The sequence below is a fragment of the Balearica regulorum genome, chromosome 2 (genome assembly GCF_011004875.1).
Source record: "Balearica regulorum gibbericeps isolate bBalReg1 chromosome 2, bBalReg1.pri, whole genome shotgun sequence".
Taxonomy (NCBI): domain Eukaryota; kingdom Metazoa; phylum Chordata; class Aves; order Gruiformes; family Gruidae; genus Balearica; species Balearica regulorum.
In genome coordinates, this window is record NC_046185.1 from 37279083 (window position 1) to 37555986 (window position 276904).

The following is a 276904-nucleotide window of genomic DNA, read 5'->3' on the forward strand; positions in this document are numbered from 1 at the left end:
AATATTTCAGGTACACATACCTACAAAATGAAGGTATTAGCAAGAAAATATCAACCACTCTTGCACAAAACACACCATGGGGAAGCCTTCAACACCCACCTACTGGTAAGAGGACTGAACAGTCACAGGTTGATACTAAAGAGGAATATGAGGACATCCTATCCACAGAGAAACACATACTGTGTCATTGCCATAGCGGCTCATTTTCAGCAGAAAGAGCGTTTGTGACCAGCTATATATACTGTACAGTATGGCAGGTGCTTGGTAAGCATCTCACAGTCCAAACTATTGAAAGAATGACCTCTTCTCCTTCCATGTGGCCCTTCTACCTCATTCGTACGTGTAACCCAGCCCTACCTGAAGTAAAGACATGTCAGGAAAGATCCTTGTCTGGCACAGTGGTGACCTTGTGCCAGCCAAGGTTCTTTCCTGACATGTCTTTCCAGAAAAAGAAAACTGTTGCGGTCCCATTTCACCTGTGCCTGCTGGGTCTTGAATTGCAGCAGTAGGGCAATGGGAAGACTAACTGCAATCACCCACTCGCTTTTACTGCCATTATAGAATTCAGCACTAAGTTCGCTCATTTGCAGAACATGATCCTTTCCACTCTCTTCTGACTTTTCAACTGGAGGCACAGTTCTGCAGAAATGGACAGTTTGGGCATGCTGAGGGAGTTTGCAGCTCAGAGCTGGCAAAGGGACAAACACCTAGTTAATTTGCAGAAAAGTGGGGGGCTGTGCTACCAAGGTAGGATAAAAGGGTGCTATCACCAGTAACCAGCCATCATGTAAAAAAAGATTAAGCCGTCATGTAAAAAAGTCCCAAGATGGGTAGGAGCAGCATTAGTGGATACTGCAAATTGAATTTCCAAGTCAGAAGAACCCTGCAGGCTGTGCGATGGGGTGACTGTGAGAGGCTCCACAGGCTGAAGAGCATACAGATTCCAAATCAAACATCTGCACTTATATGCATACACCAGCACTGCTTCAATGCTGGGACATCCTATACAGCAATGACATTTCTTCAGAGTGGGAGGAGGATCTCATTGACAGAAATCTGTAGCAAAAGCCAGCAACGTTTCTTTGTCTCCTTGCTTTGTTGTTGTGTCCTGAGAGTCAGGCTGAAAGCATGAAGAACTGAAAGCTGCTTTATCTAGGGGGAAAAGACACTGCACAAGAGGCAGTGTTTCTCCACACTCTTGTCAATATGGTTGCTTGTTTTAACTGTCCTTTCTTCTTCATCCTTGGCTTTACCACTGCAGACTGAAGGAAGGAGGTGTTCACAGCTCAGTCCTTGGACCCTTGCCAGGCTGTTTCACCGGATAATTTCTTCTGGTTTGCATCCTCCCACTACATGTGTTTATGCTGTTTGGGGGCCAGCAAATTTGATCCTCAACAGTCATTGCTTTTGCCAGGTTACCTTTCCCCCGGGGGTTTGGCTCCGTCAAATACAGGCCTGCTGAAGTGTACTCTATCCCTACAAAAGGGATCAGTGTTTCTTCTGCAAATCAAAGCTAGAGCCGTTCATATCAGCTCTAATTCTAGTCTGCATGGGCTCTCTCCCAGAAGCTGCATGCAATATGTCCACGGTCCATCTTTGCCCAGACACTTCCATGCAGAGCAGATCCCACAATGATATGTATATGGTCCCTGCTTTATCATTCTGCAGGGAAAAATACACCAGTCCAGAAAGACATTCACATGATCCTGATCCAAAAAATATGCGTATTTTTGGAGCCATCAGAAAGAAACATTTGATATCCTGGGGTTTCTGAAAGCTCTCCTCTGAGCAGCATGGGGTGATCTTGGAGAGAAACTTTGCAGAGCCCAGGCACAATGATGTGAGTCTCAGCCATGGTAAATACTTTGGCTCAAATTCCCCATGGCCTAATATGTCATATTTCCATGTGAATGACATGAGACTTGGGCTCATGTTTCCAATCCCCTAATCAAATCTCATTCTGTTTGTCTGGATCGTATCATAACATTTCGGTCTACAACAAACACACTTCTCAGTAACAGTAAACTTACTTCAGACACATTTGTGCAGCCCCAGACTGGCCGAAGAATTGCTCTACAGTTACAGCAAATGGGGTTGTACCTGTGTTTACTCCCGTGGAAAGGTTTAACAAGGTGGATTGAAAATATTATTGGAGAATGTGGGCTGTAATGATTTTTACCTGGTGGGGCGTTATTCATCTGAATGTTGTTTTATCATTTCAAATGTTACTTGTGGGAAGGGAATGTCACAGCTCGCCAAGAGCTACATTATGTCAGCTGCCATGCTCTATAAACAGATTACACACACCTTATATAAACAAACTGTGGTTAACTAATTATCCTGAACAAAAATACACACACAGAGAAGAAAATTCATTTCAAAATGATTAATTATATAAATTTTAGTTTCACTTCAGCAACATATTTCCAATATCCCCATGTGTAGCTGCAGCTTAATAAAACTCCCTATAAGATTACCACCATTTAGTTGGTTTCACAAGTTCAGATTGTTGTACAGAATCCTGCCATGTTGTGAATTCAGTACTAACCACATTGTAAACTATGACCTAACTTGGCAGAGAGGATGTATATATTGTAAATAGATATTATGACAGGTGTATCAGCTAGTGCCAACAATCAACTTTTTAAAAAATATATAGTATCAAATCGTTATGGCCATAAATGAGCTGGAAAAATTGTAAATGGCTTATTAAAATATTCAGGAAAAATGTTTTATTCAGAGGGTCATTTCTCATTACCCATATCATCAAGTACCAAATTAGAAGTAAAATGCTAAGTCAGGCCAATGCATTTTACTCCTTTTTTCCAGAAGTTATATGTAGTACATGGTATTAGATTATTGTGGGAGGAGAAAAAAAAAAAAGGCTTAAGAGCACTATAATGACTTTTTGTCAAATAGGAGACTTCAATAAAAACCAACACATCTCTGTCTTCTGTACGTCTTCCATGAAAATTTTAGGTTTTCAAAATCTGTTTTGACAGCATGAAGGTTGAAGCAACTATCACACTACTTAACAAAAGTAAGATGGTAAAATTTTCTCTAAAACCAGGTTCAAAGTGTGATTGAATGGACAGCAAAATATTTCCAAGTTTGGAAGGACCAAGATGCTCAAGGGAAGAGATTAACCAGCAAAGTTAATGATTTTAAATACATACTTCCCAATGCACTAAATACAGCAAACAACTTAACTGATGTTGATATAGCCTAGGAATGGTTCCCATATGTGGTTCCTGACTATGTGTATACTGGGTAGTATATTTATTCCAGTGGTAAATAAAATCTTAATTCAGCAACCCAGTGGTTTACCGATAGGGCATGTGTGGATATCCAGCTTTTAAGAAAAACATTCTTAGTGGTATTCATAGCCACATTACAAAACCCCACAGACAGAAAGTCCCTCATGAATTTCCATTGGAATTCCAGCCTAATGTGGAACTCATGGGATACAATAAGGATTTGATTTTGTGACGTCTAAGGCAAAGCACTGGTTATGAACTGCTAGAAGTTTCACAAATAAGTACAGAATTGACATCTTCAGCATATTCTCCAATATATTAGCAGTACATGCTGGTCAGATACTCCACAAATCTAGTGGGGTGTCATGTGTTAAAGCTAATTGTAGCAAGATAAATATCAGCATAGCACAGTAAGATCTTACTGTATTCCAGTTATAGTTACTAACCAACGCTCCATTCCTACTTCTGCCTTAACTGTCATGAAAGAATTAAGCAGAAGAACTGAAGCACTAAATATAATTATGAGGTAGTGGAGATATTCTCAGTTCTAAGAGGTTGCTTCAGATTGTTATACAAAAATTATTTACAAATATGTAAGACAACATAGAGGAATGAGAACAGAACACTTCCTTTAACCGCAAAAGTCATACCTCTCGAAAAAGAAGAGAAACTTGTAAAAGAAAATGCATTACAAAAAAATTTAAGGTTGCAACAGTTAAAAGAAGTCAATAATAAGACTGCCTACATAGCTGTAAACTAGTATCCTTCTGCAAGTACATTCAAGAGATTGCGAAATTAAAGAAAAGGGCTTCTGTTCAATTCAGTGGACAGACTAGACCATTACCCAGGACTAATTTGAATATAAGTACATATTGCTTGCAAGACCTATGCTTGCTGTTGAAGTTGATAAAAAGGTTTAGTAAAGTTTTGGGAAAGAAAGATTGTTCTCATGATAAGTTACATTTGTGCCCTATGAACAACTAGATTCAACCTGTCCCAAAGGTCCTAGGTGTTGCTCAACAAGGTGTGTTGTTCACATTCATCACAGCTGTTCACTTGGTGGAAGTTTCTCAACACTTTGTATTCAAGTTCTGAGTCTGGAACTGGGTATCCAAAATTAATTGTCTACTTTAAAAAAAAAAATGAAACGAAACAAACCAAAACAAAACAAAACGCCAACAACAAACCCTTAGTATTTTAAAGTTTGGATTCATACTCTCTAAAAAATCTTGATAAAATTAATCCTTCATCTCACAGAAATGAGATAAAATAGATTTATTTAAGTGCTTTAAAAAGAAAACCCTAAGTGATGGGTCTTACAGAAAACTCCATGAAATGACTAGTGTGGTTTTTATGGCAAGGCAGTACACAGCAAGGCTAGGACAAACACAAAGAGGAGAAAAGATTAAGGAGTTGCTCATTAAATGAGTACTCTCTGCACTGAATGAGGCAGGGGAAAGGATCTTACAGGACAGAAGTACACGATCACAGAAGTTACAGATGATAAAAAGCAAGTGACCGGAGGATTAAATTAATTTTGGAAAGCAAACAAACACCCTTAGTTCTGGTATTTTCTAGCTTACAACTGCATGAGTTTGCACCCAAAGGCAGTCTCATGTATGTGATTTACTTGCTGGGGGTAGGGGAAGCTGTTAAATTTACAAAAAAATAATAAAACCCCCCAAATAAATAAAAAATCTTTCCTGTGAATTCTTAAAAAGCATATTGTAGAATTCCTCAGTCCACATCATAACTGTGTGAGCTGCAGCTGGTAACCATAGTGGATTGTCAGTTGTTATGTATACCAGACAGAGGGGACAAGACCTGAAGTTTGGTCAATAACTGGCTGGGATGTCTGCTGTCAGTAGAGGAACAGGGAGAGTAGGGAACCCCAGGGACCTCCCAGCAACTGGGCAAGTCCCCTAGATGTGACAGGCCTTTTTTCCCTGCTGTTTACAAACCTAACCCAGCTTTCCATACTTGTTCCATATTCTCCACAGGGATTTGTCTTTTATTCTTACTTTAGCTAACTAGATGTTCATTCTCCCACCTCATCCAAGACTTTCAATGGCTACTCAAGTGGTTTCCCAACAGAGAAGACTTCCAGAGGCACAAATACACAATGAAATGGAGGCTTCAGATCTTATGATTTTTGTCCACAGCAGTTTATACATTAAAGTGAGTTTTGGGTCCAACCCCAGATGTATTGGAAATCCCAGTTTCGCCTTTCCTTTCCTCCTGGTTGTGGACCCCGCAATAACTGCAGGCAGCAATCTGCTGTCTCGGTGTAGAGAATCAAAAGAGCGGACTATGAGAAGTGAGAAAATACACACATGTGCTACAAGCTTGGGAGACAGATGAAAAAGGGTGAATATGCAGTTAAAATTTATAGGGAATGGATTTGGGGCTTCAGTAGAGGAACGGGAGAGGCTGGTGGTGGGTTTGTGGTTCAAGATGTGTGACAGAAGGGTGGAGAACATAAAGATGATGATAGAACAGTAGACTGGTTGTATAGCAAGTTATCTGTAAACTTTACTTGGAGTCTTGCCCATGTTTAGATGACTAAGTGTCTTCATGTTAATACATACTTCAACACAAAGACAAACACTAACCGATAGCTACAACTTACCAGTAGATATACTTACTATGCAATGTACAGATTGTCATCAGTTGCTCCAGCAAGGCAGGCAGGCAGAGAATAGTTTGCCCTGCTTCTCCATGAAGAGAGAAAGGCAGAGAGGCGAAGCTCTGCTACGAGAGCATTTCAACTCAGGCACGCCTGACTCCCAAACATACTCCTTCTCACCCCACTGTGCTTCTGCTTTTTATTTGGCTTATTTTATGTACTGGGGGGGGGGGGTCCAACTAAACCATTTCATGAGGCTCTGATCATGCATTATCAAGCCAAGCCAATCTGCCAGCTGCACCGTGTAGCATGTCACTCCTTTCTGGAAGAATGGAAAGAAAAATCTTGAAATGGATTTCTATGAAAGTTAGATGCTACTTTGTGCTGTGTCAGCATGCTGTATGTTGGTCTTGTCCTGCAACTCTTTCTCACCTAGCTACTACATATACAGACAGTAGTAGTATTTAAGTCTTTTGAAGTTTATTCATTCGTGGTTTTTAAGTACTGAGTAGACCAATTTAACCAATTAATATGACCTCCTGCATAAGAGGCCATCCTAAATCCCACATGTAGTCATGTGTTCACATTTCGAAATGCTTTGCCTTACTAAAGCATGCTTCCCTTCTCCAGCTGTTAGGTTTCTACTGTAGACATACAGTGTGACTCGTAATGTTATCCTGGAGTTGTTTAAGGGTTAAACTACAACTTTTTCTTCTCCATAAAAACAAGGAAATCTCTGAGCAACTGACAAAAATCTTCTTAGGAATTGTTATATTCAGCAGCAACAGCTGAAAGCATTTAGTTTATGAGCCAGTATTCATCTTCAAAGACTTCATTCTGCCCAGAAAAGAAAGAACAAGAGATCAATTAAGATCTCATCCAGCGTGCTAGCAACAGTGGGAAACATACCTCACACAAGTCATATAATCTTGGAATACATCCTAAGCAAACCAAAGTCTGATTTTCACTTTCTTACCTTTCATAGACTGTACAGATGCTGCTTCAGACCGAGATGACCAATTTTGGGAAACGTGAACAAAAAGAACTTTTGGGAGCTCAGTTCTGAAAAAGGAAATTATATGCAAGGTACTAGGTTTGTCATTATTTAGCGCACATTAACCAGGTGATAGATGACCAGTCTTTTTATTTAGTGTGATGTCATTCCCATGTAAAATCTGTAGTGTATGGAGCAGGAAAACTGCATGTGGTACATTTCCCTATTTAATCCTCAAAGCAACTCCATCAAACTGTCATTTTTATATTAAACATGGAATTAATTATAAGATTATGAGATTTCATAGCAAGAGTTATAAAACTACTGTTTATTCATCTGAAAATGCTTAATTAGGTTTATTTATAACAGGTTTTCATATTTTGTTTAGAATATTCCATTATGTTCCATGAAGAAACACAGCTCCCTTATACATGGGCCTAAGCATAAGTCTGGGAGCTGTGCTTGAATTTTCCTGAAGATGAAAGTTTCTCAGATCTCAAGCCAGCTTGGCTCTCTACAAAGGTACAGATGAAGACTCTTACAGTGGTGAGAATTTCCTCTAACTTCTAAAAAGAGAGCTGGTGTAAGCTCCTCACTAATTTTAATGGTAGTCAGGAGCTGGTTTTCAACAGGGAGAATAATGGGAACAGCCTTTCATCCCACTGGTTTTCTACGTCAAATTCAGAACATTTGCAAAGGTGGGTTGTATTTTTGGGAGGTCCGTTTTATGGCAACTGTAAATTCTCTGTTCCAAGGTCTTGAGACCAAAAGGACTGATGTAAGAAAACGTATAACTTGTAACAGCAGTCCTTATAAATCTTAGCTGCACACAAAAGAGCAAAGAAAATAAAGAGACAGTGAACAGACTTTAAGACCAGAGGAATAAAAGAAAGTTTATTTAGAGGAGACTCACTACCAGACTGGTTTGACTTGAATGACATTTGTAATCTGTAAAGAGGCTGTGTTATGTGAGGTGAATACAGAGTAATATTCCTCAAGGGGGAGAGAATGCTTTGTAGGACTTTCTTGTGGCTCTAAAAGTACCACTTACTGTGGAGAAGGACTTAGAGCAAGAAATTACCATTCCAAAAGTGCTTACAATGAGTGAAGTAGAGCAGAATTCATATAATGTGCATATAAGGTGAATTATGCTTGTTTGCAGAATATTTTATTATTTTATTTTTTAAAGTAGTAAATAAGTGAACCTTTGCTCTATCTGGTTCATTGTGCAAGTACACAAATGCTTTTGCTTGAACAAGATGAGGAAAAAAAGAGGGCAAAAGCGGCTGGACAAGACTCCTTTTTCAACCCTAGTATACTCAGTGGGTTCCATCAGCTCAAAGTATTGCTCCAGCTACCACAATAATCTCATTTTGAATCCAGACTTTGATTTTTCTTTTATGGCAACAACTCAGACACAACATAGTTAATAAGCAGCATAAATGTCTCCATACCATGTTCAGTTATGTTATTCAATAGATTTTAGGAGAGAGATACCTACAGATCTATACTTGAAAGAATTTTTTAAATATTCTTTGCAGTTCTCACACTGCAAGCCAGATCCTTTGCAGTAATTCAGTTCAGACAAACTGGAAAGCAGCATCTCACAATATCCTCTTATGGAATAAAGTTATGAGCTCATTTTGAAGGAAAAAAAAAATATAATTGTGCAAAGGATTGGTTTGAACTACATTAGTTAACAGAAAGTTAACTCCAGAGCCACTGATTTTGCAAGTGCACTTAGAGCTAAGTTTGGTCTTAGAAATCAGGGAAGTGGTTAACTGTTTCCAGCTGCACTTAGAAAATACGGTCACCTTCAAAAGAAACTTTTACTAGGAAACTTTTGAAAGAAGTGACACCCATAATTCTCATTTTAGCAATTCTTCTGTAAGAGACCACCATTGCATCCTTTTTCTGTGTGTAAGTGCATACAAGATGGTACTTCTGCTTTGTTATGAACATGTTTACACAAAGTCATGAAGGTTTTGGGGAATTACGGATGTGAAAGTCCCACTCAGTGCAGGTGTTTTACAGTCATGCCTTTTCTTTATAGTATCATGATTCATCTCATTTAAGACACAGAAATGAAGACAAAAACCACAGGCACTGGTGTGCTACATTTCAGTATCCTGTGTATAATCGCTACAGGAAGAATGCCTGCATAGTTTACAAAACCTTCCTCTTTTTTATCCATTCTAAACTTCCTGAGTGTAATTTTATTAAATACGAGCAACTCCCAAAGAATTCTTTCCCTGACCCTATACAACCTGTTTTCTTCCCAGAAAAGCAGATTGATAAGAAACCGTACTTGCACATACAGCTTCAAAAGTCACCAGGCATTTCAGTGTGCAGGATGGATTGATACTGTTGGCAGGATACATTTCATTCTTACTGTAAATCGTAGACAAAGGCAACAGCACCTTGAAATGGACCAACCGTTTATATTTTTGGCAGCTATTTGTATGTTATTTCACTAGTACATGGTGGGGACAGACTCATATTACTGACTTGAACAATTTGGTATGTAGATAATGAGAAACGGTGGTTGGATCATGTAATACAGTAGTACCAAGAATAAGTATTATAATATGTCAGCAGCTTCTTATTGAATTAAAACTTGATTTTCTAGGTACCAAGTACAGTGCAGTTTCAGTACTGCTACTTTACACATTGTCTGAGAGCTTTTCATCTCAAAAGTTCTAAAAATCCAAAATGTGAGATACAGAATATTCTTACCTCTGGGGTGAAACTGAGCAGCTGTTGAACATCACATACAACAGCACAGTTTTGGACAGCAGTTGCTAATGTGGGAAAACATACCCAGATGTTGACTCCTTGTCATTTTAGGATCACATATTGCTTAGATATTCGTGCTCAGAAGACTGAACTCTTTCATGCCTTTGAAAATTCTCTTTTCCCCCTCATATTCAAATATGAGAGGAAATCATTATTTTTTTCCACATATAAAAGCAAGATGTATATATGGCTTTACTGACATTTCTCAAAGCCCCTGGTCTCAAGGCTTTGCTTTCTTGGACTTCAGTACTGTGATGACGCATGCATCTCAAAAGGCATTGGGAAAGGGAAAGGGGAAAGGACTTATTGCCTTTACTACCAGACAAGTCTCATGAAAACTCAGAAAGGGTCCTCACAAGGGTCGCACAGACATCCTTAAGGACTCACAGCTAATTTTGACCACCACATTAAATGTTGTCTCAAGACCAGAAACTGATTTTCCAGGCTAAAGCAATTTCAAATCCCCAGACTGTTAACTGAATTAAGTCAGTTTTGTTTTCATGGTCTTTTATGCACAAAGCTATTTTAAGTCACGTAGCCACATTTATGTACGGAAGGAAGTCCAACATGCCTGCCCAGGACTAATGTTTTCCAATAGGTGCCACAAGTGAGGGATTCAGAGCAACAAAATGCTCCCAAGCACTCTGCCTAACTCAGAAGTCCAAATCCTGCTGGTTTATATAAATAAAAATGTATACATATATATATGTAAAATATGTTTTATATGCTGACTCAGCTACCATGTGCACAGCTAGCAACAAGGTCACGAGAGTGCTGCACTTAAGAAGTGTCACTCTAGTAGACTAGGCAGCAGCTGACTTGGTCCTTATCAACAACCACTTCATTCAGACTGCCTGAAGATGATCTTCAGCTCATGCTGAAGCACTATGCTTGGATTTAAGATTTTCTTCAGGGAACTGATTCAGAGCTCAGTGCCAGCCTATATAGCTAGCCAGTGACTGGTTTGTTGAATGTAGGCAAGTCTGTCCGTGGGCACACAGTTAATTTGGTGCCTGACTGACCAGGTAAACACAGCTTGGATATGCCCTCAGTTTCCAGCTGGAACCATGTAGAATAAATATGACCACAGTGTAAGCTTAAAAGAAATAATTTTTCTCTCCATCACAAAGTCATGCAAGTACTAAGTGTTGCTTAACTTTGGGGGGAGGGGATTTATTTTAATGTCTAATTTAGACATTCATTTTTGACACATACTTTTGATATTGTGCCACAGTTCTCCAAAGCCCAAACACTAAACATTGTTTTACATTTACCAGTTCCAGCTAATCTCTTGTCCATCGGTTGCGTTAGCAAGGCAACAACACATCAATTGATAATGACTTACTAGCACAGTCCCAGAACAGATGTTACAAGGAGATCACCCATCAGGCGTGGCTTTGGGAGTTTCCAGTCAGAGCACATAACAGAAGACTGATCCCATGAGCCTGAGAAACAGATGACTATTAATGGGACTTATATGACAAAGTTTTTGGCTCAGTCCTGTAGAGTTCAAGAACTGAAAAAAACCTGGAAGAAGTTCACCACAAGGACTGCCAGGAGGACAGCTGCTTAGGGAAAAAGAAAAAAGCAGTGACCCACACTTCATAGTGGAAATGGGTGGAGTTCAGTCAATAGACAAAATGCAGACACAAAATGAACTGAAAACCCTGCTGCTAAGTAACTGTGAAGTTTCAATACAAAGGTGATTCTGAAGCTCTAAACAAGGCAAAATGTCTTAGACTAAAACTGGCTGCAGGAACAAAGGGAATATGATGTCCCTAATGACATCCTCTAAAAATATTTTTTTTGTTTATGGTAGTGGTTTAAATCAGAGCCTTGGTGATGATATTTTAACCAAAGTTAACTAATACAGTTAACTACAGATGCAGACCATATGGAAACCAAGGTAACCAAAGCTTTCAGTGCAAAGGGGCAAGTCTAACCTGTCCTACTCAGGCAGACGGAAATGTGTTCAGCAAGACAAGAAGTGACAAAAATTTTTTGAAGAAAAACTTCTTTGAAGTCTCATCAATTATTTATATTCAACATAGAAACATTTAAAAACATCAGCAAAAGCAAAGGATTAACTAAATAAAAGTAAAAATAGTCAACAATACCAGAGCAAAACCTTCAGGTAGCCTGGGAGAGAATGTGATGATCCAAAGAGTGTTATCTCTATTCTCCTTGCTAGACTAGCAGAAAGATTGAAAGGAGGGTAACAGGGTTAGAAGGAGGATATCAAATCTTTTTGCTTCATCACCTCTCCAGAAAAGAGCAAAGAAAATGGTTAGAGATTAGAAAACATAAAGACAGAAAAATAGTTTACTGGTAAAGAGGGGAAAGATCATAGCATTCTTCAATCACATGAAAAGCTCTTGTCAAGAAGAAGAAAGTCATCTGTTCTACTTGCTCATAGTGGAAAGAACAAGTAGTGACAGCATCAAAGGTTAAAACATTAAGAGCAAGCTTTGGAATAGATTTCCTGGGAAGGTCATAGAATTTCCATCACTGGGAAAGGTTAGACAAACATCTTTCAGGAAAGAAGATAGGTATAGCTGATCTTAGTTTTGGGACTTCATGACCTCTTGAGGTCTTTTCCAGGACTATTTTCTATGATTTGACAACTTAAGCAGTGATGACAAACTTTATAGATTTTTCTTTGAACTCTTCAGATGTCATTAAGATTATCCAGACCCTTTATTCTAACGATTACTCATTATATAGATAACGAAGGCAAAGTTTGCAGGAAGAGATTACATCCTTTATTTTTCCAACTACATCAGTCTAAAAAGATAATTTTTGAGGCACATGTGCCTTTCTGAGAATAGCAGGCAGGAAGCAACACATTCCCATTGTTTAAAAGGACTGAGTTGCTAATTAGAGAAGAGCAGGTGTACTTTGCACTAGCTTTTAATATGAGGTCATAATGTTACATAATTCTTATGGAAACAGTAAAAGTTAACATGCTGAAGCATTGTGTTTAATACCAGAAAGAAATTCCAGTCTAGTTAGCATCTTCATTGTTCCAGTTAAAAATATACATTTACCTCCACAGTTGCTATATTTCAGTCTGAGAAGAAAGACGTAAGGCTTCAAGGGATGAAGTTCACTCATGTGAGCTGAATTATAATTTTTTTCCCCTATCATTAAAGGGAAATAAGATAATGGTCAAATGGCAGTAACGGTGAGAATTCAAGTATCATCCTTAACATATGGTCAAGGACTCTAGTGACATGAAGAGATAAGCACCAGCCCAGTCTGATCACATGGCTGCTGATCATCCTTCTGTAGTACAGCCTCTTGTATGTGCACCTGGTTGTGACAACTACTCTTTACCTGTGCATCCTTCAAGAAGAAAACAGCAAGATCTGGATGGCAAGAACAATTCTTCCTTCCTGTTCAAGCCCCCACCACGTAGACTGGGAAGGTTTGTTCATGAAACTATCTTTGGCCTTCTCTGGAAAAAGAAGGTCATTACAGGAGCATGCTATGCAGAAAGATTACTCGTAGGTAATTTTTAGCACTGATTATAAATAACTGTTCTGCTTATGAGAAGTATGACCACTTCAGTCATAAGACAGACAACAATGCTGTTGCACAGTACTATACCTCCCACTTCACTCAAAATAAAGCTAGATGCCGTCAACATAAGCTGATGCAGGTAGCCTTCTTTACAAATCTTATATTTCCTTCACATTGTTCCCTATTAAAAAAATCAGACCTGCTCTTCAGCCTAGTTCTGTAGTTTCTATTTACCTCTACAATGATCAATGAAAAAAAATCAGGAAACCTTGCTAGAAACTGTATTCTACAAACTTTACACATCTATTGAGGCATCTATTTACACATCTATATATTCCCTTATTCCTCCTAGAATAAGTTTTCCAGAGATTTTCTTCCTTTCAGGAAAAATTCCATTCTATTCTATCCTATCCTATCCTATTTCCATGCCTTTAGCCTCATTTTGGAAAATCTTTCAGTTTTGTATGGCCTTTATCAGCCTTGGTATGTAGATACCAGATAACTTTAGAAATATGACATCAGGCAATATCTACACTACTAGACACTAATTACATGACATCATTGCAGTCCAGTCTATTAGATCAAAATTTAACTAGCCTTAGCCTTTTTCCTCTATTGCAAATCCCATGAAAGAGCTGATATTGCCATTGAAATCCCTTTTATATGCAAATCAACTAGTCTGTCTAAGATACAAACAAATATAATTTGAGTTGTTAGCTACAGCCTAGAGACTTTGCTTGCAACATTTGGACAAACAGAAGCAGAGGCTTCTCCCTAGTGATCTTCTCTTTTACATAGATCAAAGACTTTCTAGCCTTTTATGGGAGCCAGTTTAGGAATTAAAAGATGACTCGGCCTTATTCAAACATCAGACTTCCATAATACTTGGAATGGAATTAGAAAGCCCTAACAAAGCCTGTGGTTTAGAATTTGCACTTCTCCTTTAAGCATAGAATCAAATCATATTTTCAATGTTAACTATGTTAAAAAAAACCAGCCTCTCTGCTAGCTAATAAAAAATTGCAGACATCTTAGCTGTACAAAATCCTTAGTGTGTTTATCTGTTTGAAGGAACTAGGCCCTCACTTCCAGATGGATCAAGTTCAGCACTTACTAAAATCAAACCAAGCCAGTTTATAGAACAGAAATGACGTCCTTAGTTATTATCCAAGGTTTTTTTGGTTTTTTTTTTTTATCTATTTCTTGTAAATATGTGAGGTCAGCTGTACCTCTGTAAGAAAATAAACATAGGAAAAAATTCAAAGTGATTGCGCCTATAAAAAAACTTCCAGCTAAGCAGGCAAATCATTTTTGGAAGGAAAAGCTGCAGGACTTCTCAAAAGGTCTTCCTGTGTAAAATGCCTGTGTATTAATGTGCTTCAGCAGCAACTGGGTCTTTACAAATGTCTCAAAGAAAGACAGCAGTGGGCTTTGACACCCAAACAAACCTCTTACAGTATAACACGACTTCAACTTGTCATCCTGAGCACTTGCACTGCTACTAGGCACAAGCAGGAAGTGCAGAACAAGCCCTACACCAGCATGAAGAAGGATAGGTCAGGAAGAGAATAACACTGCAGGACACAACTTGTCTCCACCTCTGAACTCAGATTGACTGTAGAAGGATGATAACGCAAGGTGGTTGGTGTAATGCCAGCCTGTGCATGATCCCAAATCAGAAATGAGCTTTCCAGTTTCTGAAAGCAAAACACTCTTCTGAGCCTTTAGCACTAAATTAATTTTTGGTTATACTATTTAAAGCAACATCTGCTTACCAGGCATGATTGACTGAAGGAAAAAAACCAAACAAGTTTGTTAAACGAAATAAGAGGTAATTATTGGGATAAGGTGCCACTACATGGCAGTATGTCACTATTGGAAAAAAATATTCAAGCTGTTCTGTCCTGAAGCTATATAATAGTTTTTTGGGGTTTTTTTCCCTTTAGCTTCATATTGAAAGCATCCTATTAATTTAAAGTTCTTCAGGGAAAAGGGAAAAGACTGAAGGTTATCTCTGGCTAATTTGTTTATTGGTCATGCACAGTAAATAAGATTTGCATTTCTGTAGTTTCTACATAATAGGGAGAAAGACTTAATAAAATTTTAACAGATGGGAAATATATTAATATTACAACAGCACCAATCCTAATGATTTCTGGTCATTTCCAATTATTGCATGATTTTGAGCTGCAATTTCAATAAAAAATATCTATCAATGTCTATACATAGCCAAATATTCCTGTACATTTGTTACATTATTTCTTTCATATTTCATCAAGTATCAGTAAGTCCATTATATTTTTTGCCAGAAGGTTGTTCTGAAATATCTTTATTTATTACATACCATATCTCTGCCTACTAAATAAACTTACAAAAGCTCTGAGAGAAGAGAGGAAGATTAAAAAAAGGGCAGAAGACCAATATTCTTTTAATCTTCTGTGGACTCTTTGTAATGTCAGTTACCAAGAGATCTCTTTTCTCAAGGAATTGGCATGTAACTTGTTCCAAAGATAGATCAGCAGAGCACCATGCACAGTAGAGGGGAAAAAAAACCTGGCATCAATCTCCTAAGAAGGTATTCCCAACCAAGCCAAAAGCCTGGTTTATAAAGCCCACAGGGATGATCATCCATTTAGCCATCTGCAGACCAAACCACAGAATGTCCTTTCTTCCTAAAAAGCAAAATTCACGTAAAGTCAGATGTGCAGGGAAAACGAAATCTTCTGTTCCCAAAAGCTTATGCAAACAAAAAGGATTTGTGGGCTCCACATCCCATGTTTTTTTTGTTCTGTTGCATTTTTTATCTGCTGGAAAAAAATGAACACAGGGCCGCATTACCAACTGGTAGTTCATAGAATTTCTTCAGAGTGCAGTGGAGTAGGGTACCATTCTGTTGTTTGCCATGTTTCAAATGAGCATTTCAGGAAGGAAAATGAGTAGTGTAAATGATACATAAACAGCTTTGCCTTCATCCACTCAAAAAATCTATGGTTGATATATGCACATAGTGTAAAACTTCATAAATCCAAGACTGTCTGAGACAAAACAGGCAGGTGAATTACTATAAAAACAAGCAGAGTGACAGCCACAGGCTTTGTTACTGTTTTGTACTCCAAAAATGTCTTCTGGAGACTAGGGTCCCCAAACCTAGGGGTTCTGGACAGCAACTCCCTCAACAGCCTTCCTCTCTTGGGAAATGAAAAAGGACAAACTCACCCCTAAGTTCAGCTGAGGCCATAAAACAGAAGGGCTATCCATAGAAAAACAGAACTAGAAAGGATCTCAGAAAGTTATGTAGGAAATTCTTGATTCCTGTGCAGGGCCCATTATGCCATGTCAATCAAGGCAAAATCCAGAATACGTCTTCTTCTGTGGGGAATGGTATTCCAGGAAGCAAAGGAGACAGTCACAACAAACAGCATCAGTGGTGTTTGCTATCAATGACTGGTGCTTCATGGGCAGAAACATGCTGCCATGGCAGCAAGGGCTCAACACTAACTAGGCTCCTCCCCTAATTAAGCCATGGCTAATGAGCTCATCTGGCTTAACAAGGCCTGACACAAAGGCGGGGGGGGGGTGTCCAGGTGTGTATTCTCCCCCTCTACTCTGCTCTTGTGAGACCTTACCTGGAGTACTGCACCCAGCTCTGGGGGCCTCAGTACAAGAAACACATGGAGTTGTTGGAGCAAGTCAGGAGGAGGGCCACGAAGATGATCTGAGGGCTGGAGCACCTCTCCTATGAGGACAGGCTAAGAGTTGGGGTTGTTCAGCCTGGAGGAAAGAAGGCTCCAGGGAGATCTAATTGCGGCCTATCAATCAGGTACCTGAAGGGGCCTACAGGGGAGATGGTGAGGGACTGTTTATCAGGGCGTGTAGTGACAGGACAAGGGGTAATGGGTTTAAGCTGAAGGAGGGTTGATTTAGATTAAATGTTAGAAAGAAATTCTTTACTGTGAGAGTGGTGAGGCACTGGCACAGGTTGCCCAGAGAGGCTGTGGATGCCCCATCCCTGGAAGTGTTCAAGGCCAGGTTGGATGGGGCTTTGGGCAACCTGGTCTAGTGGCGGGTGTCCCTGCCCATGGCATGGGGGGTTGGAACTAGGTGATCTTTGAGGTCCCTTCCAACCCAAACCATTCTATGATTCTATGATAACACAACAGGCAGGAATTAAGCTGAAGTAAAGGAAAATGCCCAGTTGTTAAGTCCATTTCTATAATGTAGAATAACATAATTTAATCTGCTGAAGCAAAGGAGGCCAAATCACTTTCCAGCACTTGCTCTCCCATAAAAACGTCTCACTTATTTTGCTGCTAATGACTACCAGCTCCTTCCCTCTTCTCTCTAAATGCTCTTTTTGCAATGGGCCTTCCTGTGATTTAGATACATTAGAATTGCAAGCATGAATAAGTACCTCACTTTTCTATCATGCTGTGTAAGTACAACACATTTAAACTAATAAATGTTCATTCTTCAATTTTTTAAATAGTTTTATTACTGATAATGGGAGTTTCTGTACTTATTCATTACATTTGCCAAGGCCCTTCTTTAGGAATTGATTTTGAGTTTATATTACAGTGTGCTCTGGATTAATAATAACACGTAATTCTGAGCCACTTTTGTCTTACCTTACTGGATTAATTTAATGTCTTTTTAAAGATGCAGCTCTATGTGACATCATTACACTGCCAGATTTATAACAGCCAATGAAGTCACCATTATAGCTTCTCATAATTTTCCTCTTTCACCAATGGCCTAATATGCCATTAGTCCTACTTCTCAATTATGAATCTAGCTTCTGGACAGGTAACCTTTACCTAGAATACAATATTTAACTCACAATAATGGTAAGAATTGCTTTACAGTGACATTTTGATTAATAAACTATAAATCAGTATTACCAAATTTCAATATATTTCAGATGCAGTAGATATGAGAAACAGTATAACAAATATAAGGGTTAATATTGAAAATGTTGCTAATGTTTCTGAAAGAACATTCCATATTTTTAATCCTCATTCAAAACCTTGTTATTTGTCTCGTTGTACCTATTTGTAGCACTGATTTTTTTTTGTCTAAGAACACACATATGGAATTACCTGCAGTGTTATATGAAAAATACATATTGCGTATTGTTTTCTGTTCCTTCCACCCTTGTTAATGAGTGATCCAACATGTTTGTGCTCCTCGTGGTAAGTATAACATCACTAGTATATAGAGTAGGTGTGAAATTAATAACTCTGTAAAAACATTAATTTTAGCAGTTAAAATATTTTCAGCTATAAGCTGTACCTTGGGCAGGCTGTACCGTTATGTCTGCATGCTTGCTCTTGGCTCAGTCATGTTTTCTGCTTTGGTTTCTCTCAGTTTCAGGGTCTGTTGGATGACAAGGAGGGCCACATGTCTCTTCTTTCTGCCCCAGTGCAGTGTTTGAGGCTCAATTTATTCTCATTTCTTAACATTTAGACTTTCCTCTGTGTGTGTGTGTGCGCGCGCGCGAGTGCATTGAATGGTGCCACAGTTTTGATTAATGACAAAAGGTTCACATCACGAAAAGATAGTAGATCAATAGCTGGCCATGGCCATCACATAGGACTAGGTTTTCTCTAAAAACAAGATTCTTTATTGCAACAAAAACTGACAACCCATATATCTGTCTACACAGATAATTTGCATAGATATACCTCAATTGGTTACGAAATTAATTTCAGATCAACAGTCATAACTCTGGTGCCCTGGGCTAGTATGGCTGCAGGAAATAGATTTATGTTATCTTAGTTGTATAATATTTTTGTAAATGAGGCAAAATAGCTTATTGACAACCTAATCATATGAACAGTATTCCTGTTCCAGGCTTCAGATATGTTTAAGAAATAAACACTCATGTGTGGTCTTTCTTCCCCTTCCCTCCTCAGCAACAATTCTATTTCTCCAGGGACAGAAAAAGGAAAATGCTGGAAACACGATGGCCTGGAGAAATAGCAAGTCAGAGAAATAGCATAAAGAAGGAGGAAAAATGTGACAGACAAATCAAACTGAGTACTAATCTTCAGACAAGTTTCCCTGGATTTTACAACATCAATTATACTATTATGCATATTTTTCATTTATCAAACCTCCATTCTGACAATTTGACTATAATCTCGATACATTTAACTCTTTCAAGTTGCTTGCAGATCTCAAATGAGAAATAATGATGCAGAGGTTGTTCTTTTCATAGAATCCAAAGTATTTATGAGCATAATTTTCCTACAGGATCATCACTTAACTGTTCTGTTTGCCAGAGGGCAAACAGCTCCTCCCAATAAATTTTTAACTGTCAATGTGAAGAAGAAATAACAGTTTTGATTTTTACATTTAAGCATTTCAATTCAGAATTAAAGTTACAAAATTCCACTTTATGTACATTTGTTTCCTTACTTACCTTAAAAAAAAAAAAAAAAAAAAAGATAGAAGGGGGGATGAAAAACAATTTTTAAAGACCTAACCGTTTCTAAAATAAAAGTTGAGTATCAGTCACTGATTTAACTATATATTGTATGAAAGGATCAAATGTCCCTATCCCTGACAACTAAAGATAATGAAAAAATACAAACATGAGCTTTGTCCTTTGTTGCAGGGTCAGGAGATACAATCACTCACTTAAACTATTAAATGTAATGCATACAGGCATAGGGAGATGAAAAGTGCCAGTTTAAATTAGCTTGACCTGCAGTGTTGACTCCTGGACAGATGGCATAATATACCCTGACTTCATTGCTGAGGCATTAGAAGTACACAGCAAGAGCCCATTGTGATATTAAGAAAAAGCTCAGAAGCAAACTCAGACTGAGAACCAAAAACCTGCTGGCCCCCTGTGAGGCTCTTGGCTTCCTTTTGCCAAACCTATTACAATATAGAATTAAGACTTCCCAGTTTTAGCTAAAGCAATGCAGTGCTCAGGCAATGAACCCTCATTTTCTACTTTGCTGTCTACAGGGCAGACTTTAGGATGAGATTCAGAGTCCTAAAGACCAGGCTGACAAAGGGCAAACCAGTCAAAGGAAAAGCTAACTGTACCCGAACCTCACTGTTTGACAAAGCTGGCAATCCTTTAAAGGAGGAGTGTACAGGCATAAAAATTAGGTAGATCTGTAAATCCGCATATAGTATTTCTCACGAGACAGCAAGAGTCATCCAAAGAAGTCTTTCTCCTCATAAAACTTTCTACTGTTAGCAGAAACTGTAGGATCTCCCGTACACATACCAACCCACACATAATTTTTTTTTAGTAGATTTTAAATTAGAAGAGAAACAAAGTGCTTATCCAACTTCCTTTTTGCATTCATTCTCAAAATTGGGAGGGATGTCTCTGAAGTGAATAGATAATTCACTAACATCCTGAGAAACAGAAGCAGGGGTATAGAGTGCGGAGCACTAACAAAATAGCTGGGTATATAAAAACAAAGAGCTAGAGGCTAATGGCATCTCAGCGATTGAAAGGCAGTTAGGGAAGAAAAGCAATTAGCCATTTTTACAATGCATGAAAGTTGGCATCGTGAAAATGGTTGGCTCCAAATATCAATGATTTACATCCATCTGTTTCTCCGCCACCACAGGTTTGCAGCTACGCAGTTTGGGAATTCAGATTTTATGGGCTCTAAGTGGAAAGGACGCATCACAATACAAGTGCCCAGCATTCATCAAACAGGGTCACCCGCAGCTCTAAAGGTCATCTGGGTTCTGTTTTGTTATCTGGTCCCTTTATAAAACTAGGGAAAATAATATCCCTGAAATCTCCTCATGCTTCCCTCTCCTGCAAAGGCAGAAAGCATAACAAAGGGTAAAGAAAGTTAAGAAAAGAGATGATGACATTGGATGAGTCTTGCATGGAAAGGAGTTGTGGGATGCTCTGTATGCCATGTTTGCATTACTTCGAATAGTCCTGCCCCAGTTTCTCATTCTCTGTAGTCATTTTTATGTGCTGAGATAATCCTACAGGAAGCCAGATAGTGATTTATTCCATAAAATGTATCCGATTGAAATTGTTCCTGCCAGTGACCACACTTTCCGTTTTGTTTTGGGGCCATAGCATAATCTTCTTCTTTTCCCTCACCCTCCAAAATCTTTGTTATTTTAAAGACCATAAACTTGGGGAAGCTCTCATTTTAAAGAAAGAAAAGAATTAAAAAACAGGGAAACGTTTTGTCACCTACAAATCAGGTTAACATGAAACTACAATGATTTAACCTGGCAGCAATCTGTGGCTTTCAATACAGACTTCACTACATTTTGCAGCTTCTCCAGGCATTTGCCTTTTAAAATTGTGTTCAACCTTTGTAACGTGGCTTGCAGAAAGTCTGCGCATGAAGAAATCAAGTATAAAGTGTGCTTTCTTTTCAGCACGGAACATCTCTTAAAGTGTGAATGATTTCTCCAAAATTTTAAGTGCATAAGAAGAGAATGATTTGTGTTCGCAGGTCTGTTTTTTTCTACATGGTTAGTCCAATAAAATATGTTTAATCCTACAGATACTGTCTTGCCTAAAATTAGGCATCTGAGTAAGTAGTTTGGATTTAGCCTTCACCTAGCTAAGGCATTCTGGCACCTGCTTTATTAACTTAAAGCACCCTCTTAAATTTAAACATCTTTAAGCACCAACACCAAAAGTGTCAGTCAGTTTCCATCAATCTCTGAAGAAAAAGAAAAAACAACACGCATTCATCTCCCTCACTAAATTTAATCATGCATATTAACAATGTTGGCTTTTATGACTAAAGTCAAAATACTTTCTCGGTGTATTATTTTAAAGGATTTGTGACACAGTGGATCTTTCTGAGCAATCACAACACCATGCATATATACCCCGCTTCTTACTTATACCCTGATAGCGCCTAGGCGATGGATAATGGCTCCGCTGTTGCAGTTACTGTACAGACAAAACTTTTGCAGTAACCTTTGCCAAATGTACAGTTTGGGCTAACATCGAGCTGCAGCTAAAGGTCTAATCAGAGAGCACTCAAAGCAAGTGAGGGAATATTAAAAGCTCCCTTGCAGTTCAGAGCAAAGAGAGGCCTCTAAGTAGGGCAGATCTCCATTCCTGGCTGTCAGAAGGCTGAGTTGTAACATGAGCTGGGCTCCATTTGCTTTTCCATTTATATAAAAACCTTTTTGTTTCTTTTGTTATAAACTTAGACCTCCAGAATAAAGCCTGGAGGAAGGGGGGAGGGGGAGGAACACTTGCTGCCTGAAAGATGTAGTTTGTTGTTCGACCACCTTATGCACCATACAGTTCCCAGCTGTCTGCAGAGCTTGCAGCAGCCCCTATAATCTCTTAAAAAATAAAATACTTGTCCACATCCAGAGAATCCATCTCAGTCTCTGCCCCCAAGGACTTCACATTGCAGAGGAAAGACTAAAACACACCGGGAAGGAAGAGGAAGCAAAATAATTGTTTCCTTTTACAATGCTTATAGAGTAATTCAGTATTTAGGAGACATTTTAAGATGGGAAGACCTTGGCAAATCCAGACTTCAAAAGCAGCTCATGGCAGAGAGGAAGAAATCAATAGGATAGGAACAGGGCAAGCATATTAAGAAAGCTCTGCATTTGGCACTACTGACAGCAAAGGGAGCAAACCTTGGATAGAAGAAGATAAAGATGGGAGAGGCTATAGGAAGGTGTCTCCAGGGACAGCTATATCTGTCAAGCACACTAAGGGGAAGTGGCTTGGTAATAAACAAGAATAATGTATTGATCATGCAAGAACAGCATATATTGCCACCTTGTCACACTGCAAAAAGATTAGAACAAGAGTAATAATCAGTAGGACATTACAAGAGTTAATGTGGAAGATGATGAGTGAAAGCACAAATACAAGTGTTCCAGTTTTCTGCAAGAGAAGACATTTACCTCTTAGTCACACAGGGAGGAAGCAACACAAGCTGTGTGGAAGCATTGCTGAAGGGAACCAGAAAGAAATTGAAAAACTTTACTCAGCTGAGACTTATGAGTAGTAATAAACAACAGCAACTACGCTCTTCATAAAATCAGTTTTCATCATTGCTTTTATGAAGAACTCTTATCACTTCTCCCATTTTACAGAAGAAGGAAAAATGATGTATAGCTAAGTGATACAAATCACCCAAAGCTGCCGAGGGTAGCAGTACAGGGGCAAGGTGCTTGGAAAACCCCACAGCATTTCACCCATGAAGCTGCATTCCCGCTGAAGCCAAATGCAACCACAGCTAAAGGGAACACAGAGGGAAAACTCTTTTGCAATGAGTGGTGTGGGATGCAGGAGGAGAGAAAATGGACCTCCAGGCGAGATCTTCCTCTACTCCTCTCCATTGAGCAGGTCGAGTGCTATATACAGAGACTAAAAAAAAATAATTCTCCCTCCAAAGTAGGTTAAAGTATTCTTTAGCTATTCAATGACGCCTGTTGGTTTAGCTCAGGCCTGCAAAGACAACAAAACCTGAAAAGAGAGGGTGTTGTAGTAGATAACCAATTACTAAATCACTGTTAAGGGCTGTACCTGGTTTACTATGCTAAATTTAAATTGAAAGAAGGAAAGATGGATCTCAAAAAAGAGCAATTCCAGTTTGGAAAGCAGTGATATGATTACCTCTCTGTGTTTTGTATGAGCTCTATAACTTAAGCCACTAAAGGTATTATGCAAAGTTTCCAAAAGATAAATAGCCAACAAATTTCAGAGATCTGCAGAGTGATAGGAGCTTTTATTTTTGAGAACCTGCCCTCACACATGTCCTCTCATTTAAAATTTACACAGGAGAGTTCCTCATCACGAACACTTCAGTCATTATCATTCTCGTAGATTTTTAAGGCTATATATTTAAGGGGAAGGAAGAAGAAGCAAGTGATCTGGCCAATAGCTAACATACTTGACAGCACTGAAGGTGATAGCTATTCCAGGATTAAATATACACACACCTCTGCCATATAAAATGGCAAGTAGTTTATTACTGCCTGTGCCAATGAAAAACCTACTCAGAAAGACAGAAAAGTAGTGTAAACACATATACGTACATTGAGGAAGCTAGTGAAAATACAAAGGTGAACACAAAGGAAGAGCCTTTTTGCTCAGAACCTGAAAACTGTGTGATATCTGCTACCACACTCTGCAAGCCCCCAGTCCCTATGGAAAATATAAAGGCCGTATGCTCATAAGGTCGAGAAGAACTGAATATCACCTATCACTTGGCATGGTCTGCCATGCCTTGCTCCATTTGAACTTCTCTACTTCCCCCACCACTGGAGCAGAAATATCTAGGGCTGGGGGGCTGCAATGGTCTGAGGTGAAAGGAAAACAATGGCAGAAACTGTTTTCTTTTTCTTCCCTCCTATGAATGCCACAGGGGCCCAGAAACCACACTTTATATCAGATTTTGAGGGCTGAGTTCTCAGCCAGTGTTCTGTAAGACATGCTTTTTCATGTTATAAAACCAGAAAAAGCTAACAGCTTTAACATTTTAAATTTTATTCTGTTAAAACAGGCTTATTCCTATTTTCCCCTCAGTTCCTTTTTTTTTTTTTTTTTTAATTGTTCCAAAGCCTATAGAGGCAAATTTGGCATTTGGCCAAGTTTCAGTATGAAATTTTATAGCTGAGATAATATAAACCTCCGTAAAATGAAGTAGCAAAATGCTGCCAATTAGCTTTAACAATAACTGGAAAGGGGAATATTGCTTCTGAAATAAGCCCCTTTTCTCTAGCTGTTATTAACAAGTGCTGAAAGAGATTACTTTTTTAATAGGTGTTATTTATCTTCTGCTTCTCCTTGCTATTGATTTATAAACTTATAAATAACATATAAAACATATCTAAGTAAAGTATTTAATAGCACAGACATAGGCAGAGTAAAATCTCAGAGACCACTGTCATACTGCTTTTCAGTAGCACAATTCCATTCACTTAATTGACCTATTCCTGATTTTTAAGCCACAGAAGTAGAGCAGAATCTGATCCACAGAGCAATAGGATCTTTCTCTGTAAAATTTGGTTTTAAATGTTAAATAGTCAGTGCCGCAATGATCAAAAGATGCCACAACAGTAGCAGCATCTCTGTTATTCTGAAATTTTCTTGCTTGTAAACTTCAGACAAAACCTCTTTTTGTTTGTTGATGTGGGCATTTTAACAGGAAACAGGAGTTCAGCCACTAAAAAGCACTTTTTTTCCGACACAAATTTCACTATTGTACTGTGATTGACAGCCATCCCAATGTCTATAAACAACCTACAAGCCTCCCAAATTGACCATTCAGTTCCTGCGTCCAACATTTAAACACTGAGCGGTTTTTTGCGCTCAATAAAATTCCTTTTCATTTCACCCTGGGTTGCCATGTCTCTTCAAACAGAGACAGAAAAGCAGTGCTCTGTGTCAGACAGATTTTAATTTTCAGTCCTCATCCATTCGTACAATGTAGACACAAGCAAACAAACCCTACCCAAAGCCTAGCAACCCACAGTTTAAACAGTCAATGCATATGAGCTACGGGATGAAGGCCTGGACCTGTTCACACATGAATAAAGAAGATTAAGATTTTCTTTCAAAGACATGAAGCCTTTTTGACAGCCTGTGTCAACAGCGCTGTCTGCCTCTCAATGTGAAACAGTCTTCTATCACAGGTTCCCACAGGGAGGTCTTGCTTATTAGCATGCTTTACACTTCCATTCCTTGTCAGTATTTAATTTAAGAATAAGGGTGCAAAGTTTTGCAAACTCTTACTTACCCTCAATGAAAGGATAACTTACTGGAGACACTGAAAGGAAATACCAGCTAACATGAACACCTACAGGGTACATTTTTAAAAGAGGACAACCTAGAAGGAAAAAAAAAAAAAAAAAAAGCGGTGGATAGAGTCGTGTTCTCTATTTGCCACTGCGGGAATATACCAGCAAATTTGTAATCAGAGTATCTTTTTTAGCGGGTTACTTTTGTAGAATTCCCATCAGCCTACTTTGTAAGTGTAACAAACGTACTGCTGTGCAAGGTAATAGTTCAACTAAAATTTCGGACATAAAACCAAAAAAAATCCCCGTCCAAACAGCAACAATAGTGACTGGGTTCATACAGAAGCGCAAGACGGGAAGGGATCTCCAAAGGCATCAAACTGACTCCACTATCACAGGCAATATGACATATAATCCTTCTCAGAAAGTGACAAGTACTCTTCTAAAACCACACTGCACAACAAAAAGCCAAACCCATGGTTTTCATTGAGGAGAAAGGTTAGTCTTGGCTGAAACATTTAGATTCCATTTTTTGTGAATGAACGACAGCACCAAGTCACCATTACGTACTGATGGTATTGGATTGTTTAAAATCAAAATATTCCAAAACTCCAATCTTGCAAACGCACTTAGTGAGCTGTTTAGATAAAGAAGTGAGTGGTCCCAGTGAAGACAATTGCATCGTGCAGATGTAGAGCACATGCAGCTTTCAAGATTACGGTTTAAATTTCTGGAGCTAAAAGTAATAGGAAAAAACATACCTCCTTCAATACTGGTATAACTTTTGTTATCAGGAACAAACGAAAATGTTGAGTGCTGTAATAGGTCACTGATTGGGTAAGACCACAGATTTGTTATCAATTTGATCATCTAGGTTAACATCTAGAATGTATTTTGAAATTATCACATGAGAAGGTTAAAACGTTCTGGGCAAAAAACTATTTCAACACGGAACTTATTATGTCTTAGTGAAGTAAGTGGGAAATTTATCTCAATACTGGACTTAAAACAACACGATTAAATGCAAATGGTCCTGAAAGCCAAGTCATAATCCATATCATGGGAAGCAAGATCTTAGGCAGGAAAATTGTAAAGATTTTTTTTCCAAAATTTTTAAGATTTTTCTTAAAGTTCAAAATACTTTGCATCTGTATTTTTTAGGGACTTTTTTTTAAAATCATGCAGCTGAAATAAAAAGAAATGAATGTTTCATGGCTCTAATGTAAAATTCAACGTGAGATACAGAAAAGAGCTGAATGACCTTGGAACTAGAAATAAACAGCTGAGACAAGGAAGGATAACTAGGATTACATGGATCAACATTTAATGCATCAAAAATCTTCCTTTAAAGCTATGTACTGTACACAGTAATGATTCATAGTCTTTCACAAGTATCTGCTTAGCAGATGCTTTTTAACGGTATTCCTGATTTCTTCCCTGCTGTCTGAAAATCATAATTGAGTGTGTGAAAGCTAATACAATTGCACCAAAGATACACTTCCTTTTATCCTGGTTTAGTACATCCCAAAGATATATTCTAGGTTTTTAATTGTTTATTTTTAAAGCAATGTGCTTTGAGTTCTACAATTTGATTCTAGTCAACATTTATTTCTGTCAAGTAACTATGTGACTTAGTGCACCGCAGTTATAATTCATAACATATTTAGTTATGTTCTCAAAGCTACATATTTGTTTAACAGAAATAAATGTCATTTCAAGTTTTAATTTGCTAAAGTTAAATTTGTCTAGACATCTAGAGAGAAATTACATAGGTCAAAACACAAAGATAAATAAGTAAAGAAGATGTACAAATACAGTATGTGTGCAAGAGTCTGGATTTTATTATTTCCAATGTCAGTTATTTATAGGTATTAATTTTGAGAAGGAACACTAGGTTCTAGCAACAGTTAGTGGCAGGCCTATAAATACAGCATCGTTTCCATTATAAAATCAAAAACCCCCAACAAATAAAATTGTTGATTTTTATTTTCTCATCAGTTCTTTAACATTATAACGTAAGAAATGAAAGCATACGTCCATGCCTTTGAATCTTTTTCTACTTTTTTTTTTTTCCCCACAAATTAATTTACTCGCTGTCTCTCAGGGTCTCAGGATGCAGTCTTTTGTTTTGCTTTGTTTTATTTGAGACAGATGCATTACTTGGAATCAAACACGCTTTTTAGGTTTAGATGTACAGTGCATACTATTTGCAAGAAACACTCTCAAAGCAGTTTGGGGACCCCTGCATAATTTCACTCACAGGCAGGGGCTCATCAGAGCCATCACATTTGGTTTTTTTTAAAAAAAAAAAAAAAAAAGTGCTAAAAAATCCCCTTGAATTATTGTCAGGTTTTGGAAAAAGGAAAATTTAGTGATTTCCTGATATTTTTTGTGTAATTTTCATCACCAAACAAGCTGCATAACAAAGTTCATCAGCAGAGAAATTTCACAAAGCCTTGTGAAGTCCCCTTTCAACATGGCTGCCATCTCCCCTTATTCTTTCCCAGTTGACCCCAGCGGGCTGTGATTTTGCAAATGGTATTTCTAACCCTTTGTTCTTAATGGGATTCTCTTGTCTCCATCTCCTAACCAGTTAGGAGGTCATCCTTCTCCCTGGGGGCGCTTGGCTTTACTGTCACCGAGCACAATGGGAGATAGCCAACCTTCAAGCAATTCTCAACAAGTTTCTCTGAAGCACAAGATTTGAGGGAACAGTGGTGGTGTTATTTCATAACTTTCAGTTACAGCTGACAGGACTAATATGACCACGTAGATAAAATACTTCTCAGAAGTCCTCACGCATTCTAGATCCACTTGATAGAGCAGGCAAGAAGAGGAAGAAACTTGTTTTAAGTGTGTGCCTGCGTGACAGAAGGGAAAATTTAGGACAATGTTTGTCAGGGGATGGGGAGTTGAGAGAGACAGGGCAAAGGCTGGCAGATGGGAGGGGGAGGAAGTACGGGTATTGCTTAACCCTGAGCAGCAACTCCCACTCATTTTATCTGAGGTGTCTTTGGGAGAGAATAGTATAATATATATGCAGAATGGTGGCCGCCAAAGGCAAGAGTTAGCAAAATTTGTGTTCTGGCAGTTTTTCATCAGAGAGAAATCCAAGCCCTGGCCAGGTGTCAGGAGTGTGCCCCTGTGCTCCAGCTCTCAAACTCAGAGGCAGCGCCCTCGCACAGAAGTGCCCTTACCAGCAGTTTACGCAGACATGCCAGGCTGCCCCACAGACACTGAAACTCCACAGTCATAATCCAACTGCTACTGTATGGCACATGCAGGACAAAATTAGGGTGAATTGGATGTTCTAATTTTATCTTTCTGTAAGTCAATGTTTGTAAAGTGAATGGCTCACATGGCTCACAGGGTTTCTTCTTTTTACTTTAATCCACATGTGGTACATCGTGCATGACCAGGAAAAGAAAGAAAAAAGGACATATTCTGATTAAGTTTTTGTTTTTTCTTAATATGATTTATCAAGATGGTCAAGTGTTTAAACTGAAAACCAAAATCACTTATTTTGAGATGCTCTTGCAGTACCTCACATCTTTTTTCATACACTGAATCCCCTGTGCAAGCCACCACTTCCACTGGAGTTCCTCCCTTGGTACACAGGCTATGAGATTGTAACTCCCTTTGGCAGCTTCTAAGGAAATTTTGGGTTAAGCACTGAAATGTTTCTATTCCCCCAAATGTCATCTCACAGCAATCATTGGGTTTCAAAGCTGGTGTGATATCAAGGTGATCAGGATTCATGCCCCTCAGAGCTAGTGCTCCTTGACACCCACAGTTCATAAACAATATTTCACTGTTCACTCTCAGTGAATATTTTCAAAGGTAGTTTTACAAGAAATCATATTCCAAACATAATTGAAACTACCCTATGGTTCTAGGATGTGTCCCTCAATCAATGATGAATTGCATGGCACCTCCAGAGTGCCCAGCTACAGGAACACGATGCGATTCCTGAGGCTGCTGTGTTCAATTTATTATCACATCACAATCCTCAAACCTTACTTGGTGGCATTGGGAGTGTGGCCCTTCTTCATGTCTCATTCAGGCTTGCCCAGAGTTTGAATGTGGCCCAAAGGGTTAGATCATCTAGCTGGTATCTCAGGTAAGCAAGTGGACAAGGATCGATCAGGTTGAAATTAAGAAAGAGAAGTTCTCCACCCTCATTAGCGCAAGGCTGGTTGAGCATAGGCACAAGGTATATTAAATTTCTTCTGAAGATGCTGGTGCAGTAATGAACAGCCTTCTCAGGGTGGTACCTAACAAATGACGACACCTGTAGAACAATGATTTTGTAGAATGAATTTATATGTTGGACCGAATCCAGTGTTGGGCCTTAATCCATAATATTTCAAAATTCTATGGCAGGATATGCTCTGCGATCAAGCAGATTCCCAGTTGTGCCGGTACTTGTTACCCTCACCACAATGGCAAACAAGGCAAAAAGCAGTTGCTTAATGTTTTCACAATTTATAGGGTGTTCAACATTCATTCAGTTTATCCATCTTGTTCCTAATCCTAAAACACCCAGCTTTAAAATAGGGTATTTTGAAGATTTTTACAACTTTATAACATCTGCACCAAATATTGTGGGAATGCTTTAACCCAAGTTCCAAAATTATACATGATTTAATAAGAGGGTTGTTTATGTTGGTTAAACAACAGTCAGCTATTGAAAACAGATTCATGGAGGATAAACAGCTCTAGAATGTGAATTGTTTAGGTTTATTGCATTGTCCTTAAGTATATCTAAATATAAATTATTAAATTAGTTTACTAAGCTAGTTTAGCCTTACAAATCTATGTTTGGGAACTCTGTATAGCATTTGATGGCACAGTGCTAAGCCACCTATTAGCATTTTCAAATTAACCTGTTTGAAGAGTAACTAATAAACAGGAACAGCACCAACAGGAAATGTTAAATGGTTATTAATGTGTTTATCTGAGAAGCTTTCCTGTCCGTAAATACAATTATTTTTGCATTGCCACTAATGACGATTGACTGTGATGAGTTTAAAGCTTTCATAACTATGGCTCCACTTAACACAAGTGATCATATGTTTATCCTAAATTTTGCAGTAAAGCCTAGATTTGGTCAGTGTAGTACCAGAAAAGTTACTTAAGGTCCCAAAAGTACAGTGTGATCTCTCTTTGTGAAATAATTTATTTTCATGGCTCCTGCTCCATGTAAACTGTTTTCTTTGCAATTTCAATGTCGTTTTAAAAAGCTGTAGTAAAATGCAGTTCCTGCTCCAGCATGCCAACAATCTAAACTATCCGAAATATACTGGATACAACATGCAAACAGAAGATGGGACTAGTTAATATCGAGGTATCAACAATTGATTACTTTTTTACACACTGTTCTTTTCATGCACTTTCCTGCAAGTAGCTCATTTATAGACTAGTGAGCACATAGATCATCTTTACAAAGAATTGCCAGCAGACAAAAAATAATGAGTAGAAAAGAGTGGGGGGAAAAAAAGAGGAAAGAAAATGCCGTACAGCCATTAGCAAGGCATCTCTCACATAGAGAATAGGTAAGAGAGCAGATGTCATGCATTTGCTAAAGTATATTTCCACCTGTTCTCTATTCCCCATGCTCACATCCTCACACACAGCTCTGCATTCCTTCACCAGGACAAAGTAGAGCTTAGCTGTGTTAACATCAGGGTTGGGAATTTCCCTCCAGTGTTCATTTTTCTGTGAGACAACATATTCCTTTCTCTTTCAGCAACACTTTGCTCACTAACGGGAGGATGTGACAAAATGGGTGAGAAGGCATCCAAGCTTTATAGCCCGTAGAGCCAACTCTTCCCACCACTCTCTGCCAGCCTCCTAGCAGACATTGTTCTGCAGATAGTGCCAGGGTCCAACTGCTGCTCCTGTTAGAAAAAGCCATTCAGCTCACCTGCTGGGGACAGGAGCTTTGCTATGACTACTTCTGCAGCCAGCTCATTTACTCTAACTAGAACAATCCAAACTCTCCCCCGGGGTTAAAGGACCCAGGACCATAGGAGATGCAGATGACTTACTGGATAATTGAGACCTGAGCATGGCTAGACCGGAATTGCAGCCACCTGGTTTGCACACAGGCACAGCTTTTCTCCTGCCAGGGAGGCAGGCTCAATGCAGGCTTCTGAGAAAACACCATTTCATGAAGTGCCAAACACCCAGCAGTGGCACACTCCCTTCTTTGTTCTCTGCAATACAAAGCCAATGGTCTGATTTCTGCCTTTCCAGAGGCGAGGCTAATTGTCTCTCGGTGAATCCATACAGCAGCAACAAAACAATGTATTGGGAATAGATATCAGACAAGGTAAGAGCTGAAGGAGGCACACTAATTCTTCCTCTGCAGCCATCAGCAGGCATGGAGATTTGAGCAGTTCTCTCCCAGAACAACACTGAAGCTTACGTGGCATGGCCAGAACAAGCCATATAAGTGGTGAACCAAGCCTGACCCACGCCCGTTAGGGTCATGAAAATAGAATAATTACAAGTAATCAGATCCAGGATTAATATCACTAAAATCTTTGGCACTACCACTTATCGCAGCTCCTTCAGCACAAGTTCATGTTTAATACCGACTCACAGAAAAGTGCATCTTATATTCAAGTGATAACACAAACCCCTCTCCACAGTTCTGAGGTTTGTTCTTTCCCGGTTCCAACAAGACCTAGTCATAAATTATCAGGTAGGATGGGATCACAGCGTGACTGAAGATAGTCATGAGAAATCTGACATTGTTTGGTGGGTTTAGTAGAACAGCAATGGAACACAGCTGAAGAATACAGTAACACAAATCATAAAGCCTTATTGTCAGTGCTGGAAAAATCAACTTTTATGTGACTAGCCCCACCTTTAACAAAACATTAACTTTTTCCACAAGTGAAATATTGGGTGATTTGGTTGTTGGGAGTGGGCTGAGGTCTGATATGCCTGGTTAGTCTTTGGTGGGTAATTCATTTGGATCCTGAACACCTAAACCAGATGTTTGTATTTAATAGGTCAGTGAGTCTCATAAGCAAGTCATTATTTAATAGTAGAATTGGGTATTTCAACATCTCTCTCTCCTTTTCCACTACCAAGCAGACATAGTGTCACACATACATACTTTTATCACTTGTGTGCAGCATACTGTAGGCATTTAATAGCTTTAAGAGTTCTACGTAGAAGACTGATGTAATTTTTTTGCAGTTTATGAGAGCTCTAACTGTAGGTTTATAGGATACAAAGGTTTAAGTATTCTATATCTGGGGCAGATTCGGAGGTGAAGCAAAAAAAAGAATGTCATGTTTGGAATATAATACAAGTGTGACACAAATACCACAACAGTCATCTGTTAAGTCCTCCTCCTGACTAATTTAAGTTACGATTGTATTTATTAAATTGCATTCACAGCTACACACTCTACTGAGCCTTTCTTTAATGTGAAACTGGAGTGAATTTATCGGGATAAGTCTAAGTCCCAGGTAATATTTTTTTTTTTTAATGTTCATTTTCTGCACTGAATTATTTTGGATTTACTCCAGTGTCATAGGGTAGGGTTTGGCCCATCATAATCTGCTTCACAGTTTCCAGTGTTTTCAAACATTGGGTTGTAAGTGAACCTGCGATATCCATAATTTATTAATAAATCTATTTACCAGCTGAATTCAGATCTGTATACAAATAAGTATAAAACAGTCAGGAAGTATAAATTTGAAGCTTATCAAATCTATCTTCTGATTGAAAGGAGCCCCTTTTTCTCCATTCTAGAAGCTGTTAAATGAAGAAGAGTTTCCAAACTGGCAGGGCAGAATTTGACCCCAAAACTGCCATAAAGACAAAATAATCGCTATTCTTAATAACAAATTTATTTATTTCTAAATGTTATATGGTAAAATTAAATTTTGAATGGTATCTTTATTCAGAAACGTACCTCTGCATAATCCAGAATTTTAGAATAGGATAATCTCCTGCTAAAGTAACATTTATAGACAGGTTTTAAAATAAAGGAATTGTCCATTAATATGAAAGTACAGATACTTTTAGATACATAATTTAATTAAAATTAGATATTTAAATCCAGTAATATAACTGTAGTAGATAAACATTGTCACATAGTATAAATAAATAGTTACATGTTGAAACAAATATTAAAGCAAATCTGGAATAATTCATTGGAATCTCCAAGTTCACCACATGTTAAACACAAGTTGTAACAATGCCTAATTGCCCGGTTTTTGTCCCCCAGTAAGACTGTATTTTGAGTTGCTCAGAACTTTGCCATATTTCAGTTGCTCATGCTGAATCATGTCCTGCTGTTGCTTGCTTCATGCTGAGTTCTTCTAGAGAGTGTCATCTTAAATGGTTCACCCATTTCCAGGAATGGTGATAAGATTAAAATGGTGCTGTCCATGTAAAAATGCTTCCAGCTGCCTGATGAAGGAAATCTAGTATCCTTGCCCCCGGGAGCAGGGACATGAATCTACTCGGTAGGTTTCTCCTTACAAAAGTCTGTGGCAATTAAAAAGTTGGTGGAGACAGCTCTGGAAAGCACATTCCTACATCTTCAGCACAGTCAGCTGGAGCCTGGTGGCTAATTTCTCCAAGGATTCTCTGGGCCTTGAGCGTGCCTTGTCCCCACACAGCTCCTGTGTGCTGGTGAAGGGGCAGAGCTGACAATGCTCCTGGTTCTAGCCCGTCTCTTGCACCATATTACATTTTTCTTAAAATGGCAACTTCTGAAGTCCTGCTGAGCTTGAGAGAATCTCAGCTGCCAATATGTTTTAAAGGATTCCAGCACTCACTATTACAATGAAAAGCCTGAAAGCATGGTGTGAGTACATGCTGAAGTCTCAAAAAAGATTTGAAACCAAACAACAAAAAAGTCTAATAAAAAGAACAACAGAAGTCTTTTTTTTTTTTTTTTTTTTTAAACACAGTCATATGACTGTGAAGGCAGTTTCATGATTTGGTGTGGTCTGCCTCCTGATTTTTTAAATGCTTGTGGCTGAGAATACTGGAAATATGCGTTCACTTCCTTGGGGGAAGCGCTGCAAGGGCTGGGGTAGTCTTGTCATGCAGTTTCTCCAGAACTGAATGCAGAAAAGCAGTTTCTATCCAGTGGGTATGCCATTCACACTGGTGTCCTGGCAGTAAAGGAAGAAACAACATGATCCAAGGGGAAAGAGAGACGAGGAACCAAAAGACATGTGTTGGGAGAGGTCAGAACCAGAAGCTGGGAGACTGGACCAAAGTAGAAGGGAGCAGGAGAGGTCTGGGGAGCAGAAATGGACATGTCTATAGCTGGTGGTAAAATTACTCCCTTCAGAAATTTGGGAAGAAAAGCAGCAGTCCTGAATCCCTCTGTAGTGCAATGAAACCCACTTCTGTGAAAATCACCACTAAAATGTGTGGCTGCACGCTAGGTAATAGCTTACCACTGCAACCATGGACAACTCAGATGGCTGAGATCATTGCTGAGTTCTGAAGTTTCCAATCTTCTTCTTGGCCCTGAAGTTGTGGACAGGCATTCCTTCTCCTGCTTCTTCTCTCAGTTTGCCGTGTTAAAAACCCATACAAAATAGAACCCAGAGAAACAAAGAATCCTTCCCAAAAGTGAAAAATGTCAGAATTAAGGTTGTTACAACTGAACTCTTTGTACATGTTCATTGTGGCCATCTCTAATGACACTATTGCCCATTTCTTCTGCAGCCTCCTTTGTGTGATTATGGAACAGACAACAGCCGCACATGGCTGGCTATTCTATACTTTTTCTCATATCAATGTATTACATACAGGATAAGTATTTATCCCTGTTCTTTCACTTCAGTCCTAATGTTAGTACTATCATAATGCTTCACAGATAAATATGATTTTCCTGAAGAAGTTCTCTTCCCATTTCTTACAGCTGGTGCTGGGATTGGCAGTAGGCAGCTGTGAGAAAGTTAATTAAAAGCATTTGATCATCATCATATGAAGAACTCTGTCACAGAAATGGAGATAAGAGCCAGTTCAATTCTGGAGTGTTTTCAGCTTCTTGTAGCACTAATATTGTCCTTTCTTTTCTTGAAAGCCTCTGTTTTATTCACTGACACCTTTCAGCTTCTGTAAAAATATATCAAGTTTTTCCACAAGCAGACTCATGCAATAAATCAGGTGACCAAAGCTCTGTAGATGCAGGGCTAGCTCCTGCTCTTGGGATTTCTTTTTGCAGGTTATGTTGGCACCGTGACTTCTGGCTCTGAGCCCAGCTATGTAGACAGACGTGTGCCTCCCACCTACCCCTCTCAGGAGGATGTCATCGGGGTGACCCCACAAGGTCCAAGCATCTGGCCATATGGAAGAACAGCCATTGACTGGATGGAAATAGTCCACCAGAGCCAGACTAACAGTTAGATCTTGCCCTCATAAGTACACTACGTTCTGTGCACTTAGTAGGTATTGCAATTATCATGTAATTAAAGAACACCAGAACATCTAGAAGTAGGTTGAATTAAGGCAGCCTTAACCCCAGCAATTTTTAACTTCTGAGCGCTTGACTTGCAATCTTAGCATTCCTGTAGTGTAGTTTTCTGGATATAACAGCCTTTACGTATCTGACAATATGTTTCATGCTTCATTTGCCAGCAATGTTATGAGCTTTGAGTCGGCACATCAGGAGTACGTCTCTGTTTTCAGTGGCAAAAGGCCAACTTTTAATTTCACTTATTTGCCACTGGCTAAACTGTGTCATTTCCTAAACATTTCTTAATTTTTAAAATAAACATCTAACTAGTATTGCAATATACTAAAACATACCATTAAAATGACTGTAAGGGAGAATGGAAATATGTAGATAAAGCATAACGTATGGGAGAACTAGAGGTTTCTACTCCATTTTTATTTTGACAGTGAAAATTTTTGTGTATATTCCTCTGTGTTTCAATTTAAATATTTTGGGTTTGGCCCTACTTGGCTTTAAGCAGGATTCTGCTTACTTGGCTCTACAGTTTTGTATTCATGACATACAATGTTACAGAATTAAACAGCACGGCACAGTACAAGGTAGTTTGGGTGTTCCTAGAAATACAGGTAACATGGGTTAAAAATATTTGGCTGTGCTTAATAAAATATTTGGGTAAGGACAGCTTATAATGTTAAGAAGTCAGATGATTTTACTTTTTCTCCAGAACAGTGGATTAAAAAGACTACAGCACTATTTTTCAGCAATGGCTATCATCTACATGCGTTATGTATGCTACGGATGTGGAGCATCTTCCAGTACCTAAAGGAGGCCCAGAGGAAAGCTGGAGAGGGACTTTCTACAAGGGCGTGTAGTGATAAGACAAGGGGGAATGGCTTTAAACTGAGGGAGGGTCGATTTAGATGAGATATAAGGAAAAAATTCTCAACTATGCCAGTGGTGAGACACTGGAACAGGTTGCCCAGAGAAGTTGTGGACGCCCCATCCCTGGAAGCCCCATCCAATCTCCCCAAGGCCAGATTGGATGGGGCTTTGGGCAACATGATCTAGTGGAGGGTGTCCCTGCCCATAGCAGGGGAGTTGGAACTAGATATTTTTGAGGTCCTTTCCAACCCAAACTGTTCCATGATTCTATAACCTCTTCAATTTTTGGAGAAAAGATCCCCTAATATATTATGATTTTTTCATTAATTCTCTGCAATATTGAGAGTTTGTTGACACCAATGTGCATGTGCTGACAATGGTACAGTCTTTGGTTGATAGATCTCATTACAGTAAAGTTCTCCTGTCTAGAGGAACTGGGGACAGTTGTGATGAGAAGAATAATAAGAATTAAATGTGATCTGTAATCAGACTGTAAATGTAAAGCAGATTGTAACTGTAATCTGTAAACAGAATTTATTTGGAATAGCGAGGGAAATACTATTGCTAAACATGCACCAGATTCACACTGAGGGTTTTAGTATTCACCTGAATGTTACACCTTCAAGGAATGGACTTTTTCTTATGTATGACTGAAGGGCTGGTTTATTGCTGACTTTGGTTACTCAGGTATTGCCATCATCACCTGAGCAGTCACTCCCAATAAAAAAAGGTCTGTTTGACCTTCTCCAAGCTGACTTTTAAATTATTTTTAAGACTTTGAGATTAATTCCTAATTAAGTATTCAATTACTTTTAAAATCATAGAATCATAGAATCTTTAAGGCTGGAAAAGACCTCTAAGATCATCAAGTCCAACCGTCAACCCAATACCACCATGCCTACTAAACCATGTCCTGAAGTGCCACATCTACACTTTTTTTGAACACCTCCAGGGATGGTGACTCCACCACCTCTCTGGGCAGCCTGTTCCAATGCCTGGTCACTGTTTCGGTGAAGAAATTTTTCCTAATATCCAATCTAAACCTCCCCTGATGCAACTTTAGACCATTTCCTCTTGTCCTTTCGCTAGTTACTTGGGAGAAGAGACCAACACCCACCTCACTTCAACCTCCTTTCAGGTAGTTGTAGAGAGCAATAAGATGTTGCCTCAGCCTCCTCTTCTCCAGGCTAAATAACCCCAGTTCCCTCAGCTGCTCCTCATGAGACTTGTGCTCCAGTTCCTTTACCAGCCTCATTGCCCTTCTCTGGATATGCTCCAGCAGCTAAAATCTTAAGTCTTCACAAATATTGAATATCTTTAAGGAAGATCCATTTCTGCTGTAAATAAAAAAAAGGCACCACCACCCTACAGTTAAGGAATGTAGAGCCATTGAAAATAATTGGAGCAATCATCTTTTGTTTTCAGCATGGTAGGTGGCTTAAAGCTATTGAGCATTAAGGCATCAATAAAAGTGTCCAAGACAGCAAAAAATCATAATAAGTGATGTCAGCAATTCTTCATGACCTTCCAATTTTATAGCCTTTTATTTGAAATACATTAATAAAAGAATCCATAAATCAAGTCCTGGAATGTAATTAACATGCTCCTATATTGAAAAGTCCATTCTGTATTTCCATTGAAATTTTCATTTCATCTGTTTGAATATCCATTGCATTAATTCAGACAGACCTAATGTTTCCATGCCATGGAGAGAGACAATTTACTTTATTGTGCCTCATTATGGGAGAGAGACAATTTACTTTAAATATCCATTACAAGTATTTTTAGATTCTATTTAAAGCCCCAAGGAAATGTATATGATATGCACTTGAACACCAAATTAATTCATTAAGATAAGCACAATTTTGTTAGTGTTAAATCAATTTCTAGTAAAAGGCTGAGTTTTTGTGCTGGTAATTTATGGAAAGATTTGACTGTTATAGCTCCCAGCAAATCCTTACTAGTGTGCCTGTAATCTTACTATGCTGAAAGTATTATAGATAGTAAAAAAAAGATGTTTAGGTATCATTTTTAGAGAATGTACTGTACCTTAGGGCATTGTGGAATCTTCATCCTCAAGAATATCATTTTTCACTTTAGGGAACTTCCAAAACAGTACATGAAGTGGGCTCTTTCTTGCCTTTTGCTAGTGCTCTCTTGTCATGTTATAATGTGAACTTTCCACTCAGAGGAAAAAGGTGTAACAGAGAGATGAACCAGGGGAAAGATTCCATTAAAAAGATGGGGGTTTTTTTAGGAACCGTGTCACAATTCATTCCATTAACTTGGACAATCCCAATTCTGTACCAGTTCACACTGAACATGGAATGAACACTCTCTGAAATAAGTACCAGATAAGATCTTAAAAATCTTAAATTTTGCAGGCCATGTTCTCAATGGCTACAAAACAGTGTCACACCATTTACTTGCAGTTCCACTGCAGTATAAACCAATTTAAAGTCTGAATTATCATGGTCCCGGCTTCATCCTTGCCATAGCTGTGTGTGAGCTGCCACAGGTGGCTGACTTGCTGAAAACAACTCCTCTGCAAACATTTGATGGGGGAGTTGCCTGAACTACTCCTTTGTGCAGGCATTTGGGCAGGTCGGTGGTAGCTTAAGACACTGACTGAGCAGGGCAGATAGATGCAACGGATCTTTTCAATGAAATTACATTTGATAACAGAAAACCATAACTCCAGCTTCAAAATTCCCTGATAGAATTTTTAAAATCCTAACAAATCCCCCAAAAAACATATCGCAGACTTCTTTACTGCATGGATGTGCAGCGAACATGTGGGTTACATGAGGCTGCAGTTACAGTCTGCTTTGTAGTAGGATCATGAGGAACATGGTATGTGTCTGTATCTACCCTGGTGAGTTGTGTGGTCCAATATGAGTGGATCTGGAGAGCGAAACAGCCGGTGCCAAGGACCTGACTTCTAACTATCTGTGTTTGGGGAGACAGGGGGGCTGGTTCAGGTGATCTGTGTTCAGATCACCTGACAAATGCCAGTGAGCAGTGAGGTACATTAGTGCAGCTCCTGGTGCTAAAACGCTCGTAAAGATACCCCCATATAACTGTACGAATGCCTGCTGTGATGGAGCAGATGACCCATTCTGTAAAGATAGAGTCTATCAAGGAAACTGGTGAAAGTTGTATATGTGGAGTAAGTTATAGTGTATTTTAATTATTACTCTTTCACTTTTAGATACGAGGCAAAGTTCAGCTTTGATACCTGTAATTGCTTTTGTTAATGGTGTTTTTTCTTCATGGCCAGACATTATATGAAGCCTTATATATCCTCTGGTTTATTTCAGGCATTTTGCCTGAGTAAAGACTTTAGGATCAGGCTTATAGATTCTAAATTCTTAAGATCCTTTGGGAGACATAAATCATGACTGCATATAAGTTGGCTGGTTTAAGTGAAAGAAAATACATGTAAGAATGTGTACTTGTTAGAAAAATATGTTTAAAGATATATTGAAAAATCAAGTCCTGTTGCACTGATGTCATCTACAAAGGTGGGGCACTGCCTGTGAGGTACTTCAATGTTTTGTGGGTTCCTATAAAACTTGGCCAAGGAGCAAAGGCATTTCAGTTTAACAAGCTAATAAATAGTTCTGAATAACCCACCTTGTGTCTCATAACATTTGGAATTAAAACGTAAAGTAAAGCCAAGGAGAATAGAGAATATAGAAACGCAAGGCTGCCCTCTGCCTCTTACACTGGAAGGAATGTAGGTGATAGAGATGGAAATGGTTGCTTTTTGACGGATGTGATCCATCAGCTTTTCTGTTCTCTACCCTCTGCCTCAGTAAATGAGGTAGTATATTGTATTACATAAAATTAAAAAGATATTCTGACACAAATGGAAGATTTATTAAACAAAAAAGCACTGTACACAACATTTTTCAGGGAAGTATAAGATCTCCAGAGGTATGCCAAGACGTTCAAACATCACAAGAGGAAATCATACTCTGTCTTGAGATCTAGCCTAGAATTCATAGAGTTGATTTGCTTTTAACATTTTGGATGGGGCTGGCACTTTTCTAGGATTTTTTTTAATGTCCTTTTGAGACTGCAAGAAATTCAACTTGGTGTCAGCATTAGTCCCCAACAGCCAGGTAACCCGTCAACGCTGTTGTGATCCAACCAGATGTTTCTAAAGTAGGAGAGGAAGTGAAAGAGGACGAAAAAGGCCATGTTGTTGTAGGATGAAAACATTTTAGTGGACAGACTCTTCGTTTTACTTCTGGCAGTCAGTATTAAGTTCAATGAAGTGATTTAGCCATAGAACAAAGTGAAAGGAGCATTATCTCCAAAATTGTTATTGTTGGTGTAAGTTACACCTTTATGATTGATAATCCAGTGTTCAAGCAGACAAGTTTTGGCTTTTAACCTGTATTTGAGAAGCAATGTTTATTTGTGGCTGGTGTCTAAGGTAGGAGGAATAAGAGATGTAGATGACAAGGATAGCATAATTCATTGGTAGCCCCAATTATACTGCAATTGCTTTGATATTTAATGACTTGTTTTAGCTACTTTTGATGGGAACCCTTAGGCTTTTGCATGTGGAATACTAGAAATACATTAAAAAGAGAAAATTTTAATTATTAGTTTTATACATAAAGTATCATGCCATCTGCTTTTTGGCTTCAAAAGACACAAGATTGAATACACACATAGAATTTCAACCAGTTCTTGTTGTAGTTCATATAAGAGCACATGAGTACTATGTGGCCACTGTTGGGCCGTTATGCAGGTTGAACATACAAATCTTTAGGTGTCTGCCATCTTTAGAAATACCTGAGTGCCCCAATTTAAGATAGGGAATTAAACATGTAGCAAATAAGAATTACATGGGTAACATTTGGAAAATAATTACAATAAGTATGTTGATGGAAATCATCCAAGAAAAGCTTTGGCAAAATGAGCTCTGAAGTACATTTCATCTGTGTTTACATTTTTAACACTAAAATACAAAGTTTATATTGTTCCCCTTTATTCCACCTGGGAAACGAGGGATATTTCTCTTCTATGTTTCCAAAAAAAACAAAAATAAGATTGGAAATAAATGTTAAATTGCTAGCTTAAGGGCATATTTTCATCTCATTTGCAGCAATAGTTTTTAATAGCATTAATGAGAGGCATACATACTGGGAGAATAAATCCACCTGGGCTTTTGTGTCAGAGGTAGGTGAGCTGAGCTGTGCGTATGTCTTTGTCTAAGCAGAATTGATCCAAGCACGCTTTGTATCTGATATGCACAAGGACCTCAGTCACAGTCTTGGCCTTCACTTTGCCAGTTAGTCCCTGCATAAATGATTAAGAATTTCTGTTACTTAACTATATAGTACTTCAGAAATACGTAATATCCACTTATTAACAGATTATTAACATCCATTTGCAGATTTATTTTCACAGTGGAAAACATGGAAAAAAAGTACTTGCCAAAGCCAGCTTATGTTAATATATTACAAACACAAGGCTCAGAAGAGTATGAGATCTAAGACGCAGGTGTTATTATTTGTATTTATTTCTCTATTAGAGAAGCACGTACAACTTTCAAATGAGGATAAGGGCCTTATTGTAGTAAGCTCTGCTCATAGTCCCAGACTTTCCCCTGGAGAGACCTCTAGGCCTTCCTTGTGTCCCAGCCACTCACTAGTACCTTCCAGTGACTCAGGCTACGCAAGCACCACCCATTCAGCTTCCCTTCTGCTGTCCAAATAAATATCAATAAAGTCAGGGGAACAATGGGCAACTTCAGCTAGTGAAATAGAGTAAGGCAGCTCCTTAGCCAGAATAAACTGAGATTGACCATAAACATGACTTGAAGGTCAGTTCAGCTGATGAGTTTAGAAGAACAGTCAATTTTTTGACTGATATCTTGCTTAGTAAAGAGCACTGCAGCAGAGCAACGAGGATTTAAACAGAATAGATAGATGTCTGACTGGGGTTTTCCTATGAATGCATAAATGCATGTAAACGACAGCAGATGATGGCTACTGAGGCTGGCAAGGCTGGCTTAGCCAAGACAGACATGGGATAACCTCGCAGAGGGTAAGAGGTGCAGGTAGGCTGCTGTGTCCACCACAGGGGTCAGTAGCCTTATCAGCACAAAGTGGAAGGAGAGGAGATTGACAAACTAGAAAGAGAATCCCAGAGGTGGCGTTTTGAGATTACGGTAGCTGAAGTTACGACTTTCTGTACCAATTAACCACCTGAAACAGATTAAACAGACTTTCTTCTGTGACCTAAGCAGGTATAATTTACACCTACAGCAGGTAAAACAACCAAGATACATTCAGACGTAGCTTTTAATTATACATGCTACTAAAGACACTGTGACCTCGACTTCAGCTGCACTGAGGTTAGTAAGCACAGACCAAGAGGCAACAGCATAGATGACATCATTCAAATAAATTAGAAAGAAAATAAACAGAAGTAACTTCATTTTGTGAATTAGCAGTGGTATTAGCTCTTACAGCAAGTGCACCCTGGTTCTGTTAACACACAGTTAACATTCAGGTAAAATAATTAAAGCTCAGTAACCAATAGTCCACCCTTCAGTATTTTACTACAAATATTAAGACAAAATTAGCAAAACAATTACAGCAGAGTTTTTACGAAAGGGACACAATTTTACTCCACAAGAGTAATCATCTTCTAACTAACACTTAACTTCTGAATACTATTAATAAACCTCTCAAAAATCTCCCCCACTTTAATTCTGTAGATCTTGCCATGGCAGATCACACATACACTGAAGTGCAAAACATTCAGAAAAGGGTCTGGAAAGTTCACTCGTAAATCCTAGAATCAAATACAATCTCAATGGCTTAAGGCTGTCAGCACATGCAAACTTCCTCCAGTGTCAGCAGTGGGAAAACTGTATTACAAGTAAATTAAACATATGATTTGCAAACTGATAGCAGCTGATTAGACTCTTAGCCCTCAAGCTAAGTTTCAGCTTTCAGAATTTCAGTTCTGCATGTATTCAAGGTACCAATTTGTCACTTAAAGAATCTGCTCCTAATCTTCATAGCTCAATGTTGTGGAGCGAAACATCAGTCCATGTGCTCCTCTGCTTCCAGAATCTCCCAGTACAAACCTGAGGCTTCACCCTTTCATTTTACAGGGTGTCTGGGACATGAAGTGACAGGACTGCCACCTCTGCACAGGGAAAGGGAAAGAGGGTCTCATGACTCCTCCAGAAAATAGGACTTCTACTAAGATAAAGGACATTTTTTCTTTCTTATTTTTAGACAGAAAAATCCACTGCCAAAGGCTTGTTCATAGCAGAGGTTCCTGTAAAGATGGGTCCGCACCACTGGTAGAAACCAGCATGCAGATTCCTGTCTTTAATCTAGCTTTCTGGATACTCTGTGAAAAGTTTTGGCAAACCTTAATAATAATAACCCTGAGGATCCTGGGCTCCCCACATGGCCTATAACAACATTTCTAGTTGGCTTGTGAGCGTACCCTGAAAACATCTGGAATTTCTGAGACTTCACTGTACCAACAGCCTCACTAAACAGTAAATCTAACCCTCCATAGCTGTGCTGAACTCTTTTCATTTATTTTCCTACTCAAAGACCATTTCTAAAGGACATACAAAAGACCATTTAAAAAAAATTTGTTCTTCTTTTTGCTCCAGCATGCCTCATATTTTGCTCCGTCATGTTGTGTGCTTACCTTGTGAAGTAGTTAGCATGTTCCCTTAAGGCTGTTGTGTCTGTTTCTTCTCAAACTTTTAAAAGTTTTCCCTATTTGTTGCAACTAATCTGGAATGTTTGGTCAACACTAGAAAGTCATCTTGGAGGATGTGGTGTACTGTAAGGGGTTTTTAAAATAATTTAAAATTATATCAGTGCTGATGATAAATATCAGCATGAGGGACATACATGAAACTAACTCTCTCTACTTTCGTCATCCTCTGGGACAATAAGAGGACAGCAAGGTCATATCCCTCAAATAATTCACCGCTTTTTGACACTTTCTGAAGTGATCTATTACTCAGTAAATTGATTTTCTTCCACTAACGATTTTGAGCACCAGACATTTTGCAGAATCTTTCCCATATTTCAGGAAAGGAGCTTCATTTCATCTTTGCGCCGTGAGCATGTCATAAGAACTTCTGTGACAGCAAAACCAGATAGACTCACGCTATATGAGATAAATGCTATGTTTAAAAGCCCTTTGAAACAGATTTCTGTCATAAACAAACTGCTCCCACTAGGCTAAATTTTACATGCACATGTATAATGTTACAGAAAGGAAAAGGAAAAACCCCACAAGCTCTCTTACTGACTGATAGGTGCACTTTTTATTTACTCTGTATACAGCTTTTAGGAAAGTCATCAGGAATGATAATGTGTTTTTAAGTTGCCAATTGCTAATATGATTTCGTGCTTAAAAGCGAACCACAATCTCCCATATAAATTAAAAGCATCACAGATAATTTATCTAACACACTTGCCAAGCTTTTCTTTCTGTCCGTTTAGATATAGTATTAAAAAAATCAACTTGAAATAATAGAATGGTTTATAAAATGCAGCTACTGTCCTACATTTTTATTTTTAAGTAAACTTGTGCCAAAAGGAAAGCTCACATAGAGCCAGAAAGTCTGTATGAAATCATTTACTAGCCCCCAAAAATGCACTGAAGAGAAATTAAGTTCTGAACTTTCAATAATCTCTAATAGGGCTCCCTACAAGAAGAATTTTATTGTTCATGGGCCAACACTAAAAATGTGATTAATTTCAATTTGTAAAATATGCTTTGATCATAATTATTACATATCTGAATGAATCATCAAAAAAAAAATACCCTTGTTTGAGATAGATAGGATTGCAAGTAGACTGTTCTACAGTAAGGTGTAAGTGGGGTGAAGTGGTTGGAGAGAAGAGGGAGACAGTAGGTAACTTGCAAAACAGGATGGCGTGACTTTGCATGCACTAACATTGATTGCAATAAATCTTTTCTACTTCAAATCAGACATTCCAGTGCTCTATCACTGATCAAATTCAGATCTCAAAAGGCTGCAGCCAGAAAGCCTGGTTTCAATCCACCATTGGAATGGGGGCATGGGTGAAGGGAGGGAAAAATGAGCTAAACTGAAGATGATGAGATCAGCTTTTAAAGTGCAACATAGTGTATTTTAATTGTGGTTTAAAATATATTAATGTATAAATTCAGGATGTCGACTGTCACGTTCAGAGAGACAACATGAGGTTATTCCAATCCTGGTTAGTGAAAGTGAAACTCTAGCTCAGTAACATAATGGAAAAATAGGGGTTTGGAATAAAATTATATTTAAAAAGAAAGAGGTGATTGATTCAAATTATATTCTGAGAAAACTCAGAAAATACCAAACAAATCCAGTCTTCAGACTGTTCCTCTCAGAGTCCAAAAAAAGCAGAGGCTGCAAAACTGCAGCAAAGCGGCAGCAAATTTCAATTGCTTCAGTGCTGGCATGTTGGCAGAGTAGAGATGCAGGTGGGCATGTCTTTGTCCATAGGGCCCTCAGAGGGAGTGTGGAATTACAGTCCTGTCTTGGAACTAGTGCGACGGTAGCGACTGTCCAAGATACACAATCAATTTTAATAAGACATAAACATTATTACATTAACCATTATATATCTGAGTTTAATGGTCTGGTGCTTCAAAGGAGATCACCAGGGCTAGATTATAAAACTAATGTGAATTAAGGTGGTCCAAAATAACACACCTTTGATGATTTCGGTGTTAATGGAGTTGGGGCTAGCATTCAGATCCTAAATTAGGTGGGAACTGAAAGAGTTGACAAAGGTTTAACAAATATCTCCTACCCCTGTGTTAGCCTTCATTAACCAATTCAAAGGAAATGGACTTGGAAAAAGCAAAATCATCTCCAAAAACCAATTCGAGCCCAAGAAAACTTTGCTCTGAGACCAACATTGTTATGACCAGCAGACTCCGACAAGCATGCAATAACTACTACCCTCTTAAAACCAAAATTGTAAAACCATTAAAAAGCGATGAAATGTTGTTTAACTCATTTTGTTTGGAGATGTTTAAGTACTTGTGAATGTAACTAATGACAGTTTTATATAGTGACAGATTAAGGCCAAGTCCCATTTAGTAGCTGCAAATGCTCCATAGTAACAGCATCCTAAATAACCGTTGTCAGAGCACCGGGTTTACTGTTATTTACTCTCCTCCTCTGAGCTTAGACATTGCTGTGAGGTATAAGCAAACTTCACAACTGCTTTCTGGTCTCCTGGCTCCTGAATCTGGAAGAGGGATGCTCTCCCAGCCAGCGCATTGCAAAATAGCGGGCAGCAACAGGGCTGAGGAGAGCAAGAGCTGGAGTCTTCCATTTTTTAGAAAAAAAAGAGGTTGTTACCATAACAAAAGGCACTAAGAAGTGAGGAGGAAGGAGAGGAAAGAAGGGAAATGAGGAGGAAAAAAGGAATTTCTGAGGTTTGGTCTTTGCAGCCAAAAGGATGTTTGCGTTGATGGCCAGGGCAGGTATTTTGCAAGATCCTGACATTTTGCTCAACTCAGGTCTCATTTGGTTTTAGTTTGTGAGTGAGCCTTTATCACTCACAAAAGTCTTCCCAATGCTAACCACAGACTAAGACAGGAGAGATTTTCAAGACTGTAAGAGAAACTGTAAGAAAACATTTAGAAAGCATGGCAAAGAGGGCAAGGTATAGGATAGGGAAGGAAAAACAAAACTCAGAATAAACCTAAGCAGAAGTATACTGCTCCCTACTTACAAAACTATATAAAAAGAACAATTTACAAAGACATAGATCTAAGTCACTGCCATAAATGCAGTGTTTGAAGGGTGCCGTACCACTGTGATGGGTACAGCTTTGAGACCCAAGCAGAAAAGAGCCCGGTTCCAGCATTATTTGGGAAAAATATGGTGTCCAGTACACATTAAATCTTGCAAATAATAATGCAGTGCATCATAACTGGCACATATTTCTGAGTATGTCGAGTGCAAAGAAGTTTAAAATACAACAGCTGAATGCCATTTCTACCTGAACATAGCTCAGTTTTTTAGTAAAATTGCTCTTAAATATATATGTCTTCAATATCAAATTAAAGACATCTTTTATAAGTTTATACTCATAGTGTCACTACCAGCTATAACAATTTTTTTCACAGGGCTACAATGACTACAGCCCTTTCCAGCACATTACTAAATCAAAGGACATTGCTCTAAATGTAGCAAATGAGATTTGAGATGTCTAATTGTTATAAAAGGATAATTTTATTAGCTCTGTTATATCCAATATGTAATACAGTTACATCAAAGAAATTGCCTCCATTAAGATGCCCTTTCTGACTGATGTGATTTGTGACAGGCTTCCCATACATGCAGTGCTATATACAATAAGTAATTAATAAAAGTCATTTAAATTGTTGCACAGTGTGGACCCCCCCCGAACCTGAATAGATGTCTTAGATGTACGTAACAAATAAGAGAGAATTAACGGTCACACAAATGGCAATTACTTCTATCCCAGAAATCATAAAATCATTCTGAGGAACAAATATTTTGGGGTTTGGAACAGTCCAGCCTGCACTCCATAACGAAGCAAATGACACAAGTCCACTTTCCTCCCAACTACATAGGCTGAATATTGGTACTAACACAAATCCAAGGAGCAGAGCATAAATATTTCCAGAAAATGTACTTAGTCCAAATGTGCTTCTTAATGATGATTATTTCTTCCTGTTTATGAAAGCACTGTCTATTTTTTACGTAGGAGGATAAATTAAAATAGCTCCACTGCCTTTCCCTTTTTGGTGTACCCAGTCTTAGCAATGAATATTAAACAGAAGACATGGTGGGATCGTTCTTTGGTATTTCTTTGTCATGGAGTGGGTGGAAAGAAGGAAAATATCTTCTGCAGCTATAGGGTCTACAATACCAGGCTTGCAGCAACCACGTTTGCACGTAGGTGACCTGGCTATATAAAGAAATTAATCATTATTCAACAATCCAATGCAATATTTTTTATTCCTTTTGCGATAGCCAATCACATTTTATAGCAAAATAAATGCCTCTCCCTGAAACTGATTTGAAGGGGAGATCAGGGCATTGAACCCAGGCAAAGCTCCATCCAGGTAACTAGACCACGTGTGACCAACCCTTGTGTGATAACCAGAAGGATGTTTTCACCATAGTTCCACATTCACAGCACAACTGGCAGCTTCTGAGCCTGCTCACCAGAGGTCTGCTTGTCTGTGAGGCCTGTAGCCTGTGGTTAAAGTATCATACGGAAAGAGACATTTAACCTGTGCTGCTTCTAAAGCTCTGCCATAGGTTTAGTGGCTGACTTAGGAGTTAATCATGTAACTTACTGATTATATAATACACACTGTATATCAAATGGACCCAATACAAGCAGGACCTCCAGGCACCAAATGGGTCATAGGAAGGAAGGAAGCAAGCAAGCAAGCAAGTAAGCAAGCTTGTTCAGCTCTTTGAGAGAGCATTAGAGTCCCTCCAGAAGATACTTTCAAGCTGCATATCCTGATGGTTAGAGACAGCTCCTTGCAATGCCAATCAGGGAGTGCAGAGCCAGGCTTAAAACTCACCCCTCCATTGCACTTTTCCTAGCTGTCTAACCACTTCTGGTAGCTTACTGCATCATTTCTAGATATGCTGGATTTTACTATGTGGCATCTAACTGTCCTTGTGCTGTCTCTGGAGACTGCAGGCAGCACACTCCATGCACTGGATACCATTCCAGAAGCAGGCTTCCAAAAGCTGGCATTTCATAAGGGTCTTCAAAACAGTATTGGATTTGTTCCCAGGTAAGACTGCACATGCACAGGTACAGAGCAATGCTACGTGATGCAAGGCACAGGCTGTGCAATATTGCATTGGGCTAAATAAGAGTTCTGTAGTCTTTACCAGAAGAGCTAAATTGCATTTCCAAAGAACAATTCACAAATACTTATATCCTTATTAGAGTGATTGTTTTCTACAGTGGATTAAATGAGTCAGTGTGACATTCCATGAATTAATGTAAGATCTAGAAATGTAAGTGGCTGAATATGTCACCAAGTCACTGTCTCTATTGATTGGGACAATAGTGTGATCTAGAAATGTCTTTTAGAAATGTCTACACTAATAATTCCTAAAATTTGCATTGCTTTGGCATTATCAGAGCTGTTTTTCTTGCTCAGTGAAAACACATGGCAGGAGGGCAAAGGTGCAGAATAAAACAGAAAGATGACCATTCACGCATTGTTAAAGCCTGTGTTAAGGGCATTGTCCAAATGCCTCTCAAACACTGACAGCCTTGGGGCATTGACGACCTCTCTAGGAACTCTGTTCCAGGGTTTGACCACCCTCTCAATAAAGAAATGCTTCCTAATGTCCAATTTAAACCTCCCCTGGCGCAGCTTTGAACCATTCCCACACGTTCTATCACTGGATGCCAGGGAGAAGAGCCCAGCACCTCCCTCTCCACTTCCCCTCCTCAGGAAGCTGCAGAGAGCAATGAGGTCGCCCCTCAGCCTCCTTTTCTTCACACTAGACAAGCTGAAAGTCCTTAGCTCCTCCTCATAGGGCATGCCCTCCAGCCCTTGCACCAGCTTTGTTGCCCTCCAAATAAAATAGTCTGGTCTGGTCTGGTCTATCCTATCCTGTCCTGTCCTGTCCTGTCCTATCCTATTTTGTCTCCCAGGGCTAGTTACTGATTTTTTCAATTTTTTCAAAACAAATTTTAGAGACTTTATCAACTCTTTCATGGAGGCACATAGAAGTGGAGAAGGGCCAGGAACTTCCAGGGAATATTGCATCGTTGGAAAATATTAGTTACAGAATCTTCCTGTAGGAACATGCACAGCCTTCTCAAAAAGGTTGGAAACAAATGTGAGTGGCCATGAACCCATTCAAGCATGTGTCCTCACAACTAAAGCAATCAGTGTTCTTACGTAGCTCTTTTCCCTGGTAGGACAGTACCACATTTCATAAAAATTCAGTATTCACAAGCCTAGAGAAAAAACAAGTGAAAAAACCTGGTTCTGTAGCCTGCTGCCTACAGCACTCCAAGTACTGGAAAAATCATGTTCAAAACCTTGTTCTGATCAAGAAGAGCAAAACCATGCAGCTGTCTTTCTGTGAGAAGTATCTGAAACACCAGAGTGAGCAAGAGAGGGGAAAATAACCATTTCTCTCACTTTTTGAAAGACTTTGATTTGAGCTCAGTGAGGACTAGGACACTTTTTGAATTTGCAGCCTTTTAAAAGACAGGACGGTTGTTTTTTCTGCTGAGGACCTTGCTGGATTTAGCACCTATCTGTGCTAAAATGTGTCTTTTGATTTTCTGAAAAGATTCATGACATTTAGTGTTCGTTGTTAACTTTGAGCTGTTAAAATTCGAGATTTGTGTGCACACTCAGTAAAGTGAGGTCTGTGTGATTAACTCAATATGTTGTGGATATAAAAATGAGATTCTATTACTGCTGAGATAATGTACATATGTTAGTGACATTCCATTAAAGGTATCATTGTTTCAGTGTCCATGTGTAGTCAGAAACTCACCTAGCAGTTTTTATTCCCTTTTGCATGAAAAGACAGGAAAAAAAAAATCCAAAATGGTAAATAAGAATGAGTGGTTTTCCCTAAACTGCGGGGTTGTGGGAAAAAGTACATGAAAAATCTTCTTGCATAAGGTTTGATCCCACATCCAGATCTCTCATTGCTCTCAGTGGAAGTAGGAATACTTACTGTAGTGATTTAAAAGATGAAAGACAAAACTTGATTTTAGCATAGCTGAAATATGGGCAATAATTTTGCTGTGATGACTACAATTTCACTTGGCAAATGCTAGCATTGATGTCAAAATCGAGAAATAGCAGTTTCAATGCTGGTTTGTGTTTCTAATGTTCTAGTTTTGATAAAATGTCTGTATTCTGTATGGAAAAGTGGCTGAACTATTAAACTTTATTATTTCATAATACAGTGTAAGTATGACTTAAGGTATTTGAAGAGGTTCTTTAACCAATGTCCACATCAGACTTGAGACAACCTTCTTTTAATTAGCTGTCAAGTTAGGATAGATATAGTTTTGATGTTTTTATAAACAAAGGTCATTAAAAGTCTACCATGGTCTCTGTGGGATTTTATTGTTAATGGGTAGGAAAAGAAGTAGTGCTGTAATCTAGCCAGGTTCCATGGGGAATTCAATAACATGGTATTCAAAAATATTCCATACAGTGATTTATAATACAGCTATTTTCCATAGCTTCTAGATGAACAATAAAAGAGAGGCCACAAACTCTAACAACTATGTTGGCACAGCTTAAGAATAACCTTTATATCTACTCTATTATTCACTATTTAGACATTGTTAATTAATAAAAGCTTAAATCACTAAATAGTTTAACATGAACAATGTGAAGCATGGTATAGTCTATATAGCCTACATAGTCTCTTCTTTAAAATCAAACAGGAATGCACAAATGCCTTGCTGTGAAGCTGGTTGCCAGGGTTAGTGGTTTATGTTTAGACTGTGAATAGGAAAGTATATTTGAAAACAGATCTAGTTAGGTCACAAATACTTTCAAATTTTGACATTTGAATGGACTGATTTGTCATTGCCATGATGCTGATTTAATGTAATCAGAAGTATACAGCAAACTGATTGCAAGGGTCATCCTTTGGTTAGGTTAGAAAAATACAGTTTAGTTTAGTTTGGGGTTATCCTGTTTTATGCCCCAAAGATCTTGGTAATCAAGTGGAGGAAGCCCTTAAAATGAGGCAGGCTAAACCCAGGAACTATTCTGCATTCTTTAAATCTCATGGCATTCATTTAGTGGTTATTCTCTTGGAATAAGATAGCACCAGCTGAGCCAACAACACATATGGTATCAGCTGATTTGACCTGTCAAAAATTTTGAAATGTATACAAAAAAAAGATTAAAATCTAATTCCTAATGGAATTTAATTCAGCATTTTAACATTCATATTCAACTGAAGTAAGGTATGAAGATAAAGCTTTTTGAAGTATTATTACTCTGAGCATGGAAAATGTTAATTTAAATTTAGATGTTTTAAATGTTTTTAAAAATTCACATTCAAGCATTCATTTTTATATGCTTTTTAGCAATGCATAAATCCAAAAGAGATTTTTTTCAATTGATGAGAAAGATGCCAATGGATGAAGCTACTATGAATTGCAACAGTACATCCAGTTGGGCTTCAACCTTAATTATTATTGAAGCCATACTACATTCCGTATTTCGTTTGATTCTACTTTTATTATCAGCCATCCAAAGCCAAAGATTTTCTAATATAAATATAAATAGATGGGAGATAATATGAAGGATACCTATCAGATCTACTAAAACCAGATTTCAACAGGACCTGACTTTGATTAAAATCAGAGCAGATTAGCTGGGTGCTGTACTCTTGAGGAACAAAAAGGCCATGTCATAGAATAGGTCATCTCATTAAATGCATTTACATTCTCAGTTACTGAGAAAAAGCATGTGAAATTTAATCAAGAGCCATTCTTCAAACATGCTTATGACAAGAAATTACTATTGCTATTATGTTATCTAAGACAACCTTTATTCACTGTTGAGTTCTACCCATTTACAGTGTTGAAAATCAATCAGCATATACACATGAAAACAGACATCCATCGGGGTAAATGAGGTTAATACTGGATCCCTCATAAAAAGTAATCTTATCAGATCATGACCTATTTTCTCTGGATGTTCTTGATTAATATCCAGCTTGATACAAGATAACTGTTTAACAGCATGTTCATGTACAAGTGCTACTGGTAACCAAAGTCAAACCAGCCTGGGGAGGTTCCCAAGATGAGTAATGATTCTTATCTTCATGTCACAATTTGTTATCCCTTCAGTTTGCTCCTTTGCTGTGGAAGAAGCATTACTATTAAGCCCAACATCTGAGCATTCTGGTGTGTAGCTTGGATATGTATCCTTCAATACCCACGCTGCACTAGCATGGGTATTTCTGGAATTGCACCATGAACCAGATCGGTGTGAAAAAAACCTGGGTTTTTCCTCCATCTGGGAAAAAATTTTCTTCCATTCCAATCCAGCTCACATTGCAACCACCACAAAACTGCTTTGCCATCAAAACTGGTAGGGCAGTACACACCAGCAATGGCAAACCTATCATGAGGGGATGAGGGGCAGCAAGACTTCAACCAGTATTGCTGTAAGAACTTTTTAATCTCAAACTAAAGTGACTGTCAAGAGAAGTCACATTTGATTCTTGCAATAGCAGGAGAGTCCTACAGAAATCTTGTGGCTGAAACTGTGTTCAGCTCAAATTTTATTTATATGACAGGGGTCTTTATTCCACATGCAGGGAAGCTACACTAACAGCAGTCAGTTCTGGGACCAGACTAAAAAGACTGTAATCTTTTCCTTAATTTCCAGGTCTGTTCTTCCCAAGCACACAGTCAACAGTGCCACATAAGGTCCTTGGACATTGGGCTGAGCTCCCACGGGCACCAGTGGAAGTCCTGTAAACCAGAACTGCTCAGCAGGGTCATCTGGCAGAGTTGTGAAGCAGCACATTTGAAAGGCAGGAATGTCAATACAAGTGGAGAATGAGCAAAAGGGTCAATCTGAGGATTTTATGTGAAGCAAGACACCTCTTAGACATGCAATGTATCCAACTATTTTCAAGAATCATTCTGGGAAATGAGTTTACAACTCCTGAAGGACTACTTCAAAACATTTCCCACAAGGGACACAGTGCACTTCGTACTTTTACATATGAGAAAAGTGTGTTCTCAGTGTATCTGTTGACAGCAGGACACAGCCCATTTATCACACCAACTTCTGAATTCTCTTTGACTTCAATCTGGCTATAGGCATGAGCAAGGAAACTATCTCCTTGGACAGCGACATTAATTGGTGCTTGGCAACCTAATGAGGAATAGTAGATGAAAAAACATCAAACGCTTGCATGTAGAATTACAGACCACAGGAATGGAAGAAGATCCACACCTAAAGGCACATCAATGGATGGTATCATAATGCTTTATGGAGAAAAGAAATAACTCAAGCAAGTGACTTCTTTTTGTCTTATGGTGTAATTTTTGCATCCTTTCCACCACAGACAGGCAGTATGTTAGGAATTAATTTTGGCAACAGTTATTTCCTATTCTGCCATCACAACTGGTAAAGTATGGATGAGCCCATCTCATTTAGCAGAAGCCATCCCTCTACCAAGTCACTTAGAAAAGTTCTTATTTCCAACCTCCTCTGGTAATAGCAAACTGGTGGCTGAAGGCAATCAGGGTCTCCTTCCCATTAGGGAAGCACACACAGAAACATCTGCTTTTCCTGCCTGTTAATTGTAAAGAAGATAGTGCCATGTCAAAATTTATTAAAAATAGATGGCATTAGCTTAAAAAAAAAGACCTGGAGATATTCCAGAGACCCTTTTAGCTAATCTTTCAATGCACTGAGTGGTTGTACAGCTAAGTGAGCTAAGTTATTCAGATAATTGGCAACAAGGTAAAGTAACTTCTCCCTTTCTGTATAAAGAGTCAAACAATTTTGGGAAGTCTATAAATGTTCAGCAAAACATGCATTACATCTGAATTCAGTTGTTCAACTTAAAGTTGGGTGGGGGTTTTTTTAGGTAAAGAAGATCCAGATTTCTTATTCTGCTAAAAAGAGACACCAGCATGCTGTTGGTATCATTTTAATTACCACAACACAATTATTAAAATTAAGGGATTATATGCAATAAACAAATTGGCAATAATGGTATCAGTAGTTTCTTCTCCCTTCTGTTAGGTGGTATTGTGATCAACTCTCTGGCATCTAAGAGAAGCCTTTCCCTTATTCCCAGACCACTAATGAAATCTGAAAGCAAAAGGTGTGAAATCCCACTGCTGGAAAATCAATATCAAAGCTCTTAAAGTTTTAGTGACATTGGTCTACAGCATATAGTTTGAAGTTTCTCATCACTTCAGTCTAAAAGAACTGTATTTCTCTAATCATCAGTCAAGTTCCTTTTTTACTCTACTTTCATCAAAGGCAGTAAAAAGTGGCCCTACCTGATTGTATAGGATAGATGATTGCAAAGAACTAGAAATAAAAAACAAGTTACTTTATTTGTTCATTTTCATCACAGTATTGCCTGTTTCTGCAGCCAGTAAACACTGGTTTTCAACGAGAGGAAGTCAGTATATGTTACATTTATATATGCATACTTGGCATGCTTGGGTAGAACTTAACATTCTTTTTCCAAAAATAAATTATTGCTTGTCTGAAAAAGTACATATAAGACTTTAAACACTACACATTTACAATTGAATTTACTTGAAGTCTAAGGATATTGACAAGTCCATGACAGGACTGACGCACTTTTCATGTAAGTGCTCCATCCTTACAAATTTACTAAATTTTTACAATTACAGATAGTATTAGGGCAAATAATTGTGATTTGATGTGGCTGAAATGAATACACAGACAATGGGTGTGTCTAAAGAAAGCACTTCACACTGTTAGGGAAAACAAACAAACAAACAAATAAATAAACTAAAAAAACCCAAACAAACAAGAAGAAACACCACAAAGCAGATTAATTCATGGAAGTTACACACATAAATGTTCTGGAGAGATAAGGAGCAGAAGACCAGGGAGGTGCTCCTCACATGACCTACTGCTAAGCAGTCACAAGTGACATCCTGTAGGACCCTCTGTGACATCCTGTAGGGCCGTTCAGTAAGTTTTTATAAGACCCCTCATAAAGAATACAAACCCAAATGCCAGTCCCTTGTGCATACATTAATAGGATTAATAGGTAGCTTGGTGTGCAGGACCTGCAAATAACTGAATGTCTGAAAAGGCTAGAGTGAGTCTCACTGAGACCTAAGCGGTGTCCAGTCAATCTTTGTTAGCATTCTTGAGGCAGAAGGAGTTGAACATAATAATTTTCTTCTACCAGGTTAGTTTATTTTCCTTCTTCTTGACTAGAAAAATTATCGTTCTTGTCCTTCCCAGAACTTATTTTTTCTCCAACTCTATCATCGCAGCAATTCATTCTCACCACAGATACAGTAAATGTGTTTTGAGCTTTCTCTCTCTTATCACTTAATTCCATTTTCCATTATAGAAGCAATTATGGGATCAGAAAGCACTTGACAAAACTCCTAGTAAAGTCAATAGAAGTTCATAATTGATTGCAAAAGGAGCTGGGACCAGATGAGAGGTTGCACTCGTAGAGAATGCATACTGACCATTTTGTCCACATGTGGTTTTACTGTTTATTTATATGCACTGCCTGTTTATACTGGATCAGCATTTCTCCCTGCCACCCCTCACCCCCGACCCTCCCACCCCACCTCCATATGCCTATAGTGCAATCATGAGATCTGTATCTTGGATCCAAGATGGGACTGAGGTTTATGGAAACCTGGAGCTAGTTCAAATGCAAATAGTGGTAGATCCAGGAACCGATCTGGCTGAAGGCAATTGACAAAAGCCAGTGGTTTGTTTTCAGGTCATCACACAGCCAGCAAAACATTTGCCCTGGCATAAGGGAAGGGGTAGTTTCGCAGCAGTAGCTGGTGTAAACCCTGTATCAACAGAACAGACCCTGATGGCCTGAGGATGCACATACTGGCCATTAGGTAGCCAAACTGCAGAGCCAGATGCTATCCAGCCTCAGTGAAACACTCATGTCTAGTTCACAAAGCTTTAGGTATTCAATAAATCATCCCGAGCTCTACACACACTTTTGGCAAAAATAGTTACCAAATGGGGACAAATATGTTGAGCAGCATGCCTCTACATAAAAATGTCTGGCATGTCTAGTGGCACTGTCACTAGATGGAACAAAAAACTTCCCTTTTCAACTACCCACACAGAACCAGTGTATAAATAATGTGTACAATGAAGTACCAAACTGAGCTCCATTCTCTTGTACTACAATGCCCTCCTATAGTCTTGCATGTCAGCAAAATAACTGACCTCAATGAATTCCAATAATGAGTATTTCCATGAATAATAATAAAACATGTTTTCTCTCCAGATTCTAGGTTAAGTGTGCCTACCTTCTGTTTTGTGCCAATATGCGGTGCAGCAATTAGAACTGTAAAAATAAAGAGAAATTTCTAGGACGAAAATTTTCATTGTAAAAGGTCTGGGATGTTCTCATCTGAAGATGTGAGCTATAACATCAAGGATTCCCAATAATAACATTTCCTCCTCATTTCTCGCATAAATTAAAACTATCTATTAATATAAATTAAAGTAAGACTGTGGGTTATATTACATAAACTTGTTCCATGACACCTTTTTGTCATCATGTATTTCAAACACACAGTTTGAAAACAAGCCAGCACATTTGATAATTCAATAGTGTCAAAATAATGCAGTAAGGTTCAAAAGCCCACAGCCTGCTTATAAAGGATTCAGAGAGATCTAATTATCACTACTTTGTGCTATCAATCAATATGCCACAATGCAGCATCCTCTGTCCTAGTCAAATTGCCTGGAAATAAGGTTCACTGCTTTGTGTGCTACTGACATAGGTTCTGAACAATGTAGGTGGTGAAAATTGCCATATGGTCAATATTAAATGAAAGTTGTGCTGCTATAAATCAAAGAATGGTGCTGGCTGTCATCACTGGAAATACACAGTTACTTTCCAGAAGGACCAAAGGCCACTACTTGTTTTGGTTTTGCACTGGGCTACAGCTCAAAAACTAATTTCCCAACCCTCACACAAAAAATATATTAAATAGCACAGTGGTAGATTGAACACTGTATCTATCTACTTATTCTACCTGTTTCCACAGTCCTGTGTGTTAGCTTTAACTAAATCTCATTCCTCTGAAATATGCCAGCATGACAGTCATGGAAAGTTACTCTATAGAGCAGAAGACTTCATAACAACATGTAAAGAAAGGGAATATTTTATTAAATCAACAGTTTCAACTTCAAGGCAATACAAACAATAAGAAAGTCTCAATTTCCAAATATTTCACCATAGAAACCTTAAATCTTATAAAAAAAGGAGGTTTTAGAATGCAAAAATTGAAAGTGTGTAATAAATTTAGAATCCTGTATAATATATTGGCGAGTGTTCTGCCTGTCTGTGACATAAATATTCCTTTCCACTGCCAGAGATAAAATTATTTCCTCATTCTGTAAAGTTACAGGATCTCTTCACCATATGAATAACTGTTCCCTCCCTCACGAAAGAGAAAATTGGTACTTCTTTGTAGAGAATGCACAAAGCAAAGGGCAGATTTGAAAGCTCTGCAGGTCAAAACTGGATTACAGTAAATATTGTCTGTAAGTCAGGTTGTGGGGCTGGGGGAGGCACTTTCTGCAATGTTTCAGCACATCAACATCAAATAGAAGGTTTTCAGAAAGCATTCTAAAATGCCCTCTCTCAGACCTGTCCAGAGCTAGAAAATCACTTGGCAGCAGTACAAGAGACACTAAATTGCATCATTTTAAGAATAAAAACAACACCTTTTACTTGTGGATTTAAGTCTGTTCTCAAACCTGAGACAGGATCATTTATCTTGGGACAGTAGCAGGGCACTGTCCCGGGACACCAGTGTCAGACAACCATAGACAGCTCAAAGTGCTGTCAACAGGGCAAGGGAAGTATGAGATGGCAGAGGATTTGGGGTGCATCAAAGGATGTCAACAAGAATCTCTCTGTTTTCCAAACTGATCTAGCAATCTGCTTACTCGGAGGGCTTCTGTTCACAGCGATGAAGTAGCCTAGCAGTAGTGGCATGGGCCTTTCAGAAACATGACCAAGCACTTGAGAAAGTCTGGATGTTCACTGTGAGCAACACGGACACCTCCCATCATGGTACACAGAGATGCCCACCCAGTTCCACTTGTTCAAAATGACAACAGTAGAAAGATGTACAGAAATATCCATACACACATACAGCCCATACAGCAAGCAGTACAGAAACACCCATGTACAAAGTCGTTTCACTTCCTAATGCACACAAACATCTCTCTACCTGTGAAGACACAGCTGAGGCTCTCCCCATACTCCACCAAGGAGAGCTACAATGGCAACAGAGCAGCCCAGCCTACATGCAAAAGGAAGAGCTCCATGTGGCAAGCCACATACTGAAGACAGTCCAGGAAGAGGACAAAAAAGGTGCAGCACAAATGCCATTACAGAAACTTTAAAGCAGAGGAACTTGAAGAGCTTGGAGCACAGGAGGGAGGGAGGGAGGGAGGGAGGGAGGGAAGGAGGGAAGGAAGGAAGGAAGGAAGGAAGGAAGGAAGGAAGGAAGGAAGGAAGGAAGGAAGGAAGGAAGGAAGGAAGGAAGGAAGGAAGGAAGGAAAAAACTCAACCTTGTGGAGCTCAGGACAAATTTCACTGTCCTTCAGTTTTGTACAGTTGGCAAATGTCCACAGTTGTCTCTACCTAAAGGCACTCTGAACCTGTGAAAAACTATTAAACACTTGCAGGTTGTCATAATGTTAGCTCCCACTCAGCTACATATCCTGTGTGGATAAATGCCATGCCACTCACCCAACTAATTAAAAAAAACCAAACCAACAACCAAAAAACAAACAACAAAAAAACGATACAAACAAGAAAAGCCCAGAAAATTCCTCTTATCTGGTAGCATGTGATTTCTTACTGAGAAATATGAACTAATACAAACTAACATATAAGCCAAGACTACTCATTTTTCATTGAATAATGGAGAAGAACAGTCTAAAAATTCATACCAGCCTGTGAGTGTTAAATGTTAGTTTGCTATAGAGAAAACTAAATCTGAAAGTTAAGCGAACTATGATCAAACTTCTCCAATAGTGAAAAAGCACGAAGACCATAAAAAAACCCCACTACAGTATTCATATAACATCATAGGGTATGAAATTAAAATGTAGGCCAATTGTTGGCACACTAAATGGAGAAATGAGGGACTTTTTTTTTTTATTGGCAGATCTTATGAATGTGTTTCATATAGAAAAATTCAGCTTGTACAAAGAATTTAACATCAACAAAGTATTAAAATTCAAAAATCTATGGAGTCCAACATGCTAAAAGACAAAGTTTGTTTCTTGTGTGGCTCATTCCTTCAATCCTAAGATAAAGACATACATAGACAGGCAGGCAGGCAGGCAGACAGACAGACATGTGTGAATCCTACCAAGCAGGCAAAATTTTCCTAAAAAGTCCCAGATTTCCTTGAAATGCTTTTTTGTAAAATTGAAGAAATACAATGCCATAAATAAAATTCAATAAATTAATTACTTTATAATATTGTGTCAAAAAAGAAATTTGAAAAGGTCAAGCCATTTATATTTAAATAGTGGTTTGTTCATAAAACACTCACAATTTAATTCTTGAAATCCCCAAACATTTTAATGGAAATTAGTTTTCTCTGATGCAAAGCAAAGCTGTGTTTTGCTTCTCCAACATGTATTAAAAAATAAAACAATTTAGACCATGCGATTACACAGACATTATTCACATGGCTTCATTCCAGTATCCACACTTCAGAACTTATGTAGTGGCCTTGTCTGGCATTCCCTTGCTGTTCAAAAGAGAAGTGACTCTGTGTTTTGGCAATGAACATGGTAAAATCAGCAATTAGACTCCCCAGGACAGGAAAGGTATGGAAGGAGAAGTATTAGGACTCTATTATGTTAATTTTGTTAGACAATCTCTGACCTATGACAAGATCAGTTGTCTGCCTGTGGCATTTTCAGGGGGAGAAGGCATGGCAATCCATCGAGCTTGAGCAACAACCTGAACTTACAGCATCATATCAGTACTGTCTGATGCAGGTAATTATTTTGACATCTGGTGGGATAGATCCGTATTTCCCCAAAAATCCTTCAGTATGAACAAATAGGGAAAATAATAACATATTATTATATGCAGTGAGTGCACCTTCAGCAAGTTTACCAATGACACCAAGCTGTGTGATGCGGTTCACACGCTAGAGGGAAGAGATGCCATTCAGACCTTGACAGGCTGGAGAGGTGGGCCCATGCGAACCGCATGAAGTTCAACAAGGCCAAGTGCAAGGTCCTGCACATGGGTTGGGGCAATCCCAAGCACAACTACAGGCTGGTTGGAGAATGGATTGAGAGCAGCCCTGAGGAGAAGGACTTGGGGGTGTTGGTGGACAAGAAGCTCAACATGAGCCAGCGGTGTGTGCTTGCAGCCCATAAAGCCAACCATATCCTGGGCTGCATCAAAATAAGCATGGCCAGCAGGTCGAGGGAGGTGATCCTGCCCCTCTACTCTGCTCTCGTGAGACCCCACCTGGACTACTCTGGGGCCCACAACATAAGAAGGACATGGAGCTGTTACAGTGAGTCCAGAGGAGGGTCACAAAGATGATCAGAGGGCTGGAGCACCCCTCCTATGAAGGCAGACTAAAGACTTGGGGTTGTTCAGCCTGGAGAAGAGAAGGCTCCAGAGACACCTTAGAGCAGCCTTCCAGAACCTAAAAGGGGCTTACAAGAAAGCTGGAGAGGGACTGTTTACAAGGGCATGTAGTGACAGGACAAGGGGTAATGGCTTTAAAATAAAGAGGGTCGATTTAGATCGGAATAAGGAAGAAATTCTCTACTGTGAGGGTGGTGAAACACTGGAACAGGTTGCCCAGAGAAGTTGTGGATGCCCCATTCCTGGAAGTGTTCAAGGCCAGGTTGGATGGGGCTTTGGGCAACCTGGTCTAGTGGAGGATGTCCCTGTCCATGGCAGGGGGGTTGGAACTAGATGATCTTGAAGGTCCCTTCCAACCCAAACCATTCTATGATTCTATGATATTACTGCACTGCATTAATGGTATGATAGTTCAAATCTTAAAACAAATTAAATATCTTAAACATTCTTATAAACAGTCTGTCATAGCTTCATTCAGACCAAAATGTAAAATTGGAAAGAAGGATCTCAGCTTCCTCTGGGAAAGAAATACCCCGGGGAGTGGAGGGGAGTATTTCATTGCCAAGGCACCAATGAAACATAAATCCATGCAGGCTTGTTCCTTGTGCTGAAAAAAACCCAAACAGCTGTGTTCCACTTCAGTAAGCAATATATTAAAAGAGTTGGGGGGTGAGGGTGGGCAGAGGGACAACCTAAAGATGTCCCATGCCCCTAAGCACCTTTTTTAAATTGAGCCAACTTAACTTTCAAGTCTATGTCAGTTATCACCCTAACTCTCCCCCAAAATCCCATGGTAGTGGTAAATTACAGTTACTAGGAGGAAAAACTAGCATTGCTTCCTAGAAACACTCAGAAATGCTATATTTGGATTAGAGTAGCCATCTCAATTAAGTACTTCAAACAGTATTTAGTATGGAGGCAGTGGGAAGGAGGAGAACAGATATCTCTAATGGAAAAATTGTAGCCCTGTAATTAATCTATGTCAAAGTTCTCCTGTTCCCAAAAGAAATAGTTTAGAAAGAATGATTAAAACTTTCAGATGATATTTAATAAATGTCCAAGAATAAAACTGGATGACTTCCAAGCTCATAAAACATAAGGACTGCGAGAGCTGGAACTTCACTGTACGGTGCAGAATCTGCTGGAAAGGGCAGCAACGATGTGAATGATCCTTCAGCGTGCCAAGAGGATGGAGCTGCTGGGAGGCTGCTCTCTGCTAGGACAAGTTTGCCCACGGAAGAAAAGAATACCCCAGTTTAAAAAGACATCAGGGCAATTTGGATATGATGCTTTTCACAGATCAGAAAGGAGCTGGCTTTCTGAACACAGAATTTATTAATGCTATCAATAACGGAAGATCATTCTAATGGATGTAGCAAAAACTATGTCACGGAAGTGAATACCATATACACAAAGATGAATAGTAATATTTCCTCTGTACCAATAAGTACAGGATAAAACTTCTGTCTCTATTATAATAGACCAATGTATAGCATTTTATAACTAGACTAACTATAGAGCTGAAAAGTATCATGGGTCAGGTAAGCAGTTTAGCCAAAAGCACATTACCACATGACCATCAGAAGTTAAAGTCAAGCAAAAACCCATGTCAGTATCCCACATTTTCTGTAGAGCTTATTCCTTAGGTGATCTCTCCTTGTATCTCTTTGAAGAGATAAGGACCACTATGAATGACACTTTTCAAGGTTTTCAGATTTCTGAATCACTAGTGAAGAATTAATATTAAAAGTATTAGGAAGGGTTGCTGAAGTGTATCTTATCTACTTGAATGTAGTTCCAGTGTAATGGAGCAGAAAAGGAGATACTGTATATTTTTTACATCAAGTTAGATCATGCCCCAAATAAAACATTCAGACCACAGACATTTCATCTGGACACAAGAATAAAAATTTCCACATTCCTGAATTCATTCTCTTATACTTTTAAAATCTGCATGGTACAGCATTTACTCTTCTTAAATGAGTTAACTTTCTTCTGACATGCCTGAAAGCTGAAAAATCAGTGTTCAGCATTTGAACATGGCATTATTCTCTACAAACATTTAGCATAGAGAACAAGTGACAGAAGATAACATTTAATTTGTCACACTGTGAATTAATTGCTTTTAAAGGGAAATAGTGAGCATACATCTCTATCTGGAGTTTTGACTATGTTTTTACCTGAAGATCTTCAGCTCTGTCTTTTAAATAGCTGACTGTCTTTGCATAGAGCAGACACAGAATTATGGATGAGGTTGATGCTACAGTCTCTCCCAGAAGGCCTATGCATCACAGTACCCCAGGCAAGCCCATCAGATGTTTTCAACACATCCTCACAGGAAAATATTTTAAATTCTGTAAGATCTGTGTCCAGATGAAAAGTCAATAACAGATAATGTGTTCTGGACACAGAAATGTAGCATCACCTGGGGGGAAAGGAAGTGTAAGTTCCTTTGGAATCTCAGCTAAAGGGCCCCACACTTTATTAAACCTGGGGTTGTGAGTGTGTAGGTGTTGGATTACACACATCAATAGGAAGAGAATGATTTCTGGAGGCACTTAGGGAGAGATTTTGAATTACAGTACTTATCAGGCCCCAGGGAGCATTTTGGCAAGTTTTTGAAATGCACTCATGAATTCCTCATGTGCTTTTTGGAGACAGCTACAATAACTGAGGCATGGAGGTTCGAATGACCCTTTGCTGTTTCATCACATGTGATTTCCAGTGCAAAAGCAGGGCTTCTCAGAGCAGCAACACATGCACCCTGCAGAGCACAAGTCTTTGCTGTCAGTGGCTGACACATCTCATGGCCTGTAACAATGGTTCTTCAGTAATTGTCTGTAACTCTGGGGTGAAATCCTGGCCACATTTAAACCATTGCAAAAATTCAAAAGGTTTTACAGGACCAATATTTCATTCTGTTACTTTGGGTGGCATCTGAATTCAATGTTATCAATCAGAGCTGAAACAAGATGCAAACAATTAACATGTGAAGAATATATTCAAGGGGAAAAGGTCTTGTTCTGAGAAACCACTTTCAAGCAAAAGTACAAGCACTTGGGTACATGATTTTCTAAAGATAAGGAGAGGTATTCTCTATCTCCAGACATTCTCAGAACAGCTTAGATAAACATCTGTCAGAAATGGTTTAGCTGCAGTCATGCTGCCTCAGGGTTAGCAACTAAATGATATCTGGAGGCCCTTCCCGGCCCCATTTCCTATTACACTCCCTCTGTAGGCAAACACATGTGTACATTTCTGGGAGAGAATGTCCCTGATGAGACTCAGCAGCTCTGCATTCAAGTAAATCACAAGAGGAACTATTTTTTTGCTCTCCCGTAGTGTCTCTTTAGAGCTGTGCTGTAGCTGGTTTTGGTGGGCAAAAAGAAGGTTCCTTCTGTCTCATGATTTAGAACAATATTCTGTCACTAGGGTCTCAAAGGAAGGTCCATGCATCTACAGAAGACATTGGTTCAGTGGTTCTACCTAATTGTTTCAGAACCGGAAGCATTCTCCAGGATTGGCTGATAAATAATTACAAGAAAAATAATGTGAAGCTCAAATATAATACAGATACTATTCATACAATAAAGATACACTACTTGGAGCGTGTATCAAATGCAACAGCAGAGCATCTTCTGGAATAGCAGCCAGGATAAAAATCACTAAAGCTCTGCCATCTTCCAACATCAGAGATATGTATGGAGCTTCAGAGATTAAATTCCAGTTCTTGATAAAGCCAAATTTATACATTTGTACTACATTTTGTAAGTGAAAACACCACTAGACTTCTTTTCTGATTGAACTGAACTTAAGGTTCAGTACAGTGTTTTCACCTGTCAGTGCACCCTGATAGGTTTACAGTTATCATAGAGGAAACTTCTACTGACAGTATATATTAAAATTTGTTGCATGTTCTCTTATGCAGACCATCCATAGAAAAGAGTATCTGACTGTACCATCCAAAGGGGAAAAAAGAAAAAAAAGCTATCAAACTAGATTCTATTTTGCTATGCTGTAGTTTTATATAACGTCAGGAAAGAAAACCGCAACCAAAGTCATAATTCTATTCTTATAAAGATGTGTCTTCTTTTAACCAACAACTTGATAATTAAAAGTAATTAAAACTATTTTGACTAATATTTCAGTCTAACTTACTACTAAGTAAGCTAATGCTGTCAAACCAGTGGTCTGTTTAAACTTTACTGGATTAACCCCAAGCTTTTGCACTTTCAGCTAAAATTGTAAATGGCAAAAACATCTACAAAACCACGTACCTGCGTTGCCTAACTAGCAGCTGCCCAATCCAAACAAAGTAGAAGCCAGGGCCAAAAATGAAGAGGCACCGAACTTGCACAAGCACAGGAAGAGCTATTTGCCTCCAAACACGGGGTTTTGCACATCTTTTTTTGTTGGGAAGCTGCCTGGAACTAACCATAGAAAGGTGCTAAAAGCGTGGTAACTTCACGGTTAACATACTCGCTGCAGAGAAGCCCAGGTTGCTGTAATCTATCTCAGGGGAGCTTTTCTGTATTTTACATTAATAGTTCATTGGATTAAATCTAAAGCGTGTCCACATATAGCCAGGGCAATGAAACAATAGCGTCACACGCGTGTGTGTGAGTTGGCTTTCATTTAGTTCATATATCTCTATGAGTTTAGTTGTTGCAATATAGAATTTCCCCTACACTTAGCTAGTTACCTCTGTAAGTGAAATGTAGACATACCTGAAGCAATACTCCAGGGAGCAGGAAACAAGTCTCCTTCCCTCTTTTGAAATTACTGACTCAGGAGAAAGAGACTTACACTGTGAATAAAGCCATATTTTTAGGAAGCATACTCCCACAGGACAGGAAGCTTTTGTTAATAGTATACGTGCGTACTACAGCTGGTTGTTATGTAAGTGTGTTTAAATTATTGCTTCAGTTTTCGAGATAAGGATTTGCTCAGAGAAATCTTCCACTGGAGAGTATTTCAAAAGAAATTGTTTCAATTTAATAACCTCTGCAAATAAAATTTCCTCCTTATTTCTCCCTCAGCCACACCTACATATCCTAGAGCTAGCCACTGGGGTAGCAAAAAGTCACTTTCAAATCTGCCAAATGATCACGTTACTTGATAAGAGCAGTACAGAAGGGAACCTGTTAGTACTACTGTGTTATTGGAATGAATAGAGATACACTAAGGTTGCTTTAAAAAATTATTCAGATAAAGTATCAAGGCTGTGACGGTCTTAAGAGGAAGCAGCAGAACCTCATATGACCATAAAAGCCATTTTATTATAAAGTGGCATTTGAAAGAAAGACAGCTGCTTATTAGACAAGCTACATGCATTTTTATATACTGAGATACATTTGAATTTTTTCATTAACAAGAATTGTTAATTGTCAAGAATACTGTGTCCCTACATCATTGCATTAGTGAATGCTTCTAAAAACTAAGATGTAAACATACGGCTAGGAAAAATTTATCTGTTCATCATGGCTCTTTTTCCATCAAAAAGCAGTAATTGAATAGCATCAGCAATGAGTCATGAAGTATCTTTCTGAAAAGCACTAAATCTACTCTGCTCCATGCAACTAGAGAGAAGAACATTTCTACGTAGCTTATATTAAACTTTTTGTGATGACTTTGAAGTGCCTGGTGCAGAGTCAAAAACAAAACAAAAAAATCCCCACCTTTATACTCCTGCCAAATTACCTAGAGCAGCATCAACAAGAAGAGCTTGCACAGCTGACTCTCAATTCAATTAGGCACTATGGAGGCAGAGTTTATTCCGTAAGCAATTGACAAATGGAAACTGCTTCCTGAAGCCAAAAAGGTCAAACAGAAAATGAGGAAGGCTTCTCGCAGCTCAAAGGTGAAAACAAGTTTTTCTGCAAGGCCTTCCCAGCTGCTCTTTGTACTCCCCACTCCCCTAAGCCCAGCTGCTTGTTGCCTATTAAGCGCATCCCAGCTCCTCCTCGGAGTTCTCCTGACTGGTTACGCTTCATTGCCAGCTTGTTCGCAGTCAGGGTACCAGGTGGCTGCTTCTCCTCTGCAATGCCAGCAGTGGTTGCTGGGCTGAGTGCTAGTATCAGCCAAGACTGCTTCCCATACGCTTTAGAGGGAGTAGTGCCAACCACAAGTGTTAAAAAATCATGAGATCATGTCAAAATCATGAGAACTCAAGTAAACAAACAAAATCCCCATGGTATTTTCTGTATGTTTTACTGTGAAAATAAAGTAATATTTTCCGTGGTTTTATCCTCTACCCTTCAGCTTAGAAAGTGTCCCAGAAAAATACTATTGTTCTGGCCAGTCCCAAGAACAGCCAGATCTCAAGAGCCCAAGACTTCACAGCTTTTACAACTGGAACCACTCAAGAGTCAAGCCATCCTATTGCACTTCGAGACACTTGCATGCATTTCACACTTGCTAAATTATTAATCATTCTAATGAGCCCTGATGGTACCCGCTATATCTGCAACTGAAAAGTTTTTGCCCTCTGAAGACCAGAAGCAGGATTTATATTCTGCCTTCCTGCATAAAGTTTGTCTTGTGTTTCTTCACATGTAATCCCAATATAAACCCAGACATGTCCCTGACCAAATGTCTCTGCACTACTACCCAGCCAAACTGTCTTCAAGTTCTTAGACATGCAAGAACTCCTAGAATTAAGATGCTGCCAAATTCTAATTTCTTTCTCAACTTGCAGGCAATCTTAGTTCCTCTGAAGTCAATGAGATTTCTCCCAGGGATTAAATATGGTCGTAATTTCACCCAATAATGGCATGAAGCAGAAAGAATGGAGCTTAACAGATGTTCAGTGAAGCAACTGGAAGAAGAAAAAAAAGGCAAACCTAGTTTACATTTTTCAGTATTGTCAAGGTAAAATATGAAATGCAGGCCAATAAGGAAGAATAAAACCCATGAAAGGAAGATAATAGTTTCACAAGAATGCTTCACTGAGCACAACTGACTAAATATAGCGTATCAGTGATAATATGCTCTCCCATAAGTAAATCAGTCTTCAAGTATATTGCAAATACACACAGCATAACAGATTTTCTTTATGGATGACAAATTAATGAAGCCCCTTCCTGAAATGAACTTCAAGGGACTATTCCCATGGGGTTCCAGTATGCTAAACATTTTACATATAGGAATCCTACACTATAATGATACATACAGCAAGCACGTGTTCATCACAATGTTACCTTCCATTCTACTTGCTCATGACTCGGACAGACGTTTTGAGTATTTAGCACTGTATGTTTGTGAGACAGCAAAAAAAGTACACACTATGAAACATTCATGACAGACAATTCATTTTTATTTCTTAAACAAATAGATGGTTTGTTATACTGTATTTTTTAATAGTTGCAAGCAATTTCATTATATCATTATGTCTAAGATACAGGAACCAAGCGTACATAATTGAAGACACAGGAAACTGAAAACACACGACAGAATTAACAGGTAAATGAAATCAGTAAATGCAACTGCCACATCCCTTCATTTGATGCCTGTGCAAAAGCATCTTCTAAAGTTCCAAGCACACAGCACACACCAGTTGGCTTGTTTTAAACAGCAAATTTGTTTCAGTAATCCATATGGGTAACTAATGCTTTATCACATATAAGAAATTCCTTTAGGTGCTTTATTTTTTTGCATGCATGCTCCATTCCTTATTGATATGTCCCCTGTTTAACAGAGTCTTGATTTCTTTAAAAGATCAAAGTAGATAAACTCAATACAAAGCTATGCGGCAGGGGCAACACCTGTTTCTGCTACCCACCCGCATCTCTTTCACTCACTCCCCCTTCTGACCTCTCCCTGCAGGTGACTATGAGCGAACAGCTAGCGCTCTGTGAGACCTGAATGGGACATACACATTGGCAGATGTGGGCGAATACTTTAGTGTTTATTAATCTAAAAAAGAGTAAAGATTACAAAAATATAAGGAGTAGAAAACCTTAGACAAGTTAAAATACATAAAATCTCTAGGTAAAGTTTATTTTGGTCAGGCAGAGTTTATACTTTATCAAATGTCAATCCAAAATAACAGGGGTATAAACTAAACAAAAACATTATAGTAACTTTATACTAAAAGGTGACAGTCACCCTTCTTTCCTAAGGCCACTGTACCACAGTAAATACTCTGATTCAGTGCATTACAGCATCCACATATCAGAGCGGTCCCACTTATGTACTGCTGATACTAGAAAAATAACTTTATTTAAAATTATTATGTATAAACTAAAGCAAATTCTCAGGTGTAGCTTTGATCGCCATAATTTTGTTTTAATTAAATTGTTCTTCAACAATCCCACTGATTTCACAAACCTGTGAAATCAAACAGAAAAACACGGAAATTAGGGCTAAAATTTAATGTACACAAAAATAGGATAAAAGGAAAAATTAATCCTTCATTATGATTGCATTTTGTAAAATTTTTCCGTAATGCTGAATCCACAGTTAAATTAGCAACATTGAGCAGTATTTTGATGAATCCCAGTTCTTTTTATTTCTAAAATATTCAGAAGCAAATCACAGCTTCTTTAGTTAGAGTATTTGTTCCAATTATTCAGTGGTTTGGAGGGTTTTTCTGCTGCTTCTTTTTCAATAGTGGTAATAGGTTGCGAAAAATTACCAGTGTTGCAAAAAGCATCAAACATAATAGGCAACTGTGATGAATCAGATAAGCTGAGATAGCTTTGTTTTCATTTCTGATTGTGTTCAGGTTGAAAACCTTCCCCAAAGCAAAATGGAAATTTAGCTTTTACAAATATTTACATATGCATATTGCAATACTGTTTTGCAAATGTTGCTGACTGTAATCAGCCTGCCCCTCCCAGCCCCCTCAAATGTTTGTAAAAGACGTAAAGCTGCAACTGGACCTATTATGTGGATCCAGTTAGACAATCGGGGTTACAAAAGGGAAAGAAACACCCCAACCACATTTAATTACACAGCTGAATGCATAAAGGTTTGTATGTTACCTTAGAAGCCTTCACTTTGCCATTTTTAAACACTGAAGGAAATCAGGCACAGCAGCTTCACATTTATTCACTCCTTTTGAATATATAAATACGCAACCCCTCTTTGGGAGATTAAAGAATCCTGGTAGAAACAAACTATTCCCATTATCTCCAGCTAATCAGTTAAGTACAATTGGAACAAGATCTTTAACTTTCATTTTGCTAGGTCATAAGCCTGGATTTTATATCTGATACTGTACTGATATTCAACAGAGTAAGGTACACACCATGAAAAGCTCTGCATTAAAAAAAAAAAAAAAGCAAGCAAGCCTGGGAAATCTTAGCAACAGTTCTTACCCTTTATTAAGCTTATATGTATTTTTTCATCATTTATGCCTGATGTTTAACAACTGTTTTCCTTGGAGGCACTTCATTTAGCAGAGATTCGAGTGTTTTCACAGTTTGATCTTTATATAACAAATTTGTCTTGGGGAGGGGAGAAAAGCAAATATAGGTAAGCCTGTTTCATTTGCAAATTCTTGTCATGACTGTTACCCACAAAAACTCCAGGGACTGTGGTCATCTTAGCTGCAGAAGGAAATGGGATACCAGCCAGAAAATATATTCTGTGCTACCCCATATCCATTATGGAATTCTTGACTGATGAGAAATGATATTAACAAGATCAAATCAACTTCCACCTGACAAGAGACAGAGATTCGTCAAGGTGGAGATGCAAGAGATGAAGGACACCCTGAAGGGGTGATGGGATTCGGTGTACCTCTCTCAGTCCCCCAGTAAGACAGATATCCAGCTGTCCTCTGAAGTCCCTTTGTTTTTCTCCTTACTTCAGAGAACAAATAGCTTGGACTAGAGTCCCTCACTTCTGTACAGCCGAAGGTAGGTGAGATGAGTCATACCCTGACAGGCTGATTTCTCCGATATAAAAGGGAATGGCAATGATTTAAAAGTGGTTAATACAAGCAGGAAAACATCACTGACTGACTTGGGGAAAATAACTGAAAAACTACAGCCATTTTAAAGTTAGTGAAGTCTCACCAGAAAGAAATACAGATAGATATTGGAATTGGGGCCCAGATTCATGACATATTTTAGAAACATTAACTGGTGATTTCTCTTAGCTTTGCTGTCAGTTATTACATTTATCATCTCGCTTCACAGATCAGGGAAATAAGACACAGAGGAAACAGGCGTTGCCCAGGTCCTGCTGTAACACTCCCACTGGCACTATGCATTACCAAACAAGATTTAACCAAAACGAAGAGGAGTCACACATCAAGGACCAACCCTCCTCTCTCCCAGTCTCCACATTCATGGACTTGCTCTCTGACAGGGTCAAGTACAGTCACAATAATTATGTCACAAAATCTTAACCTGTTCCATTACAGAGCTTTTCCTACTTGAATTTGAAATCTTCCCTTCATGATAAAAGAGGAATTTCTACAGTTTTGGCTTAGAATAAATCTTGGCCTTGTAAAACGCATTTACAGCAATAGGATAATAATGAGTGTTAATTTTTTTTTTACAGCTTGGAGAATATTGGGCCAAAGAAAGAAAACAGATTCCTTTCATAGATCCTTCACCTCCTGGTCATTTTTGCACCCTGGGATTACAGTCAAGAATTCTAATTTTTTTTGGTGGTTTCTGCAGCAATCTGGCCCCTCTGCTGAATCCATCAGTTGGCTGTGGAGCCAAAAGCCTTTCAAGGCCTTATTTAATGCAAAGGGATGTAGTCCCTGCTTGCTGCTCCCTGGGTCTTGCACTTCATGGGGTCATTTGCATTCAAACAAATTGAGTGAAAAGTAGGTGTAGAACATGACCAATGTGCTTTGGTAGTGCTTCAGCGCAACTTCGTGCTCTTTTCTCACTGCTGTAAATGACGACACAAGGTACCGGTGAAAGACGATGGGATTTGATAGCTCTTGAAAAAAGCTGGAACAATTAAATGGAATAAAAAGCACACAAAGGTTTGCAGCAAGATCTTCTTGGCCTGTAGTGAAAGCACTTGGCCAGCATGGCAAATGAAGGAATCGAGAAAGGCATAAAAGAATGAGCCCCTCAGCATCAGTTGGTCCCTAGCTCTTTCCAATGCTCTGTCCTATTAAGGACACATGAAATGGCCAGTGCCTTCCAACTGGAAAGTCTGGACAGCAGTCCCCCAGTCAAACAGCTCATCAGTATGTCCCTCTAAGGCCAGACTTTGCACCTCAGCATTTTCATAGGGTTATAGTCACCCGTCTTTACTAAAACCCTAAGGGTATTGCTTCGTGTGCATTTTTTGGCTGAAAGGCCAGCTGAAGCAGTTTCAGCTCACCACTGTCAGACTTGGATATTCTCCACAGCTCCTCCTGATTCACACAGCACAAATGCTGGGCAGCCACAGGGCTGAAAAACAGCACAAGACTGCATTATCCGAGTAAAAATACTCGTTTTACTCAGAGATTTTTCAATGAGATCAGTTCCCAGTTCACTGCATGCCTTCACAAAGAGCTACGTTTAAGTTACTTTTACTCAACACAAAAAGTGTTTTGGAAGAGCAAAGTCTAACAGGGGATGGATCAATCTGATATACTCAAAACCAAATCAAGTGATTTAAAGTTCCTTCATCAACATGCAACAGATTAGGCTGCATTCCCATTAAAAAGTTACATTTCTTTGCTATAATGGCTAGCCTTGTTAGCTGGCTGTCAGTGATTACTCAGTAAAAAGCTTTATTTTATTCTCTGAACTTCTTTAATATTAGAGAAGAGCTTTACTTTCCTAAAAGTTTATTATTTTTTTATCATGTCCTTTTACACAGATCTTTTAACAGCACAATATTAAACAACCTGTGTTTCAAGACATACACTATACTTTGTGATTCAAATCAAAGTTCTTGTATCAATATATATAGCCTGCTATATCAATATACAGCTAGTGAATTATTTATATTGTGACATATGTAAATCAATATATGTTTATATTCTTATTTTGGAACAAAATTCTAATAAAGCTTAGTAGTTTTTTAGTGATGAGCATAGATGATTATCTGTTGAACTTAGCTGTATATCTACAGTGGTTTATACAAGGCATAGAAGTCTGTGGAATTCAAAAATTAAGGACAGCCAATATTTTTTTTCCTGAAAGCTTAGAACCCCACTTGCAAATGTTTTTTGAATTAAAAAAGTAAAATATTTTAAAAACAAAATATTTATATCATTGCTATAATATATACTGCCATTTAATAACAGACATTCACATAGATAAAATTAGCATGAACATATTTTGTGCTTTGAAATCTACAGACTTCCCTGACTATCTAGAGCAAAGTAAAGTTTAACAGTATTTTATGAATATCTTTGTTATGGTCAATATTAATCCCAACAGTCATATCTTATATTTCCCAGGTGTATATTTTTGGATCACTAAGGACAGCCATTATGTTATTCAGAGGCACCCTGGCTTCTCAAGTAAGGTATTTTTATATTCCAAGGACTAAATTATGATAATAAAAACAACTGGGGGAATCTTTGCAGTTTAATATCACTAGAATAAACCTTAGCATAAAAATCACAAAAATGTGTTTACATGTACACAGAGTCAGGCACATTTTCAGGGGTTTGTAAGAAAACAGGTAACGTAAGTGTAGAATCATGATCATTGTATCACGCACACCTTTATCAAGGCCTAACATGTCATGTCCAGGAAAGCAAATGAAATTGCACATCCAGACTGCTCTTTATGAGAATGAGTAAGTATATTCGTAGACACTATGACAAAAAAAATCCTGCCGTGATCATCTAATTTGACCTCCCATATACCTGTATACAGCTCACAGAATCTCCCACTGGATTATCTATCATTTAAACAGGCCTATCAACTCATGTTAATGACTCCAAGTTCATTGCCTCCCTTAGCTTTGCTTACAATGCTTAAGACTCCTGGTTGCTAGGACAAAGCATTTAATAGCCTTTGTCACAGTCTGATGAGTTGAATCATTTTTATTTAAATATCTACCTTCAGATACCAAGTCATCTCCAAGATTCCTAATTGAATGCCTTTAGGTGAGGCAAACTCCTAACAGGGTTTCCCAGATCCTGGGTTGTTTTTAATTGTCATCTGAAATCTCTCAAGTAATTCCAATCTTTCTTAATGGCAAGAAACCAAAACCACAGTTTTTTACTGATATGTGGAATAATTACTTTGCTATTCAACTTTTTAGGCATTCAAGGAATGGTCTACAGCATTATGCTGAGAGCTCACACTGAGATGATCTTCTATGATCATCCTAAATCCATTAGGTCACTGCTTTCCAGGACAAAGCCTCATTATTCTGCAGCAGAGACAGATATGTTTCTCCGGTGCCAGATATATTTCATTTGGTTCAAATATATTTCATCTGGTTATAATAAAGTGCATTTTACTGGAATGTGGCCATTATACCAGGGGATTCATATCATTTAATAAATTCAACTTGTCCTTCCCACCAATTATCCAAACGTATCAGACCCTAATGAGCCCCATTCATCTACATCTTCCCATTAGAAACTCTAGTTTTTGATTCCTCAGTGAGCCAGCTTTTAATTTACCTAATGTGTGCCATGATAATTCTCTATGCCATTTTTTAAATTATAGTGTCATTTTTTATTACATTAAATGTCTTTGGGAATCCAAGTTTACCATAATAAAGAAAGATGCAGAAAAATAAATCCTTAGGTTTGGAAACTGTACTGAGAACAGCTTTCTGCACTGAAACAAATTTTGAGAATTTTTTTCCTCACTGCAATGGAAAATTCCCTCCTTCTCCCAAATACTTTGTTCAATGTGAACTTTTCCATGAGGAAACCAAATATTAGTCAGTAGAAACAAAGTGACATGAGCTAACGCCTTAATGGTATAAGGAGATAATGGCAGCTTTTGATCTAAGCGCATCCATTCAAAAAATAGGAATCTTGTGTCTAGTTCCAACTTTCTCTAGCTGTATTTGAACTCTCCCCTCACTATCCAACGGTCATCTAACTTCTGGTAGAAATAATGTCAATCTCTACTTTTGTTTCACTCTCTATAAATAATTTAACCAAATGGGCAAGTTTCCATGCTAGAAAATTGTTTTATCTCATTTTCAGACTCAAAAAGCCATTAAATGAAATGTGCAGCTTCAGCTATGGGCGTTACAAGACATCCAGTCAAGACCATCCAACAGGCCTGGAGAAATTCTGTTTACAGGAACACAATCCATACTGCCATCCCATTTCTGAAGTGGACATGGAACTGTCTCAAGCTAAAATACCTAGCTAGCCACTGGTAGGGAGAATGAATATTAAATGAAAAAAAGATACCAATAGGTTTCTCCAGAAGATTCATGAATCTGAAATTAAAGTCTCCCAGAAGTTCAACCCAGATTCACTTTTAGGACAAAAAAAGGGTAGATTTATAGTGAATTTACTGTTCACTGGGGAAAATTTCCAACTACAAATATTATGTTCTTATTAACCAGACATATAATTGATACGTTTGAGCAATGCCTCACAACTACCCTACTCCTCAGAAAAACCCAATCTAGCCTTGCCCTAAACTCATCCTCACTGAAAGAGATGTTTCCAGTACTGCTATATTCCATCAGAGCAGAATACAAACACAAATAGCTGAATTTGACTGACAGAAATGGAATGTGTTTGTGCTAATGTTGTAAAGGTTGCAATCAATAGTTGCTGCTCTAAGCCTGATTCTGTCACTCTTTTTCATACTGAGTAGTACCTGGCTCTAGCAAAAGGAAACTTTCACAGCAAAACCATATTCCAGCAGTAAACTCCTCCTCATTATCAACTCTGATCAAGAAATTTTCCAAATCTTAGGAACACTTATTTTCATAATTAAGAAAAACTAACTGTTTAGCCATGTGAATTTGCTCAGCATGAGGAATTTTACCCATGGATAAATATTGTACAGTTTGGAATTTTACTGGAACACAATCTGAATTTCTTGAGTCTACAAAACTGTCTTTCATTGTTTGGATCGTTTTCCTAGGTGGACATTTGTGCACAATAGGAAAAAAGAAGGTTTTCTTCAATAACTGTTGAAGTCATCAGTGTCTTTTGACTGCAGAGTTTCAAGGCCAATACAAGAATGAATGGGGTGGAAATCCCACTTTTTCCCAACAATCAATCAGCTTTGATTTATCAGCAGTAGACCTTCCACTTCAAACTTAGAAAAGAGTTTGCAGATGTATTAGTGGCAAAACATTTAAGTTTCTTGCCACAGGTCAGTAGGTGAGAGTTCAAGCCTTGTCAGACCAGCTGAGCTAGAAATGAGCATCTAGTGCTCCTGTTGGCAAGTTGAAGTTAGAGTAAAGTGATAGTAGCCACACCACTTAGTGTGCCATTGACTACAGAAACTGACATGCCCTAAGTGGATTAGAGCAAAGGAATGTATATATACATATGCATATATTTAATAGGGATTAACTGAGTAGCAAGCTCGCTAAGAGTCTATGTTATTCACCTATCATGTACATTTGCCAAATGGACTGACTGCAGGCAGGGATCCTCTGTGTCCAAAGCTGTGACACCTGGGGAAACCTGCTGTGTGGGTTAATTCTTGAGTTAGGCACTCAAAAAAGCAGACTCAGGCTTTTGGGAAGTAAGTCCACGCCAGGACTACAGATAGTAGGTTAAATTACACCAAAAGGCTGTCTTTTGTCTTCTCAAGGTTCTTGGAAGCTTGCGATACATTAGAAATTTCCAACCAGCAGTATTTGCAGGACCTGTTCTCAACAGAAAATTCAACCTGACTCTTGTCAGTCCCCTGAAAGGCTCAATTTCTTCCTGTAAAAGCTGGTTAAGAAATGCTCTGGTGGTTGTAGATGCAGCCCTTCTGTTTCCTTGCATCAGTACCCCACAAAGAAGAAAATTATTTTTGCCAGCTCAGAAAACTCTCACCAAACTGAAGTATTGTAGAAGTGGTAAGTATTTTCTCCAGATCCCTCCTTTTTTCCAAGAATGATCTCTATGCATCGTCTGAAAACTCTCTGCAGAGAATCAGCACACAAGCAAACTACTGCAGGTAATAATGGAGAACTGTCTTCAGGAATGACAGCTGAGGAAGAAGACACAAGGCCCTGTCTACAGGTGTTTTAGTGACACTAAAATCACAAAAGAACCACAAACGCTTCATTTTGGATCATATTGCCTTGGCCATTTTCACCCCTCTTTGCTCAGCATGTACAGAGTATCAAAGGAGACCACATGTAGCAAGCAGAAGAGATTCAGTTACTAAATGACAGTAGTTCTTAAAAAAGCATGAGTTGGTTCCTAGTTAATAACAAAATTTACATTACAAGAGCAAATAATTATACATCTATCTCTCTGACATATGGCCACTTAATTAAGCACATAAAGAGGAAGGAGAGGATATGCTAAAAAAATTGTTTCTTAAAAATGTTTTTCTTTCCTTAATAAATCTTTTAAGCTGTAATCATTTATACTCTTTTATATGAATAACTATTTGATTTGAAATTTTGTCATAATTGGTATGAAGCTTTAAAAATTACTGACTTCCAGCTATCTTTGGATCTTGCTGATAAGGATAATTTTTTAAAATGCTGTCAGAGACCCTGAAGGATTTAGAAAGTAAAGTCTGATTTGCAAGAACTGAGAGCCTAGATCTCATTTCCATAAGACAAGATGTGCACTGTCATATCTGTTTTGCAAATGATGTTTGTTGGGAGATGTTGAGATGCCAAAGTGACCCAATTCTGTTCAGCTAGCATTGGCTTTGAAAATAGCCTCTTTAAACTCGTATACCTGACTACATTTGAAACTGTAGTCCACATTTTTTCATTCTTTTTCTTGTAGAACAGTAACCAGAAGGTATTCATTTAAAAGAACTCAAGGTGACTCACAGAGCTTCTCTTTTTGCATTGTTAGTTTTCCCACTACCAAAAACTAGCTTTACACCTGGCTGCTATTATCTCAAAGTAGTCAAAGAATGTGGTAAATATTATCCACATATAATTTATTAAAAGCTGAGTCAAAGAACAGGTGTTGCTATTGTAAAGATTAATTTTGCAGCTCTTCTGCTCAGACTCATAAATTATGAACTCCTGGGCCCCCTCAACACTAAATCACACACATAACATCCACACAGATTTATTAACTTCAGGGTGAAAAATGAAGTAATTTTGCCAGCTGCTCTGCCTACAACCACTGGCATCAGCAAGTATGCCAAGCCCCTCACTGACTCTCCACTTTACAACTGGGAATTGGCAGCTTCTCTGTCAGCAGTGGCATTTCTCCACTGTCTGCTTGCCAACGACACTAGCGTATTAGCTCAGATGGGGATGATAACACTATTATTGTTATTTTTTAATAACATTTATCATTATTAGATTTCAGATGCAGAAAGTATTGCTTTGATCAAACTTTTTTGTTCTACTACTTTAGTTATATTAGCAGAAAGACTGGCGTGCTAGAAAAAGTGCAGCAGTTAACTACTACACAGGCTTACAGTCTCAAAAGAGTGTATTATGGCTGCAAATCCCTCTTTGCTACAGAAACTACAGCTTACAGCTACCTTCTTTCCCTTCTCCATTCTTGGTGCCATCAGATCCAGGAGAAACACTTATTAGTTCAGCAACTATCATCTCTACTGATCTATTGGTAGGACCTACACTTTTATCTGTCATTTACCACTCTGTCATACTGGGCAGTGACAATGATCTACCAGGATTCTTAGAATCTTACAGCACAGGATCTCAGATGCTCAGAAATCCCCACACCCATGCAATTCATGGTACGGCAGCTATAAAGGAACCATGCTGTGCACCTGAATTGTGCTGAAGCATTACTCTCCCTGACCACATAGTTAGCACCAGTCTGTGTGTGCGTAGTCAATCCTACCAATGTTGGTGGGATTGTAAATTCATTACAGAAAACACAGAGGAAAATTCACGTGCACAGATAAGGTAGGTACCAGGCTCTCCCTTTGGCCACCTAAGGTGAGCTTCAGCCCAAAGATAAGTGAAAGGTTCAGGTGCGAATCAAATAGGACTTAACGGCTTTGGACTAAAATCAGCTGGACACACAGAACTTCATTTTAGCACTGTACCAGTGTTATAAAACTGGTACGTGATCTTCAGTGTCTCATTATGTAAAATGAAATTTCATAGTCAAACCCCAGGCTCTGTATGGATTTGCGGAAATTGGTATATGAATAGAAAACTCTTAATTTTTTTAAGTAGCATAATTTAAAAATGTATTCTGGCATCATTATTATTAGTCATTAATCTCTTACACAGCTGTTCCATTCTGTGACGAAATTGGCTTTTTTTTTTTTAATGATTTTAACTCTGCATGTTAGTTTTAGTAGAATGGATTAAGCTTTCTAAACATGCTGATTAAATCATCTGTTCTTTCCATGTATATCACCTTACATATTTTAGGAAATAGTATGTATATTCACCCTTGCAGATCACAAAACTACTGTGAATTAAAAAAGAAAATGCAAAACATTTAATATTTTCAGTAAGATTATTTACAGGTACCTTGTAGGCAGATACAACTTGCTACGGTTTTAATGTATTGCAATTTAAAGCATGTTACTTGTTGTTACTTGTTCTGTCATTTATGTTATGATCCTGCTGACCTTTGCTTTTATGATTAGACTACTGCTTCAGACTGTAGGATATTAAGGATTACTTGCATGATTAAGAACTTTTTTTTTTTTTTCAAAGAGGAATTAAAAGGAATACAGGCAAAATAGAGATAAGGGAGTCACAGACCTGAGGAGGAAGGCTCTACTTTTCAGAGCTATCGGGTTTTCTTGGGGGTTTTTTGCCAGTCAATACAGATTTACTGAAGAGACCATCTCTTTCAACTTCATGCTATTTCTCTGGAACAGCTACTTTAACTTATCAGTACAAATTGTTTCACTTAGCGAAATAAACTGTGGTCTGCAAACATTATGTCAATGTTCAGTGACTGTAGGAAAGCTTATGTAAATCAGTCCTATAAAGTTCAACCCTCAAACAAATGAGTAATTGCTACTTATGAGAAAGCTCCTGCGAGCAGGCATGATATCTTCACAGGATTTGATGACATGAGAAAGAGAAGTTGAAAGTTTGAGGGTTTTTGACATATCATCTGGTCCTAACAAATATACTTACATTTGTCTTGGTCAGTTTCCACTCCTTCACTTTCTGTGTCACTCGGCAATATCCAAGGTTGATGAGCAAGCTGAAGCTGTTGTAAGAATTCATCCTGCCACAAACAGATCTATTTTAGATAAAATGACAGAGAATGGTTCTATATAAATGCAGACTGTAGCAAACACTCTAACCTAAACTAACTAGTGAGGAGAAAGTCTTTAATAAAAAAAAAAAAAAATTAAAAAAATAGAACTTGCTGAGAAACAAAACCAGAATGTAGAGGACATGCAGGCTGCCTAGAAAATTTTTTATTGAATTCTTATTATCTATCTATCCTGGGGAAAAAAAAAGTCTCTTAAGCTACCTATCTGCTATAGGCACATATATATACATACCCATCTCAGAAAAGCAGTGACACAGAACAAAAGCTTAATGCAGATATTCCATATGTCCCTGCAGTTTTTAGACTATGCCTAGACATGTCATGCACAATTTGCTTAAGTAAAGCTTTGATTTGTCAGAACTTTCACTGTCTCCAATCTAGTAAGAACAAGGGCCTGAAACTTGATTTAGAATCTATGGTTTTATTGGAGGACAAAGCCTGTGAAGGAAGAATGCTATGGAAACTTTTGTCTCCAAAATACCATAAAACTCTAAGCATCAAAATACAAATGTTTTACATAGTTAGAAATCCATACACAGCTGAATACATGCTTTTCAAAATGTTTTACAATTGCCTCCTTTTTTATATAATATATATATAAAAATATTTTTCCATACACACACATATATCTATGTGAGCACGTACACACACAGACATATAAAATACTTTGACAGGTTCCTTTGCAATATTCAAGGTGAGAGATGAGACTGGAATGCATAGTTTTATTTTCAAAAACAGTTCAAACATGCAAGTCTAGTCTCCAAAAGAGAACTTAAACATTGTCCAAATATCATAAAATTACTGGCCAGACTCTTACAAGCACCTGAAAAAAAAGGGGGATAATAGCCCTGTCTCCTTTTACACCAGCTGAAAACCAGAATCTACACATTCACAGTTAAATTGTGTTGCACAGCGCTAGGGCATAATTTTTATTGTTAGGCTGTTATTGTTTAAAAACATAAACCGAGCTTGGTTTACTCAGTTCTTGGAAACCTAAGGCTGTTCAATCAAGATCTAACTCACTGTGAGTAAACTATTAATTCTGTTAGTAATCTGTTAAAAAACCCACAAAGACTGCTGCAATGGCCCAACGCTAAGCTCAGGCAGGAGCTCCAGGCCTTATGCATGTATTGCCATTTCAAATGTAGTCAGTGTTAGAGAAGGTTGCTGACCGCAGCGCTGACTGGAGAGGGACTATTTACAGAGGCATGTAGTGACAGGACAAGGGGGAACGGGTTTAAGCTGAAGGAGGGTAGATTTAGATTAGATGTTAGAAAGAAATTCTTTACTGTGAGAGTGATGAGACACTGGAACAGGTTGCCCAGAGAGGCTGTGGAGGCCCCATCCCTGGAAATGTTCAAGGCCAGGTTGGATGAGTCTTTGGGAAACCTGGTCTAGTGGAGGGTGTCCCTGCCTGTGGCAGGGGGGTTGGAACTAGATGATCTTTGAGGTCTCTTCCAACCCAAACCGTTCTATGGTTCTATGATTCTATACTGCAAGATTCTTGCAGTAGGAGCAAGTGGCTCTCCCACTGATCAGTATACTTTTTAAACTTCCAAAAACACAGAGCAAAGAACTGAGCCAGGCAGCAGAACAGAATGGAAATATCTAACCAAAAAGAGGCCTCTTGACATTGAGTTGTGCTCTGTACTCCAATAACTAGTAGGTGAATTTGTGTTAATCAATGCTATATTCAAATAGAAATCTCCTGCTGTTGACAATGACAGACCAATAAAGATTATTGAATACCACTCTAAACTATCTGGATAAATAAAGCGATTGTAAAATTCCAAGTGTTCAGAAAATGAAATGGCAAACAAGGGATTCAGTAGTATTTTCATCTCAACAGCTATTGATAATCATCACAGAATTGTGTCACTTTAACAGAATCCATCCTAAAGAGACAAGCAGGATTCAACATTCCTTTGTCAATTTATACAAAACACCAAAGGATAAGGTAAATGCACAAAAGTATCTGCCAAAGGATTTGGAACCCTGATTTATTAGTTTTATAGAGATAGTAAAACTATTTCTCTAGGTAGCATTTCTTTGCTATAATTCAATTCAGCCTTGAATAGAGTTGATAATAAAACACACCTGTTAGAACTTTGTAATATAATGTATGCCAAGAGGCAGAAACCCGTCCACAAAATCTCAGATCATTATGTCTTGAGCATTAAAAAAACCTAAAACATTCTTAACAGCTGATATGTTAAGTACTTACCAAATTATTTCAGACTTGTGCTATAACAAAATTAAACCACCCTGAGCTACAGAGTGAACTTTACTAAAACTTAAGGAGAACTCTGAATTGTATTTATCATTAATATTTTTGTATTTTAGACTTATTACGTTACTCTGAAACACATTACAAACAAGGAAGCATACATAAGGCATTGAAAGATATGTTAAAATTCCTCATAAACAAGTGACAGCACACACAGTGTAAACCCATGCAGATTCTGAATTCTTTAATTCAAGCTCCTTATGCTAAATCATGCTCCTGGTACCCAGTAACTGCATCCTTTTCAACTGACTTATTCTCTTCAAATATGTATCATCAACTTTGTATTGGTTCATTCCATTAACACCACCTAAGAGTAAGGAAGCAGACTGTTTGCAAAATCTTATCATAGTATCTTCTATAGGATTGGCAATATAATCACAGTGTATTTGCATCTAGTGGAAATTCCCATTTCACACTGTAGGTCTAAAGAATAAAGGCAATTTCCTTTCTTTTATTTTACTGCTTTTATACAGGAAGAGGATACAAAACGTGCAATGAAAGTTCCAAAACTGTTTACAGTATCAGCCTCAAGTTTTATATCTTTGTGATCTGTAAAAGTTCAAAGACAGACACAATTTTATCGTTCTTCTCCTACCCCAGGCCACCTTTGACTTTTTAAAATTTGTCTCCATGGTCAGAGAGAATCTGTAACAGAAATTTCATCTGTAATGAAATCCCATGGCCACAAATAGGGGGACACCTCTAACATGGAAAAAGTGTCACTGAGCAGAGATACTTCCTGGGTATGTTCTGTTTAAACCCACTTCTCCAAGTGATCAGGAACTTCAGCGGGCAAAGATAACTTAAAAGAGCTCCCACAGCTTCCAGTGTAACACTACAAACACGGAGTGCTCTGCTGGGACCGACAGATTGGCCAGACCTCCATCAGCTACTTTCTGACATCCAAGGGCCCTTACAGCTTGACAGAGGAAGGTCTTGAGTATGAACGTGTCATATTAGCAATTTTATCCTTGGAAGCAGAGCTAGTCCCAAGACCAGTTTCCATTAAGTTAAAGGTCACTTGTGGATGTCAGGAAAGGATAAATATGGTTTGAGCTGGGTCACTAGCAGCCAACGTACTATTGTACCCAGCGAATAAAGAGGAAGAAAAGAATTTGTCACTTCTGGAAGGGATTATAACAGAGGATAAGATCCTGCATAGAAATGCTGACATTTAACACCAGCTTTACAGTGGGCTTGCTGGATAAAACTGGACATGTTATTCTAACTGTAAAGCAGAGTAATAATATTGCTCATTTCTTAAAGTTCTTGAGACATATATATACACATATATTAGAAGTATAACAGGACACATTGTAAGAGCTATGAGCAGAGCTTGGGATTTGGCAAACAGAAGTAACAAGTCACAGCAAATGAAATGGGACTCATGGTTATTATGACTATAACTACAAAAAGGCTGTGAAAGGAAGCATTTTTAATTGCCTGCCTTGTTACAGGAAAGATCAGAAGTGATGGACAGACTGGATGTCCCTTGGTGGAGATGCAGTGCTCATTACATGGCACTTTCAGGAGTCTATACAATAATTTTCGTTGGTATCACATGACTATGTATCAGTTAAGAACAGGACTGCTTAAAAAGAAAGAAAAAGAAGAGTGTTTAGTGGGAAACAATGAAACTCTTCATTTCTTCTGAACATTTCTAGTTAAAAAATGAATTTCAATTATCATTTTCTGGTACGTGAGAAAATTCCAACACACAAACACACACACCCCTCAAAATAGGAGATGAAAGGGGGTTTGTTTGTCAAAAAAGAAATTTGTTACAATTATATATTTTTTTCCATGGAAAACTTCTGGTTTGAAAATATAGCCACTGTCAGTGAACATATTTTCATCAGAATTGTAGCCACCTTCAGTCCTCATGTCTTTAAGTCGCATATCCAATTCTAGGTGAAGTAGCTCAAGTGATAGGATTAGTGCACTGCCACTCAAACACTAAAATGATTTTTTTTTTTCCACCATCAATTTAAGTAAGATTTCCTCCTCAGATTCTTTAGTTTTAGAGTTATCTGTGCCTCATTTACTTTCTTTCACAATAAATAATGGAGGCCATATGTATAATTGCAAGATTATACTAAGTATCAAATCCCTAATTTTCTTACAAGCATCTCTAAGCAATATTATTATAAACAACATTTAATTTTTTTTTTTAAAAGTCATTGGACTGATAATACATTGTGTCAAGTGTCATACCCAATAGATTTTTAAAACAAATGATACCTCTCAGAAACAATTATCTAAAGGTATGATTTTTTTTTTTCCAGTTTTGGAAAAAAGCTATCCAGGTTTTGACAAATGGATTACAAAGAGATCGGTAATAAATGGTGTGAACCAACTTCCTCCACCATTAAAAAAATAGCAATCTAGACATATAGGTCCTTCTCAAGTCAATATAGAAGGACTGGCATTTCCTGAGAAAAGATTCACCTTTGTAAGGCATGTATCTGAGATAGACAGCAGGGCTATTCTTTCACAGGTCCTTTTATTTCCACTGCCTACACACTAAAGTTATCTTTAAGGCAGCTAAGGTTAGCAGAGGAGAACCCCACTCAAAATTTACAAGGTACTTTAACTTTTTGTTTTGTTTTAAACAAAGACTAATCCTGTAAAAGGCATTGATATGGGACAGGAAGTTCTTATGCTTTGAATCAGTCTTGTTAATGTACACGTAGTACTAGGCAGTGATTCAACGATGTTAGACTTTTTCTTATTGCAGTTCAGGTTTGTGTTTCGGAAAATTTGTCCATTCAGCGATGCCTAACTAATCATTCCAACATGCCCAAAAAATGAAAGAAAAAGCAGACCAAGGAAACATTATGCACTGCCAGTGCAGTAGGAAAAAAATACCCTGGAATCTTAAAGATAAGATAAAGTTGTGTTTAATATTCCAGAGGTACGCACCTCTTAGAAACTGTAAGGCTAATAAAACTGCAATGCATCAGGCCAGCAAAATCCTACAGAGCTCATGGAAAATTTGGGGGGCACGAGTGTTTCAGTATGATTTCTGTAATAATCCTGACATTCTCTAATCAGTACGTCTCAAAGCTCAGCAGTATTTCCTTGCTAATTTTCTCATCATTACATTTCAAGCTCTTTTCAGAGTAGTAAGTTATATTAGGTATACTGATGTTACTGCAACATAAAACACAATCTAGTCTTCACGTTATAGTAGCTCTTAAACATAGCAAAAACATTAAATTGAAAATCTTACTTCTGATAAACTGCTTCTCTGAGTAGTGACAGTTCCAACAATGTCTCCACTCATTTGCACAGAGAGCCCTGAAGCAGCGCTGAGGGTCCTCCCCATTTGGCTCTTAGATGTCAAAGATCTGCTTCTTTGCATACTAATGATGCCTTCCCTATTTCCTTGGTTGCTAGGGGTAAGAGGCCGTGACAGCAAGCTATTTGGGGTCACAGGTCTGCTCCCTGGAGTTGATGGAGTCGGTGGCCTGTTGGTTTGTGTACCAGGCGTTGGAGGCCTACTGTTTGCAACACTGGAGACCTGCGTTCTGCTGTTAGTGGGCAGCGGTGGTGATTTGTTTCCTTGGAGCTGAATGTTCTTCCCCATCTGAGTTGGCACCTGTGGCCTCAGATTTTGGCTCTGTGTAGCTTGAAGATTGCCTTGATGGTCAGATGTAACTAAACTATGGTGTTGGATACTAGGGCTTCTTGAGAGCCTTGCTTCTTCCCATAGTGCTAGGTCCTTCTCAATATCTGTGCACACACATAAACAAAATAAAACAAAAAAAAAAAGGGAAAAAATAAAATTAACTTTCTGTTTCTCTCTGGTTTAAAATCTATTTTCTCCAATTTAAGCGACAACTTGAAGCTGTGCAGAGAAAATCTATTCACCCTTAAAATACCAGGCATCAGAATTAACAGTTCAAATGTTTGACAAGCATTTCCTCAAAGTTTATTTACATTTCATTTATTGCAAACACAGCTATCCCACAGAAACGAAATATTTCCACTTCATTGACTGCCAATACAACCCATAAAAATCCCTCTCATTTCTTCAAAGTTATCTCTCTGTAGCTTTTGCACAGTTTCTCATTAGCATCAAACCACGATGGAACAGTGAGCTAAACTTGCCATCCTCAGGCAATCCAAAACTGGTTCAAGGTGAGACTTTGCTTCTCGCCTTGCTGTCTATTGCTCAACCAAAACTCTGGGGGAAATAATCCCTGAACTCTGGCACATCTGGATCTGCGATCCTGTTTGAATCTGAATCTTGTGCTCTGGCCTGCCATCAGTGCCACAGCAGGTGATGGTGGTCACCAACATCTAGAGTCCAAGGAGAAAAAATGGCCACCATCTGGTGGTCCAGTGCCTACCCCTCACACAGCCATAAGGAATAAGATCCTATTTAAAAACAGAACAGATCGGGGTAGTGATGAAAACTGTCTTCTGAATTCATTTAAATCATATTGATGCTTCTAATGAATTAAATCAGATACTTCCAACAAAGTTAGGTGAGGGTAGCTGGAATTTAGGTTAGCATTGCTAACATACTGAAAGTCCTTGCAAGTAAACATGTCAAGCTTAAGGAACAGTTTACTCAAGTTTATTTTATCTCACACAATCATTATGAATTTTCACTCTCACTGGCACGTACTCTACTGTAACTTGGTTTTGATAGGGACAGTTAGTTATCTTTAGCAAAGAAATGCCATTTCCCATTAACCTGTATAAGTCACAGTCCCAGAAGCTGTAAATCAGCAAGGCTCTACTGATTTAAACACCTATTAAGTGAACTTATATAAAATAAGCATTTCATCTTTATTTTTATAACAATAATATCAGGTTCTAGAAGTCTGAAAAGAAACAGATTCTACACTGCATATTGGAAAATCAGATGTTTTTTCACTTGTGTTTACCTGTAGATATAAAAGGAATGCTGTATGTAAAATAATTAAAGATGTGCTGCCTTTAACATTAACTTATTTTATAATAACACCTTGAAAACAGGAAGATAAGCTATTTGAATTTCATGTTAATAGTCTAATACAAGATATTCCACACATTTCAAATGCTAGTACTAGAAAAGATGGTAAAATTGAAATAGTTGTGAAAGCCTCAGAAAAAAAGTGTCTTTCAACTCTTTAAAGATTAAATGCTATCCTGTTAGCAAATTTCAAAACATATTGTTTCTAGCACACAGTTAAGAATATTTCTAATTGCTACCTTGCTGACCTCTTAAAATTAATTATTTCCATTTTGAAATACTTATATCTTGTAGTACTGTTCCATTATGCTTTTTTAAAAAATCAATACACATCACTTTGGAACTTGTAAGGTGCCTAGCAAAAATTTAGGGGCCATTAAACGACAATGATGTGAGGTATCCAGTTTAAACCAAATGAGAAATATGTCATTTTAATGATCCACCTTAGCCTATGTCTTTGCAAAATTACAGATTTCTAGCTTCCCCATGATGATTCAGTATGCTAAGAAATTATCTGAGTATTGAATGATTTAATAAGAGTTAAATAAACATTTTATTCTGGCTCATGTTTCCTTAATTCCATATAGTAATCAAGCCTGCAGATACACCGGTTATTCTAATCATTTCTCCACATATAATTAACATGTTTCCATAGTGTAATTATTCAATTTTATTTAGCACAGATCTTCTTTTTAATTTTGATTCAATATCAAATTTTCAACCAGAAAGGAAAAAAAAATCATCACACATCTCCAGCTTTACAGTATTATCTCATCCATAGTAAATACCAGAATTGAATTATGACTTAGAATTTTTTAAATCCCTTGCCAATATCATTTAAAGGAAAATAAAATGCAGGCAACAGAGCAACACAAAGGCATTTTACTTTCATATAAGAAATACCAGAATAAGGATATGATTCATAATGCATTTACAAATTGTTTATATGTTTAACAGTTCTTCTGGTGACAAAATGTATTCCAGAGGTATCGAAAGACCACAGAATCAGTGTAACAAACCAAATTGGCAAGATACTGGAATTAACTACCAAAAAAAATATACTCTGCTTGCGTGTGATATAAAGCAGCCACAGTAACATAAGAGACTGGATCTTAGACAAAAGTATTACTAAGCCATATGTAGAGAAGGAAGAGAAAACTGATTGCTTCAATATTTGATTTTGTAAAAATGCTGCTTTAAAATATCAAGGTACTGAGGCAGTTGCTGGCAGTTGGTGCTAGTCACTAATTTAGGCACAGGCACCAAACTGTGCCTAATGTCAGGAGTGAGTTTTATCCAGCACATAGTCCGTAAGAGAAAGCCAGGCTCCTTAAGAAGATGTATCTGAGACAGGGGACCACACTTCATCATTACGCAGGTAATCCAAGTGAGAATTTAGGCATCTAAATGACTGCCTAGTATTGGGTAGAATTAATAGGTTCCAGTGTGCTTGGTAAGAGAACTGAAACAAGGAGACTTGCTGATATCAGAGACACTTGAACTTCTGCAAATGTATGAGATAAATAAGGGTAAGCAAAACCACAGCGTTATTATCTGAGATCCTCTGAGCTGATTCTTCATGGAAATTATGTTACGCTTGTCTGTGAGGGGAATAATTGTCTCAAGCAGCACTGGTGTTACAATAGGACATGAATTATTAGGAATTCAAGAGTCCAATGTCTAATAATTGGGCTGTTTTCTTCTGAATTTCTCAGGCAGACAAAAATTACTGAATGGTAGAATGACTGAACCTCATGTTACAGCGTTACTGAAATAACAGGCCCAAAGCCAAATGACAACAGCATTGATGTGAGAGAGAAGACCTTGTAGGTCACACAAGAGCAGACTCAATCTCGGAGACTAAGTGAATGTAGCTAGTTAGCTTACGGTCAATTAAGTATTTAAAATTCCATATTCTCTTGACTATGGTAGTTACTACTGTCAGCTTTATCAAGGGAGATCTAAAGTAACTGCATGTTTCAGAGCATACTGCATAGAAGAACAGCTTGTACAACCATGAAAGTGCGACCAGTTAGGACATAAATCAAAGTAGGGCGATCTTCACCAGATCCCTCCCGAGTGACAACTGGAGCAACACAACCAAGGGAAGTGCTACCTCAGTGGCAGAGGCCCCTGGGGTACTCAGGTCACCGCTATGTCACAGAAACCCGATGACCACAGCTCCACCTGCTAATCTCCTGGTTCCCACTAGATGTTCCTGGCAGTTTCAGTTTGGAGAGAGGGTTCATGGATTTTCAGTCTAGTTTCGCAGTGGCTAATAGCTACAGTGACTTGAACAAGAAAAATTGAACAGTATCTCTGTTGTCAGAAACAAAAAACATCTAAATTTTTTTCATTTGCAGATGTCATAATTTTTAGTTCTTGTTCCATTCCAAGATCTTTTTTCTAAAGTGCTTCCCTCATTGTGCTCCTAGCTTTGTCTTCTGCCTTGACTACAGCTGCAACAGCCCCCAGACAAAAGTACAGCAGCTGTACCTCTCTCTAAAGAGGATACAGCTCCCAAGCCTTTCACACCAATATTATTGGTGGGATAAATGTCCAAAGTCTTTTAGAAAATCACACTGAAAGTGGCAAGTCAAGAAGGATCAGATAAATTTCATTTCTCCCTCCTCCTTATATACACAGTCTTTATGTTCCAGTTCTGCATTGCTTTCAATAGGGTTGGCCCACGAAGCGCAGCTTTCACCATGTGACAAACAGCATGCATAAAATAGGACTACCATGCTATAGGTCTATGTCATTCCTTACAACTAAAGCTGAAGATAAGAAAATACTGATTACAAAGAACATCAAATTGCAAACTATATCCTAGGATATCCCTCATTAATTTTTATAGAGCTCCAAAACATATTTTCACTGGAAAAAAAAAAGAGGGGGTTGTTTGACCTTTTAGAAAAGGTTATTCCATCAGAGATGTTGCAGATGTTCCACTGCATGCAAGTTAACAGACTTCTACTTAGTCAGAAGTCCCATGAACAAGGTGGGCTTTTCCAGCAAAGCAATCTATTCTCAAGCTAAAGGTCCACTGCAGCTTTTTCTAAAGACTACTAAAATGTAGGTGAAGCATCAGTACCTCCTTATCGCATAAGTCTTGGTGAAATGTGAAAACAACAAAAAAAGGTGCGTTATTAAGCTGTCAGACTGCAGTATGTTTAACAGTTCAATTACTGCTTAATTACTGCATTTACTGTCATTACATCTACAAACACAACAATAATTGTGCTGTTTCTCTTCAATGCAGAAAAAGGGAAGTTCAAAGTTTTTATCTGTTTTCATCAGCATGTGAGATGATAGAACATTTTTCCCGTCATTTAATATATTGGCAGAGCTATCTGGGTGAGTACTGCTACGTGTTTTATGATACCTTGCTACTGTACATACCAGCTAGGTGTTTCTCCATGGTCTGAAGTTCTTTAGCTGCTAAGGAGTCCTTTAAGAGTTTCTGCCTTGGGGAACCTCCCGGTCTGACACCCATGGCATCCAGGCTCCGAACGGTCTGAGACTTACACAGATAAAAAGAAAAGGGAGTATTTTTTAATGTAGTTTCACATTTATACGCGAAACAACAAAAAAGCGGTATCCTCATTTAGAACACTGAATCTGGTGCTTTTAATGTAGAATATATAATATTTTACGTAAAATATTACAAAACATCAGTGCTTACCTCAAATAACATAAATAGTAGGTATTATTTAAAATCAACAGTTCTAAAGTAATTCAAATATATAGCTTCACACAAGCTCTTGTTCCTTGCTGAGACATCACAACAGGACAAATTCTTCAATGATTTACATTCTGTGCAGTTCCAGTTACTTAGTGGGGGTTGCACTTACTTTAAATTACCGTAGGATTTGGCACCGTATCTCTGCAAAGCAGCACTTCTGGGAATATCACAGAATTTCCTAATCAGAATTGCCAGTGCTGTTTTATCACCGCAAGAAGTATTCCTTTCAGGAACAGCAACTAAATCATCAGGGCACTATAGCAGTTTGGAAGGGATGCTGGCAAACAGATCACCTCCCCAGTCACCTCACTATTGAACGCTGTGGTATTCAAAGTTATCTGCATTTTCTGGAGCCCACTCAATATAGTTACATGAAATGATTTTAAAATATACTATGATGAGGTAAACTTGGTAAGTTTTTTTTAATGCTTATTTGAAATACACAAAAAAATATATGACTGAGTGTGCAAGACTTGGTCATAAAAACAACAAAAACATTAATTAAAGTATTCTTAACAACCTACCTGAAATACATTTTACATTATTGCCTCACCAAAATGTTTCATCTGTAGCCTAGGAGGTTTTGTTGATTTCCCAGGTTTCCTAAAGAAACACGGCTTACGCAATGGTCTCATTGTCATTCACCTCTTACTAATTTTTCAATCTTTCGCTCAATGTCAAACAAATTTAGAGAGTGGCCACGGTTTCGAACGTTAAGCTGAATGTAATTTCAGGGAGAGGAATGATTGAGCAGAGGGAGACCCAAACTGGTGACGCTGTTCACCGAAGGCACACAGGGCTCCGCACTCTGCCAGGCGGAGAGTAACCCTGTCGCCAGCAGACACCTGGCTCCCTGCAGATAGCTGCAGTACGCGATGGTACTTTTCTGGCTGGACTCTCATGTCATAGGGAAAGGTGTACAGCACAGTTCAAAGGATGAACTGTAGGAAAATACAGGTTTGATATCATCTCTATTCACAAATAATTTGCTTTAACCATAAACACTAAATAAAACACTGTAACTGCCTTCCATTTTAGAAAAGTAAGCAAAATTCTATAGAAGTAAAATGTTATATGAAATATATTTTATATCACGTTTAATCTGTTCCAAATAAACACGGCTTTATATGCAACCGATCATTGTGAACCATGTATCTTTAGAAATATGTTAACACAGATTCATATTTATAAAGCAACAGCTATATTGTAATGCTGCACACTTGTATGTAAAAAAGCCTAGGTATATTTACCAGCATATGAAATAGTTTGAAGCTGCAGGTAATTCTGTTGTTATTAACTCACAACATTTTTAGAACACTAATGACAGTTTTTCCATTTGCTGATTGTTTTTTACACTAGTACTGCTCTGGTTAAAGTTACCTGTATTTAATCCCAGGTAAATACACAGGAACATCTGAATTAAACAGTAAGATGCTCAGAAGTGGAACTGATCCTGCAAGCACATTTATTTCAGACGTATCACGAGACCCGATTCACCTGTTCCCTCAGGAGATTTTGAGCATTTGTCACTTCAGTCCTCACTGTGAATTCTCCATCCAAATCATAATCTGGCTTGTTGAGTTCACTACATAATACTAATCTGTATTAAACTGCTCACATCTCTAGATGTTATTTCTAATAGATGTTAGTTATCCAGTATCTATCTCTAGATGGAAGAATATTTTATTCTGTGAACAATTCCTCTGAAATAAACAAAATTAAGAGATGGGAAGGGGGAATACAGCCTGCAACAAAACTCTAATTTTTAAATTTTTAATCTGTTTTTAGATATACTCTTGTCTCCAGATGTTTATGGTGGAATAAGGCCATTTTTATGTACATTTTATAATGTATATTTTCATACGGCAGAAAAACCAGCAGGACTTCAATAATGACTGTGGGGGGAAAAAATGCCCAAGGTCATAAGGATGAATTCTTTTTGAATATACAAATTCATGCACAAATACAACTCTGATGAAATATGGAATAAAAACTAGTCAATGGTCTATGGTAATACTTGAAGACCAAACTGGTCTTCTAATATTCTTAATCTGACTATTGAAGTTTATCATAAGCAAATTATTATGGGTTTTCAATAACTCCCTAACCTCCTAAAAACATAGACTTCTAAATGTTAGCCTGGTGAGAGGGTTTAATTCTCCATGTCCTATTTTCTGGAAATGAAATGGAGTTATCTTTCTCTTCTACAAACCTCTACTGTTTCTTCCTATATTCTGCCTTTTCCTCTACCATACTTCTTTCCTTTATGCACAGCAATCATGTAAGACACATACAACTAAGGTGACTGTCTGAGCAAAGGCAGCTCGTGACTGCCTCTAGTAGAATCTAGGATAAATGGATAAAAATGATTCTTTAATGGTACTCATGATGATAGTGCTTTAGATGTTTTTAAAAACATTAGTAATGTTTAAATTAAATCACTTGCAATTAGGAGACCCCAAATCACAAAGATCATCAAACATCAGCAATACTTTTCTATGTTTCAATACAGGTTTTAAAATCTTATATAAGTTCATGTAAGACATATAGATATGCCTGTGTATAAGCAGATACAGGCACACAAAGGCAGGTACACACATACATATATTCAGCGTCTACTATTACATATGGCTGTATGTTCAAACTCCCTTTCAGATACACAGTTCCAACACATTGTGAAATTAATGAGGTAACTTCAGACTAATTTTTTCTGCAAGATTTGCAACTCTTCCTGTTCTTTTCAGTTCTATGTAACATTGTAAGCTTATGGCATTTTGTCAGGCAATAGCTTCACAAAAGACCAGAACGGTATTGCAAAACTAGTTATGGGAGATGAGATATTTAATATTAGCAATTTAATTTAATGATAAATTAGGTGCTTATAATAGTGCCTTCCAATTAAACACTCACTTGATAGAAAATTATAATGATCTGGGAAAAAAAAGGTACAAGAGTTTTTTAAGACATTAAAACTGTAGTGTAATCATTTTTTGTTCCTCCTCTGAAGCTAGATATTTCAGGACTATAACCAACAACACTTTTGGAGGTAGGCTCAGGTAATGTTTTTTTTCTATATATCTAAATAATATTTAAAATAAAAAAATATTTTTTAACATTTTGAGACTTTAAGTTCATCTAAGTGAATAATGTATAAACGCAGACAGAGGTCCTCAGTGTCTCCAGCACATAGTTTATGCAACAGCCTTACTCCTGGAAGATAAACACAAGCTGAAAGTAGGGGATGTTATCAAGGAGGCTTGGGAAGCATGCCAGTTCAAATGCAAGGATAAATGAATTTGTACAGCTCTAGCAGAATTCACTGGTGCCCCTTTTCTCCACTGGACGAATGGCAGCAGTTCAGATATGTCACTTAAGAAGAGATTCAGGCTTGCAAGCCATTTATTTAAACCTTATTCCACTTCACCAAAACCCGTCCTTTGTCTACTGGCCAGGAATTGCAGAGATAAAACACTACCGTCAGTTAATTTGGGACTTTAATAATAATGACAGTAGACTGAAAGTAGTTGAAAAATATAGCATATATGTATGAAGTACGTGCATAGAAGTCCTTCCAATTCCTTCAGTATCTTCCAAACTACAATTGCCCTTGGTCTTTCATTAAGCTTTATAAATATTAGCACCAAATTTAAAAATGGCCTATTTACATTAACAAGATTAATAAGATCTAAATATGAGGATGTTCTTGAAAGACATCCTTGTCTTTCTAACTTGTAGGAACAGCTCTGGGCCCTGTTCATCACCTCCAAACTTTGAAGGTGAGGCAATGTCTCTTTGCGCCAGAAATATCTTCAAACAAAGCCCTCAGGATACATTTGCCAACTTCTAAGGTCAACTATGTGTCCATTTCTTAAGTGGCTTTCATTATGTACCATCATAATTTCTTCACATGCAATGCATTCATTAATGCTTTCTTAGCTTAAATATCTTAAATAGACTCATTTGACAGACAGCCCGCCAAATTTAAAAAAAAAAACAAAACCCTTTATTAACCAATTTATTTGCAAGTGTCCCTTCCACTCTGACCAAGCAGCTGGCAAGGACAGCTGTTATTCATGCAGTGGAACTTTTTGCGCAGCATTTGTTTGAAGATTCTTCATGTAACCTGCATTTTCTGGAAGAGTTCACCAAAGGTTTAATCTTTAAGCTTCCGTAGTTTGTTCAAGGACATAAGGTGAGCTAGTCAACATGTTTTCTTGGTACTGCAAAAATAATAAACCTTCTCAGAGCTCTGTTGCAATATTGGCAGCCACCTCTAATCCCCACCTTCCACATCAGGGCCTGTTCTACTTGAAGTGCCATGTAATTGAAATTACAAGCTTTTTGCTTCCCATGGCAGTCGGCCAGCACATTTTACGCTAAACCTTACACCAAAAAAATGGTAGTTTGAGTTAACTTACACATAATCTTTCTGTTTACAGGCAAGAGAAAAGAAAGAAATATATAGGCACGTGGGAATCACATTTGTTTCAGTTCCTGAAATGTAATCAGAATAATTTTTTTTCTAAGCTTCGGTCCTGTTTTATTTACTGTAATTTGGACTATTATTTTTGAATTTTTCATGCACAAGAAACCAAAATTTTAGACAGATAAAAACAAGGTGCTTGATATTTTTTTCACTTTTTTTTTTTCAAGTTCAGAAAATTTTTTCAATTTAAAATTATATTTTAGAGTATTAAATATATTCAGATAAGAGTATTTTCACTCCAGGAGACACCTGTCCTTCTGTCTGCCCCCTGAAAGGCCTCCTTGGAAGCTCTAACCACACACTGCATGCAGTGCCTGCCAGTGGGCTGATGAACTGACCTTGTGAGGGATGGGGGCATTTCTGGATGCAGTCCTTACACCTTGGGGTCCAGGCTGGGAGACAGGGCAGCCCCAACACACATCACAGGTGTCGGGCAAGCACACGGCCGGGGGGTCAAGGTTTGCAATATGTAACATGCTACCAGCAAAAAGAATACCAGCAGGTAAGAAGTGGAAAAAAAAAAAAAAAATTTTAAGTACTTCAGGTGCTCTCCAAAGTAAAAGAGAATTTTAAAAGTAAAAAATAATTATTTTGCAGCTGTATGTACAAAATTCTATGTCTATTTTACGGAATTTGTTTTAGATAGGAGAGGTCTTAACCAAAGAAGCTCAAGGTATGTAATTCAAACTACCTGCTTAACTACTTGCAGAAAATATCACTTATTTCCCAAGAACCTTGATATTATCTTCTTCTACTATCTTGTATTGTTAATTTAGCTTATAGTAATTTAACTTACACATTTGCAGTGGGTTTTTTTGAGTAGCTATGGAAGAGTTGCACTAATATCTGTTATTATTATTTTTATGGAAGATTTAAAATTTAAAGTTAAAATTTGGAATTTTAACTTTATGTGCCTGAATTTCCACACACTTACAAAAGTCAAGTTGGATTTGAAAATTTTTGTGTCAGAACACACTAATTTTGTGTGTATAATATAAATATGACCTTTATAATTCATACTACATCACAGGCACGCTGCTCTTGTTCCTGATGTGGCAGTGGAACCTTATTTTAATGACTGACCTGCTAAATGCTAAACAGTGACCCCAATCCAGCAAATAATTTATAGATTTAGTTCAATACTGAAGTTTGGGTGTTTCAGAGCTGTTGATTATACTCAAACTTGTACAAGTAATTAAGTTACTTTGCAGCATTATTCCTGGGAAAATAGTGGGAAAAGCTAAGAAAACTTCTAACAATTACAACTTAAATCACTTATCACTGGAATATAGCTGTATTCAACTTACATTGATAGCAAGAATTAAAAGCTTGATTTTTCCTTGTGCATGAACCCTCAAGTAATTTCAGAAATTGAATTACCATTGAGGAATTTCTGTATTTATCACAGAAAATCCATCTGTGTATTCCTTCTAGAAAAGCAACTGAAAAGTTCCAAAGCAGTAGGGAAAACAGGAGAAAATTTATTTAAAACAGAAGACCTTTATAAAACAACTCATTAGAGTATCTTCCCCACTGTAATAAAGAGCAAAAACCCAAGGTAGAAATTTCATGCAGAAATGCTTCTTGCAGTTGGACCACTTTTTTTACCACAGTTTCTGTTACACTTGGATTGGTCTGCCTTACATGGATAATTTGCAAAGAAAAATATGTTTTTATGTGCACATGCAAGGCAAGATGAGTGAATGCAAAGATTCACATAAAAAACCCAATAAGCATGAGTCCTCTTAGATCCAGGTGGTAAAAGCAGCAACTCAGAGGGAAGGCAAAAGCTACTCAATGTGAATTGCCCAGTGCATGTGCCCTCTTTCTTTCTGTTAGTCACTGTAAATTTAGTAACAACCCTGATATCATACTTTTCCGTTTCTGTCAGAATTCCAACCCACCTAATTTTTTCCTAGCATCACTTCAGTGTCTTCTTAAAGCTTGCTAGCCAAATATTTATAAAACTCATTTACAGAAACATAGAGTAAATTAGGACTCTTGAGTTCACCACACTGCAAAAATCTCAAGAAAAATCTTTGCATTTTGCCTAGCACTTTTTGTTACATTAAATATTTGTCAGAAAATGAGCCCTGTGGTAAACTAGGATCTCTAAGGACATTCTGAATGCTTGCTTCCACTTTGACTCCTTGCAAAACACTTGGGAAGAGTGCTGATTCCTGTAAATACTTTAAACTGCTTTTTGCTAGCTTTACTCGTTTATTCATTCAGTACACTTTGTTTGGAATTGTGCAGCACTGAAAATCTAAGTTCTCGATTTTTCAAACATCAAATCTCTTTGTGAAAAATAAAGCATAGCAAGATTCTATTAAACATGTTTAAAGGAAAGAGGTCGAATTACATAAACGTCCAGATTCTTCAGAAATAGAACAGTAATCATATACAATATTCAAGAAAATCATAATGTAACCATAGTACATGAACCATGTTATAAACATAGATGTTGCCTATGTCTTCTAAGTACTGGCATCCAGATTGCTTTAGTCTCCACATCAAAGATTTTACATGTAGACTTATACAGGGGACATGAAAAAAGAACCTACACAGCTCTTTTCTAAAGATCCTTATCGATAATTCTTGCTGCTTTATCCCACGATTTTTCTCAGAACACTTCTCTTCTGAAGGCCAAGGCACTTTTAAAGAAAATTTGTCAAAGATAGATGAGTAGAGAGAAATTTATGATAATGATCCATTTAACGAGCAACAGACTCAAATTACCCTATTGGAATGCAGTGCCAGTATTAAGCATGGCACACCTTGGACCAGATCAGGAATTTTTACATGTAATATGCACATTTGAGTGAATGCCATGAACCAATTTGTCCAATTTATGAGAAATGTCTACTCAACACCATATTTATTCTACTTTTTCCCTCATCTTGTATCTCGTATCTCATATAATATCTGAAAATAATTTCAAGTCATGAGAATGTATTTTGGTATCAATTCTGAAGCAATTTTAAAGGTATATTTCTTACTGTTTTGAAGGATTTGTGGGACTCCATAGTAAGAATGCATTTATCTTCACAGCCTTCCTATGAGGAACCTCAGTTTTACATCTATATTTTATATGTCAAGATTGTCAAAGAATTAGTGTCACTGGAATTCAGCAAGGAACCATGGAACTAGATCTGTATTCCTTCAGAGCCCTAAAAGGCAACAACAGTTGGATCATTTTTTTCTTTTTGAGGACATACAGTTGCAGACAAACATACAGTGTTGGATAGCTGAGTCTTATTCTGAATATCAAACCATTTTAAATAGATAAAAGTACACAATCAGCCAGCTATGCACTATTTAAGCAAGAGGTTTAAGATACAAACCACAGAAAAACCCAAAGGCAGATGAACTAATGGTTACCGGTTTATGGCTCCTTAGTAACTTGGGCAAAGGAATTTTCCAAGAGCTCAGGAAAGTGAAGCTAGCTGCCTTTGCCCTGGGGAGAGGTTGGGCAGAGCAATAGCTGCAGCCACTCCTCTTGCCTTCTCTCTGCAGCACTGGCAATAACAAGAGCCAGGGATTCAGGGATTCAGCCCAGGCAACTTTGCTGCCTCTGGCAGTCTACTACCCCAGGCAACCTTATCTAAGCCTAGAACTAGCAGAGCATTAAATGATACATGTACATATTGTTTGTCCATTCGTAAGCAGGCACACACAGAGCATATACTTGAAAATTTCTTTAGAAAGATTTTGCTAACAAACATAATGATCTTTTGTTTTCCTTGTATCTTTGTTTTTGTGTATAATTCAATTTATTTGTTGCTCTTTCCCTGTGCTACGTGTCTGCAGAACTGATAAATCAAAGCTGGTAGCTGCAGGTCCAAATCAATAAGAAACACATGGGTTCAGAAACTGCTGCAAAATTTATTATACCTCTCTGTTCACTGGCGTGAAGCAGAAAGGAGGCTTGAGAAAGAACCTCTAAACAATGACCACTAAGGTTCATGGCCACAATGGCTCCTTATTCCTTTTGCCCAATATCTTTATTTATTCCTTTTGCCCAATATCTGGAAATGCTCTGTGAGGTTCTTGCACTCTTGAGTTTGCAAAGAGCTTTAGGAATTGATCTGGAACTCCATATCTGCCAGCTGCTTGCATAACTCTGGTTGGAAATACTGTATGTTCAGTATTATTTAGCTTTATTAGTAGTGCTTAATCAGCTGCCTGAAAAACTGCAGGATCAGTCTGCACTGTCATTTTTCTTTTTTTCCTTAGCTAACAAATACTGAGCCATTCTTTTCACTTACTCTATCCACACTGAAGTGCGCTATAAACTAGTATTGCTATGGTTGAACAGGAATTAATGTGTCCTCTTACAGGCATCTAAAATTTCACAAAAACAAAGAACTACTGTCAAGTTATTTGCCTTAGGAAAAAAACAATCCTTTCTTTAACCTGTATTCAAATTTCTGATGCAATACAACTGGCACCAAAATTCTGACTAAATAATTTTTTTAAAAAAAATTTATTGCTGGTTATATTTTCTGCAAACTGAAAATCTGCAAAGATTTTCTTGAATTTCAAAATAAAAGAACTGATGAAAATATTACCAAGCATAATACTGCATTCTTTAAAAAGATATATAAATTAGCCATACATAGACACCTCTTATTAGTTTCCAAGCAAATGTTACCAAAAAGCTAAATTATAGTTGAGATATTGTAATATCATACATATTTCATCATTAAATTTAGAGTTTGAATTATTTTGTTCTGTTAATTTTATAAAATTTGATATCATCTGGTAAAATGGGTATTTGACTATCATTTAAGAACATACAGACATAATATAAAATGACTGCACTTTCAATGGGAGCTATACATTTAAGTCCAACAACATATGGGTTTGTATGAAATGATAATAATTTATTTCAAAATATCACCTCTTCTAGAATGAAAAAATTAAAAGAGAACTAAAAATTCAGAGATGTTAGGTAAACTAAAAGTTTTCAACTCTCTAGGCAAGCACAACTTTTATCTTTACACAAAATCTAATTTTTATCAAACTATTTTTTAAAAAATACAGGATTATCCGTAAGGGAAGATACTTACAGATCCTGCCACTTGAGAGGCACTCTGAAATTCATCAGCATCTTCTGTAAGTGTTTCAACCCCAGGTACTTGAGCTGTTCCAAAGACGTAGAAGAGAAGTAAATCACTCTAATTAAGTAAGCATTAGTCACTTTGAAAATAAAATGCCTATAAATTAACTGCTGGGAAGGTAAATGTGGCTTCTGTAAACACACTGCTTTTCAGTTGCACTTCAATGGATTTTGATTTATGTCTGATTTTAATTTATAAGCTTAATGCAATGTGGAACAGTGTGTCTAACGATTAGAGTGATAAGCTTCCTTCAGCTGCCAAGGTGTCTCATAGTTTATTATTTTTATTATTAAAACTAAATACTGTTTGTTCTTTACACAAGTGAGTAGGAGATCTTCAGCTTTAATAAAATTGATAAAATTTTATTTAATTAATTCTGTTAAACTAATTAGACTATAGTTAAAATCCTTGAAGTAAGAGGTGCTGGTCACTTTGGGTAATGTTTAAAAGCTGTATTTTTTGCCCATACTGCCACATGTGTAAAACAACACGACTCTGTGAGAAGTCTAGAATGCCTCTTTGACACATACGTTACGACTTAAAACAGAATTTATGTACCTATGCCAGAGAAAGCAATTTCCCAGCAGCATGCTCTGCAGTTTCACTCTTTGCCTGACAGTCTGCTAGGCACTTAGATACTGTTCATAAGCAGCCTAAGAAAACCAGATGCCCTGATCTTCCCTAGGTTCTGCTGTTGTTCAGACACTTGGCGGGGAGGTTCTTATGTTTCCAGAGTGCCTTGATTTGTTAAACATCTCAGACTATACTTACTATAAAGACAGAACTCTACTGAATTATGGCAACTATGGTTACCACATTAATTTCAAACACAAAAGCAAGCGGGGGAAGAAGAGGTGATGATGATGCAAAGTTATGGTCAGAGAACTGTTCAGGAATTGGGAGATGATGCCACATTTTTGTCACTGCCATATCTAGTTCTCAACCCTAATTCCCACATATTTGCATTCTTATTAATTTATTACCCTGGTCATGCAGTTCCATCTGGAATAGCACCAGATGTGTTTCCTACAATCCTATTGAACATTCCCAGTTTCAAACTTTTCCTCTACATCCAAATGCCTGTTTTGAACGTTCTACTATATTAAAGGAAAAAAAAAAAAAAAAAGAAAAAGTAGAAGCTACACATCCTAGTCTGTTCAAGTTTCTTCAGGTAGAAACTTTCTAGTTTCTACAGGACAGAAGCATGAGCTTGCTAACTGCAAATTATAAAAACCAGTGACTCCTGTTTGATAGGAAATGAACTACTGATGTGAAATTTGCTTAGTAAAATTTATTTAGCAAATTAAATAGTATGTATCACAGCACAATCTGTAGATCTAATAACACAATAGAATAGGAAATACCACAGGTACAAACTGTGGCATAGTACCATATAAGCTATCATTTTCAGTTCAATTATATTATTCCAGGTACAACCATAAAAGAAACAAGTCTTTGCCCATACCTCAGAAATATGTGGAGTTGTGTACTACACTGCAACGTAACTCACTTTGCAAACAGCTTTTCTCAGACAAATTGAAGAGTGGGTTAGAAGTTTAGAAGTGCTACACTTTTCATTTATCCAATATTAAGAGTTTACTCCCTAATATATTATTGTATTTTAAACTTCCTTCTACAAAAATGCCTTGACTGCAAAGATCTTATTTGCAATAATGTCTTCTTTTCCTGCCTTATATCATGGCTTTCACTCAAAGGGTAAGGTACTTTTCAGCAGAAGAGACTGAAACAAGTGAAACAAGGTCTTATGGTACTGACAGACAACTGGGATTAAACGAACACTTATGCTTTAGTGATACTATTTTTAATATCCAATTTTTTTTAAAAAAATACACATTAGTAGATGACCTCTGCAATTCCCCCAACCTGTAAAACAGACTGGGGGTTGACAGATGCAGATTTTTACCGGATCAGTCCTCTTGCAGTGTCTATCTTTTGAAGCCTGGGTCGTTCTGCCCATCGATCTGTACAGAGCAAGAGCAAGGCTTAATGCAGAGTTGATCCAAGAGACAAACCGGACAGGCTCGGCATCTACAGGGGAAGTCTGTTGTGTGGTCACCAAAGCTGCTGCTTCTAATCAAAATCAAGAACCTATTACATTCTTCCCTTAGTTCTTTACTGTGAAGTGGTCCAATGGGAAAGAGAAAGAGTTTTGAGAGGTATAGTTTAGGACAGTAAAAAGAAACTGCAGCGTTAAAGCATCTTGTGTTCTCCGATCTTGAGACTTGATTTCCATCTCTCCTTTTTACTACTTAGATCGAACACAACTCTGTCCAATTCAGCAGGATTATACTAGAGGGAAATCAGTGTAGTGGTTAATTAGAACCAGATCCAAATTGCCAGTGGAGTCAGTATAGTGCCTGATGCTGCAGATGATCTTTTTATATAAGCTATTACACATTGACTTTATTAGGTGGAATTGCTTTAGTAAGCCTTATTTATAAGAGCTCTTAGATCAGATGTGCTGCCAATTACTTCTGAACCTAGTTCATCTAAAATCCACAGGAGAGATGCTCCAGATCTAACAACTTAACCATTTCCCACTAACGCAGAAACAGATAATTATCTAAAGAAAGCTACTCTCAACTTTGCTGTGCATCAGCACGTTGCTTGCATATTTTCTTGAACAAATGGTTTACATCAGCATTCCCCAATGCATAGTTTTCTCTCAGTAAGGTCATTGGTACTGATAAGTCAGAGCAGAAAATAAATTCAAATAAACCTAGTAAGTGAAATCTGTTAAGTCACTTTTTCATGATATAATACATTCTTAAGAGGACATAACTAAAAATTCAGTGCAACATGATGTCTTGGTTACCTAGAGTTTTCTAACAGTATCTTTAGGTCTCTTTTATCATCTTCATATACATAATATTCATTGAAAGTAAATATCAGATGCACAGAAAACAAGTAATGATGTGCTGCATTTATAGGAAATATTGATAAAATGTACAGCTGCCTGAGTTCTGTGCCTGTTTCCAGTCGGTGCCTACTTGTAAAATCCAGCCATGCTTTTGAGTGCAGTCACCAGTCTTGAGTCTCTCTTGCTGACAATCTTCATCAAGCTTGTAAGAACATCATATTTTGAGATTCTGAGTTCCCTATTAATTTTTTAATTGGTTTACAAATGAGGCAAGAGATGAGCAAAAGCTCAGGTTGCCATCATACCTAATAGCATGCCCAATAGTACTAAATAGCAGAAAGTTAGTAGGATAATTAAAACCAACAAAAGTTAGTTACAATTTGTTTTGCATTAATTACTCAATACAGCTAACTTGTCTGTGACTCCTAAAGACTAAACTGCAAGTCAAATCCTCCAATTTAATAGACTCGACTGGTTTTGCTCAACAGTAAGGGAACAGACTGAAAGATTTATCTTTGCAGATTCTCAGTCCAAACCTCTATTCCCTTCTGTCTCCATTCCAGCGACAACCAAGATAAAGTTAACCTTCATCAACTTAATCTTTCATAGGAAAGGAGGGCATTCTCTGGCAAGATATCCCTTAGGAAGTGCTTTCCATTAGATTTCAGTTGTTATTCTCTTCAAAAACCTGAGCAGAAACTGAAATAAGGCTGAGTGTCCTGACTGCAGATTAGCGCAATGTATGTTTGTATGAGGAGAAAAAATGTTCTTCAGACCTATTGTATAACCCCTTTATATTGTATTTTAATTCCAGTCAATGGTGCTTGGAGAAATCAGAGAAGCATTTCTGATAGTTATGTAACTTTTTATTTTTACTGTATATTACTTGAATCCTCTGGATGCATTTGTAGTATTAAATTAAATATTTCAAAGACCATTCTTTGGCATAGAGGCCAACTGGCAATGAACAGCCCATGTCTATGCTATTACGCTATTTTATATCCAAAATAGTGTGCTAACATACAGTCTACTAAGAATGAATCCTGGCCCAAGGTAGCTCCCAAACTATGCCTCAGAATTATTCTGGAGTGCCGATTTGCCATGACAAAACCCATGCTAGGGGCTCTTCTAACAGATTTGAAGTATAAATGATTGAGTTTAAATGCCCAGGAACACTCTCTGGAAGTGTTTAATCTTCTTTTACAGACATAGCCTCTACTCTTAAATTCAAGATGTTGGTGTTTGGGGTGTTTTAAATGAGCAGCAAATATTTATATAACTTACCATCAGAGTCTGACACTGCTGTCTCAGATGTTTGAGATACCACGGAGACATCTTCTGGCCTTTCTGCCAAATTATCTCCTTGCAATCTAAATTGTGGAAGAATGAAATGAAAACATTTGCAATCGTATTCCATAGATATGACACAGACGACTGTTATCTCTGATTATGTACCCTACTCATAATGTTGTCCTAATTAAAAGGGTACCTTTGCTGAGAAGCCAACGTCTATGGTTCAATCATATCATCCCAGATTGTCCAGTAACCAAAACAAGCCTCTATGAAACAGTCAACTGAATCCTAGCTTACATATTTTTGTAAGACTTATTTTAACAATGGTGGTGTTTTGGTGATATCATGTGCATATGAAACTATAAGATTTCTTCACTACATTCAAAAATATTTTAATTGAACTGGACTGTACTGGGTGTCTGCATCAAGGTGCTGGCAGTGGGGGGGCTGCAGTGGCAGCCTTGGTGAGGGGAGGCCGGGGCTGCCCTGTGCCAGACACAGCCACTTCCATCCAGCTTCCAAAAGAAAAAACAAAGGGGGAGAACATAGTTAAGGGAGAGCAAACAATGTCACACAGACAGAAGAGCAGGGAATGGAATGAGTGGGAACACCAAGGTCAGAGAAGGAGGTGCTCCACGCTCTGGAGCAGATACTCCCCTGTAGCCCATGGAGAGGAGCACGCCAGAGCTGACATCCACTGCAGCCCGTGGAAGACCCACACCAGAGCAGGTGGATATATCCTGGAGGGACTGTGGCCCGTGGAGAACTCACAATGGAGCAGATTTTCTTCCTGAAGGACTGCAGCCCGTGGGGAGAGCCAACATCAAAGAAGGGGAAAAGCGTGCGGACGAAAGAGCGGCAGAAAGGAGCTGCTATGGACTGACCCCAGCTCGCCATTCCCCGTCCGCTCTGTGCCATTCCAGGGGTAGGGAGAGGAGTATCTGTTCTTTTAAATGAGCATCCCAAGAGTCCCACCATCCTTCTTCAGGTTCTTATGAATCCTGAGTACAAATTCTGCTCTGAAGAAATGGTTTGTAGCTCTTGACACAATATAACCTTTATGCAAATAGAAGTTATCTTACCTTGAATTTATTCAGACATGAAAAGAATAAGAAAAATGCAATTTTGCAAAGCTCAGGAATCATAAAAATGCACTGAAGTTAAGACCTTGGGGAAAGAAAGAGCTTATCTCTTAAAGAAAAAGTTCCTTTCACTCTGTGTTCTCACTCTCTGCAGCTGTTTTACACTTTGAATTAACGTTTTAAACCAGGCAGAACCCCCATATCTGCCCTATCTGAATTTCACATTTTATGACTCTCAGAGTTATCTAAAATATATTTGGATCGTAAGTCATTTATTTGTTTGTACCTTATGCATACAGCCCTCCCCACTCCCCCAATTACTTTATTTCCTTTTATTGCTCCTGGGATGATTTATTTATGATGGCAAGCTGAATGTAAATTCATAATGTCTGTTACCTGAGGAGTCAGTTCCACAGAACACAGAACTCCTCAAGGCAACACAAGTGTAAAACTTAGGAGCTGTAAACCTTTTTTTTGAAAACGACTTGAATGAATCCTTTATAGCTCTATACCTGGTTTGTAATATTCTAGTTACCAACTCTTTAAAAGCTTAGCTTGTCAAACAGGCTGTTCTAAAGATGACAGTCAAACAGAAGCAAATAACTTCGTACCATTATTTATAAAGATATTCAAATAGGGATAAAACAAATTGCAAATGAAATAACCACCCAAAAAAGGAAGATGTCAAAAAAAAATCACATAATTTTCCTTTGCATTAAATTTGATCTGTCCTCCTTCATTACATACATATGCTGCTTTCTGCAAGCACATATTCAAGCTTATATGGATACGCATGGAATCAGAGGAATCAGAAGTGATGTACTGTTCTCTGCAGCCATGTTGATAATTTGTGTTTAATTACAAGGAAAATTACTCCAATCTTCTCTGCTTATATTGCAGTCATAAAAAAAAATTATCTCTAGAAGTAGGGGCTGCTCCTTTTCAGAAGAATTTTCAAGATTTTATAATACGTTCCCATTCTGAGCTTTCATAAATCCAAACCATACATGAACAACTGAAATTATTCTCATCTTATTCTAGAAATTGCATGTATTTAAGTGGCCCACTGCCTCATGAAAACCATGGGAAAAAAAATCTTTTCAATGTATCTAGTCAGAAAAGCCATTTCATATGATTTCCCTTTGTAGGAGGAAATGGCTGGGTGAACTGGGTGGATGGATGGGTGAATAAGATGTCTATATCTGGACCTCATTTTCACATTCAATTTTCAACTTATTTATGTACGTGGATTTGTATTCTAATAGATTCTTACGTGACTCGAGCAACAAAAAAAGTAACAAACACTTTGCTTGCCAAAAGAATTCTGTTACTTGGAAGATTCTGATTTCTTCTTCAATAGTAAAACTATTAATCAGACACCTCCACAGTAAAATGAAAACACTTAAAAATTCTTAAGCAGTAGATTATAAAGAAGCACACATCTAGAAGAGCTTCTGAATGCTTCCGCAGCTCATTATACAATCAGAGATGTATTTTCTAATCTGTCCTTGTTTATGCTACTTTCTTCCCTGGTTCATTCTTGCTGAATGTCTTCCAAGAAAAGCGTGTTGCACCATGCTGCAAACATCATTAATGTTGGAAGGCCTAAAGCTATGAGATCCACTTATCTGGTCCCTGGTACTACAAAAGCATTTTCATCTCCAACTCTTTTTCTTGCAGACTAGTTGTACCTAGAAATGTAAACTCCAAGGTACACTTGATTCTTTATTGCCAGATACCAGATAGAAATTCCTTTAGCAAAAAAAAAAAGGTAAAATGATGACCAAAATGTTTTGTTGGAATTTTTAATCCACTGCTTTGGAAAAGGCAATTATAAAAAGAGCAATGTATATCAGAATCACATACTTGTTCACAAAACTATCTAAAAAAAAGTTGAGCTTTTCCAAACTGGTGGCTAGCTTTGAAAATCTTGGCTGTTATTTTCAACATGTACTCTTAATTTAAAAAAAAAAAAAATAAAGAAAGAAAGGAAAAAAAATAAAGAAAGAAAGGAAAAAAAAAAAAAAGGTTACCCCAAAATTACTATCTTACTAATACTTTATGGACTATTTCAGTTATTAACTGAAACATTATTTCAGCTATTAATTATTTTAATGAGAGTCTAAACTGGATACCTGATAGCCACCATTTTTTCTATATACATTCTGTTTATAGCATGATCTCTTGCTTAGGGATCATTGTTTTAGTTACATTCAACCAGCTGCATGTAGGAGCTTCAAGAGCTACAAAGCCAAACAACCTCCAGGCAAATATTTTAATTTCCTTTGACCCAAAAATGCATTCTGTAGGACTTGTTCCAAGAAAACTTCAAGAACTTCAGGACCAAAGACATCCTGAGTAAGTTCTACAGGATGGGTGCAGCAGCATTATACCAGGTCTATCGCTACAAACAAGCTTGTGGGTGTGTGAAACACAGTCATACTGTCAGCATGATTTAGAAAATATGATACTGTAAGAGTATGCAAAAAGAGGACAAAAAGATTTAATCTAGATTCCTTGAATGAGTCACAGCATAAGAAAATGCTATATTGCCTCATCACAGGAAGGAAACAGCAAAGAGGAAAAACAGAGTCAAGATGAGATTATAGATTTTTTTTTTATCCACTACTTTGAAAAGGTCTTGTCACACTCCTGAACAATCTATAAGCACTCACAGTATTATCTAAGAAATGATAGTGACTGAAGTCAGTGAAAAGAAAACATGCTGATTCCTTTAGGATTCAGATTAGGAAAATACTTCCTCTTGACTTGACACCTGAAAAAACAATGTTCTCTAGAAACGTTTAAGATTTATCACCTTATCAAAGATTTTATATTATGTCCATGTAAGTTGCCTTTATCTACTATGTTAATTATTCTATCAATGATGGTGCAGTATTTGGAAGTAAAAGTAACCTACCTCCTCCCCCCCAAAAAACCCTAACTGGTTTTTTTTTTCTTGTCTAAAAGTTCAGCCATCTTAAATTTTCACTAGAAAAAGGAAAAATTTCTTCAGCATGCACAAAGATTAAACAAAACAAATATTGCAGTTTTGATTCAGTAACATAGATTACTCTTTGGTTTAAAATCAGGCCCATGTTAAGTACGTTGCTGAACTGGAGATTTTAGGATTGTTTTCTTTCTTAAAACATAGATTGTTGGAGAATGGGGCATGTTATCAAGATGAGGATATTACAATTTGATGTTTCAATAGAAGTCACCTATTTTACCAGATTAAAAAACCCCTAAGATTAAATTATAATTTGACTCCAAGTTGCTAATGAGGTTAATTCCATGATTTATGTTGCATAACCTCTCACCAATGAGACTGTGTGAAATAACCTATATAAAACCCCAATTTGACTAATATGACAATCTCTTTTTGAACATCTTCACTATTTCCCTAGCAATTTTGACTGCCTCAGAACACATTGTTCTGTGGTATCACAATTACCAACAGTCTTACCGAAACACTTGTAAATCCCTATGATTACAGAGGTGGAAAACAACTCACTGACTCATTAATTTCATCCTGTGGACAATGCAAGAAGCACTATCCTAGAGACGTATCAGGTACTCTAATTCCATATCTTGTAAAAAAAAAAAACCAAACCAAAAATGGTGAAAAAAAGCAGACTAATGGCCATAAAAGTTTCAACTTATTTCCATTTTCAAGATGACAGAATGTTCTAAGGGAATTTTACAGGGATTAAATATGCAGCGCGTAAGTATCTGTAACATGAATTTAGTGACAGGGATGTTGAACGCCATGCAGGTGGGCTAAGGATTCAGTGCAAATTGCATTTCCTGCCTGGTAGATGAGCTCTTTTGAGTGGAGTCCAGCTGGAAGAGACTGATCAAGTGCTAAAAAGTCTCAAGCTTCTCTTGTGCCTGACCTTTCAGAAAGACCCATTCTAGCACTCAAAGACAGACTCTTGAGCTTTTCTGATGGTGCAACTTAATGAGGAAATGCCTCATGGACTAACTTTATTTCCCTTCATAGCAACCTCCTCATCCTCCCACACTGTTTCAAAGGCACAGTAACATCCTCGTGGCAAGCAGATCATTACTATCAAGAGAACACAGAGTGCATCTTGATCTTTCTTCTAGCACTGCTTCGCAGCTGGAAATAAATTGGCATAGTATGAGCAGTCATGCTGCAAGACCAGCTTTGCTTTGAGCTTGAACAGTCATCCAGCATATCGTTTGTTTCTAGATCGTACTGTCTGCTTGAATCAGATTACAGAGTCAGATTCTTCCATGTATTTGCATAAAGCAAAGAGTGTTCTGTTAGCACTAGAGAAGGAATGAATAAGTAGCATGAATGAATACATGCTGTAAGGCTTTTTTAAAGTCAACAATGAGATTTCCATAGCTGCAACATATTCCCCATTAGATGACTTTGGAAAAACTCAGCGCCTCCCTTTTAATTTCTTAAATTTACCAGTAAGTCCTTTTGATACTATAACATGTTACTTAATTATGCCAAAAATAATACACTTAGAGCTATCTACATAATTTTATCTAATTACAGCTATACAGAAATAGACACAAGAAAAGACCCTTACATAAGGAAGGTCTGTTCTCTGCAATATGCAAATCTTTGAAGTGACATCTACTTTTTCTAACATAGTTCACTAAGACATATTTCTTAGTGATCTTGTCTTCTAATGAAACTGATATTACTTAAGCACACTGTGTGGTGAAACTTGTCACTACTATCTGAAAGTTAGTCCTTCCCAAAACTTGACATATTTGACAAGAAAATAAATGTTGATGGTATCCTAAGTCCAGATGAGTTTATTCTCTTTACTGTAACCAGCTCCACGGCATGTCATTACACTTATCCATTCTTTCTGTGTGACAGAATTAGTGGTCTTGTTTTCATATCTCTCTGATACCCATCAATATCCAATGTACATGAGGTATTAAGAGCACAGCTTCTTGACATTATGGTAATTCCTTGTACTAGAAAGGTGTTAGACTGATGACCTCACTTAGAAGCTGAAAAGAAAGAGACAAGATGATCCTACAAAACAATTTCCAAAATCCATCTAACAGCATCCTAAAATGACTAATTATAATGGGTACCTAAAAAAGTATGAGTATAGTGGGGATGGAAGGAGAGAGTAATGCTAGAGGAGCTGCGATTTCTCCACTTGTACTGCCCCTAAAACAATACAGTAGCCTTCATACAGCTGCAAAGTTAATAGACAATAGGATACTGGAATTAAACTATATGTTGGGAAAAAAAAACCTAACAGAGAACAGTTGAGGAAGCTGAATTAAAATTGTGGTTTTTCCTACATGATTACATGTTGTCATGCATTTTCAGATTTGAAATTTGTGGAAAAATTTATGCTTGGGCAAAACTGATTTTTAAGAGGTAAACTAAAATCCTGCTTTAAAGGCAACCATGGGTATGTCTATACTTGAGTGTGTACATGACTGCAAGTACAGATGCAGGACAAATTCCTACCTAAGAACTCCTCCAGTGCACTAAATTGCTAATGTAGACATACACCATGACTGTCCTCTATGTCAACACTGTTGTCCTAAGATACTCTTAAAATTCAATTAAATGAAATTAAACTCCATGTTATAGCAGAATACTACAATAAAAAAAAATAATAAAAAGATCACTGGTGACCACCATTCTCACAATATTAATGGATTAGAAGAAAAAAAACCACAAAGTACTTCTAACGACTACATCAGATTCATAAAAATAATTTAAAACACTTAACCACAAGCACAGGTACTTTCTAACATCATGGCATAATGAGAAGGAATAAAGAATCCTGAAAACAAAGAAATAGAAATGTTTCTGATACCTAATATTGACATATATGCTCTTTAGTATTTGTTCTTTGTGTAAACTAATAATTATAAATTATTGTAAATTGCCTTGTGCTAGTGTATAGTAGAGGTTGTGCATTAGGAAATTTTTGTGTCATATCAAATATTAAACAGCAGAGGAGATTCACCTTCAGAAGAGGGTGATTATTCACTCACAGACAGAGGTATTTGGATTATATTTAGATTAACACTATTCTGATATAGTATTCCAGAAACACGTCACTTAAATAAGCAAATACCCATTATATTGCTCCCAAAAATGAACAAAACCCCAGACCAAAGAGATGAAGGGTTATACTTTTTGGAGAAGCTCTCCTTTAATCCTCAAATGAACAACTACAGGCAAGAGTTAGATATTACTGTGTACATGACTGTCCTTCAAATTCTGGTACATGACTACGGGACATCTTCTTTATAAACATAGCAAACTAGAGCTGGACAAATTTGCTCACATTCTGATGTTCCCCAGAGGTGAACAACAACAAAAACTTTGAAATTCCACTTGAGAAGAAATCTTGAAAACCTGTTATTTCAAGACAATACAAATGCTTCTGCTGGCTTTTCTAATAAAGGAAAATTCCTCCAGGGGCTCCAAGACAGTAAAGGGCACTTCCCGAGGAGGAAGTGGGAAATTACATGCCTGAGAATTGCAGCTCCAGCCATTCTCTCTGCTCTGCCCTGTGTCAGCTAAATTTTGTTGAGTCTGGATAATTTCTGTAAAATATTTTGGTTTCTGTGAATCATTATTTCCTAAAGAACACACATTTCATTGGAAAATTCCTGATCTGCTTTACTGAAGACTTAGCCGACTTCTTTTAGATAAATATGGTGAGAAGTAGGGGAAAGTTCAGGAAAGAATCCTTAAATCTTTCAGGAAAAAGAGCAATAAAGCTGTTTTCATGTTCACCCAAGATCAGTGTACATTTTCAAGGCTATAACAGCAAAGAAAAGTTCTCAACTGTAAAAAGAGAGGTAGTGCCATGTTTATATTTGAATGTTAATTAAGGAGATTTTGGTTTGTTGAATCACTGATTTTGCTTAAATTATTTCAAAGTACAGAATCATAGAATCATTTAGGTTGGAAGAGACCTTTAAGATCATCGAGTGCAACCGTAACGTTTAACTATGCTCTTGAAAAAAACCTAACAAGTACCTCAGTGATTTACAGTTAGTTTCTTTATGAAGTAGTTATTAATTTTGTTCAAAAACTGTAATATACATTTTGTAAGATTAAGGAATATAATGAACTTATTAACAAAAGAAACTTATTAAAAATATAAGATGATGGTGTTTCTTTGGCAACCAAAGTGAATTTCAGTCAGATGAGGAGAAGGATTAAGTGGACTTATTAGACTTCCTTTTTCAAATCATCTGCTTCCTTTCTGTAATTTAAAGCATTACATCTTCATCTAATCTCTCTCTCCAATATCATTGTAATACTGAATTATAATTTCCCTAGAACAAGTACATACATAACTCCAGGGAAGTTATAGCAACAGAAAGCAGACAACAAAAGTCTTGAAAGCCCTGACGTGTTTTTAGGTTACACTGAATGTTTCCTTGCACCTTTCCCTAGCAACCTCAACACCACACCAGTAACAGAACTCCAAGCTTTATAATCATTTGTCCTGACTTGCCTATATTAGGGTGAGTTTATTTCATTCTTTGTTCCCAAACGTACTGATCCAAATTCTGATCTCATGTACCTTGACTTACTGTCTCCACAAGTTCTGCACTCCTTTACACTGCTGTAAAATCCAAAGCTTCTCCAGCACCTAAACATAAAGCCAGGAATTTCTAACCTTTTCCATTTGTTCTACTAATGTCTTTTACAAAAATAAAAATGTTAAAACCGTGCCAGCAAAATTCTTAGTGTATTCACAGGTACAGAGACAAAAAGATGTCAGTTTTCCAGCACAGACTATGCCAGTTATTATAATGGTAAAATTATATTAAATAAATATTATTAAACAATATACAGGCAAAAGTAGTCTCTCTCTGGCAAAACTCACCATCTGCTTTAGCTACATACTCTAGCTTCCTAATGAAGGTTAGGTTTTAAAAGAAGTTTATACAAATTTCATATCAAGGAACTATAGAAGAAAAATGTCTTAGATCTATGGGGGCATGTCCTGGTTTCAGCTGAGAGGGTTAATTTTCTTCATAGTAGCTAGTATGAGGATACGTGTTGGATTTGTGCTGGAAACAGTGCTGATAATATAGAGTTGTTTTTGTTCTGTGGACCTGTTGTTGAGCAGTGTTTACATGGGGCCAAGGCCTTTTCTGCTTCTTGCACTGCCCTGCCAGTGGGATGGCTGGGGGTGCACAAGAAGTTGGGAGGGGACACAGACAGGACAGCTGACCCCAACTGACCACAGGGATACACCATACCATATGACGTCATGCTCAGTTTATAAGGAGCTTGGGGGAAGAGGAAAAGGGGGGGCAGCGGCATTCGGAGCGATGGCGTTTGTCTTCCCAAGTCACCGTTAAGTGTGATGGAGCCCTGCTTTCCTGGAGATGGCTGAACACCTGCCTGCCCATGGGAAGTGGTGAATGAATTCCTTGCTTTGCTTTGCTTGTGCACATGGCTTTTGCTTTACCTATTAAACTGGCTTTATATCAACCCACGAGTTTTCTCACTTGAACTTTTCCAATTCTCTCCCCCATCCCGATGGGGAGGTGTGAGCGAGCAGCTGCGTGGTGCTCAGCTGCCGGCTGGAGTAAAACCACGACAGGGCAAAAACCAGAGGATTGTGAATTCAGTAATTAATGACAGTGACTGGCACTTCTCAAGCCCAAAGTAGTAATGGGAAAGCTCTGCAGCATGTCACCTTGTTATATTAAAAAAACAACACCCAACAGTGTCATCACTTCTGTTTTCACCATGGACTAAAATATAGGAAGCATCTGCATCAAAGAGAAATGAAGCATGAGGACTACTGGATTATCCTGCAGAACGTTATCCAGGAAGGCAGATGTTTCCAAAATTAAACTATAAGACTGCATGAATAAATACAGATATTTAACAAAATTTCTGAATAAAATGTAGGAGTATAAACTTAGTAACATATTCAGCATGTTTCTGACAGAGATTTAAAATTCCTTTAAATCCACTTTAAAGAAGTGGTGCAAAGCTCTCGGGCAGGAGTGTGTTGTTACTGCCATCAATTCTATTTAAGTGACATATACAGCATTCGTATTCCTTGAGTTTCACCCTGACCTAAGGTACAGTTAATCTATACAACAACTCAATTTTCACTGATACTATTTGGATCACAGTCTGTTTCTCATTTTTGCACTCACTTTCTTAATGGCCCTATTTCTCAGTGCTTGTACAATGAAACACAGCAAATGATTTGAAAATTCATTAAAATTGTAGTTAAAAATGGGTTTTAGTTGAAGTCCATTCTCCTTCTGCAAATTAAAACCGTTATTTTCCAGTCACTCTTGAAGATTTTTGTGGAAAGTTTCCATGTCACCTATAAGTAATTCACAGCCATAATGTTTTCAGCTGGTAAAACTAGAATATCCACTTGCTCAGCAAAACTTACACATTGACATAGCCTGCAAAATAATCTTTTCTGTGTGCTGTTTGCCTTTTCAAAATGTCTCAATGCAGGTCTTTGTGCATTTAAATAAGTACACTCTGCAGCTATTTCTGGGGAGAACCAAAAGTGGAAATATATTTCCCAGAGTAAGGAATCCATAAAGAGACTGAATTATCTAATCCTTTTACAAGATGGGGAATTAAGCCATTCTTATGGCAATCTTTTATCTGCTGCTGGCTTCAAACCATTATCTCACAGGAGAAAAATTACAGTCTTTGTCAGTCTTTTCAGACTTAACACTCTTTCTTCCCCTGTGAACCATTTTTTCTAGGACTTGTGAAAGAGTTTTGTGTGTGTGTGTGCATGTGTGTCTTTTAAGAGCTATAATTAAACTGTTACCCAGAGCTTCAAATTATGACCAACAAGCTTCCCCAAGCTCATGATCTCCTGGCTTCCTCCCTATATCGTTCGCATCCAGAAGCAGCTGCTATTGCTGATATACATCACAGTGTAGCACCAAACAGAAAGAATCTATAAACATTGCAATAAAGAATTAGCTTGCAAAGCACACATCAAAGAGAGCAAGGAAAAAGAAGGAGGGAAAGCCTTGGGAAAGCACTTGGCTCTTTAAGTTATTGAGGGGTTTAAGCGTGTTTTATAGGAGAAAAGAGAGATGTCTTGACAAGATCTACACATGAAGGACAGGATGAAATGGACGTTATGTTACCCTCTATTGAATTTGGAGACAGTACAATAATTTTCAGGACTAGACAAAGTAATATTGGACTCATTTTCAAATATGCTCCTATTGCTTTCATTATTACCAATCAAGACTGGCACATTCAAAAGAACTAAAAAGTCCTTTAAGTCTACTCTCCTTAGGATTTCTCAACAGCATTCTTACATGTTTACAAGTGTATCAACCTCCTCATTCCAGTTCTATCTTTTTATAAGCTGAGATAAAAAAATGTCAGTATAGCTAGAGTTGAACAGTAGATGTTCTAGTGACACATCATTAATTCACAGCATCTTATACTGTATTCTTCCTTCATAACCAAAACCAGATACTAATTCCCTGTCAGTAAAGTGACAGTAGGGCTATCTCCAGATGCACTTGGCACACTAAGTGCCACATTTCCAAAAATAGTCCTATCATAAGAACAATATGTTAGTACATATGTACAAGATGCAATTCACATGCAAATTTTATATATCTGGTGTACACGTTTCAAGTATAACAGTGTATTTTCACTAACATGCAAATACTTATCTTTCTTGAAACAAACAGTTCTCTCATTTTGTCTTGTGCTGAATGATAGTTATTTATGTGAAAAACAAGAAGTCCATCCTACACATGTAAGCTTTAAGGAAGTAAAGTAGCTGCTAAATCAAACTCAGAGGGAAATGCTTTGTCTCTGAAAATACTATGTAATGCAAGGACACAGACACACACTGTTCCTTTTAAAGAGATATATACTTCATCTGAAAATACTGGTTTTCTTCACAGTTTACATAACTCTTCATAACAATGTTTTTATTATCACAGTATTTTCACAGAACCATAGAATGGCTTGGGTTGGAAGGCACCTCAAAGATCATCTAGTTCCAACCCCCCTGCCATGGGCAGGGACACCCTCCACTAGACCAGGTTGCCCAAAGCCCCATCCAACCTGGCCTTGAACACCTCCAGGGATGGGGCATCCACAACCTCTCTGGGCAACCTGTTCCAGTGCCTCACCACCCTCACAGTAGAGAATTTTTTCCTTATATCTAATCTAAATCTACCCTCTTTTAGTTTAAACCCATTACCCCTTGTCCTATCTCTGCACTCCCTGATAAACAGTCCCTGACCATCTTTCCTGTAGGCCCCTTCAGGTATTGGAAGGCTGCTATATGGTCTCCCTGGAGCCTTCTCTTCTCCAGGCTGAACAACCCCAACTCTCTCAGCCTGTCCTCATAGGAGAGGTGCTCCAGCCCTCTGATCATCCTTGTGGCCCTCCTCTGGACTTGCTCCAACTTTGTGGAACTTCTGATAGGTCTGAATTTAATGCTTGGTGGATTTACCCAGTGGGAAATTCTGGTAAAAAAGAAGGAGGAAAGAGGTCTGGTGCTCCTAGGATTTCTGTCCGAGCACTTGATATAAATCTCCTGTCTTATATTGTTCCCTGCCCAAGACGCAGTTAAGATTTTAAAAGAATGGCCAAGGCCTCTCAATTTTCAAAACACACATTCATTGGGAGTTTGCCATAAAATTAATTAAGGTTTGGGATTAAAAATGATAGTATCTTGTGCATTGTAGAGGTCAAACTCAGATCTATGAACTCAAAAAATCATTTGAAATCACACTGATATTCTTCATTTTGCATATAGTAAGATGTTCAAAAGAAACACAAGTCAGTGAAAGAAAAGGCAAGCCAGGGTATTACTCTGGCAACTTAGCAAATCAGCCTACTAACTCTTAAAAACTAGTTTATGTATGTTCTCTGTCTCTGATAACTACTAGGACCAGGAAAAACATTTTCTGAATTATTTTTTTCTTTAGTTCTTTTAAAAAAAAAAAAAAAAAGGAAAACACAAGTAAGAAAACACGAGTGTACAAGTGGTACACCACTCTAGAAAAGGAAAGATAAAGTGATTTATTTCAGCTGTATTTAACACTTATAAAATCAAGAGAAGACAATGAAGACACTATTGTGGTTATTTATGCATCAAAGCTGGGCAAATTAATCACTGCCCAGATTCAACTCAGCCAGAAAGCTAAATTAATTTTTTTTTACTAGTATTTCTTTTCTTGTCATTCTTTCAGTTTTTCTAGCTTATAAGAAGTTCTTAGTAGCAAAAGGAAAAATATGGGTTTTCTCCACAATTTTCCAAAGTGAAAGGAGATTTTTAAAAGTTACAAAGCACTACTATACAGAGTTTCATTTGCTTGTTTGCCACGCTTAAAAGGGAAAAGATGCAAATAAAACACTTTGTCTAGGACAAGGTCTGTGAAGCTAGCACAAACAAACATGAGGAAAATTCAGCTCTTTGAAACAAGAGGTCCAATAAAACTAAGGTTACAAAAGAAGAAAATAAAGGAGAAAAAGAATGAAAAATAGTGACTTGAGTCATCTGGAATGTTTAGTTCTTTCTCCTCTGTAAGAACAGCCACTTAGAAATAGCACGCAGACAGAAAGCTAATACGAAACACAAGACAGGAAAGAAAAAAATAGGTATATATAATCAAAAGGTTTGGTAACATTTGAAGACATAAACTTCCTACCATTCTGTGCATGACTTCCAATCAGAGAATTTCCTGTCCCGTCTGCCCCCAAATGATTTCTGTACCAACCACTTTACTTTGGAAACATTTTTTCCATTGGTACTTTGAAGTCATTTATTCCCAAATTTTAGGAATATTAACAAACCAGAAGTTTCTGCCAGAAACTGAGTCACTAAGCTGGCCTTACCATTACTGGGCAGACATACAAAACCCATTCTTTATGCAAATACATGTACCAAACCACACATATACCTGTATCCATTCCCCAGTATTACATCACAGTGTACAGAGCCAAACCAGGGATTATATGGAGGATTTGAGAGGTTATTCTGACACATCTGTATATTATTGATTAATTAGAAATATAAATTGTATGACAGGATATCGTCATGTTTCCTACCTTTCTGCTGCATGAATAGACAGAAATTAGCTGTTTCCTTTAAAAGATGACATGTTTCAAAGTTATTTGCAGATGGAAAAAGACTGAAAACTTTTATAAAACCCACAAATAAGCAAAATACAAGTCCTAGGGGGTTATTTATTACATTTCTGTGCGGCTCTCTAGACAAATCAAGGCACACTTAATTGAGTAAAAGGACAGATTTACCTATAATTCATCATGGAGAACTGTAGCAGGGAAAAAGGGGTCATAATGATTCAAAATCAAGAGGTCAATAAAAAAACCCAGAAAAAAATGGAACTTAGTAGGGAACATAATAAAAGATTCAAATGCAAGTCATCTGGATGCTCTGCACCTTCTACTCTGACAGAATATTCACTACGCATTTATTTACACAGACCTTTGGGGAGTAGCAAAGAAAGCTAGGAAAAAGAGGAATGAAAACTATGGGTCAGGTCTAAAGAGGAAACGTAATGTTAGGTTTTCCAAATAGATATATCATGTTATATCATGATTTTGACATCAGAAATTACAATTTATTCTCCTCAAATCCCAATTTCTAGTCACATGCATTCCAGGATCCACCATTTGTAGGTTACTCCCCATTAAACATTAAAATAGGAAGGAAGTTAAAGCCTATAAAGAAAAACAGGGATTTAAAGACATCCTTTGAAGTCACATATACAGTGCTCTACTCCTAACTCTGTTGCGAACAGATAATTTTATATTCTCAGTGATCAGCTTCTCTTCTAATTCCATCACCTCTTGGTTTATATTAACACTGCATTTAAAGGGATGATTATACTTCGTGTAAACATACCTGAACCACCCTTCAATTAGCATCTGCAGATGCTATCACTGAATACTTTTGGCAGTTCATGTAGCAGCTAAGGTATTTTTGCACAAGCAGAAATATCCTTGCCAGATTTCAGTGTAGGCGTAGCCTTTTATCATCTCACCCAAACACCACGTACTGGTACACATGCTCAGAATAAGGGGAAAACAGTCTATGGAGTTCTAATGTCTTTAAGTCCTGTATGCATTTGCAAGGTACTACTCCCTTTAGAGTGACTCACACCAAAATGGCTCAGCCTCGGAAAGACAACTTCACATTCAGCCTTGAACAACAGTTCACTGAAAACAGAGCAGAAGCATCTACAGGGATGGATTGGGCTAATTTGGCAGAACATAAACCTAGACCACCTGTTAAAAACCACAGCAGCAGCAAACTCTGCATCCTCCCTTCTTCCAGGATCTATGACATCTATATGGGATGACAGAGGTTGCCCCTCTTCTTCATCCTACTTGATCAGACCCTATCCCAATGCTGCACGGTGCAGCACCCACTCCCTGACACCTTCCCATCCCTAGCTGTGGAATTAGTCTGGGATTATATGCATGGACAAGATAGGAGAACCTATCCCATTTCAAAAGACAAGTCAACCATCCCAATGGTTTCTGTGCAGGGAACACAATGACAATGAGAGCAGATTAGCCATAAACGATAAGTAAGGGATCTGGTGCACAGCTGAAGCTGAGGAAGGTCAGTAGGTTTCCTTCCTTTGCTTGAGGAAATCTTCCAGGGGCCAATCATGTTTAACTGCTTTTTAAATGTAGTCTTTTGTTAGCATGATCTTCCTCACAGAGGCAAGCGCTTTCATTAATTTCTCTCTAGGTTGTCCTAAGTTTCAGTAGTGTTGTCTGTGGACAGTACATACTGTAACATGGCTTGTTTAGCAGCAGTTTTTTCTCTATTTACAGTTATCAGCTTTTCTGCTTTTGGTAGTTAAATGAGATCCACTTGTTAAGCTTCAGACACTATTTTCTGCACAGCTCATTATCAAATTTTCCACCAAATGCTTCTTAATGACCTCAAGTCTCGTCAGTATTGTTATAGCTTTGCGATACTCAGATAAAGCATCTCCATACAACTCTTACTATGTAAGAATCTAAAATGGTCGACGCTAGATTAACACCAGAGAATTCCCCAACCAAACAAATAATTCCTGTTCTTTTCTAGAGAGATATATGATGGCCAATTCAGACAATAGTTCTATTCTTTCCACCATTATTCTGCAATTTATGAAAAATCATAGCTGGTTCCTTCAATATTCTTGTCTCCTCTCCTCACACATTCATGGTCCTCATGACTCTATGTCATGAAGACCTGCTTAAAGTCCAGTGGTGTATTTCAGAGAAAATACATGTGATTCTTAAATTTCACATAGTACCATGTAGTTTATATGACTATGTCCCAAGTACGCACGGAAGTGGTGGAGACCACACTGTAGAAAACCAAACTTACTAAAATATTGCAAAAATCCAGACGGTTAAAGAAAAGTTAACTGGTGTTGGTAAATAAGCAAGCTAACTTGAAGATTGTTTGGAGGACAAGCCATCTTAAAGGAGTCACAGATACTGATGACGAGCAGGGCAACAATGAAGATTTCACAGGCAAGGCAAACCGACATGAGAATTTTTGAGTGTTTTTTCCAAACTAAGTTTTCAGCGAGCATCTGTAAATGCTAGCATGCACAGAGCTTCTCACTTATTCTACATTAGCAGCTCCAGCACACTAGTTATTACTGAACTGGTATTATTATTATACTTGAACTGTATTCCACATCCCAATGGTGACTGTTAGAAAAGCCACATTTACGCTTTTAATGTACATATGTACCTTGTTTGTTTATACCTATATATTTGATTTCTCTAATGTGTTAAAAGGCCTTAGGACATTGTGGTTTTGCTCTAGCTAATCTTAAACCAAAATATTAACTACAATATTGCATCTCAAACCTGCATTTGTATGCGACTAGTGCTCCTTCCCAACATTCTTGTTCAGAAGCCTTCAAGCTTGTGGCACAGTATGTTTTCTATAATCCTATTTCTTTTTTAATCACATGCAACCTCTTTTTTGTATTCTATTGATGTTAAGAAGAATGAATGCAGCCCTTGCGCTATTAAAAACAAAAAGCTTCTTACTTCCAGGAATGCATTGGCAAGACTCCACACGAACAAGATTTAACTTTTGAGCATGGCAGTGGGCATACAAGGCTAATGGGTGGTCCTTCCAAAAATAAAAGAAAAAAGTAAAGAGAAAAGAAAACCCCTTAAAATTCATTCAGTAGTACATTAATATTATTTTATACCTTATGCCTGATTAAATTCTTGCAAAACGCATATTGTACAAGTCACAACACATGAGAAACTATGGAAGTGTTGTTTGGCTTTTACAAATTGTCATTTAGATCTTTATTTAACCCATATGAGTTTTACTTACATGTGAGGGTGTCTTATGATTCATCAGCCAAACCTGAAATTCATTTGATTTGCCTGAATGTGAGAAAGGATTCACAAAATCATGTTACAGCTTGAGTCAGTCTATTCTCCAACCCAGTCAGAATAGTTGTGCCCTTAGATGAACGAATTTTTATTATAATACTTTTGCTCAAAGGATTTAAATCCAGATCAGTTGTAGCAGAAGTTTCTTTGCTAATTTTGCAAATACAGGAGTTTTTGTAGCCTTTTTTCCTGTATCTATAAACCTTGTTTTGTTCTACCTTGTGAATGATGTCACCCCTTTATTTAGATGACTTAATATGCTGCCTAACTTGCACTGTAGTCCAAGAGCAGCTATGGGAATAACATTGTTCTGTAGCTACTTTCCCATTTGAAAAACCTCTTAAAGCTGTTATCCATCTGCATTTCACTCTTCGTGTGTGAAACATCTATACAGAAAACAGTAAGCTCTCTGTTTCTTACAGCTATGTTCCAGTCTACAAACCAATCCATACTCCAGGAGAATTAACCCCTCCTTTTACTTCTCTTTCACTCCCTCTGTTTTGGGTGGGGTTTTTTTTGGGGGGGGATTTGGTTGGGTGGGTTTGGGGGGATTTTTTTTGTTGTTTTTTTTAATCATAAGCTGTAAAAAAAACAACTTGGTGTGATAGCCTGAAAGAATCCTCCATCTGTCTGGGTTAAAATTATTGACCTGGGCTTTGATAACTCTATCTATCTATTATTTGAAGATGATGGCTGAAATTATCAGCATTGAAGGTTAAATATCAGTTTTTAAAAACAACTTAAAAGTTTGGGGGTTTTATTCTAGTTCAAATTCTGTCCATTCTCAGTCTCACTTCTTAAGATTCATGAAAAAGCTCTTATTTTTGTCTGAGAGACTTAAGGCATGGGAGAAAGTTTTCCCAAATGCAGCACCTCAACATTGCAGGTTTCTCCCACAATATAAACTGGATTTAATTTGCTTTGTAACAAAGTAGGTTTTTATCTCTAACTATAGTTACTCCTATTTGGCTTTTTCTTTTTTAGGATCTTCCTTTGATGCTGTGTTAAACACTGCATCAGAAATAGAATAGGGGAGTTCAAAGGGAAGAACTATTACTGTGCAGAGTAACAGCCTAGTGACAGTCAGAAGAAACCAACTACACAGGACATTTAACACTCACTTGAATTAAATGCCAGTTACTAGCTAAAGAAAACACCTGTACTGACAGAGAAAGAGGGAACCAGAAGCTGCTAGTATTGTCCTCCTGTTATTACATTCTAGAATTTGGGTCCTGATTGTCTCTATTTGAGCAGTACAAAGGGACGGAGCTAAACTGGAGCTAAATGAAGTCCAATGACAAATACCTCAGCGTGGGGGAAACAGTTGGTTCAGTCCATTCTTCTCACAAGTCACTGTACTCCTGTGTTTAGCCCATTTGTAAGAAGCTATAGAAGCCACAAAGAGATATATTGCTGCACTGTACCCTACTGCAGGTGCTCTCAGTGGGCATACAGAATTAAATCAGCACTCCTCTCAGGCTAAAGTAACCTACACATAGCCATAGACCTGTTCTCTCTAATTCTCAAATAATGAGGAAGCTCTAATGATCTAGGGCAAGAAAATGTAATCCTAGTAGCAGGAGGGTCTAAAACTTACATAGGATTTTAATGAAGAAGTAGGGTGGAATTTCCATTAAGACTATTTGTCCTTTCCAATGAGACCCAAAAAATTAAGCCAAATTAAGTTAAAGCTAGTACTGAGGAACTTCTTCAATTGTTTAAATAAATTCCTCTCAGAAGAGCTCCACCATGACCAAGCAAGTGAGGAACCTTCTAGAAGAGGTATCATAAAAGGTAAATTGACTGGAGAGTAATCAGAGCATTTTTTTAAAAAATACAGCAAGGTGAAAGAACTAGATTATGCAAACGCAAGACTAAAATTAAACTTTTTGTCTGAGCCAAGCAGCACGTTCCCTAACATTTGGAACTCCGCCAAACAAATTTCAAGTAAAAAGTCATATTCCTCCTACAGACAGCCAAAATACCTTCAGCAAACCTGATTTGGTAATCTGATTTGACAAGTCCTATTATCTACAGAACACCCACTGCCATTAATAGGTCCATTCATTTCAAATCACTTTATACAACCAAAAAATGGGTAAAATTAAGAGGAAAGACACCTGTTTAATTGTAACCAAAAGTATGCATAACAACTTATATTGACTTCTTTTTCAATTGTATTCAACTGGGCCTACAATCAAATCCCATAGTAGTTATATATAAACAGTACAGGACACGAGACTAGTTAGAGAATATGAAAATAATAAAAACATCATCTCTAAAACAAATAAATATACTAAAAGGTTCTGTATTACGACCTTGCAATAAATATTTAGCATTGTCATAACAATGGAGATAAACGCCAACACTGAGAAACTTTCATAGAGATGACCCAAATATTCAGGCTGTGAATTTATAGCATGGTATTTTTAATGGCTATATCACTGAGTAACAGCAAATTTATTTGCTCTTGGAACCAAATAGGAAAAAGCCCTATCTTTGTGTTCTTGAATCCACTTGCTTCATGCAACTCTCTCTACCTACTACTTCAGCTGCTGCGAGAAAGCACCGGACAAATTCCCTGTGGAGGTATTGGAAGAGAGCTAACTGCATTAATAACTGTCTTGAAGTAAGAGAGGAAAGGTGTCCTCAGACTCAGAAGGAAGAAAGGAACGCTCCAAAAGAATAGACAGACTTCATGATCTTGAAGAATAAAGGCTAGTTTCCTCAAAAGTGAATACAACAGTGATACCCAGTTCTCTCTTACGACTTCTCCTGCTACTGATGAGAAGGTACATTTTTTAATTCTTCCAAAGTTTAAAGAAACTGCTAAACTGCAATGAGAGCAAAAAGAAACACAGTCAAGTAAGTATCATCCAGTTCCCCACCAACTTCATTAAACAGAGTAGGGAATGAAATGAAGGTGTAGAGGTGAAATAAAGCACTGCTTTGCATTCTCTGATAAGTGAAGTTAAAGGGGATTTTATGAGATCTTTCTCTCACAAATCATATTTTAGACTGCAGAGTCATATAGTACAGTCAGTTAAAGGACAACAGCAATAGCTGAGGTTGTTAGGTTTGGCTCCAGATCTGAGCCGTTTGTTCCCTGGTGTGTAGGACTGAGAGAATATATAGTATATTGGCACCTGCTGTTAGCGGCTACTTTAGGGAATTTAAAATTTAATTAACCCTCATAGTAATCCACACAAGATTTTAAGTAAGTTCAAAAAGACCATGCAGAAAACTTAACATTTCTATTTTCCTTACTTTTCTACTTGTCAATCCACGGACAACCGATGCCAGTTGAAAAAAGATGCAACACTTTCATGTAGCTAGTTGTTTGGAAACATTTTATAACATATGCAATTTGTCTCTAGTGAATTGGGAAGAATCCCAGGACTAGCATGTTTGCTCTTTTCTTAAAGCATAAGGCCACACTGCTAACAGCAAAACTCCCTAGAATTACAAGGCCATCTGCTCTGACAGTACCCAGAGCTGAAGTTCCCTGAGGCTCCCGAACCCTGCTAGAGAGATGCTATTGCATGGGTGATTCAGTACGCCTGCAGTTATGCTCCCGGAGCATCAGAAAATGTTTTGAAGCCCCTCTTCCTACATAAGTGCCTTTTAAAAGTAGTAATTTACAAGCAAAATGGGAAAAAAGTAGGAAAGTAGGGTGGCATATGGCCAAACTTTTGACTTAATTTCACCACAGGTTGCTTTTTATTTACCAGGGGCTAATCCCCTCTCAAACTACACAATAGAGCAGCCATTGGCACAGGCAGGCAGATAAAATTGGCATGCCTCTGTATTGTTCTTGCTAATCTGAACCATTAACAGAAGGGTGAGAAGGCTAGTTTTGTCATTTAAACAGGCTTAAATCCTTTCTCCAAATGAGCTTTTGTCTACATAGAAAAATGCATCTAGGAAATTTAAGGGGTTTCTGCTAGTGTTGCATTCTCAAGTTGACTTGGCTACAGGAATACCAACTTGTTTATTTGGCTCCCATACTGTAAATGCAAGAATTATTTCCAGCTGTCAAAACCAAAAGGGGTTCAACCTGATTAAATTATTTCTCAGAGGTAAAACAGGATGAGATTATAAAGTGCTAAGAAGCAACTGTTTGAAATCCTGAACTGCACCTGTGCAACTAAATCTCCATTTATACAGGTGCTTTTCAAATTGGATTTGAACCTTTAAATTCCCTGATTCATCCCCTGAAAAACCACAGAAGCTCAAATAACTAATGAAATTCAGAGACAGAAAGGCTTAAAATAGTTTCAAGCTGTGAAGTAAGGCCTAAACCTAACTAAGTTCTTTGATTCATTGTTTATGCGACATATGAAGCATAAACATAAGTTGTACAATCCAAATGCCAGAGGTCAGAGGGTAGCCAGTAGCTAAGTAATTATTTTTAATTTAGCACAGGGAGGTCATCACCTGGCCCATAAACACAATAGATAGCGGAAAACCTGGGGAAAAGAATGTGTTGGTTAGCATGATCTGGTTTTGTCTGGCTTTTTACCTGGCACATCTTGCGCAGATATTCAACGTGACCTTTGCTTGAGGCTCAGCTGTATGGGCACTTCGAGTTTGATTGAATTTGCTCCCAGAAGACATCACACTTGTTACTCCTTCCATTCTTAGATCATCAAGATCCTCTGCAACAAGACAGAATGACTGGATGAACACACGATTAAATTTTGTAGCAAGAGAGTTGCTTCACCTGTAGAATCACTAAAGAATGGAACAACTCAAAAATCAGGAAGAAAACACAGTTACTTGTATAACAACAGGAAAAGACATTTGAGAGGATTTTTATTTATATATATTATCACCCTGTTACAAAGGGGTTCCTTCAAAAATATTCAGTATCATTTCCACTTCAAACAGTGCTGCAGATTTTTTTCAATCTTTATTTCTCTGATTCATTTATAAAAAACTTGCCAGTGGCTTTATCAAGAGATGCTGTCCAGTAGTTCCATTTTACATAGGGATCCATATCGAAGAGAAACCTCATTTTTTTGAGTGTATGCTCCTCCTCTGATTTTTTTCATCTATTCACTTAGCAATGAAAAAATATTGCTAAAATTAAAGTGCTCTGCTAAACCCAGAAAATTGAAATGGATACATGTATCACATTGAAAGAGACCATAACATGCATACTTATACCCACCATATTGCTGTAATATATGGGCAACTCATAATAATAACAACTGGATTTTCTACTACTGTAAAATCATTCCCACTTTGCAGGAAGACAGTTGAGGCTCCCAGAGAATTTTTTGCCCAAGATCACACTGGAATAATGTAGCTGAGTTAGACTGTAAATGAATTCTCCTGGTTTACAGTCAGAACATTCTTTAGGGATAATCTGTATATTTTTTGCTAACATAAAATAGACAAGTTATGTATACCTGACGTATCCATAAAGCCCAATTTTCAGTTCTTATAATTTACTAAGGTTCTAGCTGAAAGGTAAACAAGCAACACACTGACTAGCTATTATTGAATGAGCACCAATCATTCCATGTATTGACTGATGCATGTGGCTTATGATATACAGTATGTGATCATCTAATTTATGATTATCTTTCATATAATGTATACACATGTATTTTCACATATTTATGCTTACAAAGAAACCTGATGTTAAAGGATCTGAGTGGAACAGAAAGTGCATAAAGACAGATATTAAATCCTGACATCAGATGGGTGGAAGTCACAGAGAACTTTAAAATCAGAAGAGGCAATGTTCAGTTAGAATTTAAAATACACACGTAGTCATTATATACATTATATACCGGGTTCCTCTTCATACATAAAACAGTGAGATACAACCCCCAAATCATTACCTGAAATATTTCTGGTTGTCCTCTATAGTTCATAGATACTCCTCTTACCACTGTGCTTCAAACTGCGGGCAGCATGATCAGATTGTCAGGATTATGCCTTGTTAACAACACTCTTTTGGGGATACACTCACTTTAATAAGCAAAATCGAAGAACAGCAAGGCTAAACTTTAATGACATTTCTATGACTAAAGTCCTTGAACTAGATTTTCTTATCTGTAATGTTTTATTTTACTGCTTAAGAAAACTCTCCTCCCTCCCAAAATTTGCTGGCTTGGTGGTACAAATTGACAGTTCCACTAAAGTTTCTGGCAACGATTTACATAATTTCCACACCTTTTTCTTTAAATTTAATCTATGGTTAATATACAAAATAATTCAAAGAACTTGGAAGGCTATATGATAAAGAATTATGAAATCAATCACCTATGAGTCATTTCAGAAAAGGTATTACATATTCGGACCACATTATGTATTAAAATAAATACAGTTTAATTGTGCTTTAAAGAGGTGTGAAAAGTTCCATATTTTTTAACAGATGTAAAACCACTGGATGGATTACAGTTTAAATGAAATTGAAGCATATGCCTCAGGATTTTTTTCCCCTAAGCAGATGTGATTTCTTTAAATGAGGTTTTCCACTGTTCTCTGCTTGATTAACTTTCGGTTCTCTGACGACTAAGACTGTTTCAATAGAGCAATGACATAGGCTGCCCTCTATCATACCTTTTATATTTGAATCTGTATAGCAAAACCATGCCTTTTTCATTTTCAGTCAACTACCAACATTTTTCTCTCAAGAGAAAATTAAGGGAAACTTTGTGCAAGAAATGTAGATTTCAGAGGCGCCTATACTTGTAGCTAACAGAGAAGTAGGCAGAATATTATGCAGTATTGGTTTACTGTCACATGCTGTTAGACCAATAGCAGTAAAGTGCATGCTAAAACACAAATTTCAAAAAAACAAACTACATCATATAGAATTGTTATTTTTCGCACGGAATTTTCATTGATCTAATTCAGCATTGGATGGAATCTGTCCATGGCAAGCTATAAAAAGCTGTTAATATTCCAATTAAACAGAGGAGGACAACCCCATCTACCAAATCCGATGAATAACTGCAGCGTTTGATTTAACTTTGATTACTGCACTTCTGCCTCAGTACTGAATGTTTTCTGTTTCTTCTGCATGCCTCAAATTTACAGTGCAGATTTTGCATTTTCTTCTCACTAAAGCAACTGGGCTTTGAGAAGCTGCCTGGTTCCCAATACCCACAACTTTGGATGGGAATTTTTGAGTTGTGAGCAAGTTTACATGCCATCTGGCAATCTTCCTGATTGACCACATTCATTATTGAAGGCCCTTAATTAAAAAAACCAAAGCAACAATAAATCATAATTTTAGTACTAAACTCTCTCTGTACGTGTATTGTTCAAAAATTGATGCATGTTTTGCAGAATAATATTTGTTCATAAATAAGGATGTTATTAAAGTAAATACAAACAATGAGTGCAATAATTCATTTTAAGAATTAAAAAAAAGGCTTCCAAAGGTTCAAATGTTTCTATGTAACATTGGAAAGAATCAGTCCTAGCAAAAAAGGATTCCATTGAGAAGTCAATTCGGTTACAGGGTCTGGAACACTGAATCTTTTATCTTTCTTTGTATTCTTTGCTAGACCAACTAGTGATGATACAGCTGAGCGGTTCAGTGATTTTATTGAGCAGCAATGAGGTAATTCACTGAGAAAAGAGCGAAAGAAAAGCCAAGTTGTTGACTGCTTATGTGGTGGAAGACAAGAATACTGCGAATCTTCTCTAATCCTTAGAAAATCGTTACCTATCTTTGTACAGTGATAGGCTGGAAGTTCACGTAAATGAAATAATCTCACTTGTGCTAGTAAAAGTTGGTTATTTTAATGCATGACTGTGCATTGTATTTCTTTGATTTAACATTAATTCTCTGCCATTTCCACATGAATAGGGAATGTGAAGACCCTACCTTGGTGCTATAGCAATTTCCATTAAGTATGTCCTGCATAGTAAAAAAACCTACCTACAAAACAAACAAAAAACCTTTACATTTTTCTCAAATCAGCAATTCACCAAAATAAATTCACATAGCTGTAATTTTCATGCATTGCCATAACAACAATATAAGAAAATATTTAAAAGTCAGATAAAGATCACAAGCATAGCACAGAACCAGATGTTTTCTATATTAATAATAATGCTGCACTATGCTAAATTCTTTGTGATTTTTTTTATAGATAAGTTTCATCAAAAAGGGAAGGGGAAAAGGGTATTTATTTCAGCTAAAGAAGAACATAGCCCAGTAACAAGGTGATGTATTTAAATAGGACGTTGTTTGTAATTATTTACTTCCTTTCTTTTTTGGGGAGGAAGGGCTGGGGAGAGGGAAAGGGGCACTAATGCCAAGTATTCTAGAAACTGTGCAAGATTGCTTAATGTCTTGGGATGAGACGGTGTGGAATCATCTTACAAACATCTCCTACAAGACTTGCACACCATTCACTTTAAGGACAGAGCTCTGTTTATTCAAAACTCCTATTAAATGCAGGGAAAGTTCAGTTGCACAGAAGGCTCGCGTAATCAGGTTATGTGCTACATTGTTTTATATGAACCAGTCACTTTTGTTTCCTTCCTCCATTACAAAACATATAATAATTTCCAGGAGTAATTCAAGAAGTATAAGGTGTAAGGCTGGAAAAAGTCCTGGTTCATTTTTAGAGAGGTTATGACTGCTCAGAGTTCAGTCTAATGCTAAGAAAAGCACTAAATGTTTTCATGTGAGAGTAAAAAGTTCAGATAATGAATTCTGATTTATGTTCTTGCAGGCCACCAGTCAATTCTGATGCACCAGTAAAACAATGCCTCTGTCTTTGAAGCAATTAATTTTCTCAAGGCAGTGTTCTTACATCATGATAGACATTGATGTATTCCATTGTCTTGTCAAGGATTGTTGACTGAAGCAGACTCTTAATACGCTCTACTACTCTCATTAAAAAAACCAACCACCAAACAAGCCCCCCAAAACAAACAAACAAACAAACCAATGCAAAAAAACAAACCAACAAAACCCTACTGCCAATAGCAGTTCTGCTTGCACTCCAGGAATTCATACTGCTTTATATGTCATACTTGTACGTTTCTTTGTTAACAAATTCTCTGTCAGATAAATTTTCTTACCAACATCAAGAGACTCCAATAAAAATCCCACCTTAATTCCAAAAGAACTGTTGGGACAAGCAGGAATTAAGCTTCAGACAAAGAAGAACCATTAATCTAGAACAGCTGATGCTCCCCTCCTGAAAATGCTGTTTAATCATTTACTTCAACAGAAGCAAAACTGGAGTTATCTTCTGCAATACGCTAGCTACAGGACATCTCACTTTGTTTCTTTTCATTCATCTATGACTTCAATGCATGGAGTAGACAATGCTGTTAGTCTGGTAAGTATGTTCTAATATGTCTTCCTATTAACATCTTGAAATATTGGAATTCGACCCAGTTCAGACCCATGCCACAGACTGTTGAAGCAAATATCATCCTAAGTAAATCCATCAAGAGACTTTTACTCCTTAGAGCCATTTTAGATTCCTGAACCCAGTGTTCTGAAGACATCTTACTTTATAAGCATCTCAAGTTGCTTATAAAATTCCCTAAATGTTTGTGCTTCCACTGATGGACTCACCCAAAAACTAACTGAAACATGATGCTCCTAAAGTCCTTGAGTTTGTCCATCTCTACTCCTATCATGTGTCAGAGCCAATCTAGCAGAATCCCACCCCACAGTCAACCCAAGCAACATGGGACTGCAGAAAGCAGCATTGTTTGCAGGTACAGAAACACAATGAAACATTGATTAAAGCTCTCACTTCTAATCAGGATGAGAGAGGGGAATCTGCCTTCAGTTTCTCCATCTTCCTATTTTACACTGGGACTGGATTTAACATAGGAGGTAGCCATTTCTGATGAAGTTTCATCAGAGCACACTTCAGTATCTTAGACAACTACACTAAGTACTAGCCTACAGGGCTCCTGCTTATTCTCCCTTTTTCCCCTAGGTGGGATATTTGTTGAAAGTCCGTAACCACAGCTGAAAAGAACTGGCATCATGCCCACTTATCACTCCCTACTGGTAATCCTAGGACAAATGATCTAATACCACCAATAAACCACTGCTCACCCACTAGATCAGCAACAATAACTGACTATATAACCACTGTTGCTCCACACCAATAGTGATTTCAAACACAGTGGTCTAAACTATCAACTAGGTAGTTTCATTCAGTGCTAAAGAATTACTTCAAACACTTTATTTTTACAGTAATGGGAATCTACTATTGATTGGAGCACATGAATTGCTTCTACATTTCCAATAAAATGAATTTTAGAGTATTTCACTTGTTACATCATATTCTATAATGCATTACTTCAACTGCCATAATTGTACAAAAGTAGTTGCACTATAATAATAATATAGAACTGCAAAAAGGTCATAATGAGAAAATCCACAAAACAACCAGAAATTCTGGCTTTCAGAGGGCATCTAAAGGAATGTCTTTTAATGTTTTTCTTTGGCAAACTTTTTCTCTTTTGCACTTTAGCTTTAAGTAAAACAACTTTCAAAATTAAAAGCAAATTTTGATCACTATTTCCAATCAGCGCCAATTCTGATGTAATTTATTTATGGAACCACTATATTTATTTGAATATGCAATTCAGACCTCAGTCAAACTCTGCATTCTTAAAGAAAACCACCAAAAAAAGCTTTGTCATAATAATAGAATAAGCCATGTTTAAATCAGTAAGCTTTTTTCAATCATATCAAAAATATCAAAGCATTAGAAAGGAATGTATATTTAAAAGGTTTCTTTTTGGTTTTAATTTCAGTTTGGTTTTTTATTTTCTAACAAAGAGGAGCCAGCCATAGTATTTTTGAAGTGTATTTGGTTAACATAGTACACATGTTTCTTACAATATATATCCAAAATTTTGAATTACACATTATATTGTCACTTATGTTTTTCTTTATTAAATCTATTTTGAATGGAACTGATAATTTGCATGTGTTTATATGAAGCTTTACAAAAATGAGCTAAGAGGAAGAATAATTCATTAATTCAGTAGTACACCTCTCTAAATATAAAGCAGCTACGGTGAATTTTCAGCCAGTCAGAGAAGATATTAAACGGTTTAGCTTTGTATGAAACAATTTTGCACTGGGGGCCACATTTGTGCTTCTTTGCATCCACCTAATTTACCAGCCCCTTGGCAGGATTAAGCTTAGCTGGCTTGTCAAGAGACCAGTGGAAATTCATACACCTTTTATTGAAATGAAAGTTGAGGCAAAGCATAAAAATTACAAATAATCTTATTCCAAAGATTTCCAGTAACACTGAACCTTCCAACAGCTTTCTTTTGAAAAATTCATACAAGCACTTCTGGAGTGCCAGTTACTAGAGCATCTCTGTATGCTCTCTTCCATAAACCTATCTGGATCAAGGATTCCTACAGTGGAAATATGACTCTTTCCCCAACTTTTTTTTCTCTTTTTCTTTAATTAAAATGATAAAATTCCAAATGCAGTCAAAGCTTACTTGTTCTATGACTGTTTTCAGACTGGAAAGTTTGGGCAGGCAGAGGGAAAGCAAAGAACATCTCTAAACTCTCTGTGTGCCCAGGCACATTTAGCAAAGGCTACTTAGTGTGTTGTATGTGAAAATTCATAGTAAGCTCTAGGTGCATTAAAGTCCTGACTGAGGCAGTAACATATTAGTAATTCTATGATAATCACCCAAACTCTTAGCTAATAAGCTAGAGGAAACAAACTCTGGATCTTCGTTATTGCTCTTCAAACTTCTGCCAAGCTGCAATGGGACGACTGCCCTCCTTGTTACCTCTGCTAACCGAATCAAGAAAAGAACAAGATGGCATCCAACGACTGGAGCTCTGCCGTTTCTTCCAGTACCATCCCTCTGTCAGCTTGCATCAACTCTGCTTTGTCCTGAGACAAGACCATCTGTTTTGTATCACTATCCCGTATTTTGGCCAGACACTGGGACATCTGGAAGACTGCACTGTCTACACTCAGAGAAGCAGACACTGAGCTGGATACCATCAGCATACCAATGGCATCACAGATGACAGTACATGCTCTTCCTCACTCATTGATTAAATTCATACCACTGACGTCTTTTGAGAGAGATTTTTAAATATAATTTTTAAATATAATTTTATCTCTCCTGCTGGATCAAGCAGATAAACTAGCAGGGATGTCAAAACCATCCTGCACATCCAATAGATTGGCCACGTAATAAAGATCCAAATAAACCACACGGTTTTCCAATAATTTTTTTAATGAAGAGAGGTAAATGCTTTTTACAGAAATTTTTGGTTCCTGAAAAACCTGTGTGGTTGGGGGTGTTGTATAGTTGCTGCTTATTCTGTTAGATTGTTTTGTATAACCTACCAGTTCAGTATGCTATTGGGTTATGTTGCTCATGCTTTTGGTCTAGATAAGAGAAAATTAGAAGGTTTTCTGTTTTGCTACCATGCTTGTGCGAGGATACTGCAATACAACACAGAGAGCTGGCTGAAATGGAAAATAATCTAGTGGTACATATAATACATGTGGTTACTACACTTCCACTGAATACCGCAGGACAAGGTTGCCTAAATAATAAAGAAGCATTTCAGTATGTCAGTTCCTGTAATGTTGGCTCACGCCTACTATCTTATACATCATAGAGATACATTTGCTTTTATGCAGCACGACTTTACTTTCTGGATATGAATTAGAATCCCACATTTCTCCACAAGATCTCATTTCAGAACTATAAAACTATCTTGTAAATAAATCAGAGAGTGTTACCTGACAACTCTGCTTCTCAAGACATGCTAAAGTTAATCATGACTCCATTGAACTCAAGTGGAATTTGCCATTGACTCCACAGATTGAAAATTTATCTAAAATATTGCAAGTTTCTCTCTTTTGTGCTTTAGCTCCTTAATATGAGAGCTGTGAAACTCCCGTAGATCTTGAGACATGTTTAACTTTGGAGACCACAGCAGTAGAACGGAATGTGAACCACATCCCCTGATGGCCACCGTATGCCAACCTCTGCAGAGTACAAAAACTGCAGGATAACCATTCAAAGCAATTCTACCAATTGAGAGGGAGGCAGAGATCCTAGGATGAAAAGCCAATTCAACATCAGCTAGCAAATATCCCTCAAAGAGTTGTAAAAAAACAAGGATGAAGGAAATAAAAAAACCTTAGGAAGCACAACCGTCATATGCTGGAAGGAGGCCGTCGAAAAGAGTACATCATATCACAGAAGATAAATTCAGTGTATTTTCCTTCTCAGAAAGAACCATCTGTATTAAACTCCTAAAGTGCAGGCAGTTTCACTGATAGGTAATCTAAAAATGAAATGAGGTCAAACTTGCAGTACAAACCATATCAACGGGAGGAACAGAGAAAATAAAAAAAAATTAAGACGTTTAAACTGAAAGCATCTTCAACAACATACAAGAGAATAACTATTTCAAGCAAAAAGAAAACCGGTAGCATTGCACTAAGGAAAGTTAGGTCAACACAAAAAGGCCAAGTGATTTACTGTTTTCAGTCTTCAGGCACACTAGCAAAGCTCACTGGCCCTGAAATACTATTAGCTCAGGCGGAGGATGAATGAGGTCAAACTCCAAGGTGCTAACCAGCAGTCACTGAGCGTGCAGCTCTGTAATCCAGTACCTTGTTCCCAATGATGGAGAAAGTCCCACTTATTTCCATGCTCTTTCCCCTTTCTACCATTCTCAGTGATACTGGTGCTTGATTCTTATCTGACCCTGAAGTGAGCTCATTCAGGGGAAAAGATTATGTTATTGCTGGAATCTTTTGCATCTGGCTTACTGAGCTACATAGGCACACTGGGGGGTCATATAAGAATTAAAATCAGTTTAAAGGTACAACAGGAACATACAGCCACACAGCCCTGCATGGAGGAACAGAGGAGGAAGGAGGACCACCTTCTTTAATGAAAGAAATTGATCATATTCAATTAGGCTCAGCCCATCACCCAGAGTCGTACCCTAAGGGCTAAAAGCATTAGGTATTTACCAACACAAGCAATTCAGAATATGAACATGTTGCTACAGGACTAAAGCACCAGAAGAAAAAAAAAAGTTTCTCAAAGTATCAGAAATAAAAGTAAGCAAGACATCATTTTTACATTGATAGAAGGATACCCCATCTGCAACTCAACACTGCTGCTTTTAAGGACCTTAAAATTTAGTGCAATTTTGCTACTCAAGACACAAGAATCAATGTTTTTCAAAACTGGTATTATATCAGAATATTCAAGTATGTGTTCACAAAAACATTCCTAATATATTATCAAAATACAATTCTTAATAGTATGTGTTACTACATTAAAGATATTATTTTGGATTTTTTATAAAAATTGTATAACATTTGCAAGTAATTACTGCCTTTCTCTTTCCTTATTTAACTGAGCCATGCCAAGCTGATATAATCTAATGTGACAGAACTTGTAAATAAGCTTGAACCTGAGAAGCAGTTTAAGATCTCTTGCTATCAACACAATGTCTTACCTTCTCATCACCTTTTATTAATCTGTTTTAGAGTTCCTGAAATGTGGTAATGTACATGGATTAAACGAATTCTGATATTATGATACAACTGTACAAAGATCTTCTAAACTGAATGCAGACTTAATGGATAAGTCTTGCTCTACCAATAGTTAAAAGAAAAACTGAAGTTACAGCTACTTTAAAAGTTATCACAAATGAGAGAGGTCACCGACATGCCCAAAGAAATTTTCAAAACTTAGTAATTTATCCGTTTCATTATCATGGATAAAAATATTATTCTGAAACTAATGTATAACTACATTAACTCATCTATAAAATGATGTCATATGAATTCAACTGCATTCCTCCAAATGCAACACTCCTTCAGTTTCACAAAACACAAGAAATAGTTTGCAACACCTGGTAATACTTCAGCAGATCCACAGAAATACTTTTTCAGCTCCCAAACAACATTTACAATTCTCTACGTACACTCAAAGTTCCCCTTCAGATGAGCACCCCAAAACAGTCCTGAGCAAGAAGCTCTCCCAGCTATCAAAAACTTTTACTATTCCCTATCACCCGAGTGGCTTAATTTGTAGACCTTCTCATAACCCTTTCAATAAGCACCCTGAGTAAATACCCATGGCAGCTAACATAACTTCCTACCACACCAGTGAAAGTCTCCCATCTGTATAATGTTCTGCTTCAGGTATCACCTACTTATGAAACATTCATCTAGTTGAAGATTCACTATAATGTGAAATATTGTCAAATTATTGCTCAATTATAAGTTGGAAATTACGTTCAATATAAACAAACTTTTAGTATAATATAATCCAAACAAATTCTAAAGAACACGTTATCAGAAACAGAATCCCCATGGGACTGGTGATATAATTACGGTGTTTATAGAATTTGGAAGTTTTAACAGAAGAGTTTTGATTCCTTAAGCAAATACATTATTATTCAAAGATGAAAAAATAACTACTGCTAAGCAGCTAGACCTTAACAATATTTTGTCTCTAGTAACTACACATACATTTAGAGCAAAGTTCACAAAACAAGTATTATTTTTATCAGATCACGATAAATTATGAGTATTCATAAAAAACCACAAGGATAAATTCAGCCTAATTATTTGTGACTGACATAACCCAGTTGCTATCCGTTTCCTGAAAAACAGCAGAAAAATGAGTTCCTCTCAGAAATATTCAAATCTGTCAAAAGATTCTTCTCTCCCTCTAAGGGCATCCAAGTAAGCATGAAAAACATTTGATAAAATCCCCTGCAAAGATACATTTCCCCATACAGCCAAATGGAGAAACAGGTCTGCAAACTATTGTCAGACACCTTGCCAAGTCTTCTCCATCCCAAACATTACTTAGAGTACTTCTACAGTTAGGTGATAGTGATACAGTAATTAAATCTGTGACATTCTGAAGAATTGTCTCTCCACAGTCATTAATTCACGTTCACCTATGGTCATACAAACAGTAACTAATATACATTAACTAACTCAGAAATAGAAATTAAATTATGCATAAAGTTCCTTTGTATATGTAAAAATGACAACCATTCAGTCAGCTTTTGAGTATGGTAAATAAAATAGAGACTAATTCATATATCAAGAAAAAGCATTTGACTTTGATGTGCTGGAATAATCTTTTAGAGATGTGGCAGGTGAGCAAGAGGAAACAATTCTACAAGTAAGCATTAATTAGGAACGACTGCATTCTCCATGTGTAGGAGAGAAATGAGGACTCTGCTCCACAGTTCAATGTTTGAAGAATGAAATATATGCTCAGTTACAGTGCCTTTTTTATACTGTTACAGGGAACTACTACAGTGAGTGGTAACTTCTCTGTAAGACATACGCAGGGGACGCACTCATCTCTAGTGTTTTGAGGATGAAACCAGCTGATTTGCCTTCAGGTGCTCAGAAATCTGCAAGCAACAAGAGGAATGTTTCTACATAAAAACTGTAAAACCTGCACATGGCAAGGATGGCTTATCTTCTCAATCTCAAAGCTTTATGTTTTCAGTTGAGTTTACACAAGCAAAAGATTATGTATGAGAACAAAATTAGTTATCCTTCATTTGCATTTCACATAAACCACAAAAAATCATTTCTAATGATTTATAAACAATAAATGCAAATTCTATAGAATACAAATGTTACTTTTTCCAGCCTCCTGGACAATAATTCTCTGAACAATCTTGAAGCTGAAATTTCACATCAGGATAGACTTGAAGGAAGACTAGGAAGGGACTATATACAACATTAGTTTGGTACTTCAATGCCAGAATTTATAGTTTCAAAGCCAGGAAAATTTAAAAGTCAGTAACATTTAAAATTTCTGCAATAATACAGGAATGTTTTGGAGAAAAAGAAATTATGTTCTTTACCTTTTTATTATGAACTATGCCTTTAAGAACAATTTTGTATTCTTATTGTTTCATTTACAACATCTTTTCAAGTTTTTATTCTCATCATATTGAAAAGAAAACAATCTCTTTATAACTTCTGGTTTTAATAAAATAAGGGGAGAAACCTTTTTGAAGCCACAATTGGATTTGTCTTTGCATCTGGTTAAAAATCAAAACTGAAAAATCTTATTATTTGCATATTTATTTATATTTAATTATTCCCAGGACTGTAAACTTTCTATGAATGATGGCAATTCTTTTAATTTCTATTTTATTCCTTCGTTATTGGATACTTCAAAGATACACCATTTCTTTACAGAGCAGAAACGGGCTACATCAATGTTACCCAGAAAACAGTAAGCCAATAAGTGTAACTTCTTTGTGTTCAAAACTCCTCCTTCTGTCACAAAGCTCATTGTAACCTCAACTGTTCAGTCCAGGAATGTATAAGCTTTATGCATTTAACATCATGTCCATCCATGCATATCCTATTAAATTTTCATTTCTTTTTCAGCTGCTCAATATCTCAATATTTAGCTAACCATTTCCATCCTCATTTTTATATATTCTTCCAAAGGTGACTCACTGTCTCTCTTCCCATGATCATACTCCCCCCCCCACACAGCAAAACTTTGGCTTTATATGCTTCAGCAGCCAAACTCATATTTCACTGCAGTGAAGCCAGGATTTCACTCTTTTAAGTGTGCTTCCTGAGCCGCTTATTGTTCCAAGATAGTGATGATTTAAGGAGCAGTTTTTACATCAGTTTAAGCTAAAGTAAGTCTGCGCTGCCACTGTAAGAGTCAGACCTGCCGGTCTCCTACTTCAGCTGACTAACACTTCCCATCCTTACGATAGCAGCGGTGCTTGTGTGGCCCTCACCACCTGGGCCAGGGAGCTCATCTGTCCAAAGGTTGTCTCTTTTTTTGTTGGGTTGATCTTTGCCCCAGCTCAGACTCACTCTTCAATATCTTCTTTGAGGTTTCCTGGTCAGATGCGGAATGCTTTCAACAGGCAAACAGAAGATCTGATTTTAAAATACAGCTTAATATTTTTTCAGTTCAGTGTTTGGTGAGATAAACCCAATTAAATTAAACCAGGGTCAAGGCTTGTTATTGAAGTTAAAATAGAGGATACCACCAAGATGCATCTTCAGAGAAAATAACAGTAATAAGTCACCTTGAAATGTGATTTTTATTTTCCTTGCAATGTGAAGCGGAAATCCTGTAGTCTACAATTTGATGAACTAGAAATAAACAGTAGATACTTGAAATGAGTTTTAGGAATTATTTTAACACCTCTTGTTTTGGATTTAGTTTATGCAAAAAAAATTGTATGTATTATCTTGAGATAATAGGTAGTAGTAGGTAAGTGCAGAGACAACGTGCAGAAATTGCCAAAACTTTCACAACTCCAAAGCAAATAGTTAGAAGATAAATTTGCTCCTAAAGTAGATATTAAGTTTAAATCAACACTCCTTCTGACTACAGGAAAAAAAAAAAGGTAAGTGTAATAAGGAAAGGACTCAGAATACAGAATTACATACAACAGCTTCCAATGTCAACTTATTATAACCCCGGAGACTTCAAATGATTTAATATCAAAGATAACTCAGATCCTTATATTTAAATCTAGCATCTTTCGTCTTTCTTGCCTCATCTTTGTCCACAGGCATACTTTTTTTTTTTAGACTTAGTATTGATGCACTTGCTATGCTGTACTTGCCTCTCCCTCATGCTTCCAGTCGTCTCTAATTATGCAAAGAATCTAGCAACTATTTATGGACAGGTATTCTTCAGCTGAAATGTTCATTTAGGTTCCTTTTTATTTCTTTTCCAGCATTCTTTCTGTGTGATGTTATAAACTGATGATTACCCCTGATTTGTATTCTTACTAATCCTTCTGGTTTTGAATTTCTCACACCCTGAATTCTTTTCAGCCTCCACAGACTCTCACTCCACCACCTCTCTTGCAGTATAGCCTTTGCTACAATTTGCCTCTTTCTCATCTTTGCTACACTAAGAGTCAAAATGTCCTACATATAATAATACTTACTGCCAGTATATTCACATACAAAGAACTATGTCTTCATGAATGCCGAGTCATTGAAGAAAATGCAAGAAGAGAAGCTGGTAGCACAACTTTTGATGTCAGCAGGTGCACTGCAGTTAGTACAGCGATGCGTCTAAGCTAGCACTGAACTTACAAACTCAAGGTATCGTGTGCTGCAGCAACCCTGCGAATCACAGCAATGGCTAATGAGCTTCTTGGTCTGCTCAAAATTGCTACATGCACTCTACAAAAGCTGGCACTGCTAGCAGTATCTGACTTGGACTGTTTGAAGCTATCCTTTGTTGGCAGGGTAATCACACCATTTACTGCAGTATTCTTAATTTCACTGATGGAAGTTCGGTCACGTAATTTGTTAAGACAGCAATCAAAGTAGATGAATGGGATATTTGAAATTGTAGGTGGGCTGAAGAGCTGTTTAGAGGTGCTTTTATTTATTATTTGTTTTCAGTCTCTCTCTCCTCTCATTTTTATGAAAACTTTTCAAATCTAATTTTGAGTTCTGCAAGTATCAGAAGAGTTACCTTTCAGAAAAAGCATTTGTTCCCTTTCTAATTTGCTATAAATGATCTTTTCCTTCACTCTATTCTTTCTTCTCCGTGTTTATTCTTCCTCCATACTCTTTTTTGCTTTCAGCAATTACAACCATTAGAAAAAATTTATTCCACTTCAATTTAATTTTACAATATAGAACACTTAGAAACTCTTCACATGCAAAACACTATCAGAAAGCATGGCTGGCCAAGCAACAGCCTTTTAATGTATGTTGAATCAACTGTTTTCAAGTTAGAACAGGTAGCAAATTTTGGATTTTGCTATGTTATTTACTGTTTGTCATATTATTTACTGCTTGCCGCATTTAAAATTACATTTATCTGATGTTTTTTAAATTCAGTGTTGCACTTGATATCATGTTCAGTGCTAAGAGCACACACCTTGCAACAAACAATAAAATTAAAATTCTGCCTGGTCGGGGAAGAAACACAAACAAAAAAAAAGTAGAGGTAGTTATTCTGTAAGCAAACTTAATGAATCTTGAATTCTTAGAGATTTGTGTTACATCTCAATAATTCCTTCATGTTAATTTCAGCTGTTTCCCTCCATATTTCTTATAGTATCTGTTCCTTAGTAATTCTGCCCATCTTCCTTTTTTTCCTCTCCTTCATTAACTCAAACAGCTTGTCCCAAATTGCTTGAGCAAGTCAGCAGATGCTTTGTTTGATTCAGAGCCATAATACTGATCAATCTGCAACAGCACCTCTTTAGTTTGTACTGAAGCTTCAGGGTGGTACTAATGAGATTATTTTCTATCCAGATACCAATTTTCAGGAAATTGGAAGAAATTTTTTGTATTAGAAACCTGTCAAATTTTTTTGAAATTTTTCAGTAGATTTAAAAGTTACTAGGACTACAACACAAAGACGGATGGGCACACCTCACACAATCATGTAAGTGCACAGAAAACCAGCCTCACAGGAAACCAGAGGCTGAAAGCTTACAGAGTGAAGGGGACATCGCTACTGGGTTACATCACACTAAGCTCATGGCTTTGCAACTATGTTACTGTGAACATTTCCACCAGTTAAATACACACTGGATAAAACAGCATTTCCCTTTTTATCAGATTGCAGTAATTGCAGTTTCAGAAGCTTTTTTTCCTTGAAATACCGAATGTATGAGGTCTCTGGCAGACTCCTCCTGTCTGATGTTGCTACCAGCCGAAACTATCTTCCCCTCCTCTGACAGACATTGCTGCTACTCTCCTAGGCAGAAACAGGCTTCCTTAATGCACTGGGCTGAAACAACAGTGATTCACAAAGCTGATTTACAAGCAGATCAGATGTCCCTGCCCTGAGGGCTTCCATCTCTATTAAAGGCGCAGGGCAAGGCAGATGGCTGAGGGTGGCAACAACTTCAGCCAACAATCTCCTGCTGCAAGTCTATCGGAAGCCAAAAAAGAACTCATTTATACTCACTAATGATTTTGCACGCCCGTTTTCATTCCTTCTCTAAACAGATACCTATAAAACTCTTCAACTTCCCTCTGCCTCCAGTGATTTCCCTCTCACATTTTCCAATCTCCACTCCTTTTGCTACATCCACTCTGAGTGAGGGTGCCTACAACACAAAGCCTTTATTCCAAATGGAGATAGCTTGCTGGATACGCTGGCACAACTGGAGAGACTTGAAAGAAGTCAAGGAGGATATGCAGTGCAGACGATCTTACATTTTGACCTAATAGCATAGGTCAAAGGTACGTGGCTCCTTTTATGTTCACAGCTGTTATGGGCCTGCAAACATCTCGTCACAACCCTTCATGTTAATTTAGTAGTCTGAAAAATAGATATTCTAAGTTTTAACTTTAAGATCTCGGGCTTCTGATGTTGTAGCAGTAGTTCAAATCATTCTCTCTCGTATGTTCCCAGACATTTCTCAACCACAAAATTCAGCTACTGTCACGTTGTTAATCATTAGAAAATTCTTGGTTTCGGTCTTGACCAACTCTGATATTTTTGTGTAATGTTGTAAACATCGTTTCACTTATCATCTACCTCCCAGTAAAGATTAATACAATATTAAACTTTCTAATAGAGGTACTCCACTGCTACTGGATTGCTAAAATAAAAAATATTTAAAAAAGCATCATGTATTTATTCATTACTATTATTATTTTTATTTTGCCACATGGGCAGCTTCTAATCCATGACAGCACTTTATTTTTCACTTTATGACTACTTTATTTCCTTAGTATCCTTTTGTGAGAGGCTTTCACAAAGGTTTTTTATGAAAGTCCAAGTAAGTCATACCTACTGGCACTCCTTAGCCAATATTTTGCCAACACCTTTGTAGAATCATAATTACACACACAAAAGAAGAAAAAGACAGTTGCACTCAAGCCTAGTCATTAGAACAGTCCTCTTTTTATAGCTTTCTAGGGAGAAAAATAAACATGACATTACTATGAACATCCACTTTTAAAAAAGCGGGAAAAATCCCCCCTACTAAAATGGTTTACTAAATATTGAGAGAAAGAGAAAGCAATGATTAAGTATTTAGTGTTTGAGTCCAATATTAACCTCAGAAGCAATGTTCACATCCTAACCATCTATTTCTTATCAGAAGTTGTGACGTATTTATACAGAAACTCCTCTAATGTCTTCTTTCTCAAAACCAGACCTAATAACTAGCTAACTAAAAATTAATCAAACTGCATAGGTAAACTCATAGAAAAATTTAAATATAATTTTTCTAAGTGAGTCATACCCCTTGAAACAAATTTTCTAATCAATGCATTTTTTTTTAGCTTGAATGCAAATTAAGCATTTACTTTAAAAAAGGGTATTTTCTATTTTTATTACACACGATGTTTGTTAATAAATAAGTGCTGGGCTCTGTAATATTTCAAGTAAAGATATTTGTAGCAAGACATTCAGTGGCAGTTAATGACATGGGGACATTATACACCAGCTGACAAACAAACCTGTACTTTTACATGTCACAAAACTGATGCTAGTAACACACAAGAAAATACTTCTACATTTATAATTCTTAACAATTCTTGCAATGGCAGGCTGCAACAGAAATGTTCTGATGTTCGCTGATAAAATGTGTGGTTCAGGGGAGGTTAACAAGCAAACAAAACAGAACTTAACTGACTATTCCCAATGAGACACTGAAGACACTTATAAGCTCTTGAATACTGCTAATCATGGTCATAACTAATCTTCATATACAGGTGATCTGAAATACTGTATAAACATGATGTTACACCACTAAGAGTCAAAGTCTAACTTAGAAACTCTCAGAAATTTTATGCTGTGGCAAAGATAATACTAAAGAAATGTGGTTTTGCCTTGCATTCACAATTGTGTCAGCAGAACCCTTCCTTGTATTAAATGGTTTTGTAAATCCTGGCAGCTTCCCCTTTCATGCAGCCTGACTGCCCCAAGAAAACATTATCCATTTCACAGCCAAGAACCATTTATCTGGTATTGGGCAGACTGCCTTGAAGGAACGATGGAATGCCTGGGAGGTACATGCACTATTTATTCTCCATCTAAATTTCAGCTCATTTTGTTAACTGAGCATGCAAAGGGACAATAGCTCAGAGCCCATCCTGTTAAAATATGTAAACCACAGACAGAAGTATTTGCTATACTGTTAGTTAAGGAATGCCTCTCTAGAGGTGAAAAGAGCACAAGCTTTTCAGAACTGAGCAACTGTTCTGGATCACTGATAACAGAAGTGTAGTTTAATAAGCACCAGCAATATTCCAGATGCTCATCCCTTCTTCCAGGAAAAGCAATTCTGAGCTGAGAATTAAGAGATAACTTTGGTGTTACCTGTTTTGTATTTCCCATGTCTCATGCTAGTATCGTTTCTGGCTGAACATCACCGCAAGTATTTCAGGGACAAATGTCTCCACCTTAATAGCAAATGACTGACGTTAAGATGTCCATGTTAATCCTTTCAGCTATATTCAAAAGTATTGTATCATTAAGCTTAAACATATTTCACTCCAAAAATACCAGGTTTCTTGTACTTCTACTCAATCCAGAACAGATTTACTCCAGCCTTCCTACCCAGCAGCAATCATTTTGGTAGGTCTGTCTCAGAGGCAGTGATGCTGGAAGCTCTGGCTTCTTACTCAAAGGCACTGAGTTGCTGTTGCTGCCTGTTGCTATCACGCAAGCCTGAGAAAGCCTACCTGGCACCAGTCAATGTCTGCCTCTCTGAGCACGGGGCCTTGGAGTTTCCAAGGAGCTGGAAGCCTGCAGTTTAAAGAAGCTCTAGCTCTAACCAAATATTAGGTTTACATGCTGCACACTTAAGTCAAAATGCCATTATAATCCTGTCCCCTAACTGCAGAGTTTGGACACGCACCACGCTTGTCAATTTTGAGATAGGTGGCCCAGGCCTGTAATTGCACAACCCACACAGGGGCAGATCTTGCGAGTCCCAAGTGGCTCCTCCGTGAAATCGACATTCTTGTCAATTTCACAGCCACTATTAGCAGGGAAACTGACAAGAATGTCAATTTCACCAGCTTGCAGCAGGGGAATGGAGCATTTACAAAGAGCAAATTTTAAAATTCCCATTTCAATTGTATTTGGAACAAAACATTTTAAAAAGAATTAAAATATCTGCTAGTCAGGCCAATCTGATATTCACACTTTTTCTTTAAGGCATCTCTAAATAGCCACATGAATTCTAAGTGTTACAATTTCAAAACTAAAGTGCACTGAAAATAAAATCTGCCACTTTGAGTGATCCCCAGGGAACAGGGAAACACAGAAGAAAGATGTAACTACTTGTCACAGGAAATGCCCTATCCTTTAATTAGCAACAAACTACAAGAATGTTGCAACATTCATTCTTGAACTGCAATTCCTGACTTCAAATTTAAAATCTTAGAGCAATCCTCCCCTTCACAGCAATGTCTCAGGAATAATACTCTATCGTCAGTAATACAAAACAGCATAATCCTGTAGTCACAGAAAAGATGATATACATACATATACATATAGATACAAACATATACATATATATATGTGTGCACATTACAGACTATTCTGATGGAGATTACTTGAGGTCATTCACCTAAATATACTGAACTTCAGGTGGAAAAAGTGATGTATATTTTCTCACCACTAGAGATTGTGATTCTGCAGATTACTTCAGAAAATGAGTGACCTCATCTCCTTGAAATCCAGTCCAGTCATCTCCTTGAAAGAGTTACTTAGAGACATTTGTGATGAGTGCAGCTTTCAAAATTGAACAATATCCAGTGTATGATTATTTTTCAGTTTCTTATAATAGTTTGCAATTTCAGCTCCTGTTTTCCTTACTTCTTGTACCTCTCAAAAGGATTTTTTTTTGATCCATTTCTAAGGGTTAGGAACATAAAAGTATGTTTGCCCATATTAAGAAAATTAAGTATCTGTTTCACTAAGGAGTTCATAGACTTCAGACACTGAAGCAGGAATCCAGAATTTTGTGGCAAGTCATGAGATCTTCATTGCTGTCGGGCATCTTATTGACACTTCTATGGAAAATCCAGCCAATGTGGCCTCCTTTAAGTGTCTCAAGTTCAAACTCATCCACAGTTGGTCAAAGTTCTTAAGGTTAACATCTTATGCTGTCTACAATATGGGAATATGGACAGGTGTATCCTATCTGGTGAATAATCCATCTCTACGTAATCCATTCTTCCCAAAGGCTCCAGTATTGGACAATAAACCAATTTTTCTGCTGGATGCTTGTCAGCATTGTTCTACCAGGCACCAGAACTGAGGCCATGCCTGGCAGTCAGCAAAGAAAAAAGAAAAGATGAAGTGCAACAAAAGTGGAGAGAAAAGTGAAGGATAGGCTTGGCTGGAAACAGGCACGGAGAACAAGTAAAAGGTAATCATAATTTTGAGATATATCTTGTAACACGTATGCACAAGAAATTCAAGTGACACATGCAACAGAACCCTAAGCCTAGTATTTCTGAGTTTCTGATTGAATGTCCTGCTGTTTTACTCATATACATACTTTTCTATTATTTTTGGTTATATGTTTGATAACCCACTAAAGGTAGAGCTCACAAAATTATCGCTCCTTGAGGTACTCCTGCAGGTGTAGCTTTGTCACAAATGAAATTCCCTATAAATGCACTTTACTTTTTGCCTGTTCAGCTATAATTATGCCTTTCTTTTCTCTTGCATTCTTTTCTTGCTCATTCCAACTCACTTCAGTTAATATATGGCATGCCCTGACAAAATAATTCACACTGTTCTCCATTCTGCGCTCTTCTCTCCAAGGAACTACAGTTGAATCGCAGCAACAGATTCAGGTAAATACTTTTTTCTCTATAGCAAAGTTTAAGTCAAGCTACTGATGGTTTTCAGTAATACTTTCTATGCAAGCTTGCACTTGTTTATAATGAACACCTCAGCTTATTACATATAATCTCAATGAAGGGCAGATAGGCAATCCCTGGGCTCTAGAAACAGATACTATTTATAAGTATCTTTGGAATAGTATTAGCTTGTTCTTTCCTTTAATCTTCCATGAGGGAGTGATCACTCACACAAATCTATCAGCAGTGGCTTTTACATTACAGACTGTTGAGCCTTTCATATTCACATGTCAAAAGCTTTTATTAATATTTTGTAGAAAGATCCCCTTAAATAGGTGATTTTAACTCAATTCTACATATTCTTCTATAAAATAATTTGTGAAACAAACTATTTTCTCCCTTACAAGATAAAGGGAAGCATTAGATTTTTTCTTTCCATTTAAACCAGGAGTTCTCTGAACACTACCTTCTTTCAACAGACTTAACCAACTCAGCCAATTATTTAAGACATATTTTTGTTTAAACAAATAAAATAACAAAAAAATCCAGAAGCTAAAATAGTCACACCATAAACAACATGCCAGAAAAATAGTGAGAAATGGCTAGAACCATTTCAAATTCAATTTTTTCCACATGATTCTAACAAAGGACCAGGTGTGCTACAAACTAAAAGTATGAAGAAAAGTCTGAGAAGAGAAAGAAATACATATACAATGAAAAAATTGCTTTATCAAAGAGATGGAAGCCCTTTAAACTCATTTGACCTACAACATCTTAGAAGAAAGCAATTTCCATAATCAGTTCAGTAGGAGAGGTTTGACAGTAGCTGTATCACTAACTTCTTAGTTTTTACAGTGATCAACATACACTTTCTAAGTTAATCCCAAAAATGGCACATATGTTAATCAAAATGTAAAACAAAAATATTCAAACTGCCCCTATTACTCTAATGCACTATGTCTTTTGAACACACTATCTGAACAGAAATTCTGTTTACAACAAAAACTATTTTATTTTCATGTAAAAGTATCAAATTGGTTAAAATTCTAAACAGCTGAAGTTGGAGACACTGAACCAATTTTTTAATTTCTATACATTTACACTTTCTTTCGAAGAATTTATTTTCCTAGTCTCTACACAGAATCTATGTTTAAACCTTATTCTGTGATAAACATTTTATAGAAATAATATCTATTTCATACCCAGGAAAAGAATACCATAGTCACTGCTGCTAAACAGGGATGAATTCAATAAATTTTGCAGTAGAAGGATGAATCAAAGATGAACATTTTGATGACCACTTTGTGTTTCACATCTCCTTTGTCTCACAAAAATCAGTTCATTTATTCTGATACAATTAAGTGTAGTTATATACTATATAGTAATATATGTTCAATTAAGTACGTTACATCATATACTACGTTAGGATTTTGGTCTGTAAAGAGTTTTCCAGCACTATCTAAATGTCACAACTGGTAAGTCTAACATTAACTACACGCTAAGTTAATTACAAACGCTGTAAAATTAAATTAAGTTCAAATGCATCACAACAAAATTAATTCTTGCTAAGCTCATCATCCTTAGCTGAATATCAGCACATCTTCTCTTCCCTGCATATTTATTCCCTCTCCTATGCTTAAATAACTGCTTTTCCAGTAGGTTTACAAAATTTGGGATAAATTATGAATATAAGTGGGCAACAGCAGTCTTCATGAGCAACAACTGTTGATATGATTCTGCCACATTTTGACAAGCATTGGTCTCTAAGTTCACTAGCTCCTAACATTAATCAAGATGACATAAGCCAGATATTCACAATTTGTACTATTAGATGAGTCATGGGACAGGCTTACAGGATCACTGACCTAGACTTGGAAAATCTGGCGAAAAGAAACACATTTTGTTAAAATGGACAAATCTGGGCAGTTTCAAAGATAGTCACTATAATGCAGGCTATAATGGAGGTTTGTAAAGCTTAATTTTTTGCCGCACATTACAGCATTTCTTGATTATACAGAAGAATAAGAAGTTTGCTTCCTCATACAAAAATGGTACTTTTTAATTTCAAGGAGAAAAAAATAAATCTCTTTCTCATTTCTTCTGCATGTTTCTTTTAAATGATGTACACGTATCTCCAATCACAGATTTAAAATTCATGTTCATTGCAGAAAGTAACAAAAAAGATTTTGTCAGAGCTTACAGAATTGAGCTACAGAACATCAGTTAAAAATTGCTTATCGGTTCTTGCAGTCACACGCAGTCTTCAGTGTGAATTTGCATACGCCCCTTACTAGAATAAAGCACCTATTTTATTTTTATAATCTTTGAACAGAAAAATACCACAGGTTTACAGTATACCGATTTTCCTTTTTTCTTGTACAGATTGTATTTTTTCCCTGCAATGTTAAGCACTTTGTTCACCTTTTAACGAGATTAACTCTAATCTACGTGTGGAGTAATCAAGCCCTACAGAAAACCGCCAGCGCCCCCTGGTGGCCAGAGCTGCCTTTGGCCACCACCGCCTTCACTATCCCGGCGCTTCTCACCCAGCCATTACAACGGTTCACTTCATCAATAATCCTATTTAATTCCCTTGCTAGGCATTCGTATTTTCCAGTCATTCAATAGTCTGCGGAACCAGATCTATAAACTGGAGAAGCATTCTCTTGTTTATCCCATTCACATTTGCTTCCATTTTTACTATAAAATACGAGACAGGTTTAAGGAAAATAATCCCTAAGCTCTTTACTTTAAACTTTATTTTAAACTCTTCGGGTTCAAAAGACAATCTCTTTGAAAATTAATTAGAATTAGTAAATCACATTTATCATGTTGGCAGGTTATGTTAGAATGAAACAGAACACAAGAATGACAGGCTGAATCTGTAGGATCCAATCCTATTGCAAATGGACATAACAGTCCATACGATGTATCGGAGCACTGATGCACTAAGACACAGTCTCTCTGTTTTAGTAAGGCTGTTTGCAGGGTCAAAGCTTAAGTTCGTTCACAGTGCTATTCACAGTAGTTTTGCATAGCCTTCAAAGTTGTAGATTCACTTAAAATGTAGAGGTTATCAGACAGAAGTCTTACCTGAACATAATTCTCACTGATATCATTGGAATTTCAGGGTAAACAGCAATCACAGTATCCCAATTATAATGTCTTCAGAGTACAAAATGTCTAGTGCAGGATAAAGATATCATTGCAGCATCAATGAGAAACAGAGTGAGTTGCAAATGTACCGTAGCACCTGGAACCAGTATGCCGAAAGCAGTTACCCCTAACTCGGAAACCTATCAGTCCACTCTGGAATTCAGTTCATCTCTGTGCAGAAAGTATCTATCTGAGATCGCACCCCAGGGCTCTCAGTGATGCATAAGCCAAGTCATTCTACCTATTATTTCCAGTGTATTACAGGAAACTCTCTTCTGGAACTGGAAATCAACTCTTCAAGGGTGTCACAGGTGGCAATGGCATTAGCCTGAGGCAGTACTGCAGAGTACTGCAGAAGATTAAGCCTATACCAATCATTTTCAGCAAAAACCGTAACTCTTTCTGAACAGTAAATTTTCTCTACGTCCAAATACTTGTGCTAAGGTGATACTGGAGTTACGAGATAGGTAACTTTACATGCAAAGACAAACCTTTACACAAGCTTCCACTGAATTCATTGTACTGTATGAAATTAATGGGAACCTGCTTTTGTAAGAGACCAGTACAAAACAAGCAAAAATCTTTATGTTTAGTCAATACACCAAGAGAAGGTTTCATTATTGCCCCCTGTACATGTATCTTGTTCATCACCGATTTAAAAGAAAATACTACTTATCCATCCAAAGTTTCTTTTGCCTTCAAATTATTTCTTTTCTTAAACAATACTAATCTCACCAAATTTGAACAAAAATGTGTATGTTCACAAAACCCTGATCCAAACATGCTGTTTCCATTTCTTTTTAATCTAAATAAATAAGCCCCAGCAATATTACAACGATGTTAATGAATTTTGAAGAAAATGAAATGGAAAAATAAACTGAGGCAGAGGCTCCAAAGTATCCTAACTAGGCTGTGTAGCAGTCGAAAGGGACAAGGTGTTTCTGGTTCTCAGGTTCCCACACGCTCTTCCTAGCACTTGTCTCTTCTAGTTCTGTATCTTCCTCTCCTCACTTCCCGAGATGTCAGTGCTGTACTTACTCTGCACGCTGCAGCAGTGAGCAGCGTGACTGTGCATCTGTCTGGAAGACATCTATCTGTCTGTAAGATACTACTGTAAGACATCATCTATCACTTGTTCAGTAACCAGGACTGCTTATGGGCCACAACAACATCACTTTTTAAAATTATTATATTCATTGCATTTTAAATAACATTGCCTTGTTGCCTGTACCATGCTTAAGTGCACTATCCATAGTCGTCTACAGGGATTTTGGGGACATGAGGTTGTTGCTGATTGTCTGTAGGGATTCTATCTGTCTGCATGTGTAATTTTGTAATGCATCTTTGCACCAAATACACCCATATTTTATCACCTTGTATTCTTCCAAAGTTTCCAGTGGTCCCTAAATAAATTCATCTGCTCTCTATTGCCTATTCACTGCTTATTTTGAATTCTTCATTAGGATTGTTCTATTTGGAGCCCAGGTGTTACTACTCCGCTGACACCTAACCATTAAGAAGTGTTTGTTTCTTCTGGCTAAATATATGTTCCTATCACACACTCTGGGATGCCTTCGACTTTGTGCTCAGAGGACTGACATTTGCATCTATCTTGTCATTCTCCTATTCCCCGAAAAACTGTAAGACAGGCATGTTTTCAGAGCTAAATGGGTCAAACATTACTTCTAATAACTTTTACTCACAACACCTCTCATCCTCATTTTAACTTCCTGTTATTACCCTCACAGCTACTTTTTTTTCTCCTCATTTTCTTTCTAAGTAGAAATCTCCATTTTGGTTTTGAATCAGCTTGCAGCTTCTTTTTTTTTCTGCACATTCTGGAGATAACCATGAGGTCTGACAGCAGTACTTGGCATTACTAGAGAGCTAATACAATTCTCATCAGTAAATGAATCACCTTTCTGTATGATTGAACTTGTAATCAGCTACTGGTTTGTTAAAAGCTCAGCTTGCACCTGTAATACTTACTACCAGATTTGAAACTGGCTTTTTATATTAAGTAATATAGATATGTTATGAGAGGAATAAGAGAATACAGCAATCATTCATGCATGTTTGCATGACTGATGTACTTCTTATACAGATTATCCAAACCATCTACTATTTTTAACCCCTCTGCATGTCTTCTAATCACACAGAAAGTTTCCTATTTCATTACCTATTTCACTTCTTCATCCTTCTGCAGTCCAGATTTAATCTCTTTGTTTCAGTCTGCATGTTCTGTTTGGTAAAACATTTATCTGAGTAGTTTACTCGGATATAGACCGTTTACTTTCTAATGGTTTCATTTTCAGTATTTTACAAGTAGATTACAACAAAATTACACTTCAGGGGCTCATGGCCCTCCTTACACTAGCAAGTTATGGAATCATTCAGACTCAGAGAGACCTAAGAAGGTCTCTGTCGCACTTTCCTGCTCAAAGTAGGGTCGGCCAAGTTAGTTAGGGTTTTGCCCAATTGAGTCTTGAAAACATCGAAGGTCAGCAACTCCACAGCCTCCCTGTGCCCTCCCCTGGGCAACCTGTTCCAGCAGTTAAATATCCACATACTGATTCCCCCCCCCTGCTTTGTATCTAATCAGAACCTTGCCTGTTTCAATTTACGCCCAGTGTCACTCACCCTCCTGGTGTGCACCACAGTAAAGAGCGTGGCTCCTTTTCAGAAGCCTCCATTTAGGCACTGGGAGGCTGCTCTTAGGTCCCTCTGAGACCTTCTCTTTTCCACGCTAAACAGAGTTCCCTCGGCTTCACTCCATAGGTAGGACCCCTACGTTATGAATGCTGGACAGTCTTAAAAGAGATGTCATCTGCTCTTAGCTGCTAGACTTCCTGCAGCATAATTCCTGCAATCTCTTTATTACCACATCTTATATCCCATACAGTACTCCATGCTTGCCTTTTTTTCAGAAGGGCTACAAGAAAATGCAAGCTATAAGAGTAAGATGAATCTCCCCATGAAAAAGGTAATGTCTCTGCTTATTTACTATTATCTCAAAGCTGCTATATCCCATCACATCAAAGTAGACAGATCTGCTGCTGCAGGTAGAGCTTCAGGAAAGCTTAACTTCCCATCTGACCCACATTTCTGTTCATGAGGTTTTGCCCTGTTTGGGGTTTTCTTTATAGCCTAGAGGAAAAAACAAGGTAAGGTTCTATTTTTCTGCTCACTCTCCTAACTATACTATCACTTCTTCTCTAAATCATGGATACTTCCTCTAATTTCATTATTTTAGCCTTAGTACATAATATTTCGTTTACATGAGATATCAAATATTTTAAGTACTAGTTCACTGTAGTTTCTACTGGGAATACTAGTTATTCTGAAATATCCATGCTTCTGCAGAAAAACATGTTATTGAAGTTCTAATATTATTCCCTTGTGCTGTTACAGTATTTGTCAACTCCACTTTCATTGTGCCAGGAGTGGCAGTGTTTTGCAGTCTGAGCAAAGACCTCACGATCCAGTTACTTCCTCTCAATAAAATTATACACATGATTCTCAGTCTCTTTCTCAACTTACAAATCCACATTGCAAATCTGTGACTCTAAACCCAAATAACTAATTACATATTAACAACAGTGATCAGTCTTCTGTAGTTAATGACATCAGCAGTGTCCAGTGTGACATATAGATTTCAACCTGATTTCCAAAGTAATGAACTGACATTCAGCATTCCTTACTCATCTTCTGCCTTTCAGAAACGTGTCCAGAGTTTATCTATAGTTTTGAGTGTTCTATTAGTTCTGCATCAATAAACTGTAGTGACAATTGTGAATTAAATTATACCAATTGCTAAACCAGATGGCAAGTCTTAGCACATGCTAATCTTACAAGCCAAAATTAAGAGTTGTCTTTTAGTAACTGGTTGTATAGATACTGTTTGGGTTTGGGGTTTTTTTTCCCAGTGATCCACTAATATTTATTGTGCACTGATTTTTGGTACTGGTTTTGATGGTATTTATATTACCAAGTCATATGATTTGCTGCCTATAAATCTGGGAAGATATAACATCAGGTGTTGTGTTATCATGCCACATGACAAACAACTACCCTACATTGCCTTTTAACAATGGAAAAAAACATCAAAAGGATAATGGAGTAGTATCCACACAACTTTTAGATCACCTTACCTTTAACTAAAAGCAATTGGGATAGATGAGGTGGGAAATCCTGGAATCAAAATGTACAGACTGTTGGAATGAGCAAGAAGCAACCTCTCTCCTGCCCAGAGAAAAGCCAAAAAAAATCCATCTGTTTTCTTAAAGAAGAGAGACAGGGAATCAGCCCTCAGGGAATAATTTTAATTTAACTCTGTGTCACTTTCCCATTGTATTGGCAGAGACGGAATAATTAACACAAGAATGAACTCATGAGTGATTTAGGGGCAAAGAGATACCTTAAGAGTATAACCTAAACAGTAAATATAGAAAAGGCATTACCTAACTTCAAACAATAAGAGAAATACTTACCATTTCAAGGCAAACTACATGTGACTACTCCATATGAAGTCCCCCAAATTGTACCTAGTACTTAGTGATTAAATACTACATTCCACATCAAAAGACAGTTGGTTGTGTGAAGGAGAGTGAGAGGACAGCGATGTATTAAATACCCAGTTTCTCAAGACTGTGATGGCATGCACAAAATCCTAGCCCATGGCCCCATTCTAGCACTACCAGACTTGGGATCAACTCCATGAAATACTTCACCTGAAACAGAAACAAACTTAACTGATCTACTAAGACACACACAGAGAAAGATGCAGTTAAAGCAAAGTATGAAAAAGTGACTATTTCTGCTGCCACTAAGTATTCTGACCTGCTTGTGCCGTATGCTATTTCAAGTACAGCTGCGTATTTCAACCACACACATTTAGCTTTCACAAGACTTTTAAAGTAAGAGTTTCAAGCAGATTGAGCCTTTTCATGGCTAAAATCACCTAAAAGTTTACTCTGTCTTTGAGACTAGGACACAGTTCTGTGATTCTCAAGTTCTGTGACAACTTGAGGATATGATTTATCAAAATACCCTTTGTTCCCTTCCAGAAGCTATTCATATATGGTAACTTAGGTGAAGATCTCATGTAAGTGGTATTTATCTACATTAACATATAAAATTAATATACCTTCTCCTATTTTTACTTTTCTTTAATAGCAGAGGAAGGAGTAGCTTCAGCACTCAGTCTAATACTGAAGAGTTGTTAGTTTCCCCCAAAACCCTGCTGAAAGAGCCATAGCGCTCCACATGAGAAGGAAGTAAGCTCACGTCTTGACAAGTGCCAATACAATTTCACTAAGAAGTCATGTAAAATTAAGTTTATAAGATTACGAATGTAAGAATAATTATATATTTTGATTATGAATGCATTCTGGTGATCATTTTACATGGCATACATCATCAGTCTTGGGGGAGAAACAGACTAAACAGAAGTTTCAAATCTAACTCTTAATAGAAGCCACTAATACCTCTGAACAACATCAAAAAAAAGCAGTAATTAAAGCTTACTTCAATATATTAGTTAGGAATAAAACACAAATAACCTATGTCTCAAACACATTTATAGTGCCAAACTTAACTATCAAAACCAAATAAAACAGAAAAATGAAGCAAATACTGTATAAACTACTGGGAAACAAGAGCTAACAAGTTTTTAATAATAATACTTACATAAGAAGGTAAGATGTTAGTAATATTTTGTATTTACGATACTACTTCCTTAGTTTTGGGTGCATCAGATTCAGTATTTTACTTTAGAAATTTCATACACTTTCCACTAACTGTACCAGAACCTAAAACATCCATATGCATTATGAAATGTAAATGAAAAAGTATTTTCTGTAAGTAGCATTAAATTACAGTTTCAGCAAACTGGAATGGCTTCAAGTAATGAAGACATCAGAAAAACCTAGTATGAATTTTTGGAAAAGGTGCTCTGGTGTTGTGCAGCACATGACAATGGAATTAGTTTTTCTACAGGGATTTCCAACACTTTCCTCTCAACAAATTCTAGTTTTGAAAGAAAGACAGAAAACCACATTTTGAAAATTTTCATTCATAGTTTCATCTTTGTTCATTTTGTTTCAATTCTTACTTTGTGTTTTTATATACTTCCTATTCTGTCAGATATTATAAGCAGCAGCATGAGTTGGGGTGTAATACCTACGAATTTCTCTTGCAATAAATAAATTTTATTTATTATATTTTTATTTTGTATGTATTATTATTTTAGGGGGGTTATTTATATTTTTAAATACTTCTATTTATTATATGATTTATTTGAATATATAAATCTCTATTGCCACCCACCAAAACCCTGCTAAATTATACTTCCCTGAGTGCCCTTACTGGCAGCAATTATCTTCTTATGAGCAACTTATCTGTATATAAAATAAAGGACAATTTATTCAGAGGAAAGGACACTTTATCAATTCAGAAAAACATGACACTAATCAGCCACATATTAACATGAAGAATAACTTTAAGATCTGCTGTGTTTGGATATAATTTTTTGCCATCACATCCTTGCCTCCCAATATGAATTAAATTCACAAATGTCTCTTTGAATAAGCCCTCTCCCTACCTACTACTAGGACGAACAACCTTCCTCAGTAGCTGAAAAGAGAGCCCCAAAGCTGAAGAATTCACTGAAGCAGTTCAAACACGAGCTGTAAGGGGTTATTATATCTGAAATCATGTAATCATACTACCTCTCGCTCTGCTGCCACCTCCCTAAATTGTCCTAGTAACTCTGCACCCATCCTATTCTCCCTCCACAAAGACAGTGATTTCAGACTTGCATACAATTGAGTAGTAAGGAAGCCTCACCAGAGCTCACACAGCTCCACTGCTGCCTTCTGAATCTCCAAGCGAAGCAAGCCTGTCATTTCTTAACGTGCTTCCTTTCCCTGCATGCTCCAAAAAGAGAATGAGATTGCTCAGGAACTGGCAGCAGTTTAGCACACAGACTAGTCAATCAAGTGGGCCAGATCTCCCCAAACAGCTTCTGAACTCCAACATTCATATTTTGAGCTTCAGCGTAAAGTAAGGAATAAGTACATGCAGAGGTTATTGCAGATTACTAATACTGGAGAGCCAGTGGTGACACTAAGATACAGGCAGGAAAGAAATTATATCCATTGCTGGACTTCCTTATATACTGCTGCTGAAGGATTTCCCAGCACTATGTCTAAACTAACCTAAGTGTCCTTAAGAAGTACAAAGTAGTTTGGACATCCCTTTATCCTGCATCCTGGGCTATCCGATGAGTACCACAACAGGCAAGTACATTAACAATGCTTTACCAGCATAATCCCTCAGCCCCAGGCTGATTCACGGCCAGGGCAACTCTGAAGCAGAGGTAATATCTATATCTTGCAGCCCTTGATATATTTTTCTTCCATTAACCTGTCCAGCTCATTTTCAGCATATGTAAATTTTTGGCACCTCCAACAACATTAGCAAATAAATCCCTAGATTTACTGTGCAGTACATGAAAATATATATCCTTTTATTTGTTTTAAACTTGTCTACAGACAGTTTCAACTGAAGCCCCACGACTCTCATAAAGGAAAAATCAGTAATCAGTTGTACCTTGCTCACCCTACTTCGAGTAATCTATTGCTCTGACTGCAGTAACCTACCATAGCAATGTTTGTTCATTTAAGCTCTGATTCAACACAGTAAAGCAAATGTTTACCTTCCACATGGAAGGAACACGTGAGCTTTTGCTACCGAATGTGCTGACTGAGGTAGTTCACTAGTACAGCTCATCTGGTATTTTCCCAATAAAATATGCTTTTATTTGCAAAAAATAACAGAATACACTGTGGAACGCCTGGCCTTATTGAACAAGCCCCAAAGCAGACAGTAAAGTAGGATGTGTGATGCTAAAGACAATCACTAGGAAGGTAGAAGACAAGGGAAGTTGAAGTCCTTACCTTGCCCTTTTCACTTATGCAAATAAACACCAGTTATTCCTATCATTTTTCCCATCTATCTCAGCTCTTCTACTCTGTAAAAATAGTATCTATGGAAAATTCTCAGCCATTTTCACCATTAAAATTTCAAGAAAGGATCAGAATTATACAGCATGCAGTCCTCATATATACACACATTCAGATTATATCTCTTCAAATGATGGGAGACACCAAGGTACATGAAGTATTCGTGCAGGATCAGACCTGAGGAGCAGCCAGTATAGTGTCCTGACTCAAAATAGCCAGTAGCATATAGATGGTAAGTAAAGATCCTCTCAGTTACCTGCAATTTCCAAATTCAGGACTCAGAGAATGTACCACAACAAATGCATTTAGTAAAGTGGTATTATCAATCTTCTGTGAATTTATCTAGCTTTGTATACTTACACTTGTAGCCTCCACAATCTGCTGTGGCAGTGCATTCCACTGAACTCATGAAAAGATAGTTCCTCAAACTTCATAGCTTAAAGTGTTATCTGAAATGTTGCCTCACTCAACCACAGCTCTTTGCTATTTGCCCAGCACTTGATGTTCTTGGCACATTTGGAAGTGGGCAAAGAAATAAGATTGGCGAACAGAGTTGGCTGTGAGAATCACCTTCTTGTCTTATAAATGGTGTTGAGGTGTGAGGAAGCTTCTTCCTATAGCTTCTCTGAATGGACCTCTGTGTCTCCACTGCCATTAAACGTCAGAACTGCAAGCATTTACAAGTGTAGAAGAGTATCAGTCTGACCCCATGATATTGTGATCAATATCACATCATGAGTGACGTATACCATGTTGCTGTGTCCCCTTGACTTCCTTTAGAAGAAATCCCAGGCCATAATAAGGCTATGTTAGTACAGGTACTTAGTTCTCCAATCTGGACTGGCAGAGGACTAGGATTACACCGCGTCCTTGCTCTGTTCTTTAGGTATAGGCTTAAAATAAGCTTTGGTTCCTTGTGTAAACTGTAAACAAAAGACATTTTAGGCTCCTGCACATCATGATATTCAGCACACACCTATTTATTGAAAATGAATCATTCTTTTGAAGCTTTTTATTAGCTTATGTAACTTATTTCAACTCAAGAAAATCTAGTATCCCTGATTGATTTTCTCTCTCCATTTTCCCTTTAGCAATATGAAGCACAATCAACTGCAGTTTCAACCCATTTTACGCCTATCAAACCAGAAATAACTACACAAGTGTTGCAGCACTAATTCAATTCATAATTTATTCCAACCTTACAAACACCCTCTTAACTATAGAACTTACTAAGCTTATGAGAAGTTATTCTCAGTCTAAAAATTCTATATACACATCAAGCACTTCTAGTATTACTGACAGTAAAATTCAAGAGCAGGATTCCATTATTTTAAGAGTTTAAACACCAAATCCCAGTTCTTTGAACAACCAGTTAGAGCTTTGTTTAAACTCAGATCAACCAGAAGATTCTCACTGATGTTGCTGTCATTTAGCATAGGACCAGAAGACGAACTGAAATCAATGAACTGCCATGAATGACATTACACAGACTTGCGTATCACTCTTGCTTCAGTGACTTTCTATATTGGCAGAAAGAAAAAAAAACCCTGCATATGGTATTTGTTAAATTTTTACACAAGTGTTCAGTGAGAAGTATAATGCATGAAAACATTGCTTTAAAACTAGTATTAGATTTCAAGCATATTGCTCCTCTCTAGACAATAGTCCTCCAGATCACGGAATCTGGTAAAAAATACTGTTGACAGTATCTGCAATATAGTTAAAATTTCATTGAAATGCCATAAAAACCCACACCATTTCGATGTTATTTCTCACCTTAGCTGTTCTGTAAGAATAATTACTCTAACTGATTTACCAGTCCTGGCATTATGTGTCTACTACATTTGCATAAAAATGATTTCTCTATTAATTGTTTGAGGCAGAGCATAAGAATTCATATATTGCACTAAAAGCAAAGAAGATAAAGATTTAATGATACTTACTAGAGTTAGAGCAAGCTAATCACTGTAGCCTGAAGACAAAAATACAAGTTATCCATAATCATTCATTTTTAAAAGAGAAATTCCTTTTCACAACCTTGGTGGTTTCTTTTCTGCTCTTCCCCCCACACCCTTTCCATTAGACTTCAATATTTATTACACATTCTCAAGATTAGATCCTGCACCTGGATCCCTCCAGGTAAACTCCACATAGCCAACTACAGTAGAGAAATATCAGAATATATATGTTAAAAGGGAAGAGTGAAAGGAGAAGTTACTGCAAGTACTGTACAAATACAATACCGAAGGAAAGAATGCTTCTTTATGTAAGTCCACAGAAGACTGAATAATAACCACAACGCTCTCTATTGAGCTCTACAGGTTTTACAGTCTTTACCACTTACAGTACACTTATGTATTAGCATAAGAAACCCAGCCAGATATCATCACTTAGAAACTGTACCCTCTGTGACAACTATGGTCACTTCTCAGTGCTATGCAAAGGCCTTTGTGCAAAACAAAGACTAATTAAGAAGCAAAGAACACAAGAGACACAGGGAAAGTGTGGTAAACATTCTGGAGTCCACAATTATGGTCTAAAACACAAACGGGGAGAACAGAATCAGCTGTAAGTGAAAGGCAATATAAAATTGGGGAACAGTTGCAAGAGATGTGACTGTGCACTGATCAACCTACCTCAGGAGGAGAAGAGAAGCCCTTATCTAAAACAAATGAGAACTATGTCCCTGGACATGCCAGAGTACAAGAAACATTCCACCATGTCAATACAACCTCTCAGTCTTCAAAAAGACAGTAGTGACTTGGAAAAAATACCTTTAAGGGATGTCCAGGGTCTGGCTGGGATGGAGTTAATTTTCTTCATAGCAGTGCTGTGTTTTAGATTTGTGACTAAACCAGTGTTGATTAACACACCAACCTTTTAGGTACTGCTGAATGGTGCTTGCGCAAGGTCAAGGCTTTCTCTGTATCTCGCTCTGCTCCGCAGTGGGTGGGTAAGGGCCTGGGAGGGGAGACAGCTGGGACAGCTGACCTGAATCGACCAAAGGGATATTCCAGGCCATATAGCGTCATGGTCAGCAATAAAAACTGGAGGGTAGGGCTTTTTTTTTTAGTTTTTTCCAAAGTAGCTGTTGCTTGGGGATTGGCTAGGCATCAGTCTGCTTGTGGGAGGTGACGAGTGATTGCTTTGGCATCACTTCTTTTAGGTTTTGGGGTTCTTTTCTTCCTTCTTTCATTCCTTTCATTATTAAACTATCCTTATCTCAAACCTGAGTTTTCTTGCTTTTGCTCTTCCTGTTCTCTCCTCGCTAGAATGAGGGCAGCGAATGAGTGAGGGGCTCTGTAGTCCTTAGCTACTTGCTGGGGATCAACCCACAATGAGGGAAAAAACATCTTTTGGAACTTTTGCCTTCAACTGTTCATTGCCTTTCCAAACTGTAAATCTTTCAGGAGTTTCAAAGTACCTGGTAATCAAGATTATCAGAAATTGCCTACCATACACATAGAAGAAGATTGAAGATAAATGGAAGATAAACAGAAGACTGAAGATCAGGCCTTTTAGAAATTGTGATAACAGTAAATTGCATTTATTGATACTTTTCCTAGAATCAAATAGTTCTATTCAAACTGGGATGAACTATATCTTCCACATCAGACTCTAAAGAAAAAGCCACTGAATGTCAAATACCTATCACTTAGAAAGTCAATTACATCTCACAAAAGTAAAGCTTAAGATATTGCATTCCTACTAGCCATATCATTCACAGAGCAGTAACATCATGACTGTTTGCATGCTAAGCCTCGTCCATATAATACAATCCTTCTTTTGCTCCAGTAATAACCATCAAGGAGCACAAAAGTATGTAAATGATTTACACATTTTGGGAGGTAATGCAAGTAAAAAAACCCAATAAAGCAGTGGGTTTTTTCTTTCTCTTTTAGATACAGAGCCTCCTCTTTCCAGCTCTTGAAATTTGAAGGAAACAGAACACTTCATATGAATAGCTTCATAAAAGCTATGACCACCACTCTGTTAAGACATTAGAAATGACAGCGTGTAGATCTATGGCAATTCCCAAAAAGGCTGCATCTAAGCATTTATCTACAGAGTAACTTTTTTCAGAAATTTCACTAGGAGGGCAGTAGTGATGAGGACAGTCAAGTCATGCATAAAAAGACAATTCATTTGACTTTTGAAGACATACTGTAAGATGAAAAACTTTTTTTCTTGTTTTTAAAGAGAAAAATAATTCTGGATCATCCTTGCTAAATACTTCCTTGGAATTTGAGAACATCAATGTTTATTATTGCATTGAGAGTAAAGAATTAGCATTCAGTGATAAGAACATGAGACAAGTAACATTGCCATCATCACTTTCCCATGACTTGGACTAAAGTAGTGATCACTATCTCTGACTAGACAGAAAACTTTTCTTCTTCCAGTGGCATGAAAATACTGCGCTACACTGACTTTCCTGCTTGCTGACAATTTGAATCTGAGGACCATTGTACAATGAGGAGTTGGCAATCCACATAACAATTGACCTGAGCAGGCAAAGGTCTGTACTGTGCTACGCTGTGCTGAAAATACTGCTTGGCTGCAGGATAAAGTTAGTCTGCTAATCATAAAGGAGGAGGCCGTAGGCAGCTCCCACTTGGCATTTAGCAATTATACCACCTGCATGCTCTTACCTTAAAAGTGAACCACCATGTTGTCATGTAAACATCTGTTTTGCTTGACAGTAGAAATGCTGAATGAATTCTTTACTTATAAGAAAAACTAAACTAAATTATACACTTCTAAGAGCTCTAAGGACTGTAATGCTGGTGAACCTTAGCATGGCAGGATCTGTGCAGCATACCATGCCATGACTAGAGGTCTGTCCAATGTTGCGCGGTGTAGGGTTCCCAGCATCTGAAGGGATGTAAGATTATCTGTGCTATCCCCTTTTTCCATCTCAAAAAGGTATTTAAATCTACACCTTATGGAGTCTGAGTGCCATTCTAACAGAAATCTGCAACACACAATTGCACCAGTGCATTACATTTATCACTGAAAATCTTGTGGTGTATAGCAGAGCCAGTCTTAGCATGCACAAGAGGCCTACTGTCTCCCAGTAGTGTCAGCTTCTGTACCTGCACTACACAGCAGACACTCACTGGTAATGTTGCCAATTTCCCAATAGCTTCCAAAAAAGAAGAGTCAGCAATTCACATAGCTTTCTCACACACAATCATTCAACTTAAACCCCAACAAAACAGGCTGTGGGCCAGAAAACTGTTCTGAAGATGTAGTGTAAGTCACATACCATCTTTCCCAGGGCCTTGTGGCCTCTCTTCTGGCAACTGATGTACTCTAGTCACATAATGGAGGAGAAGTTTTTGTCCAGCTGGGAGAGATAACAAAGAGGAACAACCTGTTGCTATATTAGAATAATTTATCAGGTCTAGAGTCTGTTTCCTCCATGTTGCCAAAGACCTCTAGGAAACAGGAAAATAAGGAATGTCGGTTGAACCAGAGGAAATGTACTGAAAGCACTGCAGACTGGACACGCTTTCATTAAAGCACTCAGAGACTTATTAGAAAAGCAGCATAGACAGAGCCTCATTAGAAAAGCAGTATAGACTATATAAGGGGAAGGCTACCAGACACTGAGTTATTGCCTCATCCCATAGGCAAAGGCAATCTTCACTAAATTCTGTTTATCTCCTCTTGTTATAAAATGTATATATATCACCAGCCAATCTTTCAGGGGTGTTACAATCATTAGTAATTAACATTTGGAAAGGTCTTGAGGAAAAAAGAAATTCTAAAGATTGGAAGAAGAGTTATTAAAGCAAACAGAAGACATCAAGTATCTCCTGATAGCAATAGTTAAAAAATATATTACTACTTAAAGTGCATTTCTATCTCTAAAGATTCTGGTTTGTTACTGCATAGCAAGAATTACGCATAATAAACATGAGGCAGACAATCACTGAACTTTCACTTAAGATTTCTACATTGAGCAAAAAACCCCCACTATTACTGTGAAATCAGCTCTGTAGCTCTGAAGAAGAGATGGTCCTGAAGCTGCAAACACTTAAATTTAGCTCAGCTATATGGTTATTTGCATTGAAAACACAGAGGCTTTTCAGAATCATACAGACTGGCATATGTGTCAATATGCCTGCAGGAAATGGATTTCAACTATGACCACCTTTCACTTCAACCACAAACCTGCGTGAGTTTCCTGGGTACACTTATCTTTGGAGTGGTGCTTCATAGCTAACTATTGGGTAGCATGTATTACCATATGGTAACATTTTTAATACTGTGAGCAAGCATAAAGATTGGACAACAACAAGAAAAGTGGTGATTGAGCATTATAACTAAATACCAATATTGTGTAAAACAATGCAGAATTTCTTTTTCATCTTCCTTACTTGAAAAAAGCTCAAGAATGTGTACTTAAGTCCAAGTGTATTATCTAAAACCTTATGCTTCTGACCATGTATATGTTTATGTATAGCAATACATTTAAACAATATTTTTACACTTAATCAAACAATTGTTCTTTTTAAAACTAGATCAGTCATGCTTTGGTGACTGTTCAATCAATATTCCCAGCAATTTCAGGGAAAATACAGTTCAGTCCTCTCCAATGGACATCAGTGAGATACTAAGGGAATAACATGACTTCAGAGTCTCAGTGGACTTCAGCCAAATGTAAAAGACAGCTTAAGCCCAAATGTCCTGGAATTCCAAAAGGACCACACAGTCTCACGAAGAATTACTTCAGCTCCCAATCAGATTTACAAAACACAATATTTGGCATTATAATGTATACAATATGAGCTGCTTGATACCATTTTCAGTCACAGACCTCAACTGCATCGCCCATTTACAAATACATGTGATTGTACAGTTACAGTTCTCAGCTTTATAAAGTCAAGAAGATCCTTTCCACTATCATGCCAACCGTGTCCTGGGCTGCATCAAAAGGTGTGACCTGCAGGTCGAGGGAGGTGATTCTCCCCCTCTGCTCTTGTGAGACCCCCACCTAGAGTACTGCGTCCAGCATAAGAAGGACAACATAAGAAGGACATGGAGCTGTTGGAGCGAGTCCAGAGGAGGGCCACAAAGATGATCAGAGGGATGGAGCACCTCTCCTATGAGGACAGGCTGAGAGAGTTGGGGTTGTTCAGCCTGGAGAAGAGAAGACTCTGGGGAGACCTTATAGCAGCCTTCCAGTACCTGAAGGGGGCCTACAGGAAAGCTGGTGAAGGACTGTTTATCAGGGAGTGTAGTGACAGGACAAGGGGTAATAGGTTTCAACTAAAAGAGGGTAGATGATTAGATGAGATGTTAGGAAGAAATTCTTTACTGTGAGGGTGGTGAGGCACTGGAACAGGTTGCCCAGAGAAGTTATGGAGGCCCCATCCCTGGAAGTGTTCAAGGCCAGGCTGGATGGGGCTTTGGGCAACCTGGTCTAGTGAAGGGTGTTCCCTGCCCATGGCATGGGGGGGTTGGAACTAGGTGATCTTTGAGTTCCCTTCCAACCTAAACCATTCTATGATTCTATGTTATCTGCCAGTAATCTGTTTCAGCCACTGGCATAATTGAACACACGTAGAAAGTTATCAGTGTGTTAATAGCCCTCCTATGCATCTTATGTTATATATAAAGAGTGATAACTGAAATCAGAATGTAGCCCCATAATATTCTTTTTCATCTTTGCACATACATTTCTTTTGAAATGGATTCTTCAGAAGTATAACAGCTTAATTGTTACTTCTATTTGGAATGTTTCATTCTAGCTAAACCTTCATTGACAATTCTGATGTGAGTACTAGGAGGGTTTTTTTTTTAAAAGAAAACACACCAACGGTTTCATGCTTTTAATATCTAAAGAAATGAATCAAACTCTGAAAAAGATTCTCTTGAACATACATGAAGATCGAAGTGTGTGTTCTGCAAACCCCTGCATTATAAGTAGGGTACGCAGTAAAATCATCTGCTATAAACAGTAGAATGTGTTTTCCCAGAATCCAGACTTCGGAGTGTGAGGTTTTGTAATTTTTTAAGAAAGGGCTGAATAAGCAATGAATACTGAACCCTAAAGGGAACGAGTCAAGTAGCTAAATGCAACAATGCCCTGCAATTCAGTGATGGCAGAAAGCCATGATTTGAAATTAGTTATACTGCATATAAGCAGTGTAAAAAGCAGCAAAGCAGTCAATGGATTAATGCAGTATGTAATGAAAAAAAAAATCAATCCCAGTATCATACAGTTACTGATCTGGAAAATATAGCAATGAAAAATACCTATGTTTGCCAATAGAAACTTAAGTTCTTTATGTTACCTTCAAAAGAAAACAAAATACCCTTCCTGTGTAACACTTTGTCATACCCTGAAGTTTTGAGCAGTTCTGCAGGATGTAACCTAACCAGTACATCAAAGATAAACCACATACCGTCAGCAAATTGCAAAATGAGAATTAAAATAAAAGCCAGTCTTTCAGAACCACAGCAATTTCAACACTAAGATGTGCACATTGAACTTTCTATCAGTGGTAGTTACTATAACATAGCTATATTATAATCACTATAACCATGGCCATTCATCAAATATGCCATGATTTTGCTTCAGAATCTCAGAATCACTTATGTAACACCCTACCCAAACTGGAGGTCCTGTTTGTGACTTTTCCTAGTTTTAAGTTGATTTTGTATAAACTCTGCCAGTTTTGATGAAATGGATGATAGTAAAGTGTTCCAGGTTTTACATGGCAAAAAACCAAAATGGATTCTTACAACCGAGTCCTTATTAAAAAAAAAATAATAAACACTTGTTTGTACATGTACAATATTCTGCCCAAACGTCAAGACACTAGAAAATAAAAATTTCCTTTATACTACCTCTCTGGTTCCTGATACCTCAAGGGATTCAAAAATGTCTAGAAGGAAAGACCTACACATCTATTGGCTACCTTTTCCTCCTAACTAGAAGTTAACAAAAGATTCTATTCTCTTTGTGATACATAATGAGGCCAATAAAATCACACACACACACTTATCTACTGTGCCTTTCAGATGCCACAGAATACTACTTTAGGAGACCTGTGGTTTATGCCAGTACAAGACACCCATTCAGCTTGCTTTTTACATCACACTGATAAAAGTTGGAAAGATCAGTAAATTGCAGGAGGAAATAAGGAGATAATGCAGCTACAGACTAATTATGGCCTTCACTGGAATCCATGGATTAGTTCTGGAAATGTCAACTGATTCCATGAAGACTGCAAGCTCACAGTCACAGTGTGACTTCCTTCAAACAGAAAGAACTAATTGACCCTAATGTTACACCTGAGTGATCCAGCTCATTCTCTCTTCTTTTCTGTAAAAACAAATGCATGCATCAAAGTTAAAACTACTGAAAAAAAAAGAAAATATGTATTTGTATTACAATATGTATTAACTGACAATTGTTTAAGCATAACAAAAAAACTTTTTTTTACCATGAGCACGGTCAAGCACTGGAACAGGTTGCCCAGAGACATTGTAGAGTCTCCATTACTGGAAAGAGTCAAAACCCAACTGAACAATGTCCACAGCAATCTGCTCTAGAGGATTGTGTTGAGCAAGGGGTTGGACTAGGTATCTCCAGCAGTCCACTCCAACCTCAACTATTTTGTGATTCTATGAAGAATGCAGTAAGGAAGCAACGGAAATATAACAGAAACAGAGTAGAGCACCATGTATTCTTCTGATTTTCAGATTAAGGTCCAAACTGAAACAAGTATTTTGTGACGGAATTTGTAAATGTAGGAATGCTGAGCTATCCTGAGATTGTGTATTTCCTGTGCTTTGATCCCACATAAAGTTCTATACAGGAGAAACTGGGGGGGTGGTGGGTGTAGAATTTAAATCCATGACTATCTTTTACACATCTTACACTGAAGCTTTTAAAAATGACAGAAAAGAGACTATTAATTAACTTTCTTCAACAATTTCCCTCCTTTCACAACTAGTAATTCTAGGAAAGGGAGAAAGCAGTGAGCATAGAGCCTTCTAGAGTGCAATTTCACATACAATACAGTCTACTGGAAAATTACAATCAAATGCTCTGGAGAGGTTACAAATTCACATTGCATAAGCTATTTGTAGCTAGTAAGTCTCAAATAACATCCACTGAGGTTAGAACTGTGATATAGATAAGAAAAAGAAGAATCAGATGAAAGGCAATGAAGCAGATCCTGCTCCTTGTTCACAAATATATTCTCCAAGTAGAACCTGCAAGTGATTTATGTAGGAAATCACATTAATTACTTTAAGCACCTGAAGTGTTTGGTATTTCACGGGATTTTGATGCAGCTAGCAGTTTATTCACATCCATATACAGTCTTCATTACATTCACTCCTGAAAGTTGCAAGTTAAACACTGTGGACGTTCACACAGCTGCTGGATACTTCAGGTTCAAACACAGGGAGCAGATTCAAACTAATCTATGTTTGATCAGATATTACACTTTTTAGATTAATCTATAATTTAAAAAAAAATCAGAAAATACACATAATTTTTTGCAGTTACCCAGCAGTTCCATTGCATCATCTTCATTGTCAATATCTTCTTCAGTTACAGATGGAGCTGTGCTTTGAGCAGAATCAAAGGAGTCCTGAGAAAGCATGGCAGCCAGCAGTTTCTTATGTTGCTGCTGTTGTTGTTTTAGTCCTTTGGTCTTTGGCTCCATTTTTAAGCTGTGAGGGAAGAAAGCACAATTTCCTCTTACTGGTGCTTTCTACAAAATATGTCACACATTTGTCAAATTACTGTAGCCCATGATGTCCTCCGGATCTGAAGGTTAATGCCATCAGATCACACATAAACCAGCTGGTTATCACTCATTCCCTGATCATTGGATGTTATAAGTCAGTTTGTGTTTTCAGTTCCAGTCTAAAGTTTTGGCTGAATGATGACGGGAAATTTCCCACTGCCTTTATGGGCATTAATCAAGTCTAAATAAGCTACATACACAGAACAACCAGATGTTACTAATCACTATTGCTAGGGCATTGATTGCACAGCAACAAAGCTCAGAACAAGGAACTGCTCCCTTGAGTGGTTATGTTATCATGACCCCACAGGATTAAAGACTACATAGTTGTAACAATTCTCATGGTTTGTTGACTTGTATCCCTAAGCTAAGTAACAGACAATTGGAACTGCACAGAAGTTAGCAGAAGGGTGTAAGGCAGGATTGGCTACAGTTAGCAATTTCTGATTCCTTACAGTATCAAGATAAAGATAATGGAGCAGAAGTTTGGCACCCCACATTAGGGAATCAGCAACACCTTAGACTGTCTTATAGCCTGTTGCAGGAAGGCAGATCTGTTGCAAATGTATGAAATTTAGTATAATCAATGCTAGTTCATTTTCCACTGCAAAGAAGAACACAAATAAGACAAAATGGACCTTGGAGATGAAGAATGGGCTTTGAGTTTAGGACATCAAGTTATGGACAGGGCCTCTGCAAGCTCTAGTTCATTTCAGGCTCTAAGAAACAAGAGCATCATATTAAAAATCACCCAAATTCCCCACTGTGTACATACATTATCCCTTGAGGAAGTTTCCCAAGAGGCTTGCTTCTTCTCAGAATTTCTGCAGGAAATTTTTCACGTAGAAAACTACTAACAATGACTTGGAAATGAGTTTAATCCTATTTTCATGGTGTTTGAATTTCTGAAAGATGAGCTTGGTACCAGCAGGATTGCCATCAGCATTTTTATATGGTCCCTTATCACATATTAATACCTTACCTTGCTCCCTTACAGCAGCAACAGATAGCAGTACAAAACCAGTGACAAGTACAGCAGTAGTGAAACCTGTCCTTTCAGTTGCTCAAAATTAATTCCCCTTCTTTTTTTTAAAGTAACTGGGCCTGGCTTTCAGATATACAACATGTGTGCTTCTGTTGCTCATCATCACAGGAATGTATGTTTTTAAGCACGAAATAGCCGTTCTTTCCCACTGTCCATGACCAAATGGAGCAAAAAGTGAGGTTCGTGGTTGCAAAGACAGAAAAAGGAGACAACTCATAGATTCCCAAATACCACGTACTATGTATACTCACTATGATCTGCTTTATGCTGAAAAGACCAGTATTGAAAATGGGCATGTTATCAACAGACCAGTGGTCCATAGGAATATGCTGTTCTCAGCAGCCTACTCAGTCTCCTATAGAATGCTATGAATGTGTAAGGACCCAGGGCTTCCCCTTCCACTAAAGAGAAAAAAACTTGTATGCTATTGTCTGTGAAAACAACACAGAGAGAGGGAATTGCATAACACTGATGGCAATTACTCTACCAGTGATCTGTCAATGCCTAATGCTCTGCATATTTTTTTAGTATTATTTCATTTATGTAGCATTTCCTTATGTTTAGCCGTAGGTAAAAGAAAACATTTCCTGGAAATAATGGGACAACTACAGTTTTCACTTCCTGTTCTTATGCTGTAACTGACGATAAGGATTGGTTTTGAGAGTTTATTGGCTTATCACATAAATCCTGATAATTAGTGATCAATAAACTATCACTTTTTATTAAAAGTGTTGCTAGATCAAGTTTAACAAGATGTAATTGGAGACTTTTAATATGAATTTCAAATTGCTCCCTCTTTCAGTTGCCAAGAAAAATGTAACTATTTTAGGCTACATTAACTATGAAGTAGATGAATGAAATACAGTGAGGTAGCCAAAAATTCTTTACAACTGATAACAAATTCTCTCTTTTGAGAGTTTCATTTAATCTCATAAAACCCATGCTATTCCCACTACTTTTGCATGTACTAGGAATATGCTACATTAAACCTGAATTATTATTACCTATTACTTGTCCCATTCATTTGGTGTATAGTCAATTCCAAATTCTGCTAATTACTTTAATTCCCAGTAACACTGAATCAGACCTTGAAGAAACTGTCATTACTGAACTACTGTTAAACATTCAGATTAACCTTGATCAATAAAGGCTTTTTAAACTTCCATACACAGGTGGCATCAATTTTAGTATCACCACTATTTCAAAGTTCTGCAATTTTATGATTATTTTGCAAGACTGCAAACACACTTTTTATAAATGCCTTACAAAAGCTGACAAAATGCTAATGAAGCAAAGAATTATCCCAGACATAAAATCAGTCATCCAAATGTAAATCCATATGCTGCATGTAATTTAGTAGTTATTAATTTTCACTGAAAATCAGTATTCCCACTTAATGATACACATTTTTCAACAGGTCTGCAGCATATACTGCACCTAAAAACTAGAGATATCAGTGTCCCACGAGTCTTTTCTGACATCAAGTACCCTGTATTCTCCTTATTTCATATGCCAGGCAACGTGATTTTGTCATGATACTCAACAAGACTTCTCAAATACTATTCTCAAAGCCATTAATCACATTTTTTAATTATAGCATTAGCTGTGAGGTTTCTCACAGCTTGTACCACCCTCTACAAAGAGAAAAATATGCTGCTTTGAATCATCTTTGTTACTCAGAACTAAACCTCTTTGCTCCCGTCTAGAGATCAGAGATGCTTATTTCTGCTTTCTCCTATTGAGAGAAGAGACACAATATCCTCAAATTTGCTCTGCAACGTGGAACAGATCTTTATTCAGTGTCTTTATTGTACTGCTGAATAAGGAAAAAGAAACCCAGGCCCTCACAATCAAGCTGCAGTGCCAGTTGCTGACTCCATTACTTTCCCAGGAACTGCACTGGAGAGACCCAGTGTCTGAGTTCTGTTGGTTCCAGTCCAATGTCTGGCTGAGGGATCATTACTACATGCTGCTACTTCTTTGAAATAGTAGTACTTGCAGCTTCCCCCACAATAATCTAATTAAAAGAAGAAAGAAGTGCTCATGGATAACAAACATTCCCAACATGTGAGGAAAGTTAATGAATACAGCCTGTAAGAGTACAGCAAGTGACAGAATAGTTTCCCTGTGACAGGGAGGTGAATTCCAATGTAGAAGGCACATGGAGGACAAAGTAAGGGAATATTCACAATTCAAATTGGGGAATGACAGAAGAGCAGCCCTGTGGAAAGAAATCTCAGGGGTCGGGTTGATGGCAAGTTGAATATGAGTTAACAGTGTGCCCTGGCAGCCAAAAGGGCCAACTGTGTCCTAGGGTGCATCAAGCACAGCATAGCCAGACGGTCGAGGGAGCTGATTGTCCCACTCCGCACTGCATTGGTGCAGCCCCACCTTGAGTACTGCGTTCACCTCAGTACAAGGACATCAAACAATTAGAGTGTATCCAGAGGAGGGCAACCAAGATGGCGAAAGCCCTCAAGGGCAAGACTTAGGAGGAGCGGCTGAGGTCACTTGTCTTGTTCAGCTCGGAGAAGAGAAGGCTGTGGGGTGACCTTATGGCAGTCTACAACTTCCACAAGAGGGGCAGTGGAGAGACAGGTGCTGATCTCTCTCTGGTGACCAGTGACAGGACATGAGGAAATTGGATGAAGCTGCATCAGGGGAAGTTCATGTTGGAGATTAGAAAAGGTTCTTCATGGTGAGGGTGGTCGTCCCTGGACCAGGCTCCCCAGGGAAGTGGTCATGGCACCAAGCCTATCAGAGTTCAAGGAGCATCTAGGCAACGCTCTTAGTCATATCGTGTAATTTCAGGTAGTCCTGTGACAAGCAGGGAGTTGGACTCGATGATCCTTAGGGGTCCCTTCCAACTGGAGATACTCTATGATTCTGTGATAATACCTTAAACCTTTTCAAAGGGAAAGCAGAGTTTCTGCCTTCTTAAAAGAGGAAGAAAAAGGTGTCTGCTGTAGTCAGAGTATTAGTTACAAGCAAGGAGAAAGGCTACACTGCTGAGGGAGAACGGCAGATGTTTAAGGCAATTAAGAGAGGCAGTGCACAAGCTTTACATTTAAAAAAAAAAAAAAGCAAGCTTTAATCTGCTTTAAAGAAAGGCTGTGAATACTTCACTACTTCACTTTCTGTGATAAACAGATATCTTTAAATCATGGAAAACAGACCCCTTGGAAAAATGACAAACTCTTCCATGCAGCTGAAGCACATTAACAAACAAACGTACTCCCCTACCCTCAGTCAACTGCAATATATCGTCAGAAGTTATTTTCTGCAGAGAATAGTATATTCTCTTTGAGAAAGAATTGTTATTAACACCAGGATGCTAAATATAAGAACTGAAGATGAATTTAGGAAGTCCCGTTGAAAATTACATAGATACTGTTTCCCTTGTCTATCTTTCCTTTAAATGAGAAAATCAGATTTATCACTAAAGTGTCAAGAAGATTAACAAACAGCTACTACCAACGGCTAAAAGACAGAAGGGTTTGAAGTATCTGAATGAAGCTATATATCACACAATTATTACTCAATGAACCCCAATCTTCTCAACATACACTTTGCTTTATATGTGGGAATTAAACCATGGGAATGTAAATGAGTATAAAGTTAATCATATATAAAATCTTTAAAAGAAACTAGTCACATCTTAATATCTTCCATTTATTCTGCATGCTGCCACACTATGGCGTTGGAATTTAAAAGCCCTGCACTCCGCTCTCAGAAATGGGGCATTATAAAGACGGATTCACTTCACAAATTACAAAATTTCTAGGCAGAACCAAAATCTCACCTTCCTCCAGGACTGCTGCTATCCTCGCTGTCCCACTGCTCATTTTTATTTCTTGGTATTGGTGGCTGCAGCATCTCAGCAGCGAGTGGGTCAGCATCATTCTCTTCACGACCAATCCATTCTCCAATGACACGAGGTCTGAGAAGGGGGGTGTTAAAACCTGTTGTGTCCTGAAGAGATATAAAAATAAAAAAAAACCCACCTAGAAACACTGCACTACTTGTTTTCAACCACACATGTAAACAGGAAAAGAAGAAATAGAAAATAAAACTACTGATTTAAAAAAGTACAAAAATAGTACAGTATATTATCATTTCAGAGGGCTACAAAATACCTAGAAACAATCATGGACTAATGAAAAGAGTCCCATTAACAAAATTTCAAGAGAGATTTGCCCACCCCAATGCCTCAAATCTCTCCTGTTTCTTACTTTTCAATAGCAACTGTAGAAATCTTGAGTATCATCTTGAAAAAATTATATTTTTTTTAAATAAATGCACAACTCTTAAATCAGCACTGTGTCAGTTCTGCAAAGCAACCGATGAGGTCACTTGTATAATGAACACCCCAACCAAAAGACTGTTTTAGATTAATAGCATCACTTATTTGCATTTTGAATTAATGCAAAACTAATAAATACATCTGCATTTGGCATTTTAAAAATAACCTTGCTGGGATTTACATAATGTATCTTTCAATTCTGAAAATGGTATTAACATTTTAATAAAATGTATTTCTGAAACTAGTACTCATATTTTTAACCACTTACTGGAAGATAGCTGGATAGGATTACATGAAGCAGGCAAAATCCAACCGGAACATTGAAAACAATAGTGATGATTTGCAACATTATAATAGGAATTTAGATTAAGGAAACAAATTGTCCTTAAAACTTGTATGAAAAAGCTGTTCTGAAGTAGTGAGTATCTCCATTCTCAATGTTACCAGAACAGTTGTAGATAAAGGGTCATATATAACAGTATAGTCAAACTAAAAAACAAGCATGTATGCAAAAAAATAGACATGAAATGACAGGATAGGAATATTTATTTTGCTTTAATTAAACTCCTTTCTATGCTAAAAAAGACATTTCAAATACAGTGTTCCTAATTAGGAGAGATATATTCTATTCCTATGCTTTAATGAGAGAAAATTTTAGGAAAACAAATCCTTGGCTGTTACCTAGCTCAGTGTCTCAATAAATATTCCTGCCATAAAACAATGCTTTCCAAACAAAGAGCATCTGGAAAAAGTACAGCACAGTGATTACTTAGCCTAGCAACCATATTTTCTTATCTTCCTAAAAACAAACCATTTTTAAATTCTCTTCCTAATTGACACAGATATGGTAAAAGCACAGTTCGAAGTAGAGGCCTCTACTGAAATGAAACAAACAAAAAAAAGTCTGCAAACTGCTTTCATATGAATATATTTACCCTGCTCCAGCTAAACGCTGTCATTTTGCTCAGGAGAGCTCCAAGAGCTTCCATTTTGATAGAGCCAAATATGACCCAGGCCCTGGATTACACTCATTCCCCCTTGGGTTTTCGTTCTGCTTTCTGCAACGTGCCTGTGAGTGCATTGCTGCACTCCACCCTCCATACCTCTGTCCAGAGTTCTCCATCACTTGACTAATTCACTTTTTAAACAATGTCTGTTTTCTGCAAGGTTGACGTGACACAGTAGGACCACTGCAAATGGAATGCAGCCATTACAGAAGAGAGAAATCTGAGGAAAACACCACGGCTTCAGAGGTTTTAGAATACCTAACCCCTGGTGTCTTTCATGTACTTACGAAACAACATTTTGTGCATCTGTCTGGTGCTGTGTCATAGTCAGGTAATGTAGACTAGATGATAGTGGCCTCTGGTCACTTGACAAGCGTAACCTGTCACAGGTATGACTACCACCTGTGAGGCTCTGATAACAACTGAATGTCGCAAACACCCGTCTTGACATGGACAGGGATGGGCTGATGATGACCAGGGAGTGTTGAACAAGGACGGAGCCTGCGGAGGCAGGATAACGTCTTGTGAGACCACTCCTCTATTCCTAAAACACGTAAACAATGACCATCTGTGCCCTGTGCACCATGTGCCTGTGACAGATCACCACTCACTTGGTCAGCCCTGAAGTGGGGGGGGGGGGGCAGTGAGTCCCCCAGACCCCCACAACTCACCGACTCATTTCTAGAACATTTCTGAACATTCCTGAGCACATACTGCGCCTGCTCAGTGATGACAGACCCCCGCCTATGGGGCGGGCACATCAGGTTATAAAAAGTGGAAACATAAGTTTTCAGCGCGCCCACCACCTGAAGACTGCAACTATGAGCTGAGAAAATCGCTGGATCCAAGGGTGGTGATATCTTTTCTCTCTCTCTCTCTTTTCTTTCTCTCTTTCTTTTCCTCTCTATCACTCTCTTTGTAACCTAATTTTTGGCACATTAGGGTAATATTGTCACACGTTTTGCTAAACGCTTTCCTTTCATAGTTCTGCTAAATTTTGAGCAGTTATGACCTTTGCCAAGCCTCTATCTTTTGTAGTTCCACTGAATTTTAAGTAAATTTATAGTTGGTTTGAACCTCTGAAGTAATTGTTGTTACTTCTCATTACCGCACAGAGAATTAAAAAGTTAACCTCACCCTCACCCCCTGAGTGGGACGGGACACCACCATATGCTTATGAGCTAGGAAAAAAGGTTATTCCACTGCCTCCAGTGCCTTCATTACACATGGTGCCTACACTAGTTTAAGTAAGAACCATTTGGCCCCTTCTGAGGTTTATTCCTGCTACTCTTTCCTTTCTCCATAGGATAATTTGTAATAATTAATTAAAAAAGGTTGCTGGAGCTAGTTAAACTTGTAACAACATGCAGTGTCAATCTTGCTAAAAGCTTTCAGTCACTTAAGTGAAAATGAAAAGTACCTAAAACTTTGCCCTTTTTTCAGTACCACAAGTTTTTCCTGACACTGTACACTGCACCACCAGCATATGAATAAGTAAACCATGAATGCTGTGTCTATTCTTGTTATGCTGATTTCTTTTTTAGACATGCTAGGGATTAAAGCAGCACTTTGATACTCTATTTAATAGAAATGTAATTTACATTACATAGTCCTGCTTTGCCTCACTTTATCACCTTGCTTTCCTTTTTGAATCTTGTCAGATTAGTATACCAGTTTCAGTGACCTAATTTATCCTCCTCTTTTCAACTATATAAGCAGCCCCAGTGAAAACAGTAAATGGAGAATCAGAGATGGCTCTATTGAGAACACCAAGACATTTATTTGACACCTTATTTCAAAAGCTTCAATAAATTCAGATGAAGTATTCAGTTCTCAAACAAGTTTTTTATAGAGTTTTGGTGGTTTTAATATTAACCTTAGAATCTTAGCTGATTTCCAATCTATACTCCCCGATAAATAACAGACGAGATTGACAGTGACATTAGTGTACACAGAAATATTTTCAGGACAGGTAAGTACTTAAATCTGCACTAAATGACCCTAGAGGATTATTTTATGGTGTATTCCAGGTGTCATCCACTTTTTATACACATCAGTGGCTACCGACTTGACACACTTGAGCTTCCTCTATGTGGAGAACAGGAGAAGAAGGGAAAGACTGGAGGACAGCTGAATCTCATCTTCACTTTGGGCTGAGATGTGGTTGCAGTATGCAACCCCTACCAGGGAGCACAGCAACATTTGTGTATCCATTTATTTAAGCACAGTTTAAAAAGTTCAGTATTTCTAATTTCTGATATGGATTTTGAGGGAACCTCCATAGTGACAAATACTTTTGGGACAGCAGAAATATGTTATGACTTAGAGTAGTTGTTTCCTCTATTTTATTAATTATAACCTGTGTTCATTGTAGTAATACTACATATAAGAAGAAAGTATACCCTAGACACAGCATAGAAAAAATGTTTTAATATTAGCCTTGAGGGTCAAGATCTGTTATGAATTATTAAATCATCTTCACTCAGGTCTAATTCTGGATCTCTAACATGTAGCTGTCTCCCATTACTAATGTTTAAAGTGACTGAAAGACATTGTTGGGAATTCCGGACAAATTTCACAATGTTATGACAGGTCTCACACTATCTGTGAGACCTCCATTACATGAAGCTTAATTAAAGCACCAATCCATGGAATATTGTGATTATGTGCAAATCTCATTTATTTAAAAAGAAAATATTTCTATTCTTAGTATTTGCAGGTTTGGGTTTTTTTTAAAAAAAAGCTTGGAAAACATTTGCTAAGTGTTCTTTAGAGAATCAAAAGCCAGAAGATGAATAAACCTTCCCCTGCCTCCTTTCAAATTGCTTTAGAATGGCATTGGTTTAGTCAGTCTTCAACTGTGGCAAGAGGTAAAGGGTGTGACTCCTTATTTTGTGTGGTCTGGTTCAGAAACATTGCTGAAATGGGTACAATCATATAAACCCATTTTAAACCTACTTCTGCATTGTAGCATTCTGGCTACATTCTGCCTCAATCTATCTCTATTACAATGCAGACATGCTACAGTGGAACATATATTACAGTTTACTTTGTGACATAAACACAAGTCAGACCATTCATGCAGGACACTGGAGCTTCAGTAGTATGGCTAGACTATACTTCTGAGTGAATTTGAACCACTTCCCAGGGAAGTGTCCTAACAGACTTAGGAAAAACCCTGAAACTCACAGTGAATTCAGTGTTTTTTCCTCTATGATTTTTTTAACCGAACTAGAATTCTGTGAATTTCACTGACAGGCTAACATCCTAGCTCAACTTTGTCTGTGTACATAAAATTCTTTGCATTATTGAGAAGCTTTAGAAACTGCACACTTTCATGCATAGTTTCTGTGCAGTGGTAAGGCGGGTGAGTCAATTCAGAAATTTGTATTATATTAACTCTGCACTTTAGTCTTAAAATCTGTGAGTCACAAGGCATCCCTTCTCATTTTCTTTCCTTACAGAAGCAGTGTCAGTTGCTGATTTTACATAGCTTCCATGGACTAGAGATGAGGTCTGAATCATCAAGAGAGACTGAACACCAAACTCTGCAAGTCTGAAGTAAATGAGATGAAAAAGCAGGGAATCTATACCATAAATCTTTTTTAGTTGCAGTAATCTTAGGAATTGTTTTTGGCAATTATATCAGTGAACTCTGAAATCTTATTAGACTGTGTCAAATTGAAAGCTTCCATCTTGACTGACCTTGTCTGCCTGTATTTTCTCTACCTCTGTCTTGGACTGAAGCCCTAAGTACTGGCATAAAGCTAATAATAGCAGATATTTGACAAGAATCTGTTTAAATGAAACACCCTTCCACAAGAGTGATTGTAATTCACAGCAAACTGGTTTTCCAAATCCAAATGCTCAAGTAACTAAGCAACTAACTAATTAACTGGATTACATGGAGGAGGAGTTACAGCAACCAACAATACTGATCAAGTACTCCCCTGACAAAGGCAGCTAGAGGTTATTGCAGCCAGAAATAAATAATTTTTTAAAAAATACTTACATAACAAGAAACAAAAATAAAGAAACATACACATGCATTCTCTGTTTTCTCTGAGTTCATAATCTAAAACACAGATAAAACAGCAGGATTATGGGCTCTGTCCTAATCCCCAAGAACGTTCCTGACTGTTAGGGCAATAAAGCAAAGAAAAGCATATAGAAGAATTTATTGTGTTTTGTTTTATGCCTCTCACGACATCTATGTAATGCCAACATTACAACCAAATCCAATGCCAAGTTTGGGCATGCTGTTCTAGACCCGTAATGTGTACCTGAAGGGTTAAATAGTTAATCCAAACCACAATTAATGTGGTTTGAAAAATCATCCAGTGCTACCACAGCCTAGATAAGGAAACTAGTATCAGCATGTATTACTGGGAAAGGATTTACAATGAACTTGACTACATTTATATCTGCAAAATAAACATTGCCTGGGAACATGCTCAGGTAAAATGGAACCCAATTCTACCTAATGTTCAACCATTATCAGGTAGTCTTTGGTTGCTTTTGGTGCAAGCCAAATAATACACTTAGAAACAAGTCATAGGAACATTTCAGGAATTAGCTCATGTAATGGATCATTCCTGAGATGCAGAAGTCCACAGAATGGTCCTGACTATGCTTAATTTCTTAACGCAGAACTAGCCTTTGTGTTGATTAAAAATCCTTAAGGGGCAAACAAGAAATAGAAGTGAAGTTCACTAAAGTCAACAGAGACAAAAAACTGTGCTTCTGTATAACTATCCTGGAAGCCTGTTGAGCAATGCTGAACAAAGGAAGCATGTTAAGAGCGTTATTGTTTGGGTTTGTACTTTTTTTCCACATAACTTTTGATTTCAAGAACATTCAATTTACCTGTCCTCATCAGAAAAAGATGTTAAAGCAGATATAGTACTGTAAAGGTGTCAAGTAATGTATGCTATTGAATGTACATAACATAATGTCAAGTTTTATATATTAAAAAAACACCTTTCAATTTTAAATAATAAATAATAAAGTAGATGATAACAAAAAGAAAATTAACTCTTGGGTCAGACTGGATCCTGAGGAAATTCACCAATGACGTTCCCCGTGTCAACTTTCACACTGAATAATTACATTTAAAAACCATTAATGTTTTTGAACAATAATCTATCACCATTTAAAACAAATTAACACAGAAGTATCTCCTAAAAAATGTATGTAAAAAGTATGTGATAACTGGCTGTAGCCCAAAATGTCTTTTTCCTCCCACAAACAGTATTTCATGGTTTTTTTTTTCAACAAATAAAACCAAATGAAGACGAGTTCTTCGTGAGAATTCTTCAAGGTAAGGGTTCTAATAGAAGGGCTTTCTAACTGTATTTCTTATCACTTCTGAGCACAGTTAAGGCAACAGTAGGAACGAAGACTTAGATACTGTTATATTCTTAATATGAACAATGACATAAAGCAAGATCAAGGTCAACACTTTAAGTAAAGGCCACGGTTTTAAAATGGCAGCCCCATATGCACATGACTGCATGGTAACAGTGATCACTCTTGTCTAACTGGCCTTTCCTGGAGAACCCAGTGGAGATATTTTATATGCACTTGTGTCAGAAAGGTTCGTGCCCTCATTTTACCAGGAGAAAGGAAAGATATTTAAAAAATTCCTATATTAGGCATGATTCCTGTGTCTTATACACCTTTTGATCCTATTTCCCTGATAGTAATGGTTTCTGACACCAAGAACATAACTCAAGATTCTCGGTACTAGACGTGTATCGCTGTTCACTGGTGAGATTTAGAAAGAGTAAGGCGTTCTGTTTCCTTTGGAACTTTGAAAAATCAGCTTGATTACTCTTTCAGCAGGGAGTTCATTACAGCTAAAACTAAAATTCATGTTAACTGTATAATATATCGAAAGGGCCAAAACAGAAGAGATCATTGCTTGTTGCATTCAGCAAGGAAGTAATCACTGATTGTTATGCCCTGTGCATTCCTGATCAAATCTAGGGAGAAAAAATTACTACAACATACTCTCACAAATCATATCTGAGAACGCAGAATTCATGACTTCATGAATAAAGGTATTTAAAGCTAAATGTTTCCAAAAGTACCCAAAGTAACCCAACACACTATATTAAGGAAAGATGGTATCAAGATCAAAAGCACTTCCATGGCCTCATTAAGAGCCTCTTAAACTCAGTGAGATTTTTTTTTTTCCATAGTTGACAGCCCATCCTGGATCAAGCTCTTAATGTATCAACATATACTGTTCTTACCCATATACCTTTCCCTACCCAAATTTCCTCTGAACCCAACAGAACTGAACTGTGTACACCAGGACAGGGAGATGCAGCTCTCATCACCTAAAATTATCACAATCATCTGTCTTTTTGTACTGTTCATTAGGCATACAGTAAGTCTTACCTTATCAAGTTCATCAGAAATAGCAATGCCTGAAACAAAACAGATTAAAAAAAAAGATTTAGAAACGTTCTTTCTATAAATGATTTTTACTACAGTAACTGCAAGTAAGGTTTAATCTGAAAAGTTTACATATTGTTCTCTGCACAATGCTGTACCATACAATGCATCATACTTTGTTCCATTAGTGAAATTGCCTGGAAACAATATACTCTTAACTTTCCTCAGCTGCAGTATTATCAAAATGAGTTTTCAAAAAACTATGGAAATGAAAACAGCAGATGTGCCAGTAAAGTGACAATGAGCTTAAGTACACTTCTACCTGCTTTCTAAAATTAAACCAGCAATATTTACATATGGATGCATTATTATGCAAATCTGGCCCCGACCAGCATCATAACATCACACTACAATTACAGGGCAACATGGACATGACTCTTCTCTCTTTCTCCATGGTTCAATGTAGAAGCAATTCTATGAAAACAGATGGAATTTAGAGAGAGGAAAATCTCAAAGTAAAATTTCACAATAGAATGTAAACCAGTTTTTCTAAACTCTCTGAACAAGAACTTATTTGCTCTTGCCCCTTCTGTTGATGCCTGCCTGAGGCTTTCCTATGCTTGCTTCCATCATGTCATCTAACTCTTTTAATTGTGACTATCCTGTAGCACATTAAATATTCACAGCTGGTCTCAGAATTTTTAACACATCTACATGCCTCAGTCATATCACATGGAGAGATGAAGTAATCATAGATTTAATGCTATCGTGTTGAAAATTCTGATGTATTGAAAGCTAAGCATTTCCCAGGTTCCTATGAGGTTTGATAAGAAACATTTCCAAGTTAGAACTTCAATTAAAAAAACAAAGAAAAGAATCTCCTGGCAGTGGAAATAAAGTGGAGAAGCACCTGTGCATAGGAAGAACACACACTTTAAAGTTGTTTTCTAATTCATATCATGTTATTAAGACAACTTCTTCCAAGGAATACAGGAGATGATATTGCAATATATGTAGTATCAGCTGAGCAGAGAGCTATTCTTTCTAAAATCACACTAAAGATTACAGCAGTATAAGCTAACATTTCATGACATACTTATTTCTAACTATTTGGTATACTATAACTACCTGAATTCTTTGGGTTTTTACTGTGCTTTTAATCATTAACTCTATATGGTTAATTCTTAGTTTAGATTGCTTCCTTATATTGAATTTTGTTTTAAAAACAGTGAAGTCCTAGGAGAACTGCAATTATAATTCTAAGACCTGATCAACACATACGAAATATGCCAGGAGTTAACAAAACTATTTTCAGTCATTCAGTAGTTATAAAGTAGATTGTATTGAAAATGATCCATTTTGCCTAACCCTTCTATATCTCACAGCAATTAACCCATTTTAATAACTTCAGACTTTTATTTAGCCCAGACACTACACTAATGTCCATAAAGTACAATCAGTAGGTTGTACCAACCTGAATCATTCAACAGGACTTTAATGTGTTATGAATTTCTTCAGTCCCCAATGGGCATTTACTAGAGAGAGGATAACTGCACTCCTGGAGGTAATAAAAACATAATTCAAGGTTCTCTTTACTTCAACTTTGAAAACCTGATTTCCATCAACCAGCTCTCCATCACATTGGATGTATTTTGCATAACCGAGGTGAATCCATCTTACAACCACAAATACGATCTCTAAACAGACAAACTACTTTTTCTCAGCAATTTCCCATAATGTTAAGACAGTTCATTTTGTGTTGATATGGGTTGATTTCCTCAGACTGGAGGTTGGTCCCCTTTTCTTCTGCTTTCACAGATGCTCTGTGAATGGGTCTTTGAAACCTGGGAATGGATGCAAGAGCAACTTTTCCCTGTGCTGACCTACTTGTTAAAAACATTTATTTTCAAGTATAGCTAAAGAAACTACAAAAGATCACCTTGCCATTTCCAAGGCACCATCCCAAAAAATGCCAAATGCTTTTATTATTCAACTGCCTGTGTTGCTAACCAAAGATCAGTACCGAAAGTATCAAATAACAAATGGGAAAAACTATACGACTCAAACAAAAAGCTCTGCCAACTTCTCTTATTAAGTTACATATAAGCACATAAAATTGAAAAACATCCATATTCTAAATGAGTGCTTTTAGTAAAATGCTTTTTTATCTAAGTCTCATCAGTTCCCCAGAATTTACTCTGAATTTAGAGAAAACTAAGCTGAGTCATCAAATTGACCAGAATGCCTCAAATTTCTTCTTTATTAAATTGCAAACAGTAGCAAGACACCAAAACTAACTATTTCTTAGATAAGCATGCAGAGAGATAGCAGTTTCTGAGGACATCTTGCCAAAATAAAATTTAAGAAAAAAAAAAAGTTTGGAAAGCTTTTATCTTTGCAATCACAGAATTAAACCTGCAAACTCTTTTTATCTCTCTCTCTGATGTGGTATCAAGAGAAAAGAAAAAGGATTTTTGGGAAGGAATTTCTTAATGAGCTTGTTACAGTAATCTTGGCATGGTGATTTTTCTGAAGGCAGGATTTACCATACTGTCAGTCATACAGATCTTTATGTTACGGCTTCAGCTCCTTTAACATTAACAAAACCTCATTAGTACAACTCCATTAGCAGAGACCAGGATAAATTAGTCCATAAAAAGGTGAGTGTAAAAAAGCTTCTCCTTTGCTTCCAAGACACTACTGCACAACAAACTTAGGGTGTCCCCACTCTTACCAATTTTCTTTTGCAGTTTCCAAACTGACAAAATATCAGAGCTGAAATCGAGAGGAGGAGGGACTTGCACCCTATGTGCAGTGGACAGAAAATGTGGACAACAGTGAGGTGATTTTTCGGGTGCAGATCTCAGGTAGAATAGTATGGACTCCAGTTTTCACTAAGTAGTTCCTCAAACAATTAAACTCATTGCATATATGGCCATGACAAAAAAAAAAACAAAAAAAAAAAACAAACCAAAAAACAAACCCAAACCCAGCAAAACACCTTAATCCTGAATCCTGAGAACACAACTAGAGATAGTCATAATTATCATACAGGTGTATTTAAGATTTCTGTATTCTCTTAAGCCTTAGCACACTTCTGACATTTTGGTACTCAAATAGGTTACTGACAGTTACTTTATTTTGAAGCAACACATGGATAATTTAAAAAACTTTAATTTCTACAAAGTAATTGGTAACAATGGTTGCTATTTCTGGTTCATGTAATTGCTAATATCCAGAGATCAGTGTTTTTCAAAAAGAAAACTCTCTTTTTACTTATTTTGCATATTTGACAACAAATAATTGGTTGTGCTATCTGTACCTTGCATAGTTATTTTAATTTTTTTTCTCTGTGGCTTTCATACAACATCAAAGAGGAAAAGATAAATTTTATTTATCATTCTAAATAGGAAGATGTCATTGTAAAAATCACAGAGTTCTAGAGACAAAAGGACAGCCCATTCCATGAAACTACTTTAAATTGAAACAGCTATATTTCAGGTTTAGGCAAAACACCCGTAACTGTAGCCAAAATGTCCATACACTTAAAACTATTTATCTAACGATTTAGTCACTTCCTCAAACTGTAGCCTTTTTTCATCACAACTTAATCCTAATTACCAGAAAGCTCTAATACCAGAAAAACTGACACAACTAGTTTGTTCAAGCTTGAATCCAATCGCTTTGTTAGAAAAGAAGTTACTAGGAACAACTGTTTCTGACTTCCCTCAACTTAAAGCATTTAAAGCCTGACTCTGCATGATGATGAATGTAGAGAATGGACATTTTAGGGCTGCTTCATCATTGCTCTGCCTCCAGCCACTGAGCAGAGGATTAGAAGGAAACTGTTGAAAAAGTTCTCCTCCTTTTGTTGGAGAAGGTCTGATGTCAAAGGCAAAGCCTTCAGAAATAAAGGAGTATGGCTTTACCCTTTCTCTCACAGTGGCTGTTTCTCACAGACAACATTTGCTATAGTTTTATATCATACTATTATTGACAACTATACAACAGTCCTACCATTCTTACTTTTTGCAATGAGAAAGTGCAGCATTTCGACTAACAGGGTGAGAGGTTTGCTTGCCACCATCAGCTAAGGCTCACAGACAAGGTTTACAGTGGGAATTAGTTAGGCATCTAACTGCCAATTTTATGTCTTTAAAAATCCTCCCTTTTACAAGTAATTAAGGGTGCTGAATTTTGATCAGGCATCACAAGTACCCAGCCCACTCAGCTGTCTGGTGAATTACAGAGACAGATTCAGGGCACTTGTTTCTACTTTTGAGAGTAATGACCCTCTGTGCTGTCAGGGTGCTGGAACAATAAACTAATTGGTCTGAATGTGCTTTCACAGTCCTTCAGAAATGCTCCATAGCCACTACTGCCATCTCTGATCAGCAACAAATCTGGAGCGGGGCTGTTCATGCTAGCATAGCCTCTCTCAACTGCAACGCTTTCATTCTATCAATAGCTTGTTTTTTTAAGAGAACTGGAAGAATAAGGTACTCTCTGATTTCAAGAAAGGTCTGGCGCACTAGGATTAAATGAAACTACCAGACAATGTAATAACAATGCAACTTATTAATATTTATTATATTTATTATAATTACTATTATCATGCCTACATTAAGCAGATTGCCCAAAAGCCCAAAAGCATATCTCATTGTACTAGCCATGTACCTTACAGCTTTTTTATACCTAAAACATTAAACCAGTTGTCATGCCTTTTTTCAAAATAAGCATGGATTATTAAATTGCCCATACATACACAAAACCATTCTTTACACGGTTATCTCAGATTTCTATTCCAAATTTTCTATCCCTTCAGCAATATGCAGCGGCACAAAGGTTAAGAATGAGGAGATAAAGATGATGATCATTACAGTATCTTGATGGTTGGACTTGATGATCTTAGAGGTCTTTTCCAACCTTAAAGATTCCATGATTCTATGATCTTCTTTTATGAAAAAGCCACCTCCCAAAATGTATCTGCACCATTTTAATGAAATAAAATCCCTTTTGAGTCTAGAATGAATATCTTCCACAGTAAAGACTTTCCACTTAGGACATTCTGCTTAATTTCTAGCTTACCAGGAAATGAACTTCTCTCAAAAGAAAAATGAACATCATTAATAACAATTCCCTAAGTCTAAAAAATGCCTAGCTCTTTCATATGCAGTTCTTAGCAGAAGAGTTTTATTTGTTGCTGCTCTTCTGCAGCAAATACAATTAATCCAGTACCTAATGCCTCTCCACTCGGTGGTGTTATTCCTTTTTGAAGAGTGATTTTTACACTTCATTGTTCTAAATTCAACAGCATAAAATTAATCTTCAAAACAGTAGGCACCATAAGAGTTCAAGTCTTTTTGAAATGGCAAGTCATAAAATCCCTGCCTGCTGCATTATTCCTGATGAGCTTTACAGTAGCTTAAAAACTCGCAATATATGCTATACACACCTGAAATTATAGAACAGGTGTTCTGATAAGAATGAAACTTGAGAGACATCGACCATTTTTGCTTTTATTTGTGGTCCTTAAATAATTATAGGAAGAGATATCACTAAACAAAAATTAGTTGAGTTTTTTTAAGATTTGCATTTTTCTAAATGCACAACATACATCAGACAAGTCTAATGCGTACCCAGTCATAAGAAAATAAAATGCTACTACTTTAATATATGCCAGACAACCATTATTCAGCTCAATGGGAGCAAATAGCTTATGCATTTTCCTAAACATCCAGAAGATGGCCACAGAGCTCCCAATAGCCACTTTTCCTACTTGCCAAACAAAGCCTTCTGGATTTGACATACAGGTTTTGACATTCAGAGTTTAGACATACTAAGACAACCCCAATGCAACTCTGATTAACTTGACAAAATTCATTCTCAGGATCGGTCTAGGCCAGGGAACTTGTGGATGGCTGGACTGTCAACCTCACAGTGCATCACAGGTTCTGCAACAAACTCCAGGACAGAAACAGCATTATCATTATTCCACCATTATTCTCCTATCCATTGTGAATCAGGGAAAGCATAAGTCCCCTGGCTGGTGGGACAGGTCATCTCAGATGTACTTATGTTTCCCATGGCAAAACCTCATGCCATACTGCAGCTGGTAGCATAGTAAATTCTAGCCCCTGTACCTGTTTGCACCATGTATGAAACATAAGGTAAATTGAAATTATTTATTTCACATCATTCTTGAATTATAAAGGACATAAAATGGTTGCTCTGGTTACACCAAACAAAGCATTACTCAAAAAAACCCCAATGTATACAAGAACCGAACCAGCTCAGCCATTTCTGTATAGGAACTTTATAATAGATTTGTCATTGACTGTCATAATAGATATTCCTTTACTTACATTGAGTCATTTTACAACTTTCAAAATTAGACATATTTCCTCCAGTAATAACTCAGATATTTTCTGTGAAAGCATACTGAATTGAAACCTCAGAGTTCTTGCCAATGAGGGGCATATGTCCTTACATTATTAAACAACTGTGTATCAAGTTGCTATAGGAGTATCCATCTTGAATTAGGGTAATATTCCTCCCAACATCGAGCCATATAAGAACAAGGGAAACAGCATCATCTACAAGGCACCATGCATCAACATATCAGCATACTATACATCAGTATAGTCACTATCTAGGAAACATGGATTTAACTTCCCCTCCCCATGGTGGCTTTAAAAAAATAAAAATAATTAATCTCCATCAAAAAAAATTGTGCTTTAGACTTGCAGCATTTCTATATCTGAATTTCTTAGTGGCTCCACTGGGGAATACAAGCTCAGGATTAGGTTTGGTGAGTAGGCAAAGAGGAACAAAATGGAAAGTATCCACCAAATATTATGTCCCAGAAACTCTCCTAGGCCAAGGTCATCTCAGAAGAGAATAATCAAAACTGCAGAATCTTTCAGAACTCTTGATTTTAGGGAAAGGTGTACACTGCAGTAGGCTGGTTAGGGTGGAGTAGCCCACAACAACCAGTAGCCAAGGACAGAGTCATAGCTCACCCTTCTACCACCCCCCTGAATGACAACCCACTTCTTCTAAGAACTAGAAAGTACCATATCTGAGATGACAGTCACACAAACCCCAGTTCAGCAATAGTGTTAAGGAAACTTTTAGCAAGCCAAGTACTGTTCCAGAAGACAACACTAACTCAAAAAGAGACTCTAGTACTGGAACTTAGAGTAGGCTAGATCAGAATAGCAAATACCTCCGCAAAGGTAATTAAAAATTTAACATCTGTAGGAAAAAGATACTTATAACTGAAGTAACAGTGATCTCCCGGCCATATAAGCCCCACTTTATAATTGAATAGCAATAATTATGTTCACATTCTTCCTGTTTCAATCTCAGAAAATATCATTATTTTGTATTATTACTCATACATCACACTAAAAGCAAATGGATTTTATGAGCAAAGGCTGTATCGGATAACAGCTGCAGTACTGTGATAAAATTATCTTCCTTAAAGGTTTGATTGAGCTTATCTAAAAATGTCGATCTCAAAATAAATCACAAACATTGATCTCACACAAGAATAACATGATTTTAAAGTTCAGCCTGAACAGAAGAAAGGAAAAATCCTCTACAGAATACTGATGACTAGTTTTGTGGTTCAATTAGCACAACACATTTAGGGCTAGATGCTCAATTGATCATGGATAAATCATTTTTACAGGCTAAAGTCCATTTCAGATCAACAACTGTGTATAACTGAAAAAAAAACCAACTTAAAGTATTATGTCTTAAAACAATACTCTTCATGAGGTGATTGATAAAAGTCTAGTTACATGTCATGTAGATGTACATTTGCAGTTATATCATCATCATCAGAAATGCCTAGTTTCAGTGGGAAAATTCAGAGGTCTCTCATAAATGTTAGTGGTATTCCATTCAAATACATCCCCCATAACCAGAATGTAAATCATTAACAGTTTCCTATAGTGTAGATGCTTCTAAATGAAACCCCATTCTAATGTGTTTCAGAGACTGCCAAATGCATTGAAGTAGTTCATGATGTATGTATTAAACTTCTCACATCCCACATACTCGCAGGTTCACCCACAAAACTGAGGACATGATTTTAGTGGTTTGTTAACATATTCTGATCTTTTTTTGAACTAGTTCTACCCTTATTGTTATGCAAGTTTTACTCTTGTTGCTGATCTTCATCCCCGTAAAAGATAAACAGAACTTAGGCTTTTACATTTCACTATTTTATGTTTTTCTTAAAGGGCTAAGATCATGCTTGTCTGTCTTAAGCTAGGTATAAACAACATCAACTGATTCTAACATTATGAGAAATAACTGTTTGAGATACTCTGGAAGGACTCAGAGATCTTTCGTTGTTGGAGATATTCAAGAGCCATGGACGTTGTCCTGAACAACTGGCTCTAGGTGGTCCTGCAGGGGGGGTTGGACTAGATGAAGTCCAGAGGTCCCTTCCAACCTCAACCACTCTATGATTCTATGATTCTTTATGGTTTCCAGTAATATTTCCTACTAGATCGCACATGGGTTTCTAATTTACTAATTACTGATTACTCCCCTTCCAAATTAAGAAACAAAAGAGTACTTTTTGGTTATAGCTAGATACTGTTATTTCTGGGATTCCCTCCATCTAACTGACTTGGACTGGTTCTCAAATAGCTTTGGTTAATATTAACTTACTACCATTTTCTGACCTGAGAATATCATTGAATTCAAAGCATGATAAATTTGTTTCTTCCCCTCTGATTTGCAGTATACACCTGGCCTTAACATGGATTCAAAAATTACTAACAAAATGTTGGTTATCTCTGTTGAAAGGCTATGTGTAATTATGAAAAAGTACCTATCTCACAGTAGAACACATTGAGTGTCATCAAATGCTGTTACCATGTGTAAATTGAAACATCCAATATGCACACATTTTCAATATGCACTCTAATCCTTAACTGTTCATGTAACAGATGTAAAGTTGTTCACAAAGCAGGCCGACTTCATATCTATTCTGCAGCTAGCTCTTGCTAATTTAGTCCTTATTTTTCCCACTCAGAACACTCATAATTCACTGTTTTCCATCTCCTGTCATCTATTTTTCCATCCTCAGAAGATGGGGAGTAAAGACAGGTATATTCATGAGCAAGATCCTTAGCTATACAGGAGATTTTAACTCTCTGTGAAAGGCAAACAGGTCAGAAGGGGAAATACAAGAGCATACGTTTGAAACAGCATGGAACTTTTTTTTCTTACTTATGATCAGCTGAGGAAAAAGGATGGCGGCAATAAAGATGAGAGACCTTGCAACCAAAGAAAACAAACAATGCACAAGGCAAATGCAGTATATTCCTGTGTGTTGCTTCACATACCAAAATCTCCCCAAAATAGTTGACTTGATAGTTCAAAATCAACTTAAATGACAGACAGCTGATTGGTGAAGCAAATAAAACCCAGGTTTCCCACATGAGTAGGCCTCTGGAAAATGGCATACTTAAATCACCTAGCTCCAACACACTTACACTATAATTATGGCAATACTCTTCTCCACTCTCTCAAAAAATCATAACATACTTTTAACATTGAGTATGAAGTCACTTTTGGTTTCTCACATCTACTGCAGCACAGAATTACTCACATATCCTCTTGATGGGGCTTGGGAGGAGGGCACCAAAAACAAGGAAGTATAGTTTTAATCACTAGAAGGACTGAACATAGGAGAGACCAGACATCCAGGTGCCTGAGCCTCACCTTCCACAGCTTTCAGGCAGTTTTAATTTTGTGTGAAGGGCACGGGTTTGTCCCAAAGCACATATCTAGACTGCATAGTGAATGAAGCAATAGAAACTAGAGTTTAATTCACAGGCTGTGTCAGTTGCATAGCAGTCAATGAAGCCCTGGAAACCCAATACAAGATCCAAAGCTTATCTTTAAAAATGGAAAAGAATTCCAGGACTCGATGGAAAATTGAATTAACTTCAAACATCTGCTTTTATGTGGCACTCTTCCCTGTTAAAATACTGAATGAAATGAGAGGGTGCTGTGATCATTTGCGTACTCAACTATTTGTTGAGTCCGGTGCCTGTCCCATACTGCTTCGAAACAAGGTTGGTATCAGCTGCAGCATTAGACTCACAGACTTCACGGACATGCTTGTAGAATCAAAAGCACTGACTAGCCTGCCCAAAAGAAGCATTAACACTGGAGAAGGTAGCTATGGGACCTTATCATGACTTTTGTAGAATTCACTACATGGGATGCTTGTTTGGGTACAGCACTGAATGACTTGCACGTGTCTTATACTTCTAAAGTTCCAGACATGTCTATTCACTGAAACTCTCTAAGATATTTTCTATGTGCAATCTGTATTCTACCTTTGGGTGAACAATAAAATCACATTTATTTTCAAAATAATTTCTTTTTTTCCCAAACATTTCACATTTTTAATTTTGAATTTTTATACCATCCTAACATGTAAGAAGTCATAGCACAGAACAAATTTATCTTCTGAAATGATCTGAAAATCAGGAGTACAAAAATGGGAAACAAGGACATATAGCTTAGAATTAATCTGGTGCAAGTGTTTACATGATACAACCAAAAAGGCTAAACTGCAAAATGAGTAACAACTATCAAAGAACAAAAAAAGCCACAAGAAAAGATACTATAAATACACTAGGAAAGGAGGACAAAGTAAAATACAGAACTACTACATCAAAGAGAAGGAAAGCAAATAACAGATGATACATAGAGATCCCAGTGTTCAATACTTCCACTGCTTCAGTCTTTACAAAAAAATTAATTGTGGCCAGCTGCTTAATGCTAGTGATTTTAAGAGGAAAAACTGCAAGCCAGATGATGGAAAGCTGAAAGATATTCTGATGACTTTTAGATACATTCAAGTTGGCAGAATCTTGTTAAATTCACTGTGGAGCACTTAACTAACTAGCTGAAGAAACCTCTAATCCATTAGCAACAGTCTTTCAGGAATGGAGAGGACAGAAAAGGGCAATTATCATATCTTTCTTCAGAAAGAAAAAAGGGAAGATGCGGGGAACTACTAACCAGCAAGCCTAAATCTGACAGCAGCAAGAATATTTGACAAAACTGTTAAATAAACAATTTATCAACATCTAACAGATAGGAAAGGTGATGAGAACCAGCCGACATGAACTTATCAAGAATGAATCACATCAAATCAGTCTAATTGCTTTCTCAAGTGGGAAACTTGCCTAGTGTTTAAAAGGAGAAAGTAGATGTAAAATACTTCAGCTATAATAAGACTTTGTTTACTGTTCTAGATGATACTCCAGTAAACAAATTAGAGAATTACATTCTAGGTGAAATCACTGCAAGGTAGATAAACATCTGGTGGGAAAAAACACACTTACTGAGTAGCTTTCAAGGGCTGGTTGTCAGATCTGAAATGGAATCATGAAGAGGCCTGACAATATTTCCGTTAATGATCTGGATGAAGAAATAGAGAGCACATTTATGAAAGTGAACTTAGTATCAGGCTGCAAGTGATTTAAAGCACTCTGGGGGACAGGATTAAAATTCCATATTATCTTGATAAATCATCAGAAAACATCAAGTACTAGCAAGAAATAGTGAAGAATGTTTAATTTGTGAAATAACTCTATGAAAATCTGACTCCAACAACACTGACCAGGTACATTCACCTCCAGTCCAAGTATAGGACCCAGAAGAGCTGCAGTGTTTTGCTGCAGTTAGAAAACTCTGTGGCAAAGAGAGGTACAAAATGCTGCAAACTGTATTTTAGGTATAAGGAAGCCAGAGCTCAGTGGAACCTACACAATATTCACAAGGAAAGACAAAGATGTAGGACTGAAGAATGGATTTAGCCCTTTATTATTGAACTCTCACTGATTGGTTTGTATCTCCAGACAGTGAATAAATAACCCTTTCTGAAAAAAAAAACCCAAACAGTTCCTGTATCTGTGTTAACCTTGGTTAGAAGTCTCTAAAGGAGAAAGGCTTGAAAATGACAGTCACACCCATCACAGTAACACAGCCAGGCAATGGTGGGGCTGCAAATCAGAGCCCCTCATTGGAGGTGGTTTAGCTCCTTAGAAGCAGACAGACCAATTTACTAGAAATGAATTTGAGAAGAGTCCTGTAACTATACTACTATAATTAATATAAATATGAAAATCGGTCAGAATGTCATTGTTGTGATCAACCTAAATCATTTGGGAGAGAAGGAATTTGGGCAAACTAGTTTTTGGTATTTGACAGAATTTAGAAGAATGCTGAATTTCAAAATTCTCCACAAAACAGATCTTCCATTCTTTATTCAGCTCTGTTTCTAATCTCATCATCTGCAATTTCTCCAGTGAATCAAGAAGTGCCACGGACAAAATTTAATGAGAGGAGAAAGAAAATATTTCTCATTCAAATGCCTCCCAGACCACGGTACATACTTAGTTTTCATGTACCATGGCAGAGAGTACTTTTCATATTTCAATAATTTTCAGTAGTGTATGCTCCCACCAATGTACCTCAGAATTCTCTTCTCCAGGAAAGAAAAAGAAAAAAAAAAGCGCTAATCTTCATCATATCCAGTAATTCTCAGAGCTAGTCCTTACATGAGCATGCTACTTTTAAACACTGCTCCTGTTTGACTTTGTCTTTTAAGGGATAATACTTCAGTTTCGTTACGAAATAGTTGGCTACCATGTTTTTGGGTATTTATTTGAGATGCGTTAAATATTTCTTTGAATTGCTTTTGAAAACTGGAAGGAATTAATTGGGGCCAAGGATACAAAACACCTAATTATTTTTCAATGACAGGTCTGATCTCCATCAATGAGGTTAAGGTTTCACAAAGGCTAATCGATTCTAACTGCTACCTCCCAAAGGAGCAGTCTCATTGCTGCACGTTCCCACCATTTTCTGTAAACCGGCCTCTTGTGTTGATCTCTTGATGAGATAATTCAGCTCACTAAACTGGCAGAAAACTAATGTAACAAAAAAGGAGGTGCAGGGAAAGTAGTTGCAGTCAGCAGGAGAGCTGCTAAATTATCTCAGACATTCTGTAAACCTCATCATCAGGAATGTAACTGCTGATGTCAATGAACTTGGTCTTCATTGAGTAGAAGACCACCTTCTTGATATGTACCTCCAAATTACAGTTCAGGCTGCATGGTTACATTAAAAAACTAAAATCAATCAACTTACTGCGAGACAGATTCTCAAGGGCTTTTCCAAGTTTTTTGCTCTCTTGAAGAATATGATTTAGTTCATCAAAATCATGGTTCTCCGGTTTTGTCCTCCAATCCCATTTAGGATGCTCTATTGACCTTGGCACTAAATGTACACAGATATATAGATGAAGTTTAGATTTGGTAGTTCAGACTCCTACAGTAGAAAAAAAACTGCACAATGAGTTTACAAGCTCAAGTAACTTGAGTGGAAATTACTTAACTATCCTCCTATTTTAAGAGCTGGAAATACTTTCTTCAGTCACTGTGAAGTAAAAATGAAAACATCTACGAACAAATGCATACTTGGGTAGATTCTTGTGACTGAATTAGTTGGTAAACAGGAATAATTAATATTAACAATTAAAAATAATTAAAATAATGCAATAACAGAAAAATGTAACAAAAATATTGCATATAAAGGTACTTCATTTATATGAAAATACAGTAGTGTGTCCTAAGCGCCAATAAGGAAAAATGTCAAAATGAAAATGAGTAACTGGTACTTTTGGCTTTCCTACTGATTTTATCAAAAAGGAAAAATAAATATTTTAGATAAAGCTTTTAAAACAACATGTATATACAATTCTTTTAAAAAAATCATACAGTGTAGATAACACAGTTCATAAAAACAGTGAAACAAAGTATGTCCCTATTGTTCATGCTGCACAGCCCATAATCTTTATTCTAATAATTAAACAAACTCGATCTTTGTGAAGCACAATCTTGAGCTTAGTCTCTTATTCATTATCTATTACCAAGACTTTGATTTAATTTTAAAGTAATGGTTTCTCAACTGCTGAGCTAACTTTATCTACAACGGCAGGAAAGAAGAGAAGGAGTTTCTGAGATATGTAAGACCCACAAGGAACACAGCTGCATTGACTAATATGAACATTTTGAATGATTTGTAGAAATGAAAGCCAAAATGATGCTGTCTCTGGAACTGCAGTTTAACATGTTCTTTTTGCCAGTGTTCTGAACTAAGCGATCTGCTGCCTTCACCACCAAATGCAATTGTTGGGCTGTCTCCAAAGACAGCATTGCTGTGCTGAGAACTGCACATGCTGGTGTGAAGATGATGATGCCTAGTCCACATTCCCAACAGAAAGGATCAGTTGCATTTATCAATGGTTGCTAATGACTCACTTAAAAATATCTTCAAAAACGAAGCCTATAATGTCCAATATATCCTGGCCAGCTTTGAAATTTTTATTTACTATTTTGACAGCTCTCAACTAATTTACGCTTACAAAATTCATTTTCATTACACGCCAAGAAGCAAACTTGCAGACTCCTACAGATCATGCAAAAAAAAAGTGGTATCTTTTTATCATTTGGAATTTCAGAGTGCTTTTATGATGGTAAGGGGAAATTATGCTCAGACTTCAAGTTCTGGTAGGTATGACAAAATGTGCTAAATAACTGTTGCTACTGAAACTTGCTTTATTGCTGACTGTCCTCTGTGTGAATATAGAATCTGCTCCACTTTGGATCAACTCCACAAGGGAAAGTTGAAGTTAAGTCAATAGCCATCTTTTCCAGGTAAAGAAATGGGGCAGTGGAATGTTTAAGTCCTTCTGTCACAAAGAATGTGATTCCATCGCCCATAGACATAAACCAAGCCATCTTCACACCAGACCTATACAGAGTCTGACAACCCAGAGAATATTCTGATCTGTAACACCCAGTCAGGAACCTGAGTAAGTATTAGGGAAATTAATACATTAGACTGCAATTACAGACATTCTCAAAGACAGAAGACAAAGGAGACATTAAAAATGACCTACAGAGATAAGAGTAGGAGGAAAGAGACACAGGAAGCCTCAATAAAGAGAAGCGAAGAGGGGAAGAATTTGGAGTGTCAGAGTCCAGTTCTCCTTTGCGTTCAAAAAAGACAAGTCATGTCTTTCCTTCTGAGGACAATGGAAGTAATGAGCTATGGTGGTTCCTAGTGAATAGATATAGGCCTTAAGGTATTAGGGTATGACCAGCCTCTACTCAGATGGACAGCTTATAATTTTCGTTGATACTTTTAAATGCCAATAATTTAATTTAAAATTCCCTGGTTAAGGAACCACTATATTCATTCATAGTTATTTAAATTTTTGTGTGACCAAAAATTGCCTCCATTCATAGATCGTAACATAATTAAATTAAACAGCACGACTTCAGTATTTGTCATCCTTTTTCTTATTTACAGAAAATAAAATGGTCCATCTAGTATTTTTTCAAAACTTTTACTAATTGTAAATATAAATATTTAGAAAACTAGAAAAGAAATTCTATAATGAGGTGGCTCTATTTTCACTCACCTTTGTTTTATATTGAGATCACATGCTCCTTTACTGCCTGCTTTTTCAGCCAAGTCATCTTCTCCCTTCAGTGTACCAAGACTATATTCTACAGTGTCACTCACTCTAGCCTACTAACAGTTTGACAGACTTTTCTTTCTCTGTACTGAACTCACCATGCTGCAGAAATCTCACAGTACCACCAAAATACAAACAGGCAATAATTTAATATAGTAAAACCATGTACAAAGAAAAACCTTAGGGCTTTCAGGTTGCAGAAAATTTCAACAAGCTGGAATTTGACATGTCAATTTGAAATAAACTACATTTTTCAAAATACCAAAGGACAGAATTTGTGAGAAACCATGCGATTTTGAAATAAAATTTGTCATGGGAACGAAGCTGAATGAAACAAACATAAGTTCTACTCAACAGCTGTGGAGCTTCCAGGATCAGCAACTGCCAAGTATAGGGACCAATCTGCATCACAAAAATGAGAGTACAAAGATTCTATCCTTGGGAAGTTGGGAAACTTGTCAAGAGACAATGGCCTGGTCTCTAGTTTCAGAGAAATGTCCCACAAACACAGGAAACTTGGACTGCATCTCACTAGATGGATGGTGGGAAATCAGTCAAAAACATGGTGGAAATCTGCTCTGCATGCTGGTGTATGAAAGTCTGGGTTTCAGTGAACCATTTTGTACTTCAGTGAAAATGTATCACAGCAGATATGCTGTCATGGAACATTTCTGAGTTTAAACAGAATTTGTTTCAGCAATGAGTTTGGTTCATTCTATTGAACCAAAACTGAGGGGGAAGTTAAGCAGAATTACAAATGACTGAAATGTTTATTACTTCTAGAGAAGACACAGTTGTTCTTACTTACCAACTCTTCCAACTAATGAATGGATATTAAAACTAAAATCTACTTCATTACAGCATGTAGCATGTCTCTCCTTTCAAGGTTCATTTTCTGCTTGCTTACAAAATTTTGGTTTTTAAAGTATAAACTTGTATCTTCCCATCTATAAGATCAAGCAGCATTGGTCATTTTCAAATGGATGGCTTTTTATGAAGCATGCAGAAATCTATAAAGACCATATGACCCTTCCATGAGATCTTTTGAAACACATGATCTTCTTCTCTATGTATGAAGTCCATCATATATCATTTCCATGCATATGTCACTACATACTTAGTAAAATCCTTCCATAATATTCTGACTTCTTTATTATACTCACTCATTCCTCAAAAACATCATGTCAGTAATTTTACATCCCTCATCACATTACCTGCCTCAACCTCAACTCTGTTATTTGAGAGATTTACACAACACTTTCTCTTGAAATTATTTGCCTACAATTCAGAAGATTTATTACATCTACATCGTAACATTTGTATAGAAATATTGAGGTTTTCCCTTTATAGAGCTGAGATTTCCCCATCTCATCTGAGAAGACTGCAAAGATGTGTTTTCCAGTATTTCTGATTTTCTGGTGGTGCACCCCCCCCAACAAATGCACATCAGATTAATTCGCAGACGTGTTATGAATTCTGTCACAAATCAGCAGACCTTTATTTTCTACTGGATGATGGTACAAGATCAGTACTGGTTTTATCTACATATACGTGTCTTTTCAAGACATGATTTGCAGACAGAATCAGACCAGTTGCTCATTAAATCTTACATTTCATTAATCCATTGTATGACCATCTTACATCTCAAAGAACAGAAATATGTGTGTGATTATTGAGCATAAAATTACTTATGCATTTAAATCTCACAACAGCATTCAGATTAGAATCATTTATAATACAGCCAAACTGTTTTACAAAGTACCTGGATATTAAAAGGCTAAGAGAATGATGGCCTAGAGCCCTAGACTGACCAAGGGTAATTACAAGTACACAACGTTATAATTGTAAATGGGATATGGTGAGAATGGTGAACCAAATCAGAGTGAAAGGATGATCTGTGATTTGATTTAATATGAAGGTGGTGAAGAGATCAACCTACTTTGCCTATAAGTAGCTAGCTGGGAAGAAAGAAGTCTGTTTCACAAACTATTTAGAAACTTCCGAATTTGTTCTTCTTCAAATACAGAATGTGATTGCCTAAACATTTCATTAACTATATTGATATATACACAAGCACACACACACAGAGAGCCCTTGTTTCAAGCCTCTTTGCCAGACAACAGCAAGTTCTGCTTAATTATGTTTTTGCACACACCAAACAAGTGGTCGGTAGCCCTTAGATAACAGGGCTTCTTGTTTGTGTGTTTGTTTCAGGTTCGACTGAGATCATAACAGGCAGGAGGAGGGACTGGAGCAATCTTTCCAGTAAAAAAGTTGAATGCATAAGGAAGCAGTATCTGTACAGGAATAACATGCATGCTGCAGTCAACATCATCTCTGCTGAAGGAAAGAAAGTATTTCCTAATTAAATAAATCAATTCTCTTGATGTTTTCAAAGATTCCTATGAAATGACAATTCTCAGTTCCGAATAAACTTACAAGTTCAGGATCATTTGAACAAGATAGTTGTAAGACAAAAGCTCTGCAACAGAATGTATTACAGCTGATGGACTACATTGAATTTTGGGTTTGTTTTGGCAGTTTTGGGGGCTTTTTAGTTTGTTGGGTATGGGGGTGGGTTGGTTGGTTGGTTGGTTGGTTGGTTTGAAACACAATTCTGAGAGCAAATCTTTAGGTCTCAGCAGGCCCAAAACATTCTGTTTCTCAGATGAGTCCTTACTACCTCTTTGGAGAGGCTTTGGAAAAAAATGTACAATGACACCCAAAAATGTTTTCAAGTACAAGTTGAAGGCACAAAAGAAATGGAATATGTTGTGCATGTCTGGACAGAGTAACAAACAGCTTCTGAACATGCTTGCTTTCTGCTGATTTGAGTGGCTGAAGGGGCATACAGTATTCACTGATTTTGGCAAAAACTCAGCAAAAAAAGTCTTAAAAAGTCAGTATTAATTTTTGTTGGCAGAAGATAAGAGAAGTAAGACATGGCAAAAAAGCACATGGCTGAAACCAGCCTCTCTGATAGCAATTAAAAAAATGTCGTTCAAATACATAAGGTATTTTCAAAAAGTTCAGAGACAAGTATTTGCAAGGGTAAGTCATGAAAATAATAGGAGGAATCAAGGTTTACAACAATGGTATGGACAAAAAAATAGGAAAGGGCATAAACAGAAAAGCATGGGATCAGATGATAATTAGGCTTGAAAGGACCTCTGAAAGTCTTCTACTCCAACCTGCTGCTCAAAACTGATCCATTGGGGGCTGGTTGCTCAGACTATCCAGCTGAGTTTTGAGCGTCTCCCAGGATGGAGATTCCACAGCCTCTCTGGAAAACCTGTTTCAGTGTTTGACCAACCTCACAGTATAATTTTTGTTGCCTCTTGTCTTTTCACCACACACCTTCAGGAAGAATCTGTCTGTCTTCTCTACCACCCTCCAGTGTAATAGTTGATGATGACAATGAAATCTCCCCTTAGCTTTCATTTCTTCAGGATGAACAAACCGATTTCCTTCAGCTTTTCCTTGTCCATCACGTGCTCTAGCCCTCTCATCATCTTGGTGTACTTCCATTAGACTTGCTCCAGTACACCATTGCCTAGCATGACATACTCCAGATGCCATCTCAAAAGTGTGAGACAAACTCTGCTGGTTATACTCTTGCTAACACAGCCTAGTATGCAGCTCACCTTGAGTGCTGCAAGAGCACACAGCTACATCTGGTTCATATTCAAGTTCTTGTCCACCAGCATCCCAGGTCTTTTTCTGCAAAGCGACTTTCCAGCCATTCAAACCCCATTTTATACTACTGCTCAGGGTTATTCCTTCCAAGATGCGGGATTTTGAATTTGCCTGTGTTGAACTTCATGAGGTTCTTCTCAATCCATTCCTCAATCCTGTTGAGGTCGCTTTGAATAGCAGCCCTGCTACCCAAAATACCAACTGCTTCCCATAATTTGGTCTCACCTGACAACCTGCTAAGAGAACATTCTACCTCATCATCCAGGACATTAAGAAAGACTTTTAAATGGTATTGGTCTCAGTACCAGTCCCTTAAGCATGCCACTAGTGATAGGCTTTCTGACTGGACTTTGCATTGCCAGTCACAATCCCTTGAATCCGACTTTCCACACATCTTGTTGTCCACTTATCCAGTCCATATCTCACCAACTGAGTTATAAGGATACTATGGGAGACTGACAAAGGTTTTGCTGAAGTCAAGGTATGAAACATCCACTGCTCTTTGATTACAGGTCCAGTTATTTCATCTAAAGGGGGCAATCAGGTTGATCTGATCAGACATGTATGATCTCATAAATTCATGCTTGCTGTTCCCAATCAGATTGTCCTCCTTCTTGTGGCTGGGAACAACTTCCAGGAAAATTTGCTCAACAGCCCTCCCAGAGAGCAAGGTTATGCTGATCAGCTTGTAGTCCCTGAAGTCTCCTTCTTGCCTCTCCTCAAAAATCGATGTGGTTTGCCTTTTCCTAGTCATCAGGAACCTCCCACAATCATCATGACATTTTGGTGATGATAGAATGGCCTTACAATGACATTAGTCTCCTCTCGCAGCATGCTCAGAATGAATCCCATATAGTGCCATGTATTTATGTATGTACAACTGCCTTAAGCACCCCCTAATTCTATCTTTCTCTGTTGTGAGTAAAGCTGCACTCCCACAAACGCTGCTTCTAGACTTAGGGCCTTGGGTAGCTTGAGAGCAAGCCTTACCAACTGAAGAGCATTTTTAGATGCCCTTCAGCCCGCAAGGACAGATCCTTGAGTCCAGTCTTATTACAGATGTATGAATTATTTCCTTGCTTGACATGTGACCTGGTAGCTTAGAGTGCTCAGCCTCGTCTTTGTCCCGCTCCTTGGACAACCTAAGGACCAACAAGGATGAAACTTGTAGTAGGCACACAAATGGAGTGACATGTCACAGATCCATCTGGGATAAAGACTGAGAACTTGGGATCTTTAGGAGGTGGCATGGAAGTTACTTGATGTGTATCACAGAGTCTGAAGTGCAAGCACAGGGAGGGAGGAGAAGAATGCAGTATGATGACAGGAACAGAATTCTATTCTATCTATAGATGACAATACAGGATAATATTATATTAATAATTCAACTGAAAGTAAAGCAAGAATCAAACTCTTCTACCACATATATCTGGCGTTCTCAATTGCTCATAGTTTGCTTTCCATTTTAATCCTAATTCAACAGAAAAACATACTATGGGTTTGGAAGTATGCACGAATTAATAAGGTAGTGAAGCTTTCTTACATGACTTGGACTCCGGTGACGGTGGAGAAATGTTGGACACGGCAAGGTCACTCTTTGACTTTTTAGGCTTTTTTGCATTTACCTGCCAAGGTTTATCATAACTTCTAAAATCTCTTCTTGTTCCTTTATTTTCTGTTAAAAGAATCAAATCAGGCAATTATAACATTTGTAGGGTCATTTTTTGAAGACTTAATAAACAATTAACCCAGAAAAAACAAGACCTATCAGTCCAAACCAAAGTCAGCTCTTTTTGTTCTCCTATTTCTGATTTATGCTAAATTTCATATATTTCTTCCATTTTCTAAACATCAAAATTTAGAAATTCATTAATGTTTTTCATTAAAAACATAACATCTTATTTTTTGTTATGAAAAAGTCCTTAACCTCCATTTATTCTCTTACGTGTTTGACTGCCTATGCTTAAAAGTTTACACTTCATATAAATAAAAAGTTGATTTGTCAAGCAACTAACGTTTTGACTATCAGCAACTATGTGAGATCTATTATTGTCTGAAACAGATCATCAGTCAATTTTTATATACAAACCCAACATTCTAATAGTAGCTTGTACCAGAATATCAAAGCTAAAATTTCTACTTTAGAATCAGAGCAGATATTTATTATATTATTATTATTTATATTATTTATGTTTATGTTTCTGAAGATCTACAATCATAAATTATTCACACTGGAGTTCATAAAGTAGTAATAGCATCTTCTCTTTAAGTGTTGGAATGATAGGTTGTTAAAAAGAAGTGTATTATTAAAGAAAATACCTCAATAGAGGCTAAATACACCAACGGGAGGGAAAAGGAAAACAAAGCAAAGAGAAAGCAAAGAGGACAGCAGGGGAATCAAGGCACCTTTATATGCACCTTCTTTCTCCTTGAGACTGGGATTTTTTCCACCCTGTAACTCTGACCCATACTCATATGATCAGTGAGTAGGCTGAGCTGATAGCCAACAACGTATATTAAATTCATTATCTACTGGACAAACAGGATTTACTGTGCATGCTCAAAACCACAGAGTGGTACCAGTTCAGTAGGTACATGTGCATCCAGGAAATCATGGATCAAAGTTTGGGAAGATTATATTGGAGACTAGCCCTTTCCAGCATACACAACATACCTGATGGTTCACTCTCTGCCCAAAGGGCAGCAGAGCCAGACAACGTTCTCTGAAGCTGACTGCGGTTCCCCTGTTTGGACTGAAGATGATCAATTAGAAATGGGATTGGCTGGTCAGGTGTCTCTGTTATCAGCTTGGTCATCAACTCCTTTAGAAAATTAAAACAAAACAAAAAATTAGTGGGATATTGCACCTAAACTAATCTTGTATTAACAAAATGTAAAAAGCATTTACAAGGAAAAGCCTGTTTTCAACTTCTAAGGAAACAGCTGGAAACACACATTCCTCAAACTGCCGCTAGCTTTGGCCTATGAAATGTTCATGTCTGAAGTGCTCCTCACCTATACAGTCACTCTTCCACCGGAATTTATGTTAAACAACTCAACTTCCACTACCTGCTCAAATTTACCCAAAACAATCTGAATACCGTTCATTTAACCATTCAGAACAAGCACCTTTTCAAAGCAGCAAGTAGCTCTTCTCTGACCCATACATCCAAGTTTCTTCTCATTGGAAACTGATGTATCAGGAAGGTTGGTGCATTTTTGATCTCACCCAGACATGGAGCAATGATCTGGTTAGAATATGCATTCATACCTGAGAACCCCAAGGTCTGATCAAACAGGCAGACATTTTTCAAAGCAAGTCATCCAAAATATTTTTGTACAGACATAAGCAAATATTTTATTACACTGTTGCAGACATGAATACAAACCCAATGTCACCAGGAAACCATCTCCTATGCCATGCATTGATACTATCCAATTACTGTTATACGCCCTGGCCATGAAGGGCAACAGAAAGACAAGTACTCTCCATATTGCTGCTGAGGTTCTTCCTGGATCCCTACACATAAAACACAGATCAGGAATCCAGAAAGAAGGCGTGGCTCCGTGCTGGGCATGTGCCCTAAGAGGAAATTAATGACAAAAGTGGGAGGTTACCCTGAAATCCACATAGTTCCACAGGAAACCTGTGCCTACTACTGCAAAATTAAAAAAGCTCCATGGAAGTAAAATATTACAGGAATGTACAACAAAATCAGGACAATAAAATGAGCGTTTATTCTCTCTCCATCTATCTGCAAGCATAAATCTTACCACACACCTTGGTCAACATTCAGTCAATTGTGTTGGAAAAAGACACTTAAGAGGGAATATATACCACATAACAGCAAAGATGAGTAACAGCACGCAGGACTATTAAGACACAGCAAGTTATCTTTGTCCACTCCAAGACTTTCCATCCTTTTTATTCAAATGGTGGTATAAACAATTAAGTACAAGTGAAAATGAGACAGAAACAAGCTTTGCATTTCAGAAAGAGAAATTTGACTTCAGAAAACAAAAAGGAGAAAACATGCGCAATCTCATGTCTTGTGAAGACATGATTACCTGTGTCCTGATTTTTGATAACTATCTACAGGGAACAAAAAAATGTGTCTTTGGTTTTGAAACAGAACTCCACAGGGAAAAATTAAGCTACTTACTAATCTTAGAAATGGTAAAGCTATAGAGTGTAACTTCATCTAGCCTGTCTCTCACCAAGGTAGGAGAAACCCTCTGATATACATCAGACAAGAAAAATCCAGAAATTGGAGTAATTCATATTTTGGTTGCTTGGCAACACTCTAACAGCAAACCTTTCTTTTTTTCCCTGCCAAAATGCAGAATTAGTGACAAGTGGAAAGATGTAATCTTGTGCTTGTAATGGACCACAATAGCTGTAGGAATTCCACTGCAGAGGATTCTATTACCAAAGGAAGAGTGTCAATCTGTAATAGCTGACTTGTAATTTAAATAATTTTCTGAATCATGGCTTGAAAATTATTTCTCTGTCTTAGATTAATAAAAGCAAGATGATGAGAACTGAGATACATGCATTGATACTATTAATTTTTTAAAGACATGGATAGGTGATAATCTATTAATAATACATTACAAAGTTAATGTAGCATTAAAAAGATAGTAAAGAGATGAAAAATTTTAGAATGCCTATGTGTCCATGTAAGACAAATGTTACTTGACTGTTGCCATCACTGACTTGCTTCTCACCGGAAGAAGTGCTCTTTAATTAACAGAAACAGACCTAATAAAATAAAACTGATTATCAGATTCGTTACCTTATTCTGAGACATAGTAATAAAACTAAAGAATATAATTGCACAAAGTACAAAAAAAAAAAAGTGCTATTCCAAGGTGATGTGAAATTAGCTCCTATTCAAAAGGACCACTTTTTTATCTACTGTTAACATATTGATAATAAGGCCTGAGTGATATAGAGATCTGTGCTATCCCAGAGCATAATCAGTTCTATTCTGTGACAGCAATCAGAAAAGTTAAAAGAACTATAGATATAGGCTACTTTTATCTATCTGGAGTAACAAATGAGTTGTACCAATCCTGTACTCCTAAAGGATTGTGTGTACTCACACAAAAGTGACTCAGATTACAAAGCCTGCCATTTAAGGAAGACAAAGCTCTACTATGAGTATTCCATTGCAAAACAGGAGTGAAGAAGCTCTTAGGGATTTGCTTCACAAGCTGCTCCAAGCAAGGTGTGAAAGTGGTCTCCAACTTACCACAGCTGGGTTCCCAAACTCTGCAGAATTTGCAAACAACACCTGCACCCCAGCCAGTGATAACAATAGCAGTGATAATAGAGTCAGACATATGGTCTGTGTAAATCCACATTCATGTGCAGGAGGTGTTATCTCCTTCCATATCCTCCTGCCACGCGCACTGTCAAAGATCCCAGAAGTAGGATCACAACTCCATGATCCTTGCCGCCTTTGCACCCCTACCAAATTCTGCCACCCAGTCCATCAAGGGACCTAACTCCATCCACCCAGCCCCCAACCTGTGCTCTTCAAGCTCATGCTTCCTTTGAGACTCTTGTCATCCCCAGCAAATTGGCACTTACAAGGAAATATGTTATCTACCTGTGTTCAGTTGCTTGGCTATGCTATGTGGTGGAGGGGTGGGAGGGGCAAGAGAACCAAAACAAAAAAAATCCCAACCCAACAAAAAGCAAAAACAACTTCACACAGGCAGTAACTGTACTTAGTGAGCACTCAGCTCATTTTTAAAGTAAAAACATACACTTCACTGAAAGTGAAAAGACATTACAGATTAGGAATGCCTATTAGGGGTATTCTCATTTTAGCATCATTCCCTAGTAAAACTATCTTAAACTTCTGATGAAATTATTCAAAGGTTATTTGACGCTCTCATCTGTTGCTCAGACGACATCTTAATAGACAGCAGGAATAACATACTACATGGTACTCTAAATATACTCTTGCAAGTTTGAAATGTTTCAAAAAAGGATGATAAAAGTGAAGGTATTAAATAAGAAAAACTAAAGTGTACAACAAGTTACAAAAATAAAATTCCTTTTTGGTTAGCAGCAGTCTGATCTGACTCACAATGTGCTAAGTAGGCAAGGTTTCACAAGAAAAGAAAAGGAAAAAGACCAACTAGTCTCAATGAAGCCGCCTCTGCATTAACACCAGAATAAAAATGGCACAAGATCATTGAAACTGAATTCATTTCTTGATGAAAAATTCAACAGATAAGTTTCAACTATGCATGAAAACCGACATGCAAGACACTTACATGTCTTTTAAAAATATTAACTATAATTTTTGCCTTCCTAGCTCAAATTTCTAAGTTGTCTACTTGATCTCAATTTCACCTAGTTCAAATAAGAAAAATATATTTTTCTCTACCTTTGTAACATGTTCTTCTGTGCACAGTATGCCTTATAACAACAAATAGAAAGTCATGGCATATTGGGTCTCCATGCTGCCAGATGAACCGTTCACTGCCCATAATCTCTCTCCTCCTATCTTCTTTCCACTGCTATGTCTTCCTGTCATTCTATGTCCTTTGTCTTTTCTATCAGTGAGACCTCCCTCAGTCTCTCCCTTCCAGCTATGTAACAGTTGAAGAAGCCTGTTCAGACGTCAGTAGCTATTAATTCCCTGTGCACCCACAAGAGACACTGCAGCACAGAAAAGGGATGAAAGGGAACTTCCATGATTACTACAGAATACCTTCGTTTCTGCTGCTTCCCCACTGTATTGCCCCAAATTGGGTTCTGCCCTGACCAGAATGAGAAAGAACAGGCAGAAAGGTGATGTAAGCTCCAGAAAAACTGCCAGTTAACTCCTCCAAGGATTTTACCTTGCACTGTGCAAACCAGAAATGAAATGGGTTATTTCTACTTTCTTCTGTAACGGTATCTGTCCTGGTTTTGGCAAGGATAGAGTTAATTTTCTTCCCAGCAGGGGGTATAGTGCTGTGTTTTGGATTTAGGATGAGAATAATGCTGATAACACACTCATGTTTTAGTTGTTGCCGAGCAGTCAAGGACTTTTCAGCTTCTCATGCTGCCCTGCCAGCGAGGAGGCTGGGGGTGCACAAGAAGCTGGGAGGGGACACAGCCAGGACAGCTGACCCAAACTGGCCAACGGGATATTCCATACCATAGGACGTCATGCTCAGTATATAACAAGGCGTTGGCCAGGAGGTGGCGTGGCTCAGGAACTAGCCGAGCATCAGCTTCAGGTGGTGAGCAACTGTGCTGTACATCACTTGCTCTATATATTCTTTTATCATTATCATTATTATAATCATCATAACTGTTGTTGTTGTTGTTGTTACTATTATTATTATTATCTTCCTTTTCTGTCCTATTAAATGGTCTTTATCTCAACCCACAAGTTTTACCGTTTTTCTTTTTGAATCTCACCCCATCCCACTGTTGGGGGCAGAGTGAACAAACAGCTGTGTGGTTGGTTTAGCTGCCGGCCAGCAGTAGGTTCCAACAGTAGGTTCATATGCTTTTACATTGACAAGTTTTATTAAACTATGTAACATAGACTGTTTTAAAAGAAACTTGCAAAAGTTGATCTGTGGATGTTTCCAAGAGGGAGATTCATGCACATATTGATAAGGCTGCAAAAGATCCTGAAAAAAACAGGTCTAAACTAGCGACTTAATATATTAATTCTTTATAATGAGAATAATCTTTCACTATCGTGCTATCCTGAGGTCCTCTATTAGTTATTCTATGCAGGCTCAAATTTTAATTTCTTTGTGACTGTCCATGCATCTAATACAAATGAAACAGTCTTCACAGTCTATTAATCATAGGCCAAATTACAAGAAAGCTCTAATTAGCTATGTCTAAACATACCTATGAGGTTATTAAGTTAATTAAGAGACATTCTATCTTGCCCTGTAATTGATAACAGTAACTACACAACAATCACAGGTTTTGTTTTTAATGATATGGACTTCTAAGGACTATGGCAGAACATGCACAGATTTTGGCCACATTATGCTCTCATTTTGTGGTTTAAATTAGATGTCTGTATCTCTCTCCTGCCCAAAGAGACTAGGTGGCTTAGCTTAAACTACAAGCTTTTGATGGGATGTAGTTCCAAACTGAGACAATTAAATACAGCAGTCTTCACAACAATGTCAATGGTGATCTTGTCAATGAAGAAGTCAAGGAAGCCTAAAGAGCTCCAAGTTGACTAGCGAGTGTATGTCCACTTCGGGTAAGAACTGCTCTCCAGGCTCCACTGACTCTATTGGCTATATATCCATTGAGACTTAGAAGACAGGCAGACATGTAAATTTAGGTTTGCTAATCACTTCATACAGGCTGTAAGTGAACAAAGAAGATATAAAATTGAGTGAAAACCTGGGGAAGGAAAGTAAGTTTAATAAACTTCTTAGTGATTGACACATTTTTTTCTTCAGAATTCCTTTCTAATTTCTGCAGTAATAAAGCAAGGAAATAATAAAGAATTTTAAAAGTGTATTTCAACATTATTCTTACTGGTTAAAATAAAAGTCTGCAATTCTTAAATGAGAGCAGAAAGGTAAACATCACTGCTTCTACCACAAGTGATTATTTTCTATGGAAATGAAGGAAAAATACCAGCACCCTTCTTTCAGAAAATAGCTAGGCTTTAAATCTTCTCAAGCAATTCAGAATTAAAAGAAGAAAATCATATTATAGACTATAATCAAAATGGACTCATCATATTTTAAGTGTTCATGAAATTACCAGCACGTCTCCCTATGAAATAAATTATTCAACACAAAGCAAAGCTCCACATAAATACAATTCACATGCCTGCAGCATACTAGTTTCAAACTAACCAAGGTAGAAAAACAGTTAAGGATTAGAAGTCCTATTCAGCTTGTTTGTGAAAATCTTCAGACTTTTACCTGGAATCAACTAAAAAATTTTCATCCAACTCTTTCTTTGTTCGAAGCCTCAACACTACTCATTCCTGCTATTTCTGCTAGCTGTGCAGCTAAATTTAATATCACAAAACTGCAATACACAGCATGGCACACAACCCACAAAGAAATTAATTTGGATATACAACTAAAGAGAAAATACAAAGCTGATATGGTGGCCCTGATATTATGGTGCAAACAAACCTCCCCTAAAGGTGGCACTGGTAGGGAAATCTACAATACGGGACTAGTGGCACGGATAACTACTACCATTCTAAGTCTCAAATTGCTTTTTTTCACATCTCAAATCAGGTTGATAACTCTCTGATATACAAAATTAGTACACTTTTGGATCATAAAATGAGAATAGTAAGAGGGAGTCTGAAAACAAACATTGTTGAGTAGCTAACAGTCCTCTTTAATGTTCATCTATTAAATATTTGTACTAATTCAGTAATAGAAGACCAATTTGTGGCACTATGTTACTAACTATATGTTTAGGGAGACTCTGGAGAGCAGAATGGAAACAACACATTCTTTCCACTACAAATCCTTTGCAAATCATATGATCAGTTCCCCGAGTTGGATGAACTAGTCCTATCTGACATAAATCCAACTTATGTATGTAACAGTGGCTAAAATATGCATCATTGATCTTATTTAATGATCCAGAAACAAAAACCTTTTGCATAGATGAGGTCTGGTGGACAATTCTGAAGTTTCACTAAGCTCATGACAGTTTATCAAACTCCACCATGCACATCATAACGTGCAATAACTACCTGAACCTCTTGCTGTATTTTTTCACTTATGTATCCTTTGAGGGTTTTTCCCCTCTTATCTTATTCTTAATATTTCAAATATCATTGTCCCAAATGTATTATACAACTTCTGAGCTCACAAAATGGCTTCAAACACCTTTGCTCTTTGGCTTTATTATTAAAAGATTTCCTTTCTCCCATTCAATCACTTCAGACAAGAATGCTGTCAAAAGGGAGGTCACTGGTACTAGGTTACTCTAAAACATTAACTACTTCTCAGTAAAAGAACAAAAGGCTAAAGACATGCTCTCAGATATGCCAAGCGTGTCAACAGTTACCACGTTTTCTCCCACGGTTTTCAAACCACAAAGATTTTCTATGATAGCTTATACTTCTTTCAGCAGTCCTGTATCTCTGCATAACAATCTCATGCTTGTGGAATTATGCCTACCACATCATTATCTGAACTCAGCAAGGATTTATCAAACGAGGGTAGTTTGTATTATGGCAGAAACACTGTAAGGTTTCCCTGAAGAGTAATTCAGAAATCTTCCTCGGTTTCCACCTTCACTACCAACCAGTGGAAATTCTACCCTGAAGGCGAGGCACTTCGCAGTTCAACCAAGAGAAAATTAAGCCTACTGATTTTCTGAAAGGTCTGTAGGATTTACATCAAAAGGAATACTCATAAATAAAGGCTAGGAAAGATTATTACAACCTGGACTCATTTCCTTCAATTATAGCCATAAAACAACACTGACTGCACATCACTGACTTTCCTAAAAGCTACCTCAACAGGCTAGAACTGATATTTCTCTGATCAGCTGAAGTAACCTGATTCCAATTTCAAGGTCTAAGGTGAAGCTACTTGTTCCTTTGTGTTTGATGATTCATTACTGTAACTGTTTAAAAAAATCGCATCATATTTCCAGTTTAAACTTCACTGACTTAGCTTCTACCTACCTGGCACAAACTTTTTTTCTGAGGGAGGGTGATATTAGAAATTAAAGCAGTAGGTATTTTTGACCCACTTGACTAACCTGATCTCCTTCTATGACAAAGTGACCCGCTTAGTGGATGAGGGAAAGGCTGTGGGTGTTGTCTACCTGGACTTTAGTAAAGCCTTTGACACCATTTCCCACAGCATTCTCCTGGAAAAACTGGCTGCTCATGGCTTGGACAGGCATACTCTTTGCTGCGTAAAAAACTGGCTGGATGGCCGGACCCAAAGAGTTGTGGTGAATGGAGTTAAATCCAGTTAGTGGCCTCACAAGCGGTGTTCCCCAGGGCTCAGCACTGAGGTCAGTTCTCTTTAATATCTTTATCAATGATCTGGATGAGGAGATCAAGTGCACCTTCAGTAAATTTGCAGATGGCACCAAGTTTTGTGGGAGTGTTGATCTGCTGGAGGGTAGGAAGGCTCTACAGAGGGATCTGGACAGGATGGATCAATGGTCCGAGGCCAACTGTATGAGGTTCAACAAGGCTCAGAGCTGGGTCCTGCGCTTGGGTCACAACAACCCCATACAATGCTACAGGCTTGGGGCAGAGTGGCTAGAAAGCTGCCTAGTGGAAAAGGACCTGGGGGTGTTGGTCCATAGCCAACTGAATATGAGCCAGCAGTGTGCCCAGGTGGCCAAGAAGGCCAACAGCATCCTGGCTTGTATCAGAAACAGTGTGGCCAGCAGGACTAGTAGGGAAGTGACTGTCCTCCTGGCACTCTGACTGGTGAGACCGCGCCTTGAGTGCTGTGTTCAGGTTTAGGCCCCTCACTACAAGAAAGACATTGAGGTGCTGGACTGTGTCCAAAGAAGAGCCCCAAAGCTGGTGAAGGGTCTAGAGAACAGGTCTTATGAGGAGCGGCTGAGGGAACTGGGGTTGTTTAGCCTGGAAAAAAGGAGGCTGAGGGTGAGACCTTCTTGCTCTCTACCACTAGCTGAAAGGAGGCTGTAGCCAGGTGGGTGTCAGTAACAAGTGACAGGACGAGAAGAAATGGCCTCAAGTTGTGCCAAGGAAGGTTTAGATTGGATATTAGGAAAAATTTCTTCACCAAAAGAGTTGCCAAGCATTGGAACAGGCTTCCCAGGGAAGTGGTTGAGTCACCATCCCTGGAGGTATTTAAAATACATGTAGATGTAGCACTTAGGGACATGGTTTAGTGGTGGACTTGTCAGTGCTAGGTTAATGGCTGGACTCAATGATCCTAAAGGTCTCTTCCAACCTAAATGATTCTATGATTCTATGACTGGTGATCAGAAAGAGAAGGCTGCACATGGAAAAAATAATTGGTATAGTAAGGGATTGACTTAGCAAAGGACTTAAGCTTAGGTATTTTTTATGCATGAGAAGTAAATATAAAGTCAGGTGCATGCTTAAAATACCTTGATAAATTATATCACTGCTGTGTGACTGAAGAATTAAAAGCATTTGCTTCCTTCCTTCCTTCCAGGAGCCTACCCAAAAAAAATTAGGCCTTTTTTAGAACTATGCAAATGTTTTGAAGATTGATGGAAGTCCTTTCAATTGTATCCAATGGAAATTTTGGATAATACACATTTTCAAAATGTGTGCAGCAACCAATCACACCTGTCAGGTGTTTCCCCCCCACACCCGACCACTTATCTCGGTAAAGTTAAAAAATAGAAATACATGCTTCTGAATTAGATCACACATTAGATATACTACTGATATATTACCAGAAGAAAAACTTATCAGAAATACATGTTGCACATTTATCACTTCTCATGCTTTTTTCTAGTTCCTACTCTCACAGTTTAAGGGAATTAAACTGATTGATTTGTCAGTGCTTAAAGAAAATTACTATGCAAGACATGATTTTATACTTTATTTTTTCCCCCCAATTACAGTCACATTATGATATCTAAAAGCACAATACTAGAAGTGTGGCATTGATAAATTTGTCCTAGGAATTAAGAGTTCCATGTTCTTGCTACTTAAAATCCCAGATTTCAACATGGTTACTATTACTTTTTCCAACAGAAGACAGAAGGACCTAAATCTGGAGTTGGGCAGCAAGTGATGATTTAGTGTAAAGCTGGTGAAAGTCCTAGTCCTACCTAAACTCATGAGTATGGTGCACACCAATCCCACCCATTGTCTGAAACCACATTACAACCAGCAAAGAACAGTCCTGGCTACAGTGCCGAAGTAACACTCCCTAATCCCCCTGCTTGCTTCACTGCACTGGTACTGCAGGGTATACACTGGGGTTCATTCCTCTAAGAGTGACACAGCCTCAAAGAAAGCACTGTCAAATCAATTTTTACAGCAAACTCTTCTAGAGCTACAAGTTCGATAGCCTGGTGCTGTGCTCCTCTTTCCCCCACTTCACATGCCTTGCTACTACTCTTCTGTCTATTGTACGCATAAAGCATATACAAGTGAATAATAAGTTTATGATTTTGTAGATAACTACAAAGTACCTAGTGGCAGCATGAATCTCATATACTTACGCTGGAATGTCACTGCCTTTAATTGCTCCCATGAACTTCTTGTTTAGGTCAGCTGCCAAAGTACTCCTAATATCACGAGCAATTGGAAGAGAAAAGTCAACTTCCAAAAAGCTTAGGGTGCAGCCATACCCAAAGTAAATCCATAACCTAAGTAAAGACTATTTTCTAACACCAAGAGTTTCAGCACCACTGAATTTCACAGTAATGAATTTTACTAATACTGAAAGTATCAGTCTAACTCAGAAAAATGGTCACTGAAATATTTCAAAGCAATCTGATAACTTAAAAACAGGGCTTAAATACAATAATTTAAATTCCTTATAGAAATAGGATTTCTGTTCCCATGCAGAAGAATACACACACGTGGGCAAAATGTGCATAGCTGGAAATACTGAACATAGTCAATAATTTTTATTGTTCTTATGGGGATCAATATAAAAAAGATTTTCAAGTATTTTGCATATATTCAAGGGAATACACTCATTGTCATCATAATGACTGGACAACTGAGGTAAATGGCAATTCATGTACTCAATATATTCATAATATGCAATCCAAACTCTACCTAAAACATAAAGGCATTAATTCCTTCTCTTTGTAAAAGATGTTTATTTGCTGTAAAATTACGTTAGCATAAATCTGATACTACAGGCTGTGATGTATCTTAGAAGTTAGAAATGCAAGTAGTCTCTGAATTTCCCAAGTCAGTCAGTCAAGTTTATATAATTTACACTTAACAAAATGGCTCTTCACATATGTGGCTGGAGGCCAGGTGCCCACCAAAGCCGCTTCATCACTTCTCTCCTCAGCTGGACAGGGGAGAGAAAATATAATGAAAGTCTCATGGGTCAAAATAAGGGCAGGGAGAGATCATTCACCGATTGCAGTCAGAGGCAAACAGACTCAACTCTAGAAAATTAATTTAATTTATTACCAATCAAATCAGAGTCGAGCAATGAGAAGTAAAACTAAATCTTAAAAACATCTTCCCCTCCACTCCTCCCTTCCTCCCTCCTGGGCTTAACTTCACTCCCAGTTTCTCTCCCTCCTCTCTCCAGCGGCACAGGGGGATGAGGAACGGGGGTTGCAGTCAGTTCATCACACACTGTCTCTGCCACTCCTTCCTCCTCAGAGGAAGGACTCCTCACACTCTTCCCCTGCTCCTGCATGAGCTCCTCTCTCCATGGCACCACAGGTCCTGCCAGGAGCCTGCTCCAGCGCAGGCTTCCCACAGGGTCACAGCATGGTGGGTTGACCCTGGCTGGGGCCCAGGTACCCACCAGAGCCACTCTATCACTCCCCTCATTCACTAGACAGAGGAGAAAAGGTGTAACAAAATCCTTATGGGTCGAGATAAGGACAGGGAGAGATCACTCACTAATTATCGTCATGAGCAAAACAGACTGAACTTAGAGAGGAAATTCATCTAATTTATTACTAAGCAAAACAGAGTAGAGGAATGAGAAATAAAATCAAACCTTAAAACACCTCCCCCCACTCCTCCCATCTTCCCTGGGCTCAACTTCACTCCTGGCTTCAACCTCCGCCCCCCCTCAGCGGCACAGGGGGACGGGGAATGGGAGTTACGGTCAGTTCATCACGCGGTGTTTCTGCCGCTTCTTCATCCTCAGGGGAAGGACTCCTCTCATCGTACCCCTGCTCCAGCATGGAGTCCCTCCCATGGGAGACAGTCCTTCACGACCTTCTCCAACGTGAGTCTCCCACGGGGTGCAGACTTTCAGGAGCAAACTGCTCCAGTGTGGGTCCCCCACGGGGTCACAAGTCCTGCCAGCAAACCTGCTCTGGCGTGGGCTCCTCTCTCCACGGGGCCACAGGTCCTGCCAGGAGCTTGCTCCAGCCTGGGCTTCCCACGGGGTCACAGCCTCCTTCAGGTGTCTCCACCTGCTCCGGCGTGGGGTCCTCCACGGGCTGCAGGTGGAATCTCTACACCCCCTCATCCTTCCTCCATGGGCTGCAGGGGGACAGCCTGCTTCACCATGGTCTTCTCCACGGGCTGCAGGGGAATCTTGCTCCGGCACCTGGAGCACCTCCTCCCCCTCCTTCTTCACTGACCTTGGTGTCTGCAGAGTTTCTTACATCTTCTCACTCCTCTCTCTGGCTGCAAAAGCTCTGTTTTTTTCCCCTTCTTAAATATGTTATCACAGAGGCACTGATTGGCTTGGCCTTGGCCAGCGGCAGGTCTGGCATTGGCTCTATCAGACACAGGGGAAGCTTCTGGCAGCTTCTCGCAGAAGCCACCCCTGTTGCATGTCGTTGTCCCCCCCGCCCCACTACCAAAACCTTGCCATGCTAACTCAACACACACAGTCTCCTCAGGTGTCTCCACCTGCTCTGACATGGGGTCCTCCATGGGCTGCAGGTGGATATCTGCTTCACCATCATCCTCCATGGGCTGCAGGGGGACAGCGTGCTTCACCATGGTCTTCTCCATGGGCTGCAGGGGAATCTTTGCTCCGGCACCTGGAGCATACTCCTTCCCTCCCTTCTTCACTGACCTTGGGTTCTGCAGAGTTGTTCCTCTCACATCTTTCTCACTCCTCTCTCCATCTTCAATTGCTCTTGATGGTTTGTTGGTTTTTCCCCCCTGCTTCTTAAACGTGTTATCCCAGAGGCACCACCACTGCCACTGATGGGCTCGGCCTTGGCCAGCAGCGGGTCCATCTTGGAGCCGGCTGGCATTGACTCTGTCAGACATGGGGGAAGTTTCTAGCAGCTTCTCACAGAAGCCACCCCTGTAGCCCCCTCCTACTACCAAAATCTTGCCATGCAAACTCAATACAATATACATGAAATATTGACATTCAAAATGAACAATCCAAATTTTCTCCACTTCATATTTAATCCTTTTAAAAGCCTGTCAAAACTTTGCTAGCTGTATAACAAAAATTGGTGGTGAGTAGTCACATTAGAAGGCCTGATATTTTACTCAGACTACTTCCCCTGTGGAGAGCAGTATTGGAGTGAAGAAAAAATGACAATATGATGTTTACGTGTCAACAGTTAACATTAAAAAAATTTGTTTAAAATTAGTTTTCCTTATAAGTGTCCCCCCCCCCCCTTCTTTTTTTTAATAAATTTCTATTTTAAAAGTTACTAACTGTATGCCAAACCATGGCACCCAAGGCAGAACACCAGCAGGAGCAGAGCTCTTCCAAACAGCGACTTCCTGAAGAAGTTGCTACGAGTCATTTAACAGGACGTTCCACTAGAGACATTTCCCACTGGGAACTTTTTGGCAGTCACTCATACTGCAGGACAGCACGCTCAGCACTCGAGTGAGCTGTGGGCACGCATTTTCGAATCCTTGATCCTTCACTCAACTGAGTCACGCAGCTTTGCCTACTCATTGGTTTCAGCATAGCAGGTACACACCATCAGCCACCAAATGCTCGTTTATGCAAAGGATAATTTACCAGCCGGCATGAGGAAGACTTCTGAAGCTGATCTCACACATGAACAAAGGAGACAATAAAACAATAGAAAACCAAATCAGTAATAATATACCTAGTATAAAGATATTAACAAAAATACAAATATTTGGTAGTGCAAGTAAAAAACCTGAACTCCAGGGTTGCAGACCTAAGGCTTTATATCATTGAATCAGACATTGAATCTCTCTTAGTATATATATGTGCGTGTGTGTATATATATACGCACACACATATTTATCTACAGAGATTTCCAGTATTTCAGTAATCTGTAGTTCTAGAAGAAGAAATTCTAGTTTTATTGAAATGCCCACAGGACAAATTTCAGCACACCACTTCAGACCTTCTTGGCCATTTTGAGACTGTCACCCAGTTCAGACTTTGGACTGAAGTTCAAATCCTATCACTTGCATAGTGCTACCTAGGTGGTGGCTTTACTACACAGTTTTGAAATTATCCTTTGGACTAAGATACAAGAATCATATGCTGGCCATAAATTTAGAATTAGAAATAATGTTTCTGTCCACTTAAATATTCACTTCCTTTAATGAAGTCCCTTATAATAAATTTACTTCTGAAGTATGTGCACAATCTAATGGATAGTTTTAATCTAATGGATTTATTTTTAAGTATGGCTTATTACAAAAGAGAGTGAATGAATCTGTTTAATTTTCAGTTCAATCATTTAAAATTAAATTTAAAGTTTTTATTACCAGAGTTCAAATAATTATTTCAAGGACTGTGGAGTTATGCATGATTGTACTAGGAACACTATGGGCCAATAAAAGATTTCCATATCAAAACTGAGAGTTAAGGAAAATTTAGTTACCCAAAACTAAAACTGCATCTTGACAAGCTCTGTAGTATTGATATCATCAGCTTGACTTGAAAATACTCCAGGGACCTAAACTGTAAGTGAACCTTTGTGATCTGATATACCTCAGGAACAAGCCTATTTTATCCAAACACTTCAGGATCAAAGAAAGTCAATCACGGGGAAGTGACCAGAATGCCAGATTATTCTTCCAAAGTAGCTGCCAGAATAACTATGCTACAGCTTGCTGATACTCACCTGCAAGGAGGTGAAAGATGTGAGTCTAATCCCTGCAGGCTGAATGGCACACTGAACACAGGATCTCACAGTCCCTGAGCAAGTGAACAGATGAGGGATTCTGTGAAAATCTCTTCTGACCACATTTTAATTTCAAGAAGCAAGCCTTGACCAGTGATTTTTAGAAAGACAACTGATCCTGATCTTCTAGAGTGGTGTGAAAGCTCTAAAAAAACCTCAAAAAAACCCCTGTGTAAATAGGGTTTTGTCTTCTTAGGTAAGGCTTTGGGTGGTGCTTTCACATGCAAATATAATGCTGGGGCAAAATCCTATGAAGTATAATGAAATTAACAACAGTGAATGTGGGATTGCATGAGATTGCAAGTAGGAACTATTTATGAACAATAGGTTAACATGAACAAAGTCCATCTCTGTTGCATGCAAAGTTTTCAGGTTTCTGAGTAGGATTGAATTCATATAGATTAGTTCGAGCTTCTCAAAGTTAGAGATCAGTTAAGTACAAAAGATTGCAATTTTTAAAGATTTAAAAAACATATTTACCATGTTTAAATCTCACATTTAAAGTTAAAGATTTAATGACACAAAAAAGAATTTAGACTATTGTTTTTATAAGGCCACTATGGGATCATCTATCCATGTAATAGTTTTCGGATGTAAACAGTTGTGGACATTAGTGATTTGGGTGATAGAAAAGATAACAAGATCTACAAGAGATTTCTAAAGAAATCACAGAAGTTTCCCAGAAACAAGTCTTTCAGTTCCTGCAAAACCTGATGAAGACTAGACAGACTGGCACCTAAGATTCCTGAGAGGTCTGATGGAGTTGATGGCCTGATGCTCATTCCACAATATGACGTTTGCCTCTGGAAACCATCACTCGGATGTCTTCCAGGGGTTTCACCAGCACATGCAACTTACTTGTAACATACATACCACAGGATAATAGACATGCTGAAGCTGCAGACAGTCAAGCCCATGTTGGCAGAAAAAATAAAACTCAGAACTATCAGATGCCCATTAACAGACATTCTACTCTGATAGCTTTTGCCCTGCAGATCTTGCATTATCTGTAAAAGGCAAATCAATATTATATCTGTGGAAAAAGGATACAACTAACATTGCATTACTACAATATTACATTTACTCAAGTTGTACAGAAAGATAAATATGAGATGATGCTTTAAAAAGTTCTGCAGTCCAATGTGTGTAGCCCAAGTTATTAAATATTCTGTATAAGTTCTATGCATTAAAATAATCATAAAAATGTTGTTTTCAAAATATTTTGATCTGGACCAAGAATTTTTAAACTAATCACATGAAAGTTCAAATAATAACCAGCAATTACAGTGACATGAAATGGAGAACGTGAGTTACCAGAGTCAAGGGAAGTTCTAACACGGATTTATCCTGACTTCAGCTGTTCAAATAAATTAACCCTAAATTTGCTCAAGTCATGATGACCAAACAAATTCCAATGTCATTAACAGATGCTTCCTGATTGTTAGAATTTACTTAAATCATGTCATTTGGAGATGTTCCTTTAGTACAGCAGCTAAACAATTGTTGGTAATACTCAGTCTAATTACAAGTTTTATTCATACACTTTGAATAGATGAATATCTATGCAGTTATGCATCTTAATTGCCTATTACTTACCTGTGAGAGATTTACTTGGTCTCATAAGACTTCATAGCAATGTTGTAATCAACTTTTTAAATAGAAGTAAATGTTTAATATGCACCAATACAACAGAGATTTCTGAACTGGAAAGGTCAGAAATTGTTGCCATAGAAAAATCTGGAAATTCATTTTCACCACAGCAAAATACAAAGGGTTCTTTTGTACCTGAAGAATTTATATACTGCAAATAAGACTAATGAGTAGTTTTTATACAGCATTTTAAGAAGACAAAAAGTTATTTTACATATAAGCAGATGCTTAATTGATTTAAAGCTACTTGTATCCTTTTTTCCCCCCCACAGGAAAGGTCACACAGATTTGCCTTTTACAGGTAACACAATATGTACAGTATCTTCCCAGAATAATCACCAAAGCCACTGCAGATTATCTGCAAGCAGATACCTGATAGCTCTCAAAAGTCTTTGAGATAAGTCACGTTCAGTTTGGTCCTACACAGCTCATACTCTGTGCTTTTCTAAGTGCAGGTGGAAATTACAAAAAACTCCTCATTTACTATCATAAGTAACACTTTTATATTAGCAGATATTTCAATCTGCATTCATTTAGAGGTATATGAAGTTTTTGCTTAATTATATATACACTTGAACTTTGCGGTTAAAAAAAAAAAGCCACAATGAAATCAGAATGAGAAGAATCGGTCACTTTAAATACAACAATACAGGAATCTTTTTCCACACAGAAGCCATCAGCCCATGGATATAACAATAAAATTTGATTATAAATACATTAATTCATAATATTATAATAAGTAGCAAATAACTATGTTGGCTGGGTGGAGAATGGATTGAGAGCAGCCCTGAGGAGAAGGACTTGGGGGTATTGGTGGACAAGAAGCTCAATGTGAACCAGCAATGTGCACTTGCAGCCCAGAAAGCCAACTGTATCCTGGGCTGCATCAAAAGAGGTGTGACCAGCAGGTCAAGGGAGGTGATTCTACCCCTCTACTCCGCTCTTGTGAGACCCCACCTGGAGTACTGCATCCAGCTCTGGGGTCCCCAGCATAAGAAGGACATGGACCTGTCACAACAAGTCCAGAGGAGGGCCACAAAGACGATCAGAGCGCTGGAGCACCTCTCCTCTGAAGACAGGCTGAGAGAGCTGGGGTTGTTCAGCCTGGAGAAGAGAAGGCTCCAGGGAGATCTAATTGTGGCCTTTCAGTACCTAAAGGAGGCCTACAAGAAAGCTGGAGAGGGACCGTTTACAAGGGCATGTAGTGATAGAACAAGGGGTAATGGGCTTAAGCTGAAGGAGGGTACATTTAGATTAGATAAAAGGAAGAAATTCTTCACTGTGAGGGTGGTGAGACACTGGAACAGGTTGCCCAGAGAGGTTGTGGATGCCCCATCCCTGGAAGTGTTCAAGGCCAGGTTGGATGGGGCTTTGGGCAACCTGGCCTGGTGGAGGGTGTCCCTGCCCATGGCATGGGGCTTGGAACTAGATGATCTTTAAGGTCCCTTGCAACCCAAACCATTCTATGATTCTAATAAAAAAAAATATTGACCAATTTTTTTTTCCATACTTACAGCGTTTTGTGTACTACCATCTATCAGATGCTACCATGTGATATGGGGAACTTATATTTCTGTTGGCTATCAAAGTACCTTCAGCCCCAAATGCGAAAACACATTAATAGTTCCAGTTCAGTTGGAAGTAAAATCCACCTGTGATTGCTTCCATATGCATTTTTATCATCCATCAGTTAAGCCAAAATTACTTGTGTGATTTTCCCCATCAGTGAGCAAGTTGACAGATAAACTGCTTTAATGATATCTTTTTTTTTCTTAGTATTATTTTCAAAGTTCTGACAGATTTCTAACATGCTCTGCCTTCATGGATAATCTCTTTATTTCAAGTCAAATTAAAATAGATACTTCTGCTGCTGAAAGCAAGGAAACTTCTGAGAATGACTATCCCATCATAGTCAAACTAAAAAACAAACTGATGATTTGGTACACGTAGGGGAAAAGACACGCAGGTGTCCATTTTGACCTAACCAGTGCAGGCTTGAAGTATTCAGGGTTAGAGTACAACATGAACCATAAAGAATCAGGTATGAGAGACGCAGTAGCAAAATTGCAAAGGGAACGAAATGTTAACACTGAGTGCAGAGCTACCTATGGTCTACATGTCTCCAGCCACCTTCCCGGGTTCCCAAACTGCTTCCTGCTGGCACTACCAGGTTCATTGCTCTGCCTGAGCCCTGAGAAGATACAGTCACTGCCTCTGTCTCCATCTAAAAACGGCCCAGGGTTGTGGAACAATCCCCAGGCAGCCATCCAGGATTCTCCTGAAAAGCAGACCCTTCAGTGTCAAGGTTTGAATACATGCAGATCTGGCCAGCCTGAGGACTGAATGCAGGAGAATATAGAGCCTACCGAAGACGAACAACAAGCTGCCTGACTGCTCCTACAAAGCAAAATCTATGCTTGAGAAGCAGGCACCAAGCTCATGTTCCAAAAATGCACACTTATACTACCATTCCTCCAAGATCCCCTCCACACATCTACTTGGTTACCTCATCTACCGGCTTTGTGCTGCCTTGAAATAAGACTCAATACTCATTGGGCAGAAGTTCTCATTTGCAATATGTCTGGACAATTTCTAGTACAATACAGTACCTTTTCCTTGTTGCAGCCAACATATGAAAATACAATATAAAGATAGTGGAGGTTTTCAGCAGAAAATTGATTTAACTACATATAGGAAGGATAACCTATTGCAGTCCTTTTGCACATCTTTAAATATACTCACAAAAAAGACACCATCATATTCCCTAAAAGGCATGGAAAGACAGAAAATGACAGGCATAATTTAGTAGTCACATTAAGAAAAGCACTGATATCTAAGTAACATTTAGCTTTGTTCATTTATGAAATACTGTATTTTATTTTAATCCTGGAGGATGTAATGTCAAAGATTCAATCTAAACACTTGTACTGGGACAGTCCTGCATTAATCAAGTTGTATGCACATCCAAACATCAACTCTCTATGCCAAAACACAACTACATCTTGTGTGGAACGGTAACTTGAATTACTTTTTTCACCCAGATTTGGCTACTGGAACCACAAAGTCAAAAAATACCTTTAACCAGTGCACAACTGCATTTACACAAGTGATGTTACAAATCAGAGAGATCTGATCACCATCAGAAGAGACAGAAGCCTCTCGCCCTACCCCCATGCCTTCCAGACTTGATGTATTGCAAAGTGTGTCCCCTGCTCTGGAGCAGCACGAGAAAGAGCAGATCACCATACAACTTACACACAGAAAGAGTCACTGGAAGACTAGCCTCAAACAAGACACTTCCTCCTCAGAGGCTGGATGTCCTACAATCATGCCCAGAAAAGGGTGCCCCAGAAAATGACTCTTCAGCAAAAAGACAACTGATTAGCAGAAGTGAACAAATAGTGTGTCTGTTGTACTCTACAAAGGAAAATACCGAACTTTGTTGACAATGGGTATTAGATACAATGGACTACATCCAGGCACGTGCGTAACAGAAGAGATGGTGCAATGTCAAATGCATATTTCTAAACACTCAGCACTATACAGCTGCACCGATGCTGCGGCTGTAACTGTCCCTGGACTATAAAAGCACATAACCGTGTTTTGTCATCTTCTTTTTTGATTTGGATAAATTTCATGTTTGTTTTTCAAATCTCATTTCCTATGTTAAAACAAAAGTATGCTTCAAAGTTAAAAAAAAAAACAAACCACAAACACTTGAAAGTTAGGTTTGTAATTGTTCCTGCAAAGTTACTGTGGTTCACTATTATATATATCACAGTAACCACACAAACCTTCAAAAACACATTCTGTAACACTCATACAGCTTGACTTTAAACTTGAATGTAATTATTTGAACAGTTTTTGTTTAAAATATAAAAGTAATGCTCAAGCACTGGATCAAACGCAAAAAACATCCAGCTGGTGGGAGGCATATAAGGCATTCCTTTTCCCACAAATATATATACATATATATCATACTATTGATATACATCAGGATCACCACCAGTGACAAGTGGCGCTCCTCAGGGGTTGGTATTGGGACAGGTGCTGTTTAACGTCTTTGTTGGCAACATGGACAGTGCGATCAAGTGCACCTTCGGCAAGTTTGCCAACACCACCAAGCTGCGTGCTGCAGTCAACGTGCTGGAGGGAAGGGGTACCATCCAGAGGGACCTTGATTGGCTTGAGAGGTGGGCCCGTGTGAATCTCATGGAGATCAAGAAGGCCAAGTGCAAGGTCCTGCACATGGGTTGGGGCAATCCCAAACACAAATACAAGCTGGGCGGAGAATGGATTGGGAGCAGCCCCAAGGAGAAGGACTTAGGAGTGTTGGTGGATGAGAAGCACAACGTGACCAGGCAATGTGCACCTGCAGCCCAGAAAGTTGACCGTATCCTGGCCCACGTCAAAAGAAGCATAACCAACAGGAGAACCTCTCCTGTGAAGACAGGCTGAGAGAATTGGGGTTGTTCAGCCTGGAGAAGAGAGGGCTCTGGGGAGACCTTATAGCAGCCTTCCAGTACCTAAAGGGGGCCTACAAGAAAGCTGGAGAGGGACTGTTTGCAAGGGCATGTAGTGACAGGACAAGGGGTGATGGCTTTAAGCTGAAGGAGGGTCGATTTATATCAGATAAAAGGAAAAAAATTTTCCCTATGAGGGTGTTGAGGAACTGGAACAGGTTGCCCAGAGAGGCTGTGGATGCCCAGGTTGAATGAGGCTTAGGGCAACCTGGTCTAGTGGAGGGTGTCCCTGCTTATGGCAGGGGGGTTGGAACTAGATGATCTTTAAGGTCCCTTCCAACCCAAACCAGTCTATAGTCACAAAATCTTTTGATATAGAAAGCTAGAAAAAATAAACTCAACATCCCACTGAATGTAGGGCAAAAAGATGCCATGATAAGGACTTCTTGATTATTCTAATGGTACCTATTATTATAAGGAGTTACAAAAAAGGTGAGATCCCATTTTGTGTAATAGTATGCTATATTGTGTATTCGTATGCTCAAAATTAGACAAAAATACTGTATAGTCATAGAAAAAAGCATCCAAGGACTCTTCCAAGAGAACAGCTATTATTTGCAACATCTTAAATTTAAATGCTTTCAATTATTTTAAGTTGTTAAAATTGAAATAAGCCTCAAAATATCTGGGGTTTAATTACAGCTGAACACAAATAGTAATGTGACATAAATAAGACACAGGAATATTTTTCCAGTGAATAAATGTCCACCTATTCCCAGTCCAACAATTTGGCCAAACACTCTTCTGAAGGTTCTGAGAATAGCCATTTTACTTAATAGTCCACCTCCAGAAAGAAACACTACCACAGGCATAACAGTCTGTTCTCACAGGCTTCTTTTCAAATCTAAGGCAATAATCTAGCTTTACCCAAATACTAATGCTCACTTTTTTATCCATGAGCAATAGACTTTTTTGACATTACTTGTGAAAAACAAAAAAACCCCTACATGTCCTAATTTGCATTCCTGGGTAGTAATTTAATTTTATATGGATGGCCTATATTTGTCATCACTACTGGTCAAAGCAAAAGAGAACCATGAAGAGAGGGGACAGAATTAATGTCACTGATATTTAAGGCCTATATTTTCCACACAGGATTTATCAGTTTGTTCTCATAGAATCATAGAATTGCTTTGGTTGGAAAACACCTTTAAGATCATCGAGTTCAACCATTAACCTAGCACTGACAAGTCCACCACTAAACCACGTCCCTAAGCACCACATCTACACATCTTTTAAATACCTCCAGGGATGGTGACTCAACCCTTTCCTGGGAAGCCTGTTCCAATGCTTGGCAACTCTTTTGGTGAAGAAATTTTTCCTAATATCCAATCTAAACCTCCCCTGGTGCAACTTGAGGCTATTTCCCCTTGTCCTATCGCTTGTTACTTGGGAGAAGAGACTGACACCCACCTGGCTACAGCCTCCTTTCAGCTAGTGGTAGAGAGCAAGAAGGTCTCACCTCAGCCTCCTTTTTTCCAGGCTAAACAACCCCAGTTCCCTCAGCTGCTCCTCAGCATAATCCAGCCATGGAGAGAGCTTGTAGGAGCTTACAAGACATCCAAACTGTAACTTCCATCAAGCAATTCATCCAAATGAAGAAGTTCAGTTGAAAGTCAACCCATCACAAAACCACCGCAGGTTCTTTTAACAAAACGTTTCAATGTATCAAACAAAATTTTAAAGGAGATGTGTTTTTCAACAAGAATAAAAAAAGAATTAAATATTTCTACTCAGCCCTAAGTTGTACATTGCCGTCAAACCCTATGTCCCAAAAATGATGGCTATAAATTTTACATTCTCAGACCTACTCATATCTGCTTAACAATGAATTATGAAGGATTTTATGAAGGAATTTATGAAATTATGAAGGAATTTAAGGTAGCATACCTTGCATCCTGAGGACACACACAAAATACGATATATGAAGACCTAAGCTAAAGTGTAAATGACCTAACTACTGTTAATCATATTTTTTTATCTTTTTCTTTTGTACCTCTCAATATAATACCAGCACTTATGGCTGAAAACAAGATACATTCAAATGCAGATACATATGTAATGCTACTGTAAAAAAGCTGAAGCATGCATATAGTTTTACCTTAATGATTTGTCACATGAATTACTCATGATTTGTTCCATTAAAAAGTTAGCTGCATCCCCAAGTCCTTATGGAATCCTCACCGAAGTAAGTAATGTTAAAAACCTCCCTCATATTAGCTTTAAAGAGCAGTTGAAAACTGAAAACTATGTCAACACCAAGCTGAAAAAAAGTCTCTGAAATGAGAGGATGTTGGACATTTCTGTTTGGCCTCTGGGAGGACAATTGCATTGGTTGCACAAGCTTAAAGCTGACACTTATCCTATCATGCCCACAAATAAAGTAGGTCTGCGATAATGGGGACAGCTAAATAAATATCAGCTTACATAAGTAGGATACACTTTCCACTCTATAAGTTATAGATTAAGTTACATATATGATTGCAATACTAAAGCCATTTTAACATTATGCAAAGCATAAGTATGAAGAAAAAAAATTAATATTGGTCTCTGTGAAATAAAAATATAAGCTAATGAATAATGTTTTTTTTTCCAAGAGAAAAAAAAGCAGGAAAAACAGCTTTAAAAGCAGTTATTAAAAATAATAAAAATAATAAGTTCTAATTCTTACATCACATGGATTAATTTATTAAAATCACTTTTCTAGCCCAAACAAGGTAACTTCAACACATACACAAAACTGGTATATTTCTAAAAACTGTCATTTGCACTTTGACTGTCTTCTCCATGTAAACTGTCACCATGCATTAGTCACCCTGCCCTCACTAACCTACTCGGACACGACCTGCTACATCCACAGGCTGTCCTCTGGCTTAGGTTTTTGAACAAAGCAATAAAGGGCTATATTTTACAAGAAAGCTAGAGCCTTAAGTGGATATTTAAATAAGTACTACTTTACTAACAACTGAGAACTTTAAATGGGTAGTAATGGTAATTTTTAAGGACAGATAATTGCATTGTACCTAGAACTGCTGTTAGGTCCATCATTTCTCCTCAGGCACTTCTAACCTTGAGACTGCAATAGTTTAGGAAACTATGAATCACTTCATTTCTAGAAACTGAGAGCTGGGTAATTTTAGAAGATGTGATAGGTTTTTGGGTTGTAGAGCTATTTTTAGTAACAACCAAAGCATTATTAATCTTATTTTCTAATGCTTTTTATTTTGAAAACAAAGCCTGCAAATCACTGGTGTATGTTTTTGTTTGTTTCTGACACAGCAAAGTGACTTCCCCACCCTGACAGTGATTGCCCAATTAAAGCTTCCTGATGATTTGATTGCTTTAAATTTAATGTTAAACTAAATCTGCCTGGTTACAAGTGAAGGCCTTCCTCTTGTAAATCAGGGCCACACCAAGTGCAGCAGGGCTCCCTGTGGGAACACAACGTGCTCTCATGGACTGCACTGCAGCCTTGAGACTTGTCAATGCTCTGAACCGCCACACTAAGGAGGGGAGAAGGCAGGAGAAATCAATTTTTTTGCATGTGTGGCACCAATTAATGGGATTAATAGCACTACCAAGCACTGAGGCAGCACAAAGAAAGAAGAGGAAGCAGAAGGGCCATAATGAGCTGAGGGCCTTGCTGTGAAAACTCCTAAACCATGTGAAGACTCTAAGAGCCAGAGGGTTTTGCAGGCTCTGTGCAGATAAACAAGACAGACAAAGGGGAAACACAAGCACAGAGTAATACATGATAATGCAGCGGGACAGCAGTAGAAGTAGGAACAGCAGCCAGATAACTGGCCACCATTTCAGTATCCTAATTACTGTATATTTTATTTCCTCTCCCGGCTTCTTAAGGTTTTCTTCAGTGTTTAAGTAAGCGTTAAGTGGATCTTCATTTTGGCCAACTTCATTCTTCCCATCTTTTTTCTATTATCACAGGGAAACACAGAATAAAATAAATTCTCTTGAGTTTCTTATTTACTTTTGTTCCTTTTTCTCCCCTGCTTTTTCTTTCAGGTATCCCTGCTTCACAAGGTAAGAAATCTAGATTAAATCTGTTGCTTTAGCAATTTACTCTTCTCTTTGCGTATCCTTTCCTTGTTTCATATTAGTAAGTCTCCATTCAGCCTTTGTCTCCAAATAGCTTCACTATCTTACACTCTGTATTAGACTACAGGCATTATTATCCACTGGCATTATTCTGAAGCAGGGCACACTTAGGAGGATCTCTGAAACACCTGTTTGTTTGGGTTTTTTTCTGGGGGCCATACATCATGCAAAAAAAAAAAAAAAAAAATCTGTGTTAAAAAGATACTTGGGGAGTGAGTTGCAGCCTGCTTTCTCTCCAAGGTTAGTCCTCTACAGCGTTTGTCCTCAGCACAATTAGGGGTGGTGTTTCATGATGGCACACCCAGAGGAATTTCTGCACCTGTAAACCTTGGTTTTGTCCTCACCTGGTGTTTCCTTGGACATCTCTGCTTTGTCCTGATCAGGCAGGAAGGACAAGATTCTTCAGAATGCTTAGGAAGATAAATATGCCCGGGTCACACTGGGTGTATTGAGCGTGTCATGCACAACTGACCAGGACGTGTGCAGTAAATATAGCGTATCTGAACAGGATCATACAGCACCTACCGCTTTTATGCAGGATCTTTGTCCAGCACACATGGGATTCTCGGGTATGTGCTAATGCTTCAGAGCATTTAGATGCATTGCATAGCACATACACACATTTCAGTCTGAGAAATCCAGTAATCTTATCCTCTCTCTGTTCTTTTCTTCTCCTTCAAATGAAACTATAGCCTTACTCGCACCCATGTCACCCAATTCCATCCACAAAACTACCACAGAATCTGCCTCATAAAATTTATTTCTTCCTAACTGCCCTATGCATAATTACTTCCATAAGTTCTCTCCTAAGGTCATCTACAGATGAAACTACCCTTCCTTTCTAGTTCTATGAACCATCTCCCAAGTCTCCAGAAGAGACAGCTTCCACTTATTTAGGCTTCTAGGACGAATTCTGCTATCAACAATATAGCGCAGCTTTACTGCATCAGTGCACCAAAAGAAACGTGGAACTTAAATTATCATTCAGAATATCTTTCTTTAAGATAGATACCTAATCTTTCACAATCATCAGTTTACCTCTCCACTCATACAAACGTCAGCAGAGATGCAATGCCTATCAAATTGGAGCATAATGCAATCTTGATGAAGAAGTTTGTGGCACAGCAGCCACAAGCACTAGAACCCTTCTTTATAAAAGAAAGTACAGATCCCAGGTAACCATTTAACTGTAGGGACTGAGGTTATAAGAAAAAAAAGAAAAGAAAAATAATGCATTGGCAATGTAGCATTAATCTTGGTCATCTCATCCCCCTCTATTTCCTATCTATTCTCACTTTCACGCTCAGTGCATTCATGTGGTCCATTTCCTCCTAATTCATTAGACTATCCTCCCTAATTATTCAATTCCCTCTTCTGCTCTTTCACAGAAGGGACTGGACTGGAGTCCATGACATTCGTCTGACCTATAGGGAACTGCACCTTTAAAAGGCAAGATCTGTATGAAGCTAGCTTAAACATGCAAGCTCTTCATATACAGGGCTGAGCAGTTACTTAGAATTCATGGAGTGATTTGGAGATCACTTATGCCCATCTAGCAGCTTGCTACTGGAGAAAAAGGCAGCTGTGCTCCTCTCCTTCCCCTGACCTTCCTCTGGCCACCTACATTTTCTCTCCTGAGCCAATGCCATGCTCCTTATGAGACCACATGGTGACCCACCAAGCTAAACACCTGAAGATTTTTCACTTCTTTGCAGACTTCCTTTTCTTCTACTTCATCTTCCCTAACTGGGTAACTGTAGTATGAGACAACCACCAGTTCTGGAACAAGAAGGGCAAGAATGGGTCAGCAATGAAGATGAAAAGGACCTGCAGCAACTGGCTGCTGGATCAGCCTCACAACCTGCAGTTCTGAGTACTAAACCACCAGAGTGTCTGGAGTAAAACAAGCTATGAGAGGAGGAATGATTAAATTAAAAAGGCTCCAACACAGCTGAAAGACCCAAACTCTCATGATTCCTGCCCCAGAAAACAGTTCCTCCAGAAGCCAACAAAAGACCTTGATAAGCATATTGTTCCAGCTACTATAGAGAAATCTGGTGCATGAATAGAGTGATTTTACTCATCGACTATTGCAGGGAGCAGGCAAAATGAGGAGAGAGAAAGAATGCTTCATGTAAATACATAAGAAAGTAACGATTTCCAGTCTCCATATGGACAGAAATTTTCTAAGAGGTGGCTAATGTAAAATAGCCTTCTAGTTATCATGGGTTAGCAAGTTCATACGCATTCTTCATTTTGTATGGGCATTTCCCATAATTGTAACAAATTTCCCCACAGTGCTATGTAAAGTTATGTTCAAAACAGAGGTGTTTCACTGGAAACTCTATGTTTAATGCCAAGATGATACTTGAATTTTATGTGACTAGGGAAAGAAAACTGCCCAAACCAACAGATGAACAAAACCAGAGGAGTATCACAACTTCAGCCTCGTGACTAACTGCCTGAAAACTTCTGAACAGAACTAAAAATAGGTGTTCAGTGAAACCGAGTAGCCAAAGAAGAAATTAACACATCATGAAAAATGGTACCTGACATAAAAGTTAAGGCCATTAAAAATGCGTTTGTTGCAAGCTTTTTAAAAGGGTATTACCCTCTATACTGAGAGCAGATATGAATGTTAGGTTATCTTGGCAAAGGCATAGGTGTGCATTTCAAGTGATCATGCTCTTTTCCTATGTCCTAGAATTAAACTCATGAGTTCTTGTTCCTATGAAATGAGTGCTGCTTTTCATCACCTTCAGTAATGTCCAGAACAGCACACTGCCTTAGTCAGGAGGCTAGCAGTTTCGTAACAATCCTATTTGAAAATTATTTTGCTTTAACTGTTTCTCATGGTTTCAGGTAGAGAAGCATCTGCTCTTAACACAGAAGGTATCCCTCTCATACTTCACAGCTAGGAGAATAAGAAAGTGTGCATCTCTGCAAGGGGGATAATGCAGAATACAATCAATAACACTGCATTTTTATCCATATATTACATACATTAAGGTGTTTGGGTAGTCTTTGTTGCAAAGGTTGGTGAACATAAAAATTTCTGAAGCCACCTCTCAAGTCCAGAGGTAACAAAGTATCTCCATTACACCCCACTCATACAAAAGAAGCAAGCAGTAATAACAGGTGTCTTTCTAGGTGTGTCGTCTTAGTCAAGGCCAAGAAAAAGAAGATAACTAAGAAATCCACTTGTTCCAGGAGAGTAAAGAAATGCTGGTTAAGGTACTAGCTGCCCCCTTCCCTCTCAGAAGATCCAAAACTGAAGGCTGAGACTGTGCTGACTCTGGGGTACGAATAGCATTTAGCCCACTTGGAAAAGCATAAATCAGTAACGAAAAAGAACGCGTTAGAAAAAAATTAAAGACTGAGTTAAAACCATTAAAGTTTTTTATTTAATAATTGACATTTACATTTGTCCTTTGTACCAAAAAATCAGATTAATCAAAAGAAACAAAACAGTTTAAGAGCTTACTTCAGGTTTAATTAAAAGACCATGCATTAAATATCATCCAAAACTTGGAAGAGACTTCATAATGTGATAAAACACAAAGAAAAGAGTGGTAGTAATAGACTTATTTTGATCCAGACTGATTCATTACTACAGGGGCTGCCAGACAAAAATTCAAAATCATCGTTGTCCCAGTGCACATCCTAGAACAAAGACATTAGGCTCATGGCATTTTATTTTATTTTAAACAGGAACATCTGCCAGCTCTAGACCGTAGCATTGAGCAGCCAGGCTCTGCTGGTACATGACGGTGAGAGCAACTCAATTGAGAACTACCTCTCATTTTCCCAGCTATTTTTAATGGAAAGCTAGTTATGCCTTCTGTTCCTCCTCTCAAGAAACAAAGTATTTGTCATTTTGAGAGTTTAAAAACATTAAAAATTAATGTAACAAAAGGAAGTTAATATGATTCTTTCATTTTATCATTCCATATTTTAGATAGAATTCTTCAAATTTAATTATTACTATTAGAAAAAGAGTATGACTTTGATTTTTACTTCTTTGTGTGTCTTGTGCCCAGAAGGATTTCTTTTTAAAAAGCGACTAAGAAAGCCAACATTTCCCTTTCAGGAAAGTAATGTTTTTGCCGCTGTGGAAACAAGGTTTATGTGATTATCATCTATGTTTGTGACCACACAAATGCATACCTGTATTTGGAATCTCTTTCACTGTCTCTTTCCAGTATTTTTTTAAACCTTTGACTAATTTCAGACAAATCCCAAGAGGAGTAGACATTGCAAAAATGCAAGTTCTTTCAAATGTTGAGAGATTAACCTGTCAGATAGCAAGACCAAGATATGTGATTTTCCTCATTCAGGAATAACCTCTTTTCTAAAACCCAAATTCCACAGGAGTGAAGAATTGTGAATGGCTCATCCACTGGGAAATTTCTGACAACTTCTGTATCTTATTGGTCACCACAAAACCCAAGCAAAAAGCATAAAGCCATTGCTCATGGAACCGTTTGTTAATGGAAAAGGGTCTGTCTATAGTTTTAATTAGGGTTTTTCACTTGTTTTCCCTTAAAGATAACTTCACCAAGGCAACTATCAGAATGCACAGTGAATTCTCTGGAAAGCAAAGGACCTCTCTGCACCATTTTTTTCCATTTGACTTTCATTCCCCTTAAGTAGGTCTTTTACTTCAGTGCACATCAAGGCTACCACAAAGTCCTACTGTAGCAGGCAACAAAAAAAATTAGAACTTATATATGATTCCCTACGCCCCACTGTGTAACACTGCAGCACTTCCAGATCACTGCTGGTTTCCATGCATCCTTTGAAAAACAGCTAATATTGGCTCCTCTGAAAGGGGGACTGCCAGGCTGAAACAATGTCATTGGGTATTTGGTTAATACCTAAAATGATGCTCATGATGTCTAGGTACTGAAAAACTTGGTCTTCCAAAGGCTCCACCTAGCTGCCTGAGAAATTAAATGCTTCTCTATGTAAATTCACATCATCCAGAACACAGACCCTTTCATGCTAGCAATAGAATCTAACCAATTAAGCATAATACTAAAATAAAAGATGATTTGAGCAAGCTCAAAAGAAAACAATTCTTTAAGAGCATCCCTACTGCAGATATTGCAGCTTAAAACATAATTTGATACTATAAGGAATTTTAAACTGGTAAATGAGACACTCAAGTTGACTGTATCTACATTGTGTATTTAAGAATTGAGGGCAAACATTGCTTCAGAAGACAGTCCAAACTCCAAAATTCATTCCCAAACTTTGACTAACTCAGTCACAAGATGCACTATAAATACTGTTAGTCACCAAACAGGGGCATTAGGATGTATTAAGGTTTAAGTTAGAAGCACAGTTATTTTATTTAAAGAATGGAAGCCAGTGCATAGTATACACCAATAATGTCATCTCATTTAGGAAAAAAACCCACCATAAATTAAAAAAAAACCCTATTAGTTTCCTATTATATTTGCTTCAGGAATTTTGTCTGCTAAAAGAAAATAAGCTAAGTGTGGTAATATGAACACAGCCTTTATGTTGTTCAAAATAAGAATTGTAGTTCTAAACCCACATTACTTCAAGAAAAATTCTTAGGTACCAGGGGGTTGGTATGTTTATTTTGAGAAGAGTTATTTTGGCTTTTTATAACTCAAAGAAATTACAGTCTTCTGGTTTGCGTAACAACAATGTACCTGCCGGATGCTTTTTAGCTGCAGTTCTATAAATAAGAAAATTCCAAACCACTAAATTTATCTCGGAGCTCTTGAAGATTTATTGCAATCTGTTCTTAAGAGTGCTGATCCAGCTTTCAAATTCATAGAAACTGTCAGGTTGCCCGAATGAGAACACAACTGGGTGCTGAAGAGAAACAGTCATACAGAAGTCTAGATGTATGGATACTCACAGGGAGCATGATTATTCATTGAGATTATTAGCACACAAAAAAGAATTTGTTGGATTGGATGCCTGAAATGCAAAGTGGGTCAATACTTCACTCAGACAGAAATGAGTGGGTGCTGATTCTGAATACTCTGTCCCAGCCAATTTTAGGCACACACCTCCTGTTCACATTTTAGAAAGATGGAAAAAAACAACAGTGAAGATTCATCGCAGAAATAATTCATATTTAGAATTCTTGTTACATTCAAAGTTAAATGTAAAAAAAAAAAAAAGAGATCTAAAAAAAATCAGGTAGTGCTATGCTACGTGTTACCACAAAAATCCCAGGAGAGAGGCGTTTCTAAAGGGCATTCCTCTAAACTAGGTGTCTTACCACAGTATTCTCAGATGCCAGTAATCTCTCAGAGGAAGATGCCTAAACTTTCAAAAGTGAAAGAAAAAAAAAAAGCCAAAACCACAACACACAAAACCAACACAGAACAGGATAAGCCAACTCATAAAACCTGATAGAATTTAAGGGGTTAACTTAAGACCTAACCTCAGCACTAACAACACCTGCATGGCCTGGGGCATTTCGAAGTTGACCTATAGGTTCACAGGAATTTTACCTGCAAAAACCTTAGGCAATTGTAAGATGAAATGGCAGCAAAGTAACAATTTTGAAAAAACATGATTTTTGGACTTACATTCAGCAAGGAAAAATGAGGCTGAAGTATCGAAGTTGTTTTGCAATCTGTCTTAAGTCTCAAAATTGACAGAGTCTCAGATGTTCACACTAATTCCTACCCACCTTCAAGCCATAAATAAGAATTTAACTCGTAAAAATGTTTGGAATCAAGTGCATCTAGGTATTACCATTCATAGCTGAGTGGATAGGACTTCCTACTATCTGTTAACAGGTACTGGTAGTCAGTAGGAGACTGATGCCTGCTGAGTCAACCTAAGCTCATTATTTCTTTCTCTAGCAGGTTACTCCCACCTTTCTTTACAGAGATGGAAACAACTGTTTAACCAAGGGAGGGCCTACAGTCTTCCTGCATCTCACATCAGCACTTCTCTGAACACTTCTCTTTTACACCAATTAAAAAGATAATTCAAGTGTCAGACCACAGAAAACTTCAGCAAAGTAGTAAAACTGAACTCATCTGCATATGCAGCATGCACTGACGGTAAAAGAAAAGATGAAGTCCAAAAGACTGGATGTTCTTAGGTAGATACTGCTGGTTAATGAAGTACAGAATGCCCTAACCATGGCATCAAAAGGCCACAAATATAGGACAGAACAGAGAAAAGAGACACTGCCAGGATAACTGCAAGCAACTGGAACAGAATGACCAACTAGCAACTAACAGCATCTACTGCTCTTGACTGTAATGAAGGGGAATCGTACTTCACCATCAGGAAATCACCGACTGTTTCGGCCATCATCTAACTGTGCCTGTGGTAACTGTCTAAGATCTATGGTGTAAAGTCCTCCTGATCATTGATCATTCACTGTGCAAGTATGCAATACAATCTGTTTATGCGTCACATCCCTGCCTTCATCTCAAAAAGCCTCGGTGTCCTCTCTCCACTTTCTTCTTTCCTGTGACTGCCCTCAATTACCCAATGTTATTTTATTTACTCCCTAAAATGTTGGCTTGAAGCATATATCGAGCAATTATAGTCACAACCTGCTCAGCAAATAACACTGCAGAAAATTGAATCCAAGTCTACACTGTTCTGACTTGGTATTAGAAAATTAGTACTCACTGCAAAAGAAGATGGCTGTCATCCATGACAAATGGTGATTAATTAGCATCAAAAACAGAAGTGGTGTAAGAAAATTGTAGCTGTTCCTGAATGAAAGACAAAGCACAGGTCTCTCTTCTCAATGTGTCAGAACTTTGAGAGATGTGAAAAACTGATGCGTTAGTGAATATATCTGACTGTGAACACATGGTATTCTTGATACACCACAATGCATACATAATACAAATACCAGCATAGAGCATAAGCTTCATCCTATACATAGTCTTTGATCAATTCCCATCAACTTCAAATACACATCTTCCTTTCACTAAGGACTACAAGATCAAGCACAGGTTGTAGGTCTTAAAAAAACCTGTTGAGAACAAAAAACTACATCACCAGAATGAAATATATAAGTAGATTTTAAATGGCTAATGAGGAAGCGGAGGAGATAAGAATTACGATCCTCTTCCTCCCAGTGTTACTGATTAAAATAACTTTAAACAGCTGCATGAATACTAGAGCCCTATATCTTAAATCCATTCCCTAGTATTCAGGTCTAAGTGGCTTTCACACAAAAATCTCTTCTTGGTATAGGGGAGCGCACTAACAACCTGTACACATCCTGAAAGGTTATGTGAAAAGCCTTCCACAGACTCTGATATGATGAAATCCCTGCATTATAGTGATTAGTGAAATATTTAGTGATATATTGAACACTGCAACAAATACAACTTCTTCATTTTTTCCTCCACTATTGATAGCTAAAGCATCCTGCTATTTAAACAAGGGAGATGAGCCTCTTACACTACTGAGAAACTAGGTTAAAACACAGTGACTCAGAACAGTGATGTCAAGTAGTTTGTTTAAATTTTAATGTGTAAAACAATGGGTTAAGAAAATTTAGAAAATGACAGCTGTCAAGGGCCTAACTCCTCAACAACCCCAAGGCACTTAATTCCCATTGAAATATACAGGAGTCAGTTACAGATATAGCCCTAGCAACTGCGTTGATTGAACAGTCTTTTATTCAGAAATTGAACTGTACAAATGTTTCAGTTTCTATGAATTCTAGAACTAGAAAAATCACCTGCTGTTCCCTAGTACCCAGTTACCATTCCATCAAATGGGGTTTTATTTATTGCAAAATGAGTGTATCTAACACCTCTGACACTGAGACAACATCATCTGTCACAACAGCCTCAGCCTATGCAAAATACAAGAACTGACCCTTAGGAAACAATTTTCTAACAAAATTTGAACCTTTCTTATAAGTTGGCAAATGCTACCTAAAATATATAATGAAGACAAGGCATCCACCACGCCAGACTAAAAGAGATTTCATACGTAGTAAACTTGATTGAGAATAAGTTAAATACCAAAAAAAAGGGATACTTCTGTCTTGTGATAATACTGCCAGAGTCTATGTGCATTCAGATGTAAAAACTGTATGAGAAACAGAATGATAAAATGGTAATAATCACGATTGCTCTAGTACCCTTTAAAATTCTAAGTATTCATAGCTTATGCACAGAAATAGTAAAATATGCACATCTGTGCATCTACAAATCCAAGCAAGTGCATCTTTGTAAGCCCAAGGAAAATCTATAGCAAAAATACGGTTCCCAAGTCTATGACTGCAGATAAAAATTTCAGAAAACACCACCGACACAGACTTTTGGCAGGACAGCTTTCATCCCGAGTGGCCCGCTCCAGAGGATGGGTTTCTCGGTGGGGAGACATCCACCTCCTCTCTGGCCGGTCATAGAGGGACAGCGCCTCGGGTCTCGCCCGTGCGGCGCCCACGCCCCCGCGACTCGCTGCTCAGCGCTGCCGCCCTGGACAAGGGGGCTTCCCCCTCACACCGCGCGGAAGGTGAACCGGTACCCGACTCCCCGGGGCCGGACGGCCAGGGCTGGGTCGCCGTCCCACCACGGTGTGGCTCCGCGGCCGCCGAGGCGAGGCGGGCATCTCGGCGGGGGCGCCTCCAGGGACCGGGGCCGCGGGTGGGAGGGCGAAGGGGCACCTGTGAAGCAGAGGGCGGCGCGTCCGTGGCGGGGCGAAGAAGCGGGGCACATCCCCGGGATGGCCGGGAAGGGCTGCGCGGAGCTCTGCACTCGGAGGGGCGTGGAGGAGGGACACGAGGGCACACGCGTGGTGCGGAGCGGTAGGGTAGGGGACGCCGGCGCTGCCTTCCCCTCACCGGCCGGGCAGACCCTGAAGCGGTGCCTCAAACTCGTCTTCGCCCCTGCGCTCACCTGTGCTGCGCTGGGAGCCGCGGCCATCGTGGGGGCACCCCCGCCCCCGCCCGCCGCGGAGGAGCCGGCCGGCAAGAGCGCACCTTACCTCGAAGAGGGGACCGATCTTATTCTTCTCCAGGTAGGCTTGGATCCTGGTCTGCTGGTGAGACGCCATGAAGAGCTCCGGAGGCGGGGGCTGGAGCTCCTCTCCCCCGGCAGCGGCTGCAGTCCCTCCGGCTGCTCGCGGCTCACTCCCCCGCCGCCCAAGGGCTGCCACAGGGGGAGCGGGGGGAGGCGCTGCGAAGGGGCGGCAGCCCGAAGTCCCCGGGACGGAGCTAACTCAGGTAACCGTGTGTGTGTGTGTGTGTGTGTGTAGCCGGGTGCCAGTCGCCCGCTTAACTAGGTGCGGGGCGGTGGCGGGCCGTCTCCCCTCAGGGAGCAGCGGGCGGGCGCTGCCTGGAGCGGAGCATAGTGCAGGGAGAAGAGCTGCAAAGGCGGCCCCGAGCGCCGCTGCTCCGCGCTCTGTCTGTGCCCGTGTGCCTGGCCGCGCCTTGGTTACGGGAACAGCCGCGGCTCGGGCTGCCGCCCTCGCGACAGCGCCGCTCCCGAAGCCAATGGCCGGGGACTCCTGCCAGCGCCGCGCCCGTTGACGCCCGGGCTCCAGCGCACAAAAGGCGGGAGTGAGGGAAGGGGGAGGAGAGCGAGCGAGCGAGCGAGCGGGAGGGAGGGAGGCGGGGGTTGCTGTGCCGCCTTCCCTTCGCCGCTCTCTGGCCTTCCCGGCAGCGGGCTTTTTCCCTGGCGGAGTCCAGTTCCTGCTCTCCTGGGGCGCTGCCTGCGTGCTGGCGTTTTGCTAGGGACCCCACCCGGCTCCGCTCCCCCAGGCTGGGAGTCCCCCGGCTGGGAGTGAGCGCCGCGGCCGCCCGGCGTGAGGAGCCTGACCGGCAGTCCTAAACTTCACCCGGTGCTGCCTCGCGGGGCGGTGAAACGAGTCGCTCAGAGACCAAAGAACGGGGGTGCAGGCGCTATAGCCAGCGCTTTTCCTTTTTTTTTTTTAACAATATTTATAAATAATAAAATGCTACCTTTCTTATGATATTGCTGACATTCTCAATCAGCAACACCGGGTATCTTAACACGGTAATTTGAGTAGCTATGGAGTTAACACCACCTGCGACCAGGGTGCGAGTTCCCTCCAACAGCTAAGGGCTCTCATTCAAAACCCGGTGGCGTAAATGAGAAATTTCCAGCTGGCTTCAGGGAGCAGCAAGTTAACTGCTACATCAAAGTAGCAGTATTTATTCTTTCTCTACTTAATTAGTTCCCCACCTTTTCTGGAAGCACGGTTATAACCAGATTATTTTTTTTTGTCCCTCTCTTTAAAGAAGAATAAACAAAAACATGCTTCTCAGGATTTGACACTTCTGTTCTTCTGCAATAACTGATTCTGCTGTACCAGCATTCACCTGGTAAAAAAAAAAAAAAAACCAAACACCAAACCTACAAAACAGTAAAAAAAGACATATCCTAATTTTTAAAAAACACAAAACAGTTTTGAAGAATGCTCAGGTATTGGGAACATTCAGCATATTGCTGAATCAGGCTGCCAGCTCCCAATCAAGCACTGCTCTGCAAATGCAAGAGTACAAGCCTCTCCTGATTCAGAAATTGTTAAAGAACAGGATGAATTCTGTCAAGAGTCAAAAGAGTGTGAGTTCTGCTTCCACAGCCATTAACTGTGTTGTTTGACTTCAAAGTCCTCCTTACTGACCTAAAACTCATGCCTCTACCTAGAAGGAGGTCAGGTGTAAGTGTATTATAGTTTGCAGGGCACCCTGTAACATAAGCAAAGGCTTGTAGAATTCCTTAATGGTGTTGCTGGAACATATTCAGTTTCACTGTTCATCCCAGTCTCTGTGAGGCCGAGTGTTTATTTTCCATAGCAGCCACTAAAAATGGCACTTTTTTAAATTTGGATTTTTAGTGTGTTGGTAGTCTTCTAAAATTCATGTCGGCTCAGAGTTATAGCATCTCATCTCCAGCAAAGTACAGCTGCTTTGCCTGGTGCCACTTAAATAATATGGTGCCAAGCTAGTTTAATCAGCCTAATGAGGATCATACAATCATAAGGGTAATTGGCAGTGATGCAGGTTCTCTATAGTGGCTCTAATGATTCCCATCAGATGAGAATGTTTGTAAGATTTCACAAATCTCACCAGAACCCAGACTGCTCCAAGAGATAGAAGTCTCCCACTTTTCAAAATGATCCTTCCCATGATTCAAAAATGAGAACATATGTTCCTATAGCCCTATGCAGCCTGACTTTTCAAAGCAGCAGTTACTTCCAGACCTGCTGGTACCTGACCACACCAGGACGTGCAAACTATCGCTGCTCTGTGTAGGCCAATAAGAGGACTGAAGAAAAGAAACAAAACTATCAGTAAAACAAATAGAAAAGAGAACTTATTAAAGGAGGTTTTAAAGATAGCATAACTGTCTATGGTTGCATATTGTGCAATTAGGTAGATCCTAACTTCTCAGTGTTAAAATCTCAGGAGTTTGGGTTTTGGTTGGGGTGTTGGGCTGTTTTTTTCTCCCACAGAATGGTTGAGGTTGGAAAGGACTGGTTCAACCCCGCCGCTACAGCAGGGTTACCTAGGGCTGGTTGCCCAGGACTATTTCTAGATGGCTTTTGAATATCTCCAGGGCTGCTGGATCTTTCTGCTATCTGATGTCATTTTTGCTTCCCATTTCCCTAGACCTTTTTTTCTCTGTCTTAATTCTCACTCACAACATACAATCTAGACTTTCCAGTTGGCTTGGGAGACGCACTAGCAATCCTGCTGTGGCTGGAAAAGCTTCCAAAGCCAAATGCAGAATTAGCTTGTTAAACAGACACACTCGTAATCTCACAGCTCCGTAACACTTAGCTGACAAGTTATCCTTTGATATGGATTATGCACTTCAGGGAGACGTGAACACAGACAGTTCCTTACCAAGAGCTTCGAGTTACTATTTCCTAGTTGAAGGTCTCTGGCAGCTCCCTGACAGAAAGCTCTCTTGAGTGCTGAAGCATGGGAGTGCAGGTGTCTCCTGCAGAGACCATAGGCTCAGTGACATGATAGAGTAGGAAAAGGAACTTCACTTTTCCAAGAAAGCACAAAAACTGTTGCTAGATTTAAGACAAGTCACACTAAGTTAGCTATCAATAAATACCTGTGATTTCTAAATAAGCACAGAGGTCTGGGTATGTCCTTCCTGTCCTCTCAGTTGTTAAGGGAAAAACATTTTTTAAAAATTTAATTAAGACATTTTAAATTCATTTTAAAAATTGGTATTAGTACAGGTCTTTTAACTTTCATTTCAATACTGAAGCATCACAGATTAAAAACAAAATCCAATTTTAATTTTGGATTAAAATTACTGATTGGGACATGCATAAATTTATATTAGTCTCAGCAATCTTTTTGTATGAGAAACTGAACTCTAAATTACTTTACAACCCAAGTAATAAAATATAGTCTATGATTCTTGTTTCATTCTGTAGATATTTTTCTTTAAAGAACAGTATACAGCATGCACACCTATGTAACACTCAGGACTGAACTACAAGAACAGAAATGACTGCAAGAATTTGCACACAGGCATCAAAAAATGAAAAGTGTCACAATTTCAAATTATGCGCACCACGCAAAGTAAAAACCCTAAGATTCCAAAAAAACAGGGAGAGGGACAAAAGAAGAGAGCTAATTTTAAGATGCCTGTGGCCACACTCTATTCAATTCTTATCCTTTGTCCGCACCTGTGATATCTGAGCTCTGTGCTTATTACCATCATTACCGTAAAAAATAGGTGGTTTTCTCATCCTTTGCTCTTCTTAGCAAGAAGAATGTGCATGTTTTGGTAAGTTGTTCTGGTTTGACTTAGTTCAAGGACTTCACTGGAGTAGGGGCCCATTAAGTAGTTCCGTAGTATTCTACATAATTTCATACCTGCCATCTATTTTTTCAGGAATAGGATTGCTGCAGTTCCAATGCTGAGCACCAAGTTTTCAAACTTATGAGCACTTGCAGTACCCATTCATCATTTCTGGAGTTAAAATACCCAGGCTTTACATACAAAGAAGGTGTTCTTCAGGAGTCAGAGCTGCCACTGCCTAGCAGAACAGGAAACTGATGACTTGGCTGTCTGTAAAGGTACTCTGTGGGTCACAAATACCCAGTGCCAAGTCAACGATTTTCTGCCTGCTGGCTAAAATTTGATCCATATGCTCTGTAGGAAGTTTATTTTTTGAGATGGCATCTGGAGTGCAAAAGAGACATTAAGATCTAAGAGAAATCTATAGTGGCAATATATGAATTTATTACAGACCTTTGCATGGCTTTCTAGCTGCCTTTAAGTGCTTTATGTTTCAGCTATCAAAAATCATCAGAAATTCCTTAATGAACCTTTCAAAAAACAATTAGGGAAAAAAAAAAAAAGACCAACTAGCAGGCACTTTAAAAGAGATAGCATTCATCAAAACCTGATGATATTTTCTTTATAAAGCTTTCAATTTTCGCAATGTTTCCTTTAATGTAATAACTATATAAAAAAGAATTCTTCTTCCATTACTGTGGTTTGTTTCTATTGAGTTTGATATTCTATGCAAAGTCATTATCTACTTCATGAAGAAGTAAGCCATTAGTCAACAGCCGACTAAGTGTAGTTCTTACAGTATGCTTGTACATTTAAAAAAAAGCAATTGAAGTTACCTTCAGGAAAATAAAATCCCTGAGTTCCTGCACTTTATACATGAGGCATTATTTTTTATTGCTAAAGCATAGCCTTGGAACTTTACAAACCCCTATTGTAAAATTGTCTAAAACAGCACACTCACGACACATACACTGGCTGAATATTGCAGTGCTTCAAGCTGTTTAAAATAATGGAGGTCTAGCAGTTCCTGACCTAAAAAGCTACCATCTAGCTTCTTATTTAATATACCCCTAAAAATGGTCTGCTCAGATAACATGTCAAAAGAAATTGAAGCATCTTAGTTAATTGTACTGAAATACCCAATTTACCTTTTATCCCAGTTCAAGTTACCACACAGAACAAGAAATAACGTCACTGGAGGGCTCATGCTAATAATTTGGTATACTTAATTTTGCTTGGTGGGTTTTTTTAAACCAACTCAGTAAAGGATAATATCCCTACAAGCTTGAGTTTAGACAACCTTGAATATCCTTTCTATGGTTTTCTATTCACACCGAATAGAAATACAACTTCAAAAACTGTGCTAGACTCAGACTTGTTGTAAAGAGCAAGGATTCCTTTGCATCATCATTCTCCTAGAAAATTCAACCTAAGTAGTGGATATTTTGTCCTTTATACATTGTGATCTTGGCCACAAACACTCAGCCTCTGTGGTAAAACGTTTCCTGTTCCCTGCAGGGCAGGAGCCCTTGGGAGCTTGGAAGTTTGCATTATCCTCAGGCTCTCAGTAAGGACAAGAACAAATCACTGGAAAATCCAAGATTCATAAACCACACTGTGCTTAAGGAGGATGAGTGACTACCTCTTTGACTCCTCTTATTCTCAGATGTGTTGTATAATTTGTTTTCATTCATCATGCTCAGTTTCCTTCTTCCAATAGTTTGTTCAGGAATGCTCTTCTCATGCTATTCAGAGAAAAATCCATCTAATCTTGAAAAATTTAGTTAATATCATATTACCAATCCAACCATTAATAGAAATCACTACTCTCCAAGACTTTATTGCTGCTTATATCCATTTTTATAATTGTTTTCTTTCTGTTTGGCTACACATAAACATAATACATTAGTAAAAGGAAGAGTAGCAGAACTTATGAGCACACTGATAATAGAGCAGGACCTGACTCTGTATATTAAATATGTTTCAAGGACAAATCTGCTCTGAGATTTCACAGTTTAAGTGCTGTACAGAAGACTACAGACAGGCATTATTAGGAAGCCAGCTAAGACTGCACTGCAGCCTGCTAAGGGGAGCTCTCAGTACCCTCCTAAAGATGGATAGGCCAGATTCATATTCAGCTACACTAACACCCAGGGACTCAAATAATTAAATAGGAGATTTACCACACCAACTGACAGTCACACTCTTCCTTTCTGAGGGATACAAATATTAACTTAATTATTTGGTAGCGGCTAAGAGCCTAAAAATGCAAGCCTTTGAAAACTGTTCCTTTCCCCTCCCTCTCTAGCCCTGCCATACCACCGGAGCATTTGTCTATGCAGTGCTGGCATTCTGGTAGCGTGGATGGTGGCAGGGACTGAACCAAGACCTTTTGGCATGTACTGCTGGCCTAAGAGTTTGGTCTAGTTCTTCTAGCCTGTGACTAGTTACTCTAATGTTATGCAGACCAGCCACTAGAGGGGAATAAAGAGTCACACTCTACTAACACGGGTTACTGCATTGTAAACTGCTTTGTGGGCAGATCTGGAATATGGCCATGAACAAGTGCTGTACCTGACTTAGCTGGCAACTCTGGTTCATGCTGTAGTCCGATATGTTTGTGCGTGCATATTGCATTCAGACAGCAAGCTTTACCTAAGGCTCTGTAAACCTGGAGTATATTTGTATACTCACTGCGTAATTATTATAAATGTTTGTACTGTGAACTGTATCCTAATTACTTGCAGTGGTGAAGTCATGTAGACTCTGAACCACTAGGCATTTCACCATGGTTTTTTAGCTAAAACCACACATGTAAGTTAGGTTGTCAGGTGCTTTAAAGGTAAATGTATTTAAAGTGTATTGCTAGATGATGACATTTTGGGGGGCGGGGGGGGGGGCAGCAGAGGAGGTCCATCACATGTAAGTCCAGCCTAGGAGAGCTGTTAAGCTTTAGCTGCCTATAAGACACTCCTCTGGGAAGCTACTGAAAGCAGGTATCATTACTAAAGCCACTGAAGAGTGAACCAGTGCAGAGGCCAATCTAGAGAGAGGAAGGTTAGGCCAACTGGTTTTCAGAGACTCGAGTTAGCTTTTGTGCATACAATTTGGACTCCTCTGCTCTTAACAACACAAGTTAACACTACTCAAGGATTCTCCTTAATCATCAGGAATCCCCAAAATGCACAGGAGACTGTTTTCCAGGTTGTTTTTCATTACCAGAACATACCTAAGAATGAACAGGATTTTGCTCAATGAGCATACCAGTAATTCCAGCTTCCAACATTTAAAAAAGAAAAACAAAAAAATATGGGTCTAAACCAAAATCAAGAGAGACTTTAAAATAGATTTTTAACCTTTAAATTTCTCAGTTTCAAGGCCTCTTGGCCCTCTTCCTCCCCTGACACAAAGCTGTGATCTCTAGTAACTTTTTTTTTATAGTGAAAGCAAAGATTCTGTGTAGCCATTTAATTGCAGGAACTAGAGGCAGAAAAAAACCAACACTGAACGTAAAAGGAGTAATGGTAAAAGATATATGAGTTGGCAATGCCGCTGAATCTTCTTTTCCAGGCTTAATGGAGCTGGATTTGAAGACAATACCCAGGGACAAGAGCTTAAAAATTGAAAATTTACTCACCTGAAGATTGCTGTCTTCTCGGAAAAATCCAGGCAAAGAGGTATGTCTTGCTTTTTAGTGAGAGGGAGGCTAGCAATGATCCCATTTAATTTCCTGTAGTAGGAAGCTTAGCAAATATTCGGTAATATCTCCTTAGGTGATTACTGCTTATACTTGGAGGGGTGTGAAATTAGAGGAAGTCCTTGAAATATTAATGCCGATGCCTATTACAGTCCTTGAAGAGGAGGACAAGGACCTTGAACTGAATGTGCCATTGAATGCTTGCCCTTGGCAGCGTTGCAGCCATCACACACACATCTGATTCTTTCTAAAGGGGAAAAATTCTTGGCTTGGGATCCATCCCCTTGGGTTTGTTTCTCATGGAAAATGCTGGACACAAGGTTACTTCATCATGGCTGATTTGCTTAATTGGAAGGAGAGATCAGTATTTCTGCTATGAAAGTAACTGGAGTTTTAGCATTTCTGCATCTGTCTGCTTTCATAAAGTTTCAACTGATTTTCCTAAAGCAGGATGTGCACAGGTCTTCCTAGGCTGTTGCTTTGATAATGAGTTGCATTTTCCACCTGATACACCAAATCTTAGCCGTACAGCTGTCTCCCACTAGCAATTATGAACTTGGAGCATTTAAAAGAATATGCATTACAATAAGAACATACATCAGACAATTAGCAAAAAGTAATTGAATTTGTCTCCTGTCCCAAAATAGAGGGAAAAGCTTGGCTTGTTATTAGTACCATGACATCCCTAATAACATTTTAAAATGTATTTTTAATCTAGGATTAATTTTCGAGCACTTGATAAGGCAATTTCCATTTCATAAGCTTCATTGTCCTAAACAATTTTGAAATAAAGGATTATCTTCTGTAGCAAAATTGAAAGCCTCATTTGGTGACTAGGTTACCTATGTGCCTGAGCTTTTTTATGAAAAGATGTAGACCGTTATTTTGCTGGAAACTTTTTCTCATGCAAATAGAGGAAAGTATTGTCTATTTAACAGAAATATTTTAGGTTCAGTCATGTTCTTATCAGGAAATTTAAATTCCAAACTCTACGTATAAAATAATATGCCAGTTGGTACCGACTTCCCCTCAAAAGAATAAAGCATACAAATATATATGCCACATATATTATAGAGATACTGATTCAGTGCTTATAAACAACACTGCAATTAATTGTATTTTTAAGTGTTCTAGGAGTCAGGATTTTAATGTTTTGGTAGTCATTGGCTGACCTGCTTTAAATCTTCTTACTAGTGTGTTTAGATGAATTGGACCTCAGTTCTATTCTGGTTGGACTTGTGAACTGAATCTTGAATGTTGTGTTCTGTGGGAAAGATTTGTGCCAACTGAGCCATGTAGAGTTATACTGTATTTTTCATAATGCGCTATAGAAATTCAGCATAGTGGCTTTCTTTACAACAAGAACTATATTCTAATTGTTAGGTAAGCATTAATACAGGACTTAGAAGACTGTAATTTATAGACTTCAGTACATTATCAAAGATACGCATAAGAATTTTACATTTGTCTGACTTTTAAGGCTTTTTGGAAAATGCTGTAGGGGAGGGATTTTTGAAAATAAATGGAGATACTCACAAATGTGAATTTATGTAAAGACTTTTTGATGATGTCTGAACAATGGCATGGAAGCTGAAAAAGCATGGAGAAGCACAAGGTCTAAGTGACTGGAAAACCATTAAGGGAGGAAACTCTGTGAGTATCTACACAACTAACATAAATAGTGGGAGTGAGCAAAGTACTAGAATCATGCAGTGTACAACATTAATTCTCCAGAGAATGTGGAAAGGATTGTAGACCAGGTATGATGGTCCATTAGAAAATGGTATCTATCAAGCTCACTACACTATGCTATGCTGGCAGTTACGTCAAAATGGCAAAGTAAACAACACATTTGTCTACTTGTACTTAAGAAGAGAGAAAAAAGTTCCAAGAGGTTTGGAATCACACCTGCAAGACAGAGCCTATGCCTCTAAATATAGTGGGATCAGTATCAGGTCCACAGTAAGGATAAAGGGTAAAAAGAACAGAAAGCCTGAAAGCTTTGAAAGGAATTTTGAAAAGTTATATTTCAGAAAACAGAAATACATTGATCTGCCAGATTTGTTGGTGCAGCCTTTTCCTTAAGTAGCAGCATGCTGCACTTGAGAAAAAAAATGCATGAATGAACAGTCTGTTCAAAACAGAAAATGTAAGAAAGATAACAGCATTGTCAGTATTGCCAACAGATTGTGAGCATGTACACAGGTTGCTATTACTGAGCTTTAGATAAAGTACACTGGTATTTGGAACATTTCGAAAGGTTTGGAGAATCCGTTCAGATAGTTATCGGAGATTAAGTTGGTAGTGAACATTCTCCTGAACAATTAATCCACAAGCCCATTCAGGAATGCAGTACCCCTCTTACTCAAATGTTTTCCTAATTTCTTTTCCCCCATTCACTTCCTATTTATCATTTATGATTGCTATGAAGGGGTATTCAAAATAGATGAGTACGTTATCTATCAGGGTAGATAATCACATTATCTACTTCTTTATTAGTAAGGATGCTCTGCAAATTCAATATGAGTGCGGGGAAAAAAGAAACAAAGAGGACTCGATTTTGGTCTCTGGTACCTAAGCATATCACATGGAACAATCCATATGGTCCCTGACAATGCATTTTCCTAGCATAAAATGAGCATCTCTCTCTTTTCCTACTTTGCACTGAGTTTTCTATGTCTAGTCTGTAAAGGTCTCTTACACACCCCACTTTCCCTTCTACCCCTTTCTTTGGCATAGATGAAGCATTCTTGCCACTGAAAAAAAATTCTTTATCCCAGGATACTATTCTCACCTCAGATGCTAACATGGGTTCCAAAGATAGGAATTGCAGTTTTTGTTACTTCAGGCTTTGTTTTGCCCTTCTCATCTGCCTATGCTGAAACATTTGTAGTAAAGATACTTCCATTTAAGGCTGCAAATCTGATGTTTCAGTTCAATGATACAGAAGATAACCAGCTTCAGTACAACTTTCAATGACATTAAGAAATAGTACCTCAGGATTTAGTCTTCTGTCTCCACCAATGGTAAAGTCTTGCTTCAAGAAATCACCATTTTAGCCCTTCTAGTCAAGGTCCTTAGGACAGAAAAATAATTGTAGCTATCCAACACCAGCTCTATAGAAAGAATTACTTTATTGCAGATGTCCACCTCCATCATGAAGCTCCATTCACCTCTGCACTGAGATTGAAATTGCACTGATTTTCAAAATTCTTCAATCCCCTTTTCCCCCACCATTCTTGACAAGAATTTTTCAATCATCTCAGTCACTGCCCTTATACACTGTTTGTGTCCTCTCTTACCTGATCCATACTCTGCAATGATGAAAAGTTTATATTCTGCCTCATTTATCAGAATATTAATGTTTGGAATATTTCTCCAAATCATTTATTTGCCAGCATCACAACAAAATTTTTACTTCTTTTTAGTTTATAAATGAATATGCGGTGGTTTCATTATGCATGACAGTAATGATGCTAAGTACAAATATATTTCCTTTATAATAGAGTTATGATTGGCTGGTCCAAATTTGTGAGCTGTTTACTACTGCATTGCATTTTAACAGAAATTCAAGTAGGATATACACCGGTACAAGTTAACAACTTATAAGTCTTTTCATGACAAAATTGACTTTCATGGAAACCAAATTTTCTTTGTAGTTTAAAAGTAAGTTAGCAATAAGAAATATGAATCTTTTAGTTTGTTAGTGTTTCTCATCTGAGTAAACTGATGTTTCAAACACAAATCCCCATTTCACTATAACCCACACCTTAAACCAATACATTCCAGACAAAAGCTGGATAGCTTATGGACATCCTCTTCAAATTTTCATTTAATAAATAAAAAAAATACATAATATTTCAAAATTATCTGGTTCGGGTTTTTGACAGAGGTTGAAATCGCTCCTACCTCGCATGAGAACATTATATAAGGACAGCAGGAGAAACTGCCACATGAGAATTATTTTTAAAACATTTCAAATGTGGCTTAAGGTGTTTTTAAAGTAGTTTTCAATGTTCAGAGAAAACATTGCTTGGACAGAGGAAGGAAATAGAAATACTACAAGAAGACATTTTCCTTACAAGTACAGAACAGAGTGTAATTGAGTTTCAGTTCACATTCAAGAAGCTTGAAAAACAACATATCAGAAATGCAAATGTATACAATATGTTTAAAGACAAATATAATGCAATTGGTCTGGGTAGTAGCTAAATCAGGAAATTGACTGTAATTGTAGTTTATTTTATGAGAATATAATACAATTACAAGACTGTTGAAAGAGAAGCTTATATACATCAAAATTACTGGATTACGACATTATGTTCTTTATATGAAATTCTGCCCTCAGACTCTGAGGCAAAGGATAAAGTGGCAGAGAGTGTGGTAATGCAGTTAAGAGCCCCATAGAGCACCAGAGAAAGCCGTACCGCCCATAAAGTTCAGAGGGGATGCAAGGAAGGAATCAAAATACCATTTCAAAATGAAGTGACACAAGAGCACGGGATAAAGAAATGGCTTGGGCCCCACTACACAGCCTTTCTTTTTTACAGGCTTCAGACCAGCCCACCCCTTTGCCCACACAGAATGCAAGTAAAGAGTATGAGGACACACATAGCCTTGGGCTTTGGGCAACCTGGTCTAGTGGAGAGTGTCCCTGCCCATGGCAGCACAGGGGGCTTGGAACTAGATGATCTTTGAGGTCCCTTCCAACGCAAACCATTCTACGGTTCTATGATTCAGTGTCCAACCTGGATTGGAGGATAAAGTTACCAATGGGCAAGTGATGATTTCCCAACCGTTTGGATCTTGGAGATGCAAAAGTAAGCCTGTTAGTGCTCAAGTAGAATAAGATTTGCTACCATGTATTAACAGGAATCGTGATCTCTGAGCGCAAGAAAAGCAATGCTTGTAGATTTGCTTGGACATTGAAGTGACCTGTAAAAGGATTAGTTCACAAGTCCTACAGAATTTCCATTAGATTTGTAGAGTAAGTGAAATAAAAAAATCCAGCATGACTAAGAAAATTTATGTGGAATACAATGGTAGTGATGAGCAGTGGGATAAGATCAGATGTGTTTTCTCATATGGTCTACTGAACAATAAGATCAGAGACCATTTTGGATATAGTCCAAGGAGCATGCCAAGCAGAGGAAAAAAAGATAGGAGCTGAAGGTACATTAGGAAATGAGTGATTATAATAAAATCAGATATAAGATGTGTGCAAAATGCATGCTGCAAGAAGAGGTAGTGTGCTTTTAAGATGTGGACTGGAACTAGGGTTTGGGAAGATGTAAATTGCAGTGGTTGATCTATCCTAATGAAAAAAGTAATGCCACTTTGGATAAAGTAAGAATGAGAAGTTGGGCCATATAAGTACAAAATACTCTAGTGAAAGACTAGGAGTCAAATAGGTTTCATATACATTCTGTTCAATTAATTTTTCCTAAAGCAACTGGACTGTGATTATAATTTGCAGTCTGATATTAATATACTACCCAAAAGATTCTTAAAATGCTACCCAACACTTTGGCAAGGTGACAGTCATAGCAAAATCACATTTAAAACATTTGCAAAACCATTCAAGAGTGCAATCCTGGTGAAAAAAACCAGTTGTTACTTGTTACAAAGACATTTCTGTGGTGCTCTATTTTCCAGCAGCACTTTTCTTATGTTTACCTGAGTTTTACTTTTGGATAAGGCAGGGGAGCTTTTCAGTTGTAAGAAATTTCAAATTTCTTAGGTCAAGATTCTAGAAAGAACAATTTTCCTGTTCTGTATTAGTCTAGGCCACAAGACTGCCAGGCATCAAGTCTCTAAGTTATCAGGTGAAAGAAGAGCTTTTCCATAGAAATCTGTTACTTTCTACTAGCATTCCTTTTTCCAGTTCCAAGTGGACTTACTAGAAATTTTCCAATAAGCTTCAAGGCCAGGCTGGATGGGGCTTTGGGCAACCTGGTCTAGTGGAGGGTGTCCCTGCCCATGGTAGGGGGGTTGGAACTAGATGATCTTTGAGGTCCCTTCCAACCCAAACCATTCTATAGTTATATGATTCTGTGAAGCTATGATGCACTGGGGAGGTAGTAAAGATCTTTGGTATACACATTTCTCCTAATACAAAAAAATGTGGAATGGTATACAGCTTAATACATTACAAAGAGGTTTGTGATACTTCCATACCCCCCAAAGTTTAACCCTTCATATAAGTTAATATAGAATGAACCTGGCTACAACTATGTAGACTTGGCAAAGATACAGATCTTCAGCTTGGATTAGCTTTGTCTTACCCAACTCTGCAATGGAGACATACATTAATACTTGCACTAGAAATATGCAAAACCCCTGAATGTCAATTAGAGAAAGACTAAAAATCCAAGAGTTTTCAGGCAGTGCCTTTAACGATAACCCTTTTTGTCTATGCATGAGGACATTTAAATGCTCATTCCACAGAGCGTGTCAGAAACTAGCCAGTAGGCAGGAAAGTATTTTGCTTTCACAGGTGTAATTACCACTGGATAAAAAATACTTTCTGCCCTACATCTCCCTCTTCTCTCTCATCCAGCTGGCAATCAGCACCAACTTCCAGCCTCACAGTAAACAGCTATACCAACAATTTGTCATAGTTTTCTGCTCCAAATGAGTACTTTATTTTGAAACCTTTAGCTATTTAGATGCTATTATGCATATGTTAATATTTAATTATTTAATGTAATTAGCAAGTCCTTATGGCTCTCCTTTGTATAATATGGTCATTGTATTCACTCCTTTTTTTCTTTTTTAATGATGGCAGAAATGAACAGTAGTTCTTATTGTTCTGTGATCTCATCAGCTCATACAAACTAATTTAGGTCAGCCTGCACCAAGCTTGGATGCTCTTCCAAAATACATAAAGGGGGTTTAGTAGATTGAATTAGGGATTTGCAACTTGACAATTAATCTGGTGTTATTTAACACCAAATGAGCTAGAAGACACTGGATTGCTGCAGAAATTATTTGTGAGGTAAAGAGTGGATTCCAGCTCCTGATCAAATTGGACTTCCTTCTTCAGAAGGGTTTTATCCAAGTAATATAATGACCATTAACATATATAATAAAGCTTTCCACTCACACATATATCAAGAATACTTGTGGACAAAGATGCTTTCTGAGATGAATAAGGGTAGCAGAATTTGTTCCAAAGATTTATTGGGATCTCCCTTTTAATCATGTAAATGAATAGTGGCTATCAGATACACAGAACTCTCCAAAAGGCTTCAACTTGCCTTGCATTGAAGACTCAAGTACTGAGCAAGAACGCCTCACGTATGCTCTCTGCATGTGAAAATCAATTCTAGAAATTAAAAACCAAGGGAGAAGGAGGAAGTAGGAGACCCACCCTTACCCCAAATCCTCAATTCCTCTGTCTATTCCTATAATGACCCAAATTCTCCAGTCCACTTCAGAAAGTTTTCCAAATTAATCCCTGGACCTTTTAAATTTGGAGCACCTCTCCTATGAGGACAGGCTGAGAAGAGAGGGCTCCGGGGAGACCTTATTGTGGCCTTTCAATACTTAAAAAGGGATTATTATAAGAAAGATTGGGACAGACCTTTTAGTAGGCTCTGTAGCGATAGGACAAGGGGTAATGGCTGTAAACTAAAAGAGGGTAGGTTCAGACTAGATATAAGGAAGGATATAAGGATATGTTTTTTGTGGTGAGGTGGTGAGACACTGAAACAGGTTGCCCAGCGATACGGTAGATGTCCCATCCCTGGAAACATTCAATGTCAAGTTGGACAGGGCTCTGAGCAACCTGATCTAGTTGAAGATGTCCCTGCTTATTGCAGGGAGGTTGAACTAGATGACCTTTAAAGGTCCCTTCCAACCTAAACTATTCTATGATTCTACGTTTGCTGTGTTCCTGCCTTTGTGTCACTTTGCAATTTTTTCACTAACTGTACAAAACTGGTCTTAAAAAGCACAGGGTTTTTTTCATGGGCAAGTGTTGTTTGTTTGCTTGTTTTCTAAAGAAAAAATTATCATTTCTTTATAAAGCAGGTCCACAAATATGAAATCTGCTACCTGACTGCAGGAGTACTGCAAAATTGTAATTGATATGTTGAATGAACATAACAAGGAATCAGTATGTTTATAATGGAATTTCAATCCATCTATAAGACACGCAGCTTTACAAATTGTGTAAACATTGTTGACGAATGGTTAAAAAAATGTGATTGCTATTATGGTAGGATTTTGAGAAGTATGCTAGAGAATACTGTATAAACTTACCAGCAAAACAAGGACTAGCATATGAAATTTGGTGGAAGATTATTCATAAATTATCAGAACTGGGAGGGTGAATTGTAAGACAAATTAAAAAAAAAAGATTTTTCAGTCAAGTGGGATCAAAGCTACTAGCATAATATCCACTAAATAGATTCAGTGTCTCATTTGTGAAATTATTCAACAGATAATATGAACAAAAATCATAACTACTTATATTCTTTAACTTAATTGGGCATTTATGCATTTCTTTTAATGTGTATATAGGTTAATTTTAAAAGCTTTAAAATCTTTTGAGGTAAGTGCTATCTATGCAAGGAAAACATATTAAATATAAATGTACATATATGATATATTTCAACAGAACTAATGCTTTTAGTGGCAGTTAGATTTTGGGTTGGCATTTGTTTTATATAGCAAAGCCAAACAAATGTGGCATTTGGAGAGCAAGTAATACTTAAAAAACCCTCCAGATCACAGACCATAGTAAGATCCTAAACATATATGCAAATGAGAAGAAAAACTCAGTAATTAAAACTTGTGACGATGAAAGGAACAATTTTTCTTGGTCAGAAAAAGATTTACTGTGGAATTCAGCATGGGTAGAAACTCCTAGACAAAGAGGGGGAAGTCAAAACAGTAAGGCATGGAGATAGAAATTGCTCAGCACAATTCAGTGAAAATTCACAAAGAGTGGAAAATGTGCTAAGTGTTCTCGGTATCTAATAAGGGAGCCAGGGCCAGTAGGAGCACATAGGCAGTGAGGTTAGCCTTGTTGCAATAGAGGTCATAGAAACTATAAGATCAAATAGAAGCAATATCCAGATGTTTAAATTTAGGTGTCTAGAGACAACTAAGACCTTGTTCCTGAAAGTATTTATACATATGCTTACTTTACAGATCTTAATAGCTTCATGAGCACAGAGCGAATGGGAGCTGAATGGACTGCATCTTGGAAAACGTGAGACCAGTCCACAGAGGCAGACGGGGCAAATAGAAAAGAAAAAAGAGCCAGAGCAAATGCAAGTGAACAGAACAGATTTAAATATTTGCATACATACATACACACACGTATATTTACATACACGTATGTATGTGTGTATGTATGTACATATGTATGCATATATATGCTTATATACATAATGCCCAAAGAATGAAGAAGAAGAATTAAAGAAGTAAAAGATTACATATCTGGTTATAAATGCCTTGAAAAATAACACAAAGCACAGTTCATTTGAAAAGTCTACGTATTCCACAGGCTAGGCCAACTGTTATTAATGTTTGCTTTAGAGTGCAGAATACCTTTTTCAGTTCCTTTTGGTTCAAATTCCAGCTTTTGCAGAGGTAGACCTCCCATACTTTACTTCTAATCTATGTTTTGCTGGATTTAGATCTTACATACTAACCAATTTATTCAAAATCCTGATAGGTAAGATAGCAAGAATCTTCCCAAAAGCAGGGGCAGGCAATAATTTTTACCTCTGTAATGCACACACACTTGTGTAGCAAAATGCTTATGATCAGATAACTTTTTAGATCAGGCAGGAATGGTTTAATTGATTTCAATAATGCCATTCTTATTTATAGCGGCTGAAAGTGGGTATCTTCATGCTTAACTTCTATTTTGCATAACTTTACATTAACACAAAATAAAACAACTTCGCTCAAGTCTAAAATAGAAATTTTATGGTAATGACTGCTTTTGAAGTAGTTTTATGTTTGTTCTAAATTATCAGATACTATCAGTTCCAAAATGGGACTTTGAACATTCAAAGTAAAGAAAGAGCTTTTTTCTAATGATGCCAGCAGATGTGCAAAACCACAAATGATACAAAATGAGCATTGACTGTGTTTTGTTATCAGCCTGAGGGTCAGGGCAAGCTCAGGTTCATACTAGAATGTCATAAAAACATTGACAATTAGGGCTAGAAAGGTTTTTGGAGAAGTCCTTTATGCCTGCCTTTGGTCCAAAGGCAAAATCAGCTACATCTGTATCACTTGCAACATATGTTTGTCAAATATATTCCTTAAGACCTGCAGTGTGAGAGACTGCACACCATTCCTGTTCCAGCTCTTCACGTTATGATAGAAAGCATTTCCTAATTTTCACTTGTTTTTCCTCTGCTATTTGAGATCTCTCACACAGAAGACATGGAGGGGAAAAAATCCCCACCCTCTTTGCAGCAGCATTCGATATACATGAAACAGTTCTAATTTAAAAAAAAAAAAAAGTTTGTTTTCTGGTCAATAAAAATAAAAGCTGTTAAAAAGGTTTAACAGAAAAAGTCTACTTAGAGTAAACCAACATGAGCCGGCAGTGTGCGCCTGCAGCCCAGAAAGCCAACTGTATCCTGGGCTGCATCAAAATAGGTGTGACCAGCAGGTCAAGGGAGGTGATCCTGCCCTTCTGCTCTGGTGAGACCCCACCTGGAGTACTGCATCCAGCTCTGGGGTCCCCAGCATAAGAAGGACATGGACCTGTCACAACAAGTCCAGAGGAGGGCCACAAAGACGATCAGAGCGCTGGAGCACCTCTCCTCTGAAGACAGGCTGAGAGAGCTGGGGTTGTTCAGCCTGGAGAAGAGAAGGCTCCAGGGAGATCTAATTGTGGCCTTTCAGTACCTAAAGGAGGCCTACAAGAAAGCTGGAGAGGGACCGTTTACAAGGGCATGTAGTGATAGAACAAGGGGTAATGGGCTTAAGCTGAAGGAGGGTAGATTTAGATTAGATAAAAGGAAGAAATTCTTCACTGTGAGGGTGGTGAGACACTGGAACAGGTTGCCCAGAGAGGTTGTGGATGCCCCATCCCTGGAAGTGTTCGAGGCCAGGCTGGATGAGGCTTTGGGCAACCTGGCCTGGTGGAGGGTGTCCCTGCCCATGGCATGGGGCTTGGAACTAGATGATCTTTAAGGTCCCTTCCAACCCAACCCAATTCTATTCTATGATTTTTTAAAAAGTACAGTTTTCTGTAGAACAATTCTATTCATTCTAGGAAGGCATGTTTATTATTTGCTTTTTCTCTCTGTAATGATTTTTGGCTCTCTACATTTCATTGAGTCACTGTGTTGTCACTGGTTGCTATACTGTAGGGATGAAAGTATGTATTTATCATCACTATCTCGGTATTCTGTTATTAATTTTTCAGTAGGTAACCAAGACCATTCCAAAAAAAGGAGGAAGCAGAGTCTTCTCGTTCTCATGGAGAGGCTATATTTTAGCTAGATTTCCATCTTTGCATTTCCCTGAGGAATCCCATTCACTATTTTTATTGGCAACAAAGAAAACTAAGTATTCAAATATTTTTATATTTATATGCATACCTTACCTTCTTTTAAAGCTCTGTTTTAGGATTCTGTTCTCCATCTCACATCCAGGCCCTAAAAGTTAGAAGATGAGTTACAACCCTTTTCTTGATATGTTCTTGCATTGAAACTTTTTAAAAAGTAAAGAAGTTCTGACTTCTTAGTCAAAACGTCATGTTATATTCATGGTTCAAGTAACTACTGTAGGCAACTATTTGATGGCACTTGACTGTAGCTAGCAGTCTGGGACTTCCTGTTCTTCCTACTTTTGCTCTTTGTTATGCTTTTTCTAAGTAAGTCTCTTTACTACAGAAAATGAAATCTCATTGAAATCTCATGCAGGTGTCCAGGGCTATTTGAGAAGGACTGAAAATGTGCTATTAGTTTCAAAATGGCCTTCAAAACCCTTTCTACTGTATTTTGTCACTGAATAGTTTTATCCAGAAGTTATGAAGCATTCAGTCTTTATCTTTCTTTGCCTTTCATTTGACAGTCTAATGAAATTGCTGACATCCACCACACATTTCAAGTTAATAGTAATAATTGGGTAAGTGGTATGTAATCATGTTCTTGGCATGTAAAGAACCGTAAATATGTGTCTCCATTATCTCTGAGATCCATAAAAGGGTGAAGACCCCAACTACTTATGGTAAGGTCGAGTTCAATACTAGTGCTTTCTTGTGCACACTGACTTCATCCACACTACCGAGTAGCTGCAGTACAGCTTGACATACCACTTACCTTGCATCTCTTCACACCTATCCAGAGGCCTCTGGTGCGACACCTGGTGAAACATCATGCTGTAGACACAGCCAGAGGTATCCACAGCTGCCAACTTCAGCTCGGCAGTAACTGCTGCCTGCTGTTGCCCCTCTTGCTCCTCCTGCTCAAGAGTCTATGCCATCTGAAGTGTATCTGGCTTTCCCTAGCCTCCAGCATTGCATTACATGGGTCAGTGCTATGTAGATAGTCAACTATCTGCAAGAACTGGTGTTTGAAAACTGGCAGTGCATAGAAGAGACATTTCCATCAGCAGTTCAGGTCTTTGACCACTGTACTGTTTGACACCATTCTAGCCAGGCTCCCCATCACAAAGAGGAAGTTTGAGTCCAGACCATCAATGCTACTTGTTGAAGACATATGGTTCAACACTCCTGGCAAGACCAGGAAGCCTGTCCAGAATTTTCAGAGGCAGCCAACCAAAGGCAAGTCTTACCAAAGAGGCGTCCCTGCTTGGGGAGGAGAGAGGTCCAGGCCCATTGACCCATCCGGATAGTTGGAGTTCTCATCCTCAAAAAAAGAGGATTCTAAATGCCAGATTTATACTTTTGGCGAGGTGGGACTAAGTCAGGTATTGTGTGCTGATTGGCCCTTAACAAGGCTTGTTGTGCAGTGGATTGGGGCTGGGGGGGGGGAAGTGGTGGAGAACAAAGGCGTTCAGTACAGAGGTGCGGTGGTCTGTTTAGTTTTACCAAAGTAACGTCGAGCTGTGAAGGCTCCCCCTCACCCCAGGCGTCACTTAGTTGATTGAGGAGTAGACCCGTCAGGCACCGCATCTTGTTAAGATGAACAAATTGCTCATCTCCTGCCCCTGTTCAGGTCCAGTGCTTATCAGTGCAAGATAAGCAAGCTGCTCAATCCCTGCTCTTGCCCAAGCTGGACTCCTCGAGGGCCCCTTCTGCTGGCTCGTAATGGCCCTGTATTCAGCACCAACAAGCCTGGACAAGTCCAGCATCCCACAATCAGACAGCATTGTCAGTGTCAACCCTAATTAAGCAAGGTAAGATGTGAGGGTGGTGGCTTCTCCAAAAGGAAGGCCACCATGATAGCATGATGGTCAGGTATGAGAGGAAACCTAATAAGCTCCCAGTAACATTGTTAGACTTGTTCTAATGTGCCTCACCTCTTGCCCTCATGTTCCTTACAGAACTCCTCTGGTAGTCATTGCCTCCATGGCCAGTTGCTGTGCTATGGCAGGCCCATTCCTTCAGTGATTCTGACTGTGGATGCTCCAGGATGATCTCTAGTACCCAGTGCTTGGACAATCTGAATTTCACAGTCCTGGACCTGATGATTGGTGTGCCTGGAGCTGAAGCCATCTCCTTTTCTCCACTTGTTCCTGGAAAAGTAGATATGAAGAATCTTTCTTATTTCTGGGAATGCACAATATTGTATACTGCTGCATGTACCAGCTGCTTAAGAAACCAGTATTCTAGTTTTGCAGCTGTTATGAGCACAGCTGGAGTGGGCTCATTCCTTGGAAATACAACTTGCATCAAAGTCTTAAGGTATGGAACTTAAAGTATAGGTTTTCAAAGCCTTCTCTGAAGACTCACATCACAACTATCATATGAAGTCAGGCAAAGTTTGAAAATGCCGAGGTATTTAAAAACAAAAAACAAAATCCAAAGCAAAGCAAAACACTTTACAAAAGTGTTTTCGTTGATTTTAAGTTGGACAAAGCCAACTTTCATTCTAGTTTGATTCTACCCTGTTGTTGACCTCAAACATATAAAGCAGCAGTTTGCTTCATGAAGGGTTTGTAGAAGGCTTGGAACCAAGTTTGGCTATATATATATATATATATATATATGAAAAAAAAGATAGGACTGACTTTTTACACAATACGCTGTTCTCTATATAGCTGCCCTTTATAGAAATCAATGCAATAGGTTCTTGAGGCTTTTTCTAGAAAAACCTTTTTTTTGGAGGAGGGGATGAGTTTCTGTGATTGCTTGATAGCAGGCTTCATTATTTGGATTTATTCTTCTATTGCACTTCTTTATTTTAAATGGTTTTAATTACATTACTTTTAAAAAATTCTTCCTGTAACAATTGAATTTTGAAGTCTCTCAATGAGCTGATAAGCCGTATTTTTTCATGTTCAGTGTTTCACCAAGATGGAACTGTCTGCTTCAGTGAACACACGGGGATCTGGGTGAAATCAGTGGAAATTCCAGTTTTTAGTACTGAAAATCTGGTCATAATGAGCATGTGCAGCTGTCATGTAAGACCTCTGGAGTCTATGGAGTTGCTCCAGAAAAGAGTATCACCCATAACAAAACTGCATATGCATTTTTTTTTCCACTACTATGTATATTTTTTAGAAAAGGAAACTTCCAAATTACAGCAGATTTTGCTTAAGTATACTATTTGCTTAAGTATAAAATATAAATCTTCTCTGTCTTCTCAATGTCACAAATCTAACAAAATATTAGAGTATCAAAGAAAATTCTACTTTCTGTGTGGCAACTCTTTACAGTAAGAGTGTTCAAAATGTTTTTTACATTATACAGAGCAGAACACAGATGCAAGACATGATATTGACAGTGCCTCATTTTACTAGAAAAATCTTGTAGAAATAGTTGTACTTTGGTTTTATATTCATAGCCATCATGTTACATAAAGCCTTTCCTCAGAAGCTTTTTTGCTACAGGCCTAAACGTGAAGGCTTATAGTAAAATTCTCTTGACTCCTTAAAAGACAGCCCTGCAGAGACTCACCGACTCAGCTGGTATGTGCTGTTTTCAAAAATAACTTAAGCATTCAGGGGCCTAAATCTTATTATTCTTCACTCAAAGCTTAAGTAGCTTTTGATCCAGTACTCGATTTAGGCATGCAAAATCATGCATAGTATTTCTGCATCCAGTAAGAGGCCATAGACCATGCTGAAATCCAGATTCAGTTCTGTATCATAACTTCCATCCAAAAGAAACATGACATTCTGGATAAGTAACATCACTGGTATTTCAAAAAGGTAGAATAAAATTAGAGTTACTTGAGGCATTAGAGTCAGTCAGAGCCAAACACACCTAGTCTTAAACTAACTGCCCCTTTTTCACTGTTTCAATGCAGCCAAATAGAAACTTCTTTGCTAACTTTTATACTGCAAACCACACAAGAGGCAGATCCATATAAGGATTTATGCCTCTGGAACCACTGGACCAGCAAATTTCTAGTCTATTGAGGCTCCAAATGCACTCTTTTCTTTTTCCTTTCTGAAGGCAATAACACCAGTTTACTTCAGATGTACATAGCTGTCTGTACTGCAAAGAGCAAAGCTCTAGTTTTCATTAACCAATGTTCAGCTCTGGATGATGCTCCCAAATGGAGTCTGAAAAACTGATGCAGTTTCCATCTTACAGCTTCATGTAATTGCTTAGCAGGTCTTCTCAACTGACAAGTCACAATGATTTTTCAACCTTTTCACAGCTTATAAAATGCCAGCCCTGTGTTGTTTCTGAGATAGGTAGCAAGAAAGTTAAGCTAGTGCCCTCCAAACTTCGTTAGGGATAAGGACACGTGACAGCTCAGCCGCTTCCGTTGGAATGACTTCCTTTTGCAACCATTGAAATGAAGAATGGTAAGAAGTAGATTTTATCCCTGTGTTTGTTTAAATTTAAGCTTGAGGTTTGAGCTCTGAAACATCCTTCAGAGAGTAGAATCTGTAGGAGCAGACACATTTGAGAATTTTGAAAATACTGTGCAACAATGAAAAAACATCTTTAATTTTTTTTCCTAGGAGAGGTGACCCCTGCTATTTTAAATGCTTCCCTAAAAATACAGGAATTCACTCCAAATGATCAACACCAGTCCCACATACAGTTTTAGTGATTTCAGTCCCAGGTACTTAGTAATGCAAGTTTTTCAGTAGTTAATAGTCCTTCTCTCCTAAGGAGATTCTTAATATCTTCTTTATCACAGAAGAAAAAAATAAATATTTATTTGTCCACAAGAGATAAAGCTATTTGGTGTTGCGTAAATTCCAGTGGGAAAAAAGTAAAGAAAATGTATTAGTGAAGCAGACCTCCCTCTTCCTGGAATTAAAGTTTCATTTAGTATATAGAAGCTTTCTATTCTTCACATTTCTATGGTGCTTCATTTGCTTTTGCTTACTGTAATCCAGCCATACAGAATTTTCTACTCAAGTGTTAAGGGGGAGGGGGGTTGTCGAAGTTTTACAAATATATTGTTTCCTCAGGCATGTATTCTTCTGCCACACTTTTCTCATTGCTTCTGCACATTAAGCATCCTCAAGGGCTCTTGAAAATACTTGCCACTAACAAAAAATGGCAGAAATTCCAAAACACATTTTCATCTCTTATGATCATAGGTGTGATCCTGCTCCCAGAAACCCCTTCAGCATTAACAACGTACAATATGTAGCAATCAACTATGTATGTTTAACATAGCTTCTGAGCAATATCAATAGCTAAAGCCTAAATATCCTTCTTTGCAGAATTAGGAAATTACAATTTATACAGCTTAGCCCAAGACATAATAAGACTACAAACTTATGTCATCATCTGAGCAAATTTCATGAAGGAAAAAAATCACCCTGAATGCAATCCAAAACCTGTTCAAATCTACGGATATATGGAAGATGAATCTGTTGCTCTAATTCTTCCATAGTTGTTTTCCTCCATGTAATAGTAATGTACATCACAGATTAGAGTCTGTATTTTTCATGAATATACAAAGTTCTGTGTGCCTCCCCAGCTTCCAGCCCCCTTGTAATGTGAGAACTCACCTTGGAAAGGTTTTGTACTGCCACTCTGATCATGCTTTTAGTTTCATCTGTAGAAGTGGGAGAGCTTTCTCTCATCTTCTCATTCAAATGAAGGCTTCTTCAAAGGCACCTGAGGCCGGAAGAGGTTTTGCCATTAATGTTACTGGGTTTTGAGCGCGGCCTCTATCTCATGAGCTTACTCATCTTACCCGCTTGCTTACTTGTCTCCCCATCTTCCTCAGCTGCTCTCTTCCTCACCGAGTTAGGTAATTTGGAGGCATTTGAGAAAAGAAGATTCTGTATGCTTAGAGAATGTATGCTAAATAATTAATACACTGATGTAAAACTTCACTTGTCTTGCTCACTATGTGGACAGAATACAGAAATTTTGCTGAACATATTTTGTTGCAAACGACCCGTTCGTTAGAACATTTAGGGCAAAGCAGAGCTAATTATCACCAGCAGAATTATAGACTCGGCAAATTGCATAGCTTCTCTTTTGATAGCTTCAGAATAAATACCATCCTAACAGTTAGCCTGAAGAGTATGACAAGGGCCTGACTTGCCGTGTCTGGCCCATGTAAGCCCTTATTATAGGAATAGTTTATAGTTATGTGGTGAAATAATTAGGTTTCAGCTGTTCCTGGAAGCCTCAGCCCCTCTCTTGGTGCTTCTGCAAAGTTATCAATTCTCCAGAAAGTCCAGAGGACACAGATCTTTCCTTTTCCACTTTGATATAACTGCATATAGTGCTTTACTGCTAGTAAAAACAATTAACACAGGTGGGCTGGACTCCCTGTCTGCTGGAGGATGACCTGGGTCTACCACCTCACTCTGAAGGTTAAATCATTTACTAGATAACGATAGAGACTTGCATAGTTTTGGGGATGCCCCAAAGCAGGTAGGCAGGCAGGCACTTGACTATAGAATTTTACTGGTGCAAATATCATGCCTTTAAGCATTGGTTGGCATTAGAGCATCAAAAACTTGGATACAGATGCTTGTAAGCAGTGTTTCCATGTTTTTATATAGAGAAAGAGAGAACAGAAACAGAAAGACCTTAAAGGTTGAAGGAACAGTATTATTCATGTTTTACAGATGTTGAAGCAGAAAAAATTCCATGCATTCCAAACACTGACTTCTTACTTGAGTTCTGATCTTCCAGATTATGCACAATTTAAAACAAAAAATAATCTTTGGATAGTTGAGAGATCTGGGAAGCTGTGGTGGTACAAATACAACATGAGTAATAAGGTTCACAGTGGGTGGGAGCCAGCTAGAGAGCCTGTCATTAGGTGGTTAGCCGAGACATTTATATATTCAAGGACATTTGGAAAGGAGGTTAGGGAAGAGGAAGCTCTGAATATAAGCCAGAATCTCTGAATAACCAATCATTTTGCCAGTAAGATTTTAAATATAACTTGCCATACACGGGGATTGGCAGTTACGGGGAAAGGTCTCCACAGTAATGACTCAAGCCAAATTAGACAAATACATAGTGAATTGAACTACAAGTGAAAGGCAGTTGCTTTGACAATATTAAATATTGGAACTTCATGTGAGTATGAAAAAATGTGCACTACTCCTATGACTGGAAAATCAAAGAAAATAAATGAAGATCAAGTTTGTTTATAAAAATTGGTATTTCACTTCTCCTGTTCTGAAGGAAGTTTATCACACCATATTACCTCCTTCATCTTACATTTTATGTGTGTCTAGATGAGACTTTGAAAGCTACCTCTTTACAAATGGTACAGATAGGGGATTTTCAAAAGCATTTTGATGCCTGACTGCCTAATTATGGAAATTAATTATGCCTAACTTCCTAATTATGGAAATAATTTGGACTAGGCTTTAGAAAGCTTAACGAGTGGTTATCTTCATGATTAGGTATCCAAATACCTCTCATCCTTAGGTGACATTGATTACTAGGAACAGTTCTCACAAATGTTTCATAAAAGCAATTTAAGACCTTACTTTCCATAGGTCAGAAGAACTTGCATGTTCATTGTAAAATTATCAGAGCTGGCTAATGGAACAGGAGAATTAGTTCTGTTCTCAGAAGTGATTGAGATACCTGGACACTTTGCATTTGTTGACATCAGTGACTAAATGAATAGAAGCCAGGTTGCACATCAGAATTCAAGTCCAAAGCTGGATTAATTCCTTTGATCCAGATCTTAATGCCAGTTAAATATATATATATCGATCAGAATATAGATAGATATTCTGATAACCCAGCCCTGAGTCACTTTTGAAAAATATGACATAATTTCCAATTTTACATTTAGATAACTACAACTTCAGTATGTATATCAGGACATCAATCGTTAAGTCCAAAGATGTTACCCTAAATGGCTTGTGAGTCTGCCTAAACTCCCCAGATGCCTCCCTTCCAGTTGAAAAGTCCCTTAAGCGACTGTAGCTCTGCTCTGGGTATGCCTAGGGCTGATGATAGGCAAAAAGATTGGAGCCTAACTCTCATCCAAGTCCTTCCATGATCTAGAAACAAAGCCAGACTGCTCCGAAGCATATACATTTATAACATCTAACATACATGAGACTGGCCCACATGCTGAAAGGATATAAAAATCTTCTCAATGCTTTTGGCCTGGCAACCAAAAGTGTTTAGTCCAAACTAAACATCATACGCTCATCCGCCTGAAAACAGTTGAACGTGCTTATCCCAAGACTGCACACCGGTAGCCTGGCTGTGCTTTAGAAGAGGAGCAATCTTTATCTCTCCTGCTGAAGCTACACAAGGTGCACCAGGCCACAAAGTGTGCCAGCCGAAAGAACCTTGACATCATCTCCAGTCTGTCCTTCCACATCTTTGTGCTACTATCCAGTAGCTGAAACACTGCACAACTGTCACTTCAAGATGCAGATAGCAGATTGTTTTTCAGTAGACTGACTGTTTAGGTCCAGGTTGACAAAAAGTCTTATTTCCCATGGCACCATATTTGAACAGTCCTGTATGTGGGCCAAACAGCAAATTTCACAGGTAGGGTATGTTGGGTTTCCATGGCAAGGTTTTGGGGGGGGTGGGGGGTGGTGTGGTGGTGGTGGTCTAAGGGGTGGCTTCTGTGAGAAGCTGCTAGAAGCTTCCCCTGTGTCTGATAGAGCCAATGCCAGCCCGCTCCAAGACGGACCCGCCACTGGCCAAGGCCAAGCCAATCATGCCTCTGTGATAACATATTCAAGAAGGGAAAAAAACCAGTTAGAGCTTTTGCAGCTGGAGAGAGAAGATGTAAGAAACTCTGCAGACACCAAGGTCAGTGCAGGAGGGACAGGAGGTGCTCCAGGCGCCGGAGGAGAGATCCCCCTGCAGCCTGTGGTGAAGACCATGGTGAAGCAGGCTGTCCCCCTGCAGCCCATGGAGGGAGGATGAGGGGGTGTAGCGATTCCACCTGCAGCCCGTGGAGGATCCCACGCCGGAGCAGGTGGAGACACCTGAAGGAGGCTGTGACCCCATGGGAAGCCCATTCTGGAGCAAGCTCCTGGCAGGACCTGTGGCCCTGTGGAGAGCGGAGCCCACGCCAGAGCAGGTTTGCTGGCAGGACTTGTGACCCCGTGGGGGACCCACGCTGGAGCAGTCTGGTCCTGAAGGTCTGCACCCCATGGAGGAGACTCACGTTGGAGAAGGTCATGAAGGACTGTCTCCCGTGAGAGGGACTCCATGCTGGAGCAGGGGTACGATGAGAGGAGTCCTTCCCCTGAGGATGAAGAAGCGGCAGAGAGAACGTGCGATGAACTGACCGTAACCCCCATTCCCCATCCCCCTGTGCCGCTGAGGGGGGAGGAGGTTGAAGCCGGGAGTGAAGTTGAGCCCGGGAAGATGGGAGGGGTGGGGGGAGGTGTTTTAAGGTTTGATTTTATTTCTCATTCCTCTACTCTGTTTTGCTTAGTAATAAATTAGATGAATCTCCTCTCTAAGTTCAGTCTGTTTTGCTCGTGACGATAATTAGTGAGTGATCTCTCCCTGTCCTTATCTTGACCCACAAGCTTTTTGTTACACCTTTTCTCCTCTGTCTAGTGAATGAGGGGAGTGATAGAGTGGCTCTGGTGGGTACCTGGGCCCCGGGCAGGGTCAGCCCACCACAAAGGGACATCACATATTTTCCATTTCACCCCATTTTATTCAAAGCAGACCTACTTCCACGTATCACAGCTTTGAAATGATCTGACAGAGCTTGTATTTTTGCACTGCACCAAGAGCTCTGCTCAGTGAAATACATCAGACCAGTGCTGAATGAAACAGAAAATGGCTGTGGCTCAGCACATTTGAAAAGCCTTCAGCACCTGTCGTTTTCTTTCCTTTGAACACAACCAGAGTCCATTTTCCATTCTTTGGCCTCCCTTTTGAGTCTGCTCTCAGGAACAATCACAGGCATTATAGGTGTTTGGAAACGGGGAAATAGGACTTGGAGAGTGGAAGACCAGTAGAATGAGTTCCTCAGTTTATATCAGTTTTTCTACTTCTTCAGAGAAAATTTTGACCTGCTTTGCATCTTATTGAAATCCTGATTATAATGAGGCATACATCTTCATTCTTCTGAATATGAATTCTAATGTGGCCTAAAGCAAATTTAAATATTGAGGATACCTAGGGACAAACTAGAGATTTCCACTGGTTTTTCTGCCCTTCTCATTCAAACTTCATTACCATTCTAAAACATGGTATAAGCACTCGTCCCACTTTTATTGTAACTGGTACAGAATATCTGTTTCCTATTTTTCTAGCAATCAGATATATGAAAGACCATCAGTAAGACTCATATTTTACTTTCACTGTACTGAACTGTATTTTTTGCTGTAAGGTCATTTGGATCATAGCTAAACTCCAATGGAAATGGGGTGCGTTTTTACCACAATCTCAACAGAAGGAACTTTAGTCACTCCTCCATCTTCAGAGTCCTCTCTTTGCCCGACTGCTCACCATCAGGACCAGTGGTCCTGCAGGAAGCTCCAGACCGTGACCTTCAACAGAGGTGTTGAAGGCACTACAGGCCGATTACATCAATGTGACTGGAATCTTAACTTCTACTGCTCCTCTGAAAGGCATCTCGCCTGGCATGAGTTTATTAAATGAAAGAGAAAAAAAATATCAGAAAAAGTCTTAAAATCCCGTTTAACACTTTTTTTTGAGGACAGTAGAGAGACACTGATTAGTTCTTACATTATAAATAAATATAAGAGCTATGATTAGGTAGGAAAATTGTGTTTCTTTAAAGATAAGGATTAAAACTAAAAGAGATTCTCTTTCTCCTCATGACTGTTGTGTGATGAGTATCCAGATAATGTAGTTTAGTTCCACACTACAGTTTCAAATATTAATGCTTTCTCTCAAAGTCATGGGAACTAGTCCAGAAATGAAAGCCTACTGTCTGTTCTGTCTGTATCAGGCCTACAAATGTCCTTTAAAATTGGCACATGGTTGTAATTATTTCCCTATGTTTCCCAAGCTACCAGTTTTCCAGGGTGTACTGTCAAAATTCCAAACACCTACCCAACTTCTTAATGTATAAAAACTTTATGTATTTTTCTATTTCGGAACAGCATTTAATATGTTGCTAAACATTCAATCAAGCTTCACTTTCTCTTGAATTTGAATTCAACTGTCACTCAATGTATTTTGAAATGTATTACAATATGAGCAAGTAGCACTGATCAGGATCAGACATTATTTCTGTCTTAATCTGGGTGATACTTTGTCATTAACTTTCACGATGATGCACTGACTTTCGTTAATGCAGTACTGATGTTCATTTGCTTGCAATCATGCCCTGTATTGGTTTGATTAGCCCTGCTGTATGGCTGGTTGATGACAAAACCCCATTGATTACATGTGGTCTGCTTCTCATTTCCAGTCAAGCTTTCTGTCTTGAGACATGAATAGTTTCATTAATTAGGTAAACTAAACACGTTGACAAGCATTCAAGCTAGTCCAGTTCTGGCATAATAGTCCCAGTATTATGGATTCATTCTCTGTAGTCGATGAAAATTTGGTTATTCATTTAAATGAAAGCAGAATCAAAACCTATTGGTGTTCCTTTTATTTGATTATGGTCCCAGAATATACCCAGTACAGTTTCCTCCTACTTTTAGAGGCTGTTACACTTCATAGGGAAAGACACCAATTATTTATTCCAGATGTTAAAATCCCCCCTGCCCTGATAAAGAAATCTAAATAACAAGAACAAAACATGACTAGCTAAAATCTAGAGCTTTAAAAAAAAATTCTGGATGTAAGTCAAAAGAGTAAGAATTTACACTGAGTCTTCCATAAAGGATGTAGTTGTTTAATAACGTATCAACTGTGCTAAATACTTGGAAAAACTGAAGTCAAATCTTCATTGCTGTGTTGACACTGCTTAGCACTTGTCTTGCACTGCTTCTCAGTAACCAATATCTCCCCCCACGCCAATCATGTTCTGGAGATGCATTTTCAAATCTTTTTGCCAAATTAGAGCTATAAAGCATTTTTGGATACTACCCTTAGTCCCAAGATTAAAATCAATGGAAGAGGCCTCCCATCCATCTTGTGACTGGAAATGGGTGGTTTTCCCCCCCAACAGCACTCCAATCCACTAATCTGCTTTCATGCAACACAAGCCAGGAGTATGTTGGACATGGCAGAACCTGTACCAGCACTGGATGTTCCTCTCGGGGAGCAGCAAGAGCAGGTCTGCTCCCTGAAGGAGGACAAGCCAGGGCTGTCGGTGAACACAGCCCGGTGGCCTCCCCCTGCCAGGACCAGGACAACAACAGGCTCTGCTGACAGTCCAGGCATGATCAGACAAGGCAAAATATTGAATCAGGTGCAGGGGCCATCTGGATAGTGCAGTCAGAAGGAGCAGAAGATGGAACCGGAGACAAAGCTACCCATAACACAGGTTTCAAGGTCCACCCAGGAGGTGAGGCTGGAGACAGGAGCTGCCCAGGCCTGAGTCAAAATGCTGCCCCAGACTGATGGCCAGTGGGTGCAGGGGTGAGCCTAGTTAGGGCAATTAGGGCCTTTTAGTGCCCTGGGGACCCTGGCAGCTCCACAGGGGAAAATGTATACAGAAATGAGTGGGGGGGAAAAAATCAAGTACTATCTGGGAAAGCAGTTTCAGAGAATTAAGATTTCTACAAGCAAGAATTAAGTAATTGTTAGCAATTCCACTTCATCCATATAAGCAAAGTATGAGCACCATCTACCCTGTTTCTGCATGACATAGAGCCATAAAAAAAAAAAGCAATCAAATACATAGTAAAAGTAAGTTTATGAGTAACATTGAAAAGGAAGTGTCTTAACTTTCAAACATTAGCTGACACATACTTTGATGTGAGGCAAAGAGACGTTATCATTCTTGAATCATGGACTCGCACTATGCCTCATGTGGCCTCTGACATGTAAGTGTGGCAAGTCCCTTTGTAGGCATTTTGACTTTCAAATCATGATGATACCAATACTTTCTCATGAAAGATGAGAGATTACTGGACACCCAAGTGCTATGTTGGTGTAATTGATATCTTTCTCAGAAGTTGTTTCAAAGCACTATTTATTCCCATTGTGTACACTGATGGAGAAAATAATCCTTTGGACTTTATTTCTGATTTATTCATGGCAGCAAGTCAAGACCACAGAAATGAGGAGCACTGAAAAAAGAAACCTCACTTATGATGGCAAAAAAGCAGGCCATGTTTGAAATCATCTGGTCACTTCTGCTTCTCAATACTTCTCTGAAATTCCATGCTGCCTTCCTTCACAAACTTACGGAGAGAGGAATACTTAGGACAGGGAAAAAAAAAAAAAGTAATGTATCTATCTTTTGAAGTCTAGTTGTCCAGAAATTCTTTCATCCTCACCCTCCTCCCTGCTAGCAGAAGATGGAAAACAGAAAGGATTTTACAAAACTATTGTAGCTGCTTTTGGTCCTGCCTCCACTGATCCTCATGACCACAACCACCACGTAGAAATCAGAACTTCCTTCATATAGAGACAACTGCTTAGGGAGGTCTGCTATTTCCTCAGCTTTCTGTCCTATGAAAGAAACACTCAGCACAACTCCCCAAACCCCTGGCATCCCAACAGCAGCTCGGAGCTAGTTCCCAATCCCTCTGAAGGGCCAGTCCTAGCTAGATGGTTTTTTAGCACAGGGAGTGCAACTCTCCACATTAGGCTCGTCCGATGATTATCCTTGTGCACAGCAGTAAACAGATGATGACCGCTTCACACTTTCGACATTGGCATGCCAGAAACGGTGGATGTTTTGGCCTTTTGTGGGGCAGTAATGGCGCCGTGGGGACGGAAAGGGAGTTTCCTGCCTGTGTCTCTTCCAGCCTTCACTAAATACAGGTGCCCACAGCCAGGGATGACTGCTCACACAGGCTTCAGTTTTCCACTGCTTATTAAGTTATACTTTAATTGTCAGCAATGAACCTAGTCTGGGCCTGGGTTCTCAGAAGAGAGTCTTAAGATAAACATTTATTTCTAGAAGTTTAATTTCTGTTTTCCTGCAGCAGAATTCTTCGGGCAGCCATACTGAAAGGGTTAAAGACCCCCAAAGCCCCTCTCCCCCAACTTATTTCTTGCTTACAAATAAAGAGATTTGCAGTGGCCATATTATGAACGGTTTTATTGCTGTCTGACATTTTGTAATAACATTGTTACCATTCCAGTCTTTAATAGGTAGACTAAAAAAATAAACCATAGATCTAAAAGTACATAGTATTAGTTTAACCCATAATCAATATAGCAACTGATTCAAAGTATGCTACACGGGCACTTTACAAACAAGGAAAAAGTAATTTAAATCCATGTTTCAAGGATATTTAACATTAAATTCCAAAGGTTACTTCTAACAAACTCAACTACCCGCAAAGCTGCTAGTTTGACAGTTTTCAAACAAAAGCTCACTGAGAGAGTCTGTGTATGGCTGTACTTATACATAATATTTCAAAGCAGTAATGCTCTCTTGTGCTTAATGAGACGTTACAACAGACAATATATTCTTCATTTGAAAAATGTGTGCAATACTCAATGCAGAAATTAAGTTCATTTTTAAAGTGTAACACAAGTATAACCAAATACGTACACTATATACAGGGTATTAAAAAGTTAGTAAGGCTGCTTAGTCTTTCAAATCTGGCGCATGGTACAGATAGGACACACACCTCCACAAAAGATGTTGTGGATATTCCCATGGAAGTCCAAATCTAAATACTTGCAGAAATGTCCCAGCTACTTTGAACACTCTATTGGACTTTCAAACGGAAGCAGAAGTTATTTCTAAAGTAGTTCCACTCTAGCTATATAGGATTTCTAGCATGGAGATGTTCTTTCTGGAGAAGAACTTAAGAAATGACTACTTGACTGGCCTCTGGACAATCTGAAATTTCTCACCGGTGTTAACATCTTCATGACTGTGCATGCTGTATGTTCATTTATACAAACATAACAAGAAAACATAAACCCACGTCTTCTAGCAGGAAAAGGGAAACATTCCTAATAATACATTTTCTTTAGGAAAACTCGATTGATATATACAGTATATAAAAAAAAAAAAAACCCTACACAATTGTCAGCATACAAAAATATGAGTTCAGGATCTTTTTTATACTTCCTAATGACGAAAAATCCAGGTATCCTGAGACAGGTCTGTACTGTGCATCTAATTTACCAGTGCCAGTGTACTGCTGGAGTACAATTAGAAAAGCACTACCTGCATTTATCAACAAGTACAGAGATAAAATACATAAGGCAATGCATTAGCTTGAGAAACTCTCCTCTTTTCATAATGTTAAAGAAAAATGGTGCAAAAGATGCGTAAAATGCTGGTAGACATATCCATGAAGTAACTGTAAAGAGTACAGAACAGTATGTGTGTATATACTACAGTTACTGATTTCACAATTTAAATGAAAATAAATGAAAGATACTTTCCTTTTTTTGAGCATCATGCTTAACCATGATGTGTATACTCACATTCAGGCAATTGTCTTTTTTTTATATATATATATACACACACACACACTACATCTGACAACGAATTAATAAAACAAAAAATCACTGTTTGTTTGTGAATTTCTCTGGGTAAAAACAGATCAATAAAACTGGTTCATTTTTTTTCCATTAGGGGATTCTAACAAATGAAATGAAGTATGATTACTATAAATCCTTGTCAACTTAAGTTTAATTGTTTTGGCTCTCAAACAGTAGCAGAGCAGTTCTGACCACTATTGACTGCATTAAAACAAACAAATAAAAAACAACCTGAAAACCTGATGC

At 38.1% G+C, this 276904-nt stretch overlaps 1 protein-coding gene across 4 annotated transcripts; it reads right to left on the reverse strand.

Moving 5' to 3' along the window:
* Nucleotides 1–41060: 41060 nt before the first annotated feature.
* C2H8orf34 (chromosome 2 C8orf34 homolog) lies at nucleotides 41061–242722 on the reverse strand. Of its 4 annotated transcripts, none has more exons than XM_075743927.1 (14): nucleotides 242048–242719; nucleotides 206717–206864; nucleotides 205586–205717; nucleotides 197952–198080; nucleotides 184758–184786; nucleotides 176845–177014; nucleotides 171754–171920; nucleotides 128749–128884; nucleotides 106716–106801; nucleotides 102500–102573; nucleotides 92599–92719; nucleotides 87463–87965; nucleotides 81799–81892; nucleotides 41120–42569 (listed from the first exon to the last, which is right to left on the reverse strand). In XM_075743927.1, exons 2-14 carry the CDS (start codon nucleotides 206856–206858, stop codon nucleotides 42532–42534), a joined length of 1821 nt encoding a protein of 606 aa, XP_075600042.1. In that variant the 5' UTR covers nucleotides 206859–206864; nucleotides 242048–242719; the 3' UTR covers nucleotides 41120–42531. The 4 variants fall into 4 exon arrangements, with proteins under 4 accessions (XP_075600044.1, XP_075600042.1, XP_075600040.1 ...); XM_075743925.1 differs by having other exon boundaries at nucleotides 242053–242718; XM_075743926.1 differs by lacking the exon at nucleotides 41120–42569 and adding an exon at nucleotides 69971–71001 and having other exon boundaries at nucleotides 242053–242716.
* Between the last annotated feature and the right edge of the window lie 34182 nt (nucleotides 242723–276904).

Excerpts from the sequence above, each read along its gene's own strand:
- C2H8orf34 (XM_075743925.1), bottom strand. The coding sequence starts at position 242,121 with ATGGCGTCTCACCAGCAGACCAGGATCCAAGCCTACCTGGAGAAGAAT. Across the intron at positions 205,718-206,716 it reads GGCAGAGAGTGAACCATCAG|AAAATAAAGGAACAAGAAGA; the intron begins GTATGTTGTGTA and ends TTCTTTTAACAG. Across the intron at positions 106,802-128,748 it reads ATCTGCGCAAGATGTGCCAG|ATTGCAAGGAGATAATTTGG; the intron begins GTAAAAAGCCAG and ends TCCACAATTTAG.